General features: G+C 52.6%; 3 protein-coding genes, 1 long non-coding RNA gene and 1 pseudogene across 17 annotated transcripts; 3 read left to right on the top strand and 2 right to left on the bottom strand.

Moving 5' to 3' along the window:
• The first annotated feature begins 14,401 nt into the window (after window positions 1-14,401).
• LOC101093150 lies at window positions 14,402-15,734 on the top strand (annotated as a pseudogene).
• A 78,063-nt stretch (window positions 15,735-93,797) lies between these two features.
• PHF2 (PHD finger protein 2) lies at window positions 93,798-178,363 on the bottom strand. Of its 5 annotated transcripts, none has more exons than XM_045042941.1 (22): window positions 178,254-178,363; window positions 133,794-133,879; window positions 128,245-128,359; window positions 118,924-119,084; window positions 116,819-116,960; window positions 113,792-113,978; window positions 112,791-112,953; window positions 112,082-112,169; window positions 111,614-111,720; window positions 110,342-110,433; window positions 109,447-109,536; window positions 108,205-108,573; window positions 107,129-107,248; window positions 106,842-106,957; window positions 105,244-105,422; window positions 105,096-105,166; window positions 104,220-104,380; window positions 99,797-100,071; window positions 98,518-98,613; window positions 98,143-98,252; window positions 96,276-96,627; window positions 93,798-95,723 (listed from the first exon to the last, which is right to left on the bottom strand). In XM_045042941.1, exons 1-22 carry the CDS (start codon window positions 178,346-178,348, stop codon window positions 95,635-95,637), a joined length of 3,264 nt encoding a protein of 1,087 aa, XP_044898876.1. In that variant the 5' UTR covers window positions 178,349-178,363; the 3' UTR covers window positions 93,798-95,634. The 5 variants fall into 5 exon arrangements, with proteins under 5 accessions (XP_044898876.1, XP_023098976.1, XP_044898875.1 ...); XM_023243208.2 differs by lacking the exon at window positions 178,254-178,363 and adding an exon at window positions 170,389-170,489; XM_045042940.1 differs by lacking the exon at window positions 178,254-178,363 and adding an exon at window positions 169,138-169,372.
• LOC123381554 (myosin IC heavy chain-like) lies at window positions 170,321-189,968 on the top strand. Of its 9 annotated transcripts, none has more exons than XM_045042944.1 (4): window positions 170,485-170,910; window positions 172,788-172,889; window positions 178,046-178,157; window positions 178,447-179,654. In XM_045042944.1, the coding sequence occupies exons 1-4, from the start codon at window positions 170,485-170,487 to the stop codon at window positions 178,464-178,466; spliced, it is 660 nt and encodes a 219-aa protein (XP_044898879.1). In that variant the 3' UTR covers window positions 178,467-179,654. The 9 variants fall into 9 exon arrangements, 4 of the variants coding, with proteins under 4 accessions (XP_044898879.1, XP_044898883.1, XP_044898880.1 ...); XM_045042948.1 differs by lacking the exon at window positions 178,046-178,157 and adding an exon at window positions 173,953-174,016; XR_006588674.1 differs by lacking the exons at window positions 170,485-170,910; window positions 178,046-178,157 and adding an exon at window positions 170,321-170,436.
• On the bottom strand, window positions 179,621-276,908 carry FAM120A (family with sequence similarity 120A). Of its 2 annotated transcripts, XM_023243206.2 has the most exons (18): window positions 276,407-276,907; window positions 258,242-258,488; window positions 254,409-254,491; window positions 239,580-239,708; window positions 238,952-239,048; window positions 227,372-227,469; window positions 226,866-227,146; window positions 218,141-218,228; window positions 216,031-216,258; window positions 213,594-213,768; window positions 204,011-204,260; window positions 197,462-197,576; window positions 192,213-192,422; window positions 190,603-190,786; window positions 189,968-190,105; window positions 187,854-187,995; window positions 187,319-187,415; window positions 179,621-181,526 (listed from the first exon to the last, which is right to left on the bottom strand). In XM_023243206.2, exons 1-18 carry the CDS (start codon window positions 276,878-276,880, stop codon window positions 181,215-181,217), a joined length of 3,348 nt encoding a protein of 1,115 aa, XP_023098974.1. In that variant the 5' UTR covers window positions 276,881-276,907; the 3' UTR covers window positions 179,621-181,214. The 2 variants fall into 2 exon arrangements, with proteins under 2 accessions (XP_023098974.1, XP_023098975.1); XM_023243207.1 differs by lacking the exon at window positions 189,968-190,105 and having other exon boundaries at window positions 276,407-276,908.
• Window positions 269,433-273,318, top strand: LOC123381555. Its single transcript, XR_006588679.1, has 3 exons — window positions 269,433-270,392; window positions 270,481-270,559; window positions 272,111-273,318. It is a non-coding gene; the product is annotated as an uncharacterized LOC123381555 (long non-coding RNA).
• Window positions 276,909-286,885: the final 9,977 nt, after the last annotated feature.

Here is a 286,885-nt window from a genome sequence, read left to right as displayed (position 1 = left end):
CCCAGGAGACCCTGGGAAGAGGATGCGGCTATGTCCCAGTGACCTGGACTTCTGACCTTCTGGTCCATGCAACAGTGAGAGGAAGAATTTGTGACCTCTGGGCCTCAGGGTCCCATACGGAAGTGGAGATTCAGGCTTCCCTGTAGTTCAGCTACCCTCCACTCCTTCCAGTCCCCTGTCCAGCTGCAGGCAGCGAGAGGCTCTTGACACAGACAGGAGGCCTGGTGTATCCCGCAGGGAGCAGAGGAGACAGATGGACTGTCCTCCAGAGCCCTCTGGTGGGGACGAGGGGCTGGGTGGCTGTACTGCCCCAGCTCCTCCAACGAATAGAAGGATGTTGAGCCGTTCTCCCGTTGAGTCACTCACTCACCTGAGCACACCTACCTCTCTGCTTCAGTGCCCGGCTGTGCACATCCAGCCTCAACAAGAGGGTGCTCTGAGTCCCTGGGTTGGCGGGGAGGAGGTGCTGAGGAAATCTTCCCGGAGGTAGAGGTGGCTGAGGGGAGCTTTGGTGTAAAGACGGCAAATTAATCATCCTGCAGCAGCAAAGGGGGATCCCTTTGCACCAGAAGCCGGGAGAGGCCTGTGAGCCTGGCGGTGCTGGTCAGGTCAGTCACCGGTTCCCGGGTCTCAGTCTCCACACCCAGAAGGGGAAGGAGCTGGCTGAGTGGACCAGGGGGTCAGAGGCCCCTGGGCTCAATCACAGGGCTCAGTGTGTGGCTGTGGCCAGGCATCCCAGCCTCACATGCCGAGCCCCATGCCGTGGAGGGCTGAGAACGGCCTGCCGGGGGGCTGGGGCTGCCTGGAGGCTCAGTACTATGTGAGTGTGCATGCATGTGTGTGTGTGGAGGGGTTGTGTCTGTATGTGCATATGTGTTGTACATACATGTCTGTGCGTGTTGCAGGTACACGTACGTGTGGATGCATGGTGTGTACATGCACGGGTACATGTGTGGTATGTGTGTTGTGTGTATATGTGTGTCGTGGGTACATGCATGTCGTGTGTACACGCGCGGGGAGTGTGGTGTCTACGTATACACGCATGTGTTATGTGTGTCTGTGAGTCATCCCTCCCCCTCCTCCCCTCCCCCAGCAAGCCCTACAGGCTGCAGGATCTCGGCTGGGCAGATGCTGGGCCTGTCCTCCGGGGCTGCTTCTGCCCCGGTCCCGGCCCCTCAGGCGCAAGCAAACAGGGGGAGCCTGGTGTCCAGGGCCTGGTCTGGGACTCTCGGAGGAGGGAAGGCAGGACACAGGGGCCAGGCGGGGCCGGGACCCCAACCTGATGGGTCGGCTGGCCCCTCCCCCCCCCCACCGGGCCGTCCATCAGGACAAGGGGCTCCCCCACACCACCCCCACTAACGCGTGGTGGTCATGGGAGCTCCGGGCTGTTCCTCAGCCCGCCCCACCGCCAGGCCAGGAACAGGGTAGGGGCTCACAGAGGAGAAAATGGCCTTGTCTCCTGTGTACTTCCCAGAGGTCTCCATCCACAGCTCCAGGGCAGAGGGAGCCCAGGGCACGGTTTGGATGTGGGGGGCTCTTTCCCTGAAAACGTACCCACTTCTCAGGTCCCAGAGGCCTGCGCCGGTTCCGAGGCGCTGCTCCCTGGAGCCAGGACTCCTGGGAGGACTGGGAGACAGGGAACCAGCAGGAGCGGGCCCCACTGTGCAGATCACATCCCCCGCTGCACGCTGCCTGGTGGGAAAACCCTCACGCCTCACTTCAACAGAGTTCACGGGTTTGTGTCTTTCGTGCAGAAACTGTGATTATTTGTGCGTAAAATGGTCATTTTACCGGGGCAAGTTAACCTGACCCCTGTGCGTGGCCGCCCCATCGCAGAGGCTGGCTCTGATGTGTCTGGGGTTCGTTCTTGGAACACTGTTTTATGCACGAGAGTGTTCACTTTGGGTTATTATTACTCCACTCAGCCTGCTTCTGTAAGGCTCGGCCGGCCGTGCCTCCTACTGCTGCCCGGCCAAGCCGCCTCCCACTGAGTGCACCCCCCACCCATCTCCCCCCACCCCCTGCTGCTTCTCTGCTCTCACAGGCTGTCCTCAACACCCTCCGCTGCCCCAGGACCTGTGTGAAATGGGAACATTCTTAAAAGTAGCAGAGGCTCTCGGTGTCTCAGCCAGCTCAGACTGGAGCCCCAGTAAAGACTGCATGTCCTTTGGCTTTGAGCTCATGGCAGCCAGGCCCCTGGGGAAACGTCTGAGACAACGTGGGCTCTGGAGCCCAAAACCCACAGGGCTGGTGTGATAAAGCGAGCGATGAAGACGCACATACACAAGTACTCGCATATGCACATTGCACACACAAACACGTGCACACACAACAGAAGCACACACGCACACACACATAACACATGTGCACACACGCTTGTAGACACATTCATAGGCACACAGTATGCGCAAACATACATGCACACATAATGTAAGCACACACACGAACACATGCACTCACGGACACACATGTGCACACACGTGTAAGGACACAGGCACACAATACACACACAGGCAGGGCCACCCACACCCCTTCACCATTGTCTTCCCTGTCCCACACCTGCTGTGTGAGGGCCCAGCACTGTCTGCTTCATCTCGCTGAGTCCCCCAACAAGTCTGGGGGAGTTTATGACCCTCTGACAGATGAGGAAGATGAGGTTCCCCGGGGACCGAGGCTCAGGGCCGAGGGCCTGTCCTCAGAGGATCCTGTCCGGGGGACACAGGCAGCAGGTGCTGGGCAGGGTTCCCTGAAGGAACGAGGGGTGGTCTCAGCTTTGTTTGGGGGAACTGGGGAACCATGTAACACCTCTGATGCAGAGGAGGAGGGTGCTTCGGGGACTCTGGGTCAGAGGTGAGAGGTAGGGTGGGGAGATGCCCCCTGGCCAAGCGGCCTCTGGAAAGGAGGGGCGTCTGCAGGAACTTCCCCAGGAACAAGAGCACTTTCTAGGCCAGGTCAGGTGCCCAGGAGCCCTGAGGAGAGGCGGCCCCAGACTCTGCTGTCCTCCGGGGATGAGGGACGAGGGGGGACGGGCCTGGACCTAGGCCCCTCAAGAAATCACTTTCAGATCTCTCTCCAGCTCACTAGAGTGAGTGCTGCTGGAGAGCTGCCTTTTACCTAAATTGCCTCAATTTTCAATTTGCTTGACATTTGAGCAGCATGAGCCCTTCTGGCTCCCTTCCTGGAGCAGCCCCTGCCTGGGCAACCCCCAAGCCCAGCAAATGGGGTGCAGCGCACCCGGGGGCCCCGGGGCCATGGGAAGGGCACAGATCCCCAGCCCCCCCTGAGCTCCTAGATGGAACTCAGGTGGGCACCTCAGCCTGGCCACCAGGTCTGCGACACCTCCCCTCCCCCTCTGGGGACTCCCCCAGGAGCTCCCCACCCGCCCCTATCAGCTCCTTTACTGCTGAAGTTAGGGAGTCTGCAGGAAGGAGCAGGCTCACGTGCTCCACAGACCACGTCCAAGGCCGGGAGAGAGTGACCGAGAAATAAGTAGACTGCGTGCCCCATGAGGGGGAGGGATGGAGGGGAGGGGAGGGGCTGAAGTCCGGTGTCTGGAGCTCCAGCAAATTGAGCAGGTGGAAGAAGGGCAGGAGGTGCCCCAAGGCTGGTGGCCCTCAGGGCAGGGCAGGATTGAGGGCAGTGTGCACTTTTAATGTCCTGCGGTATTTCATGGACTGAGAGAGGTGGAGGCCAGAGGGAGAAGAGAGGGAGGTGAGACACAGGGAGACGGAGTAAAAGAGAGAGAGACCAACTAGAGAAACTTCTGCTCTCCCCCTAGGAGAAGGAATGGAGAGGAGTGGGGGGAGGAGGGGAGGAGGGGAGGAGGGGAGGGAGGAGTAGGGAGAAGGAAAGAAGAGGAGGAGGAGAGGAGGGAGAAGGGGAGGAGGGGGAAAGGAGAGGGAGGAGGAGAAAGGGAGAGAGAGGAGGGAGAAGGGAGAAGGGAGAGGAGGAGAGGAGGAGAGGAGGAGGAGGGAGGATGAGGGGACCAGGGGAGGAGGGGGGAGGAGGGAGCAGGATGAGGGAGGAGGGAGAGAGAGGAGGGGGAAGGGAGAGGAGGGAAGGAGGAGGAGGGGAAGAGGGAGTGGGAGGAGGAGGGAGGAAGAGGGAGGAGGAAGCAGGAGGAGGGAGGAGGAGGGAGGAGGAGGGGAGGCAGGGGGTGGAGAGCAGGGAGGAGGATGGGGGCGGGGAGGGGGGGAGGCAGGAGGCAGGCTGGGCTGGGCTGTCTCCCGGGAGCCCTGACCCCGCTGGGCTGCGGCTCCCCTCCCGTTGGCGCTCAGGTTTCGGGCTGAGCGCAGGCAGATTGAGTAACAAATGCATGTGCTACGCATTATGAAGAAAGCCTTAAAAAGCCCTCGTTTATCGCTGTTTACGTTCCGTGATTGAGGGGAGAATTTGCCAAGACCAAAGGTTACTGCTGGTGTTTCTGTGACCAATATTACCTCAAACTAAAGCAATTAGCTTCAAGGAAACGTGCGTTGTCTTTGGGGGCCTTCGCGAGCGACCTGCCATGCGCGACATGGATCGCTGCGCTGCCCAACCAGCTGCCCCGCGCGCGGCCCCTGCAGCTGAGCGGGGCCTGGTCTCCTGTCCGCGGGCCTCGGTTTCCCCCTCTGTGGGATGGGCTCCCGGCCGTGCCCCTAAAGTCCTTAGTTTAGCTCCCAGAGCATGGGCTTTTGGCTTTTCTCCCTGAGGCTGTTTCTACTCACATTTGGCCACTAAACTCCTGTCTTGAGACAATTACAGAGGAGAAAGCGTGAAGGGTAATTAGCCCTCGCCTTCCAAGGAGGAAAGAGTGAGAAACCTGCACTGTGTGTTTGCTCGGCTTCCCAGGCCAGGGCTCTTGGCGGAGGGGGGGGGGGGGGGCTGGGGGCGTGACTGGGGGTGCCTCGGTCCCCCCATCAGTAAGCAGGGTAACGATGGCACGTGCGTGGGGTCATGAGGAGGGAATGGAAAGGGTGCCAAGTGCTTAGAACAGTTCCCGCCAAGGAGGCAGCACAGACCAGCTCATTACCACGGTACCCGAGAACCTGGAGGGACTGGCCAGTGCAGCTGCAGGGAGAGAGGTGAGGGGGGCAGACACCCCCGTAGAGGGAGAGGAAGGAGGCCGGAACCTGCTCTTGGGGCCGGGGGTGGCCCTGCCGGCTGCTTCCCACCACCTGTCCCCAGGCTTCTTGCAAACCAACCGGCTTAAGTCACTTAGTAGCTGCCACTGTGTCCCCCATCACAGCACATCTCCCGCCTTGCAGTAAGCCAGGCACGGCAGCCCCCAGGAGGCACCAAGAGCTGGACTGCCTTGAAGACACAGACAGCAGCCAGGCCCTGGGCCCACCCAGCTCTGCCCCTCGCCCTCTCGGCACCATCCGGGTGGTGGGGCCTCACGGGGAGACGGGGCTAGCTGTATCTCCCCCTCCTCGAGCTGTGAGAAGTCACGGCGGGTTCTACAGGGAGCACACTCAGAAGTGCGCCTGGAGCAGTGTGGGCAGCAAGGCCCGTGAACCCTGCCCCTGGGGAGGGGCTCAGACCAGGCACCGGGGGCCCACTGAGGCACACAACCACTCGGGTGTGCGTGCTGGTGAGGGAAGCCTCAAACAAGTGCCTTGTCACAGCCGGATCTGGAAACAAAGCAGCACCCAGGCCAGATCTGAGGAGGGGTCTGGTCCGTCCCCCAGGAGGGCTGGCGGCTCCTCCCTGCAGAGGCCCCAGGACAGCCCAGGGGTCACGCTCTTACACTTTGCACGGCCTCTGGGCTGACCATGGAAAGAGCAAAAGGGCCCTCAGGCTGGCCAGGGGCCTGAGCTTGCAGCCCAGGAGCAGAGGTCCAGAGGTCACCGGGAGGCAGGAGTCCTGGTGGGTCCGTGCCAGCCCGCAGGACCTCGGGGTGCTCATCAGTGTGGCAAGCGTCCACTCAGAGACAGAGCCGTGGTGCAGGCGGGTAGAGCCACGAGCCGGACAGGCAGGCTTCACGCCCCGAACAGCAGGAGGGACATTGCGGCTCTCTCCAGATTGGCCCTTTGTCATTTGCTCCTCGCCTCTTATCGCCCATTTTAGAGATGATGAGGCCAAGGCTCAGAGGTGATCCAACTGTGCATTCAAGGCTTGAAAGGACATTTGCCACAATGCCGGATGGTATCAGGCCTCTTTGTACCCGTGACCCAGCTTCTTGGAGCACGTCCTCCCTGGAAGCCCGGCTGACCCCTCCCTGTCTTCTCCACCTGCACATTCAACGTCACTCTGGCTCCATCAGTCTAGAGCCCAACTGCGCCGTCCCTGACGCCTCCTCTCTGACATATCAGGGCTGGGGGGACAGCGGTGCGGGAGGCCAGCACCCAGCAGGCTTCCCGCTCCCCACCGGGTGCTTTCCGCTGGGCAGGGCCCGTCTTCGGCCGCTCTCTGATGCACCCAGCCCAGGGCAGCCTCGAAGTCCCCAGCCCTCTGGGGGTCAGCGACCCCCAGCCCTGTAACCCAAAGATGCCCCCAGGGACCCCACAACCCCTCACACCACTCCACTCGGCTTCCACCTCCAGAGAGACCCGCTAATTCTTCAAGGACGCCACTCACCCTCAGCATAAAGCGCCCATTCTTCCCCAGTGTGGGGCTGGGGTGGGAAAATATTTTCCAAAGGTCAGTTTTCCAATTATACTTAAAATTTGAAAGCTCATTTTTTTCTTTTTTGCCTCCCCTCGGTGCAGCCGCGTTCTGCTAATTTCATAAAGATACCATTTAGCTGAGGTAGGTGGGATTCTGGGCATCAGAACAGCTTCCCAACGTCAACAGCCAGCCGTAACCGTAACCACCAACTTCCCATCATTTGTGGGGGAAAAAACGTTTCTCTCCCAAAAATTATGGCCTGTAGGAATCAGACAACATCCCCATTGCCCGGCGGGAAATTACAGAGATTTTCTTGCGTACTTAGCTTTAAGCCACGTTTATAAAGTCCTGCTCTGTCTTAATGACTCTCTCATGGTCCGCTGGGGAAGCAGGGTGTTTGAGGAAGTCACTTGGGTGTGTGATGCAGGTGAGTGCCCATGTCACGTGGTCCCGGGTCTGGCATGCAGCTGGGGGCTGGGAGCCCGGGCCTACACTCCCTGGCACGCGTGTGTGTCTGAGGGCGCGGAGCAGGGTGGACGGGATGGTCTCGGCCGTGCCCTTCAGATGAGGACAGGATGAAGGGTTCACAGGCAACAAGTGGGGGACTCGGCCAAGACGCCCCTCTCCCTCTGCTGTCTCCATTGACCCCAACTGGAACAGGGAACCTTCTCCCCGCCTCCACCACATCTCTCCCCATGCTCCATTCTCCACCTCAGCCAGACCTTGGCCCTCCCCGTCCAAACCTTCAAGGCCCCAAATGGCTCAGAAGGAGGGGGCTCCTCCCTGAGGCCTGCCAAGCCACGCCCCCTTGCAGGTCGCTCGGCCCCTCCCTCCCAGCACAGGGCAGCTAAGTCGCTAAGGGCACCAGATGATAAGGCAAGTGACAGGAGAGGGGGGGTGGGATGTGAGGGGCCCAGGAGCTCATGCCCCTCCCAAGAGAGGAAGGCCGGTCTTTCCCCAGGGTGGGGAGGGGGCAAGCCACAGGCCAGGGCACAGCCTGTCCAGGATGCCTCCAGGGATGAGGAGCCTGCAGGCCTGCGGGCCTGCAGGCCAGAGCTGAGCTGAGCTGGGCTCAGGGGGCAGAGGAGACGCAGCAGCGGGAAGGCAGAAGCAGAGGACAGGCTGGAGCCTGCTGGGTGGGTCGGGTGCAGGAGCAGTGGGGGGGGGAGGGGGCGGCACAGGTGCCTCGAGGGGCAGGGGCCTGGGTTCAGGGCCTGTGTGGGCAGAGCCCACCTGTTACCCACGACCAGGACCAATGAGGACGGCAACGAGGCCCAGCTGGGGGAGGAGGGAGGCCGGTGCCCAGTCCTGGGGGAGGGGCAGGGCTTCTCATCTCCAGCCAATGGGCCTGAGGACACCAGCAACGTCCGATTCTAGGAGACGATGGGAATCTGACTTTTTGACCTGAAATGCCCCAGTTTTCCAACTTTGGCCACTTACTTTATGCTCTTAAACCCTGGGCACGTCAAACCCCGTCCTTCCCCTCATTCCCAGGCTCCAGCCACCTCTCGCGAGTGCTTGTTCCTGCCTCACCGTCTTTGCACTGCTGTTTCCTCTGCCCAGGACACCCCTGACCCGGTGACTGCAGGGCTGGCTCCTTCTCCACTTGGAGGGCCCTGACCACTGCCCCATTTTGTCTCCTCCCAGCCCTGCCCTGCCCTCCCTTTACATTATGTACTCATGGGTTCCTCTGTCTATTGTCTGCCTCCCTGACAAAAGTGAAAACTCCTGAAGGCAGCAACTGTCTGATTTGTTCCCTACTTTACCCTCGGTGCCCAGGACAGTGTCTGATACGTAGTAGGTGCTTAGGAAAAGCATAATCAATGAACAAATGGGTTATAACGTCCTGCCCCTTTACCACGTGGCTGGCCAGCACCCTCCTGCCCCTGTGACTCCCCACTCCTCCTGGGACCCTGGGCACCTCCCGCAGTGGGTCCTCAGCTGGGTCCTACAGCAAAGGCCTCTGCCCTGGAGAGAAGGAGGGGCCTAGCCTGGGGCTGATGATGCTGGAAGCCCCTTCTGCCTGACCCCTGTGCCCTATAACCCCGTCTTATTCTGCTTGCAGGACTGTCCACCACCTGAAAGGACTGGGTTAACCAAGCCCGTCTGCTCAGCTGTCATGAGGCCGAGTTGGGCTAAGCATACCTGGGGACAGCAAGGATGTCCATGTCTCTGGGTATGGCATGTGGGCTCCAATGGGGTGGTGAGGTCCTTGGCCTGTGGGCAGGGTGAGGAGCTGGGATTCTATTCTAGAGAGTCACTGAAGGGCCTACTGCAGACCCTGTGGGGGCACAGAATAAAATCTGGTAGATGAAACCGGTGTCTTCAGCTCCCAGATGAGATGGTGAAACAGGGAAATGGAAGCCCATTCCTCGTACCAAGGCTCCTGCTGCACAGGAGAAAGGAGGTGTGGCCCTGCCTCCAAGAGCTCAGACCCTACAGAGGCCACCGGGCTGCACATTCATTAATTCCCCCATCTATGCATGCATCTGTCCGTAATCCACCCACCCACCGTCCTTCCACCCAGGGGTGTGCCTGCAGGGCCTGGATGGTCTCCTGCACCCACTCTCTCAAGGTGAAGATTGTAAAGAGAGAAAGGTCAAGCTCCAGGCTTGGACTGGGCTCTCCCTTGCTCAAGTCCTGGGTTAGGAAGAAGAAAGGAAAGGAAAAAACTCTCTGGACACCTGTACTCTAGCCTGCACTGCGGTAGGCATTTGAGAGGAATGATTTATTCTGCTTTTCAAAGCTACCTGATGAGGGAGGGATTATCCTCTATATTTTTCCCAGAAGAAACTGGAGATTAGAGAGAGTAGGTGGCTTACCAAAGGCCACAGAGCTAGTAAGTGGCTGAACCAACACTGTCACTAAAGGCTAGCTCATTCGAGGGATTCAAGGCAACCCGTGTAATTGCTGATAGGCAAGCGGTCTGTAAGCCAAAGCACAAGCCAACAGGTGAGCCGAGTGCTGCCTGCACCAAGATTTGTTATGCCATCATTAAATATTTGATATAAAGATAATACATGCACAAGGTGAAAAAAAAGAGGTCTCATGTACAAGATGAACAATAAAGAGAAGGTCTCAATTTCCAGCTCTGGTCATGATGAAGTCCCGAGTGGAAGATTTACCCCTCCCCCACAAGCAACTATAAAACTAGATAAAGTATATATGAGGCAGCTGTTCTGAACACTAGGCCTCACACAAAGGAAAACTGTAATTCTCAAGAGAAGGAGGGCACACAAGGTGAGCTCCACAACCTGGTTTTCTGTCTGACACACTCACCCAGCTGTGGCACAGGGATATGGAACCTACACAGACAGCGTCCTGGGAAGGGGGGTCACGGTGGTGCTTGGGACTGCTGAGGTGGAGAGAACTGCAAGGCAAGGAGTGGGAAGAAGACTGTTCAGGGATGCACCAGAATTTTTCCCAGAGCACTTCAGCATCTCGGCAGAATATACTGGCTAGAAATGCACAGGGCTGCGCTCCGCTGGGGTTAGCAGAGAACGGCTGGTGGGTAGTTGAGAGCTGAAGGGGGGATCCAGGAGGGCTCAATGACATGGTGTTCTGCCTCACTGTTATGAGGGGCTACTCTAGGCCCTCCCTAAAATGCCTACCAGCAAACCTCAATGGAATCAAGTTCATCTGCTGATAAACTAATGGCCTGTCAGAAAACCAGTGAACACTCTCTAAAGAAAGAGAACATCCAGGTTCTCAACAGCATAGCATCCACAATGCTTGAAACACAATAAAAAATTACTAGACATACAAAAAGCAGGAAAAGGGAACCTACAACCAGGAGTGAAAGGAAGAAAGGAAGAAAGAAAGAAAGAAAGAAAGAAAGAAAGAAAGAAAGAAAGAAAGAAAGAAAGAAAGAAAGAGTAAACAGACATAGAAATAAAACATGTTTGATTAACAGACAAGGACTTTAAATGATTGCGATACTGTATTATCTATTATACTACAGTCAAGAACTTAAAGTAGAAGAGTGAATGGGTGCCTGGATGGCTCAGTTGGTTAAGCATCCAACTTTCGGCTCAGGTCATGATCTCACAGTTAGTGAGTTCAAGCCCCGCATCAGGCTCTGTGCTGACAGCTCAGAGCATGGATCCTGCTTTGGATTCTGTGTCTCCCTCTCTCTCTGCCTCTCCCCCACTTGTGTGCATGTGTGCATGCAAGTGCATGTGCTCTCTTGCTCTCTCTCTCAAAAATAAATAAACTTTAAAAAATTTAAAGTAGAAGCATGAAAAAAAGTGGAATTTCATCAGGGAACATGAAACTATAGAGAAGAATCAAGTGAAAATTCTAGAGCTGATAAAATACTTGCAAGGTGAAATTTATTAGCAATTGGATTCTGTAGGAGAAAGATCAGTAAACTTGAAGACAAGGTGATAGAACTATCCAGTTGAAGCACACAGAGAACGAGATGTCAGAAAATAATCAGAGTCTCAGAATTGTGCGGAAAATATCAATTAGTCTAACGTGTGTAAAATTGAAGTCCCAAAAGAAGAGAGAGAGATTGGGGTGGAAAAATACTTAAAGAAATAGTGGCAGAAAAGTTTCAAAATTGGATGGAAACCATAGACCCAAAGATGCAAGAGGCACAATGGAACTTGAGCAGGATAAACAGGGGGAAAAAAAGAGAGGAACCCACGCTAGGACTCCTCATATTTAAATGGTTAAAAAGCAAAGTTAAAGACTGATTCAGTTGGTGAGCATGTGGCCCTTGATCTCAGGGTTGTGAGTTTGAGGTCCACATTGGGTGTAGCAGTTGCTTCAAAGTAAAATCTCCCACTGAGTTATCATCAGAAATAAGACAATAAAGTGACATCTTTGAAATGCGGCAAAAAAATTCAATCTAGAATTCTACAGCCAGCAAAATCACCCCTTAAAAATAAAGGGAAAATAAAGACATTCCATGCAAACAAAAGCTGATATAATTCATCTACAGCAGATTTAAACTACCATAAACGTTAAAGGAAGCTCTTTGGACTCAACAGCTATAATAGCAGATGCAAGCCTACTTACATGAAGTAGTGAGGAGTGCCAACAATGACAAATACATGGGAAAGTAGAAAGGATTTTGACATGTCTGTAGAGAAAGAGAATTGATTCATAATGATAAAAGTAGATTCTTCAGGAAGATACAGCCATTCTGAACATGAATGCCCCAAACAACCAGATGTTCAAAATGCAGAGAAGCAAACACTGAGGAACTAAAGAAATAGACACACCCACAGATCACAGATATAGAGACGTAACCTTCCTCTTGGAGTAACTGAGGAACCATCAATAAGGAGATGGAAGATCTGCACATGATAAGCCAAATTGACACAGTTGACATCTATAAACCACAACACTGATGAACACACGGTTTTTAAATGCATATGGAAGTTCAGCAAAATGAGTCATACTCCGTTAAAAAGCATTGCAATAAGAGTATGTTCTCTAGCCATTACTAGAGATTAAGAAATCTGTAAGAAGTTAATAAGAAAACCCCCAGATCTTTAAAAGTAACACACTTCTAAATAATCCACGGGTCAAAGAAGAAATCACAAAGGAAATCAGAAAATATTTTGAAGTGGTGAACACTAAAACACATCAAAACCTATGGAAGGAAGCAGAAATTGTCCTTAAAGGGAAATTTACAGCTTGAAATGCCAACAGAAGAAATACATACAATCATCTAAATTCCACCTTAAGAATTTAAAAAAGAACGAATTAAAACCAAAATAGAAAGGATATAATATAGACAAGAACCGAAGTCAATAAAGTAGAAAATAAACAATAGAGAAAATCAAGAAAATAAAAAGTTGGTTATCTGAAGATCAATAACATTGACAAAACACCTAACTAGCTCAATTAAAGAAAAAGAGAAAATACAAGCTGCTGTTATTATGGATGAAAGAGGGGATGTAATTACATGTCCTGAAGACAGTAAAACAGCAATAAAGGAATGTTATGGACAACCTTATGCCAATATATTTGACAACTTAAATAAAATGGACAAATTCCTCAAAAGGCACAAAAATTCCATATTTCATGTGGATGTGCACACACACACACACACACACACACACAGTACACATGAATAGCCCTATACTTACTAACACTTTGAGATTTCCCCACAAAGAAAACTCTAGGCTCAGATAGCTTCACTAGGGAATTATATCAAATATTTAAGGAAGAAATAATACCAAGCTTACACGAAGTCTTTCAGAAAATACAGGAGGAGGAAAAACTTTCTAACCATTCTAGAAGGTATCATAACCTTAATAAAAAAACTAGCAAAGGACATTACAAGAAAAGAAAATTACAGACCAATATTCTTTAAGCATATAGACACAAAATCCTTAGCAAATATTAGCAAATCAGTTGCAGGAAAAATGTGTGTGTGTGTGTGCATGCATATGTATACAAGTGCACACATGTCAATACCAGGAATGCAAGGTTGCTTTAATATTTAAAAAATCAGTATAATTTACCACATTAATAGAACGAAGGAAAAAATATATGATCACATCAATAAATATAGAAAACAACATTTGAAAAATTCAACACCTGTCCAAATCCTATGATTTGGAGGACATGGAGGAACCTCTCAGCAAATTCTAGAAACAGAAGGAAACTTCCTCAATCTGATAAAGAATATCTATAAGAAACCAGCAATTAGCATCACATGCAATGGTGAAACATTTCATACTTTGCTTCTTAGATTGAAAAGAGAAAAGGGATGTCTGCTCTCATTCCTTCTATTTAACATTGTACTTGAGGTTATAGCCAGTGCAATAAGGTAATAAAATAGAAATCAAATACATAGAGATTGGAAAGAAAGAAAAAAAATGTCTTTATTTTTCAGAGGACACATTGTGTAAATAGCAAAGTCTAAGGAATTTACCAAAAAAATCTACTAGAAATAGTAAATGAATTAGGCAAGATTTCATGATACAAGGTCATCGTATAGAAATCAATTATATTTCCATATAATATCAATGAATAATTAGAATATGATTCTTAAAAAAACACAATACTATCTATGAAGCATCAAAAATGTACAATGACTAGGGGAAAACTTAACCCAAGTTGTGCTGGAACTGTTCACTGAAAACTACAAAACATGGCTAACAGAAATTGAGGAAGACCTACATAAATGTAGATAAATACCATGTTCTCGGGTTGAAAGACAACATTGCTAAGATGTTGATTCCCAAATTGATCTATAGATTTAATACAATCCCAATCAAAATCTCAGCAGTGCTCTTAGAAATTGACAAGTTTAGGGGCGCCTGGGTGGCTCAGTCGGTTAAGTGGCCAACTTCAGCTCAGGTCACGATCTCGCGGTCCGTGAGTTCGAGCCCCGCGTCAGGCTCTGTGCTGACCACTCAGAGCCTGGAGCCTGTTTCAGATTCTGTGTCTCCCTCTCTCTGACCCTCCCCTGTTCATGCTCTGTCTCTCTCTGTCTCAAAAATAAATAAACGTTAAAGAAAATTAAAAAAAAAAAGAAATTGACAAGTTTATCCTAAAATGTATATAGAAATGTGACATAGCTAGAGTATCCAAAGCCATCTTGAGAAAGAAGGGAAAGATTGGTAGACTTACACTATGTCAAGACTCATTATGGCATTGGCAAAAGGATGGAAAAACTGATAAATGGAATAGACAGTAGTCCGGAAATAAATCCACCCTTATAGGGTTAACCGATTTTTTGACAAGAGTTCCAAAGGAATTGAAGAAGAAAGAAAGACTTTTTAGGAAATAGGTCCAGACCTTTTCCACAATGAGTTTGCCACCAGAACACAGGTGTTGTGAAAACCACCGCTAAACCTACAACAAGATGGGAAAGGAAAAGACTCATATCAACATCGTCGTCATTGGATATGTAGACTCAGGTAAGTCTACTACTACTGGTCATCTGATCTGAGGCCGCTGAGATGGAAAAGGGCTCCTTCAAGTATGCCTGGGTCTTGGATAAACTGAAAGCTGAATGTGAACGTGATTATCACCATTGATATTTCCCTGTGGCAACTTGAGACTAGTAAGTGTTATGTGACCAGCATTGATGCCCCAGGACACAGAGACTGTATCAAAAATATGATTACAGGCACATCTCAGGCTGACTGTGCTGTCATGATCGTTGCTGGTTATGTTGGCAAATTTGAACCAGGCACCCCCAAGAACGGGCAGACCCATGAGTATGCCCTTTTGACATGTAAAACAACTTATTGTTGGTGTTAACAAAATGGATCCCACTGAGCCACCCTACAGATACGAAGAAATCATTAAAGAAGTCAGCACCTACATTAAGAAAACTGGCTACAACCCCCACACAGTGGCATTTGTGCCAATTTCTGATTGGAAAGGTGACAACATGCTGGAGCAAGTGCTAACACGCCTCGGTTCAAGGGATGGAAAGTCACCCGTACAGATGGCAATGACAGTGGAACCACACTGCTTGAAGCTCTGGATTGCATTCTGCCACCTACTCGTCCAACTGACAAGCCCTTGCATCTGCCCCTCCAGATGCTACAAAATTGGTGGTATTGGTATTGTCCCTGTGGGCTGAGTGGAGACTGGTGTTCACCAGGCATGGTGGTCCCGTTTGTTCCAGTCAGTGCTACAACTGAAGTAAAGTCTGTTGGAATCTACCATGAAGTTTTGAGTGAGGCTCTCCCTGGGGACAATGTGGGCTTCAATGTCAAGAACGTATCTGTTAAAGATGTTGGTCGTGGCAATGTGGCTGGTGACAGCAGAAATGACCCGCCAATGGAAGCAGCTGGCTTCATGGCTCAGGTGATTATCCTGGACCATCCAGGCCATCCCGGTGCTGGATACACACCTGTGCTGGACTGTCACCCAGATCACATCGCCTGCAAGTTCGCTGAGCTGAAGGAGAAGATTGATCGTGGTTCTGGAAAAAAGCTGGAAGATGGCTCCACGTTCTTGAAATCTGGCGATGCTTCCATTGTTGATATGGTTCCTGGCAAGCCTGTGTGTGTGTTGAGAGCTTCTCTGACTATCCTCCTCTGGGCTGTTTTGCTGTTTGTGTCATGAGACAGAAGGTTGCTGTGGGTGGCATCAAAGCAGTGGACAAGAAGGCAGCTGGAGCTGGCAAGGTCACCAAGTCTGCCCAGGAAGCTCAGAAAGCTAAATGAATCTTATGCCCATACCTGCCTTGATCAGTGGCGGAAGAACGGTGTCACAACTATTTGCGCCAGGTGGCCATTTAAGTACAATAGTAAAAGACCGGTTGATGATAACAATGCATTGTAAAACCTTCAGAAGGAAAGGAGAATGTTTTGTGGACCATTTTTTTGTGTGTGTGGTGTGTGTGGCAGTTTCAAGTTATTAGTTTTTAAAATCAGTACTTTTTAATGGAAACAACTTGACCAAAGGTCTGTCACAGAATTTTGAGGCCCATTAAAACAAAAATTTGATGAGGAAAAAAAAAAAAAGAAATAGGTCTGGAACCACTGTATTTTTATATGAGGAATCACTGCCAGCCATCAAGATTGTGCTGGCAGCCTTAGGTGAGAGCTGGAGCATGCTGGTAGCTCCTGGCTGTGGCCACACCGTTTGCCAGGCCTTAAGATGTTCCCGCCTACCATAGGTGGGGGATAGAACGATACCTGGGAGAAGATATGCCTGGGAAAGTGCTTTGTTCAGATGCCAAAGGGGCCAGAAATAGGTCCTTTGCCCCAGGGATGAGACAGCCATAACTCCTACATAGAACTCTTCCTTCCAGGTCTCAAACAACCCTGAGCCGCAAGACTGGGACACTGGCTGCAAAAGCAGAAACCTTCCTGGACTGGGAATCATGAGTCAAATCCCAGTGCGCCTGAATGGAGATCTCCTGGTCTCTCTCTTCTTGCCTCCACACTCATCTCTGAGTCTGATCCAGCCCCTTTAAACTCCAGCCTTCCAGCCCACCCTCCTTACCTCCCAAGGTGATTATTTTCTTAATGTTTATTTATTTTTGAAGGAGAGAGAGACAGAGCGTGAGTAAGGGAGGGGCAGAGAGAGAGAGAGGGAGACACAGAATCTGAAGCAGGCTCCAGGCTCTGAGCTGTCGGCACAGAGCCCAATATGGGGCTCGAATTCATGAGCCACGAGATCATGACCTGAGCTGAAGTCAGACGCTTAACCGACTAGGCCACCCAGGTGCCCCATCAAGGTAATTATTTTTTATGAAGATTAACTTATGAAATTAAACAATGAAAAGACTTCTGCTTCTGGCCAAGATAGAGTAACAGAGTCCAGATTTACCCTCCCATATGAAATAACCAAAAAATAAATACCACGTATGAAAAAAATGGTTTTTTCAAGACATTGAACATCAAGCAATGAAGAAAAGTGATTGATCTCTATGAGCCAGGAAACAAAGGAGGTGAGCCCCATGACTACTCCAGCTTACTGCCTTTGACAGTTTCTAGGTCATGGTGCAGGGAGAGGGAAAATATAGAGTCCAGCGGTCTGAGCTGAGAGACGAAGATGAGACTGGCGAGAGTCGTAGCACAAGATACTAGAGAGTAGAGACCCGCATGGAGAAAGAACTTCAGAGGGCTCCCTTCAAGGATGTACCAGAGTATGGATCAGTATACACATGTGAAAAGCTATTCAAGGATGGAGAAAGAGCCACCTGAGAGGATTAGAGGCAATGGTGTCCAGAGATTTCATAAGACCTGGGAGAGTGTCTGTTTCCGCCAGCCTGAGTGGAAACCCTCATGATTTACAGGGCTCTGTGAAGACAACACAGAATAGTCTTGGCTTGTGGCTAGGGAGTCATTTTCCCTAGACTGAATGCTGTTCTGGCCTCAAGACCTCAAATCATCAAACTGTTTCTGAGTAACTTAACTGTGTTCCAGAATGAAGCTCAATAATATTTGTAGAAATACAAAATCATTGGGGTGCCACCAATTATTGCTGGTTTAGTCCGTTAAGCATCAACTCTTGGTTTCAGCTCAGGTCATGATTTCATGGTCCCTGAAGTATTAAGATGCTTTGGGTACAAAAGTGAGACTTTTTTGTACTTGTGCTTGCATTCAATCTACCTACAATGTAACAGACTCATATTCCATTTCTAGGAATATTATTTGTTTTTTCAAATTAATTCAAAATAAATATATTTTCTTCTCAAAAATTAAAAAAAAACTGACCCAGAAGTGAAACATATTAATGTTAGCAGAGAATAATATTAAAGTAGTCATTGTAATTGTATTCTATATGTTTAAAAAGTTAAATAGAGACATGGAAGATATAAAAAAAAAAAGACCCAAAACCAAACTTCTTCTCTAAAAAATAAAAACAAAGTTGAAGGACTAATACTAGCTCATCACATGACTTGTCATAAAACTACAGTAATCAGAACAGTAGGATAGGGGCACAAAGATAGTAAAGCATGTTAATGTCCAGAAATCAATTTTCACAAATATATAAATACAGTTAGCTAACTTTTAACAATGCTCAAAGGCAATTCAGGAAAGAAAGATAGTCTTTTCAACAAACTACACCGAAACAATTGGATGTCAGTAGGGAAAAAAAATTGACGTTCCATCCCAAATTCGTATCTACAATTGAACTCAAAGTGGATCATATACTTAAAAGCAGAGCCCCTGACTATAACACTTCTAGGAGAAGCCTTATGATCTTGGGATAGGCAAAGATTTATTAGCTACAACACCAAAAGCACCATGCATAAAAGAACAAATTAATAACTTAGACTTCATCAAAAGTAAAGACATCCACTTTGCAATAGACACTCTTAAGAGAATGAAAAGACAAGCTACAGACTTGGAGAAAAACTTTGCAAGGCATATATACAATAAAGAACTTGTAGTGATAGTAGATAAGGAATTCTCAAAACTCAAAGAAAAATTCAACTTAATAATGGGCAAAAGCTTTAAACGGGCACTTCACCAATGAACATATATGGATGTCAAATAGACATATGCCAAGATGCCCAACATTATTAGCCATCAGAATATAAAGTTAAAAGCATAAGGAGATACCACTACATACCTATGAGAGTGACTAAAATCGAAAAGACTGACCAGAGACTGAGACTGTAGCAGAACTGGGACTAGTTGGGACATAACATGGTACGAACACTCAAAAAACAATTTGGCAGTTCATTAAAAAGTTATGGCTGGATGTTAGCATGAGGAGCTCCATGGACTCACTCACTAGAGGAAAAAAAGCAAATCTGGTAAAAGCTATTAAAAAACCCAATTATTGGGGCATCTGTGTGGCTCATTTGGTTAAGTGTCCAACTCTTGATTTCAGCTCAGGTTGTGATCTCTCAGTCATGAGATAGAGTACTATCTCAGGCTCCACACTGACAGTGTTGAGCCTGCTTGGAATCCTCTCTTTTCCTCTCTTTCTCTCAAAAATAAATAAATAAACTTTAAAAATACAATTATTTAAAGTCTCTGGAAATTGTCCTGAGGGCATATAATAAATGAAGAAAAGTTTATTCAAGGAAACATACTAAAACTCGGTAAGAACAGCAAGAATCTGTGGCATTTGAACCATGGCCCATTCCTTCTTTCCTTCTTCACTCTCGGCTTGATAGAAGCTCTACTTTGGGTAAATGTGGCCAAGAAGACGGTGCCCTCCCTTCTTTTTAGCTCCCAAACAAATCTTAATATACCTCGCCAGGAAGGGCAGGCCACCAGCATTTCTAATGCCCTCCAGTTTCAAGTTGAGGAATTCCTGGTGAGTGTGGCCAAGGTATCAGGAGCTCCTTCCTCCACTAACCTCCACTCATAGTAAAAAGGCTCTACCTTAAGTACAGCCAGCCAAGAAGACTAGGGCTCTCACCACCCTTGCCCCAGATTAGGGCAGAGCTCCCAGACCAAGAAAGAAGAGTTGTGCAGAGCAGAGGCTACTGCCCCATTTGGGGTCCAGAGTAGTGGGTCAGAGACATCGTTTAGGAGAAGAGGCTTCCCATAAGAAAAGAGAGCTCCAAAGCTCTCCACGAAGGAACCGATGTTATTTGAAAAAAAAAAAAAATCATGGAGAAGTTTAAGCTTAAGGTGACTTTCAACAACAGCTCCTCTTAGGAGCAAAAAGCTAAACCACAGGCCATCTAGTTCATAAGCCTAGAGAGAACTAGAGAAATAAATGGCTAAGAAGACACCCTGAGGACAAAACAAACCTCAAAGACTGGCTTCAAAGTCTAGTCCTGTCTACACTGAATTGGATCAGATTGCTGAGGAGCACATGGCCCAGGGCATTGTCAAAAACTATAACGCAAGCTGTTGGTAATCAGTTGCACCGAAGGCATGGGGAGTAACATCACATGAAGACAGCCTGACGGAACTTAGAGAAAGAGGTGATCAGAGAGAGCCCTGCCAAGGCATTGCCATTCTAGGGGACCTGTGTACACACTCAAGGCTCTGTCCCCAGAGGAGCAACAGCGATGGCTTCATGTGGTGAAAGCAGACTTCACTAAAATTGCCTATCCAGGTCACAAAACAAAGAGCAAAATAAGTCACGAGAGGAGGAAGGGTGATCCAAGTTGCTGTAATATACCACCTAAAGTGTCTAATTTTCAACAAAAAATCATGACATACAAAGAAACAAAAATATATTTACATAGGATATAAAGAAAAAAGAAAGTGCTTCTAAGAAGGTCATTATGTCATACGCAACAGACTAAGACTTCAAAACAGCCATTATAAATATGTTCAGAGAACTAAAAGAAACCATGCTTCGGAAACTTAAGGAAGATACAAAGACAATGTTTCTTTCACCAAATAGACAATATCAATAGACATGTAAAGTATTAAAAAGAACCAAATGAAAATTCTGGAGAAGTATAATAAAAGAAATGAAAATTTTTATTAGAGGGGCTAAATAACAGATTTGAACCAGCAAATGAAGAATTAGTGAACTTAAAGACAGATTAATGGTATTACACAATCCAAAGAAGAGAGAGAAAATAGAACGGAGAAAGTGGAAGAGTCTCAGAGAAAATTGGGACACCTTTAAGTACACGAACATACATGTAATAGAATTCTAGGAGGAGAGGGAGAGGAGAAAACAGAAATAATATTAGGAAAAATAATGGCCGAGAATTTCCCAGTTGCTGAAAAACATTAGTCTACACATTCATGAGGCTCAGACAAGTCCAATCAGGACAAGTACACAGAAATCCACACCAAGAGTAAAACTGCTGAAAACAAAGAGAAAGAGAAAATCTTGACAGCAACAAGAGAAATTGACTTATCACATACAAAGGAATCCAAATAAGATAACAGGCGACTTCTTATCAGAAACAATGGAGGCTAGAAGGCAGTGGTATGACATATTCAGAGTGCTGAAAGAAACATACTGTTTAACTCAGAATCTTATATCTGCCAAAACTATCTTTCAAATATGAGAGTGAAATAAAAACATTCTCAGGTAATCAAAAACTGAGCCAATTTTCTTCTAGCAGACCCATCTTATAAGAAATACTAAAAGAAGCTTTTCAGGCTAAAAGGAAGTAAATCCAAATGAAAATTCTAATCCACATGAAAAATAAAAAAGCACTGTTAAAGAGTAATTATGTAATTATTTACCAAAAAGAAAAAACAAACCCAGAATACATATTATTTTCTTCTTTCTTATTTTAGCTGATTTAAAAAACAGTTGTATGAAAAAACACATGTGGGGTGCCTGGGTGGCTCAGTTGGTTGAGCGACCAACTTTGGCTTAGGTTATGACCTCACAGTTCATGGGTTCAAACCCCACGTCGGGCTCTGTGCTGACAGCTCAGAGCCTGGAGCCTGCTTCAGATTCTATGTCTCCATCTCTCTCTGCCTTCCCCTGCTCACACTCTGTGTCTGTCTCTTTCTCTCAAAAGAAATAAACATTAAAAAATTTTTAAGTAAAAAAAAAAGAAACAGCACATATATAAATGTATTGCTGAACCACAGATGTCATATATTTGACAATAATAACATAAATGAGGTGGATAGGAGGGGAGTTACATTGCAGTAAGGAAATGACACCAGATTGTAACTCAAACCTGCATGTACCAATTTAAAAAACAGAAATGGTAAATAATAAGACAAATAGAACAACTCAGTAAATACATACTCGCTTTCTTTTCTCATCTTCTTAGTATAAAACAGCAGTTGTAACAATGTACTATTTGATTTGGAACACATATAAATTTAATATGTATAGCAACAATAGAACAAAAGGGTAGGGTGGGAATAGATTTATTTAGGAATATTATTTCTATATCACACTGGAATGAAGTTAGTAGAAATACAAAGTAGATTTTTATAAGATATGTGTGGTAAGCCCTAGAGCAACTGCTAAAGTAGTAACCAAAAAAATATAGAGAAAGAGTCATTAAAAAAAGGAAAATGTTATACTAGAAAACATTCACCTCATGCAAAAGAAAGAATTAAGAGGAAGAGAGGAACAAAAGTAGTAAAGCAGACATAGAGTAAACAAAAAGTAAAATGGCAGATGTAAGTCCAACTATATCAACAACAACATTAACTGTGAATGGATTAAACAATCCATTCAAAAAGCAGAGAATGTCATAGTGGATAAAAAAAATCATCCAACTATATGTTGGCTATATGAGACACAGCATTAGATTCAGAGATTCAAATAGGTTAAAATCATAAGGATGAACGGCTCTATCATGTGTACACCAACTGTAAGAAAGCTGGAGTGGCTATTTAATATCAAGTAAAGTAGCTTTAACATTTTTTACTAGGGACAAAGAGGGACATTTTATAATGATAAAACTGTTGATCCATAAGGAAATTATAACAATTATATACATACCTAACTATGGCCCTGCAATATATAAAGCAAAGGTTGATGGAGAGTAACATAGACAATTCAATAATAATCATCAGAGCCTTCAAGACTACACTTTCAATCATGGATAGAACAAGTAGGCAGAAGATCAACAAGGAGACAGAAGACTTGAACAAGAATACATACAAACTAGAGTTAACTCATATCTATAGAACACTGTATCTAACAGGAACAGAATATTCATTTTCTTCAAGTATACATGGAACATGCTATAGGATGTATATATATTCACAAATATATACAAATTAAAGAACACACTACTAAATGCCAATGGCTCAAAGAAGAAATCCCAAAGGAAATTAGAAAATACTTTGAGATTAATAAAAATTTAAAAATAACACATGGGTATTTCTGGGATGCAGCTAAAGTAGTGTTTCGAGGGCAGTTTACAGGTATGACTTACAGGAAAGAAGAAGAAAGATTATAAATCAATAAACTTCCACCTCGAGAACCTAGAATAAGAAGTGCCATCTGAACCCAAAGCAAGCAACAGGAATGAAATCATAAATACTACAGTGAACATTAATGAAGTAGAGAACATAAAAACAATAGAAAAATCAACTAAACCAAGTGTTTATTCTCAGAAAAGATCCACAAAATTGACAAATCTTAAGCTAGACCAAAGAGAAAAAAAGAGAGAAGACTCAAATTACTAAAGTCAGAAATGAAAATGGGGACATAACTACTAACCTTATAGAAATAAAAATAATTATAAGAGAACGCTGTGAACAACTGCAACTATATGCCACAAATGAAATGGACAAATTCTTAGAAAGAGCAACTAAAAATGACCCAAGAAGAAATAAATCTAAATACACCTATACAAGCAAAGAGATTGACTTAGTAATCAAACAACTTCCACAAAGAAAAGTCCAAGACCAAATGGCTCCATTGGTAAATTCTTCCAAACATTTGAAAAGGAGCTACTATGAATTCTTCATGAATACTTCCTAAAATAAAATGGAATGGGGCAGTTTCCAACTAATTCTATGAGACTAGTATTGCCCTTATATCAAAACCAGACGAATATCACAAGAAAAGAAAATGATATACTATTCACTTACATTTTCTTATGAATATAGACATAAAATCCTCAACAAAATACTATTAAATAGAATCCAGCAATGTATGAAAAGAATTATGCACCATGACCAAGTGGGATTTATCCCAAGAATGCAATGTTGGTTTAACACCTGGAAATCTGTTAACATAGTATACCACATCAATAGAATGAAGGGAAAAAAACCACGTTATCATTTCAATTAATGAAGAAAAAGCATTTGACAAAATCTAACACCTTTTCATCATAAAAATACTCAACAAACTAAGAAGTAAATTACTTCTTTTTAAAAATTTTTTAAAGTTTATTTATTTTGAGAGAGAATGCAAGTGGGATAGGATCAGAGAGAGAGAGAGAGAGAGAGAGAGAGAGAGAGCACGCGCTAATGTCCCAAGCAGGCTCCACACTGTCAGCGCAGAGGCTGATGCAGGGCTCAAACTCATGAACTGCAAGATCATGACCTGAGCCAAAGTCGGACACTCAACCGACTGAGTGACCCACATGCCCCAGAAGTAACTTACTTCAAGTTGATAAATACCAAAATGAAAAACTCATAATGAACTACATAGGTAATGGTGAAAAACAAGTATTTCCCGCCTACAATCAGAAACAAAACAAGGGTGTCTGTTCTCACCACTTCTATTTAACTTGTATTGGAGATTCTAGCTAGGGAAATTGGACAAAAAAGTTAAATAAAAAGCATCTAGATTAAGAGGAAGAAGTAAAACTATCTCCAGTTACAGATGGCAGGGTGTTGTGTGCATACAATCCTAAGGAGTCCTCTCAAATCTATTACAGCTAATAAACAAGTTCAGCAAGGTTGCAGAATACAAGATGAATAGATAAAAATCAAATCTATTTCAAAATGATTCTCTTTATAATAACATCAAAGAAAGTAAAATATTTAGGGTATAAGTTAAACAAAAGTAATGTAAAACTTTTATTCTGAAAATTGAAAAATATTGCTGAAAGAAATGAAAGAAGATCTAAATAAAAAGATGTGTTTTGCACCAAACCCATCCATGTTCATGGGCTGAATGACTTAATATTGTTACAATGCTGATAGTCAACACAATCCCTATCAAAATCCCATCTGAGTTCTTTTCAGAAATTGACAAGCTGATCCTAAAATTCATATCGAAATTCAACAACAATCTTGAAAAAAACAAAATCTTGCCCATTTCAAAACTTACTATAAAGCTATAGCACTGAAGGCCGTGTGATGCAGACACAGAAAAGACCTATAGATCAAGGGAACAGAATTGAGAGTCCAGAGGTAAATCTTCACATTTTAAGTCAACTGATTTCCTACAAGGGTGTTAAGATGATTCGATGGAGAAAGAATGGTCTTTTTAACAAATGGTGCTGGGAAAATTGTATACCAACACATCAAAGAGTGAAGGGAGACCCCTACACCTCTTACCACATACAAAATGTAACTCAAAATGGACCAAAGATCTCAACATAAGAGCTAAAGCTACATAAGCTGTAGAAGAAAACATCAGTGTCAGTCTTCCCAACCTTCTATAGAAAATGGTTTCTTAGATATGATGTTATAAGACTAAGCAACAGAAGAAACACAGACTGGATATCATCAAAATCAAAATTAAAACTTTTTGTGCTTCAAGGGGGGCACCTCAAGTGGTGCCTACGTGGTTCAGTTGATTAAGTGTCCAATTCTCGATCTCAGCTCAGACAGTGTGGATTCTCTCTCTCCCTTTCTCTGCCCCTTCCCTGCTCACATTCTCTCTCTTTCTCAAAGCAAATAAAAAACATTAAAAAATAAATAAAGGGCACTATCAAAAAGGTAAAAAGACAACTGCCAAGTGGGATGCAATACCTGCAAATCCCGTATCTTATAAGGGACTTGTATCCAGAATATATAAAGAACGACTACTACTCAGTAATAAAAAGACAGATAGCCAATTAAAAGATGGGCAGAGGATCTGAACAGACAGATATACAAATAGCCAATAAAAATAAAAGGATGCTCACCATCATTGGCCACCAGGGAAATGCCAATCAAAACTACAAGATACCACTTCTCACCCACTAGAGTAGCTCTAATTGCCACGACAGAGCAGCAGGCATCGGCGAGGACGTGGAGAAACTGAAACCCTCATACACTCTGATGGGAATGTAAAATGGCAGGGCTACTTTGGCGAACAGTTTGTTCCTCAAAAAAGCTAAACACAGAATGTGTTTATGACCCGGCAATTCCACTCCTAGGTATTTACCCAAGAGAAATGAAAATATAAGTCCACACAAAGACTTACATAGGAATGTTTAGAGCAGCGTTACCAACCAGAAATAGCAGCCAAAATCTGGAAATCAATGTAGATAAGATGTCCTTTAATGATTGAATGGTACACAGACTCTGGTATATTGCTCCCATGGAACACTGCTTGGCAGTAAAAGGAATGAAGCTTTGATACATGTAATATCATGAATGAATTTCCACCTAAGTATATAGAGGAAAAAAATGCTGCACACGACGAACTTTCCAGGGTGCTGGACATGTTCAGTATCCTGAGTGCAGTGAGGGTTCCATGAAGATAGACAGATGAGGGATAGAGAGACTGAGATGGAGACAGAGAGACAGAGAAACAGACAGATGTGTACGTGCATGTCAAAATGTATCAACTTCACCAAGCAGGTAAAAACAGAACCTGCAGAATGGAGGTTGCAAATATATTTGCAAATCATATACCTGATAAGGGCTTTGTAGCCAGAATATATAAAGAACTCCTACAAGCTCAACAACAAAACAACAAACAACCCAAGTGAAAATTGGGCAAAGGACGTCAACAAACATTTCTCCAAAGATCTACGAATGGCCCACAAGCACCTGAAAAGACACTTAACGTCATTCGTCGTTAGTGAATGCAAATTAGAACCAGAACGAGACCTCACTTCACACTTCCTAAGACGGCTCTAAGCGGCAAACGGAAAACGACGTTAGAACGTGGAGAAACTGGAAGCCGGCATAATGGGAGATGGCTCAGCCGCTCACAGGTTGGCAGTTTGTCGAAAACACCGAGCAGGGTTACCATATGGTCCAGCAATTTCACTCCCGGGTACACACACAAACAAACTGAAAACAGGGACCGGAGCAGACACTTTATGCCAATGTTCTGAGCAGCATCGCTCGCAACAGCCGCAAGGGGGAAACCACCTGCTGGCCCTGACCGGTGGATAAACAGAATGTGGTCCATACGCACAACGGCATCTTACTCAGCCTTAAAAAAGGAGGAGATTCAGACACCTGTTCCAGCATGGATGAACCTTGAGGACATCGTGGTAAATGAAGTGAGTACAATACTGCAGGATTCCAATTGGACGAAAGACCCAGACGAGGCGAATTTACAGGGACAGAAAGGGGACTAGAGGTCACCAGGGGCTGGGCAATTCGTGTGTTTAAAAATTTTTTTTATGCTTATTTATTTTTGAGAGAGAGAGAGCGTGCACGAACGGGGGAGGGTTTCTGTGGCCACAGGACACTAATGTAGGCAATGCTACTAAATCGTGCACTTGAAATGGCTAAAATTGCAAATTTTATGTTGTACATACTTTGCCACAATTAAAAATAATTAGTAATGTAATAGACCAAACCTCACTGAACTCTACACTTTAAATGGGTGAATTGTTTGTAAAGGTCATCACCTTTTACACTTTACAGACGAGCATTTTATTGTATGTCAATTCTATTTAAAGCAGCTAGCAAAACTATGCACGCGTTACTTGGATAAAAATAAAAATTGAGTGTTAAGAAATAGTGAATGCAGTCTCTTAAGAATTCCACCACACAGATCTCTACGGGGCAAAATCTGCCACCTCTCGTCACATCCCTGCTGCCCGGGGATTCGTTCCCTCAACTGAGAAGCGGGTGTGACCTTTGCCGGCTCCAGGAGGCAGGGACGGAAGCAGGCGGCCTTGTTCCTTCTTCCACGAGGCGGGAATAGTGAGAATGGCCACTTCAGAGGACTTACAGAGGCTTCTCAGAGAAAACTCAGCAGCATCCTACCACATCAGCTCTGAGTAAAGGACAGGTGGACAGAGCCAAGAGAGGCCACGTCTCCCACGTCAGGGGACAGAGGGGAGAGGAGATGCTGGGCCAGGTGGCCTCTGAAGGTCCCAGAGAGGCCAGCAGGTGAGTTAACCTGGGAGGGAGTGTGGTGGTGGGGGGGGCGGTGGGAGCTGTACCCTGCAGACCCCAGGTGGAGACCAGGGTCCCTGTGATCACGGGCTTCTCAAAGTGCCTCAGGCCATTCCTGGCCTCTGCCCCCCATGATGGGCCCCCACGGGCCACTACTGTACTCCATGGGGTGGGGGCCTCGGGCCCTCCTCTAGAAATGTGGTGGGAGCTACCTGGCCAGGTGATGAGGAGGATCCCCTTCTGCAGGGCCACTGACCCTTTCCCCCAGTCTGGCGCTCTGGGGTGTCCCCTGTGCCCAGGGACCCAGCCACGCCCCCTGCTGCCCTCTCGGATCTGACCCCCCAGGCCCGGGCCCCAGCCCCCCCCAGTCCCACCTCTGGACAGCCAGCCCAGCTATGAATAGCACACGGCCCTTTTCCTTTCCAAATATAAAATGTTTGCTTTCAATCAGGGGCGTCTGGGGAAATGGAAATTATAGGATTGGAGAGTGTCCTTGGGTAAAGAAATACCTCGAATGCCGAAGCCTCGCAGGGCCTCTGATTAGGGCTGGAATAATTCCTGCTGTAATATAAACAAGTTCTGCTCAGCTAATGGGGGGCGGGGGAGGGGCCGGAAAACAGGGGCACACGCCGCCTCTTTGTTCTCTCCCCTCCTGGTGCGCCCCAGCTGCTGGACCCAGCGGCGTGGGGGCCTCAGGACAGCAGCAGCCCAGGCTCCTGGGGTGCTGAGAGACCGTGGGCGAGACCCTGACTTGCGGGGCCTGCCCCCCACCGTGGTGCGTGGGATTCTGTGGGTGGGGTCAGTCCTGGCCCCACAGCCCTGTCCTGGCTTTGGTGCCCTAGGCCTGCTCAGGGGGCTGCTGGGTGCGGGGCGGAAGCCATTTGGGCAGAGAGAGAGAGAGAAGGGAGGAGCCTGGGGAGAGTGGTCTGAGCGGAAGCTTCCCCAAGAGTCGGTCAGTCAGTCCACAACCCTCGTCTGAGTCCCCTGGAGGTGTGAGGGCGAGAAGGGGGTGAGGATGCTCCCCCCACCCTCGAGGGGCACAGGTTCTGACGGGGACGTCGCCAGCACACTGGCCCCAAGCCTGGCAGCCGTCGCCCCGACTCCCAGGTCAGGGACGGGCAGGATGGCCCCTGTGGCTGCGAGCAAGGAGGCCGGGCCACGGAAGCTGTCTGTGACTTGAGCGCCCTGCCATTGCCCTTTGCGAGGGCCAAGCATGAGGCGGACTCTCACGACACCACGAGGGGCCCTGTGCAACTAGTGCCCTCGTGACCCAGAGCGGGGGAGCGTCCTTCCTCCCAGTTACCCGGAGCGGGGACCCGTTTCCAGTTACCCATGTTCCACACTAGCAAAGCCAGACAGATTCTCTCCTGTGCACAGGAACCTCTGGGCTACTACGGCTCCTCCCGACCCTGTTCCAGAATGTTCAGCCCTTCGTGGAGGCGCTCAGACAGCACAGAGGGCTGCTCATGACCAGGGACGCTGGACACCCCAGGAGGCGTTTGTAGACTCACAAGTCACAGAGAGATGCATGGCCACCTGTGGAGGAGTCAAACCGGGCTTCAGTTCTCCCCGAGGAACCAGCCACAGGGGCTGCGGGTGGGCTCTTGGTGTCTCCCTGGCCACAGTCTCGCATCTGCAAAATGGGTGCAGATGGGAAAGAAAACCAGCCCAGGTGGCACCGAGGAAGGAGGGTTGCGGTGCTTGGTCAGTGATCAGGTCTCACCTCTGTGGGGCCCTCCAGCGCACCCCACAGGGAGGCTCCCGGCCGAGCCCAGGTCGGCCCCACGTGGTGGGAGGCCCACAGCGCCCGCTGCATCCCTGAAGGAACAGAGAGATGGCCAGGAGGGCCTGAGCTGGCCTGAGGTGAGGGGCTGGGGTCGCCCGCCCGTCGCCCGCCCTCCCGGCGCCCAGACTCAGGCCAGGTCTCAGTGGGTGCAGAGCAGGGAGAGGAGCAGAGGGGAGGGGGACAAGGTGGGGACGCGCCGGCCAAGGGGTCCGGGCTGCTGCCAGACCTCCGCTGAGTGACGGATGACAGGGACCCGACCCTCACGTCCTGCTCAGCGTCTTAGGTGAGAACATGTTGAAAGCCCTGTCTGTGAGGGGCCCGTGGGGGGCGGCCCTGGCAGCGGGGCATCACCTGCAGCCCCCGGGGCTGGGGGCCCCGGCCGGGAGGGCGGACCGGGCCCCAGGAATGCGGCAGCCTCCGCCCGCGCAGATGGCCCCCACCCGCCCGCCCCGGCCGCCAGCGGTTCCGTATTTACACTACATTAATAATGGTTTAAACGTTCTCATAAATAAATGCTGATTAATTGGCAATCCATTTGCCGAAGCCCAGCCTGCCAGACGGCTTCCTGGAGGCCCGCTCCACACCCTGTGCATTTACCATCAGAGAGCGGGCGGGCGCTGCTGCGGCCGGAGTCCCCCGCCCGGCGAGGCCGCAGCCGCTGGCACTGGGGCCGGCGCCCCCCGCAGGCCGTGGCAGGCGGCGCTCGTCCCCCGCGCTGGCCCTGGGGGACAGCGTCCCTGTGCTGGCCAGACCCTGGCCCCTCGGAAGAGATGGGAGGTCCAGCAGCCTGAGCGGGGAGGGCGGACCGCGCCCCGCTGCTTGTTCGCGCACGTTCACTCATTCGTTCAGCTGGCAGTCAGTTCTTCGTTTGGTCGGCCCTGGGGCCAGGCCTGGACGTGGCCAGGGAAGGGCCTGGGGCCTGGCAGCCCCATCATAGGCCCTTGGGTTCCAGGGAGGCCATTTCTGGAGGAGGCCTGGTGGAGGTAATCCCCAGGCAGGGGTGAAGCAGGGGTTCAGCTCAGCGTCACTGCCCGCGAGGGTCCTCTCAAGGCCTGTTCACCCTGCTCGGTCAGGTCTGGCAGCTCTGCTCCCCCAGCCCGCATTGGCCCTGTCCTGACCGCCCAGCAGACACCCCTGTATGTGCAGCCGAGCCCCAGCTCTGCTCTGTCGGTGGGGGCCACGCTGGGCCTCATCTTGGCCATGGGGGGCCTAAGGAGGGCCTGGTCCGCTGCCCCCCCACCCGCCCCCTGCACTATAGCCCGAAGCCCTGCCTTGTGCTCCAGGACCCGAACCGCACTCACCAGTGTTTACTGAACGATGTCCTCATCAGGCCACGGGTGCACATTCCGCGGACGGGAACGTGGCACTCCCAGTCACCTGCCCCAGGCCACCTGACTGGCAAGTGCCGGTCAGGACTCAGACTCCCGGGCGGTTCCAGGGGGCCCTGACCACCAGGCCATGCTGCCTGATTCTGGGCCGTTGAAGGCGTGGCAGAGGGAGGGGTGAATGAATGAATTCCCCCGCCCAGGTCCCCAGAAGGCAGTGGGGGAGGGCCCTCCTGGTGATTGGTTTTTAAAGCTCCGCAGACCCGAGCCCAGTGGGGAGGTCAAAGGTGACCGCTGATGGTTGTCACTCAAGCAAAATAGGCCCGTTTTCATTTTGCACTTGGGCCCAGACCCCTCCAAACAGACAGTGATTAGGCCCTGATTGAGCCTTTCCTCCGCCTGATGACTCCCACATGTGACCCGCTCCCAAATTACATGCAAATGTTCCGCCGATGAGCTGCTGAGAGCCCCACGGCCCAGCCAGCTCCTGCCGCCGTGCGGGCGCCCGGCGCACAGGTGCCTACAGGCCCAGGTCGCCAGAGGAGGCACCTGCGGCCGCCGTGCCCGGGCCTCAGTCTGCTCATCTGTGCAGAGGGCAGGGTGACGGTGGTAAGCACCATACTACCCAGCAGGAGCCGCGGCACCTGGGCGCAGGGGAGGCCCCGCTTGGTTATTTGTGTCCAATTCTCGGCCGCAGATGGGGACCGAGTCCCTGCCTCCCGAGGCATTGGGGGCAGGATGGATACACCACATCCCGCTGCGTGGAACAATGCCGGGCACGGGCATGCCTGCTGTCACTCTCACCGTGCTACTGGGGACAAAGAAGGGCTCTGTGTGGCACCGGTGGGGAAGCCCGGAGCCCACGAAAGGCACCTCACTGCTCCCTGCATGGGCTACTGTCACTCGTACCAGCTCCGGAGGGAAGGGTGGTGACATGCCAAGTCTCATCGTCAGAGGAGGGCACTGTGGCCCGAGAGGCCCACAGTGACACGGCTGGTCAGCAGTGGAGCCGTCCTGAGGCCTCCACCCAGACGTGCAAGTTCAGAGCAGAGCCCCAGGCCCACAGATGGCAGAGAGGGGAGTTCTGAGGACGGCTCTGGCCACACACCTCCGGTGACGGGGAGCTCAGTCCCATACCTGCTAGAGCCCTGTGGCCCCAAGCTGGGGGGCAGAGGTCTTCCTGTTGCACGAAGACCCTCCCTGGTGGTCTGGGGTCTGTGCTCTGAAGCCCCTTGCTCTCATGCACTCGTTCACGTGCACGTGCATTCATTCAGCAAGGCCCCCCTCACCACCCACCGGCCTGTCCCCTTGCCCCGCACATGTTTGCTGTGACCTCAGTGGGAGGTGATCTGCTTCGAGGGTTGGTTGACCTGTCGGCGTCCCAATTAGAACATCAGCTTCACCAGGGGAGGACCCCTGCTCGTTGACCACGCAGGGGCCAGGGTCGTTGTGAAATGAACGCTTAAGAGAGATATTGAGAGAGAGAGATACAGAGAGACAGGGAGAAAGGAAGGAGAGACAGAAGAGGAGTTTGTGTTTTGGACTGGAGAAGCCAGGAGTGAGGTGGGGAGAGAGGGAAGCCAGCCTTGAAAACAGAGTGAGCAGGTGACTAGATAGTTGGGAGCAGGCCTTTGTGTCCAACCATGTGAAGTGACCAGACCCGTTTCTGGGGTGAGGCTGAGCGGGAGGCGTGGAGGCACAAACACAGCAGGGCTGCAGGTGTACAGACGTGTGGGTTATGCACTGCACACAGGGACCCTGTGGAATCCAGTCCTCTCCCACTGCACCCACCCGCAAGAGGGGTATCTTTCCGTAAATCCCACACAGGTGCCCTGAGGCCAGCAGGGGCCTTGGGACCCCGGGCAGCCTGCCTGGAGGTTTGTCTGTCTTTGAGTTTCAGGGTGAGGAGGACAGGACCCTGCTGGTGGGGGAGGCAGTCAGGAGGGAGGGCTGGGGCTCTTCCTTCCAGACCCACAAGCACCTTTGTGCAGGGCGTTCCCCTCAGCCCACTGGGGCAGTGAGAGACTGGCCGGGTCCCACGGCCGGGTCCCACGGTGGGCACTGCCCCCCACCCAGCCCCACCCCACCCTGCCCCCGCCGGGCCTGGGCAGGAAGCAGCCCCAAGCACAGCAGGTGGGTGGCCCCTCATCAGCCTGATGTGGAAAGTGGAATAACTCCTCCCAATTACCCTCGAATCTGGAAACTTTTTGTGCCTCCGACATTTCCTCTAGCCTGAGAGCTAATCAGCCCCGTGGCCCTCCCCCCTCGGGGCCGGGGCGTGGGGGCACCAGGGGGCAGTTGTGCCCCAGAAAATTATTTCTCATCGCCAATTATTGCCCATTAGAGCTAATGGTCGCGCTTAATCACCACACACTTATCTGGGGTTTTCAAGCCACTGGAACGGGTCCCCTTCCCCCCACCCCGCTCTCTCTTGAGTAGAGCTCAAGCCATTGCCAGAAATATTTTTTTTAACCAAATCACACATCTGATACCGTTTTGTTTGAAAAATGAGCTGCCCTCCCCTTTCTTGTGAATGCTGGTTACACAGCCAGTAAAGTGCGGGGGACAGAGACGGGACCTCCATGGGCCTCATTTCCAGGCCTCTGAGGGAGGTGGGACCCTCACGAGGGGAAGGGCCCTGAGCCCCAGTTACGGATGAGGAAACTGAGGCGAGGGTGCATGCTGAAGCTCGCCCAGTGCGTGCAGGCTGAGGGGGCCCAGGCAGAGGGTCAGACCTGATGGGAGTGGGGACATGCCGCAGGGCGGACCCGGGGGACTTTTAACCCTTGGGATTGGGACCAGGCAGGTCAGGAGGCTCTCCCACAGCAGCCCGCTGGGCCAGGATGTCAGCCAAGCCCTGAAATGTTGTTCAGGAGCCCCTCTGAGGAGGAAAAAGGCTCAGACGGGGCCAAGGCCGCAGCTGTCCCCTGCAGACGGGAGACCTGGCCCACGGGGGACGTTCACAGCAGGGCTGAAGCCCACAGGCAGAATCTGCTGCTGAGCTCTTTCCACGAAAGTGCCAAAGCCTCCCTGAGTTTGGGCTTCCTAATCTGGAAAGCGGAGCCCCTTGGGGGAACCAGGGCTGCCGTGAGAGAGCTGGGAAGCAGGGACGAGGAACGTTGCCACAAGCTTGCCTGCCACGACCAGGGACTGAGCCGCCCGGCCCCTCCAGCCAGCTTGGTGCGTGGACCCCGCTTCAGACAAACCTCGGGGCCCGTGCAGGCACAGCCACCGGTTAGAGAGTTCTTAAAGACCGCCTGTGTGCCGGGCACGCTGTGAAGGGTGGGCGGCCAAGCCCACTCCAGGGGGACCACATAAGCACACCAGGTCATTCTAGAGCATTCTGTGAACCCCAGGACGGGGGATACGAGGAGCTCAACGTGCTGCACACACACACACACACACACACACACACACACACACACACATCAGGTCTTGGCCACACTGCCCATCGTGTGTGCCTGGCTCTGCTCCACGAGGGTCTCGGGAAGCAAAGGCCCTGCCCCCCGAGCCCCTCAGAGCTGTGAGTGCGTCTGCGCCCAGGGAAAGGATCCGGATTCTCAGAATACAGCCAATTCCAAAGCTGGGGCAGGGTCAGCACAATACAGGCCTGGACCGTGAGTTACATGCGTTACAAGCAGGTCCCCAGAAAAAGAATACCTTGTGCTGACATGTCAAAGGCCGCAGGAGCCAGCCTCAGGCTCCCACGGGCCGAATCAGACAGTCGTGATCGTGAACCAGTCAACACTGGGACTCCCGAGCCGTCCCCGTAACCCCGGGTAAGGAAGGAGGCATCTTTCTTACGAGACAACGCGCGGGTTCTGTCGCCGGCTGGCGAATGTGTGGGGGGGCCTGTGTTGAAAATCAGCGTTTTGTAGCCACCGTGACACAGGCTGGCTCAGGCAGGAGACCCCCACGGATGCTGAATCCGGCCCGAGGCCTTTCTGGGGAGCAGGGCGTCTGCTCTGGCGGGATCTGCCCACAGACCACGGATTAGATGCAAAAGGAGAGCATCGCAGAGGAGAAATCAGGCAGCACCTTAGTGGGTGATAAAATTTAGCATCATCACGAAGGCGGGCAGGCAGGGGGGCCTCTTCACGTCCTTCCTGAGGAGGACACGTCCCTCACGGCGCTCACACCCATGGGACGAGCATTCCGCTAAAGAGACTGCATTCTTCACAAATGCCGCTGGAAAAAAGAAATGGAGGGGGGCCTGCTTCAGACTGCAGGGGACCAAGGACGCAAGAGGGCCCCGGACCAGGGGGAAAGCCACCCTGGGAGGGACGTCGCAGGGTCAGCTGACAAAAGCAGCAAGCAGATGGCGGCAGGAGGGCGGTGTGGCACGGCTGCCAGCTGTCCCGCGGTGAGCCGGCCCTGCTCACGTGGGGGACCGCCCCGTGCTGAAGCAGTGACCGCCCGGCCGCTGTGTGTGCACCGGACAGAGAAGGGAGCTGGCACAAGTTAACAGTCGGCGAGGACAGGCGCACCCTTGTCCCTGCAGCTTCTGTAAATGTTAACTGGGTTCCAAACAAAACATGAAAAAGGAACAATGTGGGTAAGGGGCAGCTTGAAGCAGGATCTGGTGGACACTCTCAGAGGGGACACTTGGGCGGAGGCCTGAAGCGTGAGAAGAAACCACTGAGAGAGTGTTCCCTCTGGAGGGGCCGTGTGTGCAAGGGCCCTGGGGCACTGGGTGCTGGGTTGAGGATGTGGGCAGGCGGCAGGTGGGGAGCTGGGAGCTCTGGTCTCAGCACCACAGGAGCAGTGCGGCTGACCATAGCCCCGGGGGTGACGCCAGGTAAACATGGATTTGCTCCTTTGTCCATTCAACAATTTTTTTTAACCATCTCCTGTCCCAGGCAGTTTGGGGAAAGTGACAGGATCCAGGAAGGGTGTCCCTGTGCTTCAGTAATAGCCCCAGGGCAGGGGGAGAAGGTTCCACCACGAAGAAGGGCACAGGTCTGCCTGAAAAGGAGTTTGGGGTCCATGAGTCAGGAGGGCTGGGCTCCAGCAGTGACAGCCCGTCCCGCCTGTCCCGGCCAAGCTCAACAGTGGTGCCATGTGCTAACGGCCAGCCTGGCGGGTCCAGCGGCTGGGATGGGGCGGGGACACTGAGCACGGCAGTCACTGAGAAGGGGTGGTGGATGCCAGGAAGGACAGGGAGAGCCAGCCCCAGAAGGTCCCTGAGGACAGCCACAGGGAGAAGGGGCACCCACTCTGCTGTCCGCTGATATTGGCTGAGGACACACAGTACCCTCCGGAAGAGGCTCCTCGGCTGACACCTAATGGTCCTGAGAACCAGCAACTTCCTGCCCCCACGTGGCCAAAGTGAGCAGTCAGAGGGGCCAGATGAGTGTGTGGGAGGAGAGCTGCCGGGGTGGGCCCCGGAGGGACAGGAGCTTGCCGCAAGAGGGGGGAAGAGGCTGGAGACCCCACCCCAGGGGGGACTGGGGACGCCGGGCCCACGGAAGAGCTGGAAGTCTCCGCAGGGCAGTTTCTGGGGCAGGGGGAGCCGAAGGAGGGCCAGGCCTGGAGAGCAGAGCCGGGACCCCAGGGGGATGGGGCAGGGGCAAGCGGGGAGGGAGGGGCAGTGATCAGAGGTAAGGAAACAAGGATGGGAGGCAGCTGAACAGGGGATGAGCTCTCTGTCACTCAAGACATGTAAGGAGGGGCAGATGGCCAAACTCTAGCAGTCTGTAGGAGGGATTCCTAGACCCCAAGGGCTTTTGTGCTCCCCAAAGTCTGCATCTGTAGCTGGGCATGGTGGAGGGCAGGATGCGGGGAGGGCAGAAAGGGGTGAGACCTCAGCTGTCCTCATAGCCCCTGACCCACCAGCTGGGTCCCAGGTGCCTGCGGTGCGTGGACCCCATGCCGCCTGCGGCCAGGCTGGGCCCTCGGGGTTCCCGTCAGGAGCTGTGCCCCTCCCTGGTTCCGGCGGGTGGCCCAAGGTGTTCGAGCCCCTCTGAGTGACCTCATGAGGTCAGGCCCCAGCATTGCCAACGAGGCTTTGCTCTCGCTCTCTCTCCACCCTCAACACCGATCACAGGGGCGGGAAATGCAGGGAGGAACTAGCTGGTTGTCTGTGGTCAGGGCAGGGGCTGCAGGGGTTGGCCATGTGGGGATCACTCAGGGGTCCCTGGATCATCAGCTGTCCTAGACTAATCCCTGGGTGGCTTGACCAGCCTGTGTGCTGGTTGCCATGCACCCCCCCCCCTTCTACCCCTGTCTCCTGCCAGCTGGGACGGTGGCCAGGAGAGAACCCTGGAGGGCTGCCCGGTGGAGGCATCAGCGGGATGTGAGCACGCTGTTGGTGGCTCCCTCCACCCAGATTCTTCTTGCTAAAGCCCCCCACTGTCCCTCGGGCCTGTTGGACTTGGCACCTCTTCAGGGAGGGACCCATCCGTCAAGGAGCCGTCAAAGGTCAGGCACAAGCCACACACCACCCGGAAGGGGCCAAAGCAGCATTAATTCAGGAGCCGCCGGGTCGTGCAGGAGTGATGGATGGGCGCCACCCAGCCACTTTAGGGCTGTGTTTACGGGACGCCCAAACAGCGGTCAATCCCCCAGGACCATCACTCACGCTGGCTACCAGGCGACCCTCCCCAGGCCTCGGTGGGCTTGCTGTCCCTCTGGCCGCACTTAGTCTGTCAGCCCGCGGGTCCCATCCAGCCATGGGGCGTGACAGATGAGCACAGAGCCCCCAGGGACACGTGGGGCCAGGACAGGCCTGCAGCCCAGCCAGGCCCCCTGGGCTCAGCCGCCCCCCACAGCCCTGCTGTCCCCTTGTCCCTGTGGATCTGGAATCCAGGCCCCTCGTGGGGGTCCAGGAGCCTCTCCAGGGACAGTGCTGTTGTGTGTTCAACCCAAGTTCTCTGGTGTCAGGGTCTACGCAGGGCCTGGGGTCAGGTCCCGCTCTGAGGAAGTGCCTCCCTCCCTTCCTGCCTCCTTCTTCCTTCCTTCCCTCCCTCCTTCCCTCCCCACTTCCCTCCCTCCTTCCTTCCTCTCTCTCTTCTTTCCCTTCATCTTCCCACCTTCTTTCGTCCTTTCCTCCCTCCTTCCCTCTGTCCTTCCTTCCTTCCTGGAGCCCACGTGCCTCAGTTTCCCCCATAAAGTGGCTCGCTGACCTCTCACACAGGACTGTGTCGGGGAAGGGACAGCAGGGTGTGACATCTCCCTCCTCGTGGTGAGGCATCTTCTGAGACCGTGAATGATGGAGAAGCGTAAACCAGGCTTCACCAAAGTTCCTAATGAAGGACAGCACCCAGGCGTCAACATGAAGAAAGCAACTGTTCCCAAGGACAGACCCACATCTTCCAAGATTACCTCGAAGTAGATAGAAGGCTGGAGTGTAAGAGACAAACCATGGAGCCCTTAGAAGAAAACACAGGAGTAAATCTCTGTGACCTTGGGTTTGACGGTGTCCCTTAGATGTGACAGAAGCACATGCAACAAAAGAAAAAACAGCTGCAGTAGAAATCAACAAGATTGGAAACTTTTGTGCTTCAAAGGACCCTGTTGTGAAGGTAAAAAGCCCACAGCAGCACGGAGAGATTCTGCAGTCGTATGCGTCAGGGTCTCACCGTAGGACACACAGACCCCACCTCGAAAGGGGGGGGGCAGAGCATCACTCATTGGGGGGACGTTTCTCAGCCCGCAGCTCTGAAGCCCAGGGAACAGTGAGCACCCGCGAGGATGCACAGAGATGCGGACGCTTGAAGCCCAGGGAACAGCGAGCACCCGTGCGGATGCACAGAGATGCGGACCCTTGAAGCCCAGGGAACAGCGAGCACCCACGAGGATGCACAGAGATGCGGACCCTTGAAGCCCAGGGAACAGCAAGCACCCGCGCGGATGCACAGAGATGAGGACCCTTGAAGCCCAGGGAACAGCGAGCACCTGCGAGGATGCACAGAGATGCGGACCCCTGTGTCCCCCTGGCGGTTCCTGCATGAGTGGAACGCAGAGCCAAGAGGCGACCAGGAATTCACCTGCACGTACAACCAGCTTGTGCCCCAGCACTCACAGCGGCTGTTTCATAGCGGCCACACGGTGACACGTGGGCAGACAGACCGATGTGGCACCAGTGGACAAGGAAGTGGACTGAACCCCTGCGTGCGCAGAGCCCCTCGGAGACGTGGTGCCGGGTGGGGGAGCTGTCACGAAGGCCACATTCAATGAGCCCTGCTCCACAGACCACCCAGGACTGGACGCCCAGGGCAAACACAGGGCAGTGGCTTCTGGGCTGGGATTGGTGGGAGGTGCCTGCCCAGGGTGCAGGGCCTCCTCTGGAATCATCTCTGGCTGCACGTGTCTACACGCTAGAGGCCACTGAACTGCGCCCTGAAAAGGGGTGAATTTTATGACCTGTGAATCGGATCTCGACATAGCTGTTTTATTTTAAAAAGTCATTATCTGAGCTGGTACGTTTCAAAGTGCTTCCTGTGTTCCTCATTCTGGCCCCAGGTCTCCACCAGGCAGGTGAGGGGCCAGTGGGTTTCATCCATCAGAGCCCAGGATGGTAAGTGCGTGGGTTTAGCACGTCGACCTATTTGCAGTGGAGACGTTACAAGCACCAGAACCTGGAACCAGCCCCCTCAAATGTTCGTGTCCTCTGGCAAAGTGACCCCTTCTTGGGCATGTTTTCTCACATAAATTATTTAAAAACCAATGATGGGGCACCTGGGTGGCTCAGTCGGTTAAGCATCCGACTTCAGCTCAGGTCAGGATCTCATAGTTTGCAGATTCGAGCCCTGCGTCGGGCTCTGTGCTGACAGCTCAGAGCCTGGAGCCTGCTTCGGATTCTGTGTCTCCCTCTCTCTCTGCCCCTCCCCTGCTCGTGTTCTCTCTCTCTCTCTCTCAAAAAGAAATAAATAGACATTTAAAAAACTTTTAAAACAACGAGCTGTGTGCACATGCATGTCATTGGACGACCTGTCCTGGGCTGGAGGGAGAGCAGGGCCCTCCCCACGCTGCAAATGGTGGCGAGGCACCAGTTGGCGGGGGGCTGTTGGTGGAGTGTTGGTGGCTGAGCGGCCTCAGCGGGGAGGATCTGTCCCGTGACATGTCTGTGCTGTGTCCCTATGTTTCCGTCAAAGAGATGCCCAGGGGAGAGCAAATCCCACCGGTCAGGTGCTCAGTCCAAAGACTGAGCAGACAGGACAGCCTGCGAGTGGCCCGTGCTGTGTGGGCCTGCGAGTGGGGGTGGCTGGAGCTGGGGGCTTGCCCGTGGGGCCAGCCAGGGCCCTGGAGGGCTGGGGACCGGGTGCAGCCCCACCCCGGGCACGGCACCCAGACTGGGCCCCAGAGCCCACTGGCCACGACTGCCCAGGGCCACGGGGCCAAGCGCTGCCCCAGCCTGGCCGGACCCTCCTGGGCTGCGGAGGCTGTGGCCGGAGCACTCTGTGTGGTGGGGCTGCGGCCCCTCCCGCTCCCCTCCCTGGGGTGCAAACTCCCGCTGGGGCCTCCCGCCAAGCATCCTTTGTGTGGGGCCGCAGGGCTGGGAGTGGGGGCTTGGGGCGGGAGGTCGCACCCTGATGTCAAAAGCGTTTCCCCGGGCATCTCGCAGCTGTCAGGGGCCCCCTGGGCGGGAGGAGGGCCGTGCATTAGCGGAGGCAGGTGCTCTGTAAACACAGGGCTCTGGAGGGGGCGGGGACGGCACCTGGGCACCTGAGCAGGGGCGGGGCCAGCTGCCACCTGGGGGGGGGCCCTGCACCCAGGGAGCCACGCAGGTGAACAAGTGCCCACCACGCCCCCCTGCCGAAGCCCCGCCCCTGCAGGGGCCCAGGCCGCGCCCCCTCCCGCGCCCCGTCACCGTGTCCAGATGGTGTCAAGTCCTTTTCACTCATGGGGTTCACGTGGCAGCTCTCTGCCCCCCAGCACTTACCACACGGCCTGACGGTCTGTTTACAAGGCTGTCTTCCGCACCAGACGGAGGGGCTCTGCAGGGATTTTAATGACCTCCGCCTCCCCTGTCAACGCTAATCAGTGTTTCCTGAATGAATGGGTAAAGGAATGAATGAATTCTTGAGCACACCCCCCACCCAGCCAGGCCCTGTGTGGAGGCGGGGGCACGGCAGGACAGTGTGTCAGGGGGCAGGTGGCGGTCCTGCTGTGGAGACCCTGGGGGAGAGCTGGGGGCAGGTGGGGAGGCTGCTTGCTGAGGAACAAAGCCATGAGGAGGCGAGGGCAGACAGCTGGGGGAGTGGGCTCCAGGGAATGGCCTGTGCAAAGGCCCTGGGGCAAGCCCCAGGGGTTCTAGGAGCAGTGACAGGGCTGGAGCCCAGGGAGTGGAGGAGGGAGGTAGGGGAGGAGGCAGGGAGGGAGGCAGGGTGAGGTAGGAAGGGAGGCAGGGGGAGGCAGGGAGGGAGGCAAGGGGGAGGTAGGAAGGGAGGGGGGGGTCAGGGGGAAGGCAGGGAGGGAGGCGAGGGGAGGTAGGAAGGGACGCGGTGGGGAGGGAGGAGGCAGGGAGGGAGGTTGGGGGGAGGCAGGAGGGAGGTAGGAAGGGAGGTGGGGGGAGGCAGGGATGGAGGCAGGGGGCCAGCACATTCTGAGGAGCAGGTTCTGCTATGGGACCCTCACTTCACCTTCAAGCAAAGCCAGGAGGGAGGGTGGCAGACGGTTCCAGCCAACCAGATGAAAGGAGAACTGACCGAGGGAGGGGTGTCTGGGCGACATTGGTCTTTCCCCCGAAGATGAGACAGACCCCACCCAGTGGCCACCCCTGCCTCCCCCATGGCTGTGGTCCTATGTGCACGTGATGTCTGGAGTGCTGGCAGCCACTTCGTGCCCATGAGGCAATTCAGAGCCTTCCCCAGGCGCCCAGATGGGGAGCATGGCAGCACCCCAGTCACCTCACCACAGCTGTGACCCGTGTGACTTCTCAGAGCCCCTGTCTCTCTCCAAAATGTCTGTATTCTGTTTAGAAGTCCTCTTGGCCTTCCTTGTCAGACCATCAGCTCAGGGCGCCAGGCTCACGTGTGTGTCTGCTGCCAGGAGCTGGGATGGCACAGAATGGGTCAGTGCTCAGCACGGGCACGCAGCCCAAGGCCACCACTCCACCTGATCTGCCCCTGATGGAGCACCTGGGGGCCTCCTGCCACAGGAACGGAACCTGGCACAGTGACCTGCCCGATGCTGCAAACCCAGCCCCTTCACGGTAGAAGCCGGTGACAGGCGGGGCATGCGGGCAGCACCACAGCCACCCTCTGAGGTTCCACAGCCATGGGGGGAGGGGCACCACCGTCCTGCCCCGGCCAGCACCCAGCTTTGTGGCACAACCCACCCAGCACACAGGTCCAAACCTCCATACGAGCCTCGCTGCCATGGAAGGAGACCAAAGGAGATGGGTGTTGCGGTGAGCAAACGTGTAGGAGGCCCAGCCACACTGCGCGACGCGGGGCGCCCAGACGCATGCGTGATGCGGTGACCACAGCCCGAGCCAGGACGGCGCGCAGTTCCGGTCTCGGCACCGCGTTGTTACCCACGTGACATTCGGGGACCGCTGCTCCGTTAGGACGCGTCTGCGGGTGCGCCCACCCCACCCCCCGACACCAGGCACAAGGGTCACTGTCTCCAGCAAAGCTGAGCAGCGCCCTGGAAGGCTTACACGATGCCACACACAGGCACTGTGCTCCTGGAAAGTTCCGAGTGTTTCTGAGCCGCGGAGAAGGCGGTTTTCACCTGGCATAGAGCTGGGGGCCAGGCTGGGACTCTGAAGGGACCCTCACCTGCACGGTTGCTGCCACACCCCAAACGTCCCCTGCTGCTCTCCGGCCTGACCCTAACCTGCATCCCGTTTTCCCTGCCCCTGCCCGCTCCAGACCGAGTGGACAAAGCCCCGGACCCCGCTCACTTGGAACGGCCCTGCTCTCGGGAGGCAGGCCCGGCCCCTACGGCAGGCCCAGCTGGGCGGGAGCCCCTGGTGTCAGGCTGCGGCCGGCCGGGCAGGCCCCTGCACCCCCGGCGCCCCACCGCCCGGCACAGCCAGGGGCAGAAGGTGATGGATGGGCGCGGGAGGCTCCATTCGGCACAGACATTCCTCCTGCAGATAAACGGCCTCGAGTGGCCGCCCCCGCAGCGGCCAGCGGAGAGGCCCTCTTGAAAGGCAGGAGATGAGGGGCCTCTGTATATAATAAAGGTGAAAGAGTGTCATCCAGACATTTTTATGCTCTTCTCGAGGCCCCAGCTGCCGAGAGGCCGGAAGGACCTGGGGCTTTTAACTGCGGCCTGAGGAAGCGGCTGCTTTTAGCAGGTTCCAGGCCTGAGAGGGAGCGCAGGTCAGGACCTGTGCATGGCTGGGGGCTCCTCTCCAGGCACGCCCTCCTTAGAAGGAATCCTAAAGGACTTGCCGCCTGCTCGGACCCGAACACTGGGGCACTTGGCGACTGGTGGGGTCTGCAGCACGTGGGTCTCAAGTGCCCCGGACGGGGCTGTGGGCTGTCTGAGCTGGGATGTTAGGACAGCTCAGACCGTCAGAGCCTGGATGTCCCTGGGGCACCTGGCCAAACAGCATTACCATCACTGGGACAGAGGCTCAGAGGCCCCGGGGGGACCCTGCCTGTGACCGGAGCCTCTCACTGTAGTTTGTGGTTTGGAGGTCGGCGGGAGTGGGGTGGCGGGGCCCCTTCAACAGGGTCAGCACCTCATAGGTGCTCCCTGACGATTCCCTCCGTGCCCTCCCCAAGTCTGAGTGTGCCAGGAAAGGACCGTCCACCTCACCCGTGAGAACACCAGGCTCGGGGCGGCCACACCACCTCCAAGCTCACCACAGGGAGGGGAGAGCTGAGCAGAGCGTGGGACGCCCCCACAGAGGCCCCGGGCGCCTGGGTGTCCAGGGCAGGGACAGGCCCACAGAGGCCCAGGCCGTGTGACGTCTGGGAACTCAGTGACTACCCTCAAAGACAGGGTGTGCTCTCATCACTGACACCCAGGGCCACTCCGACTCACTGTCTGGATGTCTTGGGGTCCCTGGGTCCATGAGCTGTGACCCTGCAAGTGCAGGCATCCCCCAGCCCTCTCCAGCCCCCGAACACAAGGGGCAGGTGACATGTAGCAGGCTGCAGGGGCGGGGTGAGAGGACCCACAGAGGGGAGGCCCCAGGCCTGGTGCCACTGGCAGCCCCAGTCCACGGGGAGAACCCGAGGCCCCCACGAGGCCAGTGGCTCATCACGCCTTGCGTCTGGCTCTAGGCACAGACTCCTTTGCACCCCACACCTGCCCCTTTAGTGCCTGGTAGGTGGATGAATAAAGAAGTCCTCTGCAGAGGGAAATCCGAAGTGATGTGGTATTTGATCGGCAGCACGGGTCTGCCTCTCCCGGCAAGGTCCCACATGGGGCTCAGAGTTTTCTGCAGAAGCAGAAGGAGAGGGATTGGTTTTGAGCCACTCAGGAGAGGAAGAAACAGCGTGCTCTTAGGTTTTTCAGATTAGCCAGAGCCTGACCCTGGGTCCCACTTCCTGGGTCACCAGGACATCTCTGACCTGCACGCCAGGTCACGGGAGTCTCTGCCTGCACACCAGGTTACCAGGTGTCTCTGACCTTGGGGAGAGGTCAAACCAAGAAGTGAAGAGGGTAGACAAGCAAACCCAGTGACAGACCCCGCCGGCCCCTCACACAGTCCTCCCCTGGGGGGGGGGGACACGGTGACTGTGGTGTCCAAGGCCCCACGGGACCAGGGTGCAGCTGCCCACCTGGTTATGACACTTACACCCTTAGTCATCAGGTCCTCCCGGCTACCCCTCTCTGCCCCACCCCTGCTTCCGGGAATCGAATCCCAGACAGAGGCCTCGCCTATCAGAGAACCACAAGGGTGTCTCTCCTGCTGGGTCCCCTTCCCAGCGGAGGCTGCTCACCCTGGGTCAGTCTGTGCTCGGGAGGCCGGCAGCGCCCCCCTGCCCGCCATGGCTCATCCAGTGCCCTCCACCCGGCCCACCTCGCTGCCCTCCACCCGAGCTCGCGCCAGAAACGCCAGGGCCGCCCTCCCGCCCACGCACGCAGCAGGCATTGGCTGACAGCGCCGTGGGGTGAGGGGCCTCCCCTGTCCGCAGATCAGGGGGCCAGGCCAGGCGCCCCTGTCACCCGCCTGCGCCAGCACCGGGACGCTTGGCTCCCGGGGCCGCACCGGCTGCCCAGGTCAGGTTTCTATCCGCCACCATCAGGCAGATGTCAAGCTGGAAGGGGCAGGAGTAATTTGGACAATTACAGCCGCTATTATTGCTTCCTCTCCTTAAACAGGGGCCCAAATTACTCAGACACAACCGTCAGCCACTCCCCAAGGCTGAGGGGACCCACGAGGGTGGGGGGGGGGGTGGACGTGGGGGGAAGGGACTCATGGGGGGAGAGGAGAAGGACCCACGAGGGTGGGGGGGGGTGGACAGGGAGGAGGGGACTGGTGGGGCAGTGGACGTGAGGAGAGAGGGGGGAAGGGGGATCCACGAAAGTTGGGGGAGCAGACACGGGGGAGGGGGAGGGGTGGAGCAGATACACGGTGGGGGAAGTGGTGGAAGGGGGAGGGGACTCGTGGGGGAGTGGACATGGCGGGAGGGGAGGAAAGGGGTACCCATGGGGGGAGGACGTGAGGGGTGGACATGGACGGAGGACACTTGTGGGGGGAGGGGGACCCATGAGGATGGGGGCAGCAGACACGTGGGGAGGGGGAGACTGGGAGGGGAGCAGACATGCGGGAGGGGGAGGGGACTCATGGGGGGCAGTGGATGGGGGAGGGTGGGAACAACCCATCTGGGGCAGTTGTCCAGGCAGGGCGTCCACCCACTGTGTGAGCCAGCAGGTCACTCCCCCCCTCCCCCGCCACCCCCTCCCCCGGGACTGGCTGTGCCATTGGCAGGGGCGACTGGTGGTCACTGCAGGATGAGGTGGGAGCGGGTCTGTCTGAGCCCAAAGTGCCAAGTGGGGTGTCCTCCCCCGAATCCGGGGGCAGGTGTGGCCCTGAGCTGGGTGGAGGGCACATGAGGGGCAGGGGAGGGGCAGGAAGCCTGGCCCAGCACACTCACTGCCCAGGAGGCAACAGCCCAGCGGCCAGACTCCCTCCCTAGGGCTGGGCAGGCCCAGGAGGCACTTCTGCCGGTGGGCGGAGCTTGGCCGTGGCTCCTTGGGGGTGAGTGACAAGCCCGGCTCCCTGAGGAGAGTATGGCACAGGTGACCCCAGGCCATCCCCCTTCCCAGAGCTAATCAGCCACAGCCTGCCGTGACCACCAGATCAACACGAGCACTTATGTAGCCCCTGCTGTGCTGGTTTACGTGTGGTTGTTTATTAATCCAAGGAACAGCCCCCTGAGCTAGGCATTTCCCATTGCCCTGGCTTTACAGAGGACGGAGGCACAGAGAGGCTCACCAGCTGGCTGGGTCACGCAGCAAGGAGCTCACCTAGCTCTCTCAGGCCCCAGCCAGGCTGCTGAGAGAGAAGCAATATGTCCAGTGTGCGGGTGGGACTCAGGGAGGGCAGGGCTGTGGGGGGCTGTGAGGGCCCAGGTGTGCCCCAAGCAGCAGGCGTGAACCAGGTGGGCTGGTGGGGGGTGCAGGGGGACCGGACAGAGGACGGTCAAGTTGCAGTAGGGGAAGGGTGGGGGGGAAGCAGGTGGGCGGGTCCTGGATGGCACAGGGGCTCCCTGGGACTCCCTGGGGTAGGTAGGAACCACAGCTGCAGGAAGCCGGCCGGGCTGATCGGGCTGACCGTCTGACGGGCTGGTCCGGGAGGTGCCCTGGTGGGAGGGAAGAGGGACGGGCCTCCCCACACTCACCATCCAGGCCCGCAGGCCTTGCAGGGGGACCTGAGCACTCGGATGTCTGGGTCTGCGGTCAGGAGGAGGTGCCCCGAGGAGCCGTGGGGCCAGGATGGCAATGCCAGCCACGACCTTCGGGGCACCGTGACCTGGCACCACAGCACCTCCCTTCTGTGAGGCAGAGTCACTTGCTTATCCCACAGGTGAGGCGATCAAGGCTCACCCAGAGCGCAGACTGGAGCCTGTCACCCCAAAACGTTTTCCATCCCTGACGTCAACTCCAGTGATAAACGTGTGTGACTGACATTATCGCCTTTTTATTTTAACGTTCATCTATTTATTTTGAGAGAGAGAAAGAAAGCGTGAGTAGGGGAGGGACAGAGAGAGAGGGAGACAGCCAGAATCCCAAGCAGGCTCTGTAGCACGGAGCCTGACGTGGGGCTTGAACCCGTAACTGTGACATCGTGACCTGAGCTGAAGCTGAACGCTTAACCCACTGCGTCATCCAGGCCCCACGACACTATTGCCTTTTTAATGTTTAAGATCAATTCATTTGACATTAGTGCCTCTTTCTGACTCACTTGCCAAGCGTGCATTAAATAGCATCATTAAGTCCCGCTGGCAGTGTAGGTCAGCGACTGTGTTCTCTGCACTACACGGACCCCAGGGCCAGGGGGACAGCCCCCGTGTCGCGTCCCCAGCTCCACCCTTACAAGCTGTGCACTCAGGGCCAATGGCTGAGTCTCCTGGGACCCAGACTCTTCATTTATAAAATGGCACGATGCCTTCCTCGGAGTCATTAACAAGGATTGTCTTAGCTCGAGAGTAATGACAAGATACCATAGATGGGGGACTTGAACCATAGACATTTCCATTCATCTCTCACGGCTGTGGAGGCCAGCGTGGGGAGGGCAGGCTCTGGTGCCCCTTCTCCCGAGGCCACTGATCCCACTGTGGGCCCCAGACTCGTGACCTCATCTTACCCTGATTGCGCCCAAAGATCCCCTCCAGACACCATACCGCTGAGGGGTGGTTTGGGGGGACACAGCATTCAGTCCATTGCAAGGATTGAATAATATAATCTATATAAAGTACTTTGAACACAGTGAGCCCCGCCTGGGTCAGAGGGAGCCCTGGCATCATCAAGTCAGATAAACCTGGGCTCGATTCCTGGTCCCCCACCTGCCTGCGGTGTGACAGTGGGCCCGTCACAGCCCTCTCTGAAATCCGCTCCACGACAGCTAACAGGTGCTCCTGTAGCCCCCATCCTGGTGTGGCACAGCAAGCTTACACAGGAACACCGAGGCGTAGACATGGGAGCGGGTCCTACCTCAGAGTCCGGAGCTCACTGTCCCTGGGTGAGAGCCCAGGGGTGGCACAGAGGGGCAGCCCAGGGAGGCGGCACCAACCCCAAATGCGGGTCCTCCTTGGGACGTGTGCCTCTGGGGCTGGGGGAGCCAGGGGCGCCGCTACTGATGGCCCGGGGTCACAGACTTCCCCAGCAAGCACACTCACCCCGTGGACCCCGAGTGGACCCATCACAGGGCAAGAGGAGGCTGGGCCTGAGGATGTCGTCCCTGAAGGTCACGTGGGCTTTGAGAGAGGCTTCAGGAAGGTGCCAGGGCGGCACATGCTGGACGTGGGACCTACCTGCGGTTACCATTACAGCCACTGCTGCTGCCACGGGCTTGACTGCACGTGACCTCTCTTCCCTCAGCAGCCAGAGCACAGAGACCGCCCTTCCCTGCAGTCTGCAGAGTGGGAGGCCCGCTGGCCTTCTCAGCCCTGCTTTCTTTGTCTGAACCTTCACACCTGTCCCCAACCCGGTGATGGGGTGACCGAGCGACCGAGGTGAGGACAGTGCTTTTGCCACCCCCAGTGGGGCGGTTCACAAGGGGTGGTTGGGGGACCTCAGGCGAGGTCCCCCCCACACCTGCGTCCTCATCTGAAAATGCAGACCTATCTGCTTCTGCTTCCCAGGGCTCGTGACATGACGTTAACGGTGCTCCCGAACGGGGCCTGGAACCTGGGTAGCGCTGTGTGAGGCTGGCTGGCGGCCACCACGGCTCTCATGGTTACTGCCGTGTGCAAAATGGAGGGAAGCGGGCTCCCGCCAGGCCTGCCGCCCAGTGTAGGCCCACATGAGGTCTGTGGGGCGGACACAGAGCATCCAGGACCACCAAGGCACAGAGTGGCCTCATAGCCGAGGTGGAGCCCACGGTGAGCCGGGGTCTGCTCCGCTCCGCGGCCCCCCCTGCCCCCCGCCCCCCACAGCCCCACACCTGCGAGACCTGGCCCCAGGGGAGAGTGGGGCCATCCCTGGGCCTCTCTCCCCGCAGGCTGCCCCACGGCACCCTTACGGGAAGAAGGCCGCGGGGCACTTCTCTGGGCGTGAACACATGCCGCCTGCCAGGGGCAGTGAGAGAGGGGGAGCCAGCCTCGCGCTGCCAGCTGCTGGCTCCTAGGTAGCTGCAGGGAGAGGCCCCAGCAAAGCCCCCAGCACAGGCCGGGCGCCCCCTGCACCTGCAGGTGCCAGGACTCCTGTCCACCTCGATCCCTGTGGGCAACGAGGACGTGCAGTGAGGACTGATGTGTGCTGCATGCTCGATGCATTATCTCGGATCATTATGACCCCATTTTGCAGGTGGGGCACTGAGGTCAGAGAGGAGGTGGGGGCGTTGCTACTGCAGCTCACACGCCAGGAGGGGCACATTGGGATGGCTGGTGAGCCTCCCTGGCTCAGAAGAGGTGTCAACCAGACAAGGCAGGGGGTCGGCATCCGCTCTCCTCGAGGCCCCCGTTGAGGCCTGGCTGGCCGGGCTCCCTGGGGCGTGGCTGCCGCTCCCAGGGAACTCAGTGTCTTACACAGAGGAGGAAATGAGCCCCAGTGACCCCTGGCCAGGCTCTGGCCTTCGTGGAGCCCCCAGCTCCCCGTCCAGAGAGGCCCACATTGTGGGGGGTGTAAGGGGCAGCTGGGACCAGAGGAGCACCAGGCCCTGCCGGGGAGGGTTCCCCGGCATATGACCTCGAAGCCTGGGGTGGGGTGGGGGTCTTCAGATGTGCCCATCCAGGATAAAATCGCATCTCTTCTCTGGACATGCTGACCGGAGTTAGGGAGCTGGGCCTGGGACAGGTCACGGCTCTGCCCTACTGGAAAGCACAGGGCCGGGCCGGGGAGACAGGGTGCAGCCCTGTCCGGCAGCGTTAGGGTGCGGTGTGGACGCACAGTTGAGATCCCAAGGCCTGCTGAGACTGAGGCCGACCCAGAGGAGGAAGTGCCTACTGAGGGGTCTCAGCCCCGAGCCCCTCACCAGAACACTGGAGAAACGCCAAGCAGCGACTCCCGGCGAGTGGGACACGCGCCCTCAAGGCAGACCAGATACTTTCAAGTGTCCTGGATGTGGAGTTAAAACTTATCGTTACCCGGCAAAAGCACTTGCAGGTCTGTTGTCCTGTTTCTGGTCGCACCGGGGAGACATGCTCAGCTCGGTGACAGCGTCCTCCTGAGCACCTCTCTGGTCGTCTGGAGCAGAAGGAGCACCCCTCGCTCACTCAGCCCAGACTCTCGGCTGGCTCTCGTGACAGGTGACTGCAGGTCCTGGAAAGTGCCGCTGCTTGCTTATGAGCATGACCCGGTTTCCTTCAGATACATAGACTGATGGGCAGACGGACAGACACGCAGGTAAACAGCTACCAAGATAGGGAGATAGATGATAGAAGTAGGTAGGTAGAGATACAGATGTGCATTCATGCACATCACACATGGACACAGATGTTGGAGACACTCCATTTATTGAATCTGAAGAACAGGCAACACTAAATGGTAAGAAGGCAGAGCGCTGGTCCCTGCTGTAGGGCAGGGTGCTGGCTGGGAAGAGGCAGGGGGAGCTTTGCAGGGTGCTGGGAGCAGTCTCTGTCTGGGTTCCATGAGTGCGCACACCAGGAAAAGGCACCGAGCTGGGCACTTTTGCATATGTGTACACTCTTTCCCCACTTCTTAACACACGCAACTGTTGTCACACCGACGAAGCGACATACGAGACTTTCCTTTTTTACAGCTAAGTTTTCGACTCGGTCTCAACGCAAGCTGCCAGTGTTTCCAACCATCAGAAGAGCCTGCGAATCTGATTCTGTCATCACTGGTGTTGCTCATACAGGATTTACAGGGAACAGGAGCTGAACCAGGAACCAGACCTGAGAGTCTCGGTCCCGAGGCGCCCCCAGCCGTACACCCGCCCTACTCCTGCACACTCTCTTCTCTGGCGCTTCCCAGGGAAAACACGGTCGAACGCTTCACCCGATAAGGATGAACTACGTCTCGTTGTCCTTGCAAGCAACACTACGGTGCTCGTGCTGTTGCAGTCTCTCCTACACGTCCAGACGTGCTTACGCTCCATCAGCCACTGGGACAGATGCCTGAAAACCTCCCACTACGGTTGTGGGTTCGTCTCGTCTTTCCGTTTTGTTACTCTTGAGCATTCGATATTTGGAGGCTGTATTAATAAGGTGCATGTAAATGTAAAACAGTACAATTGAATTCTGTGGTATCGCCCCTCGTGTTTTATCTTGTTAGTTAACGCGTGTCTTGTCTGGCGTCGGCTCATTTTTGAATAGCTTGAAAGATACACTTTTTACATCCTTTTACTGGTTAACCTTATAACCAACACATATTTGTTGTAAGCAACATGTTGTTGACTTTTTAATTTTTTTTTTTTAACATTTATTTATTTTTGAGACAGAGAGAGACAGAGCATGAATGGGGGAGGGGCAGAGAGAGAAGGAGACACAGAATCGGAAACAGGCTCCAGGCTCTGAGCCGTCAGCCCAGAGCCTGACGCGGGGCTCGAACTCACGGACCGCGAGATCGTGACCTGGCTGAAGTCGGACGCTTAACCGACTGCGCCACCCAGGCGCCCCATGTTGTTGACTTTTTAAAAATCCAGTCTGACGCTCTTACCGTTTACTTAGGATATTCAGCGCACTTATATTTGGTGTAATTTAATATATTTACTGATATATTCGGGTCTACGTCTACCACTTACTCTTATTTTTCTCACCTGTTCTGTGTTATTTCTCGGCTTTCTTCTGGATTTTATTTCCCCGTTTTTCCCCTCTATGAGCTTCTTCTACATTCGTTATTGCTCGTTTCATAGTAACCATAGAGATGACAACATGTAACACTATTTTATGAAAATCTCATTTAAATTTGTATTGTTACCAGTTGCTAGGCAGCACCAGGATCTTACAACACATGAACTCCACTGACCCCCCTCCGGCTCCTGTATCAGTGTTGCCGCACACATTCACGCTACGTGTTTTCATGTAAACTCTTCATTTTGAGATGATGGTAGTCTCTTGCAGGTGTGTGAAGTAGAGATCTGGGGTACACGTCTCCCCGGTTCTCCGGCTGATAACAAGCAGGATGCTGTCACCGGTCACCGGCCGCAGAGCATTTCCACCACAGGGACCCCTCACGTGGCCTTTTCTGAGCCACGTCCGGTTTCCTCCTCCCCCCACACACTAGTTTCCTCTTTGAAGTACACTTGTTTCAATAAAAATGGAATAGGTTTCAGTAAAATATTACAAAATGACAGTATAGACGTTAAGATAGCAAAAATCAGGAGGAAATTTCACAAATGGGTCACGTGTGGGAAACGCCAACTGAAAGGTTTTGGAAGTGGCACCAGCTGGCCCGAGTCATGAGGTGAGGGGCTGAGGCCGAGGCCAAAATGGCAGCAGGAAGATGGCATGTCACAATGCCCTGAAGTCACCTGCAGCTAGTGTGGGTGGCGGGCAGCGAACAGGTGGGAGAGGAGAGGGAGGGGAGGCCACAGACCAGTGTGGGTTTGCTCCGAAGTTAATAAGAAGCTGCTATGGGGATTTAAATGAAGAGATTATGAAATTTTGAGGTCTGTTTACAGAGACCCATTTCACCGTCCTGCAGTGTTGAAGGGCCCTCTGGTGTGTGCAGAGAACAGACCTGCACTGTGGGGGCAAATTCAGTTGTTCTGAGAGAGCCCGGGCTGCAGCAGTAACTCGGCAGTAAGGGGGTGGATTCTGGGTAGGGTTTTTAAAATCAGCTTTATTGAGATACTAGAGCAATACTGAATCATGAAGAGATGGAAAATTTGAACAGACCAACAATGAATAAAGAGATTGAAACAGTGATCAAAAACCTCCCATCATAGAATAATCCTGGACTAGATAATTTCACTGGTGAATTCTACCAAACATTTGAAGAAGAATGAATACTTCTCAATCCTTCTCAAACTCTTCCAAAAAAACTGAAAAGGAAAGAACACTCCCAAGCTCATTTTATGAGGCCAAAATTACTCTGATGCCAAAGCCAGATAAGGATGTTACAAGAAGACTACAGGCTAATATCCCTGATGATAATAGATGCAAAAAAATACTCAGTAAAATACTAGCAAACCAAATCCAACAGTACAATAAATGGGCCATACAGCTTGATCAAATGGGGTTTATCCTCAGGAGCAATGATATTTCAGCCGATGCAAGTCAAGAAATGGATATACTACAATAATATAATGGAAGATAAAAATCATATTATTATCTCAATACATGCAGAAAATGCATTTGACAAAATTGAACATGATTTTTTAAAAAACATTTAACAAATTGGGTATATAAGGAATGTCCCTAACATAATAAAGGTCATATATGACAAACCCACAGAACACATTATACTCAAAGGTGAGAGATTAAAAGTTTTCCTGGGAAGATAAGGAATAAGACAAAAATTCCCTCTCATCACTCCTGTTTAAAAGCCCTGGCCAATTAGGTAAGAAAAAGAAATAAAAGACATCCAAATTGGAAAGGAAAAAGTAAAACTGTCTCTGCCTGAAGATATTATGATTTTTTAGATGGAAAACTCTAAAGACTCCACAAAAACCAATTGCAACTAATCAACAAATTCAGTAAAGTTGCAAGATACAAAAGCAACACACAAAAGTCAATTGCATTTCTATACACTAACAACAAACTCTCTGAAAAAGAAATAAAGGAAACAATCTCATTTATAATAACATCCAAAAAATACTTAGAAATCCATTTAACCAAGGAGGTGAATTATCTTTACACTAAAAACTACAAGATATTGATGAAAGAAATGTTAAGAGACACAAATAAATACAAGCTATGTTTGTGGATCAGAAAAATTAATACTGTTAAAACGTCCATTCTTCCTAAAGCTATCTATAGATTCAATGTAATCCCTATCAAAGTTCCAATATTTTCCACAGAAATAGAAAAAACATCCTAAAATTTATATAAAACAACCAAAGACTACAGAGTAGCCAAAGCAATCCAGGGAAGGAACAAAGTTCAAGGTATCACAATTCCTGATTTTAAACTTTATTATGAAGCTATATGCTAATCAAAACAGTATAGTACCGGCATAAAAATAAACACAGACCAATAGAAAATAACTGAGGGACCCACAAAACCCATGCATATAGTCAACAAATATTTGACAAGAGAGCCAAGAAGACTCAATGGGGGAAATAATAGTCTTTCCAAAAAATGACGATGGGAGAAACAGATAACCACGCAGGAGAATGCAGTTGGAACACTGTCTTACACAACTCACAAAAATTAACTTAAAATGGACTAAAAACTTAAATGTAAGACCCAGAACTGTAAAGCAACTAGAAGAAAATATAGGCGAAAGCCTCACTGACACTAATCTTTGCAAAGATTTTTTTGAATATGACACCAAATCAGAAGCAGTGAGAGCAAAAATAAACACGTGGAACCACATCAAACCACAAAACTTCTGCAGTCCAAAAGAGACGACCAGCAGAACGAACACACAACTTACAGAATGGGAGAAAATGTTTGCAAACCATCTGTCTGATAAGGGATTAATATCTAGAGTACAGTAGGAACTCTTTCAACTCAATAACAACAAGAAAATCAGATTAAAAAATGGGCAAAGGGCTTGAAGACACATTTTCCAAAGAAGACACCCAGATGGCTAACAGACACTGAAAAGATGCTCAACATCACTCCTCATCAGGGAAATACAGATCAAAACCACAACGAGATACCATCTCACACCTGTCAGAGTGGCTAAAATCAACAACCCAAGAAACAGCAGGTGTCGGTGAGGACATGGAGAAAGGGGAACCTTGTTGCACTGTTGGTGGGAATGAAAACGGGTGCAGCCACTCTGGAAAACAGTATGGAGGTTCTTCAAAAAAAAAAATGGAGATAGAACTACCACGTGATCCAGCAACCCTGCTTCTGGATATATATCTTGAGGAAATAAAGTCTCTACCTTGGAGACATATCTGTACCCCCATGTTTATCGCAGCATTACTCACAATAGCCACGATATGGAAACATCTGTATCCACTGATGGATGAACGGATAAAGAAGCTGAGTGCATACGTATACAATGGAATATTATCCAGCCATAAAAATGAAGCAAATCTTGCCATTTGAAACAACGTGGATGGAGTGTGAGGGAGTTACACCAGGTGAAATAAGTCAGACAGAATGGCGGTTGCCAGAGGCTGGAGAGTGAGGGAGATGTTGCTCAAAGGGTACAAACTTTCAGTTATAAGATGCTAAGTTTTGGGGCTCTAATGTACAGCATGACGACTGCAGTTAACAACACTGCACTATATACTTCAAAGGTGTTAAAAGAGTAGATCTTAAATGTTATCACCACCAAAAGATAAATGGCATTTATGTGAGGGGCTGGAGGTCTTACCTAACCTTATCGTAAGAATCATTTTGCAATGCATACATGTAATAAAACATCGCCTTGTTTACATATGTTAGATGTCAGTAATATGTCCATAAAGCTGGGGAAAAGTATCGAGGAGCACAGTGGCTGGGTTGTAGGAAAAGGAAATGTTTGGGCTTCTAAGAAAGCACCAAACTGTCCTCCGAAGCAGCTGCTCGGGTCTGCGTCCCCACCAGCCGTGACCGGGCGCTCTCGTCGCTCCGTGGTGCTGGCGGAGCTCTGGAGTTTGGCCATTCTGGCGGGTGAGCAGTGGAGTCTCCTTCTTGGAAGGTGCAGCTCTGGATCACGTGTGATTCTAACCATGTTCTCACGCCTCTTCGCCATCTGTCGTCTTCTCTGGTGAGTCGTGTGTTGATATTCTCCTTTCTCTTAGCCGGGGTGTGTGTTTTCTCACTGTTGACTTGTAAGAGCTCCTTGTGTATTTCAGACGCAAGTCCTTTATAAAACCGTTTGCTGGGTTTCTTTACGTAGGCTTCATGCCCAGCACAGAGCCCAGCGCAGGGCCTGAACCCAGGACCCTGAGATCAAGACCCGAGCTGAGGTCAAGAGTCCTGATGCTCACCAGACTGAGGAACCCAGGCGCCCTGTGGGTTTTTTTTTTTTTTTTTCCAAATGTCTTCTCTGAGTGTGTGCTTGTCTTTCCTCTGAACAGTGTCTTCCGCCGATCCGAAGTTTTTAACGTCAATGAAATCCAACTTACTATGCTTTTCTTTCATGGACCATGCCTGTGGTACTGCATCTAAAGACTCTTCACCAAACTCAAAGTCATCGAGATTTTTCTCCTATGTCATCTTCTGGAAGTTTAATAATTTTTTCACTGTCAGGGGAAACAGAGAGCTCTGGGTTGTCCTTCCCCTTCCCTTCTCTGCTCTTCGTCCTGAGGGCCTGGTGCGGCTCCGGGAGAAGGAACTCCTAAAAGCGAACGTTGCATCTCTCCGCGAGCCCATGCTCGGGCCCTGGCGGCTGGTCCCTTGCCCCCGGTGCTCCCCCAGGTGCGGGCTCTAGTGTGGCTTCAGCTCATGGCAAGCTGCGATTCCGTGTGACTGCCCAATACTCCAGTCTTCAGGAGAGCTGTTTGCCCCGTGACCTCTGATTACTGCCTCCATAGCTCTGGCTTTCCACGATGTCACATAGTTGGAATCATACAGCACGTTATCTTTTCAGATTGGCTTTTATCACCTTGCACTATGCATTCAAGGCTCCTCCATATCTTTGCATGGCTTGACGGCCCATTCCTTGTCAGTGCTGGACGATATTCCCTGTGTGGATGGACCGCTGCTGATCCATCCGCCTACTGAAGGACGTCTTGGTTGTTTCCAGTTTTTGGCAGTTAGAAATAAAGCTGCTACAAACATTGATGTGCAGGGTTTGGTGTGAAAATAAGTTCTCAGGTCGTTAAGTGCCTAGGGGAGTGATTGCTGGATAGTATGTAAGAACGCGCTCAATTTGTGAGAAACCGCCAAACTGGCTTCCAGAGCGGCTGCACCGTTTTGCATTCCCACCAGCAGCGAATGAGCATTTGGTGTCGTCTTTGCCTTCGCTTTCAAATATATTTCTGCTGGGTGTAGGACTCTAGATTGACAATTTTTTTTCTTTCAGTACTTTAAAGATGTGTCTCCATTACTCTCTGGCTTGCACAGGTTCTGACAAGAAGTCCACTGTTTTCTTAGACAATGTTTCTTTTCTCTTATGGTCTTTCCTTTATAATAATTTTAAAGAAACACGGTTATGGAACATGAAGCCACTGGACATGTTTTGAAGTTAGAGCCAGCAGGTCGTTGGGGATGCTGATCCATCACCAACGTGGGGGGCCAGGAAGGAAGGGATCAAAGATGTTGCCAGGAGTCTGAGCTTGAACCGCTGGAAAGATGGGGTGCAGGTTGCGGAGAAGGCAGCTGGTACAGGCTGTGAGGAATCGCGGTCTGGTCGGTTCAGTGAAGGAGCTGTGTCCCTGAGGCTGCCTCAGCAGAGTCATGGACAGAAATTACAGGGCGAGCAGCTTGAGAGATGATCCAGGCAGCACAGAACGGGAAAGGGACGGGAGGCAGGGGAGGAAGGCAGGCAGACGCAGGTGTGACGTAAGGGTTAGCACCACGGCAGTGGGCGTCTCCCCTGCCCAAGAATCCCGGAAGCCCTGGGGGAACACGCGAGGCAGCCGACCCCAGGGGACGGGACAGAGGAAAGGGAGCCAGCCAGGGGCTGAGGGCCGGTCCCGGGCATTCACCCGCAGGCTCTGCTGGCCGGCCTCCCCCAGGCAGGGCAGGGCCCTGGGGGCAGGTGGCCCCAGGCGGAGACGCAGGTGCTGGCAGCTGGTGGTAGGCTGTTGAGGTCCAAATGGGTGGGGGCAGGTGCCAGGTGGTGGACCAGACAACAGTCACCCATCAGCCCTCCACGAGCTTCCAAATTTGGGAGGGAGAGAGGGCACCTCTGATACCTCCTGTTGGCTTGGCTGTTTGCCTGGAAGCTCCCACTGCCTCATTTCACCCTGGTCAGGGCGCGGTGACTCTTTGCCAAGACCTCAACGGTGGACACAGGCCCCCGGCCCTACTGCCGCTGAGAGATCTGCAGGCAGAGGGGTCCACACGCATTCCTGACTACACTCCATGGGGGGAGGGGGCTGAGTGCTGCTGTGGGCTACGTCAGGCCACTCGGGCCTCGGAGGTGGCTGCAGTCAGTGCCAACGCCCATCCACCTGCAACAGGCCCTCCCCCTGGCCGGAGCCCCTGCCTCCGGGAGCCCGGGCCCCCACTTCCACTGCCCAGCAGTGCATGTCAGACACAGCCATCGTCCCGTTTATCACCGCGTCGTATGAGGTCAGGTCCACGGGCGTTGGGGTTGGCTGTGTAAATATTTGGCCTCCGGGACTCTCCTCGGCCAAGCTCCTCAGGGTGCTGACGTTAAACACACTCCTTCAGGACAAATGCACTTGGTCTCAGGAAGGCCTTGGGGTCCAGCTCTCAGAGAGTGTCTGCTCAGGCTAATGTTTGACAACACAAAGCCCATTTTTCCTATGACTTTTTCTCATTTAAGACAAGAAAGATTGCCCTCTGCTCGCCAATACACATACTCACCAGTCATTACTACGCAGGCATTTTAAAACATTTGTGATCAGAAAGGTCTGTGTTTTCTCATTTCTTTACAGTGTCAGGAGATTTGAGTGAGGGAGTGAGGAGAGTGGGAGGGAGGAGGGAGGGGGAAGGGAAAGGGGAGGAGGGGGGCAGGAGGGAGGCAAGAGGGAGGATGAGGAGGCAGGAGGGAAAGAAGAGGCAGGGAGGGAGGAGGAAGGGGGAGGGAGGAGGAAGGGGGAGGGAGGAGGAAGGGGGAGGAGGGAGGAGGAAGGGGGAGGAGGGAGGGGGGAGGAGGGAGGAGGGAGGAGGGAGAGGAGGAGGGAGGGAGGAAGAAAGGAGAGGGAAGAGGAGGGAGAGGAGGGGGAGGAGGGAGGAGGGAGAGGAGGAGGGAGGGAGGAAGAAAGGGGAGGGAAGAGGAGGGGGGAGGGGGGAGGAGGGAGAGGAGGAGGGAGGGAAGAAGAAAGGGGAGGGAAGAGGAGGGAGAGGAGGAGGGAGGAGGGAGAGGAGGGAGGAGGGGGAGGGAGGAGGGAGATGAGGGAAGAGGGGGAGGGAGGAGGGAGAGGAGGAGGGAGGAGGGAGAGGAGGAGGGAGAGGAGGAGGGAGGAGGGAGAGGAGGGAGGAGGGGGAGGGAGGAGGGAGATGAGGGAGGAGGGGGAGGAGGGAGGAGGGGGAGGAGGAGGGAGAGGAGGGAGGAGGGGGAGGAGGGAGGAGGGAGATGAGGGAGGAGGGGGAGGAGGGAGGAGGGGGAGGGAGGAGGGAGATGAGGGAGGAGGGGGAGGAGGGAGGAGGGAGATGAGGGAGGAGGGGGAGGGAGGAGGGAGGAGGGAGAGGAGGAGGGAGGAGGGAGAGGAGGAGGGAGAGGAGGAGGGAGGAGGGAGAGGAGGGAGGAGGGGGAGGGAGGAGGGAGATGAGGGAGGAGGGGGAGGAGGGAGGAGGGAGATGAGGGAGGAGGGGGAGGGAGGAGGGAGAGGAGGAGGGAGGAGGGAGAGGAGGGAGGAGGGGGAGGGAGGAGGGAGATGAGGGAGGAGGGGGAGGAGGGAGGAGGGAGATGAGGGAGGAGGGGGAGGGAGGAGGGAGAGGAGGAGGGAGGAGGGAGAGGAGGAGGGAGAGGAGAAGGGAAGAGGAGGAGGGAAGAGTGGGGAGGGGAGAGGGGGGAGAGGCAGGAGGAAGGGGGACAAGGGAATGACCCGAGTACCCTGCTAAAGGGCTTTGTGGAAGTCTGTTCCACGCAAAAGGTCGTGCAGGTCCGTGTCAGAGCAGGTGTCAGAGCGCCGTCCGTCAGCGCCGACTCTGTGCACATAGAGGGGTGGCCGTCAGAAGCATCGCTGCATCTCCTCTGGGTGATGGTTTTGCAGGTGTTTTGTCTTCACTCTGGGACGATACCCCGTGTGTGCGGCCCCCACGGATGCCGGAAGCGGACAGGCGGCTCCAAGGACAGGTGTCCACTCTCTCTGCTCTCTCCAGGGAGGCTCCTTCCTGCCCCTCCCACTCCGGTGGCCCCAGGCGTGGCTGGCGGCCTCACTCTGATCTCCTCAGTCATCACTTGGCGCCTGTCCTCTGCGTCAGTGGCCACGTCTCCCTCTCAGAGGGACACCAGTCGTGTGGGATTAGGCCCCTCCTGCTCCGGTGTGACCTCGTCTTAATTGACATCCTGAGGTTCCAGGGGTCAGGACCGTCCGCGCCTTGGAGACTGACCCTCCTGTGTCCCTAGAGTCACAGCCACCCCGTGCTGGGGGAGCCCCCAGGCGGTGTCCCAACCGCAGAGCCCTCCACAGAGAAGAGGGACCGGCTCCACAGAGGAGAAGGTGGCCAGGCCAGGTGGAGGCTGCATCCAGGGCAAGAGGGCAGAGGGCGCCAGGCAGGGATCTGACCGCCAATGCCTCTGTCCACACTGGTAACCGCAAGCCACCGGGACACCTGTGGCGGGGTGACTGGGGAGGGCAGGAGCTGGGCAGGGAGGAGCACGTGCCTGGGATGAGCTGAGGACGACCTGGAGTACAGACACCAGCATCTGGGGCCAGCACAACGGGGCAGTGGGGGGCGTGGAACCCCGCCGGGGGCGCAGACAGCCACAGGTGGGCAGGAGCAGGGGGCTGTCTCCAGACAGCTTCAGAGACTACTTGTGGCAACACTGTTCGCAGAAGTGATTACTTGTGAAGTGTGTGAGGCGTAGAGAAAATGAGTGCTGCCGGTCCCTCAGGGCCTCTAGGTACCGCCCCGCCCCCCATGACCCGCCCGGAGCACTGTGTCAGCCTCCTCTTTCCTGCACCCGCATCTCAGCACCCAGCGTGCGCCCCCGACCGCCGTCCACCATGCCACCCGCAGGCAGACTTCTTGCTCCTAGACTCACTGATCGCGTCCTTCTGTGACTCGCCCCCTCGGATGGCCAAGCACAGAGCCGTGGTGAACTCGTCCTCGAGGCCCTACTGTTTTCATTGTGTGAGTACAAACAGTGTGTCCATTCTCTGGTCACGGGGCACGTGGCTGTCCCACAGCGTCACTGCCACGAGAAAGGTCTTGGGGACGCTCCTTTGCCGGGGTCGCGGTGCTGGTGCGCAGACACTCGCCCAGGAGCAGGGCGGGCCTCGCTCAGTCTTGCCCACTGATGCTGAACCGGCGATCCAGGTGCCTTGGGCAGGTCCACCCGCCTGGTGAGAGGTGGGGGTCTGTGCTGCTCCAGGCCCTCGGCTCCCCGGCCCTCAGACTCTGGGGTCCGTGCCCCATGCTTTTCGTAACTGCCAGAATACTGCTCACCAACATCACAGAATAACCCCATTGGCGGGTCTGACCAAGGGCTCCGTGGTGAGGAAACGAGACCGTTTTTCTCATGCTCGTTCTTGCCGTGACGCCCACAGCCGCCGCCTTCCTCTGGAACCACCACTGTGTTCTCTGTGATGCCCTCGGGGTCCCGGCCTGGGCTCCTGTTGTCTTCCTGCTCTGGGGATGCGCGGGGCAGGCCCCGAAAGGCCATCCCGCAAGGACACTGAGGTCTCGGGGGCTCCAGGCTGCAGCATGAGGGGCTGGGCGATGAGGGCAGGTTTGGGGGTCAGGCCGGCAGGCTGGAGCCAGGGTTCAGTCCTTGTCCCCTGGAAGAGGCGGTGACCATGTTGCTCCAAGACCTCGGGAGCGCCTGAGACGGTGGCCATCACAGAACAGGGGCTCAGTCGGGACTCTCCATGCTCCTTGGCACTGAGGAGCGGCAGCTGCCACTGTCTGGGGGTGTCCGTGGGGAACCCCCAGTGCCCTCAGAGGCCCATGTATGCAGTGGGCAGTGGAGCCTCATGGAGGAAGAAGAGAGGAATCCCTGGGACCAGGAGAGGGGGTAGGGGCGGCCCTCCTGTGGAGGTGTCCAGGGTGTGCCTGCTCACCCCTCCAAGGCAGGGTCACCGTGATTCCAGGATGGGACGCTAGCTCTCCTGAGCCGCACCCGGCCTCACAGCACCCCAAGAGTCCAGCTGCTGCAGAAGTGACCCTGCGTGTGCCCTGGGGTGATGGGGTGGCCGAGAGGCCCCCAGCCAGAGGGGCAAGAAGGAGGCGAGAGGCCGAGGCATTCTGGAGGGCAGGCGGAGGGCCCGCCCACACTGGGAGGTGGCCAAGCAGGTGGTACTGACTGGCGTGCCCGTGGGCTCCCCACGAGGGAGATTTCACACACCTGTTCGGCCCCTGGCCTGGGGAGGGGCGTAGGGGGCAGTGCAGGCAGGCTCAGAGGACTACACAGGGGGCAGGAGGGAGCCGAGCCAGGGCTGACTGTGGGCGCCTTCCTCCTGCCCACCGCCCCGCTCCACATGGCCCCTGCTCATGCCTGCCTCTGACCTTGGTTTCCTCACAGGGATGGGATGACGGGACTCCTGAGCCCAGAGCCTGTGGGGACGCGACTCCCTGCTGGGCCCACAGGGGCTTGGGGCTCTCGGTGACTTCTGTAGGCTGGCTGGGCCTCCTGTCCCTGACACGCCTCTAACCCCAGCCTCTAGCTGTTTATCCTCAACCGCGTGAAGAAGGCATAAACCATGGAGCTTGCCCAGGTATTTATTTTAGTTAGTGAAAATGCCTTGGACTTTGCCAAGAGCCATTTGACTTTAATTGGAAACTTTTGAGGCATTAAGACCGCGCTGAGCTTTAAGACGTGTCCGAGGCTCTGAAACCATCCATCACGTGAGGATTGCTTAGGACCAGGTGGAACGGAGACAACCTTTTAGCAAATCCACCTCCCTTAATGGACTCATTTATAACTCTCTGCATCACTGGGCAGCGTCTCTCCGCAGAACCCCAGGAGCGCCAGCCAGCGCGTCTGAAAGCAGCCAACATCTGGCGGCTGTAAATGAGGAACCCAGAAAAAACAAAACACAACATAAACAAGAGGCAGCTTGGGGAGGGCCAACCGGACGCCCCCGTCCTGCACGCAGGGTAGACGCTTCCCTGACACATGTGAAAGCCGGGGGAGAGGCACCATCAGAGCTTCCTCTGAGAAATGTCTCCCCAACCGCTCTGTTTAGGGAGGGTTTCTGGGGGCCCGGCTGGTCAGGAAGGCGCACCAGCTGCTCTGGCCTCATCCCATGACATGTTTGCAAGGGCGTCCCAGACCTGGCCCCGTCACAAGGTCTTTGCTAAGACTCTTCCCCATGCCCAGAGCACTCCTCCCTCCCCTCATCTGTGGCAGTCAGCTGTGGCTGTGAAACAAATTACCCCAACGTAGCAGCTGAGAACAACAAAAGTTCGTAATGTCGAAAAGGAAAGAACAACATCGAAATGGGTAAAAATAGAAGCAAATGTAATAAACTACCTTCTCATTAGTTTTTAAGTCATATTTGATGAGTGAAGCAAAAATTGTAATCCGGTGTGGTGCTCAACGTACGAAGAAGAAGAAATAGTTAACATCTGTTTTTCTAAATGGGACAGGTAATGAACCTAAAAGGAATTAAGTTTTCTACACTTCACAATATATTCAAAATATATTGAACATACATAAATTGGCTGCACCAGTTTGCCTCCCCGCCAACAGTTCAAGAGGGTTCCCCTTTCTCCGCATCCTGGCAACACCTGTTATTTCTTGTGTTGTTAACGTTAGCCATTCTGACAGGTGTGAGGTATTATCTCACTGTGGTTTTGATTTATATTTCCCCGATGATGAGTGATGCTGAGCTTCTTTTCATGTGTCTGTTAGCCATCTGGATGTCTTCTTTGGAGAAACGTCTGTTCATGTCTTCTGCCCATTTTTAATAGGATTATCTGGTTTTGTTTTGTTTTGTTTTTGGTGTTGAGATGTATGAATTCTTTATACATTTTGGATATTAACCCCTTATCAGATATAATCTTGTCATTTGTGACAATATGGACCTAGAAGGTATTGTGCTGATTGAAATAAGCAAGACAGAGAAAGACAAATACCATATAATTTCATTTATATGTGGAATCTAAAAACAAAACAAATGAACAAATAAGTAACAACTAAAAAGAGAGAAAGAAATAGACTCATAGAGAACAAACTGGCAGTTGCCAAAGAAAGGTGGGCGAGCTAGGTGAAGGGGATTAAAATATACAGACTTCCAGGGGTGCCTGGGTGGCTCAGTCGTTAAGCATCTGACTTGAGCTCAGGTCAGGATCTCGCAATTCATGAGTTTGAGCCCCACATTGGGATCTCCGCTGTCAACACAGAGCTGCTTCAGACCCTCTGTCCCATGCCCTTTTTGCCCCTTTGAGAGAGCTCATTCTCTCTCTCTCAAAATAAATAAATAAATTTATAAAAAAGATGTACAGACTTCCAGTTATAAAATAAATAAGTCATGAGGTGAAAAGTACAGCATAGAGAATACAGCCAATAATATTGTAATGCACTTACATGGTGAGCATTTCATAACATGGATAATTGTTGAATCATTGTTGTACTATATTGTACACCTGACACTAATTTAATATCACACATAAGCTACACTTCAATTAAAAATTTTTTAACTTAAAAATAAAGCTTAGAAATTGATAAAAAATTAAACAGGAAAACAATATAGAAATTTAATGGAAAAAAAGCTGATTCTTTGAGAAAACCAATAAAACAGATAATCCTTGGGACACCTGGGTGACTCAGGCAGTTAACCATCTGATTCTTGATTTCGGCTCAGGTTGTGACCTCAAAATCCCGAGATTGAGCCCCATGTTGGACTCCACACTAGGTGTGGAGCCTGTTTGGGATTCTCTCTCTCTTCCTTTGCCCCTCCCCATATCTTCCCTTCTCTCAAAAAAAAAATAAATAAATAAAATAAAAATAAATTTTTAAAGGTACAAATCGGGGCGCCTGGGTGGCTCAGTTGGTTAAGCGTCTGACTTTGGCTCAGCTCATGATCTCAGAGCTCATGAGTACGAGCCCCGCGTTTGGGCTTGGTGCTGACAGCTCAGAGCCTGAAGCTTGCTTCGGATTCTGTGTCTCCCTCTCTCTGCCCCTCTCCCACTTGCACTCGGTTGTTCTCTCAAAAAAAAAAAAAAAAGATTGATACCACTTAAAAAAAAGATAATCCCCTATCTAGCAAGACTAAAGATGCCAAGAGAGCAAGAGAACAGATACCAGTAACCAACACCAGGAACGAAAAGGGCACTACCACTATAAAAGTCCTGAAACCACTCACACGATGATGGGGAGTTTTACAAACAGCTTGAGCCTCTTAAATTCAACAACTGAGAAGAAATGGAGAGAAAGAACCAGAGAGTATTTTCTCAAATACCACAAACAATGAAAACTCAACCAGATAAATGAGACCAACTATATAATCCTATAATCTTTAACAAATCGACTTGGTAATTTGTAAGCTCCTGAGAAAAATGTCTCCAGACCCAGATGTTTTGCTAGAGAATTCTAACAAACATTTAAAGAAGAATGGAAAGCATGTCTACTCAATGTGGCTCAGAAAATAGAGAAGGGAGTACTTCCCAACTTCTGTTAGAAGACCCATCACTTTCCTGACACCAGAATCAGACAAGGACTGCTTCAAAAAAAGGAAGAAAGGAAAACAATAGACCAAGATCTCTCACAAACTCAGAGGCAAAGATTCTCAACAAAATATGAGCCAACTGAATCTAGCATTATGACACAAAACATTACACACCATAACCAAGTGAGATTTATTCTGGGAATACAAAGCTGGTTCAGTATTCTAAAATCAATATAATACACTGCATCCAAAGATTAAGGGAGAAAAGTCAAATGATCACATCAATTGAAACAGAAAAAACATTTGATACAATCCAAAACCCACTCATGATAAAAACTTAAGGAACTAGGAATAGAGGGAGAACCCCCTCAGCTTGCCCAAGAATGCCTACAAAAACTCTACAGCTGACATCATACTTCATGGTGAAGGGCTGGGTTCTCTGCCCCTAAATTTGGGGACAATCACCACTATCACTTCACATAGTCCTGGAGGTTCTAGCCGCTGCCTTAAGGGAAGGGGGAAAAGGCACACAGATTGGAAAGGAAGAATTTAAACCTTCCCTATTTGCAGATGACATGACTGTCTATGTGGAAAACTCAAAGGAATATACAAAAAAATTTCTTAGCACTAAGTGAGCTCAATGGGGCCAGAGGACACAAGACCAACACATAAAAAAATCAACCACACTGCTATATACTCCCAATAAATATGTGAACATAGAGATTAAAGATATGTCATTTACATGCCCCCCCAAAAGTTATAAAGTGTGACAAATATGTACAGGATCTGACAATTACAATATGTTGATTTTAAAACCCCCAAAAGACCTAACTAAACAGAGAGCCATACCATGCTCATGAATTTAAAGACTCAGCATGGTAAAGAAGTCAGTCTCAACTGACATATAGTATTGATGCAATTCCTATAAAAACTCCAAATAGATTTTTGGTCCATGTAAATAAGCTCATTCCAGAATGTACATGGAGGGCATGGGCCCCCGGGCAGCTAGTGGCTGTGAGCAGGCAGGATGACATCGGAGGAGCCCCTGGTCCCACAGTAAGGTCTCTCTGTAGCCACAGCAAAAAGGACTGGATGATGATGGGGGGCGGGGTACAGACACAGACTTCAACAGGGCATAGCAGGGAGCCCAGAAGGAGCCCCACCACGAGGTGGGGTGGTGGGGGGAAGGGCTGCCAACTATGCAAAAGGAGAAAGAGCCTTTCCAAAAATGGCCTCTGAGGATGGGACCTACACAGGCAAACGAGAAACCCGACCTAAACTGCATGCCTGATACAAACACCAGCTCAAAAAGGGATCATAGATTTAAATGTAAAATGTAAACTGTAAAGCTTCTAGAAAATAACTTGGGGAAAGTCTTAGAATCTGAGTCCGAGTCACAGGATGCCATGTGACTTCCACCTTGCTCGCTGGAACACCCACCTTGGATCCCTGGTCTGCTACGAAAAAAGTCTCATCCCTTGAAGCCACCATGCCACACAGAAAGCCACGGCAGTTGACAGTCCCCACAGGGTCTGTACCCCAGCCATCCCAGCACTGTTGACAGCAGCATGCCATCTTCACCCCTCTTGTCCAGACTGTAGCTGTTTCAGTCACATAAAACTCTTTGAATCTTCTCAGCTGAAGCACTAGACACTGTGGAACAGAGACAAGCTGTCCCCACTGTGCCGTTTGAATTTCTGATCCACAGAATCTGTGGGAATAATAAAATTGTTCTTGTATTAAACCACAAAGTTTAGGGTGGTTTTCTATGCAAAAGGTCATTCGAATACAAGATCATTGAACACTGGGAAAATTAACAGAATGAATAGAAAAGTGATCTAACTATATACTGTCACAAGAGACTCACTCTAGATCTAAAGATACAAATAGATCAAAAGTCAGAATGAAGAGATATTTCATACAAATAGTAGACAAAGTAGAGCTGGGGTAGCTATACTGATATCACAAATGGACTTTAGGTCAAAAGCTATTATAAGAGGCAAGGACATTACATTATATATTGATGAAAGAGTCAATTCACAAAGAATATAAAATAATTGTAAACATATATGCACCAAACTACAGAGCCTCCAAATATATGAAGCAGTGACAGAATCAAAGGGAAACAGACAACTCAACAATAATAGTTGAAGATGTCATACTCAACTTTCAATAGTGGACGGAACAACCAGGCAGAACATAAATAGGAAATAGAGGACTTGAACAACACTATAAGCCAATTAGCCCTATAAGACATGTACAGAACCCTCCACCTAACAACAACAGAATGCACATCCTTCTCAAGTAGACATAGAACATTCTCCATGATAGAACATACTAAGAGGAAGGTTAAGCCACACAGAGAGAGAGCCACAAAATAAGTTGGGCCACAAAACAAGTCCCAACACATTTAAAAAAATTGAAATGATACAAATATCTTTACTGATCACAAGGAATGAAACTAGAAGTCAATAACAGAAGGAAAACTGGAATATCCACAAATATGTTAAAATTAAACAACTTACTCCTAAACAACCAATGATTAAAAAAAAGGAAAATAGGAAAATACCTTGAGATTAATAAAATAAAAAAAATACAACATACCAAAATTTATGGGTCATGGAGAAAGCAGGACGGACAGGAAAATTTATAGCAGTGAATACGTACATTGAAAAAAGATCAATAACCTAACCCCAGACCTTAAAAAACTAGAAAAAGAAACACAAATTAAACCCAATGTGAGAAGAAGGAATGAAATAATAAAGATTAAGGCAGAGATAAATACACTACAGAATAGAAACACAATAGAGAAAAATCAATGAAACCAAAAGTTGTTCTTTGAAAAGATCAGCCAAATTGACAGACCTTTAGCTAAACTGACAGAGAAGAGTGAAGGTATGGCTTTCAAATTCAGAAATGAAAGTGAGGATACCACTGATTTTACAGAAATGAATAGAATTATAAGAATTGGAATTTAAAAGAATGCTGTGAACAATTACATACCAACACATTGGATGAAGCCTAGAAGAATGGACTAATTCCTAGAAACACACAATGTACCAAAACTGACTTGTGAAGAAATAGAAAATCTGAATAGGACTATAGCTAGTAAGGAAATTGAATCAGTGGTTTAAAATCTCCCAATAAAGAAATATCCAGGGCCAGATGGCTTCCTTGTGAATTCTAACAAACATTAAGGAGGAATTATGCCAATCTTCCCCAACCTCTTTCAGAAATTTAAGAGAAGAAATACTTCCTAACTCATTTGATGAAGCCAGCATTACCCTGATATCAAAGCCAAACAAATACACTACAAAAGAGGAAAACTATAGACCAATATCCCTTATGAATATAAGTGCAAAAATCTTCACCAAAATACTAGCATACCAAATCCAGTAGCATATAAAAATAATTATTACTATGACAAAATGAGATTTATCCCAGGAAGGCAAGGGAAGTTCAACATATGAAAATCAATCAATGCAATACCCTACATTAATAGAATGACAGGAAAAACTACATGATCATCTCAATCAATGTAGAAAAATCCAATACTCCTTGATGATTAAAAATACTCAGTAAATGAAGAATGGAATGGAATTTCCTCAACATGAAAGATTGTGTATGAAAAACCACAACTTACCTAATACTCAATTGTAAAAGAGTATAAGGGTTTCCTCTAAGATCAGGAATAGGACAAAATTACCCACTCTCACCACCCTGTTCAACATAAAAAAAGGCAAGAAAAAGAAATAAAAGAATAAAAAAGGAAAACAGTCAAAATTGGAAAGGAAGAAGTCAAATTATTTCTGTCCAAATATGACATATTTATGTACATGTTATATGTACAAATACTAAAGAATCTATACACAAACAAAGCTGTCAGAGCTAATCAATGAATCCAGAAAAGTTGCAGGATACCAAATCAACAGGCCAAAATTAGTTGCATTTCTGTACACTCATGATAAAAAGGGAATTACAAAAATAATTCTATCTACAACAGCATCAAAAAGAATAAAATGCTTAGGAATAAATTTAACAAAGTATACAAACAATTTGTACACAGAAAACTATAAAACATGGCTGAAAGAAATTAAAGCAGACATCAATGTTACGATATCCCATGTTCATGGATCAGGAAACTTAAATTGTCAAGGTGACAATACTACCAAAAGGATCTACAGATTCGATGCAATCTCTATCAATATCTCTACAGCACTTGTTTTTCAGAAATTAAAAAAAAAAAAAACCTACCCTAAAATTCATATGGAGTCTCAAGTAAGCCTAAATAGCCAAAGAATCTTAAAAAAGAAGAGTAAAGTTGGAGGACTCACACTTCCTTATTTCAAATCTTACTAAAAAAACTACAGTGATAAAAACAGTATGATCTGGCATAAAGATAGACATATAGAGGGATGGAATAGAATGGAGATCCAGAAATAGACCCTCACATATATGGCCAAATGATTTCCAAAAAGGGAGTCATGACCATTCAATGGGGAAAAGACAGTTTTTTTTCAACAAATGGTGGTAGGAAAACTGCTTATACACATACAAAAGACCCTTCCTTTACCCTATATACAAAAATTAACTCAAAGCAGATCAAGACCCAAACATAAGAGCTGAAAGTATAAGGCTCTTAGTAAGAAACATAGGGAATAATCTTCATGATGTCAGATACAGCAATGATACCTTGGATATGTCTCCCAAAGCACAGGCAACAAAAGAAAAACTAAGTAGGACTTTTTGTGTGTGTGCATCAAAAGGCAAAATTAGGAAAGTGAAAAGACAACCCACAGAATGGAAGAAAATATTTCCAAATCATCTATCTGATTAGGAACTAATATCAAAAAAACACAAAGAACCCCTAGTACTCAACAACAAAAAACAAACAACTCAATTCAAAAATGGGCAATGAATAGATCTATTTTTCAAAGACATACACATGGCCAAACAACACATGCAAAAACGTTCAACATCAATTAGTCATCAGATAAACGCAAGTCAAAACCACAATTAGATATCGCCTTCTATCTACTGGGACGGCTATAGTAAAACACGCACACACAGAAAATAACAAGTGTGGTTGGTGGTGGTGTGGAGAAGCTAGAACCCTCACACATTACTGATTGGAAGTCAAATGAAAACAGGATGGTGGTCCCTCAAAAAGTTAAACATAGAATTACTATATGATCCCGCCATCCCACTCCTCAGTACATACTCAAACTGAAAGACTCACGCACATGCTTGGATAGCCATGTTCATTGAAGCTTTATTCACAAACCAAAAGGTAGAAGCAAGCCAGGTGTCCACCACCAGGTGATTGGATAGCAAAACACGATACATGCGTATAAAGGGATATCACTAAAAGGAAGGAAATTCTGATACCTGCTACCACGTGGATGAACCTCAAGGTGTCACCGCTAAGTGACCAGTCACTGTGAAGTAAGCCAGTCACAAAAGGGCACGTATTCTGATTCTACATAGACCAAGCTCCTAGAATAGGGAAATTCAGGCAGAGGGTAGAATGGTGGTCACCAAGGGCTGGCAGACAGGGATGGCAGGTTTCTCTTAGGGACGATGAAGAAGTTCCGTGGGTGCGTCACAGCGATGGCCATATAACCCTGCAAATGTACTTAACGCCATCACTGAATTGTCTCTTAAAATAGTTAAAATGGTAAATTTTATATGTATTTGTCTACAATAAAAAATAATCAGAAAAGAAAGGACAGAAAGGAGGGAGGGAGGAGGCTCAGCATCCCGGCCATCCTGGCTGCTCCCCAGCCTGATGGCCCCAGACAACTGGGCTTCCCCTTCCCAGTCCCGATCAGCCTGCATTTGAACCGGGCTCTCCCGTGGGCATGCTCGTTTCCAGAGTAAGCAGAAGGATGCTTGAATCCCAGAGAAGGAAGCTGAGGGAGGGGCAGGTTTCTCCTCCGGCTCCTCACCAGGAAGAGCCTACTTCTCATGTGAAGTAGCTCTAGGAGGAAGCCAGGGTTGTGAGCGAGCAGTTATGACTATCCACTCATGAGCCTCACCTGGTTGTCACTGCTCTCCCCCATCAGGAGCGGGTGCTTGCCCCAACCACGGACACAGAATCCATGAATTGGCCCCAGGTCTCATAGTTTTGATACATAGGAGAGTCGAGAATGGACCCTGAATCTTTTCTCCTGATTCCTAGGAATGGAAGGGAGGCTTCATCAGGCCAGAGGCAGAGAAATGTTGGATTCAGAAGTGGAAGGTTCATCTCCCAGGCTTTGGCCCCAACACACTGTATGTGTTTGGTCCAGTCTTTCCACCTCCTCCTGCTTTATTTTCTTTGTCAGCAAAAGGAGGATCTGAACGTCTGCCTTTCAGGGGCGTGGGCTTGAGTCACTGTGGTGATAGCCTATAGGACTCATTCAGGGGAGATTTATGGTGCCTGCTCTGATTCCTTCCCTCTGCTTGAGGTGGGCACCCTGGGAGAGGCACATTCTCTTGGTCTGATATATTTTCCTTCCTAAAATGTTAAGATGGAAGTGTAATGAAATAGGCTTTCCAAAGGGAGTGAATATCCACTCGTAGCTGGACAAACAGCCAGTTGGTGGAAGCATACGGGGTGATTTCTCTTCTGGAAAGGTGTAAGACCAAATATTCTTTGAAAATCTTGTCTCACATTTAGGTCTTTCATCCAAGGGGTACATGCACCCCAATGTTTATAGCAGCATTATCAACAATAGCCAAACTGTGGAGAGAGTACAGTCCACTGACTGATGAATGGATAAAGAAGGTATGGTATATGTATATATATAATGGAATATTACTCGGCCATGAAAAAGAATGAAAGGTTGCCATTTACAATGATGTGGATAGAGCTACAATGTATTAGGCAAAGTGAAATAAGCCAATCAGAGAAAGACAAATACCATATGATTTCACTCATATGTGGAGTTTAAGAAACAAAACAGATGAATATATGGGAGGGGGAGAAATAGAGAAGAGAGGGAAACAAACCATGAGAGACTCTTAACAATAGAGAACAAGCTGAGAGTTGTTCTCAATAGAGAACAAGCTGAGAACATGATGGGGGATGGGTGCGAAGGAGGGCACTTGTTGGGATGAGCACTGGGTGTTGTAAGTGATGAATCATGGAGTTCTACTCCTGAAACCACTATTGCACTACATGTTAACTAACTAAAATTTAAATTAAAAAACAAAAACAAAAAGCCCCAAACATATGTTAAACCCTGAAAAAAAATAAAGAAAACTGTAGGAAGCCTGATGACCCTTGAGGAAAGCAGGTGGAGAAGCCAGGAGAGCTTGGAGTTCCCCTGGGGAGCCGCACAAAGAAACCCTGTGAGTAAAGGTAAGCGCTGGCTTGGGCTTCGCTAGCTGTGAGCCTTTGATCCGTTCACCCCATCCCCGAGCCTCTTACTCCAGGTGCCTAGGAGACATTAGAACAAAATCTTCCCACTGTGGCCAACAGAGTGTGTGGTCAGGCTTCCATGCTGGGGGGCTCCAACCCCCTGATGTCATTCCTTGAGAATAGGGCTTGTTAGTCAGCAGATGCATCATGAACACCAGTCCCCGCCAGGCTGCCAAGCATTGAATACAAGCGTCCGTACTCCCATACACCAGGGGGGCTGGGTCTAAGGCCCTCCATGGAGAAGGAGCTCACGGTGGTGGGGAGACTCAGAGACAGAGGCCCTTTGGGGAAACGAATGCTAATGCAGAGTGGTAGCATGAGAGAATGCACCAAGGGGAAACTGAGGCAAAGCAGAATGACCCTGCCCCCAAATGAAGCCGCCACTCAGTCCAGCCAGTGGTTGCCATGCAGGAGCTTGGGCCCAAGTGGCCAGAGCTCCTATTGTTTTCTAGAAAATCCAAATATGCCCATACTTGAGTGAAATGTATGTAGCAGTCAGGACCGTCTGGGTTCTGCTGCAGTAACAAGCAAACAAGCAAACCTCAGCAGATGAAAGGAAAAGATTTTTTTGTTGCTCAGCTACACTCTGTCCCACATAGTCTTCAAGGGCCCCTGGTCACCATCATCATGTCCTATGTGACTCACCAGGGGGATTTGTGGGGCCTGGACTCATGGACAGCAGCTGGAGGAGATTCCCCATCTCAGGTGTCCCCACGGCAAGCACAGAGCTCTGGAGGCCACTCCCCACCCCACCCCACCTTCCCTGCCAAATGCCCAGTCCCAGTCCTCTGCTCACCCAACTCGGCTGACTTTGGAGACAACCATGGCACTTGGACAAACATGGCAGGAAGTCCCTGCCAAGCACACAACACAGTCGGCCGCCTGCCTCCTGATGTGTAATGCTGGCAGCTGACGCCAAACCATTTTGCTCAGTGCGTGGGCCGCACAGAGCCCGCCTGCAGGTAGGCTGTGCACCGGGACTGTGAGCCAGTGGTGAGAGGCACTGGAGGCCAGGTGCTGACAGCCAGCTGGAAGCAGAGCTGAGCCCACGAGGGCATCTCTGCCCGAGCCCGCCTGCACTGCTCCTCTGCCCTCCCTCAGATGCTGCCTCTCCCAAAGCCGCTGGCCTCGCGGGCTCTGCCCCTGCTCTCAGACGCCTCACTTCACCTCCTGCCCTATCCTTTCTGTCCAGGGGCATCAGGTCCACAGGGCAGGTACTCAGAATATTTTGGAAGAAACAACACGTGAATGCGTGGGGTCTCCATTTTTCAGATAAAAACGACTTCAGACAACATTGCTTCCCACGTGCACATGCCAGGTTCTGTGACAAGGTGCTGGCTAATCCCCCTGTGCCAGGCACAGTGCCATGTGACGGGAATCGCCCTCACTCGTCCCCGTGGCAGCCCTAAGGTCAGCACTTGGGCATCATCATCGCCATCTATGGATGGGGAAACTGAGTCACAGAAGAGTTAGGAGCTTGCCCTCAGCCACCACGGGACAAGGTGGGGCTTGGCTGCACCTGCCGCGGCTGGCTTTGCCCGCCACGGTGGGGGGATGGGGGGCGTGCTCCTCTCACCTCCAGGCTCAGAATGCTGCCTGGTTCCATCTCCCAGTGCCCTGGGCGTCTGCAGGGGAACTCGGCTCCTGGAAGCCAGATCAGCCCCCGGACACCGGCTGGGGGACACCTCTACCCTCCTCGGAGCCTCGTGCTGAGGAGAGGCAGGGACCCACTTCACAGGTGAGCAGTCCAAGGCCATGGGGCCAGCACGCAAGGGAGCCGCCCTCCAGCCAGACCACTGTCCCTAGTGGACGACTCTGGGCAGGGTCACTGCACCACGGGGACAACTGATCTGGGGAGACGGGACCCCTATCCGCTGGGTCGCGTGTGTGGTAAAATACACACAAAATGTACCGTTTTAACCATTTTTAAGTGTACAGGTGAGTGGCATGAAATGCATTCTCAGAGTCGTGTCGCGCCCCCCACCCCCACCCCGTCTCCACAGCTTTCTCATCCTGCAGAACAAGATCTGTCCCTACCAAGCACTCACGCCCCGGCCCTGGCACCTGCCCTGCTCTCTGCATGATTAGATTACTGCTCACCGTCGTACGAGTGGATTCCTGCAGCATTGGTCCTTCTGTGACTGGCTACTTCGCCCGCCAGTGTCCGCGAGTTCCATCCGTGCTGGAGCCGGGGACAGGGTGTCCCCCTCGTGTCAGGCCGAGTAACCGTCCATCATCCGCACACACCACAGCTGGCCTGCCCGTTCGGCCACGGAGGGACACTGGGCTGCGTCCACATTTCAGCTCTTGTGAGCAGCGGTGCCACGAACGGGGGTGTGCAAACATCTGCCCTCGGTTCTTGGGGGGTACGCCCAGAAGCATGGTTATTGTCTCATACAACAATCCCATGTTCAAGTTTTTGAGGAAGAGAGACACGTGTTACTAAGTGGCATTTTTGGTAATTCACATCGATTATAGAAAAGTAGGAGAAATATAGTCAAGAAAAAGAGAAACCCCAAAATGACTGTTTTCTCAGCTTTGCAGAAGGAAACAGCTATTCGCATGTGTGTGGTTCCCTCTGGAGGTGTGAACACGCCTCCACTCCCTCTGTCCGTCCAGTTCCACTCCTGTCTGCCTTCCTTGTGGGCAGCTGTCTGTCCTGGCTCAGCCGGGCTCCTACGTGGACCTGCCCGGAGGGCGGCGTCAGGAGAGTGCCCCCTGCCTCGGGGGCCACACCAGGCCTTCCCTAGACAGAGACTGGATGAAGAGCTCGTGCGTCCCAGCTCAGCCCCTCCGCCCACCTCGCGTGCCTCGCAGGTGCTGGGGTCCAGCGGCTTCAGAGTCATCTAGAGAATATATTCGAGCTGTCGTGTGGAGTTGAGTTTCTTTTGGCAAACGCTGGAGACTGACAAAAATATTCATGTCAAAACATTTCTGGCGCAAAATTTATGAAAGCATTTGAATTTGGCCTGGGCATTTTTTTTTTTCCCCCTTTTTCCCTCTCCCCTCCTCCCCCGCCTTGTCCTGAGTTTGGGGCGGGGAGAAGAGATAGAGTCCAGATGTTGGTGGGAATCGCTCTCTTCTCTCCCTCCCCCAGCCCCTCCGGCCAGAGGGACGTTGGAATCAATGGCCACTGTGTGTCCTCGGGAGCACAAAAGGCCGGTATGGCCAGGCCCCGGGTCCTCCGGGCCGTGTGCGCGCTGAGGAAGTGCCCGGCCTGGAGTCTGCCCCTAACCCCTGGGTCGGGGTAATTGTCTGCAGAGGCGGCCCTGGGGCGGGGGCAGTAATGATTTAGGCAGGATCTATTTCACCTCAAGCCTTGTCTACGCCGAAGAGGCCTAATCGAAAGTAATCTGAAAATTAGGGAAAATAAAAACCATGCCCACCGTTACATAAATACCCATTTCCTCACGTTGGCTGCTCGAAACCACCTCATTCCAGAGCAGACTGATGTTTCCCTGATGGGCGAGGCCGGGCGGGGGGCCTTTGATCGGCTCCTCACTGCGCCTGCCTGCCCTCGCTCCCATGGGGATCCGGGAGCAGAGGCTGGGAGTGGCCATGGCTTTGCCTCCCAGGTCCCCCTGGGGACGGCAGACCTCCCGTGTGGCCTGGGGTGGGGAGGGAGGGGTCTGTGGGACTCGAGCTTACATTCCCTGCGACTGTCAGGTCCCCAAGACCTACCGTCCAGGTGACCTCTCCCGGGTCACTCCTCGAGCCCCAGACACTCCCAGTCCAGAACTGCTCTGCAGGCCTGGACGGTCCCGGCCCAGGTGTGGGCCTCAGGCCTTCTGTCCGTGGCTGGCCAGATGCAAGGACACTCTGCAGGACTGGCCTCCCTGTACTCCCCCTGCCATGGGACCCTGTCCTGGCTGGGTTCTTGCCTCTTGAGACCCATCCGTAAGCCCCACGTGACAGGTGACAGGGCCTCTGTCAGCCATGTGCCCTCCAGGGGCCGAAGGCCAGCCACTCTCGCTCGGTGCAGTCTGGCTGGCCTGCGTTCGGCTCCTGGCAGCACATGTAAGAACGGGTGACTGGGGTTCACCGTGATGGGGTCAAGGCTGCCCTCCAAGGCTGGTCCACCTGGACCCCAGTGACCCCGGGACCCTGGGCTGGGGGCCTCTCCCAGGGCCACCACACAGTTCAGGTCTGCTCGGGCACAGCGCCACCCAGAAGAGGGCTCATGGTCAGCCGTGCCCGTGGCCTTTCGGGCGGTGGGGCAGAAGGCCTGCACCCCTCAGGCTGACCCAAGAGGCAGGACCGTGGCTGGAGAGTGTGGAGGGCATTTCCGGAACCAAGCACCATGGCAGTAACTCACACAACCATCCTGTACCCAGAATTGCCAGGAGGTCCCCACACGGTATTCTTCTTAACACCCACCACGGTCCTGCCAGTTCAGATAGAACAGCCCGCATCTTTCTACAAACAAGGAAACTGAGGCACAAACAGCACGAGGACAGTTCTGGCCAGCACCTGGCCGAGTCCACAGCCCCAGTGCCGGGAGATCCTTTCCTGCGCAGCTCAGGCCCTGGTGGCTCTTGTGAGCGGGGGTCCTCCTGAGACAGCTCAGCGGAATGGAGGGAGATGCCCGGGGTGCAGAGGGGCATCACCGGCATTCAAGCAGGGGAGGCAGTGCCTACACAGGACGAAAACTTCTGGTATTCGGTAGAGGCTGGACGCTGGCCCGTCCACATTTCCCCAGGTCCCCAAGGGGACAAAGCCATCCCACAGTCCCTCTGGTTTCTACTTGGGAACCTGACACTGTGTCCAGAGCAGGGTGGGGGCGCTGGGAAGCCAAGTGGGATCCCCATGCCAGTCGCCGCACTTGGCCTGGCCAGGAGATTCCGTCCAGTGGCCCCGGTGACCCCCTGTTCCTTTAGGCTAGGGGCCTCCCAGGGGCGGAGATGAGCCCCTCAAGCCCCACGGGAGCCCTGACTCCTTTTGCTTGACTGCACAGGGCCGAGTTGTGTGAATTCCGGACCTGCCTCCGGAACCGGAATGGCCGGTCTGGGGCTTTGGTGAAAACATCCATTAGAATGCCCTGCACACAGGCCCGGGTTCTCCAGACGGCACGGGCTCCATCCTAGTCCGGGCGCCGGCAAAGGCACATATATCAGCACCAGCCTTGGAAGTTTCCGGAAAGTTGTGGAGAAAGAAGTCGTCCCCCTGGAGCTCTGGAAAGGCTGCTTTGAGGTGTGGCCGGAATGCAGGTCGCAGGGAGTCCCAGGCTGGGCGTCACAGAGCACAGGCCCAGCAGTGTGTGCACCAGCGGGCCGTGGGGCCAGGGCAGCGGCTCACAGGCTGGACAGAAGCTGCTGAGGCGGAGCCCAGTCGGGACCGACCCCGGCGGACGCAGGACAAGGGACAAGTAAGAGCTAAGTGGGAGGGACGTCATGTCTGAAGGCCGGGGGCCCGCGGAAGCTGCCTTTCCCCACAGACAAAAGCCTTCCAGAAGCCTTGTCCCTCCGTCTGGGGTGGGGGCCTGGCTGGCACATTGACCCTGTGAGCTGTGGGGCGGGGGTTGGGGCAGGAGACGGAGGAAAGGCCGCAGGAAGGCCCCCAGAGCTGGCTGTGTGTTGCAATTACCCGTAAGCCTGGTGTTTACACGGGGGCCTCACAGAGAACTCAAAGCGTATCTGGCAGCGAAGGCATATCAAGTGAGTGTTCAAAAGGGCCGAACCGCGTTTGCAAAAATAAAAACCAAATGGCTGGGTAATCTCCACCAGAGAAGGACCCACTCTTGCAATTGCACGGTCTATTTAGCATGCTTTCATAAAACCTTTTAACGAATCAGCCCTGAACCCGCACGCCAGGCCCACCCCACCTGTCAGACTTGCGTTTCCAAACATAGGTACGGCTGCTCAGGAGATTGGATGCAGGTTTCCGCCCTCTGGGGAGCGGAAGTCCCCAGCGCCCTTCGGGACAGGCCTGTGCCAGCTGGGGTGGAGGATCCCCAGGAGGAAATCTGGCGGGGGGCAGTGAGGTGGGGGACAGCAAGGGACCCGCGGGAGGCCCACGCAGCCTGAGGAATCAGGGAAGGAAGTGCCTGAGCCAGAGACTGGAAGGAAAAGGAGGAGTGGACAGAGCGGCAGTGAGGACGGCCCCGAGAGAGGACTGGACACGGGCCTGCGGGGGGTCTGTGGGTCATGCCCAGCAGCCCCAGGCAGAGAGGAGGGAAAGTCCTCACGTGGAAGATTCCATTCTGGAGCGCCAGGCAGGGCTGCTGGTGTTCACGGGGCAGGGTGTCAGCCTCCGATGAGGGGTACACAGCAGGTGTTTTTCAGTCCCCCCCTCCCCCCCAGTGCATGGAGCTCCCCCACTTGACATACACGGCTGGGCACATGTGGCCCCCGGGGCAGCAAGGATCTGGCATTTCCGCCATCCTGACACGTGTCCTCGTCCCGGCCCAGTGGCCTGCCGCATGGGAGGCGGGCACACCCCGTGTCCCCCGCGTCTGCGTGTGCCTGGACTTCACTCCCCGTGCTGCCGAGCGGGGCCGCGGGGTCTGGGAGCCCACTGCTGACATTCGGGCTGCTTCCTGTTCAAGCAAGTCCTCACCGAGGCCGCCGCCCTGGCCGCTGGCTTCTCGGTAGGTGTCTAAGACCAGGAAGCTTGGCCAGTCTTACGGTAACTGAGTGCTCAACGTCTCGAGAAACTGCCAAAGTGTTGTCACCCCATGAGGCCCACCTTACACCGCCCGCGGGGGGTGGAGTCCCAGCCGCTCCACATTCCCATCAACTCCGGTATGACCCGGCTTCGTAACTGCACCCTCGAGCATCTTGTCACAGGTGTGGTCTGTGCTTCTCCACGAGCACTATTCCATGCGCTTAGTGGCCACTTGAATACCCTCTCTTGAGAAAGATTTTTCGAATCCTTTACCCCTTTTCCTGTGTTTGTCTTATTGAATTTAACACTTCTATGTTCCAAGGGGCACCCGGGTGGCTCAGTCGGTTAAGCGTCTGACTTCAGCTCAGGTCATGACCCCACGGTTCATGGGTTTGAGACCCCCGTCGGGCTCTGTGCTGGCGGCTCAGAGCCCGGAGCCTGCTTTGGATTCTGTGTCTCCCTCTCTCTCTGCCCCTCCCCTGTGTGGGCTCTGTCTCTCTCAAAAAAATAAATAAACTTTACAAAATAATAATAAAAATTTTAAAAATTAAAAAAATACTTAAGATGTCTATGTTTTGGGTATATAAGTCCTATTTAGATCTTTTTCCCTCTGAACTTCAACTTGGCTTTTACCTTTTTTTAAATGTTTATTTATTTATTTTGAGAGGGAAAGAGAGAACGAACACAAGTGAGGGAGGGGCAGGGAGAGAGAGGGAGAGGGAGAGAATCCCAAGCAGGCTCCGTGCTGTCAGCGCAGAGCCTGACATGGGGCTCCATCCCATGAACCGTGAGATCATGACCTGAGCTGAAATCAAGAGTTGGACGCTCAACCGATTGACCCACCCAGACGCCCCCTCCTTTTTAACTATTTACTTTGAAATAATTGTAGATTCAAAGCAAGTTGCAAAAACAAATGTAAGAGGAGGTGCAACACGCCCCTCTCCCAGACCCGTCAACGCTAGCACACAGCCCTATGGCAGAGCTACACTGGAACAAGAGGGCGCCCGTGCCCCGAGCCACTCATCTCTGCGGCTGCACTCGAATCACTCTGTGCCTAATGCAGTCAGCACGGAGTGGAGACGCTCTGTGCCAGCCCCAGAAGACTCCCTCATGCCACCCTTTACAGCCACTGCACCCCTAACCCCCGCAACCACTCATCTCTGCTCCAACTCCATAATTACATTGTTCAATAGGAATGCCTGGGTGGCTCAGTCGGTTGAGTGTCTGACTTCCGCTCAGGTCATGATCTCGTGATTCATGGGTTCGAGCCCCGCGTCGGGCTCTGTGCTGACGGCTCAGAGCCTGGAGCCTGCCTCGGACTCTGTGTCTCCCTCTCTGTCTGCCCCTCCCCTGCTCACACTCTGTCTCTCTCTCTCTCAAAAATAAATAAACATTAAACAATTTTTTAAAAAATTACATCGTTCAATACATGCAACATGAAAGGACCCATGCCACGTGTGCCCTTTTGACACAGGCTCTTTCCCTCAGCGTAGTCCCCGAGAAACTGGCCCACATTTCTGTGTGCATCAGTATTTATCCCCTTTCCTCCAAGAGCAGCATTCCAAAGTCTGGATGCACCAGCATTCCCACTCCACGTGGTGAAGGTCACTGGGCTGTTTCCAGACGTTAGCTATTACGAATAAAGTTGATATGAACATTCCTGTCCAAACTTCTGTGTGAAAATAAATGTCCATTTTCTGGGATAAATGCCCAAAAGGGTAATTGCCGGGTCTTCTAGTAATTCCGTTAATAGGTTTAACAGGAACCGCCCGAGCAGTTTGCAGGCAGCCGCACACGGCCCGGTGCTCCCGCCAGGAGCGTGGGAGGGGCCGGGGTCCCTGCGCCCTCACCGTGCTTGGTGTCCTCACCAGATTTTGTCTCAGCTGTCTTGACAGGCGTGGAGTCACAGCGTGTCCCCGGACGGCCCCTGGGGTCAAGGGTCTTTTCACAAAGTGTATTTGCCTTCTGCGTATCGTCTCTTTTCAACTTCTGCCCAAGCGTTGTGCCCAAGTCCTGACGGAACGGTTTGTTCTCACTCTGGGATACTGAGGCGTCTGTACATATTGCAGACACTGGGCTTTAGCCACCTGTGTGGCCTGCAAGCACGTTCTCTCCGTCTCTGGATACCTGGTCACCCTGCTGATGGAGTATCTTTCACAGAGGAGCACAAGTTTCTATTTTTGATCAATTTTCCTTTTAGGGATCATTCTTTTGATAGGAAGCCCAAGAACGCTGTGACTAGCCTACGGGCCAAAGATGTTCCCCTATTTTTTTTTTTTTTTTGACGTTTGACAGTTTACATTTTACGTTTACATCTATGACCCACTTTGTGCTGGTGTATCAGGCGTGTGGTTTAGGTCGGGTTTCTTGTTTGCCTGTGGAGGTCCCGTCCTCCGAGGCCATTTGTGGAAAGGCTGTTTTTCCTCCCTTTGCACGGTTGGCAGCCCCCTCCCCCCGCCCCCGCGGTGGGGCTCCCGCTGTGCCCCGTTGATGCCTGTGTGTGTCCCCCTGGCGCCACCCTGTCCCCTTTGCTGTGGCTACAGAGGGACCTTACTGTGGGGCCAGGGGCTCCTCCAGCGTCTTCCACCTGCTCACGGCCGCCTGCGGCTCATATTTGTTCCCGGGGGCAGGGTGGCCGTAACAAAATGTCATGAGAGAGAGGCTTAAAGGAGAATTTGTTCTCTGGAGTTCTGGAGGCTGGGAACCCAAGGTCAGAATTGGTTCCTTCTGCGGCTGAGAGGGAGGCCTGTGCTCCCCTTGGCTTGTCGATGGTGTCCTTGTCCCACGTCTGTCTCCAACTTTCCCCTTTTTATAAGGACACCAGTTGTACCGGGTTCCGGCCACGCTAATCACCTCTATGTAATTCGGTCACCTCTTATTCTGAATCAGGCCACATTCTGAGGTACGAGGGCTAAGGACGTCAACACATGACTCTGAGGGGGCACAATTCAACCCCCGACACTACTTTAAGGTCTGTGCTTCTCCGTGTGAATTTTAGAACAGCTTGTCTGTGTCTACCAAAAACTTGCTTGAGGCTTTGCCAGGGGCTGCAAGAAGTCTGCAGATCGATTTGGGAGGACTGACTTCTGCACCAGGCTGAGCCTTCTGGTCCACAAACCTGGTGTGGCTCTCTCCAGTCATGTGGGTCTTGGTTTCTTCCGCCCACATTTTATACTTGTCAGCATTTTAAAATCTGATACACGTTCATCACACTTACACCTGAGTATGTTATTCTCTTCAGAGTGAGTGTAAATGGTGTTGTTTTTAATTTCAATTTTCAAACGTTCATCGTTACTATACAGATACGCAATTGACTTTTGTATTTTGATCTTTTTATCCTCCGACCTTGCTGAACCCACTTATTACTTCTAAAGGTTTGTTTGCTTTCTGTAGACTCCTCTCGATTGTCTACATAGACCATCGCGTCATCCGCAAATAGAGTCAGTTGAATGTCTCCCACCCTCCTATCTGTGTGCCTGTCTCCCCCTTGCCTTATCACAGTGGCTGGGTGAGATGAGGGGGGACAGCAGGGACAGCAGGCATCTTTTCCTTGTTCCCACACTCAGAAGGAGAGCATCCAGTCGTTCACCATCAAGTATGATGTTAGCGGTAGGGGTTTTGTAGGTGTTCTTTAGAGAGTTGAGGAAGTTCCCCCCTCTCTTTCTAGTTTGCTGAAGCTTTTTAAATCATGAATGTGTGTTAAATTTTGTCAAATGATTTTTCTGCCTCAATTGATATCATCATATGATTTTTCGTCTTTAACCAGTTCATGTGGACTGTGTTGACTGATTTTATAATACAGAACCAGCCTTGCGTTTCTGGAATAATCCCGCTGCGGGTGCGTGATTTTTGTTTTGCACCACCAAATTTGATTTGGTCATGTTTTGTTGCGGTTTTTTGCTTCTAAAATAATAAGCAATACTACTTTTTAGTTGTGTTCTATCACACTATCTCTGTTGGTACCAGGGTGCTCCCAGCCTCATAAAATGAACTGGGAAGTGTTCTCTCCTCCTGTCTTTTCTAAAAGAGATGGTGCCGAAATGGTGCTAATTCTTTTTCAAATGTTTGCTAGAATTTTCCAGTGAAATCATTTTGGCCTGAAGATTTCTTTTTCAGGAGCTTTTAAATCACCCATTCAATTTATTCAATGGTTAGAGGACTAGTCAGCTGTCTCATTCATGTTGGTTGAACTTTGGTCATTTGTGAAGTTGGAGGAATTGGTCCATTTCTTCTAAGTGGTCAGATTCACGATCATACGTTTTGTATAGTATTTCCTATTATGTTTTAAATAATAGAACCTCTGGTGACGTTTCTTTCATTCTTTGGCCAGTGATTTGGGTCTTCTGTCTGTTCCACATAGTCAGTCTTGCTAGAAGGCCCCATCAGCTTTAATGATCCTTTTCGTTGATTTTCTGCATTGCTTTCCTCTTTTCAAGCTCATAGATTTCTGCTCTTGTCCTCATCCTATTATTTCCTTTCTTCAGATTGCCTTGGATATATTTTGCTCTTGTTTTTTTCATTTCTGGAGGCACAAACATAGATTGTTTCCCCGAGAACTTCTCTCATTTCTACCGTAAGCATTTTGTGTTACAAATTTCCCTGTCAGCATGGCCGTTGCTGGATCCTGCAAATTTTGACATGCCATATTTTTGCCTTTTACCAGGTTCAACCTACTTGTGTATTTTCCTTAGCACTTCCTGTGTGTCACATGGATTACTTAGAAAAGCGCTGATCACTTCTCAAGTGTTTCTTCTGTCTTCACCGTATTGATTTCTAAGGTAAATCAATTATGGTCAGAGAACAGGCTCTATACCATTTCCATTCTTTCAAACGTGTCGAGGTCTGTGTTATGGTCTGTCTTGGGAAATGCCCTCGGCTATGTGAAAAGGATGTGTGTCCCGCTGTGGTTTGGTAGGCAGCTCTATGTCCTCTCAGCTGCTGCGAGGGACGTGGTGGCGTCCTGGCCACGACTGTGGCTTTGTCTGTTTCTCCTTCAGCCCCTCCAGGCTTCGCTCCGTGTACTTGGGAGACATGTGGCTTAGTGCATCAACCTTTAGGATTGCCTTGTCTTTCTAGTGCATTGGTGCTTCTGTCGTTATGTAAAGTCTCTCTTTGCCGCTGGTGATTTTTGTTGCTCTGCCTTCTACTTTATGTGACATTAATGTAACCGGTTATCTTTTTATAAATGAATGCTGGGGATACATATCTTTTTCCATCCTTTAACTTTCAACCTATCTGTGTCATTATGTTTGAAGCGAGTTTCTGGATGACAGCCTATAACTGGAATCGTTTTTATCCATTCTGTCAATCTGTGTTTTTTAACTGATGTATTGTATTAAGATCACTTTCATGTAAAGCAATTACTGACAAGCCAGGGCTTACATTTGCCATTGTATTATTATTTTCTGTTTGTTCCTTTCGTGTCTGTTCCCATTTCTCCTTTTTCCTTGCCTTCCTGTGGGTTACTTGACATTTTTGTGGGCTCCGTTTTATGTCATATGACGATCGTGAGTCTACGTAGCTTTGTTAATGGCTGCTCGTGGCACGAGCACACACTGACATTGCCCTCGCTACCTAGCGGTGGAGAGATTTTACCAGTTTGAGGGACGTGCACAAACCTTATTGCCATTCAGACTTCCTCTCCTCTCCCAAATTTTAGAACGCAGTCTTCCTACTTATTACCTCTACAGGCTTGGGGCACGGCATTCAGGGGTGCGTGATGAATGAAACTCTTGAGGTGAAATGACTGCTTCTTGCCTTGTATTTTCACCTGCTCTGTCCTTCCTCCTTCCTTGGAGCGCTTCCTGTAGGGGCGCCAACACGAGGCGGACGGCCCTTTCCTCCCGCTCTTGAAAATCAGGCTGCCCCCTCCTGAGCCCGTTTCAGCCGGGACTCCAGGGACTCGGCTGTCACCCGGGGTGGCGCTCCTCTGCGGGCAACACGCCATTTCTCTCTGGCTCCTGAAAAAGGCCTTTTCTCTGTCTTTACTTGCCACAAGTTTAACTTGTCCTGGTTGGCGTGGATTTCTTTGGGTTAATCTTGCCTGGCATTTGCTCGGCCTCTTGAAGCTTCAGGTTTATGTCTTTCACGTAGCCGGTGTTTGCCTTTTCTTATCAAAACTTACAAAAAGCAAAATATTTTTATTTTGACGAAGTTTTTCAGTTTTTTAATGTTATGTTTTATTCCTTTTGTGTCCAGTCTAAGAAATCTTTGCCTATACAAGTATGTGATGAACTTCTCCTATGTTTTCTTCCGTAAAATGTATACTTTTAGCTTTTAAGTTAAGTTTCTGATCCCTTTGGCCTTAACTTTTGTGTATGAATGAGATAAGACCCAAGGCTCAGACACCTAGTTTTTCCAATAACGTCTCTTGGAAAGACTTTCCTTTCCATGTTGAATTGCCACGGTACCTCTATGGAAAATCACTTGACACGTGGATTCATTTCTAGACCTTTCACCAAGTTCCATCTTTCTGTATCTACTACATTGTTTTGTGTACTTAGCTTGAAAATAAGGCTTTATAACTTTATGCCACGTTTTACAATCATCCAGTGTAAGTCTAATTTTGTTCATTCATTCAAATCTTTGATTTCTCTCAGCAGTTTTTGAAGTTCTCCATACATAGGTCTTGCAAATATTTTTGTTAAATTTATTCCCAAGTATTTCATGTTTTTACACCACTGTGGAAAGTATTGCTTTATAATTTCACTTTCCGGTAGTTAATTGCTAGCACATAGAAATATGATTGATTTCTAAATACTGATCTTGTATCTTGGGACCCTGACAAACTGGCCTTTGCCAACCTGTCCACTCGCCACTTTTTCCTCTTTCTCTCCTTCGTTGGTCATTACACATAAAACTGATTTTTGCACCGGTCTTTGCTCAGATCAGTTCCAGTAGCTTTTTTTTAGATTCCTTAGGGATTATTATGTACATGATAATGCCATCTATGAATGTTCTCTAATCCATAGGCCTTTTATTTTTCTCTCTTGCCTTATCACACTGGCTAAGTACACTAATGAATAGAAGTGGTGAGAGTGTGCCATTCTGTTTTGGGAGAAAATATCCAGTCTTCTCACTGTAAATAATAATGTCCTTGGGGCGCCTGGGTGGCGCAGTCGGTTAAGCGTCCGACTTCAGCCAGGTCACGATCTCGCGGTCCGTGAGTTCGAGCCCCGCGTCGGGCTCTGGGCTGATGGCTCGGAGCCTGGAGCCTGTTTCCAATTCTGTGTCTCCCTCTCTCTGCCCCTCCCCTGTTCACGCTCTGTCTCTCTCTGTCCCAAAAATAAATAATAATAAAAAAAAATGTCCTTAATCAAGACATCTGTTGAAGACATTACCTTCTATTTCCAGTTTCCTGAAAATTTTTTGTTCTCAACGGGTACTCCATTTTATCAAAGGGTTTGTTTGTTTTTCCTTTTTCTTTTAGTCTGTTGAAATGATCATATAGTTGTCTTTATTCTTTTAATATGATGAATTACATTGATTGATTTGAGAATATTAAACCAACTTCATCTTCCTGAGATAAACCCCACCTAAACATGATGATTTTTAAATATATATTGCTGGATTTGATTGCTGATACTTTATGGAGAATCTCATGTTTTTATTCAGAAAAGACATAGTGTTTATAGTTTTCTTTGTAATTTCTTTGTAATATCTCTAGTTTTGATACCAGGGTAATGCTGACCCCATAAAATGAGATAAGAAGGAGCATCGCCTTATCCTATAGTTCTTGAAAGACTTTATAAGTCTTTCTAAAATGTCTCTAGGTTCCACCATTAAAGCCACCAGGGCCTGGGATTTTTTTTGGTGGGGAAAGGTTTTTTAATTGTGAATTCAGATTTTCTTTTTAATTCAGATTAAAAAAATTTTTTTTAATTAATGTTTATTTTTGAGAGGGAGACAGAGTGTGAGCGGGGGAGGGGCAGAGAGAGAGGGAGACACGGAATCCGAAGCAGGCTGCAGGCTCCGAGCTGTCAGCGCAGAGCCCAACGCGGGGCTCAAACTCACAAACTGCGAGATCATGACCTGAGCTGACGTCTGACGCTCAACCAACCGAGCCACCCAGGTGCCCCAGTTCAGATTGTTTACACACAGAGGGCTAATCAGATTTCCTATCTCTTCTTGTAGCTGTGGTTACTTAGGTCCCTTGTCCATGTTATCTGTAGAACTTATTTCATAAAGTTGATCATAATATTCTTTTATTCTTTCAATGTCGGCAGGGTCTGTAGTAATGACCACTTTCCCATCTGTGATTTTAGGAGTTGGTATCTTCCCCATTTTTTTCTGAGTCTGTGTAGCTAGATGTGTATCAATGTTACTGATCTTTTCAAAGAACCGATTTTTGGTTTCATTAATTTTCTCTATTGCTTATCTATTTCATTGCTTTTTTATGTGAATATTTAAACTTAAGCTTAAAGCAGTTAAACTTGAGTAAAGTTAAGAATTCAGAACTCAGTCACACTAGCTACATTTCAAGTGCTCAACTGCATTATATGAACATTCATACCTTTGGAAATAATTCCACCGGATGGCCCTGTGCTGGGGGTGGGAGGTCTAGTCCTCAGCTGGCTCCATCTCTCTTAGCAAGGCATTTCTCAAAGCTTCATGGGCAGATCAGGTGGTCTTCTGATCCATCCTGTTCTCTTGATGAACGTGGCCTTGGCCCCAGCTCAGGTCTTCATCCTGGTTCCTCTGCGTCCTTCCAGCCCTGACTGTCTTCCCCATCTCTGCTTCCAGAAGGAGCTTCCAGCTGAGACACCTGCCCCTGCACCAGCCTGCTCAAACTCCCCAACACAGCCTCCTGCCCCTGCACCAGCCTGCTAAAATGGCAATGGCCCCGTCGCCTGCGGTCCCACAGGATTCCCCAGTGGGGTGTGACCTGTGTCCCCCACAAGCCTGCACCCTGGTGTGGATGGGCTGCTGAGCCACTGGTGTCGCTTCTTGGTCTCCCCCTGGTCTGCAGGGGGACAGAGAGGAGGGACAGCGTGGCATGCTCATTTCTCTTGGGCTGGTCCATGTCCTAAGCCTCAGGGCCACCTAGGAAAACAGGTTCCTGCTTTCTGAGACCAGCTGCATTTGGGATGTGAGACCAAGATCTGGGCATGAGCTCCCCGTCACGGGGGGAGAGATGGAGGACACTTGTCTGGAACGGGCTCGGGGACCACGTAGCAGAACCTGGGCTCTTACGCTTGTCCATCTGCGCTTCCAGGGGCCCCGGGCCTACCTGGACAGGTCAGCCCGGCCAGTGACAGAAGGACTGGCTGCCACCTCTCCCTGCCGACCCAGCCATGCCCCTGACAGCCTGCCCTTCACCCGTCAAGACATGAATCACAGTGGCCTCACAGGAGGAAGCAGTGATAACCCCAGGCTCCAGAAGGGCCACCCCCTGATGCTCTGTCCTAATCCACCCTGCAGGGCAGGCCTCAACCCAGCCCCCTCCCCTCCTGCCCCTAGCCTGTCTCTGCAGCCCTCCCCACCCCCCACACCACACATCCCTCCGCCTGGAGCCCCCCTTCCGCACAACCCACCCCCCAACCTTCCTGCCCCTCCCTCCTCCCTGGCCCTGGGTCTTTCAGTCCACCTGTCTGTCCCACTGCCCTGTGGCCACTGGCGCCCTTGCTGCCCTGGACCCTAGCACTGAGCGGAGGGTGGGGCTGGAGACTGTCCTCAGGAGGCACAAGGGCTGCTCTGACCACCCATCAGATGCCCTGAGAGGATGGAGGGATGTGGGGAACCCCGCAGGCAGTTAGTAGGGAGCCACAGAAAGTGACTGAGCTGGACAGCAAACACAGGAGAGTGTCTGGGCTGAATGTGGAGATCAGGAAGAAGGAAATCAGAGGGACAAAGACAGGGAGAGCCAGTGTTGGGGTGCTAGGGGGTGTTGAGGGGGCTCATGTGGGGGGTCCTGGGGAGGGCTACGAGGGGCCACTGTGGGGGCTCCTGGGGGCAGCTGAGGGATCCAGCTGGTGCTGTGATCTGATAGAGCCAGAACCAACCCAGGCCCGGGGTCCGGGGAGAAGTCAGGCGAGAAGGACCCACAGGATCCAAAGGACAAAAGAGTGAGGGGCCGGGGCAGCTGAGCGGCCGTGGCCGTGGGGCACCCTGGAGGAGCGTCCATGTGACAGGGAGGAAGTCGAGGCTCGCAGAACCAGGACCCTCCCTCTCCTCCTTCCTAAAAGCAAGCACATCCGCTGTTTGGGAAATGCAGTTTGCGGGGGTGGGGGGGTGGGGGGGGCCAGGAGGGAATGCAATCTTGAAATCACACTGGCTGGAGCTGGGGGGAGGCCGGCGGGCCAGCAGGCGAGCAGGCGGACAATTAATTACGAGGATCCCGCTCTGAGCCGGGCGAGGGCCCAGCCAGGCCGGGTGTTTACATGCTCGCTCGTCTGTTTGGGGCCTGCAAATCCGTGTCAGATGTTAATGGAACAGCATCATTTTTCTGCCGAGGTGGCATCCCCAGGGATGTTTGGATGAGGCGGCCGGCGGGACTCGGTCTGGGAAAGGCAGGCCAGCGGCCGAGGAGGGAGATCATTTGTCAGGCTGCCCGACAGCCCGGCCGCCCCACCCAGGTCCCTCTGTCCACCAAGCTCTGGGGATGTGAAAAGTAGCGACCCACTCCAAAATAGGAGACTGCAAACTGGAAGTGAGTCTAACTGAGCATCCACACCAGTGGACACAGGCCAAGTGGGCGCGCCCAGCAGCAGGCCTCTCGGCCGCCTGAGGCCGTCTGTGTCCTGCCGTGGCCGGACCCCCACGTGGGCACTCTTCCGCAGAGAGGGTGCAGGGAAGAGCAGGGGGGACACACTCCCACTCAGCAACAGCTGCTTGCTGTCGGCAGGCGGAAGAAGAGGGCCAGAGAGAGGACATGACTGCCCAAGATCACACAGCCAACAGGCCCTGGGATAGGCAGGCCGGTGGGCGCTCTGTGCGAGGATGGAGCTGAGGCCCTCCCTGAGGTCCCACAGCCAGGCAGGCAGGCAGGCAAGGGGAGCCTGCCAAGGGCTCCTCAGGCCTGTGCTATAGCCCCTCACCAAGACAGGCGTCCTAGGCCAAGGCCCGGAGGACACGAGACCTCCCTGGAACCCTTGCCCTGGTGAGCTCCCCACCCCTTGTTCCCCACCCACACTACGCCCCACTGTTCCTCAGGAAGCCACCCCTACCCCAGGGCCTTTGCACAGGCTGTACCCTCAACCCCAACACTTCCTTCAGGCCATCTCCTCAAAGAGGCCTCTCGGCCCCAGGGTCCAAGCCTCCTCTCCTCCACAGGCTGAGGCCAAGGCGCAGTGGTAGGCAATTGGCTGTGGGAAAGCTCGAAGCACCCTGCCTGGCACACAGTAGGAACTCAGGAAATGCAGCCACACTGGCAGCATAGTCTTTGATACAAATCTTACGCCACGGTTATCACTGGGAGTTATTGTTAAGGAGCCTTGCTTCCACGGGGCTGGGAACCAGCCTGGATTCTTATGCCGGTAACATCCTTTTCCAAACCCTGAATGGAGAGGCCTCTTGACTCTCCTTCCTACACCCCATCCAGAGACTCAGTACTGCGAACAAGGGGGGGCAGAGACCTCCTGCAGCCATGTTTCCTGCAGAAGACCTGCCTCAGTGTCCCTATCTGCAAAGAGGGCTCTTTGCTTGGGGTTGTGCAGAGAGAGGCAGGGTAGGCAGGGCTCAGAGGGGGAGGCAGTGTCGAAGGTCTCATGCAGCCTGCGGAACTGAAGAGACCCTCGTGGTGAAGGGGAGAGCCAGGCCCTTCACACAGCTCTAGGTGCCACAGCACGACTCCCTGCTGCCTCCCCTGCATTCGAGCCCCTGCTCCTAGCTGTCCTCAGATGCACCTCCCCCTGACCCTTTGCACAACAGCCCCTGCTCTCTGCTCTGGCACAGTTCCTCCCTTTGGGACCCAGGAATTGTTCTGCCAGGACTTGAACCCCAGCTCCACAAGCTGTGAGACTGCGTGCCTCAGTTTCCCCATCGATAAGATAAAGACAGTCCCCAGACCTTCAACAGAGGACGGTGGTGAGTGTGAACCTACCCATAGGTGGCTGGTGCCGACGACGCTGATGGGATTATTGTTCTCTCCTTCCTGGCACTTCAGGCGCTGCTCACTCACCTCTCCGGTGGCGGTTGCGTCCCCTAGGCCTTGCGTCCCCTAGGCCGCCATCCCAGGTCTGGGAAGGAGCTCCCGCCTCCGTTGCCCGCGGCCGCCGGCCGGTTCTCGGCCCTCCCCTGCCCCCTGGTGGTCACTCTTGGTATTTCCCCAAGGTATTTCCTGACCATTTTGGGACTGGCTTGGTCCCCAGGTGCCAGGCACCCGGAGAGGCGGCCACGCAAAACAGACCAGCTGCCCGAGGCACTGGGTTCCCGCCCGCGTGGAGACGACAGAAACATGTGCCTGCGGGGCACAGGGCCAGGGCGCAGGGGGACCCTCAGGGGAGGGGAGCCTTGAGGGGCAGGAGGACGATATTCCAGAGGGATGCCTCCTGCCCCGGGGCCTTTGCTCATGTTGCTAAAGACGTTTTCATCTCCTGCAGGTGCTCCAGGGAACTTCTCAGACACCCCTTCTGCCTGCGGTGTGCACGGACACTGGGGTTTGTCTCTGCATGGCCAACCCGTGTGAGGGAGCTGGTCACGCTGTGATCCCGGAGCTGGCAAGGCTGGGGCTCTCCCCGAGGCAGGAGAGTGGGTCCCTCCTCCAAACGCGGTGACCTCCTCAGTAAAATGGGCTTCTGGTCGGCCTTCATGACGGCTCCGGAAGGTTCTCAGCACAGCAACCGGCACACGGCAGGTGTTCAGTTTGTGACCATGGGATCCAGCTGAACTTTGGGAAAACTAGTTAGGGAGCAGCGTGTGTAACTTAGTGTTCGGTGCGCCGCCTGTGCCTGTCAGACAACAGTAACAAACGGCTCAGCGTCGCCGAGGCCTGACGTGCAGCTCGCCTGTCGCTCTAGCAAAGTGTTCTGCAGTCAAGCAGCTATCTCCAGGGAGGCCCTCCTGGGGTGGGGGGAACCCAGGAGTCCAGCCGCTGGCCCCCAAGGGGCCCGTGGGCTATCTGCAGGCTGTACTGGGGGCTCACTGGGCCCCCGCCTTCCCAGCTTACCAGCGTGGGGCTGTTGGCCTCCCACAGAGAAGGGGAGACGACCTGGGGAGGCCCCGGCACGGGCCCGCCTGGCCTACCCAGAGACGCACGTCCCGAGCCCGCGCACAGACATGGCCGGGCAGGGACCTCATGGGGGATGCCTCACACAGGCTGTCAGGGCCACAGTGAGGGCACAGGGCACGCCCGGGCCCCAGCCCCCAGACGACCTCTGAAGGTCCAGTCCCGAGGGCCCCACAAAGGTGGGGGGACCTGAGGAGTGCCCAGACGGCCCAACCTCCAGGATGTGAGCTCAGGACCCACCAATCTGGGTTTGGTGGGGCTCCAGAGTGAGGCCTGAAGGACAGGGTTGGGCACAGGTACCTGGTGGCTGCGGGTACCCCCGGGGGAGCCACAGGGAAGAATTGGGCTGGATCTGGGCAGGAATGGGACAGCGCAAGCAGGGGGAGGGCCTGGCCGGGGGGGTGTGCCAAGGCCACTATCTCTTGTGGGATCTGATGGAGGGGACTGGGCTTTGGGGCAGCTCTGGGAGAACGTCACATGCACGGGCCCGGCGGAGGGGCAGCCCTGGCCTGACCCGGGGCATCATTTGGTGGCAGTACCTTCCAGGCAGGGTGGGGACCCGGAGCCCCCACCCCCAGCCTCCCTTAGCTCAGCCGAGGCCCCAGAGGCACTCAGCCGCTGAGCGGGACAGAGGATGTGCACGTTGGGCACCCAACAGGGTGGAGGAAACCAAAGCTCAGAGAGGGGGACGAGGATGCTGTGCATTGCATTTCTATGCCCCGTGGCAAATGGCACCAACACGTCACCTGAACACACTGCCGCCCACCGATGCGTGTTCAGCTGTGTGGTCACAGTGGCCTGGTGGGCACATCCACAGGCAGCTGCTCAGCTACCTGGGAAGCCGATGCCCTGGGCCACGGCCATCTGGGAAGTGGGCGCACGAGGACCACCCACCGTCCCCTCCACCATGCCCCATGACGGGCCCAGGGATACTCAGCAGGTGCGGGGGTGGGGGTGGGCGCAGGCACCTCTCCCAGAGCAGTGGCTGGTTTTTCTGCAGCTGCTCATGCCCTCCCTCCTCAGCTGCCCTGCGCTGTGCATGTGGAGGGGGTCCAGGCAGGACCTGTTGTGAATAACTCTCAGATCCCACATGCTGACACCCCAGGGTGCGGGCCCTGGGCTCACTGACTCAGCTAAACCGTTCACCTGTGAACCGTATGTGGTTCTAGAGGCTCGGGGGGGGGGGGGGCGGGGGGTGTGCTCGGGGCCGTGGCGGCCGCTCCTGCAGGCTGGCTTGGGGCACTCTGGCTTTCCGCGGGCAATCCAAAGGCTTTCCGAGGAGAAGGCTGGCCGCCCCGCCTGGCCTGCCTGCCCACCCTTGCCCCAGCCCCGTGCTCCCCCGCGCTCCCCTCCCGCCACCCCTCCCGCGGATGAGCAGGAATGACACAGACATGGTTCTGTACAAAACCTGAAATATTTTTACTCTTTTAAAACTTTGATCTAAGCTGCCTTAGACCTCATGGACTCGATACAAGAGTAATATGAATCGGGAAATAAAACACTTTAATAGCCACGGTAAACTTTGTTAGAAATGTACATGTTGCCAAATAATAATAATAAACTTTAAAAAATAAAAGAGAGAGAGAGAAAGAGAACAGCTTGATGGCCGGGTTAGATTATATAAATGTTCAACAGGGACGGGAAAGGAAACCTCGCAGACGCCAGGGCGGCTCCGCCGGGGCCCGGCGGCGACCTTGCCCGCCAGCCTGGGGGCGGGGCCGCACCCCCCCCTCCGCAGCGCGGGCCACTTCTGCGCATGGACACAGCGCCCTGGGACGGGCGTATAAACAAAGCTCATAAGAAATGTACAAATATAAAAAGCTACAAACATTAATAAATTACAGCATCACAAAACACAGAAACACTTCACAAGGTGCTAATAAAATAGCGGCGTCCCCACCCCCTTCGCCAACAAGAACGAAAGAAAGAGCTGGTATTCGAGTTGAAGACCCCTCTCTGATCGCGTCTGGAACAGGTCTCGTGCGTGCGGTTTGCTTCTGTAAAGACAGATATAAGGCTGCACAGACATCACTTGTTTTTCAGGCAATACCTTAGTTCCTAAGAGAAAGAAAGAATACCGACGATAACAGTAGAAAGAAAGAAGGAGAGGAGAAGCATTGGAAACCCAACTGCTCATCAGACTCGGCAAAAAACTCGTATAAATGTTAATGAAGGACTCTCTAGAAAGAAATTCCTAAAGATACTTTTACTCTTATAAAAAAGAAGTTATTTAAAAAGCTATTTACACGCTACATTCTATGAAAAATATGCTTCAGGAGATACATCTAAAATTAAAATACAGGATTGCCTGAGAAACAAATCCAGCCCCTCCGTGTCACTGGGCGGAGGACGTGCGGTCCGGGGTCCGCCCGTGGCCTCGACACCAAACACCGACAGGTGACAAGACAGAAGTGCGGGCCCTGCGTCCCTGGGCCGCCCAGCCGCCGTCAGCCCCGCCGGGCAGGTGCCTCGGCTGACAAGTGCTTCTCCGAGTGTAGCCGGTGGGGCTGGACGGGGCCCGCCCACATGGCTTAGCCTGGGCTCCCGGGCCCTAGGTCGTGGCTGGGCCCGACCCCACGATAGTGCCCCCACCCACTAACACAGACCCTGCCGCCGGCCCCAGCATCCCGACAAACGCCCCGGCAGGACAGGGCACGACATCCACCATCCGGCCCGCCACCTGCCGGCCACGGAGCATAGAGGCCCCTCTCCTGGCCGGGCCGAACGCTCTCTGGACTGAGAATCACTCAGGAAGAGTAGGGGGGCACACAAGATCCCATTTTCTCCTCCTCTTCCTCTCTAGTGTTCTTTGCCTTTTTTAAGCCTCTGGAGGCTACCAGCCTGTGGCCAGCTCAGACTCTGGGCCTGGTGAGCGTTGGCTCACTCCTCCTTCCTCGAAGGACTCATGCTCCCAGCAGAGCTGCGGAGGCCCTGCAATCACACCCACACTCAGGGGTGCCTGGAGGCTGTCCTGAAACTGGAATGGTCCTCACGTGGGCAGGGCCGAGTTTCGGGAACTGGTCACTCTAAGCAACTTGAGAAAGGACATCTGTCCACGTTGGTGAGCTCCGCCTGCTGAAGCAACAGATGCTCGTGTGTGGGGGGAGTGGTGGCCGGGAGGGGGCCAGGCCCTCCCTGGGGTGAGGCAGCGCGGCCACCCTCCTGGGGGCGGATGTTCTAGCGGGGCTCCGGGGGTCCTGAGCGGAGCGGAAGGATCCTGGCTTTCCAAACTTTAAAGGAGTAGTTTTCCATTCCGATGAATTTTCAAAATTTTCCCAAGCCTCTGCTTGGCGGTGGCCATGCCCTTTTTTGTACGTTTTCCTGCAGCCAGAGACACAAAAGTGGCGGGTGTGAGAGCTCGAGAGGAACCTCCCCTCCTGGAGCCCCATCTTCTCTGTAAGACAGGCCTGCGGGCCTGAGCCCCAGGGCTCCAGACTCCGCGGACCCACCAGTGGTCACCAAAGTGCCCTGCTGCGAGGCTGTGGGATGAGGGTGGGGGGACGGCACCACAAGGGAGCGAGGCCTAGCCCTCCTCCTGGCGGCGGGAGCCACACTCCTGTCCACAGCCAGCTGGGCCTGGGGGCCAGGGTGCAGGCAGATCGGGGGTCTGGGGGGTGAGAGTGGGGACCTGGGGACGCAGCCAGCCGTCCTGCCCCCGAACCACCCAGGGAGCCTGGATCACCACCCTGGGCCCCTCGGCACACTGCCGACGACACCCAGCTCTAAGCTGGGCCCCAAAGCCAAGGCGAGCAGGAGCAGCTTTCGCACTGTGAGGGGCCCTGGCCGAGCACGTGGCTGTGGATGTGGCCACCTGGGGACAGAGGGGACCTGTGGTCCTCTAGCGTGCAGTCTGAGGGCACGCGGGCGCGGTACCTTTGGCGGCAGTATTGTTGGGGGATGACGCGGAGGGCCGCCTCTGCGCGAGGAAGACCCCGGGGGCCATGGGCTGGGAGGCGCGGCTGGCCTGGGCCCCTGCGAAGGCTCCGGCCGCAGTGTACTCGTGGTCTGCCAGGCTGCTGCTGTGTGATTCAGGCGGGGGCTCGGGCGAGCTGCCCTCCTGCGAGGCCTGGCTGCTGGCCGTGCTGGCGGAGGCCGGGGTGGCGGAGGCCGGGGTGGCGGAGGCCGGGGTGGTGCTGGCAGAGGCGGAGGCCGAGGCGGAGGGCGAGGGGGTGTTGGGGGCCAGCTTCCTTTTGGTGCTCTTCTTCTTCCTGCTCTTTTGCTCCTCCTTTGGACAAAGCATGCGGCCGGGCCTCAGACACAGGGGCTGGTCCCTCTTGTGTGAGGCCACTCCCCTGGCATTGGGCCAGCTGGCCCCCAGGAGACCTGGCTGGGTCCACACCTAGCCCCACGCCCCCCCCCCCCCCACCGTGAACCCGAGCAGCACCGGGACCCGTGCAGGGACCACCGTTGCCCCCATGCGGGTGAGCTGCCCTGGACATGGGGACACACGGAAGGTGGCACCACCACTCAGCTGCAGTGGACGTGCCCCCTGCCCCATTCCTCCACCCATAGCCTGACTCCCGGCCGAGGGGGGGAATGTGCCATCAGTACCCCCCTCCCCAACCCCCTTCACTCCCAGAAACTTGTGAACAGGGATCAGCAAGACTCAAATGTCCCCAAGCCTGAGACAGCTCCCAGACTGGGCAGTTTGGGCAGGGGGCTGAGGGGAGGAGCAGAGGCCCGGGCAGGGGGCTGGGGGTGGACAGAGGCCTGGGCAGGGGGCAGGGGTGGGGGAGCAGAGGCCTGGGCACAGGGCTGGGGTGGGGAACAGAGGCCTGGGCAGGGGCCTGGGGGAGCAGAGGTCTGGGCAGGGGGCTGGGGAGAGCAGAGGCCTGGGCAAGGGACTGGGGTGGGGGAAGAGGTCTGGGCACAGGGCTGGGAGGGGGAGAGCAGAGGCCTGGGCAGGGGGCTGGGGGTGGGCAGAGGCCTGGGCACAGGGCTGGGGGGGAGCAGAGGCCTGGGCAGGGGGCTGGTGGGGGAGCAGAGACCTGGACAGGGGGCTGGGGGTGGACAGAGGCCTGGGCAGGGGGCAGTGGGGGGGAGCAGAGGCCTGGGCACAGGGCTGGGGTTGGAGCAGAGATCTGGGCACAGGGCTGGGGTGGGGAGCAGAGGCCTGGGCAGGGGGCAGTGGGGGGGAGCAGAGGCCTGGGCACAGGGCTGGGGTTGGAGCAGAGATCTGGTCACAGGGCTGGGGTGGGGAGCAGAGGCCTGGGCAGGGGGCAGTGGGGGGGAGCAGAGGCCTGGGCACAGGGCTGGGGTTGGAACAGAGATCTGGGCACAGGGCTGGGGTGGGGAGCAGAGGCCTGGGCAGGGGGCTTGGGGGGAGCAGAGACCTGGGTAGGGGGCTGGGGGGGGGTGGAGCAGAGGCCTGGGCACAGGGCTGGGGGGAGCAGAGGCCTGGGCACAGGGCTAGGGGGGAGCAGAGGCCTGGGCAGGGGTCTGGGGCGGGGGAGCAGAGGCCTGGGTAAGGGGCTGGCGGGGAGCAGAGGCCTGGGCACAGGGCTGGGGGGAACAGAGGCCTGGGCACGGGGCTAGCGGGGAGCGGAGGCCTTGGCAGGGCGCTGGGGGGGAGCAGAGGCCTGGGCAGGGGGCTGGGGCGGGGGAGCAGAGGCCTGGGTAAGGGGCTGGGGGGGAGCAGAGGCCTGGGCACAGGGCTAGGGGGGAGCAGAGACTTGGGCAGGGGGCTGGGGTGAGGAGCAGAGGCATCTGGGGAGCTGAGCCCAGGCAGGGCCCGTCTCACCTGCTGGGACAGCTTGGCTGCGGCAGCTGCCAGCCCAGTCTCGATGGAGGCCACTCTGGTGCCCTCACGCACAGGCCTGTCCTGCCTTGGCACCGATGGGCCGACCCTCGCTGCAGGAGAGAACGTCAGCCTGCCTCGAGTGGCCACCCATGCCTGTGCACCCCTGCGTCAGTCTGTGTCCAACACCTTACAACTCAGGGAGGGGCCCCACGCCAGCAAGACGGGTGACAGCAGGCAGGGGCCACACGGAAGGTGGACTCAGACCCCCACCCCAGGCCAGGTGCAGAGACACCCCCCTAGGGCTGCTCATCCAGACAATGTAGGTGAGGGGCCGGTCCCCCGCAGGCAGTCCCCCAACCCCGGCTCCTGCACTACCTGTGGGGCTGTATGGGGCGTCATCCGAGCCCTTCCTCTTCTTGGACCGGGACTTGAAGACCGGACTGTCCTCGTCAGACTCCAGGGAGGGGTAAACTAGGAGGTGGAGGCGGGGGGAGGCTGAGCCCCTGCTGAGAGCAGGGGACTTCAAGCTGCAGAGCACTGTCCCTCCTGTCATGGCTGCCACACACACACACACACACACACACACACACACGCACGCGCGCGCAGAAGTCCCCTGGGAGCCATCCAGCCCAGGCCCCCTGAGGCACAGCAAGGGCAGGGACTGGCCAGACAAGAGCTCCCAGGCCTGCCCCAGCGAGTCTTTGATGAGGAAGCCCCGCACAGCAGCTCTGGGGGGATTCCCGAGTGCCCCCACCACAGCGCTCACTGCTGTTAGTCTGTCAGAATAGGGCAGGCCCCACATCCAGGCCCGCAGGTGTCCACCCGACAGGGCAGGGCCAACCTCCCCTCGGGAGGGTTCTCCAGGGGCAGGAGGGGGGAGTTGAGGCCCTTGGGCCATGGGGACTGTGCCGAAGGCAGACCCTGCATCACTAGGGTAGCACACCCCTGGGCCCCAGACATCCCCAGGGGGGCAGGCCAAGGTGTGGAGGCAGGTCCTCACTCCTGAGCCCTCCCCTGCGGCCAACAGCAGCTCCCCAGAGCTGCCCGGAGCCCCAAGAGCAGGGCCTGGAGGGCTGGGGGGGGGGGAGGGTCATGCCCTAAGGCCCCCTGCTCACTGCCCACCTTGGATGTGGGCCACTCTGGGCCTCAGTGTTGTGACCCACACAGAGACAGACGGGATGGCCGTGGTCTCAACAAGTCTGTGAGCATGCCACAGTGTGGCCGCAGAGGGGGTAGCGGGGTCGGTCCTCAGAGGGCAGAACAGCCGTGGACCTCCAACCCAGCAACGCCCCGTCCCAGGTCCACGCCAGAGGCACTGCAAACGTGGCCACACGGCACCCCTGCACTAACGTTCCCAGCAGCAGCGTCCGTGGTGGCTGAGAGGCAGAAGCCAGCAGGCGGCCGAGAGTGGCTGGAAGGGGCCAACACGTGAGGCAGCCACGGCAGAGCACGCGAGAAGGAAGGTCTGTGCCCAGGACGTGACGCACACAGACGGAGAGACACTGTGGGCTACGGGCCAGGGAGGGGCTCTTTCTGGGTGGCGACCATATGCTTCTGAGGCCGACTTTCCTGTCTCCTGAAGACGGCCCAGCTCCCGGCATGAGCAGAAGCCCGGGGGCACTGCTGGCACCCGCCCGCACCCCCAGGGCCTCACCATAGTCTGAGTCCTTGAAGCAGGCATCCAGATGGTCCTGCTCCTCCTCGTAATCATCCAGGTCCACGCTGTTCTTCGCTGCCCTCTTCAGCAGCCGCTTGCCGGCGCCCTTGCCACCACCCCCGTTCTTCCGGGCACCGTGAGCCACCAGCGAGCTGCCCTTGGCCTGGCCGGCGCCCCACGTGGTCTGCAGGCAGGAGTCGGAGGCCTGCAGGTTGGCCATGGACAGCATTCCCTGAATTGCTTCCTGCGTGCTGGGGGAGGCCGGGGGCTGGCTGGAGACACAGAGAGAAAGGCGGCGCTCAGCCCACAGGCCGCGGCCCACAGCACTGAGCCCACGGCTTATGACCCGTGGCCCACGTCCCACAGCACTCAGCCCACAGCAAGCAGTCCATAGGCCATGGTCCACAGCCCACGTAGCCCCCACCCCCCGTGGCACAGGGCACAGGGTGGAGCACAGCAGTAGCTGATGACTCCCTCTCTGGAAGAGCCAACCACCCCCTTCTCCAGCCCTTTGCCCCCACACGCTGCAGGGTCAGAGAGGGCATGGTGAGGGGACACAGGAGAAGAGAGGGAGCGGAAGGGGGCAGAGAGAGAAGGGTGGCAGATGGACGGGCCGTACGGGCCTCTGATCGCGCCTGTTCTCTCCCACCTGCTCTTTACCTGCTGGCCACACCTCAGCCCGGCCTGAGCTCGGCTCCGCTCAGCCACCCCCTCAGGCAGCTTTCCCAACACCACCTTCTGCTGACCTGATCCGGGCACCTGTCACCCTCCGGCTCTGGGCAGTGCCGGACCCCCTTGCCACATTCTCTTCGCCTGCCCCCCCCCCCCCCCCCCGCCATCACCTCCTCCCAGCTGAACTGACTCCCCTCCCTCCAGATACCCAGTGAGGCTGTGCTGCTGACTGACGCTGCGTCCTCCGCTGGCCTGGGCTCTGGGAGGGGTGGGTGGCAGCCCCCCTCCCCCCCAACAGAACAGAGGCCTGGACGAGGCTGGATGGGGACAGCTCTCACCGCCAAGGCCTGGGCTCCTCCAGGTGCTGTGCTCTCCTCCCCGTCCCCGCAGACCCCCGCATGGGGTCTGTCTGGGCCTTCTCAGGGACCTCAGCTCCATGTCCCACCCCCCGGCCAGGCCTGCTTTCCTGCCCCTGCCCCAGCCCATGCCTCCTTGCAGCCAGCCCCCACCCCCCCCCCCCCGCTCCACCCCCTAGCCTATCTGCACCAGGACAGACAGCTCACCCTGGTCAACCCTCCACATCTCCCTGCAAGGCACCCAACACCCAGCCCAGGAAACTCCCAGTGGGCCTGGCCCAGCAGGCATCTCCCTTCAGGGGCCATTTCTGGCCCTTGGCCTCACCCCCGTGGGACAGGACAGCCCACCCTGACCTGTGGGCCCCCAGCCAAACCACTGTGTCAGGCACTCCTGAGCTGACCCTCCCTGGGAGACAGGACCAGGAGTCCCTAATGGGGTGGGGAAGCCACAGGCGCTCAGCCCTCCTCCCCATCACAGACCCAGAAGGCCCGGGCAGCGGCTGCAGGGTCCAGCCCTGGTGTCTGACATCCATGCTTCTCGTGCCTGCCCCATGTGCCCTCGGGGATGGACCCACTCGAGGCTACTGTGACCCCAAAGCAGCACCCAGGGTGTCAGTCCACACAGGCCCTGCTGGGGGCTCTGCCTCGTCCTCTCTCATGCTGCCCCCCACCCCCACCCCATCTTCCAGAAGTGATGGAAACACATTTAGTAGTAAGACCATTATAACGAGAAGGAGCCACAAGTCCCGGCTCAGAAGTGAGAACTTCTCAAACGGAGGGCCGGCAGGCTGGGGGAGATACAGTCGGCCCCCAGGGAGAACAGACACAGAGCGTCCCTGCAGGTCCCAGGGGCCCAGTGAGACAAGCTTGGACACATGCAGTCCTGCTGGGTCACTGCTGGGCTCTAGGCCAGGGACTCTGTCCGGAGCAGGGAGGAGGGGGCTGGGGAGGGCTCTCCAAGCAGCATCCCCACAAATACCGCCTCTCGGGCTCTGCCCCAGATACCCTGGACCACAGTGTCCTGGCTTCTGCTGCAACCAAACAGGACTGCAGTTCCAAAGCCAAAACGATAGGAAAATCAAGTCGGATGGTCAGAATCGGGAGCTCCTGGACCCTCTGCCCCGTCCACACTGCACAGGCAAAGGCTTGTCCAGATCTAGCCAGGAGCACACAGTATACCACGGCTGTGCCACGGTCACCGGTGGTCTCTGAGCAGCACAGACCCCCGACCTGCAGGGGAGACAGCAGGAGCCAATGGCTGGCCCGTCACCCTTCACCAGGCTCTCTGGGGCATGGATGTGGCCCTGTCCGGCCCCGTCCCAAAGCTCTGGGCCCCCTCACACAGCCTCAAGGCTGGGCAGACACCAGGCTTCCCACAGGGACAGGAGGGCAGGGGGGCAGAACACCCACCGGGAGTTTCCCCTGGGGAACTGGCGTGGTCCCAGCCCAGCTCTGCTGCACCCAGGAGGGAGGCCTGTGGAGCCCAGGGCTGCATGCTGCCCGGGCCAGCGGTCAGTCCACGCAGGGCGGGCGCACCAAGGAGCAAAGTCTAGCCAGTGCACATGGAAACTCATCTCTTAATCCTCCAATTATCATACCAGAATCCTCCCCGCAATCCCCAGCGGTAAACGCTAAGCAAACCATCCACAAGAAATTAACATATTTCCCTCCATTTTTTTTCAGCTGTTTTTTCCCAGCAGCAAATACTTAAAACAGAGCAAATGGACCATCAAAAACTGACCCGCTCTCCAAATGGGAGACTGGGGAGAGGGACTGCCTGCAGCAGGCGGTCCGGGTGGGCCTGGCAGGCACGTGTGCATGTGCGGGTGGGTGTGAGGGCACACGTGTGTGGGGGCACACGTGTGTGTGTGCAGGGCAGTTAGCGGTGCACCTTGGACCGGCAGCCCTCCCTCCAGAGTCTGAGCATCAGCCAGCCAGGGTTCTTTCCGGAAGAAGGGCACCCCAAGGCCGCGTGGGGCCAGTGCCCTCCTGGAAAGGGGGTCACAGCCAGACTTCTCCTGGCAAAGCCTCAGGCCAGGGTCCCGCCATAGCAAAGGCCACAGGGCATTTCTGTCGTGAGGCACTCATATCTGTGCGTGTACAGAAACCACTTAATGCCAAGCAGGAAACGCATACCCCAAAGGGCAGCAGACACTGCCAGCCACACGCTGAGAGAAAGCACCTACAGCTGCCTGTGAACACAGTATTGCACAAAACACCGTGATTCGTGAAAGAAAACACAGCCAAGTGACTTAGCCAGAATCCTCTCCGATCGCAGCCTAGTGCGCTTCCTGGGGGCCCTGTGGCCTCCCCACAGCTCATGCAGCGTTGGGACTGCGATTTTGGGAACACGGTCTCAGGGGCAGAGCTAGGGGACCGAGTTCTGGGCAGGCCACGTGCGCCCTGCCTTCCTCAGGCCCAGCCCTTCCTGCCTGGATGTCACCGCCCAGCACAGCCCACCGTCCCGGGCCCCCACCAAGCTCTGTCATTGGGCAGGACAGGGATTCTGCTCTGGCCTCCGCCACTTGTGCTGCCTCAGTGTCTCCTGGGCCGCCGGAACGTGCTGCTGTCGTGGGGATGGGCAGGGGACAAACTCCCAGGTGGGAGGCCCTGACCCCTCGGTTATCTGTCTGTGGTACTTGTGGCAATTCCACGTGAGCAAAAAATGACCACAATGCTTAAAAACAAAATTAGTTGGATGGGCAGAGAATTCAGCTGGGACCATCACCAGAGAAACGAGCCCAGAGGGGTTAATCCGTGTCTCTCGGATCGCAGGTCTGGGGCCTAGCAGGCCTGGGCAGGAGGAATCTCGGCATCCAGGGGCCCCCACAGCCACAAGTGGGCTCCCAACCCTGCCAGGCAAGTGCATGTCTGTTTGCACACAGGGGTCAACGGCAATTTGGGTGGGTCTGCACGTGCCCCCGGATGGGTGCGGTCATCTGGGGACCTGGCAGGTGTGGCCCCTCCCAGGGCACATCTCTCCTGTCCCCAGGCTCTGAAACGACCTTCTCTCTCCCTGCAGGGTGAGGTCTCTGAAGCCCTGGGTCCCAGAGACACCAGGTGCCCTTGACCCGGAGGCTGGGCACAGGCCATGGAAAATTTCCTACATTACCTTCACAGCATTTGGGAAGCGTCTAGATAGAGACTGCTAGACCTCCCAGCCAGGAGCCCAGCCCAGCCCTGGTTCTCCGCATTCCCCCAAGGAGGGCAGCCGCTCAGCCTCCTCTGAGTGCAGGTGTCCAGGACTGTGGCAGGGTCGGGGGGAGCTCCGTGCCCTTACTCAGGGGCTCCACAGACCTTCGAGAACAGCAGGCCAGCGCCCACTCACCTCCCTGGCCAGCCTACCTCTGGGACGTAGGCCCAGAGAGCCCACGTGTGCCCTGCAGGCCTACCTGTTGGGGTTGTACTCGAGCGCTCCAACCTCCTCACTGGCCTGCAGCAGGTCCAGGATGCCCGCGGCTGAGCCCCCGCTGTCTTTCTTCACTTTGGCGTTGCGGGCAGGCTTGGTGTCCGTGTCGATGTGCAGCGAGCCCTCATCAGAGGACTCGTCACTCTGCCGCGGGGATAGAGCCACGGATCAGACAGGGCTTGAGGGACAGCTATTGTCCCCTCTGGCCACAAACAGGTTCTCACAGTCTTTCAAGAGCCGGCCCTTAAAACAAGCACTGCGGGGCCTGCTGGCCAGACACACACAAAACGGCTAGACCCCAGAGCTTTCTGTCGGGCCCCAGGGGCCTGTCCCAGAAGGCTGCCCTATTTCCCCAGGAAACCCTGGTTCACCGAGCCTTCCACAGGAGCGCCGGTACTGACAACAGATGGGAGGAGAGCCCGTGTGCGTGGGCAGGGAGCCGGTGGGAGCACGGGCCCACACGCAGAGCCCCAGTTAACAGCCACTGGCAGGTAGCTCTGGGGACCCCTGGCCTCCTTGCGAACAGCCACTGTGTCCTGGGCTGGACGCAGCCTAACTTAACCACCGCCCGACCATGGTGCAGGACCCCCGGCAGGCCTGGCCCCGCTCCCCCCACCATTCATCATCTTCACGGTGGCACAGCCACCCACAGAGCCCCAAAGACCCTCCTTGAGTCCCACCCCTGCGTTCATCCCTCCCTGTGGGTCCGATGGCACGTGGCCCCACTCCAGAACCCAGGGCAACCCCCATGGAAATGCCCGGGGAGCATGAAGATGAGCCACGTCCCCTGCGAAGCAGGACGGCCAGAGACAGGGACGGGCGTGTGGCCTGGCCTCCCGGGGACCCGGGGCAGACACACCTTGTAGAGTGCCGAGTCCAGCTTTGGCTTCGTAACGGGCGTGGGCAGCGGCTCCTTCCCGTCCAGTAAGACTGAAAGCACAGCAGAGATGCGTCTGGCAGAGGCCACGGGAGCACGGCCGCCCCCCACCCCCTGCGCCCTCACTCACAGGACAAGTCTCTCTTGGGGGCGCTCCGCTTCCTCCTGATGGGGAACTCGTCAATCTTGAGCTCCCCATCATCGGACACATACTCGTACTCGTCCCGCACGGGCTGGGGCTTGTCCTCCTTGAAGCTCTGCACGGCCCCAAACACGCCGGGGCCAGGCTGCGGCTTCAGGGCCTTGGAGCTGCGGCGCACACGCGGGCCGGTCAGTACCATGGGACAGCGGCCGGCCCGTCCTCCAGCTGTTGGAGGGTGTGTTCCCCCCGCCCCCCCCCCCGCCCCCCCCGAGGCTCTGATCCCAGCTCTATTTCAGAGGCAGCCAGCATCCATGGCCTGGGGTCCCCGTGGAGCTGTGTTGGAAAAATTAATTCCGACTGCGGTGCAGACACAATGTTCTAAAAGCTCTCATTCAACTCGGGTGAGGCGGGGCTCTGACGCGTCCAGCAATGGGGACAGCAAGCCAGGGCTGGGCCTTCCGCCGCTCCCCACAGGGCAGCTCCAACTGCCAGCATCTGAAGCATACACACCAGGCGGCAGGGAGCCCTGCTGGATGTGCACACCGGCATGCACACACAGCTGTGATATGGTGTCCACACACACGTGTGCACGCACAGAGTCCCATCCACCGCTGCCTTCTCCATTTCCAAAGCTTCAGCGCCCAGCAACCGAGCTTCAGACAATCAAGCATGTGCTCAGGGCCACGAGGTCCAGGCGACGGGCCCTTCCCCACAAGCCTCTGGGCCCCAAGACCACCCAGACCAGACCCAGGCCCCTGCTCACTGAGCAGTCTCGGCACACTGTCTAGAGGTCTTGGGACTAACGGGATGTCGGGCCAGGCTCTGCACGGCGCTGGACATTGCCCCCGCCCTGCTTCCCCACCACCTGCAACAAGGAAACTGAAGCCCATGGCAGAAAACTGGCCCCATTCCCACTGGGATGTACTGCTTCCCAGCCGGGGGGCACCCACCCCAACCTCAGACTCAGCGAGCATCTGCACGTGGGACTCTGGCTGACAAGGGGCTTCTCGGCTGCCAAGCTGCTCAGCAGACACAGACCCCTTCCGCCGTCTGGAACACCGACATGCCCGCTCCCACACACACCCTTCCTGCCTCTCAGCTCAGTGCCACCTCTGCCAGGAAGCCGTCCCGATTTCTCGGGCCCCACGAGCCCTGCACATCTATCCTCCACAGCCTCCATCACAGCCATAATTTGGGGCACATTTGAGAACGATGGGTTCACACAGGCCTCTGAGCCCCGAGGCCAGGACCCTGACCCACCCTACGTGTTCTGTGCCAGCCCAGGGCAGCAACTGGGCTGGAGGCCACCCAGTCACGCTCTCCCCTCTGCAAGCACACACCAGCTGGCCCCTCTCCACCCACCAGAGCTATCAGGTTGGGAGGTGGGGAAAGGTTCTGCCTGGTGATGTCAGCCAGCTCTGGAAGGGGGGGGGAGCTCACCTGGGGACCCCTCCAGGAGGTCGTGTGTGTGCACGTGGGGTGTGTGTGTAGCGTGTACGAGCCCGTATGATGTGGGGTGCGTTTCTGTGCGTGTGTGCTGTGTGCAAGCGCATGCGCCTGCCCCTGCAGGCTGAGTGTGCACGTACCCCAGCAGTCTCTTGTTGAAGGAAAACGAGAACTTGGTGTCCTTGTTTCCTGAGAGAGGAGACTTCTCCAGCTTCTGCTCCTCCTCCATCTTCAGCAGGGAGTCGGGTTTGCTGTTCTGAAAAGCAAACCCAGCGCCGTCACTGGGCTGCACGCAGGCAGCCAGTGGGCGGAGGTGTTGGGACTGGCCGGCCTCCTCCCTCGGACCACATCATCCAGGAACCCCATTCTCTGTAGCGCCTAGGCTCACGTGTGTGCAAACGTGCGCACACACGCACACACTCCTCACCTTGTACTTCCACTTGGCTTCTGACTTGCTCTTAGTTTGTTCTCGGATTTCCAGCCTCTCCACATCATTCTGTGAGCTGATCACCTCCTTGTTGGGCACACTCAGGACACCCTTTGTGGCCTAGAAAATAGCAGTCATGACCCAGCAGTGGACACAGGAGAGGGTCAAGGATCTCTGAGGCTACAGGGCAAAGTGAGAGCCACACGGCACAGAGCCCCTGCCTCCTGCTGGCTCACGTGCAGCAGCTCAGCTACCCATCCACTCACCCCATCTATCCACTCATCATCCATCCATCCACCCCACTCACCCACCATCCCATCCCCTCCATCCATCCATCCACCCCAAACACCCACCCATCCACCCACCCACCCGCCATCGTAACCATCCATCCATCCATCCATCCGCCCACCCACCCACCACCCCATCTATCCACCCACCTATCCACCCATTCATGTACCCTCCCCTCCTCATGCCCTCCCTCCCTCTTCCTGCCATCCATCCACCTGTTCATTTGTTCATTCATCCACCCTCTCTGCCTCAAGGAAAGGAAAACCAATGTGCCCCACTGGAGCCCTGTGACACTGGCCCCGGTTGTCAGTGATTCCCCGAGAAGGGGTATCAGCCTCCCACTAGCAGGAGATCACTCAATGGGGCCGGGTCTCAGTGTCTCATGGTCCCTGAAGCCCATGCCTAAGGCCCTCTGGTTACACTGGTCAGGGCCAGGCCTGCCTCTCTCACTGATTATGGGGGCTCAGGCCCCTCAAGTAACTGCCCACATCACCAGTCCCCCTTCTACCCCCCACCCCACTGCTCTCTGGTGGGTGCCTGGCCCACCTTCAGGTCCCAGAGAAGACTCAGCCAGCTCGTCCCCCCGCGTGACCCCGTGTGGGACCCCCGTCCCAGCACAGACACCACTGCCTTCACTGGGAGGCTCTGTCCCCGCTGCGCCAAGCTCGTTGGGCATAGCCCAACTGCCCCCGGCCCCTAGTACAAGGACACGGCAGCCCTGGTTCTGGGCCGCAGGCCAGCCTCTGAGGTGTCTGTGGACCCTCTGACAGGAGGGCGAGACCACCCACCTTGCCTTTCTTGGGTGGCTCGATCTTGGTAAGCGCCTCCTTGGTGTGGGCCTCCAGCAGGTCCAGGTTGGGGATGGTGGGAGAGGCTGCCCCCCTGCACTTCTTCCCTTTCTTCTTGCCCCCATCCTTGAGCTTTAGGGGCTTGGGGGGCTTTGGGGGCTTCGGAGGCTTGGGGGGTTTGGGGACTTTGGACGGTTTGGGCATCTTCACGGTTTTGGGAGTCTTTTTCTTGGACACTTTCTCCAGGAAGGACCGAGGGGGGCTGGCCTCAATAGGGGATGGGGGCTCCTCCTTCTCCCGGTCCCCAAAACAGACCTCATCTGAGGAGATGGCCGGGGTCACTTCAGGTCGGGTGGCCTTGGAGGCATTCTGGGGCAAGGACAAGAAGAGGTGGTCAACCACCTCCTGCCAGGAGGGCCTCAGCCCAGGCCGTGGGAGACAACCCAGCAGAAAAGGGCATCCGTCTACATGCTTGCATCTGTCCTATGGCATCCGTAGGATACACCCATCTACACCACCTCACACTCACGTCTGTCCTACAGCATCCATACGATACACCCATCTACACCACCTACGGGTCACACTCACGTCTGTCCTACAGCGTCTGTAGAATACACTACCTACACCACCTATGGGACACCCTCACGTCTGTCCTACAGTGTCCATGGGATACACCCGTCTACACCACCTATGGGTCACACTCACATCTGTCCTACAGGGTCCATAGGATACACCTGGCTACACCATCTACCAGACATGTTCGTGTCTGTCCTACAGTATCCATAGGACACCCTCACATCTGTCTACACCATCATGTGACACATCCATCTACAGTACCCACATGACAGGATGCCGCTCGTCTACACCATCAGCTACCTGACCCCTCCGCCTCCTTGGAGGGAACTGCTGTCCCACCCTGCAGCACAGAGAAGCTGGGGGCAGTCCGGGCTCACGCAAGCAGGGTCTCCAGAGGCTGGAAATGTCCTTCCTCCAGTCTCCTCCCCGCCCCTTGGGAAAGCTGCAGAGGAGCCCCATCCCATTTTCCCAGGGCTCCTGCCAGGAGGTCACAGGCAGCCACAGGTGCCTAGGAGTTTGCACTGTGCCGGTGACCCTGCCCCAGAGGGCTGGGGGAGGAGCCATCTCAGACACCACTGTCCCTGGCGGGCAGCTCTGGGGAGGGCCAGGGAAGGCAGGCAGAGGGTCCCCCTGCGAGGGTCGGCGGCCTCTGGGGGTCCGCCCTACCTCACTGAGCCGGATCTCTTTGGCGAGGTCTTTGATGAGCTGGGAAGGTTTGAAGTGCTCTGGGAGTTCGTCCTCATGCTCCGCCAAAGCCTGAAGGACAACACACACAGGCCCGGGCTGGGTGCGGCTGTCTACCGTCTAGGCCATGCCACCCCACCCCTTCCCACCCACAGGGGCCCTCCGACCCAGGCCCCATCAGACAGGCAGGGGGAAGGCTCTGTCATGACCCCACTCCACAGGTGGAGAAACAAAGTCCCAGAAAGGACGACATGCCCGAGGCCACCACTGGCTGGAGAGTGGACGTGGGCGGTCCCTTCTTCCTGGGCACAAGGCTGCTACACCTGGCCATGTGGCTGAGGGGAGGTGGGATGGACACCAGATACTGTTCCAGGCCTTGAAGCCAGAGATGTGGATATAGGACAGCCCTGGGGGATCACCAGACAGCGCTGCTGGGGGACACGGCAGGGGCAGGGGGTGCGGGACAGGGCAGTGTTGCTGGGGGCACCTTGTAGGGTAAAAGGTCTGTTGCTGTGGAGGGCACAACGTGGGGACACAGTGTAAAGGGATGCCCACATCACAGAGCAAAGGCCACTTCTGAGCTGATGAGCTGATGCCTAGATGGGCCCAGGGTCAAGAGGCTGATCCCAGCTCACGTCCTGGGCCCCCCTGCCCCACCCGGCCCTGCCCCCTCAGGGGCACTCCGTGGTATCTCCACCACTCACCTTCCCCCCTGCAGACTCCTCAGGCCCCTGGGCCCCCCCGCTGCGCCTTGGGCCGGGCAATGCTCCCCCTACCCCGCTACAGGTGAGCTCTTCACAGGCTGGCTCCCACTAGAGGAACGGCTCCCCGCCCGGACCCACCCCTCTGCCCACTCACACCGGGCACATCTCCCTACCTGCTTTTTCGTCCATGATCTAAAAGCACCATTGAGAATTTTAGCTCCTTGGACTAGATGAGGGGGCAGCTGCTTCCCAGATTTGTGAGAACCTGGGTGGGGAGGCAGAGGGATTTGATCTGGTGGGCGTGTGCCCGCCCCGCCCCTCCCCGCCCACCGCCTGCGGGCTACTTCACGCGGTGGGCGGGGCAGGGGCGGAGTCCGGCCGGACCTCTGCCCACTGCCACCTGCCCAACTGCCAACGGTTGCTCTCGGAACCTCGGGGACCCAATCCAGGTGCCCCGCGAGGGCAGGACTGGCGCTCCCCCCACCCCCACCGTCCACCCGCAGGGTCCAGGTGTTCCCCCTCCACGTGGCTCCCCGCCCACCTCAGTGAGGGGCCACAGGCGCACCCACACCTCACGCTGACCCTGCATAGCTGCGGTACGGCGTGTCCCTGCGGTGGTGGGCCAGGGCAAGCACGGTCTCAGAGACGCCCTGGGGGGCTGTGCGAGCCCCCAGGAAGGGGACAGAGTGCCCCCTTTCCGGCCGGGTAGCTCGCTGCAGAGGCCGAGCGGCCTGATCTCCGAGCCACCACGACAGACGTGCGGGTCCATGGTCAGTGGTCACCCCATCAGGCCGTCTCCAGCGGGGGGGGGGGGGGGGGGGGCGGGGCGGGGCTCTGCCTACGCTGCCCCCGTCTCACCTCCCTACCATGAGCCCCGGGGGGCAGGACTGGACTCCCTCCTAGACACGCCCCTGCCAGGGTGAAGTGCTCTGCATTTGGGGCCCAATGGATGAATTTCATTGAAACCTGGCCAGCCAGGACTAAGGTCAGTTTTTAGCTTTCCCATCTCTAACAGGAGCCAGAGACCCTGCCCTGAGGAAGGGGTCTCAGCTGGCGGTAGGAGCCAGGCACTGACCCTGAAGGCCTGGGGTGCAAGGCAGCTGGGTGTCCACGGATAGCAGGGACCCAAGGGGCCCACCCCTTTCCACAAGCCTCCGCGGGGACCCCAACAGGCACACCCACCCCTAGGACGGCAGGGACGTTGTGGTGGTCCTCAGCTGGCAGCTGGGAGCCAGGCAGACCCTCAGGCCTCTTGACATCCCAACTGAGCCCCACCAGGAGCCAAGAAGGCTGCGCACACCAGGCCCGGGACACACACCAGCGTTCTTTCCAAAACATGAACCACCCTGCCCAGCACCCCCAGCCCCACACTGCAGAGCAGGGCTCAGGCCCCTCGAAGGCTGTGCTCCACCCACAGGCAGAGACGCCAACCTGGATATCCGTACCTTTAAACGCCTCCAGCAAATGCTTTCCCATGTACCAGCAGGCAGTTTCAAAGTTGGGAAACTGAGTCAGGCTGCCAAGTTTCAATCTCCTTTCCACTTCATATGCTCTGGAAACCATAGCAAAGAACTGTCCAGAGCACTGAGCTCTGAGGGGGCGACACTAAGCGTGAGCCCACGCCAGAGTCACGAGTCACAGCTGTGACAAGGCCACAGCGTGGCTATGCTGCCCCAGCCTCCACAATGGGCCCAGCGCAGCAGGGAGGAGTAGGGGACCACATGGGAACGAGCTCCATGGGCCAGGGCCACTGGGGCTACACAGGGACCGGGCCGCTCAGGGGCCCCTGCGAGATCACAGCCCACCTCCCAAGGAAGAGGCTAACGGCACGCCCAGAACTCAGGGGAGACGCCACCACACCGGCCTGGCAGCAGGGGACCTGCCTGGTGGAACCCAGGCCGGCGTGGCCCTACCTCATCTGCATCTCCACGCTCAGGCTGTGGAGGAAATGTCCCGCGAAGGCCAGGCAGTCCACAGGCGTGAGCGTGGCGTAAATCCAGCCTGGGGAGACAGGGAGGTGGCCAGCCCTTCGTGGTACTCGAGGCTCCTTCCAGCCTGTGCCCCCGTCCAAGCTGGCCGGGCTGCTCAGTGCACTTCCTGCCTGGCCCAGGCCCAGGAGCTTCCCACCCAGCCCCGGGCTGCCCAGCACCCCGACCTCCACACATGGGTGTGGGGGTGGGTGTGGGGGACCCAAGCCGAGCTGCCATAGCCCTGGGAGAGCTGGGCTGGTCCCCGGATCGTCCTCAGAGGGGAACCTGGGCCACATGGGGATGTCACCGTGGCCAGGGGGAAGGGGGGAACCCGGGGGAGGAAGGGGTCTCTCAGGAAGGACTCCGAACACCTAAACGAATAGGAGTATGAGGCCTTACTCAATCCTGATTGAAAATGGGGGAAAAGATATCTGCAATTAGGAAATGTGAGCAGCGGCTGCTTAGGTATTGACATCATGCTACGTGCAAGAGGCCTTCTGGAGAAGGAGGAACGTCTCAGGGTGAAGCAGCATGAGGCCTGTAAGGCCCTTCCTCCTCCTCAGGGCTGAACTGTCCAGATGAGCAAAAACGTGGGGCGCAGGGCCGGCTCTCAGGGCCCCAGGACAAGGCGGACAGCCCCGCGGATGCTCACCTGAGGGGATGAAGAGCGTCTGGCCCTGCTTGAGGGTGCATTTATAACACCTGTCCACCTGGTCTGCAAAGAACATCTCGCTGTGGTTCGCAGCTGACTGCCAGCGCTCGTACAGGGAGATGTTGGCCGAAGCCGGCTTGATGAGATAGAAGATCTTCTCCCCCTGCCAACAAGAGGCCACTGGCAGAGCCCGCCACCGCCCAGGACGCTGGGGGGCGGGGGCACCACAGGCAGGGGACACCGCTGGGGGGCAGAGCCGGCCACTGCCCAGGGACCGTGGACACCCAGGGGCACCATCCCTTCCCTGAGATGTTGGGGGCACACGGGCCTTGCAGTTCAGGAGTCTGTTTGTGGAAAGGTTATGGGCACCAGAGCCCGGGCACCCCACACACCACACCTGCATGACACTGGGAATGCCACGTGTGGCAGGGGCAGCCCCGCTGTGTCATGACTTGCTCCACTCCTGAGAGCCTCCTGCGTCTGGGCTGCAGATGGAAGGATGGCCCCCCATGGCCAGGCTCCGGCCCGCCCCACACTCAGCGCTCCACAGGGCCAGGACCATGAGCCCCGCCGCCCCACGAGTCAGGCTCAGGCAGGTGCAGGGAGACCCAGGGCCGGTGCCTGAGCCCAAGACTTGGCGTCTCCTTCTCTGTTTGTCTTCACATCTCCCTTGTCCCCTGGCAGGGGCCCCCAGCCCTCCCCGCTCTTGTGTGGGCCCCCACACACGTTCCCTCGCCCCCTCTTCCAGGAAGCCCTCCCAGCACAGCACTCCCCTCCTTAGGAGTCCGGAATGCAGAGCGCCAGGCCCCCTCCAGTGGGCTTCATGAGCCTCACCCTTCCCCAGAAAAAGGCAACACATCTGGGCCACTCTGGCCCCGAGGCTCCCCCACCCCCACCTCCCGAGGGCAGGAGAAACACAAGCCCATGCCCCCCCAGGTGCTGGCCCCATGGGGGCCGTGGGGACCGCAGGCAGCCTTGCTCGTGGAGGCGGGTGCGCCCACCTTGAGCACGTGGTACCAAGCAGAGGCGCCCCCCGAGTCGATGTGGAAGTCGGTGTAGCTGTCCTTCACGCAGATCAGGCAGTACTTGGTCACCTTGGGCTTGGCCAGCAGTGCGTCGTCCGGCCAGCAGGTCTCCACCCAGGACAGCTTCTTGACGATGTCAGGCGGCTCCACGAAGCTGGACATCCTGGGGGAGACAGGAGGAGGGGCATCGGCGGCAGGAAGCTCCCCTGCACCTGCCGGGCCCCCAGGCGGGAAAGGTGGTACACGTCCCTCAGCAGTTCTCCACCCGGGGCTATGTGACACGGCCATTTTACAGATGAGCAAACTAAGGTTTGCAGGGGCAGATGGCAGCTGGCCACCGGGTGCAGCCACAGCAGGTGCCTAACATGGGGTCTCTCCATCCAAAGTTGGGGGAGGGGGAAGGCCAGAGAACGCCCCTCCCTGAGGCCCCAGAAGGGGATGGCCCAGGTGGGCCCATGAGGGTGCTGCTGGATATCGCTTGGTGAGAAGCCACTGGTCTCCAGAGCAGACCACAGGGGACCTGGAGCCAGGAGCCACATCGGTCATTGTCAGACCAGCTAACTCGTCTTCAAGGAAGACACAGACAGGCAAAGGTGGCCTTTTCAATTAAATGTCACTGGCCTGATTAAAATGCCAGTATGGGGCGCCTGGGTGGCGCAGTCGGTGAAGCGTCCGACTTCAGCCAGGTCACGATCTCGCGGTCCGTGAGTTCGAGCCCCGCGTCAGGCTCTGGGCTGATGGCTCAGAGTCTGGAGCCTGTTTCCGATTCTGTGTCTCCCTCTCTCTCTGCCCCTCCCCCGTTCATGCTCTGTCTCTCTCTGTCCCAAAAATAAATAAATGTTGAAAAAAAAATTAAAAAAAAAATAAAATGCCAGTATGGGGGCGTCTGGGTGGCTCAGTCGGTTGAGCGTTTGACTTCAGCTCAGGTCATGATCTCGCAGCTCGTGAGTTCGAGCCCCGCGTTGGGCTCTGTGCTGACAGCTCGGAGCCTGGAGCCTGCTTTGGATTCTGTCTCCCTCTCTCTCTGCCCCTAAACAATTCCCATTCTGTCTCCGTCTCTCTCAAAAATAAACATTAAAAAAAAAATTAATAAAAAATGCCAGTATGGCATCAAAGTCGTCCAGGTCAGCAGCCCTGCGCAGTGACACATCCACATGCTGGCCGCCTCAGGCAGGACAGAACCGCACAGCTCCACACGGAAGGCCGTGCCGGTCCAGACAAGAGTGTCACAAACCACAAGCTAGGCCCCACCACTCCGCCCTCCAGACCTCAGCAGCAGACCCTCTTGACATCTCCGGCTTGTCCCAAGCTGGTGTTCCCCTCTGTCCCCTGAGCCCCTCTCCCCACCGTCCATGCCCACGGTGGCTCCCAGGCCACCTGCTGCCACAGGAGAAAAGACCTCTGCACACCACACACAGGCGCTTCCCCCCACGGCCACAAACACCCTCACTTCCTCGCTGGATGGCTCCTCGAGCACACAGCCAGCCTGCCCTCCTGCCACCGAGGCTCACTGCTCCCTGCAGCCTCCCAGAATGGACAGGCTGGGTCCCATGGCCCCCAGGCACCTGAGGCCACCGTGGGTGACAGTGCAGAGGTGACAATGTACGTCCACATAATTGACACGTCACTGTCACAGCAGGCGCCTCTGGGATCAGGGGACACGTGAGTCACAGCAGGATCCCCACAGACCCTAACATGGCCACAGACAGACTGTGATCAGGCCTGGCCCCTGCAGCCCCAGCTGGCGTCTTCAGGGACAGACGGCACTGATGACGTGGAAGCCACCCTCTCCCCCTCGACAGCCCTGGCACCAAGCCCACAAATGGCCTGGTGTGACGTGTTCACGACCCCTGTGATCCTTGGACCGGGCCTGGGGACACCGGCGGCACCACACATTTTCTGCCAGCAGAGGGCTGGCCCCGAGAGGCCCAAGGGGAAACCACACACCAAAGCACCAGCTCCCCAGCTCTGCCACGCAGGCAGCTCTCTCTGAAGCCCCCAGGTTGGCCAGCAGACCAAGCTCCTGAGTTTGCTCTCATCAGAACCCAGCCTGGGGGACAATCCTGCTTGTGAAGCCGCAGGAGATAGCTTTCTCTCGATACGCTAATCTATCCTATTTCCCTTTACGCCTATGCTGTCGGGAAGCTCAAACAGACCCCAGCATCCAGTTACAATATCCTGTCTGGGCTCCTGGCACAGTTCTATATTCTCCTTCTCAGTGTGGTTTTCAGTAACTTTTTTCCTACCTGCCCTTCTGCACACAAGCTATCTGGCTATCACATGTGCTTTTCAGAAGTTGGCAAGGGTGGAAAGGGTCTGAAAGTAAAATCATGCTTAAACTAAACCAGCCACAACTCAGGTCTTGTGCCGAGCAAAGGGCCAGCTGGAGAACAGGGGCAGGAAAGGCAGGGCCAGGGCAGGCGTTGGCCACGCCACAGCAGAGCAGTGGTCCTGGGAGAGCAGGGCCATGGCACAAGGGGCAGTGCTGGTGGCTGACCAGCCCCTGACCACACAGAAGCTGGGGCCAGGCAGGTCCAGACGGCCACGGTGCAGGACCCTCCACCCTGGGAACAGCAGCAAGCAGGGCAGGCCCGGCTCAAGGAGCTCAGGCTGGGGCCGCAGGGAGAGCAGGTGCAGAGTGCGACCCTGCTGTGCCCACAGTGTGCACTGGAGAGTGCACCTGTGAATGTGTGCAGGCACGTGTGGGAGCGTGTGGGGGTGTGGTGTGTGCACAAGTGTCAGTATCTCAAGGAACGTCGTGCACGAGCATGAGCACGTGCGTTCTGGAAGAATCTATGCCGCGGTGTGGCCTGTGGCTCTTTCTGGGGAATGGGGTGGGGGCAGGCCAGAGGAGTCCGCGTCTTGCTGCTTATGTTCCGTTTGAATTTGTCACAGTGCATCACTTCCGGTCTTGAGAAGACAAACAGACCGGCAGCGCATGCCGCTTTCGCTCGTGGGTGCGGGCTCCCCCAGCAGCCGCAGTCCCGGCCCGGGGGCCCTCACCTGGTGTCGGAGAACTCCAGGCTGGTGAGGTTGAGGACCCGCTTGCGGTTGGTGCTGTAGTAATAGTCCACAAACTCTTTCAGCTTCATCTTGCAGTCCTTCTGCTTGGCGACATCCGTCACGTCCACGCTCCGCTCTGGGCCTGCGGGCAGGGCAGGGGGTGGGGCCGTGAGGGGCCAGGGCATGCAGCCCGCCCCCCGCCGCACCGGGCTGCCCTGTGGGCTCCCTGCTGAGAGGCGGGGGTGCAGGGAGGTGGCTGAGACCCAAGCCTCTGCGGGAGGGGGCCTGGCAGACGGGAACCCCACATAAACAACATGGGACACACATTTTAAAAATCAAAAAATCAAAAACTCTACACTTCTAGGGCTCCAACTTATTATCCTGAAAACTGGTAAGTTAAAGGGAAAACATTTTCCCCACGTTTTCTGTAGTTGATGAGGAAAAGTTCAGGGTGAAAATCACCGATGACCGTTCCTTAAGGAACTGGCGAGGGTGAGCTCCACACACTGACTCCTAATTAGTAGTGGGAGAAAGGCGCACAGGACTAACGGCCTCGTCCCTCCCAACAGTCCGCAGGGGCTGCTCAGACCCGGGCTGCGGGCTGACGGGCCCTACTGTGCGGGTGGCCAGGCACCACAGGCTGATGGGCGGGAGCGCCCCAGCCCCGAAGCGGCTGCCGTCCCCCTGAATGTGAATCTGAGTGTCTGTCTGTCCAGGTGGTGCAGGAACCACTGGGGACAGAGGAGCGAGTTACATGACACCACGGGTACACTGTTGGCCAGATCCCCCACGTGGGACGTTCTCTAGGACCAGCAACCCCAACCCTCCCACAGCCTCGGGAATGGGTTGATGCTGAGAGGCATAAAAACCACACGCAGTGTGTAGGTCTGGTGTGGGCTCTGATTCAAACAGCGAACTGGAAGGGGCGTCTGGGGCGCCTGGGGTGACTGATGCGGGGCTCTGATGCTACTGAGCAGCCCGCGGCTACAACGACGTCAAGTCATCTGTCAGAGCCCGTGCCGGGGTTTCTGTGGGAGAAGTGATGTACGTGCCACAGCTTTGCTTTAAATTTGGGGGTGCAGACACAGAAAGCCAGCCAAGATCTTGTGGTTTTGTGGCCAGTACTGGGCACAGGGGAGTTTACTTCCCTTGGGGTGTGTGTGCGTGTGTGTGTGTGTGTGTGTGTGTGTGAAAACGTCCATAATAAAACAAGTAAGGAGAAGGGAGAGCGTTTACAACACAAGTCTCTAAGACATGCCTCCCCGTCGGCTAAGCTGCTTCCAGCTCCCGCAGACAGTGCTATGGTCGAGCGGGCAGTGCCTGGGGCCGGCCCTCTGTGCTCTCTGTGGCCAGCTGAGCCAGGGCCTGGGTGCCAGCTGTGGCAAGATGACACTAGCTACCGGTGACGCCCGGCACCTGGCAGGCGTGAACTAGGTCTTAGCTGTTATTCTAGGGGCTGCGGCCGGGCACAGATGGCCCCGATGGGGCTCCCTTCTCTCTGCCTGCCACAGGGGGCCTGGGCACCAGCCTTCTCGGGCTCTGTCCTCCTCTTGCACGGGCCACACCCCCAAGCCCCAGCCACCTTGGGGCCTCAGAGTCTGGGCCGTGTGGCCCCGCCTCACAGACGATGCCCAAGCATACAGTTTCTTCCCTCCACCCGGAGGTGTCCCGACTGAGGGTGCCCACAGTGCTGGTTGCTGCCAAGGGGACAGGAGACAGGCTGGACAGGGCAGCACCAGCGGGAGCCGGAGGGATCCAGAGAGGAAGGGTCCTGGGGCAGACCAAGGGTGCCCCAGGCTGGCCCAGGAGAGGCTGAGGGGGGCACAGCACAAACCTCAAAGGCAGGGGCCCTCCATTCCCGCCATCAGCACCCAACAGAATGGGTTTTGCAGCTGGCAGAATGAAAGGGTCCCAAGACAGGCCCCTTCGCAGTCAGAGTAACTGACTGGGGGGACGGCCAGGGTCACGTGTCATTTTAGTGGGACATGGGGTCTAATTCTAAGAAGAGTGCCCTGAACGTACACGGAGACCCCGAATCACAGCGCTCACACAGCATGGGGACCAGCCAGGGCCTAAGGCGAGCAGGCTCCAGGGTGGCCACTCACCCACGTAGTTCTCGACGTCACTGACATAGAAGGTGGGGGCTGGGACTGCCAGGCCCAGCCCGTCTTTCTTGGGTACGAGGATGGGCTCAGTGAAGCCGTGCTCCTCCATGTAGCCCAGCGTGAGCTGGCTGCCGGGCACACGGACCACCACGTCTTCCGCGCTGCGGGAAAAGTGGGGGTCGGAGGTCACGCCGGCCAGGGTCCCGGCCCCGCGGCACCGGGACAGGCCTGGATAGGGCCTCAGAGCCGGAGACATGCAACCCGGGCTCCCACGCCCCGGGAGGAGGGCTCGTCCCCAGCACCATGCCCAGGGGTCATGGGGGAGCGACGTGGCTTGGACCCACATCCATCACAGACGTTGGACCTCAAGGTCCAGGAGGCCCAGGAAGGGGAAACACAGAGACCAACCCTCCTACCACGGCAGAGAAAGGCAGAGCGTGGGCAGGATCCCTCCCCTGCCCCTTGCCCTACCTGCCCACCCTCCATAACATTCCTCCCATGTGCGCAGAGATTAGATCCTGCACGGCGCTGGGGCTGGGCCTGAGGACACAGCAGATAGAGACAAACCCCTTCCAGGGAGAATCCACTCCCTGCACAAGCCAAGCACAGGGTCCAAGGGCAACCTGGGGTGCTGCGGTCAGTGGCTCCCCTGCCCAGCTTGCCCAGCTGCATGCTGGGCACTGCCCGGGGCACCAGGGACCTTTGAGGCCCAGCTGGAGAGTCCCCGTGGTGACGCTGGAGATGGGCTTCCATCAGACAAGCATGCAAGGCCGTAAGCCCACTGCTGAGAGCAGAGCTCAGGGGGAAGACAGCAGGGGTCAGCGTCAGAGCAGCCTGTCCAGGCCTGGAGGGGCAGGATTGAGAGGCACATGTCCCGGGCAGAAGGGGGGTGCCAGCCAAGCCTTGGAGTGGGGAGAATGTGGCCAGGGGTGGGGAGGGAGAAGGAGCCCAGCAGCCGGGGGTAGGGGGTGAGCGGGCTGAGTGCGCAGCAGCTGAGGTGGCCTATCTGCCCAGCAGTGGGCCTCTGCCTCGTGCCGAGAGCACCGGGGAGCCACTGGACAGCTTGAGTAGGGCAACAACAGCTGGAGGCCAATCCAATGGCTGTGTGGACGGACGGGGAGCCGCCGCGGGAGCAGGCTGGACACCGCGACCAGGGAGGAGCCTCAGTTCACGGACCAGGAGGCAGTGGTGGGCGAAGGGGTGGAGGAACAGGGGAGGTGACGGCAGACAGCTGAGGGACTAAGGGCTGGAGGAGAGCAGGCGTGTGCGGGGGACAGATCCGCAGCTGACTGGGGACAGACTTGGACTGAGGACGGGTCAGGAGCTCAGAGGCTGCAGAGGGAGGCTGAAGCCGCCGGCCAAGAGACAGCCTGGGCGGGGCGGGGGATCAGGGGGAGGTGTAAACTCCGAGGGCCAGGGGCGAGAGCAGAGTCCCCACAACTCCCAGGGAGAGTGGTCAGCAGGAGAGGAGGCCAGGCAGGTGGAGGACAGCCAGGGGAGCACGGGGTTGTGGCTCCAAGGAAGACAGTGCTCGAGAGGAAGGAGCTGCAAGGCCATGTCCTACCAAGAGGGAGCACGTGGGGCAGTTAGGGTGAAGACAGAGGAGGGACGTTCGGGTGGGACCAGTGCTGACAGAGCATTAGGTTCAGGCCAGGAGTGGGTGGCGGGTGTGTGAGCGGCAGCACTGGGACAGTGCAGGGTCATCTGTGGAAGCCCCGGGGTAGCCAGAGGGACACGGTGTCCGGACAAACCGGGATCCCATGCCCTCATGTCACACAGCCCCACGTACCAGGTCTGGGACTGCAAAACCCATGAGGACCCAGCAAAGACAAACACACTATGGTTCTGCGGGGACACCTCTGGGCCCAGGGCAGACAGGCCGCCTCACAGAATGACGGAAGACACATCCGCCAGAGCACGGGTCCGGGGACTGAGCACAATGGACTGCTGGGAAACATACTAACCACGTTCACAGGGATAATGGGAGGACGCAGCAGAGGGCAGGGAGGGAGGACAACAGAGCAAGCAACATTGACAATGACCTAGCGGAAATTCTAGACGTGAAAAACGTCACTTTTGAGAAAATTTAAAAACTCAACAGATGCATTCAATAGTAGCTGCACCCCCCCCCCCACCAAATGGTCAATTTGATGGAATACTTGAAAAATAATACAGAGAAAGGGGGTGAAATGCTACTTAAAAAGAAAACAGGCCATTTTTCAGAACTGAGATAAGATACAATTCCTCAAATTAAAAGATCTTACTGAGTCCTGAGTAGAACTGATAAAAACAAAGCACATCCAGATGCACTGTAGCCTACCTGCGGAACATCAGAGACAACGAGGCAATCTGAAAAGTCTTCAGATAAAAAAACAGATTATTTGCCAAAACCAAACAGTAAACAGACGAACAAACACCAGCCACTAGGCTGACAACAGACATCTCGTGAACAACAAGAGATGCCAAACGACAACAGAATAACAGTGTCTTCAAAGAATTCAAGGAAAATAAATTTACTCTAAAATTTTAGGCCCATTTTAGAAAATTAGAATCATTTAAGAACACAGATGAAATGAAAACATTTTCAAAAACAGAATATTTCTATAGGCCTTTACTAAACCACTAAAGGATATAATTCAGTAAGAGAAATCAAATCTAGAAGAAAGAAATGGGACTCAAGAAATGAGAGAAAATTGAGCTGCGGATTTCACACAATCCCTGTCAGAACACCTGTTGACGTCTTTGCAGAAATGGACAAGCTGAACTTGGAAGGCTGACGGGAAGTGCAAAGCCCCCAGATGATCAAAACAGTCTTTACAAAGAACAAAGTTGAGGACACTGACCAACTTCAAAATTCACTGCAAAGCTACAGTAATCAAGACCGTGTGGTGCCGGCATGAGAAGAGAGAAGAGACGTATGGATCGGTGCGGCAGAACCGAGTGTCCAGAAATAAACCCAAACATCTGTGGCCAACTGCTTTTTCATCAGGAACGCCAGGACAACTCGATGGAGGAAAAAACAGTCATTTCAACAGTCATTTCAATAAATGGTGCATGAGAGAACTGGACGTCCACATGCAAAAGAATTAAGCGGGACCCTATCTCACGTCATAGACAAAAACTAACTCAAACTGAGTTGAAGACCTATACGTAAAGGCTGGAACTGTAAAACTTTCAGAAGAAAACACACACACAGACATAAATCTTCACAACCTTTAATCTGGCAACGGTTTCCTAGAAGCCAAAACCACGAGCAGCAAGAACGAGAAGAATGAATTCGATTCCATCAAAACTATAAACATTTGCGTTTCAAAGGACACCATGAAGAAAGTGGAAAGGCAATCACGGGACAGGAGAAAGTATCTGATCGGTGGCAAGTACCTAGAATACGGAGGCAATAAAAAGACAACCCAACTAATGAGAAGGGGTTAAAGTAAGTGGAACTGGACTAATGGCTTCAACTCCAACATGTAAAGAGCTTGGAAATGGTCATTCCTGTCCTCACAACAAGAAAACAGCTGAACGGACTGAATACCAAGGAATTTTCTTAGATTCACTGAACATGAGGGTTACAGGGCAAACAGTCGCCCCCAGAATCTGGGGAGACAGGCAAACGCAGAGAATCACCACCGAGAGGACCTTACCTGAGGCAGAAGCGGCTGGAGGCGGTAACTGAGAGGATAATTAAAGTGATTTCTGACAAAGTGCAGAGGCTGAGTGTGAACTAGCTTCAGAGTTAAGAACTCATGGGGCCCAGCCTCAGAGGAGACCCACCTTGATGGGTTCTACCCACACGTTCTCCTGGTGAAGATCTGTCCTATTTCAGACACGGTTGGTTGGGGGAGAGCAATTATGTGTAAATATACTCCGAGTGTTCTCCATAACAAAAGTTTACCTTCCAGGAGCACTTACTTAACCAGACCCTCCTCTGATGGGGGAAGGGCAAGTGCCCACCCACCCCCCTGACGCCACTAGCTTCCTGTCTTAGGGAAGAAGAGCAAAAGCGAAGGCCAAGAAATGCTTCCAAAGGTAACAGCCCAGAGCCTCGGGCCCACTGAAACACTGAGGGGTGTTATTCAATTACAAGACGCTTCCCCTCCCCCAATCCTACTACCATACAATAGTATAACGGTAGCTGAGTATAGCCAAGACAGCTGCAGGACAGATTCTATTTAAGAAGGAGTTGTTAGGGACACCCAGCAAGAAGAGGAGAGGAGGAAAACACAAGGAAACTAGGAGAAAGTCATGTGTCTGGCCCTACGGCTACAGCAACACAACCCAGTCCCTGGTCCGGTCAACACAAAGCCTCACTCTAAATGCATAATCATCTCAGTTCCTTTGACTCAATACATCATGTCCAGCTTTCACCAAAAAATCACAAGATGCGCTAGACGGCAAAAAACCATAGTCTTAAGACACAAAGCAAATCACCTCACCCCTGTCAGAACAGCTGAAATCAAAAAGACAAGAAACAACAGGTGTCACCGAGGATGTGGAGAAAAAGGAAGCTTCTTGCACTGCTGGTGGGAATGCAAACTGTGCAACCTCTCTGGAGAACAGCGTGGAGGGTCCTTAAAAAATTAAAAATAGAATTACGTGGTGGCCCGGTAATTCCACTACTGAGTATTTACCTAAAGAAAATGAAAACACTAATTCAAAAAGACACGTCCTGAAGTTTATAGCAGCACTATCAGAAGCAGCCAAGATACAGAAAGCCCAAATGTCCATCGACTGATAAATGGACAAAGAAGATGCGGTGTGTATACACACACACATACACACACACACACATACACACACGATGGAATATTACTCAGACATAAAACAAATGAAATCTTGCCATTTGCAACAACATGGATGGAGCTAGAGAGTATAATGTTAAGTATAATAAAAATAAGGCAGAGAAAGACAAATACCATATGATTTCACTCATATGTGGAATTTAAGAAACAAAAGAAATGAACAAAGAATGGGGAGTCTGGGTGGCTCAGTCAGTTAAGTGTCCGACTTCGGCTCAGGTCATGATCTCACAGTTCATGTGTTCGAGCCCCATGTCAGGCTCTGTGCTGACAGGTCAGAGCCTGGAGCCTGCTTCGTGGATTCTCTGTCTTCCTCTCTCTCTGCCCCTCCCCGACTTGTTCTCTCTCTCTCTCTCAAAATAAATAAAACATTAAAATAATTAAAAAAAAAAACAGGAAGAAGAAAGAGACAAACAAAAAAGGCAGACTCTTAAATACAGAGGACAAACTGGTGGTTACCAGAGGGAAGTCTGTCTGTGGGGGGATGGGTGAAACAGGTGAAGGGGGTTGAGGGTACGTTTATCATGATGAGCACTGAGTGATACTCATGTGCAGAAGATGATACTTCTGCTCATGTACAGAAGTACTGAGTCATTATATTGTACACCTGAAACTAATATAACAATGTATGTTAATTATACCTCAATTAAAAAATAAAATGTTTTAAAAATATCAGGACACAGCTCAGCTATAGCACAGAATTTGGAAGTATAAGATAGGAAATTTTTTAAAATTATGATTAATATGTTAGGAGTGCTAATGGAAAAAGTGGAAAACATGCAAGGACGGAAGAAAATGTAAGCAGAGAAGTGAACACTCTAAGAATCAAAAGGAAATGATAGAAATAATTAAAAATGGTAACAGAAATGAAGAATGCCTCTGATGGGCTCATTGGTAGACTGGATGTGGCTAAGAAAAGACTCAGTAAGCTTGAAGTTAATAACATCTGCTCAGCCTGAAGCATAAAGAGAAAAAAGAATGAAACAAGCAGGGAACAGAATATCCAAGAATATACAGAACAATTGCAGGAAGAGCAACGTGGGCATGACGAGAACACCAAAAATAAGAGAGAGAGAAAGGAGCAGTGTTTGAAGCAGGAGAAATGTTGGAAGTAATAACGGCTGAGAATTTTCTAAAATTAATGGCAGATGTGAAACCACAGATCCAGAAAACTGAGACCACACCAAGTAGGATTAAATACTTGAAAACTATACCTAGACATGTCCTAATCAAACTGCAAAACAGGAGAGGCAATATCCTGACAGAGGCCACATGAGAAAGATCTACCTCTGGCATGACAGCGTGAAGAGCCCTGAGGACCCAAAACCCAATGAAACTGGTGAAAATTACTGTGAAAAACAACTATTCGAAACCTCTGGAAATGGTTCTAAGAGCAAATAGCAAATGGAGAAACATCTAGTCTAGAAAATCTATGAAAACCTGGCAGGAAAGGCGTGTGCCTGTGATATATGGGCCGAGACCATTCTTCCCTCTACCCCACTGGATCGGCGAGGAGACCTCCCTCAGGAAGGCCACGGCCAAGGACACAGGAAAGCTGAGTGGGAGCTCTCCCCAGCTTCCAAGCAGAGGGCTTCATCCGGGAGGAACAGGACGGCAGCCTTTCTCATCCTGCGCCAGCTGTCTGTTCCTGATTCTCAGTCTCACGCAAGGGCAGACAAGACGTGGGGGGGCTCCCTTCTTCCCCTTGGCCCACACTTGTGGAACTGAGGCTGTACCCCAAGCGTAGCACCCTGAAAAGGATGGGGCCCTGATCATCTTTGTCTGGTCTCTTCTACTTAACATTCTACTAGAAGTCCTAGCCAGAGCAATCAAGCAAGAAAAAAAAGGTAACACAGATTGGAAGCGAAGAAAGGAAACTATTCACAGATGACATGATCTCATATATAGAAAGGTGTAAGGAATCTACTAAAAAGCTATTAGAACTAATAAACCAGCTCAGCAAGGTTGCAGGATACAAGATGAATATACTTGAACTCTATTTCAGTACCGTAGCAATGAACCCTCTGGAAATAAAATTAAGAAAACAATTTCATTTAAAAGAGCATCAAAAAGAATAAATTACTTAGGAATAAACTTAACAAAGGAAGTACAAAACTCTGAAAACTACAAAACACTATTGAAGGAAACATAAAAGATCTTAATAAATGGAAGAATACCCATGTTCATAGGTCAGAAGACTTTGCATTTTTCAGATGGCAATACTTTGATTCTACTGATGTACAGATTCAACACAATCCGTATCAGCTGACTTCTCTGTAGGCCTGACAAGCTGATTCTAAAATTCATATGGAATTCCAGCAGACCAAGAATGGACAGAAGGATTTTTTAAAAAAAAACAAAGCGGGAGGGGCACCTGGGTGGCTCAGTCAGTTAAGCGTCCTCCTTCAAATGAGGTCATGATCCCACGGTTCGTGAGTTCGAGCCCCATGTCAGGCTCTGTGCTAAGAGCTCAGAGCCTGGCGCCTGCCTGGGATTCTGTGACTCCCTCTCTCTCTGCTCATCTCCCGGCTCGTGCTCTCTCTACTCTCTCAAAAATAATAAACATTAAAAAATATTCAATAGAAAGAAAGAAAGAAAGAAAGAAAGAAAGAAAGAAAGAAAGAAAGAAAGAAAAAAGAGAAAAGAAAAAAGCTGGAGGACTCATACTTCCTCATTTCAAAACGTACTGCAAAGCACAGTAGTCCAGGCAATGTGAGACCAGCCTAAGGATAAACAGATTAGTGGAACAGAACTGAGTGTCCAGAAATATAATGCATATACTTACAGCTAAGAGCCAAGACCATTTAATAGAAAAAGAGTGGTCTTTTTACAAATAGTGCAGGGACAAATGGAGAGATGCGTGCAAAAAAAAAAAAATTAGATCCTTATCTCACCCTATATGAAGAAATTAACTCAGAATGTATCAAAAACAAAACCGTAAGACCTAAAACCTACAAAACTCTTAGAAGTTTTGTAGAAGGTAATTTTCATGACCTGGGGTTTTGATCTGGCAAATGATCCTCAGCTATGACAACAAAAGCACAAGTAACAAAATAAAAAACGGATAAACTGGACTCTGTCAAAATTACAAATGTTGGTGCTTCAAAGGACATGAACAAGAAAGTGAAATGTCTACAAAACAGGATAAAGTATTCACAAATCATTTGTCTGTTAAGAGACTTGTATCTAAAATATATAAAAAAAACTCTCTTAATAATTAAAAGACACAAAAATTAAAAATAGGCAAAGGGTCCGAACTGACATTCCTCCAAGGAAGACACACAAACGACTACCACGCACATGAAAAGATGCTCAACATGACTTTTCAGGAGGGAAATGCAGGTCAGACCAGAGAGAGAGAAAGCCTCACACCTGTAAGGATGGTTCGAATCAAAATGCCAGATAATCTCAAGGGCTGGCAAGGGTGATCAGAAACTGGGACCCTCACGCTCTGCTGGTGGGAACGACAGTGGCGTAACCACTGTGGAGACCAGTCCAGCAGTTTCTCAGACAACTGAACATGGAGCCACTGCTCCTAAACACATGGAAACACACGTCCCCCAGAATCCCGTATAAGAACGTTTATAGCAGAACTATCTGCAGTAGCCAAACATCAGAACCCCAGCGTGTCAGCTGACGAATGGATAAACAACGTGTGGTCTGTCCACACAACAGAATGTTAAACAGACACCGGGGCGGGGTGGGGGGGGAAGCAAACATTCTAAACCGGCTGCTGGTGGCGCACACGTCTGTGAACGCACCGAAGACCACGGAGTTGTACCCTTGAAATGGGCGAACTGTAAGGTCTGTGAGTTGTATCTCAGTAAAAGTCGCGGAAAGGAAAGAAGCCAGAGGAGGGAGGTACCTTGTCTGTGGAGGCTCACGGGTAAGAGTCCTACTGGGTCCCTCATGAGACACTGTGCATGCAAGAAGACGGTGGGGCAAAATATTTGAAGGGCTAAGAGGAAAAGGACCCACCACGTAGGATTCTGGGTCCAGTGAGTTACTCTTTAAAAGTAGAGAAGAAACCTTGTCGGACACACAAAAGTCTTCCGGCTGTGAGGGGCCGAGGGGGCGCAGAGCAGCTTGAAGAGCACATGTCCACGAGTCAGGGTCCCCGCAGCCCTGCCCCTGCCCTCTGCCCTCGACCCGCACGCAGCACATGGGTGCGGGCAGGCGGCCTCTGAGAAGGGGACCTGGGGACAGCCTGTCAGGCCCAGGGGCAGAGGGCCACGTCTGGAGGGTGGTCTTGGGCAGGGACCCCAGCCCCCACTCCTCGCCCGCCAGAACCTGAGTTCAGCAGCCTCCCCCTCAGGAAGGTTCCGTGGAAAGGGCCACACCAGGTGGTGGGGGGATACACGAGCCCAGAGGAAGAGGGTCCCCAACACCTGACCTGCAGGTGCTGAGAAGGAAGAGGTCAGCCCCGGAGCTGGGAGCGCCTAGGGCTTAGGGGGGCTGTGCCGCTCCCCTGGAGGGAAGGCTGTGCCCCTGAGCCCCCCAGGACGAGGCCGCCACCGCCCACCTGGGGAAGGTCCGACTCCGCAGCTCCTTGATGAAGAGCTGGCTGCCGTTCTGGACGGGCTTCACGTCGGGCGTCTGCCCTGGGCCGTGTTTGTGCCAGGCCCGCTTCTTCTTCACTGTGGGGAGACAGGGGCAGATGGCACCCAGCGTGGGCCCTCCCCTCCCCGCACCACAGGGGCCGGGCCCAGAGGGCAGCTGAGGAGCTGTGAACACGGAGACTCCAGCCTCCGCAGAGGCAGCGCCCCCGATGTCCCCTGGGGGCCACCCACCCACCCACCCACCCCCGGCCCCTGTGACCTCCCACCCTCCTTGGGTCACGGCCCCACCCCTGCCCTGCCCCTCCCACCCCTCTGGCTCAGCCGACCCCAAAGCTGGGGGAGCCCGGGACCCTTCCCATTAGCACCCAGTCCACTGAGAGCGCATCAGAGGCACCTACCGGGAGGTCCCACCAAGGGGACACCTCCCCTCAAGCTTGTCACCTCCCTGCTGCAACGTTTGCTGCCCTAAGCCCACCACTGGGGCAGGAGCAGGCTGGCACCGCCCTCTGTAGCTCCCGCCCTTCCCACACCCCGCCTGTGCCACCTTGTACTCCTGTGTGTCCCCCTCTGACACCGCCACCCTGACCGCTGACTCCAACTCTCCTTTCCTCGTGTGTGCTCCCAGGGCACCGGGCACCCCACCCTGGACTCTTTACACGCAAGTGCGTGCACACACCCCTAGTGGACTGCGACACATTCGCACACATGTGCACATGCACACACATGTACCTATACACGTACAAGCACACACCCATGTGCATGCCCACGCAGCGGACACAGAACATTCGTGTGCACACACATGTATACACACATTCACACACCTACTGGACTGACATTTGCACACACATACATGTGCACAGGTATGCACACACAATCACCCGTGTGCACACCCATGAGGTGCACACAGAACACACATGTGCACACATACTTACTGGACTGTGGCACATTTGTACACGCATGCATATGCACACATACGTGCCTTTGGACCCACAAGCACACACCCATGTGCACACCCATGCAGTGCACACAGTACATGCACGTGCACACACATATACACACACACCTACTGGACTGTGGTGCACTTGCATACATGTGCATGTGCACACACGTGTGCACACGCACAAGGACATACCCATGTGCACGCCCACACAGTGCACCCAGAACATGCACGTGCACACACACATACACACGCACTCACACTCCTACTGGACTGCAAGCCCCTGGAGGGGAGGGAAGCAATTTCCTTGTGGCCCCAGCCTCTGCCCAGGGCAGCCCCTGGTGACTCGGTGAGTGAAGACAGCACTGGCACAGAGACTTGTCCCTGGCAGCTGCTGGGTGGGCTGTGAAACAGGCTGGCCCCATGACAGACATGAGACTAGATCTGAGGGACTGCCAGAGGACCCTCAGGATGCCCATCCCTCACAGACAGGGACAGGGAGGGGGCTGCCACCAATGACCCTTGAGCCTGCCTCCAACAATGATGTGACATTTCCATCGCCCTTGGTTTGCCATGGCCAGGGTGTGAGTGGACGTTATGGAAACCCGGCAAGATCCCGTAGAGGGGGGACTCGAACTGGGGGTTCTGGTGGTGGCCCGAGGCACAGACGAGAGACGGAAGGGCTCCACCACTTGTCCAAATCTTTCTTGCCCCACCAGCCTGTAACTGTGTGACCTTGGGCAAGTTACTGGGCATCTCTGTGCTGCATCTTTAATAGTGAGGTCCGGGACCCTCATGAGCTACAGGAGGGGAAGGGCGTACGGTGCCCCGTCCACCCCAGGAGCTCTGTGGGGCCCACTGCGCGCACGGCCCCTCCTCTTGGCAAGGCTGCTTGGGCTGAAACCGTTTGTTCACAGGGCTCAGTCCCACTCTGGACCCTTGGGCTCTCCCCACACGCCCACGGTGCCTGGCACAGGCCAGCACTAGTGGGTATGCAGGATGTCTGTGAATGGCTGGTCTCCTGAGCACTGCACTGGCACCTCAGTGCCCACCCTCCTCCCTCTGGTTACGCTGGCTCAGGCCTTTTCTTCTCAGCGGTTTGCCAAGTGCGTGCTGAGCAGCCCAGCTCCGCACGGGGGTCACCAAAGCCACAGCTGGCCTGAGAGCCATCCCTGCTTCCTGAAGAGCCAGCAGGCTCAGAGGGAGAGGGTGCTCACAGCCAAGGCAGGGCCTCGGGGCGGGGACACAACTCTGACGATGGCCCAGGTCACCCTGACTCTGAAACCAGCCTCAATATCATCATCCTTTCTTCTGGGCCCACAGCTGCATCAGGACATGACCCTGGGCCGCCTCTCAGGCCCCGGGCTTTAGACTTTACCAGGTGCCCCCCACCGAAGGGCCTGGGGAGCGAGGGCAGCCGTGCATGGCCACAGAGGAGCGTTGTGGGCCTCGGCGATGGGGCTGCCTCCGGTGGGAGGTGAGCCTGGCTCCCGGCCACTTACCAGGGGTCCCACGTGTCCAGGGATCAGGGTGGGGATGGAAGGGGCAGCCCAGCCCGCACACTGACCGCCATGGGTGACACCGCAGGTGGGGGAGACCAGTGGGGAGACAGATACCCCAGTGCCGTCTGGGGGGCAGCTGAGGTCGGGAAAAGGGAGGCATTGCGGAGGGGACCCCATGGGGGCCCTTCGAGGTCCCCCCAGGCTGGCACCTGCATCTGCCCCACTCCCCACATCCCAAGGTCTCCCCAGCAGATGCCTGGCACCAGGGCCCTGGCCCCAGGGGTCGTGTGGGGAAACCAAGCCTTGGAGGGCAGGTACAGCCGGGTGATGGGGGTGCAGATGTAAAGGGCAGTGGGGGAAACAGCGGCGCCCCCACACTCCTGCCAGGACCCAGGCCTGGGAAGCAGGGGCTGACCGGGCTGGTGGCCTTCCTGGGCCCTAACTCCGGACTGGGCATCGAGGAGCACCTGGAGGAGGGACTGGCCCACGTGACGCTGCGGCCGGAGCGTGTGGCCAGGATAACAGCCAGACGCGGAGCCGCAAGGGAGGCAGGGCGAGCTCTGGGCGCTCCTCGCGCAGCCCTGGCCGGCGGGCTCCCTCCCTCCCCGGGGCCCAGAGGCCAGGGTCCTCTTGTCGTGGCACCCCACCCCCTCTGACAAGGCACCCCGGGACATCTGCCCAGCGGGAGGCTGGAGCGTGGGGGTGCCAGGTGCCCACCCCCCAGGGCAGCACAGCCTCACGGGCACGGGGTGGAGGGGTGTAAGCATCAGGGGAGCAGCCAGAGCTGGACACGCAGTGCAGGGTCAGAGCTGCTGTAAGGGCCGAGCCCCCCACTCCTGGGAGCCCTCCTGAGTCCTTGCCAGGCCCCAAATCTGTGTGAATCGGGTGAACCTGTGAGCCCCCACCCTCATCTCAGTGTCCACCCCAAACCCACCCAGGGCGCCCCTGGCGCAGCCCACAGGCTTGGGGGGCCCTCTGGGGACATGGGGACAGCGGGAGCCCTCACCATGGAGGGTCTGACTGGAGCAGATGCAGCAAACTGACCAGCGTGTCACGGACAGTGACGAGCTCCGGTCTGGGCACAGACACACCTCAAGTGCAGACTGACGGTGACCAGTGTGCACACTGGTGGGAAGTCCTAGCCTCTGCACCTCTCTCCCTCGTGGACACGTGGCCTCCAGTAGCAACAAGATTTGTAAAAAAAGCGTGCACAGGCACACACGTGCACACACGTGCAAACACACGTACATATTCTTGTGCGCACACGACACTCATGCACACGTGTGCCCGCGTTCATGCACACACCCACATACGTGGACGCACATGTGAACATTTCTGCGCACATTCATGCACACACATAACATGCATGTGCGCACACACGCAGAGCCAGGGAGGGGCCGCGGTGCCCACATGCCCCGGGGGCTACCTGGCTAGAAGTGCCAGGAAGGGTCGCCCGCACTTGGCTTTCAGCATCGGTACAGGGCCCCCGTACAGGGCAGCTGGGACTCCCCAGCGCAGGGGCAGGGTCTCAGTCAGCAGGCACACATGCCCTCAACAGTGGGTAAGCTCACGGTCAGGGAAAGGGGGTTCCAGGACACGTGGTGATGTGGAAGTCACATTGTATGTGAGCACCAACACGCACCTCGGCACCCCACTATCGCCCAACTTGAGCCCCGATTCATGGAAGAGCCCCCAGACCTCAGGGCCTTGCCCCACCCTCCCTCAGGCCACTCAGCTCTGTTGTGGGGCAGGAGGGGTCTCCTAGCTCCAGTCCTGCTCTGTCCCTGCCCTGCCCCAGGACCACATGGTGTGACCGCCCAGTCCCCACCCTGTTCATCCCCCCAGGCCCTGAGCCTCCTCTGTGGCTCATGAGGTGTTGGGAGATGTCGGTTAACCCACAGGGGGACGGTCACCCTCCCACATCTGCCGTAAAGCAGTGACCAGAATGATATCCAGGTAATCACAACAGACTGTGAGCACCAGCTCCTGGGGGACGAGGATAATTCAGGCACCCGGGAGCCTTCCTGCTGCTCTCACGCATTGGTGCTTTACCGCGTGATGACCACGTGCCAGCGGCTGGAGAATGAGAGCCCAGCCGATGCAGCCCCACGGCCACCTGGTGACCATGGCGCACAGGCCAGAGATGACCCCACCTGCCTCTCCCAGCTTCCCAAGTGACCAGGGCACAGCCCCCGAGACCGCCAGGGCCAGCCCCACCCCACAGAACAGGGCGCTGGCACCCTCGCTTACCCACGCTGGATCCACAGTAATCTCCCCCCAGGAGCTGGGGATCCAGTCTCTGCCTTGTGACTAGACACCAGGAGGGGAACTCCCTTTGAAGGGGGTGAAAGGCCTCCTGGTGCCTGGAGCCAAATGTGGCCCCTACGCTCCTCCCCCAGTTAACCCAGGGCTCAGGATGACAGGGCTGTCATCAGCTACCCAGCCAGGGTCAGTGTCCAGCCCGCACCTTCTATGAGCACCCACGCCCCCCAGCCCAGGCCAGAAACCTGAGGCCATGTTAATACCCCCATGCCATTTGTCTTGTCCCCAGGCCAGGCCCCTCCCAAGACACCTGCAGACCAGGGCACACCCCCTATGTGGCTCAGCCTCAGAACTCCCCTCCTAGTAGGGACACAGCCCCCCATGGAGCCACCATGGATGAGCCTGCTCCCTAAGGAGCCCCCACAGGATGTGCCACACACCCCCCACAGGACCAGCAGGCAGTTTGAGAAAGGGCCTCTCCCAGCAGAGGGCACTGGAGAAGGGACAGCAGATCCCCAACACAGGCACTCCCAGACCTTGTGTGGTGTTCCCATCTCAGATGGGCCTGGCCCCTCTGAGAGCACAACCTGGGTGGCTTCAGTTGCACCCATGGGCAGGAGCCGATCGGGAGGTCAGTGACAGGTCCACAGGGGCAGGAGCAGGTCGGGAGGGGCAGTGACAGGTCCACAGGGGCAGTGAGCAGGGCCGGCAGTGGTCCCAGGCACCAGTGTGCAACTACCCAGGGCGTTCACCCAGAAAGCCAGGCCAGGGCGAGTGCAAACTGAGGGTCAGCAGCACAGCCCCTACTTACAGGTAGACTTCCCGTGGGTTTTCTCGCAGTTGGGGCAGTGGTATATGTCGATGTCTGGGGCCTCCTCCTCTTCCACTCCCACACAGCTGAAACAGAGGAAACACAGATGTGGCCAGCATTCAATGCCTCAAGTACTTGCCCAGCAGAACTTCAGGCAACTCCTGCTCAGCCCACAGGAGGGGCCCGCAGTGGTGTGAGTGCAGATGGAGCAGACCATGTGTGAGGACAGTGGCCCACAAGGACAGGACAGGGGAAGAGGAGGAGGAAGGAGGCAGGGGCAAGGACGGTCTTGCTACACATGACCAGCACACACAGAGGGACCAGGCCGTCCAACAGGCCTGCCTGCATGAGGCCACCGCTATCCTGTCACCTAGAACCAGAGAGGCCAAGGGTGACTCGGAGGTGGGCTGCCCCCACCACTTCACCGGGGGCAGCTCGGGGCTATGGGTTAGGCCCCTCCTGACCCCATGGGGGGCTCCTGTCCCAGGGGGTGGTACTACAGTGCTGGGACATCTGAGTATCAAAAGAATGAAGTTGAATCCCTACCTCACACCATATAAAAAATTGACTAAACATGGATCAACAACCTAAATACAAGGCCTAGCACTGTAAAGCTCTAAGAAGAGGACATGGTACACCCTCATGACCATGGATTTGGTCATGGATTCCTAAATAGGATGCCAAAAACACAAGCAACAAAACAAAAAATAAACTGGGTATCATCAAAATGTAGAACTCTCGTGCATTAAAGGTCACTACAAAGAAAGTAAAAAGGTAACATAAAGAATGGGAGAAAGTATTTGCAAAGTACTAGCGTCCAAAAGGCACAGCGAGCTTTACAGCTCAGCAACAAAAGGAACCACAAATCAACTATTAAACGGGCAAAGGGCCTGAACAGGCATTTCTCCAAAGGTGAGATGCAAACGGCCCACAAGCTCAGGAAAGACGCTCATCATCCTTAGTCATCTAAAGTCACCGGAATGTGCATCAAAACCATGAGATGCGACCCACACCCATGAGAATGGCTACAATTTTCACAAGAATAAAACACGGGGAAGACAGCAAGTGCCGGTGGGGATGTGGTAAAATGAGAACCCTCTTGCATCGCTGGCGAGAATATAAAGATGGCACAGCATCTATGGAAGTGGTTTGACGGTCCCCCAAAAGGTTACACACAGAATTATGAGAGGCCCCAGCAATCCCACTCCTGAGTCTGTGCCCCAAAGACCTGGGAATGGGGACTCCAACACCAATGTTCACAGCAGTATTGATCCCAATGGCCAAAATGTCCATCAGCTGATGAATCGATGATACGTATGGCACGTCCACATGACGGAGCAGTACTCAGCCCTGAAAAGGAAGGGGTGCTGGCACCTGCTGCAGCATGGGTGAACCCCAGAAACTCAAGCTGAGTGAAAGAAGCCAGACACAGAAGGTCATGTGTGGGACGACTCCATCCGTATGCAGTGCTCGGAGGAGGTAGAGGACCGACCAGCGGAGCCAGAGGCTGGGGGTGGGGAATGGGCAGTGACGGTTCAGTGGACATGGGGTCCATTTTTGGGGTCAAATATTTTGGAACTGGGTGGAGGCAATGTCTGCACAACACGGGGAAGGTACTAAATGCCACTAAAGCGTTCACTTTAAAATGGTTAAGTTTCACGTTATGTGAATTTTATGTCAATCAAAAAGACAACGGACCTGCCTGTGCCCATGTCATCGGTCACCACCGTCACCCAGCCATCACTAAGTCTGGCTGAGCGCTCCCTCTGTACCGGGCAGCATCGAGGACTGTACTGGACGCGTGCGATCCCGCGGCGGCGATGACCATCACTCGCCCCATCACGAGGAGGAGCCCGGGTGCTCCAGGTAAGGCTGCTGCCCAGACCCCAAGCGCCCCCTCACTGTGGCCCCTGCCCCCTGGCCCAGGGGGGCGCTCCGCGCACAAGACCCTCCGCAGCCACTGCAGCCCCCAGGGCCCTAGACACTGCCTGCCACAGCTCACAGCTGCCACAGGCCACCATCCCGGGAGCAGAGCCTGAGCCCAGAAAGGCCCTGGCAAATGATTTTGAACACATGGAGTCTACTCTTCACCTCAGAACACAAATCGAGCTGAAGTCCCCATGGCCTAAAGAGTCAGGTGTAAAAGACAAACCTGTCCAGAGAGGCTATGAGGGTGCGTTTGTCTGCTCGCTTTCTAAACAAACAAACAAACAAACAAACACAAAGCAAATCGGAGAGGACACTGCGGAGCTGAGAGAGAGCTCCAAGCCCACGGCAAACTTTGAAGTCCTAACTACGGAAAACACCTGCAGCAAATACGCAGTGTCCCTACCTGCCCGCCAGGAACCATGCAGGAGGCGCCTTTCCCCAGTGGAAGAACACGCCTGCGGCCCACTAACCACCAGGAGAGGGGGGAGCGAGACCCACATTACCGGGTCAGCTACCCGGCAGATGCACCAGACCAGACACTCTGATCTGGAAACACTGCAGGCGGGGGGCACCCTGGGGACAAGCAAACAGCCAGATCACCCCTGGTCTGTCTCCACAGCCCACCCTGCCCACCGTGCCCCAGCGAGCGACGGCACATCTCCCACGCTGTCCCCACCCCCTATCGGCAGCCAGCTCCCTCCTGTGCCTCAGACCCACCTTGGCAGCCTGGCAGCTCACTCAGCCCCCTCCCCCGGGAGCGGGAGCTCTGCACCCCGGAGCCTGGGTCAGCTGGCCTCAGTGTGCTCATCCGTCGATCAGAGATCACACTGGTGTGAGGCCAGCAGGGGCTGAGCAACGGCACAGCTGGGCACACGGTGAGCCCCCATCACCCGCACCCTCTAGCAGTTGCACGCTTGAGCAAGAGGCAGAGCCCTGCAGACATTCAGGTCCCATTGGGTCTAGAAACTGGACCCCAAACCCACCCCCATGTGCACATCCCACGTCCACACCTTGTGTCCACACCCCATGTCCACACCTTATGTCTACTTGCCAATTCTACACCCTGCATCCACACCCAGAGTCCACACTCCAGGTCTATGCCCTGACTCTACATCCTTTATCCACACCCAGAGCCACACCTCATGACCAAACCCCACATCCACACCGCGTGTCCACACCTGGAGTTCCTGTCCTGAGTCCACACTGCTCTAGGCTGTCTGTCACTGGCAGCTCCTGGAACAGACAGATGTCCAGGATGGCCATGGGTACCTAGGTCCCATCACATACTCCTGCCTGGCCACAAGACTCTAGGGACACACAAGGAGCCCACCACGCACATAGGATGTCTGAGGTCAGATCAAACTCAGCCACACAGACGGGGGCCCTTTCGTTGGTCAGGGGTCAGGTGCACGGTGGAAGGGGGCTCCACCCTAGCTCTAAGAGAGCAGAGGGAATGGGGGCTGACATCAACATACCTTAACCTCCCCCAACCCAATCACCACCTGCTGGTCCCACATGTCCAGAAGCCCCATCATGCCCTGGAAGGGCCATGGCATGAACCACACGACAGGAGGGGGAGCTGAGGCCCAGGGGTCACAAATGTGCGTGCCAACACCCCTTTCCAGCCCTGGGGGCTCCTTCTTTACCACACCACCACTTAGAGGTGCTGGTCAACCTGAGCCCAGATGGGCTGGCCATCTGCTGCCCTGCACAGGGAGGCCAGACCAAAAGGGAGAGTGGGGGGTGGGAGTGTGGGTCCCTTGTTCCGCCCAAGACACCTCGGGGCTGCCCCTCACCTGGGAGGGCCACCCAGGGCCTGGACCCAGGGCAGGTGCTGCGGCCACAGCCAAGGCCTCTCCCCTAATGGGTGATACAACTCCCCCACGACTGGCATGTGCCACCACCCGGGCCCTGACACCTGTGCCTATAACCCTGACAAGGGCCACCTGAGTGTGGAAACCAAGGTCCCAGAGGCAGCCCCCTGGCTGTGTGTGTGCGAGGCCACACCTCCTAACTCTGGTGTCTCAGGGTCCTAGGACCCCACAGTCAACGTGAACTGCCTGGCAGCAGTTCCCCTGAAACAGCTCGCCTACTTTATTACCCCAAAGTTAGGGCTTCCCCAGTACCTCCCGAGAAATTACTGGGGAAATCACCCCAAAATCTAAAAGAACAACAGCTGTGGACAAGCTACAAGCATTTTCCCCGCCCTAAAGCCAGCAGCAAAGATGTGGAGTCTGGAGGAGACTCCCTAGGGCCCAGGCCCCGGGTGTGTGCCTTCAAATCTCCTTAGGTGAAATTTCCTCATGTTAAAGGCAAAACAGAAGCAACCACCTCATTAACCTGCACGGCCCAAGGCGAGATTCAGCCGGCAGGTGGTCGGAGAGGTCGATGGGAAGAAAACCCCCAACATGCACACGCCTGAAGGCGGGCTCCACGCCATGTCCTCTGTAGCACCCCCCACCCCCACCCTGTAAGGGCCCCCTGATTCGGAGATCACCTCCCTGTGGAGACGGCTACTGGGTCAGGACAAGAGCTGGGCGCCCAAGGACTTCGCTGGGCGGATGTGGGGGCTCGGCTTGCCCGCCGCCCCTCCGTCCTGCCGCGCGTCTGAAGGGGACGCCTGAGGCCTCGAGGCCTCGCCTGACCCTGCCCGTGTGGGTGCTCATACAGAGCTGCAGCGGACAGAGGCTCAGGAGGGCCTGGTGTGCCAAGGGGGGGTGAGGAGACACCTGACTCCGGCTTCTCCACCAAAGGTGGGCATGAGAAACGGGCACTAGAGCCTCCCCATGCTCCAGCCCCAAGCAGGGGTTCAAAGTTACCGGCTGAGGTCCAGGGACGGATTCAGGACAAGGGGTGTGGATAAGCTGAGAGCCGGTCTGCTGTGTCCCGTCCCCACATTGTGCTCACATGGCATCTGTACAAGGCAGTCCCACGGGACACTGGCCCTGTGGAGACTGTGACCTCGGAAGGTCTGTGAGGCTGGGAGCTGTGAACCAAGTGAGAGCAGCTGTGGTGCCTGGGGGAGCAGGGAAGAGGGCACAGAGGGATAGAGAGGGGGGAGGGGGGAGGAGGAGAGGAGGGAGGGAGAAGGGGGTGGCAGGGGGAGGGGAGGGGAAGGGGGAGTGGGAGGGGAGGGAAGGGGAGGGGAAGGGGGAGGGGAAAGGGAGAAGGAGGATGGGGAAGGAAAGGAGGGGAGGGAGAAGAAGGGAAGGGAGGGAGGAAGGGAGAAGGGAGAGAGGAGTTGGGAAGGGAGGAAAGAGGGGGGAGGGGAGGGGGAGAGGAGGGAGAGGAAGGGAAGGGAGAGGGAGAGTAAGGGGAGGAAGGAGAAGGAAGGGAGGGAGAGAAGAGGAGGGAGGGAGGAAGGAGGAGGGGGGAGGGAAAGGAAGGGGGGAGAGAGAGGGGAAGGAGGAGGGGAGGTAAGGAGGGGAGAGGGAGGGGAGAAAAAGAAGGGAGGGGGAGGGGAGGAGGGAGAAGTGGGAGGGGAGGACAGGGGGACACAGGGGGGAGGTGAGCAGGGTAGTTGACAGGAGCGGGACAGAGACAGCAAACCAGGGGCTGGAGGAGTGTCATGGGTTCACAGGATAAGACCCTAGGACATCAGTTCTATAACAGAACAAGAACAGCCTCAGCGGCAGGGACAGGGCAGCCACACGGCGGCATCATCTGTCTGTTGCGTGAGCAGCATCCCCAGGTGGACAGGGGCCTCAGGGGCCACCCAGGTGACCTAGCCCCAGCGGCCCTGGTGGGAAGCCAGGCACCCAGGTGGTGGGCAGCAGGCAGGAGCATGGGTTCAGGAGCATACCTGAGACATGGCTTCAGGCCCTGCTGACCCTGCCCTCCCTCCTGGGACCCCAGGACACAGGCTCCGGGAGTGAGCATCTCCACAACTTGCAGGCCCCTGGGGCGCAGGGCGGCAGTGCTGTGACAGCAGAGTGAGAGGACAGGCAGCACGGAGCATGGACCCAGGCCCGGAGCCTAGAGGAGCGGAGGCCGCAGGCCCAGCCAGCGGCCCTCATTGGGGTGAGATGCTCAGTGCACATCCAGGACACAGACCGAGGCCCCACACAGCAAGAGCCACGGGCCACGGGCCACAGGCCAGAGCTGGGGCTGGCCACTCTGGGCGTGTGGCCACACAAACACTGAGAGTCAAGGAAACAAACCCATCACCATGTGCTCGGTGCTCTGTGTGGCCAGGATGCCACCGGACCATCTTCAGAAGAACAAAGTACATCTTTACGTGCTGAGGAGGAAAGAATCCAGTGTGTACTGAAGTGGAAAACACACATTGGAGCACAAGGTGTGCACAGCTCCTTCTGGTGGAGAACCCAGAACAAAATTATGTCTGTGTGTGTGACTGTGTGTGTGTGTACACGTGTGCCTGGTGTTACATGTGTGTGGTGCTGTGCGTGTACTTGTGTGTGAGTGTATACATGTGTGCACATGCATGTGAGCATGGTGTGTACACGCATGTTAGTGTGTACAGGCATGGGTGCGTGCATGTGTATACATGTGTGGGGTGTGTGCATGCATGGGTAGATACATGTATGTTAGTGTGTGTGTACATGCACAGTGTGTGTGTATATGTGGGGCTACATGTGTGCTCTGTGTGCGTGTGTGTACATGTATATGAGGGTGTGTGTGTACATGTGGGTGTGTGTGTGCATGTGTGTTGCATGCCTGAGTGTGTACATGCATGTGTGTATATGCATGTGTGGGTGTGTACATATGTGCCTGAGCGTGTACATGCATGTGTGTGCATGAATGCATGTGTGTACATGCACGTGTGGGGGTGTGCATGCATGTGTACGTGCGTGGGCGAATGTGTATATGTTGTCTGCATGTATACATGCATGCAGGTGTGTGTACATGCATCTGCGGGTGTGCATGTACATATAGGTGGGGTGTGTGTGTGTGTGTGTGTGTGTATACACGTATGTGTGCCTGTGCTCCTGTCAGAGCTCCTTTGACCACTGGCTTGGAAGCCAGAGGTGACACCCACTGAGGGCAGAAGGCGCATTTCCAAGGCATGTGACCCATGAGGCTGGAGGCTGGTTTACCTGAGCCACCAGTGACCCCACATCTGGCAGAGTCTGCCCCAAACAGGTTCAAGCTGATGTGGTGGCAAGAGCCCAATAAGTAGAAAGACAGCAGGTGGGGGGCGCGGGGGACAAAACAGCGAAGAAGAAGGCCAAGAGGAGGCCCTGAGGGGCGGAGGGGACGATAGACACTCCGTACGGCAGCTGTCCTCCCCGGGGAGGCCTGGGCTCTCGGCTCCTCCTGCAAAACCCACATGTGCCCCTTGGAGCTGCTCTGGCTATGAGGCCCTCATGGCAACAAGGGGCCCAGGGAGGAAGGGGCTTTTCCAAGATCGTCCCAAGGGACCCCCCCCCCACCCATTCTGCCCTCCAGCCTGCAGACTTTGTGGAACCCCAGGGTTAGGACCCTGCACACAGAGCTCCCGCCCAGCCTGGACACCCCACACCACACTGCTAGGGTTTATGAATTATGTCCTGAACCCACAATTAAATTGCATCATGGCTTTTCCTATTATTGCTGTCAAGAGTGTTGATTTAACATAAGCCACAACTTCTGTAGCCCTGTCTTGACATTTACTGTTTAAATTACAGGAGGAGCCTGGCGGGGGGGGGGGGGGGGGGGCGGGAAGTGGCCCCTTTCAACTGCAGCGGGGAGGGGTGGGCACAGCCTGCCCTCATGCGGCTCCCGGGAGCTCAGCAGTGGCAATGTCGAGCTGTCACGACACGGGCGGGGCTGCAGGTGCTGGGTGTGCACCTGCCGTGGCAGGACCCACGTGGGAGGGCGCCTCCTGAGCTCCGGCCACGAGCTCCCTAAAGGTTGCTGCTACTCTCCAGGCCAGGACTCCACACCTACACACCTGTTCTAAGGCAAAAAGAAATGCACACAGGATTGACGCGCAAAGTGGGTCGTCCACGATTACTTAAAATAGCAGAAATCAGGAGCAGCAAACCCGCCACCAGGAGGTCGGACACCCGGGCACGCTGCGCTCTCACAGCGGAAATGTTACGCAGCCGTTCAAACTCAGGTCACACACGTGTTTGGGTTTAGACATTTAAGAGCTGCAGGCACTAAAACTATAGCCTGGTGCGCAGCCGCACCCAGGAGGGCTCCCCACGCCTCACTCCAGGTGACGGCAAGCTTGTTTTCTCTTCACACTCTCCGAAAATGAGCACGCATTCCCTTTGTGAGAGGCAGCAAGGTCCTGCTTTATTCTGAAGGTCGGAAGGGCTTCCCAGCGCCCCTCCCTAGCTCAGCTCCTCCCATCTTTCCCAGGTCCTGGGGCCGCACAGAGGCCTCCTGAGCTGTGCGCCCCGCAGGGAGGCTGGGACACCCACCTTGGGGACGGCTGAGGGCCTGCTGGGGGAGGGCCAGGCCAGCAGACGCTTGCGTGCAGGTGTGAGCAGCCAGGGAGTACCAGAAGGCACGGTGGGGGTGTCCTGAACGCCCATCACCGGCCACAGTGACTCCCTTCCCTCCTCCTGCCCTCTCCCTCGTGGCAACCTCACCCCGTGTCAAGCCGCCGCCTTTCAGGACTGCTCTGCTCCCCCCATTCCTGCCTGCTGACCCATTCTGGGTCTCCAGAGATGCCCAGAACGGTCATTAACAACTTCCACATGGAGCAGCCATGGGGACACAACTTGGTCATCACTCAGCTTCAAGATGGCCATTTGCCCTGTGCCATATTCAACACAGTCCCTGAGACCCTAACTGTGCCAACAGCAGCTAAGTCCCTTAGCAGTCAGCCACTGGCCCAGGTGCCACAGGACCCTCTCCATGTGAACGGATGGACCACAGCGTGAGAAGGGACATGACAGCCCCCAGGCCACACACAGTGAGCAGGGCCCGCTCGGGACGCTGCTGGGCAGCGACCGTCCATCGAATTTGCTGATTCCACCCTGAGAGCCTCAGCACCATGCGCAAGGGGAACTGAGGCCCGGAGAGGCCTGAGCCTGCCGGGACCACATGGGAAGAGGTGGGAAAACACAAAACTATGCCTGACCAGTGATTTAAATCATGACTTTAAGTAAATACTTCACAGAAAAAAACACAAATGGCCTTTAAACATGGGAAGAAATGCAACAGCACCGTAGTGAGATATGCAACCCAACTGTGAGAAGCATTCCACCCATCTGCCGCACAGCCTGAGGGGCTGCAGGGGACGCGGTGGCGTGACACACACACAAGCATCCTCATGTGTCCTCAGCAGAAACACGGTGGCACAGCCTCTGGGGTGGGAGCAGCTGACAGAAAGTGCACATACCCTTGTCTGCGGTCCTCCTCCAGAAATGCCCAGGTACACAGGTGCAGGAGTGACCTGGACATTTACAGCAGCAGCAACCAGGTGTCCATCCATGAAAACCTCAGGTAAATATATGGAATGCCAAGAAGTACAAACTCTACCCTTGCTGACCCGGAACGGTCTCCAGGATGCACTGGCCCTTCCCGTGCTGACCCGGAACAGTCTCCAGGATGCACTGACCCTTCCCGTGCTGACCCGGAACAGTCTCCAGGATGCACTGGCCCTTCCCGTGCTGACCTAGAACAGTCTCCAGGATGCACTGGCCCTTCCCGTGCTGACCCGGAACAGTCTCCAGGATGCACTGGCCCTTCCCGTGCTGACCCGGAACAGTCTCCAGGATGCACTGACCCTTCCCGTGCTGACCCAGAACAGTCTCCAGGATGCACTGGCCCTTCCCGTGCTGACCCGGAACAGTCTCCAGGATGCACTGGCCCTTCCCGTGCTGACCCGGAACAGTCTCCAGGATGCACTGACCCTTCCCGTGCTGACCCAGAACGGTTTCCAGGATGCACTGGCCCTTCCCGTGCTGACCCGGAACAGTCTCCAGGATGCACTGGCCCTTCCCGTGCTGACCCGGAACAGTCTCCAGGATGCACTGGCCCTTCCCGTGCTGACCCGGAACAGTCTCCAGGATGCACTGGCCCTTCCCGTGCTGACCCGGAACAGTCTCCAGGATGCACTGGCCCTTCCCGTGCTGACCCGGAACAGTCTCCAGGATGCACTGACCCTTCCCGTGCTGACCCAGAACGGTTTCCAGGATGCACTGGCCCTTCCCGTGCTGACCCGGAACAGTCTCCAGGATGCACTGGCCCTTCCCGTGCTGACCCGGAACAGTCTCCAGGATGCACTGGCCCTTCCCGTGCTGACCCGGAACAGTCTCCAGGATGCACTGACCCTTCCCGTGCTGACCCGGAACGGTTTCCAGGATGCACTGGCCCTTCCCGTGCTGACCCGGAACAGTCTCCAGGATGCACTGGCCCTTCCCGTGCTGACCCGGAACGGTCTCCAGGATGCACTGGCCCTTCCCGTGCTGACCCGGAACGGTCTCCAGGATGCACTGGCCCTTCCCGTGCTGACCCGGAACGGTCTCCAGGATGCACTGGCCCTTCCCGTGCTGACCCGGAACAGTCTCCAGGATGCACTGGCCCTTCCCGTGCTGACCCGGAACAGTCTCCAGGATGCACTGGCCCTTCCCGTGCTGACCTGGAACAGTCTCTAGGACATACTGTTCAACAAAGTGCATACGTTGCAGCGTATATGGTGCACACCCATTTTTTTTTTTTTTTTTGGCTGGGTACTGTTAGAAATGCATAAACATGCCCCTCTGTGACCAGAATGTTCTGGGAAGACTCAGAACTGACCCCAGTGGCCATCTCTTGAGGACTGGTGATCAGCAGGGAAGGGACAGACTCATCACTGGAGACAAGTTTTTGATTGTTGAATATTTTCCTGTGTGTGCATATTACTGTCCTCCTTCAAAAAATTTAAAGAACAACTATAATCACAATAAGCTGATTTGATTCAAAGCAGAGCCTTTTAAACCCTTATAAGTGCGGTCTTTAAAAAATACTCTTCTGACTCTCAAAAATAAACCTGTATAGCGTGCAGGTCAAGTGCAAGTGCTCATCTATGCTCGTGGTAAGTGGCCAGAACTTTCTGAGAGTGGTTTCCAGTGGGTGAGAAGCTAAGGCTCCCATGGAATGAGAAGTGAAAGGACACTTAGCAAAACTCCATCCTGTCCAGGCCACTCATCTGTGAGATGGAGAGACTGAGGCCCGGTGTGGACAGGGGGCCCACCCAGCCCATGTTCACACCTTCTACAAATCATGGTTGGTGCTATTCTGGGGCCCCGAGGGAGGAGGGAGGCCTCAGAAGCCCCTGTGATCACAGGCGCCCAGAGACCAACCATGTTTCTGCACAGCAGGGACCTGGGGGTCGTCTAGGACAACCTGCCAAACAGGCCCTGACCATCTGTGCATGGGACACAGCACGCAGCCCACAGGGAGGGAGCGGACAGGTGTGGGAACAGAGGCGCGGTCCCCACTCAGCCCAGCCAGGAGCAGAGAAGAGGGTATGACAGCAGAGGGCAGCATAGGCCCATCGGGCACCCTGCAGATGTGCACTGACCACTGTCAGATCCCCTGGTTTCTCAAGAAAATCTGCAAATGCACATCTTTAGGCGAAATCTCCTGAGTTTCATATATCACAGTTAATGGAACTGCTTTTGAAAACCGGCATGGACCAACATCACGAGCCCAACAGTTGTGCTGGGGCTGGCGGGCAGTTTGCAACCTCTACGCCACTTCCCCTTGGGAGTCACCTGAGCAGCATGCCCCGCCCACCTGAGCCTCCCTCCGCAGCCTGGTGGTGAGAGATCCTTCCAGTCTCTGAGGCCTTCAAGCCTTCCCTTCACGGTCGGGCCTCAGTGGTGACATCTGGGGTGCCAGGCCTCCTCCCCAGCCAACACAGGGTCTGTACACACCCTGACCAAGAGGCAGTCCAGCGGCCTGGGGATCACATGTGTCCTAGCAGATGCCAGGCTGGGGCCTCTCTGGGACATCCGCTTGGCTGGTGTGCAGCCACAGGACACCATTAGTTGGGCTCCAATCCGGGCCTCAGTAGCATCAGGATGGCTGGGGCAGGCAGGGGAGGAAGCTGGCCTGGGCACTGCCCCTCTCGGCCTCCCTCAGCAGCCCTGTCCACAAGCTATAGCAAGAAAACCTGCCCAGCAGCCTCCTGGGAACAGCAGAGACCAAAACCTCACAGACCAAAGTATCCAACAACAGGGGAACTGTTAGGTCAGGACCCATCTAACAGACCATTACGCACCCAAATGTGGTACTGACGGGGACACACTTATGCTGTGATACAGGGGAAAAGCACACCAACTCACTCAGGAGAGAGGCAAACATGTACAAAGTTTACGAGGAAGCACCTCTAAGACGGTGGCATATAAGGGGGACAGTTTTCTTGTCTTTAAAATCGTTTTTTGCAACAAAATTACAAGGCCTAGAAGATAAAAAATAAAGTCTGAAGACACAGAGAAAGCATAAGAACCCAGCTATAGCAGAGATCTCAGAACGATCAGATCAGGAATCTACAATGACCAGGATTAATACGCGAGGGCTTTCGCGGAAAAGGTGGACAGCATGTGAGAACAGATGGGCAGTGTAAACAGAAAGATGGAAAATCAAAGAAGGAAACAAGAGGAAATGCTAACAATCAAAACCACTGCAACAGAAAAATGCACTCAAGGGGCTCGGCATCTATTGGCCAAGGCCAGCATAAGGATCTGTGAGCATGAAGACAGGTCAACAGAAACTTCCAAAACTAAAGAGCAAAGAGGGAAAAGGAAGAAAAACACAGACCAGAAAATCCAAGGACGGTGGGATGACTACAAAAGGAGTAACATACGTGTGATGGCAAGGCCATAAGGAGACAAAAGAGAGTGGAATTGAGGATAGATCTCAAGTAATAATGGCTGAGAATTTTCCAAAATTAATTTTAGACACCAAGCCCAGATCCAGGAAGCTCAGAGAACACCAAGGATATATGCCAAATAAATCTGCACCTCAGCGTATCACATTCAAACTCCAGAAAATCAAAAAGAGAAAATCTTGAAAATAAAAAAAGCCAGAGTGGGGAAAATACCTTATCTAAAGAAGAGCAAAGGTAAGAATTAGAGCAAACTTCTGCTTAGAAACCTGCAAACAGGAGGAGTAGAATGAAACATGTTAAGTGTTGATAGAAAAAAAAAAGACCAAGCTAGAATCTGTATCCTGAAAAATTATCCTTCAAAGGTGAAAGATAAAGACTTTCTCAGACAAACAATTGAGGGAACTTGTCACCAGAAGGCCAGGCTTGCAAGAAATGTTAAATATCTTCAGAGAGAAGGAAAGAATATAGGTCACAGATTTGGATCTTCATAAAGAAATGAAGAGTGTTAGGGCATAAATTAAGGAGATGTAAAATATTTTATTTTCTTATTCTTATTGCTATAACAAATAATAGTTTGTTCAAAATAAAATAGCCACAGTGTACTTGATTATAGCTTAGGGATAATGATATGAATGACAGCTCTTGCATAAGGAACGGAAGGAAAATCTGGGAATGCTGTTAGAAGGAGCTTAAACTGGGGCACTTTGGTGGCTCAGTCGGTTAAGCGTCCGACATCAGCTCAGGTCATGATCTCAAGGTTCGTGAGTTTGAGCCCCATATCGGGCTCTGTGCTGACAGCTCAGAGCCTGGAGCCTGCTTCGGATTCTGTGTCTCCCTCTCTCTCTGCCCCTCCCCCACTCACGGTATCTCTCTCTCTCTCTCTCAAAAATAAATAAACATTAAAAAAAAATTAAAAAGAAGGAGCTTATCTGCCCATAACCATGTATTTGCAAGTGGGCCTGACTTAGCCATAACTATGTATGTTGCAAACACAAGGGCAGCTGCTAAAAAAAAAAAAAAAAAAAAAAGTTAAAAAAGAAGTATTATTGATATACTAGAAGAGGAAAAAGAAATGAAATCGTGTAAAATGCTCAGTTAAAACCAGAACAGGAAGAAAAAGAGCAGAAGACAAAAACCAAAACAAAGAACAGGGACAACAAATAGAAAAAAGAGACAAATACAGTAGATATTAATCCAGCATCATCAGTGATCACCTTAATTACCAGTGGTCTAAACATACAAATTAAAAGAGACTGTAAGGTTGAGAGGAAAAAAGCAAGACCCTACCATACACAGACTATCAGAAATCTGCTTTAAATATAAAAATACATATCGACTAAAAGTAAAGGCATAGTGTGGGGGAGGGAAGGGGAAGCTCTCTGTGCTTGTGGGACGAAAAAAAAAAAAAACAAGTTTGGCTGTCCTTGGCTGGTCCAGTCAGCAGAGCATGTGACTCTTGATCACAGGGTTGTAAGTTCGAGCCCCATGATGGGTGTAGAGATTACTTAAAAATAAAATCTTTTTTAAAAAAGAATTATTTAAAAAACTGTTAAAAATAAATAAAAATAAAAACTGTTTAATTGGAGGGGGGGGAAGGGATGAAGAGAGTTAAACCATGCTTATACTAATAACAAGAAAGCCAGAGTAACCATATTAATCTCAAAGTAAACTTTGGAACAAGAAAAATAACTGGGAGGAAGAGGGGCGTTATATAACGAGAAAGGGGCTAATTTTCCAAAAGGACATTAAAATCTTTCATGCACCTAATAACAGAGCACCAAACTATATGAGGCAAAAACTATAGGAAGGAAAAACAGATGAAGACACTACTGTACGGGCAATGTGCACATCCTCTATCAACCATTAACAGGTTCAGCAGACAAATATCAGTAAGGGCACAGCTGAACTGAACAACACCATCAATCAACTGGATCTAATTGATATTTATAGAATACTTAACCAACAAAAGCAGAATAAACATTCCTCACAAGCTCACACAGAACATTTACCAAAAGAGATCACGTTCTGAGCCATAAAACACACCTGAACAAATTTAAAAGAAACTTTGAAAAGATACTCTCACACCACAATGGAATTACACTAAGAAATCAATAATAGAAAGATATCTGGATAATTCTAAACTTTGAGACTGATTAACACACTTCCAAATAACACAGAGATAAAATTTGAGGAAAAATTTTAAAATATTTCTAACTAAAGGGAAATGACATACTTACCAAAATTTATGGGATTCAGTGAAAGCAGTGCTTAAAGGGTGATTTACAGCATTGAATGCAAATGTTACAAAAGAAGGTCTAAAATCAATCATCACTTACACCAAAGGAAACTAGAAAAAGAAAATAAAATCCAAAATAAGCAGAAGACATAATGAAAATTAGAGCAGAAATCAATGAAACTGAAAACAGCAAATAAATAGAGAAAGGTCAAAGAAAGCAAAATATGATTCTTTGAAAAGATTAATACATTGATATGCCTCTATCCAAGGTAACAGAAAAAGATAGAAGACCTATATTACTAATATCAGAAATGCAAGAGAGGCCATCACTACAGATCCCGCAGACACTAAAAGGACAGTAAAGGAACATTATGAACAACTCTATGCCCACACATTTAATAACCTAGATTAAAAAACCTATTCCTTGGGGCGCCTGGGTGGCGCAGTCGGTTAAGCGTCCGACTTCAGCCAGGTCACGATCTCGCGGTCCGTGAGTTTGAGCCCCGTGTCAGGCTCTGGGCTGATGGCTCGGAGCCTGGAGCCTGTTTCCGATTCTGTGTCTCCCTCTCTCTCTGCCCCTCCCCCGTTCATGCTCTGTCTCTCTCTGTCCCAAAAATAAACGTTGAAAAAAAAAATTTTTTTAATAAATAAATAAATAACCTATTCCTTAAAGGATTCAATCTACCAAAACTCACACAAAGAGAAATAAGTAATCGAATTGGTCTACATCTGTCAAAGAAATTGAATCGATAATAACTTTCCAAAACAGAAAATACCAGGCCCAACAGGTTCACTGATGAATTTTACCAAACATTTATGAAAGATATTACATCAATTTTCTATAATCTCTTCTAGGAATTAGTAGAGGAAATACTTCCTAACTCATTCTATGAGGCCAGCATTACCTTAATACCAAAGCCAGAAAAAGATATTATAAGAAAGGAAAATTGCAGACTGACATCTCTCATAAACACAGATGCAAAAAAAAAAAAAAAAAAAACTCTTCTAGAAAACATTAGCAAATTAAATTCAACAGTGTATAAAAAGAATTATACACCATGACCCACAGGGATTTATTCCAGGTATGCAAGGCTGGTTCAATACTCAAAAATGAATTAATGCAATCCACCACAGAAGCAGAGTAGAGAAGAAAAATAATATGATCATATCCATAAATGAAGAAAAAGTATTCGACAAAATCCAATATTCCTTCATGATAAAAATTCACAGCAAACTAGGAACAGAGAGGAACTCCCTCTACTTGATAAAGAATAAAGCTCAACAAAACTTACAGCTAACATCATACTTAATATGAGAAACTAGATGTTTTTCTGCTAAGATCAGGAACAAGACAACGACGTCCACTCTCACCACTCCTATTCAACACTGTATGGGAAGCCCTACTAATGCAATAAGATAGGAAAAGGAAATAAAAGATACGAGTATTGGGAAGGAAGAACTACAACTGTCTTTGTTTGCAGATGACATGATTGTCTAATGCAGAAAATCCCAAGCAATCAACAAAAGAACTCCTGGAGCTATAAGTGGTCATAGCAAGGTTGCAGGATATGAAGTTAATATACAAAAGTAAATTGCTTTTCTCATACACCAGCAATGAACATTAGAATTTAAAATAAAAAACACACACTATTAACACTCAAAAATATGAAATACTTAGGTATAAATCTAACAAAACATGTGCAAATCTACATGAGGAAAACCACAAAATTCTGATGAAGGAAATTAAGGAATTAAATAAATAGAAAGATATTTCATGTTCATAGACAGGAAGACTCGATACTGTCAAGATGTCAGTTCTTCCCAACTTGATCTATAGACTCATTGGGATCTCAATTAAAATCCCAATCAAGTGATTTCTTGGATATCAACATACTGATTCTGAAATTTATATGGAGAGATAAAGACCCAGCACAACCAACACAATACTAAAGGAAAAGAATAAAGCTGGAGGACTGACACTACCCAACCTCAAGACTTAACAGAAAGCTACGCTAATCAAGGCAGTGTGGTTTTGATGAAAGAACAGACAAAAAGATCAGTGGAAAAGAATGGAGAACCCAGGAATAGACCCATGTAAGTACGGTCAACTGACCTCTTACAAAGGAGCAATGGAGGCATATGGTGCCGGAACAACCACACACACACACACACACACACACACACACACACACACAAACACACACGCACATGTGCACGCACACACATACACAATGCACACACATGTATGCACACACATACACACACGCATGACACACATGCACACATACACACACACAAAGAATTCAGACATAGATCTAACAGCTTTACAAAAATTAACTCAAAATGGGGCCCCTGGGTGGCTCAGTCGGTTAAGCGTCCGACTTCGGCTCAGGTCATGATCTCACGGTCCGTGAGTTCAAGTCCCGTGTCAGGCTCTGTGCTGACAGCTCAGAGCCTGGAGCCTGTTTCAGATTCTGTGTCTCCCTCTCTCTCTGACCCTCCCCTGTTCATGCTCTGTCTCTCTCTGTCTCAAAAATAAATAAACGTTAAAAAAAATTTTTTTTTAATTAACCCAAAATGGATCCTAGACCTAAATGTAAAATGCAAAACTATAAATCTCCTAGAAGATGACACAGGAGAAAACATGGGTGTGGTGACGCCTTGTTAGGTACAGATACCAAGACCCTATCCATGAAAGAAAAAACTGATAACCTGGACGTGATTGACATTTTTTAAAACTTCTGCTCTGTGAAAGACGCTTTTAAAGGAATGAAAAGATTAGCCACAGACTAAGTGAAAATCTTTGCAAAACATGTATCTGATAAATGACTGTATCGAAAATATACAACTCTTAAAAACCCAACTCTTAAAAACTAACAACCCAATTTAAAAATGGGCAAAGGATCTACAGACACCTCCCCAGAGAAGACATACACACGGCAAGCAAGCACACTCGGCATCACGCGTCATCAGGGAGATGCAAATCCAAACAAGATTCCATCCACTGTGCACCTACTAGAAAGGCCGAAATCCAGACCACGAATACCATGTGCTGGCGAGGACACGCAGTGGCAGGGGCGCCTGGTCATGGCTGCAGGGAACACAGAGCGGCGGAGCCACATGGGAAGGCCGTTTCTTACAAACCTGAACATGCTCTTACCATTTGATCTGCCGAGCGAACCCAAGGTATTGACCTGAATGAGTTAAAAACTTAAGTCCACACAAAACCTGCACACGGATGTCTACAGCAGCTTCACTCATAATTGCCAAAACTTGGAAGCATCCAAGACGTCCTTCAGTGGGGGAGGGACAAATACACTGTGTCCCTCCAGACAAGGGGATATTACTAGTGCTGAGAAGAAGGGGCTATCATGGAAAGACACGGAGGAACCGTAAATGCACATGACTAAGTGGAAAAAAAGCCAGTCTGAAAAGGTTAATACTGTCCGGTTCCAACTGTACGACATTCTGGGAAAGACAAAACCACGCAGCCAGTGGAAAGATCAGTAGTGGCCAAGGGATGGGGAAGAGGGAGGGAGTAAGAGGTAGAACACCGAAGATTTTTAGAGAGTAAAACTACTCTTTTCTATTACAACGGAGTACTTGTCCTCACACATTTTCAAACTCCATAGGGTACCCAGACTCAGCACTAAGAGTGAACCCCAAGGTCAACTATGGACCTCAGTTATTAATGACAATGCACCAGATCGGCTCATCGGACATAACTCGCACCACACCGGTGAGAGACGTTCACAACAGGCTGCAGGCGGTGAGGGGGCACATGGGGACCTTCCCTATTTTCCACTCCATCTTTCATCTAAAACTGCTCTAAAATTAAAGCCCATATATATATACACATGTATATATGTATATATATATATGTATATATATACATATATATATATATATATATATATATTTTTTTTTTTTTTTTAATCATAAAAGTTCCATGCGTGTCTTTGAGAATCCTAAGGATTTGTCCAGCACGGTGCTGGGGACAAGCCGCCTGACACGGAAACCCTATGGCGGGAACGCTAATAAAGCCTATGGCAACAGCATGTGTCACAGATGCCGTGTAAATAAGCGATGAGCACGCGGACAGGCACGAGGATGCGGGAAGCTGGGTGCTTGGTGATGCGGTCGGAGGCTCACTCCACTCAACCTCAGAACCGGCTCTGCTGATCGGGAAGTACGGCTTCCTGTTCCCCCGCACGCCAGCCCCGCCCTGCGATTCCTGGATGCGGGGATGGAGTCCAGGCTCCAGGCCCTCAGCCTCCCTCCACCACCCACCACCCACCTCGTGGTCTGATCTCTGGAGCATCATCTGCCCTCTCCCACCTTGGAGGGGTCTCCTGATCTCGGGGTCCTCCCCCCGGGGCACCCAGTGCCCCTGCATCTGCTCCCCGGGTCAGGGCTGGGGTGTCCTCCCAATCAGCAAAAATGTCCCCTTGGCCAACAGGTGTCCAGGCAGACCACGGACAGCCTGGCAGAGTCCCGTGGGTCCTATGTGCCCAGGCCGGCCCACCCCAGACCCAGTCACATGCCACTGGGGTCCATCAGGGCCAGAGCCAGCCAAGGGCTGGGCTCCACAGGTGCTGACTATGGGGCCACTCAAGGTGGGCTTAAAGGTGGGTGCATGTGCTGGGGCCACACACAGCCCCCTGGGGATGCCATCCAAGAGGCATCATGGGAGGAGGCCACCCTGATGGGGGCGGTAAGGCTTCTTTCTACATGTAGGTGGGCAGGTGAGGGCAGGCTGGGAAAAGGTCCTGGCTCATGACAGGCCAGCAGGGTCTCAGGGCGCACCCAGCGTGCCCCGACTCAGGCTGTGGGTTCCCGCTTGAGTCTGCAGGTTCGGGGGGTGCCTGGGCCCCACGAGGTGGGCCCTGCATGTGAAGGTTGGGCAGCGGGTGCAGTCAGATCCCAGCTGGCCAGTCCCCAGAAGCGCAAGCGAGGGCTGGCCTGGGGGAGCACAAGCGACAGTCCATGACCTCAGCTGTGTGGGCAGGAGGAGTCCAGCACCAGCAGGGTTTTGCGGGGACCACGGCTTCTCAGGAAGAGCTACAGACTGTGTCCGTGTTGTGAACGCTCTGTGCTCTGCAGCTGGAAACACCCACCCCAGCTAGGAGCCGGGGGTCTCTTCCCGCCCTGGGAGCGGGGGAGCAGGTGCAGCTAGTGGGGCCGTGCCCCACCTGTGCCACGTGATCAAGGCACCCACACGGGGGGCCTTGGAGAGGAGGCAGCTGAACAACCCAACGGCTGGGTCTCCCGGGGCCTCGCCCATCTGCCCAGCGCAGCAGCCGCCCCTGAGGGGCAATGTCCGGGGAGGTGAGCCACACAATGCGTCTTGGACCCTTAACCGAAACAGCCCTCGCTGGACTCTGTCCCAAACACGTGTTCCTGCATACACAGGAGGCCTGAGGGGGCAACGCCACCAACCAAGGGACTGTGGGCAGCACGCCCGGCAGATGTGAGGCCACCACACGGGGACCTGTTTCTGGCTGGGTCCAGGGCAGTCCTGGGAGTGGGAGTGGGCTGCCGGGCCTCGTTCGGAGGAGGCTGTGGGAGGCTGGACAGTGGGCCCAGGGAGGCCATCTGGGGCAGGCCCCGAAGCAGGAAGGTTGGCGGTTGCCGGCTGGAGGCTGCAGGGGGGGGGGGGCGCAGGGCCAGGCCGTGGGCGGGGAGGGGGGGCCATCCCAGAGGCTTCTGCCCAAGGGGCGACGCACACACGCCTCGGACCCCAGCTCAAATTTCCAAACTCGGGAGGTGGTCCACCCACCCGAGGGAAAGGAGGACTGAGCCCTCATACGTCACACAAGACAGCCATGTCACCACCTCACGGAACACACAGTCCTCGTGAACAGCCGCAGGAAAGCGAGGATTCCGAAGTGTGACACACACTCGTACACGCACGGGAAGAAACAAATGATCAAACAACTCTGCAAAACGAGAACTTCTGGGAATGAACAATGACGCTAAAATCTAAAACTCCACCAACACTTTAAGCAGCAAATTAGACACATTTGTCTAATACTTCGGTTCAAGGAAAGTGGACCAGAGCCCCCAGCACGCGGCACGTGGCGGGACAGGGAATGGGCTGAGCGTGAGTGGACGGGGACACGGCCAGCTCAGCACCCAGAAGCACAGGCCGGGCAGGACTGGCTGCAAGTCACTGATTCTCAGGGCCGGGCAGACCCTCCAGCCACACACAACCGCCCCTTGGAAGGGCCAAGCAATCTGCAACACTGACTTTTTTACGCCCAGAGTTGGCTGATCTTTACCAAATCAACACACTGAAGGAAGACTGGGCCCACCTGCCCCAGCTGCGGCCTTCCGTGCCTCCGCAGGCCCAGGGCCCGGGAACCCAGAGATGACGGCCAGCAGTCAGGTGCCTGGTGGTCTAGCGGTGCTCAAACACAGAGCAGAGCGCTTCCTGATCCCCTTACTGGCCGCCCGCTCCCCACCCCAGCTGCAATTAGCCTGGGCCTGCCTGGGTCCCACTGGGGCACACTTCTTGGACCCTGGGAGTGGAGGGGCTGACCCAGGGCTGCGGAAAGGCCTTCACGGGTGCCTTCAGGCACCGCCACGCTCCAGCCAGACCAGGGCTACCTGACCCTCCTGTCACTGGCCCTGGACATAAAAGGCAGGCCTGAGCGCAAGCCCGCCCTACCGTTAGGAGCCCCTGCAGGGCGCCGGGACGCCTGTCCTCCCAGGGGGACTCACCCCAAGGACCCACAACATCTGAGGGTGTCCAACAGGGTCAGTTCACTGAGGCCTGTGCTGAGGGATGAACCCACTACAAAACGGGTACGAATGAAACCGTTTACAAAGAGCACACACAATAAAAACCGTTTCCAAGGATGCAGGTGCGAACCCACAGGAAAGGTGGGGGCTCGTGTCAGACCCCCATTGCTGTGGGGGCAGGGCAAGGACACAGGACAGCACTGAATGCGGCTTCTCAGGGAAATGCCCGCCCGTGTCAGCTGGTGGTGACTACAAGCTCCCTGCATGGGGAACGCTGCCCCGTGCCCTGCTCCGGGGCTCCGGGTGGCCGTGCTGCCCAAACACCCCCACGGTGCACCTGCTGCAGCTTCCTCGAGAGGCCAGTGGGCCACCATTGGGGCCCCTGTGCTAGATGACGAGGAAGGCCACCTCCCCAGCTGGGGGCCCACCCTGGCCGCAGGCCCAGCATCCTGGGCTTTGTCATGGCCAAGAGGTGCCAGGACCAGCATGGCCCGGCCGCTTCAGGGTGGGCTTGGCAGCTCAGCCTGCAAGCACCCAGTGCCTCCTCCACGGCCTTTCTGGGGGGCTGGGAGCCAAGTCTCCAAGTTTTGGGGATGCAGAGCACGGCCACTTTCACAGGGACTGGCTTTCACCTGTGAGTGAAAGTGGGGTTCCCAGAGCTGCGCCCTCTTGGGTCAGGCCCTCCCGCCTCCCCTGAGGGCATCGGGACCTCTGGGTCCCTGGGGAGTGGTCACCAGCCAGTCCACTGAGCTCGCTCTGGGCATCTGGAGGACGAGGGTGTCAGGTGAGATGCTGTCCCCGGGAGGGAAGGGGCTTGGAAAAGTGCAAACACCGAGGGCCAGGAAGACAGCATTCTTCAAACCCCCCAAGCGGGGCTATATGGAGGCTTCCCACACTGCATGGAAAGGGCACAGAAGGAGCCCAGCAAGGTAGGGGACGGATGTCTCCATAGCAGGACAACCTGAATGCTGCCTGCGGACAGGTTCTAGCCCCCCAGGAGGACACACCAGGGCCCTCACGGGGCAGGATGGCACGGAACTCTCCCAGCAGGTTCCAACACACATGAGCACCTCCAGCATCCCAAACACACACAGGAGAGGCCGAGCCCCGTCTCCATCGGCCCTGCAAGTCCACCACCCCCACCCACACGCCCACAAATGGCTCCCCGGGGCTGGCAGCCTCTGCTCTCCCTCCCAGCCGTCACACCACTGCCCTCCCCGGCCCAGGCTCCACCCTGCGCAGGGCCAGGGGTCCTGAGCAAGGTGGCATCTCGAGGTGGGTCTGGCCCTGGTTCGTGGCAGTCAGCCCTAGACCTCCCCCATGAGTCCCCTCCTGGCATGGGATGAGGACAGAAACAAGGGGGCCTGCCATGGCTTCTACCCGCTCACAGCTGTTCAAAGTCAAAACCACCACTCCATACCGGGTTCTGCCTTTTCCTCGGCTTCTTCCCTGGAGCTGCCTCAGCAAAGACCCCAGACCCAAAAAACAGGACAGGAGCAGCTCTTCCTGACAGAAAGCTCGGGGGGCAGCTCACCCAAGAAGACGCATGCTGGGAAACAAGTAACCGCAGGGGCGCCAGGGCGGCTCAGTAGGTTCAGCATCTGACTTCGGCTCAGGTCATGATCCCGCGCGTAGTGAGTTCGAGCCCCGCGTCGGGCTCTGTGCTGACAGCTCAGAGCCTGGAGCCTGCTTCCGAATCTGGGTCTCCCTCTCTCCCTGCCCCTCCTCCACTCACACTCTCTCTCAAGATAAATAAACGTGAATAGATGTTCATGTTTATTTATAGAAATAAAGATGAAATAGGTCCAACTGAAAAGCTCCTCCTACTCTGACCTTAGGTCACTCTCCTCCTGGCCCACAGACAATGTGGGACATGCAAGGGCTGATTTAAAACTCCGAGCAGGAGGACCCCCAGCTGCAGAGCAGCGTCAGCTTCTCGGACTGGAACCGACCGAGACCACGCTGGCCATGCCCTCCACCTGTCTGGCGAGGCTCGTATCCGCAGGCACTGCCCAATGGCCCCCTTCGGGTCACATCCCCATAGGCCTCGAAACCCCCATGTCTTCCCTCAAGTGGAGCTGCTGCCCGGCAGGATATAAGTGTCAGGACCTGACAGAGGGAGCCTGCTGTCCCCCAACGCTGGTGGCATGTGCCCTCAGGTCCCCTCACAGGAGGGGCTCAGATTGGGCAGGGCCCTGGGGGCCGCAGGCCCTGGGGGTCACGTCAGCAGTGGGGGTGCCGGAGGGGCGGAGACACCCCAGAGTCAGGGTCCGGGAGAGAGTGAGAGTGCGGTGGGGAAACCCTCAAACCCAGACTCCACAAAGCCTGTGAAATGGGCCAGGGCAGAATGGTCTCTAGCCTCTGGCAATCTTATTCCCCACGTACCTTATCTCAGATTAGAAGAAGCAATGTTATGGGGCATCTGGGTGGTTCAGTCAGTTAAGCGTCCAACTTGGGCTCAGGTCATGATCTCATGGTTCCTGAGTTCGAGCCCTGTGTCGGGTTCTGTGCCGACAGCTCAGAGCCTAGAGCCTGCTTCAGATTCTGTGCCTCCCTGTCTCTCTGCCCCTCCCCTGCTCATGCTCTGTCTCTCTCTCAAAAATGAAAACACATTAAAAAATAAGTTAAAAAAAAAAGAAGCAATATTATGATCCTAGAAAACAAGTTGGGAAGTGCAGAAAAGTATAAAAAAGCAGCAGGAAGAAAACTCTCTTAACCCGTTTGGCACGTTGGCCTATTTATCACACTATGTAGGCAAGCCTGAATCCTGCTTTTATTCCTGGGTAGCAGCATAAACATTTCCCGGTGACCATCACTGCTGATGACTGTGTGTGTGTGTGTGTGTGTGTGTGTGTGTGTGTGTGTGTGCGTGCGTGCGCGCGCTACAATGTACCTCATTGCCTAAGAGTCCAGGGTTCTTGACAGATTAAAGGAACATTCACAACGTCTCTCTACGCGCTCCGAAACCTGTTCCACTGGATTTGCAACAGATCCTCCAGATAAAGGGCATGGTCCCTTTAAAAGTCAGAAGCAGGTTTTGGAGTCTACTCCAGCAGTTTCTAGGGAAACCAATTGTGTGCAGATGTAGAGCCAGTGCCCCTGTCGGAATCTCTGGGAATTGCAACCTTCCCTCTCGTAACCTCTCAGAGACCCACAAGGTGGCTGGGAAGACAAGTTTGACCAGACAGCAAAAGCAGTCAAGGTCATATTAACAGAAATATGACTCTAGACCAAGGGAGGTGAGGCCTGTCCTCAGTCCCCACCCACTGCACCCCTGAGGGCATCAGCCTGGAGGGTGTGTGGGGTGCTCTGGTGCAAGGTGCGTGGTTCCCAGGGCTGTGTCTCTGGAAGGAACAGAGACTGGTGCACCACGAGGTCCTGTCCTGCTGGAACATTCTCAGATCTGTTCTTTGCCATTTTTTTTAAACCATAAATGCCAAGAAATGCAAAGATTAGGATATGGAAACCCGGAGGGCCTTGTCCCAGACCCCCAGGGGCCACGACAGTGGTGTGTGGGGCCTGGAGTAGGGACTCCAAACCAGACCTCCAGACATACAGCAGCAGCAGTTAGCATGGCCTGAGGGCTGTGAGCTCAGAAAGGGGCACTGGCCGGGCTTGGCCACCTGCAGCCTAGTGGTGTGCTTGGAACACTAAGCATCAGTGTCGTCCCCGTAATCGGGGACCCCGCCTGGCACCCGGAGCGCTTCCAAGAACCGCAGCCCTCACTGCGCAGGGCGCACTGGACCTGGCGAACTCATACGGATGGACCCCCAGCGAGCACAGAGGCAGGAGCACGCACTCCTGCCTCGTCAGTGACTTCCACCCCAGACAGCACACTTCCGGGAAGGCCTCAAGGATTCCCTCGCTTTGGAAGGTAAGAAGGGCAGGCTGCCAAGTGCCGTGGGCTATCTCTGCAAGAGGCTTTTCCACTGCTAACTAGCAGTGCTCCCTGCGGGTGGTGGCTGCACACTCCCCACGGCAAGCACCCTCCGGCACAACGGGGGCAGGGACCCCACAGGAGCTGGAAAGTGAACCCCAATCCCAGAGTGCCCAGAGGGAGACATCCGGCTGGCCCCGTCACCCCTCCCCCTCGGGCCTCTGGCGGCCGCCAGCTCCAGAGGAGGCTGGCAACCCTGGCTCCTGACCCACAAAGGGGCCTCTGGGAGGCGGCCAGGTCCCTGGGTCACACAGAGGCCCTGCGTAGGGGGCTCTGGCCAGATAACCTGGACAGGCATCCAGCTGCCTCCTCCCGCCCCACATGGGCTCAGGGGCCCTTCCCCGAGGTCAACACCAACCAAGGGCCCGGGCCCTTCGCAAGGACGCCCAGGATCTGGAAACACCACTGGCTGAAAGAAGAGGCAGATGGTCCCCCCCCACCGTGGGAAAGAGGGGCTTGGGGCCCCTCTACTCACACACCTGCCCAGAGGCAGAGCCTGAGGCCCAGGCTGCTCTCTTGGTTGGCCCTCCGAGGACAGGACAGTCCGTAGACCAGTCTAATTACATCCTTCTTTTCTAAACAGCAGATCGAAACCCCACAACAAGTTTGGGAACTGGAAGAACCCCTGAAGGGGAAGCATCAGGACCCTGCGCCCTTGGGCCAGTGCCCCACGGACTGCCGTGGTCAGGCTGCCCTCTGGGGGGGGGAGGGAGGGCACAGCAGGGGGAGGTGAGGCGTGGCTCCTCGATGGTGCACCAGCCATAAAAAGTCTTTGGTGTCAGGATCACAGCACAGAGGGGTCAGTCTGAGAAGCCAGCTTGGGAACAAGGGGCTGAGGAGATTGGACGGTGGGGAGGACCAGGACAGAGGTCGCTGCCCAGGGAGCTGTGACCGGGGCACGGCAGTGACGTGAGGTGCTGACGGTCATGGAAACTGAGTCAGGGGCATGCACAAATGCTGCCGTGTCTGCAATTCTTCCGTAAACCTAAAACAAGTGTAAAATAAAGTTTACAGGGGGGAAAAAAGCAAACTGCCTGACCTCACACCAGCCCCGAAAAGGACAGGGAAGGGGATATTTAGTAACCCTCTGCCAGCCCTGGAGGCCCGCGGCCTACGGAGCAGGAGGCAGCCGCGGACGGCACCCCCATCCACCCGAGGAAGCAGCCTCTCATTTCACTTCTCAGGCCCGACCTGCTCTCTCTGACGTCGTCCGAAAGCACGCGGCTACTTAGGAAACCCCACAGGTGCAGGGTGGACAGTGGGCCCCACCACCGGCAGCCGCGGGAGCCAGGACAGTCCCTGCACAAAACGGGAGCTCAAGCTGAGAAGCGAGCTGACAGCCAACCAGGAGGCCAGCAGCGGGAGGCAGACGGGACGCAGCCCGGAGGTCACAGGGCATGAGAGGTGGGGGGCGGGGGGGCAGTGAAACACAGTGCTGCACAGACAGGAGTCTCTCCCGAGTTCCGCACCAGAAGTTGGAATCAGGCTGGGTCCGGGGAGAAGACGGGCTTTTTGTGACCAATTCTCACTCGCTCTCCATCTGAACAGACCAGGCGCTAGCACTCCGTCCCGCTACCCATTCGTGCGCAAACAAAAGCAGTTGTCCCTTATCCCGGTAATACATTCGAGAAAAGTCAGAAGCTCGGACTCCCATCTGATGATGGCAGATACACCCACAGAAGTTCAGCTGCCTCCCGCCCCGCCCCTGGGCACCACGGTGCCCCCCAAGCCATGCCCCAAACCTGCCAGTGGGCGCCCGGGGGTGCTGCTCCACCCGTGCTCAGGGCCCAGGCCGGCCAATGCTGCCCCAGTGCCACGCTGTCCCCGATGCGTCCTGTCTGGGGTCGGTTTCAGTTACCTGGAAGTCTCTTCTCAGCCTGACCCCAGCTCTGCCTGCCTCCTTTCCCCAGCTGTCGCTCGGCACTTGCGGTGGGGACCACAGGGCACGCTCCATCCCACCACCGCCCACCTCCCAGTGTCCATGGAGGAAACGCAGCAGGCAGGGCAGTGGGCAGGGCAGTGGGCAGGGCAGGGAGGAGGGCAGGGAGCAGGGCAGACCGTGCTCCCGCCAGTCCCTCACCCACCCCTGAGGGGAACCCCGCTGGTCACTGCTGGCATCGCCTGGGGGGCCCCACAGAAATTTCAGTCTGGGGAGAGGAGTAGGGAGAGGACACGGCAGGGCTGGGAGGGGGCCCAGCGGACGCCCCACTGCCCCAGGTCAGTCAGAAAGCACCTGTACCTGTCCTCTGAGGCGGGAGCCAGGTGCACCGTGCCCAGCTGCGGCTCAGGGAAGGGGAAGAGATGTGGCAGGGCCCCTAGACACGCGGTCCCACCTCTGTCTCATGCACCCCCGGGCCGGGGCAGGTCACTCATGCGTCCACCTCCACATCCTGGGCCTGGGACCAAAACATAAACACCTGCCGCCTGCACGGACAGGGGCCCAGGCTGCCGGGGACAGGGACACTGGAGAGGTCCCACCCACACCTGGACCAGGCCAGGCCTGTTACACGGGCATCTAGAGCATCCAGACCAGGATCCACGGCTCACCCTGACCCAGTGCCGTGACACCAAACAGCAGCTCACGCTTTCACTCTCCAGAGCCTGGATGGAGCTCAGGGCAGGAGCAGTGCCTGGGAAACTCCGACCTTACCGAGGCTCAGGCAGGGTGACAGGCCCAGACGGGTCCACTGTTCAGTCTCCAAACACAGCTTCTGTCATCTGTGGCCCCACTGCTCTCCCTTTCCCTCCCCCATTGGTCCCCCATCCCTCCCCCCAGGATCCCCCTCCCTCCAGGGCCCCTAGCCCCCTGCCCCACCCCCACGCCCCTGCAGCTGGCTCTCTCCCTCCTGCCCCTCCACCCACAGCCTGAAGCACTGGGACAGAACCTGGTGAACCAGATGTACATCAGGGAACATCCCGATCTGTCCTGATCCTACTGTGTTGAGGATGAAGTGGGAACTCGCACCCCCGGCCCACATGCCAGGGCGCCTCCCCACCAACCTTCCCCTCCCGCACAGGCACTCTGGGTGCCCCAGCATGAGGGTGCCTGGCGCTGCCTGAGGTGCTCACGGACGACTAGACAGCTGCCCCGCTTGGCGGGCAAGGAGCCACCCCAGCGCCCAGCACCTAGCCACGAGTGTCTGAGCCACCTCGCTGCCTGTGGCAAAAAACTACTGGCTTTCACTGGCTGCAGCGCAGAGGGGGCTGGGTGGTCCTCTCCCAGCAAGGGGAAGGAAACGCCCTCACCTCCCGCATGCCACTGTCACAAGCCTCCATCAGGAACAGCCGCTGGGAGACTCACACTGTGTACTAGATGTAAACTCCCAACAGGTTTAGTGCGAACCCAGCTCGGCTCCAGCAGGCCCCACACCGCTGCCTCCCCAAAGGTCTGGGGAGCTCTCAGGAGCGCCCCACCCCCACCCCACGCCCTCCCCAGCCCTGTTCATCCGGGAGGCACACTGGATCAGGCAACAGTTTCTGGATTTTTCCAGGATGCCCAGTGTCATCCTGCAAGACCCCAGGCCTCAGTCACTCCTGCGCGAGCCATCTCTCCAGCCCCTGGCGGGTCAGCCCAGAGGATGGTGAGGTGGGGCCTGGACAGTGACAGCCCTGTGCCTCCCAGGGATGTGCTAATACTCCCCTGAAGCATGTTCTCGCAGCCCTCCCGCTCAGCCCGGCTTCCCGAGATTCATACCCAGGCTGTGGCTTGACGGGGTTTCTAAGGGGAGGCAAAAATGATGGCCAAAGTGGCAGAGTTACAGGAGGAGCTCCAGGTGTCAGCTGGCATCCCCAGTGAGGTGCACTTTGGTCTGGGGGTCATGGATCAGCAAACGGAATACTGTTCAGGCGTCAGTACAACCCACGGACAGCAATCTAGATTCAACACAATCGCTATCAAAATCCCAACAGGAGTTTCCGAAGAAACGGAGAAGCCAATCCTTAAATTCAGTCAGAATTGCAAGGAACCCTGAAAAGTTGAAACAACATCTTAAAAAGAAAAAGGTGGAGGTGTCACATTTTCTGGTTTCAAAACTTCCAACAAAGCTACAGTCATTGACACAGCGTGGCAGTGGTGTAGGGGAGACGGGAGGACCATGGAATGGAATAGAGTCCAGAAATAAACACTCCCGTACACAGTCAAATGATTTTCAACAAGGTTACCAAGACGCTCAGTAGGGGAAGAACAGCCTTTAAACAATAAGTCAGGGGCAACCGGATAGCCACTTGCAAACCAATGCAGCTGGATCCCTACCTCAAATCATATATTAAAAAATAACTGAATCAAAAACCAAAGATGAGAGCTAAAATTCTAAAACTCTTAGAAGAAATCAAAGGGGCAGATCTTCACGACCTTGGATTTGACAGTGGATTTGTAGATATGACACCAAAAGCACAAGCAACAGAAGAGAAAGTCAAACTGGAAGTCATCAGGACGAAAACTTTTGTGCGTCAATGGACGTTACCACAAAAGTGAAAAGACAGTCCACGGAAGGGGAAAATATCGGCAAATTGTGTATCTGGTAAGTGTCCAAAATATATAAAGCACTCTCACAATTCAACAATAAAGGGACAAATTACCCAATTTAAATATGGGCAAAGCGTTTCAACAGACATTGCTCCAAAGATGGCTTAACCACTTTCAACGCCATCAGCCTTTAGGAAAATGTATATCAAAGCAATAATGAGATCCTACTCCACACCCCTTAGGACACCCATGATTTGAAAAGTGGAAAATAACAGGTGTTAGCGAAGATGAAGTGCTATCAGACGGCTCCCACATTGGCGGTGGGAACGTAAAATGGTGCAGCCGCTGTGGAAAACAGCTTGTGGTTAGTTAAAAAGTTAAACACAGAATAACCATATGACACGGCAATTCCCGAAAGAAATGAAAACAGGTCTTCCAACAAATATTTGTCCTCGAGCGTTCACAGCGGCACGACTGACAAACAGGTGGGAAAACCCCAAATGTGCAGGCAGCTGAATGCACAAACGGACGTGGTATGTCCACCCAATGGAGCAGTATTCGGCCATAAAAAAACCATGTTCCGATACCTGCCGCAGCCCGGATGGACCTAAAGACATTGTGCTGAGTGGAGGAAGCCACACACAAAAGTTACATATCGTATGATCCCACTTATCAGAAACGTCCAGAATAGTTACATCCATCAGGACACAGAAAACACATGGCTGTCCAGGACTGGGGCCGGGGGCGGGGGGAGAGGGTGGTATATGGGGCTGGGGGCTGTTGTTTGATGGGTTCAGAGTATCCTTTCATGTGATGAAAATGTGTGGGAACCACAGAAGTGACTATTGCACACTATTCTGAACGCACTAAATGCCACAAACTGTGCACTTTAAAATGATTATTGTGGTGCCCAGTGGCTCAATCAGTTAAGAGTATGACTCTTGATTTTGGCTCAGGTCATGATCTCACGGTTCATGAGTTCGAGCCCCATGTCAGGCTTTGTGCTAACAGCCCAGAAGCTGTTTGGGATTCTCTCTGTCTCTCTCTCAGTCTCTCTCTGTCCTTCTCCCACGAGCATATGCACACCTACTCTCTCTCTCTCAAAATAAACATTTAAAAATAAATGGGGCGCCTGGGTGGCGCAGTCGGTTAAGCGTCCGACTTCAGCCAGGTCGCGATCTCGCGGTCCGTGAGTTCGAGCCCCGCGTCAGGCTCTGGGCTGATGGCTCGGAGCCTGGAGCCTGTTTCCGATTCTGTGTCTCCCTCTCTCTCTGCCCCTCCCCCGTTCATGCTCTGTCTCTCTCTGTCCCAAAAATAAATAAACGTTGACAAAAAAATATTTAAAAATTAAATTAAATTAAATTAAAATAAAATAATAAAATAAAATAAATAAGTTATTGCCACCATATATAAATTTCACTCCCAACTTTTAAGAAAAGGTAAAAGTCTGGTTTCTCCATTCGCCGGGACAAACACCACAAGGACCTTCAGTCCTTACGCTCTGAGGTCAAAGCCAATCACTGGCCGGAACTCTGTTCTCCTGCAGATGACCCAGCACTTTGCGGGAAAGTGAACAGACTCAGAGCCAAGCCCCGTTCCAGAATGCGGGGTTAGGGTCACCCAGCACCAAACCAAAAAGCTGAGGACCAAGACAGGCAGGAAAGAAGACGGAGCAAGGGGGAGAGCGGCCGAGATGGAGATGCGGCTCCGAGCGGGCCGGGTGGGGCAGACGCCCAGATGCAGAGGGCGCAGCACAGAGCCCAGCGTCCCCACCTGACACCACAAGCGGCTTCCCGCTGGCAAAGGCGTCTCCACCCTTGCTGTGTCTGCGAAGCCGCCGACAGGCACGGGGGCGCCGGTGCCTGGAGTTTGTTCAGGCCCTTGAGCCAGAGTGACTGAGGCCGAACGTGTCCACCTGCCGCGTGTGAGGAGCCCAGAGTCCCCTCCCCGCTTGAAGGGAGAGGGCGAGGTGGCCGGCCCAGCGACCAGCCAGGTCACTGTGGGAACCACCAGAGATCTAACCCTGACGCCATAGAGGCCAGCGTGAGGGTCAGCCCCGTAGCCACGGCAGCCGTTCAGAAGCCAACCGAGGGGCTGGCTTCCCCCACACCAGGACTTTCAGGAGCTCACTCTCCCAGCACACTCCATCGGGGGACGTTATTTCCTGGCCAACTCTCGCCCTCGGTCCCCTTGTTCTTTTGGAATAAAGTCCTGCCACATGGCCAGGTGCTATGTGCACAGAGGCGAGGGGATGGCCCAGGAGAGAGGGTGTCTCGGGGGAGAAGGCTGGGTCCACACCAAGCCCCCGAAACCCTGGCCCGATCTCAGGCCACCTGCGGCCGGGCCTGAATCCCAGCGACCCCGATGAACGCGGCTGCGGTCCAGAGGCTCACGGCACGCCCTCCTCCAGCCTACGGCTTCTAGCAACGCGTGCACTCTGGCCACTACAGTGAGCCCGACTCCGTGTCACCCCCTTAGGCCTGAGGGACGGGGCCTCCGCTCTGCCCTCTAGACGCTGGCAGCATACTGCCCCCACCTGCTTGGGGTTCTTAAACGCACACAGTGGGAATTCCTTGTTCCAAGATGATTAATCGTCTCCCCAACCGTGTCAAACACACCGCGACTCCATCTCCACGTGCATGGCCCCTTCCCCTGTACTTGGGAATCCCCAGATCAAGGACTTAATTGTAGAGGCTGCGACGCTGAAGCTCGATGCCCGGTGGGCCCTCCTTTCCCTCCACGTGCACATGTTCCGCTGGCCGTGCTCAGGGTCACCAGGCACCCGTGGAGGCCGTGGACCCCCAGGTGTGGCTCTGCCCCAAAAAGCTTACGGCTGGGTGGGAGGGGGGCATGGCAAGAGCTCATGCTCCCAACCAGCCCCGGGGAGGTGAGCACAGAGACAGGGACCCTGCGAGGAGGAACCCAGTCAGACAGACGGACAAGCAGGAATCCGAGATCCACTCCAGAACCCACAGCAGCCCCACCCCCACCTGCCCACCACCCCTCACCTGGAAGTGGCTCTGGGCCCTGCCCTTGTCCCCCGCATCTCCCTGACAGCCAGAGGAGCCCATCACATTCCCCTCCACTCCTCCGCTCCCCCTCCAGGACAGACAGGCCCCCTGGCCGTCCCTGATGCGGACTCCTCGCCCGCTCTTGCCCCCACAGTGCTGCCTCGGGACTGGACAGGGTCCCCCAGGGTGGCACGGATCTCCTCATCTACAGGTCTGACTTTGGTCGAGGAAACCCCGCAAGAGGAGACGGATCTGCCTTGTGACCCCAGGAGCCTCTGCGGCCAGCACGGCACCCCGTGAAGAACGCACGCCCAGAAACATTTACCAAGAAGTCAGCGAAACTTCCGTCACCAAAGCACTCGCACTGCACCTCCAGCTTTCGAGCGCCTTAAAATCAATTTTGCCAATTACGTCTCCAAAGCCCCTTGGAGTCGACAGAACAGGCAACTGAAAGGGCACCAGGAAGCTCTAGAATGCCTGATACCTTAATAGAATCTTCCCTACTGCCCAGAGACAGAGACTCCTCACACCAGGGTGGTGACAAGGTGAGACGCTGGGTGGCTCCTACTGCGACACGCGCCTCCCTGTGGGCAGGGGTGGAGGACACTGGCTCTGCGGCACCTGAATTGAGGAGGAAGGCCCCCGGTGCCCATGGGTTGCCACCCTCCCTACCGGACACACAGACAAGACAGTTCGGAAGGTGGACGGCCACACGCTCCGTCCCTCCCTAGGCAAAGCCACCTTAGGTGCCAGCGGTGAAGGCCAGCCGGGCTGCCGAGGTGCCCCAGCCCCGGAGATGGGGTGCAACACGGGCTCCCGCTCTCCTGGCTGCCTGTGCTTCCAGCCCAGCACAGCAGAGAGGGCTGCTGGGGAGCAAACACACCGGGAGAGGGTTCTGCCCCTAAAATGCAGCCGTCCCAACCACATCTTCACCCACCAACCCCGCTGGAGTCCTCCCAGCAAATCCTGAGCCACTGTGAGCGTGTGCACCCTCAGAGACCCTTCCCAGTCCTACCAAAATAAGGTGCTCAGGAGGGACGTGACGGATCACAGGTGGGACAAGTTGGAGCCTGTTAGTTTAACGGTTATGTTTATTTTTACATGCACCGTCTACGACAAGTTATACTGATGCGCTATTTCAGGGAATGATACGAGGTTTCCTTCTGAAAGAAACAGGAGAGTGAAATACACCGCGGGGTCCTGGAGCAGAAAAGGGACAGTACAGGGAAAAACCTGCTGAGGTCTGTGCTATGGCTCACAGCACCGCCCCTGTGTTTCTGCCTCAGTTTCCATTCTTGCAGCATGGTCTGGTGAGATGCTGACTCCAGAGGAGTCAGTGTGACTGGTGAACAGCCACTGAACCAGTTTTGTAACTCTTTAAGTCTAAAATTCTCTAAAATAAAAAGTTATAAAGTATTCAAACTTTTAAAAAAATGAGCTGTTGAATACAAAGTAAACAAGGATACAGGGGACATTGGATCTGAAAAGTCTTGGGTCAGCCCCAAAGCACCTGGGGGTGGGGAAGCACAGGGCTCATGTCACACACCTTCCCGTTAAAGCCGAGGGGGTCGGTGCAGGGGCAGGGAGAAAGGGTGCCCAGGGCTGTGAGGCCCATCCCAACCCTAACGTTCCCCATCCGGGCTCCTGCCCTGAGCCACCTGGGAATGCTACAGCTCAGGGCTCACTCTTGCAAGGGGCCCTCAATCACATGCACAGAAAATGTGCCCACGGCAGGGAAAGCAGAGCCCCTTTCAGATGCCAGGGCCGCCCTATGTGGGTGGAGAGGAGTCTGGGCTGAGGGAAGGACCTGTACTCATGTTGGGTCAAATCAAGGACCTCCAGAGACAAATGGGCGATGAGGAGAGATGTCCCCAAATGTCCCCTTTAAGGTGTCAGGATGCATCCCTCTCCCCAGCTCTGCCCTGGCCAGTCCAGCAAATGCCACCCACCAGGCATGCCAGCCCTCAGCTTCTCCCCTGCCTGCCCCTCACTCCTAGGGTTCCCCCCCCCCCCCCCATCTCAGAGCCTAGCTCAGAACTGGCCTGCCTTCCTCCTTCCCGACCTTTGGCCCCTGGGCAGCCAAAGGTCCTTCCAGGCCTTCCCCAAGCCTGGGCACCCAGGGAGCTCAGCAGGCCCTGGGTGGGGCGGGGGAGGAGAGAGAGTGCCCTCCACATCCAGGGCGCTCAGGGTCAGCTTCTCAGCATGTCTGGAACTGAGGAGCCCTGAAGGATCAGATGGCAGCTCTCACCCTTGGTCCGGCCATGAACTTGCAGAGGATGCCAGTTGGTGGGTGTGCATAGCAGCAACTTGCACACACACCGTTCTGGGGAGTCCACTGTTTGCACCCCGGGGCAGGGGCTCTGCTGCCCTGGGCATCCACAGGAAGGCAGCCCCGGAGGCCCAGGGGATTTCAGTGGTGTCCCTGCCCCATAGAGTCCCGCCCCCTCCTCACTGGGGTCCCTGTCACAGGCACTGGGCTGGGACCCTGGCTGGGCGCTGACCAACCTGAACAGGTCCTGTCACATCCGGCTGCTTGGCTCCCCAACATCCACCCTTAAAATGAGCGGGAGGTTCTCCTCTTTGGGGGATCAGGGACCAGCCGCCACCACACACTCCCCCCCCCCCCATGCCCCCTGCCCTGCTCCTGGTCTGAGGCGGTATCCAGGAGGGCAACCGGGTCTTGCCCAGGCCCAAACACGTGAGAACCTGTTGGAGCAGTTCGGACACCGCAATCACCATCTCTTCCTCCTCCCCATCTACTTCTGGGTGGGAAGGGGCCTCGCTTTGAAAACTAGGCGCAGGGCCAGGTCACAGCTCGGGGCAAAGGCCCAGCTTTACCTCCCCCCACCCCACGTCCCCCAGAGAGCATAAGGTCAAGTCCGGCCCCGGGGGAGGGGGGGCGTCCCCGTCGGGAGCGGAGAAGGGGGAAACGGGGCACCACGCCGGCCCCCGGGAGGAGGCGGCAAAGCCGCGACACCCCCACCCGCACCGACGCCGTCCTGTCACCCACACCCGCGGGGGGTTAGGGGGCGCCGGCCGGGGTCAGGGGGCTCGGGGGCTGCGGCGGAGGGTGGGCGCGCCGGACGCCCCCCACCCCCCACCCCTGGCCGGGGCCGCCGGCGTCCGGGCCGCCGCTCGCGCCTCTCCGGGGCCCGCGCGGGGAAAGTTCCTGCAACTTCGCGGGGGAGGCGGCGGGCCGGGCCTGGGCCTGGAGCCGGCCTCCCCGCGGCCCCGCTGTCAGCGGCCCGGCCCGCGGCACCCCAACTCCCCGGTCCCCCGGCCCCCGGGCCCGCTTTGTGCGCCGCGCGAGGGGCGCCTGCCCGCCCGGCCCCCGCCCCGGGCACAAAAGGGCGCGCGGCCGGCGGGCGGCGGCGGCGGCGGCGGCGGCGGCGGGGGCCTGCGGCGGGCGGGCGCGCACCGGGCCGGGGGGCCGGGCGGGCCGGGGGCCGGGGGCCGGGGCGCCGGGGGGCCGGGCCGGGCCCGCGGGCCGCGCGCTCACCTGCCGTGGAACCAGTCCTTGCAGGCGTCGCACTCGATCATGAAGCGGGTAACGTCGTAGGGGAGCCGGCACACGCAGTACACGGGCACCGTCGCCATGTTCGCGCGCCGCCCGCCCGCCCTCGGCCCGCGCTGCGCTCCGGGTCGGGGCCGGGCGGGCCGGGCGGGCCGGGCGGGGGGCCGCGCCGGGCCGGGGCCGGGACGGGGCCGGGGGCGCACGACAGCCCGCGCGCACCCGGCCGGCGCGTCCACACAAAGCGGGGCGCGCGGAGCAGGGCCGCGCCGGGAGCCGCCCGCCGGCCCCGGGGCGCAGGGCGCGAGTGTGCGCGGGGCCGGGCCGCGCGCGGGACACAAAAGGGAATGGACGCGCGGGGGCGGCGGGCGGGGAGCCGCGGCCCCACCGAAGGGACCCCCGGCCGCCGAGCGGCCTCTACGTCAGCGCCCCGGGTGGCGCCGCCTCCGCCCGCCGGCCTGGGCCGCCGCTCCCGCCGAGGGAAGGCGGGCCGGGGACCGCGGGGAGAAGGTGGGCCTGGGGGGTTCCCTCCTGGGGAGGAGGAGGGCCGGTGGGATCTGTCGGGGAGAAGGTGGGCCGGGGGACTCCTCCGGGGGTTGTAGGAGAGCCGGAGGGACCCTGCCGGGGAAACGGTGGGCCGGGGGACCCCTCTGGGGGAAGAGAAGTGGGGGATACCTGCCGGGGAAACAGTTGATCAGTGGACCTCTCTGGGGTAAGAGGAGGGCGGGGAGACCTGCCGTGAGAAGGTGGGTCAGGGGACCCCTCCTGGAGAGAAGGTGGGCCGGGGGAATCTCTCCGGGGGAGGAAGAGGCTCGGGGAGACTTCTCTGGGGGAGAGGAGGGCAGGGGGACCTGCCGGGGATGTGGGCCGGGAGACCCCTCCAGGAGAAAAGATGGGCCTGGGGACCCCTCCGAGGGAGGGGGGAGTACCTGCTGGGGAAACAGTGAGCCGGGGGACCCCTCTGGGGGAAGAGGAGGGTGGGGGGACCTGCCGGGGAGAAGGTGGGCCAGGGTGAAGGAGGGCAAAAGGACCCCTCTGGGGGAGAAGGTAGGCTGGGGATCACTCTGGAGGAGAAGGTGGGCAGGAGGACCCTCCAGGGAAAAGGTGGGAGCCTCTGGGTGAAGGCAGGCCTGGCTTCCTCTGAGAAGGTGGTCAGGGACCCCCACCAGCAGAGGGACAGGGGGCAGCTGGGGTTTCCTCTTGTTTCTTCCTTCCTGCTCCCTTTCCCCCTGATTCCTGGGAACAGCTAGCCCTCCCACACAGGATCCTTGACTCTCCTGTTGCTGAGCCCCTAGAGGACAGATTTCTGGGGAGCCAGGAGCACGCTGGCACAGGTCAGCTCTGTAAAGGGAGTGATTACCTAGAATTTGAGCTCCCTCCCCTCCTCCCCCAAGGAGCCCCCAGGCCTCCAGTCCAAGTCAGGATTATGGAGCCCTGCTGGTGGCTTCAGGACAGCAGGGGCTGGAGGGATGGGCCAGAAGTGCCACTGCCTTGCTCTGGGCCCTGCAGCCTCACCTGAGTGGTCAGGGTCTGTGGTGCGTGGGGGAAGGGCCAGCTCTGAGGGCTCCTTCCTCCCCGCCTTCTGGAAGCCAACCCTCTCCTGCCCGCTCCCAGCTGCATCCATGTGCTGTGGAGTGAGGAGTGAGGAGTGAGGGGCCAGGGGCCAGTAGGTGTTCCCTCCCCTGAGCCTCCTCCTGGGGGATGCTGGCCACCTCAAGCACAGGATGCCAGACTGGAGGGAAAGCCAGGTGCAGGCCCCTCACAGCAGCACCCCCGACAGGTGCCCAGCTGAGGCCTGCAGCCCCTCAGGGCACCTGGCCCACGTGCCAGCAGTTCATCTGAAGTCCTCCCTCCTCTGGAGGCCAACCTGCTGTGCCAGCCGCCCCCTGGCCTCCCGCCCCGGCAGGTGCGCCCGCCTTAGCAGGGAGGCACCAGCCAGAAGAAGCTGGGGGAGGGGAGAGGGACAAGGTCACTCTGCCACTGCCCCCACCTCGCTAAGCTCGACCTCAAGTCCTTCCCACCTGAACTGCAGTGGTTGCCCTTCCCCTCTGGGGTCCTTCCTCCTGGAGATGGTGCGGAGGGCTCTGGGAAGCACTGTCCCCCACCAACACCCTGGTGTGGGTCAGTTCAGATAAGCGGTGCCCGGCCTGCAAGTCTGGCTGGCCTGGGCCCTGCTGAGTGACCATCCCCTACAGCAGTACTGGGACGCTCAAACCCGCAGTGTCCACCTCCACCCACTTGTGGTCCAGTGTGGTCAGAAGCTTCTGGAGGCCACTGTGGTGCAGGGCCTCACCCAACACTTCCCCGTCCTTGTCTGCGAGCACAGTAGTTACCAGTGTGTGTCAAGCACTGACCAGGTGCCATGCCCTGTGCTTGGTTCCCCACAGACTCCAGCAGTGCCTGGGACGTGCTCAGCATCAGCTCTAGGCGGTGACCACTCCATCCTCCGCACTTGCAGGGACACTTCGGCACTGCCGCTCCACAGACAGGTATACAGGACCAATGGGAGTCCTGGGGAGGGGGGGACTCCCCGCCATTCTCCAGAAAACGCAGGCTGGAAGCAGTGAAATGCCTCCCAGAGGAGGCAGCTGGCTGACCAGGGGGAGGAGCGGGCTAGGAGCCCAGACTCCCCCAGGCGCCTGGCCATCCTGCCCTCCTGGTCTGTACGTGTCCACGGCCTCTGCGTGTGTCCGCAGAGATGCTTTCCTGTTACTCCAGGCTGTTCGGACGCTGTGGGCCAACTCCAGACGAAAGTAAGGGCCCACGTGGGTCCCAAATGCTCCTTTGTTGGGCTTCCCCATTCTCACCCCCCAGAAAGCCCTCCTTTTCTGAGTCCTCACTCGTGCGTTGAGCGCCTGCTGTGTTCGCAGTTTGGTAGCAGTCCCAACTCCTGTGCAGCTCCTTTTGCTGTCAAGGGGGACAGTGACACACGCCCCACAGTGCCCTGGGGACACAGGCCTGGAGCAGGCCAGGTCACACAGGGAGGGGGAGCACAAGGGGCTGGACTCAAGGCCCCAGGAAGCAGGGGCAGTGGCCTTGAAATGAGGTGTCCCCCAAGCTCTGGCCCTTTCACATGGTCTGCTCTTTGCCTCCACGCCCACCGAGTCCACCCCACTCCTGAGTCTGTGTCTAAGCATCCACCACCACCCACCCGAGTGGCCAGGGATGCTGCTGGGGTAAGAGGATGGGCTCCCCAGAAGCATGCCCCCCACCCTGCTCCAAGGAAGCACAGCCACAGCATGCACCCCGCATCCCCCAGCCAGTCCCAAGCGTGAGACGCATATTATTCACCTTATTGCCCAATGGAAAAACAGCACGTTCCAGGACCTGCTGATTCACTCCCTCTCGACAAAATATACTGAACGCTAGCACAGGCTTTTCTTTTAATTGTGGTAACATACACAAGATGAAACGTACCATTTTGACCATTTCTGAATGTACGGTTATGTGGCATGAAGTAAGTTCACACTGTTTGCAGCCGCCATCATGCACCTCCGCCAAGTTTTTCACTGTCCCACCAGTAAACACTAACCCCCATCACTATTCCCCCAGGCCCAGGCACCCACCAGCTACTTCCTGTCTCTATGAACTTGACCACTGTAGGGACCTCAGATAAGTAAGTGGAATCCTACAGTATTTGCCTTCTTGTGACTGGCTTACTTCACCTGGCATCATGTCTTCGAGGTTCATCCATGTTGTAACATGTGAGAGTTCCCTTCCTTTTTAAGACTATTATTTCATTGTGTTTGTGATCCATGTTTGATTTTTCCATTCATTGTTGAAGGACACTTGGGTTGTTCCCACGTTTTGGATGTTGTGAATAATGTTGCTATGAATGTGGGTGTGCAAATATCTGTTCGTGTCCCTGCTTTTACTTCTTTTGTGTGTGTACCCAGAAGTGAGATTGGTGAATCATATGATAATTCTATTTTTAACATTTTTAAGAACCATGCCATTTTCCACAGCTGCTGCACCATTTTATATTCCCACCAACAGTGCACAAGTGTCCCAATTTCTCCACATCCTCGCCAACACTTGTTATTTTCTGTATGTATGTGTGTGTGTGTGTGTACATGTGTTGATTATAGCTGTCCTAAAGTGGATGAAGTGATATCTCATTGTGGGTTTTTTTTTTTGAAGTAAAAATTCTTAATTTCTCAATGTATAGTTCAATATGCTAGTTTTTGATGGCAAAAATTTGGTTCCATTGAAACTCTGATCACTGTGGTTTTGATCTGCATTTCCCTAATGACTGATGATGTTGGGGATCTTCTCATGAGTTTATTGGCCATCTGTACATCTTCTTTGGATGAATGTCTATTTGAGCCCTTTCCTTATTTTGATTTGGGTTGGGTTTTCTTGTTGTTGAATTACAGGAGTTCTTTATATATTCTGGATACTGATCTCTTATGAGATTGGTGATTTGCAAATGTTCTCACATGCTGTCAGTTGTCCTTGCACTCCATGATGATGTACTCTGATGCACAGACGGTTGTAATTTTGAAGAAGTCAGGTTCATCTATTTTGTTTTCTTTGGTTGCCCTTGCATTTTGATGTCACATCCAAAAAACCATTGCCAAATCCAATGTCATGAAGATTTCATCCTGTGTTTCCTTCCAAGATTTTTATAGGTTTAGGTTTAGGCTTTTGATCCATTTTAAGTTAATTTTTGAGTTGGGGTAAGGGTCAATGTCATGCTTTTGCAGGTGGACATGGAGTCTTCCCAGCACCATTTGTTGAAAGCACTGTCCTTTCCTCATTGAGTGATCATGGCACCCTTGTCAAAATCATTTGACCATGTGGGCAAGGGGTTATTTCTGGGCTTCTTATTGTCTTTCATTGGTCTGTATGTCTAACCTTATACCATACTGTGTTGGTTTCTGTAGCTTTGTAGTAAGTTTCAGAATCAGGAAGGGTGAAACTCGAAATTTGCACTTCTTTTTCAGGACTGTTTTGGTTCTTCCAGGCCCCTTAACACTCTTTATGAATTTGAGAACTGGCTTCTCCACTTCTGCAAAAGGGACTATGATAATTTTGACAGGGATTTCATTGAATCTGTAGATCATTTTGGGTAGTACTGCCATCTTAACAATATTAATATTCTGATCCATGAACATGGGATATTTCCACTTATTTGTCTTCTTTAATTGCTTTCAGCAATGTCTTACAGTTTTCAGCATACAAGTCTTTTATCTCCTTGGTTAAACTTACCCCTAGGTTTTTGGGTTTTTTTAATGTTATTGTAAATGGAATTGTGTCCCTGATTTCCTTTTGAGATTGTTTATTTTTAGTGTTTGGAAACAAAACTAATTTTTTAGTGTTTATTTAGTTATCCTGCAACTTTACAGGATTAGTTTTATAACTTTGAATTTACTAGTTCTAACAGTATTTTGTGGAATCTTTAGAGTTCCTAAGTCTTTTTGATTTTACATAACATCTTGTTATCTATGAACAGAGATAATTTTACTTCTTCCTAATTTGGATGCTATTTGCTTGTTTACGCAGGTATGTCTGGTTGCTCCTGCTAGAACTTCCAATACTGTGTTGGGTAGAAGTGGTGAAAGTGGCAGTGGCATCTTTCTCCTTTCTGATCTCAGGGGAAAATTTGTTTTGGGTTTTGTGCATGTGTTTGTGATATATATATTTTTTAATCTTTTCACCATTAAGTATGTTTGCTTTGGGCTTTTCATCTGTGGCATTTACTATGCTGAAAAAGTTTCTATTTCTAATTTCTTGAATTTTGAGACAGGGAGTGTGCATGCAAGTGGAGGAGGTGCTAAGAGAGAAGCAGAGAGAGAATCCCAAGCAGGCTGTGCCCTGCCAGCACAGAGCCAGACTTGGGGCTCATACTTACCAACTGTGAGATCATGGCCTGGGCTGAAATCAAGAACCAGACGCTTAACTTACTGAACCACCCAGGTGCCCCCCTATGGAGGGTTTTTATCATGAAAACATGTTGAATTTTATCAAATGCTTTTTCTGCATCAGTTGAGATGATCCTGTGGGCTTTTCCCCCTTTGTTGGTGTGATATCTCACCCTGATTGATTTTGAGACTGAACCATCCTTGCATTTCAGGAACAAACTCCATTTCATCAAGGTGTAGAATCTTTTTAACATGCTGGTGAATTTAGTTTCCTGGAATTTTGCTGAGAATTTTGCATCAAGGTTCATGTTTTGTAGTTTTCCTTTTTTGTTGTTTTTTTTTTATGTAGGCTCCACACCTAATGTGGGGCTCAAATTCATGACCCTGAGATCAAAAGTCACATGTTCTACCAACTGAGCCAGCCAGGTACCCCTGTTTTGTAGTCTTCTTGTAGAGTCTTTGTCTGGCTTTGGTATCAGGGCAATGCTGGCTTCAGAGAGTGTCAGGAAGCATTCCCTCCTCTTCAACATTTGGGAAGAATTTAAGGATTGCTGTTAATTTTTCCCTAAATGTGTGGTAAAATTCACCACCCATCTGGTCATGGGCTTTTCTTTTTGGGAGGCTTTTGATTATTGACTCACTCTCTGTAATAATTACAGGTATATTAAGATGTCCTGTTTCTTTGTAATTCAGTTTGGGCAGGTTGCGGGTTGTGTGTGTGTGGGTTTGTCCACTTCATCTAGGTTGTCCAATGTGTTGGTGCACAACTAGTGTAGGTTTTAAAGCTGTGAACCAGGTAGACACGTCCCACCTCCAAGGAGTTCATATGGCAGAGATGACAGACAGGAGATACTAGTTCAAGGCTGGATGTGTGCTTTGGTGACACATGAAGCAATCTGGTGAATGTCAAGAGAGTTCTCAGAGCAGGCCCTTGGGAGACCTGATCCAGAACCCAGTGAAATGAAGAGTGACCCATGGGAACTTTGGGAGCCTTCTGGGTTTTTCTGATAGCTATGAGAGTGCCCTTCTGTTGACTATTGTGAGGATGGCCCTGTGATGTTTTGAAGCAATGAGTTTATAGACCAAAGCCCCTCTGCCAAATAACCATATAATTTACATTAAGGGTGCTATTAACAAAACACCAGAACAAGACAAGACAAACGGGCCACTCTGGGAAAACCAACACCAGGGTAACACTTATATAACCCATGCTGGGGTCAGTCATGTCTGAAGAGATGGATATGCACAATGGCCAGGAGTGGACATGGTGTGACAAGGTCTGGGAGGTCTGCTCCTGTGCCTCCAGCTGTTTGCCACATGAGCTGCTGGTGCCTTCTGGGCACACCAGGCCAAGGCCATCCCAGACACCACCCTTAAGTGGCTAGCGCTCTGCCTGAGTAATTTCCAGCCAGCCCCCGGGTGGCCCCTCATGGAGTCTCCAAGACCTCACCTGCACAGTCCAGCCCACAGCACTGGGTGAAGCACCTAGTACAGAGCCTGCTTTGGCCCATCTGTGGGTCCGTGAGGCCCCTGCCGCCCCCCCCCCCCCCCCGGCTGTGGTAGGGACAGGAGCGGAGGCCCAGCAGCCAAGGGTCCTGGGGCTGGAGGGAAGCAACCTGTGCAGAGCTCACTCTGCCAGGTGAGGGTAAGCAGTAAAGGGGAAAGGACAGTAAACAGGCATTCTCCAAAGAATCAGCGGGAGAGTAAGATCGCTGGAGGGGAGAACCGCTCCTGCAGGGAGCGCATCAGGAAGGAGCTCGTGTCCTCATGCCTGCCCACAGGCCTGGGAGGAGACAGATGACAAGGAGGGATGCCCATTTTCCTGTGACACTGACCCAATGCTGAGGGTTAAGCCACCTTCCAGGGGCCAGCAGCACCCTTCTCCCCTCGTTGGTGGGTTCTCTCTATACACTGCTTCCTGAGCACAGCCTCGCCCTGCAGACCCCCGTCCCCCCAGTCCCCTCCCTGTTTTATTTCCCGTGTTCTTACCTGATACGGCCTGGCTTGTACACACCTGTCCTGCGCCCCGAAACGTGAATAGGCGCGGCCCCTGCGGCCCTGAACGGCAGGTGCGCGGGGTTCATCCGCGCTAGGCCGGCGGGGGCACAAGGACCAGGTGTGAACAGGTGTGTCCGTATGCGTACATCACTAGGGGTTTTCTGTCCTTTCTGTGCACCGGCAGTGTTTGAAACTCTACAATAGACATACTACGTTTGAAACACACGAGATCCGTAAGAGCTCTTTCACAAAAGAAAACAAAAAACGGTGAACCAGAATGCTCGACCAGCGGCTGGGTGAGCGACGCGGACCGCCGCGGGGCGTGGACGGTGCGCACGCACTGCCAGCGCAGGTGGAGAGGAGGCCGGAAGGGCTCACTGCTCCGCCCCGAGCTGTCCCAAGCACAAGCCGGAAGCACTCACGGCCCCGCCCCGCGCACAAGCCGGAAGCGGGCCACGGCCCCGCCCCGTTCTAAGCACAGGCCGGAAACGGCCCCGCCTCTCGCACAAGCCGGAAGCGTCTACGACCCTTTCCCGAACCGCGCAGAATCCGGAAGCCCTCACGGCACCTCTCTGCGCCGTCCAGCGCACAGGCCGGAAGCAACTCGCGGCCCCGCCCCGCACAGAAGCCGGAAGCGCACACGTCCTTTTCCCGCCCCGCGCAGAGGCCGGAAGCGCTCACGGCCCCGCCCCAACCCGCCTGAAGCTGGGGCCGGAAACAGTGGCGGCTGCGTCCCTCCCCTTGTATAGACCGGAAGCGCCCAGCTCCTCAGACTGGGGAGGTGGATTTCTGTCCCGTTTCTCTAAGCCCCGCGGCGGGGCTTGTCCCCATTGCTGCCGGCTGTGCGACCCTAGGGACGCCACAGCTGCGGGCGGTCAGAGTCGTGTGGCCCCCGCAGGGTCGGCCCTGGAGGGTGGTGGGCCCAAGGGCGCGAGGTGCACACGGAGAAAACCACAATGAAGGGTGGGTCTGGTCAGTAGGGACAGTAATACACGTGCTTCTAGCGGGATCTGGTGCGTTTCTTCCTTGGGCTTCTTTCTCCACGTTCAGTCCCGCTTCCCAGCACGGGGACGAGGATGACAGCGCGAGTCCCTTCGGGCTGGAGACCGTAACCCCCTCGCAGAACAGTTTTGAATTGCACTCACTCTAGCGAGCTCTCAGGCAGCTGTTGAGCTTTTTAATTATGTAAGTCCACTCCCCCACTGCCCCTCGCCCCCGACACACGCGTGGACTCAAAGTCAGGATCCCCAGACCTCGTCCTCGCACCGAGAAGGCCTGGTGCCTGCGGTAGCGGTCCCAACTTGAATTAAGTCTCAGTAACATCTGTTGCTACAAGAAATTTAAAAGCGACACCGTACTTTATACTAAAAGAATAAAGATTTTTATTAAGCATTGTAAGTTGCATTCAATAGCCTTCGATACACCACGCCACAACCCACCTACAATCAGTCAGACCCAACAGCAGTTCATTCTTGCACAATCCATGAGTTAGGGCAGAACTCCCTTCAACTTACAGTAAGATCCTACTCAGGTCTTGCGGGCAGGGATTGGGGAATTACATCTCATTTCTGATCACTAATGTGTGATGAAGAGCATCAGGAGAATTATATGAAAACGAATAAGAAGTGATTCTGATTTCAAAGTACATTGTTTGGAAACATTAACAAAAACATCAAAATGATATAAGTATACCTGCTTCTACTAAATTCTTGATGGGAAAGTTCTCAAGAACAAGCAATTTGTTTCCTGCTACAGAAGGGGGGGTTGTTTTTTTTGTTTTTTTTTTTTTAAGATCAAAGGGATTTTTTTTTTGTTTTTCACAGAATTTCATATTTTGCTAATATGAAGGCATAAAACAGCAACAAAGAACAATAATGCATACAGCAGTGAATACACCAGGGTAATGTTGATATTTGAAACAGCTAGATAATTTTGGGGGGGTTTTAGAATAAATGCAACAGAGGTCAATAATCACAAAATTTTAAGGTTAGAGCAAGATCAGTCAGTGACTAAACAGAGTTAACATCTTTTATAGGACTATTACTGATTATTAGCATTTTGTTTTGCAAATGGGCACATACTGGTAAGAATGGAAGGACAATAACATGCATAATATTAACTACACACTTTAAAAATTATGAACCATGCAGAAGGTTAGCTCAAGTAGTAGCACTAATGGTCTACATCCGATTCAAAACCACATAGTTCATTGATCACAGATGCATGGTATTAAGTCACGAAAAGTTTCAGAACACATTGTGTTGATTTTGAAAGGTCATTTGCATCTTCTATGATTTCAACTTTATCTCCATTTAACTTGCTTGTAAAGTAAGTGTGATGTACTGCATATTTAAAATCAGCAGAACGGCAATATTACTCTATAATTTTTTAGTTTTGATAGTTGCACTTTTTTTTTAACACAAAAGAACCACATCAACAGTGATGAGATTTAAGTAAGAAAGAAAAACCGTGGTGTGCCTTATTTCTTTCATAATCATAAAATCAAAGCCTTAGACAAAGCTTCCTTGTGAACAGTAATGCAAAATCAAAGATAATGGCATACATATGGTGCCAAATGCTAAAAATGATATTTTAAGCTATATATACTTAAAGACTGCCAAAATTTGTTTTCTTTATAGTTCAAGAAACACAACTATAGGCTTTTGTCATAACCAGTTTAAACTTTGTGTGTACTTCATTTTAAGTGTGGGAGTCAAATGCTCTTCATTTTCTTTCTCTCGTTTTGTTTTATTGTAGCATTTTGACTACAACTGGTTAAAACTAAAAATGTGTTGTTTAAATCTCTGATATCAAAGAGGGATCCGAATTTCCAAAGTCCTCATTTTTCTCTTACGGAAAGGAAAAAATGTACATAACTGTAGGCTCTCTTTCTCTCCAGATATTCCTGAATCCTACCCTTCCAGCATCCTTCACCCTCTATAAAAAATAAGTTTACTCTTCTTTCTTTAAGACAGCAGCCTCCAGAGCATCAGCTCTGCGGCAAGCACTGTCTGTACTTAGTGCATTTAAGTGAGGATTTGTATTGCACGTCTTAGAGTCATTGTTCAAGGCACTTTCCGAGTGGCTGGGGGCCCTGGCATCGCCCGCGCTCCCGTTCATCTGGGGAGCAGGCTTCTCCTCAGCCACCGCTCCGTTTTCAGCCAGGGACCCATCTGAAGACACGGCAGACGACTTGGATTCCCCGGATCTTGACTTCAGTTCTTTGGCCACTTCTTCTGCTGAAGCAGCATAAGGAGGCTTGCCCTGGTCAAAATCAAGGATAACAAGCAATAAGGCAGCTGTGATACACAGTGGGAGAAGGGACGCCTATGGAGGCCTGTGCTTCAGGTTCAACAGCACAGTACACTGCATGGGTGTGTTCCTCACACTTTCTACTCTCTGCTCTGTACCTTCTCTTAATCCTCTGTGGTCTGTACAGTCCGTTACTCTACACTCTCTATACCTCTATACGCTCCAGTCTGTATTTTTCACAACCTGTGTATATACTTCATAGGCTATATACTGTATATATTTGATAGTCTGTATTCTCTCTGTACTCCATACTTGAATCTACATTCTCTGTAATCTGTGTAATATATATTCTCTCTCTCTATAGTATCACCTATGTACTCTATAGTCTATAGTTTGCATCATCTACATACTCTAGTGTATACATTCTAATCTCTATACTGTCTACACTCTATACTTTCCACAGTCTATGTACAGTCCACATACTCTCCACAGTCTGTGTACTCTGTACTCTGGTCTGTACTCTCCATAGTCCACAGTCTACATACTCTCTGTGGTCTGTGTACTCTGTGCTCTCATCTATACTCTCGTAGTCCATAGTCTACATACTTTCTACGCCCCATACTCTCTATGGTCTGTGTACTCTAGTCTATACTCTCTGTAATCCAGAGTCTACATACTCTCTAGGCCCCATGCTCTCCACAGTCTGTGTACTCTGTACTATGGTCTATACCCTCCGTGGTCCAGTCTATATACTCTCTATGCCCCATACTCTCTACGGTCTGTGTACTCTGTACTCTCATCTATACTCTCCGGAGTCCACAGTCTACATACTCTCTATACTCCTTACTCTCTATGGTCTGTGTACTCTATACTCTCCATAACCTGAACAGTCTACATATTCTCTATGGTCTGTGTGCTCTAGTCTATACTCTCTGTAGTTCACACAGTCTATCTACTCTCTATAATCTGTTTATTCTGTACTCTAGTCTATACTCTATACTCTAACACACTCTGTTTTGCTTCTGACTGACCTGCAGCTGGCAAAAGCTGGTCTCAGCAGGTTCGGCCTGGGGCCCCTTCCCTCCACTTCTCTGTAGTTAATATCCTGACCTTGCAGTAGACCCCACTTGAAGAGGTCTACCTAATCCTTCTGGACAGCACCAAGTCATCTATGCTAACACCGCTCCTCGATACGTCCTCTCTGAAATTACAAACCACCATCCTCACTAAGTGTCCACCAACAACTTACACATCCACCTGTCGCGGGCAGTGGGAGGCCCATTTCTACTGGAAAATTGAAGCAAACCTAAGTCCTCTCTGGACAACCCAACAAGAAACAAGTCTAAGCTGATAATCGCCAGGTGTGTTTGTGGCCTATCTCTTCTGAACAGGTCTCCCTGCTCCTCTTAACAAACTTAAAAGTAATTCTAGAAAAAATGAACTTTTGGAGTGAAAGATAAGACCTCTCGGTAAGAGACGAGGAAGACAGCCCGAGATCTTTCAGCTGTTTACATCTTAGACCGTGGGTTTCTCAGTCTGGCACCTCGACATTGTAGACCTGGTAATTCTGTCACGGGCCGTCTTGTGTGTTGCAGAGTGGTGGGCATCGCTGGCCTCTCCCCAGAAGACACCAGAAGCACTTGCACACTGAGCTAGGATGATCAACAATGTCCCCAAACAAAGCCAATGGCCCTTGGGGCCAACATCCCAGGACTGAGAACCACTGCTGGAGGCGGACTCAGTGCTGAAGGAAACCTTAACAGTCTTACCCTTATGTGGTCATTTTTCAGTGAAGAAACTGAGACCCAGAACAGGAAAGCTGCCTTTCAACCCCAGATGGCAGGGTGTCGGGTGCCTCTAGTCCTCCCTGCTGAGAACCAGGGTTTTTGTCTGGTTACAAATAAAGGCCCTCTCTGCTCAGCCAAGTGGAGCTGGAGATATGTGTTACCCTCGCCTTGGGGATGCCTTGTCTCACACCAGTGGTCCCTGCGTTTGTTCCCCTCTGGGCTCCATTCCCACAGGTCTTCTCACTTCAGTGCTCAATCCCAGAGTTCAGAAATATGCATGTAAACCCTCCCCCAAGTCAACACTACTGCCATCTTCTTGGAATCCTGAGAAAAATTAAAATATATAAGAGGACAAAGCAGAGGGAAATAACACTGAAGATTTCAAGTACTTGCTCAGACCTCTAAGCCCTCAGTCTCGGAGGGAAAAGCCCACCGGCCGCTACGCAAAACGCCTGAAGCAGGATCTCCAGGGTGCCAACACAAAAAAGTAACTCAGAAATGTTTTTCTGAGGATACACAAGGACCCAGGAATTCATTCCCAGGTATGTACCCAAGAGGAATGAAAACATATGTCCACACAAACACCTGAACACAACCACTGTAGTTAACAATACTCTGTTGCATATCTGCAAGTTGCTGAGAGATCTCAAAGGTTCTCGTCACAAGAAAATAAGTTTTTGTAACCATTTGAGGAGATGCATGTTAACGAGACTTCCCGTGGTGATCATCTTGCAATGCATACAAATACAAATCACTATGCTGCACCCAGAACTAACATGATGGTATATATTGATTACATCTCAGTAAAGCTGGAGGAAAACCCAAACCTATGTATGTATGTATGTTCACAGCAGCATTACTCATGACCAAAAACGTGCAAACCACCTGAATGCCCAGCAACTGGTAAATGGATAAAGTGAGGCTCGCCCTCAGTGGAGCCCTCACAGCAATCACGAGGACCCAAGGGCCGGTGGCGCCACGACAGGTGTGCATACATGACAGGCACAGAGCAAGTCAATACACAGCAAAACAGATCCGTGGCCGCCGGGGGCTGGGACGTGGCTGCAACGGAGTAAGGGGTTTCTTCTTGGGTGATGAACGTTCTGGAATTGGCAGTGTCCCTGCATGACAGTGAAGACAGGCCGCGCTGTACTTTCTAAGCAGGTGAGCTGCATAGTAGGTGAGTTCTATCTCAAAAGAAGAAGACATCAAAGGGAGTCAAGAATGTGCCAAACACTGGCGACAGACACAAGACTAGCTCAACAGGAACCACCAGAGATGAAATCAAAGCAAGGGAGAACAACAGAAATGAAAACCCAGTAATTCAAGAAAAGCTTCTGATGTAAGACAAGATATGAAAGCGTGTTTAGAAAGAACACGTTGTGTGCTGAGTGCACCGGCCCAGAATGACCAGCAGTGGGGTGCATCACGAAACCTTGGCAGAGAAACAAAAACAATTTGGGCATTTAGGCCAAAACCGCGAATGTCTTCTGAGGGAAAGACAATTCAATTATTAGCGGTCTTTGACACAAAGCTTATGCAGAAGAAAATGACAATATACGTGAGACGCATGAGAAGGAGGTATGAGCCACCACTTTCAACTGTTAGGAAAGCAAAGTGCTTCTGAACGTCCCCTGGTTTCTGTGAGGTCCTGCCTGTGGAGTCCCCTGAGGAGAGCCTGGAGGGACAAGGCCGGCGGGCAGGGGACGCGGGTCCACAGAGGCCAGGCCAATGAGGCGTGGGTGGGGCGGTGGGTGGAGGCTGCACGCTGGGACAATGCAGTGGATAACCACACAGCTACTGTCACAACGAGAGCTGGGGGGAGAACAGGGTGAGTTTGTCAACACCGTGACTGCCCGTGGACGAAGCCAAGGGCCAGCCAGGGGCACCCTGACTCTAACTTAACGAGCCCCGGTTCTCAGGGTGGAAGATAATAGACATGGACACGAACAGTAAAGTTTAAATCAAATTCCTGAAGTCTTCAATTTGATTCAGAAGAGTCGCTATAAATTCTTGAGATAAAAACAGCAGCATCCACATGCATATTCCCCTGTGCGTGTGGTACACAAGAGTGTGCAGCAGCACAAGCATGTGCGGGTCTGAGTGCCTGGTGCACGCGAGTACACGTATCTCCTCTAGCCCTGTTCACAGAGAAGCCCAGAAACAGTGATTCAGCATGAGGAAAGGACATGTAGATGTAACATCAGAGATGTAAGTAAAAGCCCTCAGTTTAAATTGGAAACGTCAGTGTGAATTTATGAGGATTTTATCTTTAAAGAAAAAGACAATAAAAAGCTCGCATGTCGTGTGTTCATGCATGAAGACCAGGACTGCATGTCCAGGTCTGTGCTCAGAGAACACTAGGAACAGTCGCTGGCCCTCCAGCACTCAGGGTGCCCAGACGGTGGTTTTCAAATGCCATTTCCCACTAAAGAGACCAAGGAATCGAGAGAAATGTGGTGGTTCTGCTGGGCCGGGCGATGCCCACAGAGAAAGCCACCGCAGACCAGAGGCCACGCAAAGGGCCTGTGGCCAAGGGCAGCAAGGTATCTGTCCTGCAAGCACTGTAATACTCAGGTACCAAATGGGAGCCAATGGGAAGCGTCTCTTTATAAAAACACCCCAATAAATAACGAAAAAGAAATGATGCAACAAGACTATCTTCCTTTGGCAATCTCCAGCGAATGAATGGATCCAGCCTGTGACACATCGAAGGGTCCCAATGTGCAGAAGCAGACACTCGTGCCCCTGACAAAAGCACGCAGGTCCACCTCAGTCCTGCCACAGGCACAGACTGGTGCAGAGTCTGGCTCAGTGCCTAGACCCACTACCAGGATGCAAGAAAGAAAAGGTCAGGTCATAGGGCGGCAGCCCGCTCAGCACATGCTCGGCAAGATGCAGAAAGTCTGGGCGTTTGGGCGCAAAAGGCGGTGTTGTCTGTCCTTCCACACGCAAAGCAAAGGAGACAGGCATGGGGGAGGGGAGCCAGTGGACTCAGGGACTTTAAAGATGCAGCAAAATAAAAGAAGGTGAGCTCCCCACGGGAACAAGAAAGAGGCCAGGCCACCCAGTTGTCTTGTGTGGTTCCAGTGTCTGTGTTTTACGTGAAAAGCCCCCTTAATCGTAGGGGTGATGGCTCCACGAGGGGCTGTCTGTACAGGATGGGCTCCGGGCTGGAGCACAGCACGGGTGCATTCCCCCCCCACCTTATAAACCCGTTCAGAGGCTGAGTGCCTTCAGCTTAAAAGGGCTCAGAAGGCAGAGGAAGGTCAAGGTGAGCCTGGGGAGGGCAAAGTGAGCCGAGCACATGCCCCATCCTGGGGCATGCTGCACTGCAGAGGGGGCTGCCCTTGTACCTGACTCACTAGATGCATTTCATCAACACAGAAGTTCCCAAGGTGGTGAGATCACCTGGTAAAGGCAGGCCAATACATTTCCATACGTGGGCTACTAATGTGGGAGCCAAGGGAGAGCTGGGACATTTGCATGCACAGCACGGGAAGAAAGGCACTTTGATGAAACATCAAACACAGCAGTAAGGCTGCCTGGCATTTCTAAAAGATCCTTCTCAAGGGGAAATTCATCAGGATCCATGTCCCAACATGGTCTATCCAAAGTGGGAGGAAACTCCAGCTCGGTCATGAAGATGGGTACGTGATTTTGTCTCCTCACAGGCTCAGCCTTTCAGCGAAGTGCTAGTCAAGACAGTCCAGGAGGAGAAAAAGACGTCAGTTTTCTTCTTAAATCCTGACTGCTATTTACCTAAATAACATTTTAGAATATAACTGCCGCTAACAGCCCCAGAATACTCCCCGGGCAGCAGTGACCAGGAGACCATACTCTTCAGCACCCACGACGCCGGCCACCGTGGGCTGAGGAGTCACAGCCGGCGAGCAAGTGGCGCCACCGCTGCGTCTGCCTTGCGCTCGACAGCTACAGAGAGGCCCCGGCAGACCTTTCTGGACGCAGGCACCGAGCCACCAGCCGGGAGTGAGGCGCCGCTGCCCCATAGATTACCTGAATCACACCCTGGTTTTTATAGCCTCTGCCGTAGTACCGTCCGCCTCTTCCAAACGTTCTGATCACCGGGGTGGAAATAACTCCCCTCGGACGCCTGAACGGATAAAAGAGGACAAAAGCACACAGGCTTGAATCTGTTGAGGCAGCTGGAACATTTAAAATGATGCCGATCCCACGCTGTAGAAAGCACCGGTCAATTAAATAAATCATGGTCACATCGTGGACTTATTTCAAGATTCCAAGAAATCAATCTTAGCTTTTTGGTCCCTATCCAGTGCATTCAATTTGAAAAATAATATATTTCAAAATGCTACTTTTTTAAATATTAAAACATTGTTAATTGAATGTGTGGGTAACTATTTAATAATGGCTTAGTTACATAATGCTATATACAATGGAATCCTACATAACCACAACGACATTAAGGAATATATCTAATGAAGAAAAAATGTTTCTAATAAACTCATGACTAAAATAAGTAAGAGGCTATTTTCTAATTAACACAAACATGTTTTCACTGTTCAGAACTTACCCTCTTGCTGGTCCTCCAACAGAAACTACCTGTAGGGGGAAAGGCCCGCGGCCCCCACGGCCCCGTCTGCTCCCAGCCCAGTGGCCAACCACGGTGCCGGCTATTTCTAGCTTCCCTCCCTGAGAAGGTATAGGTTGGATTCCTGCACGAAAAATAGACAAAATACATCTTGACAATCAGAGAATTAAAAACAGCAAAAAGAAAACAAGCGAGCAATTTGTTTTCATTGTGGTTTATATTTCATATAAAGCCCCCTTCTCTGAAGTTTTGTGAAGACTTCTTATTTATTACATAAAGTATCTATGTACGTATTGTTTATGGGTTTTAACTGTTGTTGAAAATACACCTGAAAGTCAGACAGAAGTGTTGGCCACTCAGAGAACCCACAACAGCTGATCTGAGTTTAAAATGCAAAATGCGCGAGGCTTTCTGGCTGAAACAGTTCAATAAAGCGTGGCCACTGGGCGCTCACAGCCGGCCTCCTCCCCTACCAACATGGATACCTGCAAACTCCATGTTTTCTCTTTGGGGAACTGCTTCCAAGTTTCCTGCCTTAACCAAACATTACAGAAGTTAACCAGTAAATGTGGCTGTTATTTCTTATTGTTAAATTAAACTAAATTAAATCAGTGGGGTCACCAACACCACTGTATCAGTAACTTCTATTAACCACCAACAGCCTGCATATTCTAAGGATTTCTGACTTAACTAAGAAAATTCTCAAATATGTAACTGATAGCAAAACTTCTGACAAAACCCAAAGAGAATAGAACCTCAAGCTTCCTATCTTCTGGCAGATGGAACGGATTATAATTAAGTCTCCATCATCCAGGTGTTCACCATGACCATTCTAGCTGCCAGACAGCGCTGCCCAACATCCAAATCTACAAGCCTTACATTCCTAGTAGCCACAATGAAATAATACAAAAACAGATAAAATAGGTTTTGATAATTTGTTTTATTTAACCCAATATATCCAAAATAGTATTATTTCAACATGTAATCATTATAAAAACTACTAATTAGATATTTTGCAATCTTTTTTCCATATTAGATCTAAAACTGGGCGTGTATTTTATAGCAAGGTCAAGTGCTCAAGAGCCACAGTGGCCGGTGGCTACTACACTGGACAGAGCAGAGCTGAGCTCCAGACACAATCTGGGCGAAGTTACAAAGCAGTTCCTCTGGTCATTTCAGCCTACAAAACCACTTCTGACCCTACAAATGTCTATAGCCACCACCCGACCCATAGGTTTATCCCAACTGCACGCTGACGTGAGTGTCCAGGCAAGGGGTGCAAGTTGCTGAAGCCGATGGTGAAGCAGAGAGGAGGCGTCACTGCACGCTGCATGGCGTGGGCAGGAAGAAAAGCGCCCTGGAAGCTGCAAGAGCCAGTGGGAGGCAGGAGAGGGCATGCGGGGCCGGTGCAGGGGGAGACGGCCCCAGAGCCCCTCTGGGGGCTGCGCTAGCCTGTGCATCTTACTGCTGCAAAAGAGGTCTCCCGCCAACCCCAAGGAACAGAGCTGGAAGAACATTCCTGGGAAGGATAGAAAGCCTGTGTACCCTAAAGTTACTCACAAATGTATCTGAACAGCCCTGTGGTGTGGACCTGATGGCCACGTCTGGCTCTGCGGTCCCAAAATACAGGACGTGTGACAAAACTACAAGTCACAGGCTTTAATTACAGCAAAATCACAAGACTATTATTTCAAAACTAAATGTTAAGTCTTTTTTCTCCCTTGTAAAACCAATACGTACAAGAAGAGAAGCAAAGGGAATTTAAAATAAGCTCATTTATGTATGTGTTATTAGATCTTTCTCAAAAACGTTGCCTACGAAACAAGCTGCGGTCAGTTTCCAAGCCAGGAACTGCTATGGCCTCAGGACCTCCGTCGTCGGGGAAGGAGCCCGCCAACGAGCCCTGTAGGGCAGCCTGCTCCTTCGGGGAGGCGGCGCTGGGGCCGGGCTCAAGGGCTGCGTGGACACCCGCCCGTCCCACTGGAAGGCAGAGACCTGGGGGCGGCCGGGGCCGGGAGCGGGCCTGGCGGGGAGGACGCGGAGGGGGGCCAGGCGGGGCGGCGAAGCTCTAGGAGAAGGCGTGCTGGCATAATTACCGCCCTGCGACTTGCTAGTCCTGCTGCTGTCCCCGCCTGAGAAGGCTCCGCAGTGTCCCGCTGCTGTTGCCACTCGGAAGGCACGGTAAGCGCCTGTCGCTACAGTGTCCCCATAGGGGCCTCCAAAGCCACAGACTCCTGTGGGACCCGGGTGGAGAGAGACGGAGAAGCTGTGAGGAGCAGGTTCTAGGGGAGCCACCGGTGGGCCTCTGGGCAGAACGACCCCATCTCCTTCACCTGCTGTTCCCATACCATTGGCTGCCGGGGCGGGGGGAGGGGTCTCCCAGCCCCTGCTGTCCACACTGGAGCGCGTCTGAACCATCCCTGGGGGCAGGGGGTGGCCTTAGTGGAGAGGCCTCCTCTGACCCCACAGGTGAGCAAACCGTAAACCACAAACACAAGCGGAGTTTTCAGCTGTGCCGACCAATCGTAAAATCCAGTCTCTGCAACAGCCTTCGTATTTCCCTCTCTCCCTTACCCGCATCTCTTCGGGGATCTGCGTTTGTCTATGGTGAGGAGCTGATACTGCAAACTTCGTCATGAGCCTGACCATGAACGAGGTCCCAGCACAGCATGACACGGCGCATCCGTCCCCACCACCCCACGGTCCCTCCCGACGTCGCCTGTGCACTCACCTGCAAAGCCCCGCCCACGGCCCTGAGCCGGGGGGACCGGCCCGAAGTGCCGGGGGTACACGGAGGCAGGGTAGAAAGGCAGCGCCGTGGGCGGCGGAAAGGGAAGCGGGTGGCTCTGCCGGGAGAGGTTCAGCCCTTCCAGAATGCTCTGCCGCATCTTCTCCACCTTGGCGGCTTGCTCGGCCTGCAAGTCAAGCGCCGGCACGTGAAAACTCGGTTCACAGAGTTTTGCTCGAATCGAAATGGACAGGAAAGAAGTGAGACCCACCAGCTGCCAGGATGCATGTGCTCTTTTCCCATGAGTCAGTCACGGTCTGTGCAGCCACACTGGGTGCGGTCGGCAAGCACACCGAAAATGCAATCAACGAACACATACCGCCTGCTTCCATTACATCATTCCCACAGACGCAACATCAACTTAAGCCACAGCTTTCGGCCGATCTCCAGGTGAGGACCATTCACTACCGAAGGTACTAACTGAAACAGTGGTTTTGGTTCTGGAAGCCAACAGCTGAGCCCAGAGAGGTCCCACTGCAGCGCAGACAATGCCCACCGACTGAGCACTCGGCCAGCTGTGTGCCCCGTGTGGCAGAGAGGGCACCAAGGCCCAGTGACCGTGCTTACTGACAGGGGGCGGGAGGCTGCCTGAGGGGATCACATCACAGTGAACAACATCGCTCCCAAGGATGTGGACAACACAGCTAGTGGGCACCAGATCCACTGTGAAAGAGCCTGTACGACATTCACCTGCAGTGTCTTTTGTTAATAAATACATAAATTCAAGTAGCAACACCGATCCTTAACCAGAGAATCTGAAAACCTGCTCACCCCACAAAGCTGTGCTTATGCTGAGCCTGACCCGAGAGTCACGGCAGCTCGGGCAGAACGTGCTGTCAGAAGCCTGAGGCGACTGCAAGAGAACAAGACGGTCTGATGGTGGACCGCACCTTCTGCTCAGGCCAGGACTTCGAACTAATGCGCTCAGTCCTCGCTATTCATGACTCCACGTCTGTGGACCCACCCGCTTGCTGAAATGTACTTGTAACCCACAATCGTGCCCGAGGCCTCACGCAGAGGGGGCACCGCTTGTTTCAGACTTTACACTGGAAACAAGTGTCCTGTGCACCATCCACTTAGTGCCACAGTTTTCACATTTCTGTGGGTGATTCTGTTTGAAATGGGTCCGAGCACAGTGCCGAGTGCTGGCTCATGTCCCTAAGTGCCAGGTCGTGAGATGTGCCCTGTGGAGACACCGCGTGTGTCCCATGTGCTTTGTTTGGGCTGTTCCAGCACTGCTGACCACACGTATAAGGTGAGTAATTTAACAATACAATATGTATTCATCAAGAGGACTTTCAACAGAAACACACATTAAACAAGGAAGCGTACTGAGTGGCTGACAAAGATGTGGCTGGGGCCGGTAGGAACCCAGGCCTGTAGGTCCTCCGGGGAGCGAGGTCCAGGCGAGTGCAGCACATCACATGTGCGCCTGCAACCTGCGCAGACAGCCCAGCTCACCAGCCTGCAAGCACTCCTCCCATCCCGCCGAGGTGGCCAGAGGCTTCTCCCCACCCGCCAACCCCCCGGTGGCCGGCGTTCCTGAGACTGACCTGACCATCACAGAGGTCGATGAGTGGGGTCTTTTCCCGGCTGGCTTTGAGGAGTTTGGACTGGAAGAGCTTCCCATCAAAATACATCCAAGGGCAGCAGTGCTCCCAGGGCACTGGCTGGCCACACGCGTCGTTTGCAAACAGGGCCATGTCCACACCACTCATGAAGAGAGCTGACAGCTGAATGCCTCGGGGGTCGAGGTTCTCAATCTTTAAATGGAAAAGAATGATTTCTATGGAGTAAGAACACCGCAGAACCCGATTCTCACCACTTCTGACTACAGCTCTCCACGGTTAGCGTGGACACCCCTCCACCAAACGCTCCCTACGCACACCTGCTATTTCCTTACAGTGACCTAGCACTATCTGAACACAGAGACTTTTTATGTTATTTAACAGATTTAAATTTTAGAGACTGTTTTATAAACATACTGAAGTATTTCAATTTGGAATTCGTAAAGCATCATAGGAGCGTAAAGTAATATTATATTGAAGTTGACATGAGAAAGTAACAGATTATTAATAGTCTCCTTAGCAGTTAGGAAGTCCACTATCCACTTATGAAAATAAGTTACCCTTCAGATTCTACACACTGGTAATGTATGAACAAAAAGATTATAACAAGCAACATTCCGTTAAGATTCTGCATTTTTTCAAGTATATTAAAAATTACTCAGCATAATTCCATTCTAAAACCTGTACTTCATGTTTACATTATTTCATGTTAATGTTTTAGGTAGCAACTCATTAATGAGACTGTCAAATGCTTCAGGAGAAATGGATAGCTTATAAATGGAAGAACACAACAACAAAAACACGGTATCTGGACCATGCAGACTATCTCTCCTGCCCCCTCCTTCATGGCGCTGCACCTCCCTGCGCGCACGGCCCTGGCTCCTAGCACCTGACACGCAGGGCGAGGAACACTGACAGATACAGTCAACTCTTGATTGTCTGTCTGTGAAGGACCTCGTTTGTGGATTATCCAGAAGGCAGTTTTAACTGCCAGGGTTCTGACTTCCCACCTTTCACGCTTATTTTCTAAGGCGAGGGTATCTCAAGAACACAGACCCTACGGGGTATCACCCTAAGCAATGCCTAAATGTGGCAGGTACGCCGGCTTTTCATTAACAAGAAAAAAGGTCATTCCCATGCCTGACACTGAGGAATTTCTGACTATCTGCTGTTTTGTGCTCAGGGGCCACCATTCCCCACAATCCGCTAATGCTGTTTTCCAACCTTGGTTTTTTTGATTTTCAGTCAATGTAGTTCAGAACCTTCCAAACCTGGAGAAGCCCATCCATACCCCCGGTCCCGCCTGCCGCCCAGCCCCATTGGCCCCTGCTTCTCCGGAGCCTGAGCCTCGCTGGGAAGGACAGTGCACTCGGCTGAGGGCAGGCAGGGCTGGGTGATGGGGCTGCATGCATTTTATATTTATGAGCAGAAAGTGGGGAAAGAGAAAATCAAAATGGAGAAAGAATTCACTTGAAGTGGAAACTCCCTTCTCTGAGAGTCTCAAGGCAGAAAGAGGGAGCTTCTCCTCCCTGAAAGCTGACACTGTTGGGAAAGTGGCCCCGACACACACGGGGTGAGGGGATACCAGGGGTGGCATGGAGGCCACTCCGCCACCCAGTGTTGTCCTGCAGCCCAGCAAGCGCCTTCTAGGGAAGCCCAGGAAGCACAGTGCTGTTGTCAGTGCTTGGTCCCCAGAGGTGGCCATGTGGACACGCCAACCCTCAATGCAGCAGACAGAGTCCCCACCGCCCAGGCGGGCGGGCCGGGGGCAGAGGTACCCAGGTTAGGACGAGCGCGCTCCCAGTGAGCCGACAGGGGGCACGGGGAAGTCTGCCTCAGCCATGCACACACATCTGTTTATTCTAACTGGACTTGCCATCAGCGAAGGAACTGTTTGCATGGGTTTCAAAAATGAATATCCTATCGCTTGGTAATGGCAACTGCCATTAATTTCACAGAAAAAGTTCTCAAAATAAAAGCTATTTAAATAATGTACATAAAATCTCAACTCTGCCATGCAGATCTTGGCTTATCCAAAAAGCTTTCTAAATCACTTCACATAGTGTTTTATGTGTCTTTCCCTACATGTTAATTACACAAATAATACTAAGTAATATCTACAGGGGACTTAACACAGACTTGGACTTGTCAGGTACACTCTGCACATTTCCACACACGTTATCTCACTGATGTCTCAGCAACTGTATGACACAGGTACTGCTCCTCGTACTCCGTGTCACAGATGGAGAAAGAGTCACAGAAAGCTCAATGCCATTAAACTGTTAACTAGCAGCACCAGAATCTGAATGCCTGATCACAGACATGGCTACAATATTCACGGTCCAATCTCATTCTCTTCTACACAGGAAGATAAAATTATCAGCATTATCCAAAGCTCCTTAACTAAAGAAAGTGCAGTTTTCTGACTTTATAGGAAGTACAAACTGGAACTTAATCTCTGCCCAATGAGCTTCAGAACCACTCCAGCGAGGGTGCACTGCCCGCCGTGTCACTGCTGGACTGCAGACCCCTCCTCTGATCGGCCATGTTTACTTGCACCTGCCCTAACTCTTTCAGGGGCCACAGGGGCCTGATACCGTCTTACAGCCCCTCCTCCTCCACCTTTTATATTCTGCACTCAGTCAGTGAAACTGTGAGAAGAACTGAAAGCAATTACAAGGATGTCAAGAGCAAGGGAGAAAGAAACTGGACAAATATGAAGCCTGTACAAAAGTCCTTCTCACCCTCTCCCCGCCCTCCTCCAAACATTGCTAATCTACCTTCGTCATTACATCCATGCTCAGAACCTAGGAGAAGTGCCTAAAAACTACACCAGGGAAAACATGAGGAAAACATGTGGATCCCTGTCACGGGTCTGTGAGGAGCCACATAGAACACGCACCTGTTCACGGTCATGGCAGGCAGAGCACGCACAGACAAGACAGCACTCTTACAAAGTCAGTCTAAATTAAAACTTTCAACACCTTTCCCCACCGAATCTCCCAATCAGAAAAGCCAACGAGAGGCCAAACTGTCAGAACTGGGTCTTTTTCTTTTCTTCTCCTCTTTATTTTCAAAGCACATAATGGACAAAAATGGGAGAAGAAAAGTAGGGTCTGGGCAATCCACAAACTGGATAGCGGCCCCTAAGACAGCCACCAAAATCAAGAGTTGACTATATCCGAAACAGTGAAATGGCGTTTCATGGAAAAGCATCGTCATTGCATTCGATATATAAAAAAATTTTAATGGTTAAATGAAAAAGCAATTTAAAAGTCTACTTTTCTATCACTGAATTTGGGGACTCTCAGCTCTGCGTAGGGACTTTTGTAGCATTTAAATAATGATTATTCCTCTTAGTTCTCATTCTGATAGCTGAGAGAATCCTCAATCTTAAAAAACAAAAACAAACCAAAAAACAAAAACAAAAAAACTACCTTTCCCCCCAACGAATGCTCTTATCCCCCTAGCTCTGCGGAATGTAGGCTGCTTGTGCGTGAGGTGCCAGCGGTGCAGGCCGTCCGTGGTGAAGGGAAGGCAGGCCTCCAGACCAGCAAGAGCCGAAGGGACGGTGGCCTCAAGTCACTGCACATAAAATAGGTCTTTCTAAACACAGTTCTAGAAACACCTGGCTTCAGATGAAGGATCAGGAGAAAACCATGAAAGCACTAAGACCTCAAAAGAACCAAAATGAAAGCTTAGAGTGTGGCTGTCTTTCCAAAGTTAAACCCTGTGTGTTGATCCAAAATGAAAAGGATATGGGAGAGAAGATGAACTTTGAGGAAAAGCAACTTGATGGTGAGTAAGGCTTGGTGGGCATACCTGATACCTGGCGGTCTGATTTTCAGAACTGGGATGTCAATACTGATGTAATAATCTAAATAAGAGAAACAGGAAGTAGAGGTAGAGGGATGGCAGCACACGCTAGTCAAAGTATTCACAACACCCCTGAGCACGGGCTGGTGACGAAGACAGTGGTGACGGCACCACCAGCCGGGGGCACGGGAACGAGAGCCTGCGCTTAGGGCCAGCCTTTCGGGGGACACCCAGCCAAATACTCTAGAACGAAAACTTAGATTCAAAAACGTTACAAATGAAAATAATTTCTGTCTAGCAAACAGAAAATCTTGATCTACAAAGTAAAGAATACAATTTGGGGTGGATTCTAAGTTTTATTGTCTTATTCAGCTTGTTTCAAAGTCATCAGAAGCCTGGGGTGACCACATGTGACCTGGGCTCCGCACAGTCAAGGGCCACTCAACATCAAATTACTAAATTTAACTCAGTAGTTTAGGGGAACCAGAAATTGATTGGGCCCCAACTGTAGAATACTGATAATCTATAAAGTGAGCCTCAAATGCTCCTGAGGGGAAAGAATGCCTTCATAAAGAATGGCAAAAAGATCTAAAAGTGAAGGCAATTTGTCAAAAGAGATTATTTGATTACAAATCAAATAATTACAAAAAAAAAACAAAAAACAAAACAAACAAAAAAACAAATGCAAAGAAAAAAACCCAAAACCCTGTACATCAAAAGAAAAGGCAGATCCCCGGATTTAGCTAACTCTGGAAAGTCTTAAACTTTCTAAAGTTTAGCACAGACATTACAGAAAGCGAGTGCAGCCGTGCAAACACAGCAACTAACCAAAGTGCATTGAAAAGATAAGCACCCCGAAAAATCAGGGGACAACTTGGAGAAAATTAACATTGCCAAAACAAAGAACAAAAGGAATTACTGGAAGGAAAAATTAAAAGGAACACGATGTTAAATGCTAAGTAAAAGGGGCTCAGGAATGATGGTGTAACATTGTTCTTCAAGTGGTCTGTAAAGGGATTTACGGTCTAGGAGGGCAAGACTATGTTTTAGAGGAAACGAATGCTATAATCAGGAACAGAACGAAACGAGAAAAGAATCCTGGCCAGATGTGAGAAAACCCTGAAGCCCAAGCCCTCCCCAGGGTCTGGGGTCCCCACCTGGAACAAAAGCAAGTTTACACCCTGACGTGAACACAAGAGCAGACGCCCACTGGTAACAAGGGAAAACCTTTATCTGACAGAAGCAGACTTGACCGCTTCCGTAACTGGGATGGATACGCTTCTGCCCCGAAGGCTCCCGAGTCCGCGGCTCGGTTTCCTAGCCTGGCACTCTGAGCGGCGCTGCCCGGTGAGGCCGGCCCTCCTCACACCACTCCGAAGCAACGCTTCCCAAGACAAGGAATGAGGCTTGTCAATTACCTTGAGCTCCTGCAGCTGGTCAGGCTCATAGAGTTTGGGGGACAACGCCTGAGCCAGGAAGGCGTCCAGCTCCTGGCGACGCAGGATCCGTGCTCCAGGCCACTGCACCATATACCTACAGGGGGTGGACAGAGAGGGTCTGGTGTGAGGATGGAGCGCTCACCGGTCACACGCACAACCTGGCATCCAGGTTCCAAGGGGACTCGGGATGATACGAGCTGGGGGGCACCAAGAGCTCTTACCCAGCATCTCTATGTACACCAGATGACACCTGCTACAAATGCGTGTCTAATCACCTGGGCTGAACAGAACGTTTGCTTTCAGAGTGATTAAAATAGCACACCACATTTGCACAGACTGCAAACCAGCTGCTCAGTGATTTCTGATACAACTTCACTCTTGTAAGGTATTCAAACCCTGGAAACACACTGGAAGCATCAATTTACATGATTTATTTTTTTCAATTCAAGACCGGAATCCTGGGAGGCAGACTCTAGGTCCAAATAAGAAAGATGTGTCTCCTGACAAGGGGCGAGTGTTGCAGGAGACGAGTGCGCAGAAGAGGCTCCCACGCCGGCAGGTGAGCACCAGAAAGGGGTCCCGGGAACGAGAACTAACGCCGTGGCCTCAGAACCGGTGCCCGCAGGCCCTGCACACACTGACCTCCCAGGGCAGCCAGCAGTGTGGCGGGGGGGGGGGGGGGGGGGGGGTATCGATTTATAAATCTGCAACGTCCATGTGTGCCATCAGCCCGGGAGCTGCCAGGCGCCCACGCTCCTTCCCTTACTCACCTTGCCACATGTACTGCCTCTATCACAACCCTGGGGAACTGAGCAAAGGGGCGGCTGCTACGGCCCTGGCCCAGCTGTCCCCGAGAGCCCATGGGCCCAGCCCTGCACTCAGCAGACTGAAGGATGACCCAGCACGTTGCCGCTGATTAACTTATGGTGACGGACCCTGCGACCTCTGGCAAACGGCTCAGAAAGAGCAGAGAGAACGGCGACAGGCCTCACGAAGCTCTTCCCAGTCCTGTCTGCTAAAGAAGTTTTCTCAGAGCTTAAAATGAAAAATCTAAGTCGACAAAAGAGGACGAGTCGGTGTGGGGCCCACCTCATGTGGAAATAATCAATACTTCACGGGAGCACACACAACTGGGCAAAGCAGGGGTTTCTGACCAGCTGACTAAGACACGTATTTTTAAAACAGCCTGAGAGAAACACGGAAGAGTTCGCCAGGTGCCCGGTGCCTCTCCACCTCTGCACACGCCGCCTCCCATCATGCGGCCCCCATAATCCTGAGGGGCCACCGCTGTCCACGTTACAGGCGGGAGTCACAGGCACAGAGCTTATGCACTTTGCAGTGAAATTACAAAGGGCAAGGGGAAAGTGACGGTCATTTCAAGTAAGCGAAGAGTAGACCTTAAATCTCTATGGTATTTAGACGTAGATGCGTGTATCTGAAAGAAATGCAAAAGCTTTTCATCACTAAACTACTTGCAAGGACAAAGCCTCCAACCTTGTGACCCTGCCATGTGCAGCACAAGGTCTTACTGATTGTGGGGTTCTGTGCAAGAACCTGCAAGTGTGAGGGAAGCCCCCCACGACATCTGAGAAAGTTACTGTGGGAACACCTGTGCTCCGCATACAATGTCCTTTGCCTGCATGTCTGTGCTATACTATTTTTAGTTCTTCCTTTCTCAAAACTCTGATAAAATACACAGAACATGTGCCACCTTAACCACGTGCCAGTGGACAGTGAGGGCATCAGATCCGCCCACACTGTTGCTCGGCACCTCCCCCTCCCGCCCTCTCCCTCCTGTGAACCCAAAAGATACTAACGCCCCCCCCCCCACCCCAGCCACATGTTCCTTTTAACATCCTGAATGAGAAAAAAGGCTGTCTTGGGGACAGCCTGGTTTTCTCAAGATCTTTCTTGGTCTTCTTGGCAGCAAAGACTCAGAAGTCAATTTAGCTGAACAACAAACAGTCTTTTTGTTAGAATGCCTGATGTTTCCTCCACCTGGCTTTCTGGTCCTTTTGAAACAAAACCACCCATCCCCCGTTTCTCACTTCCATCCTCAGAAAGGCTTCCTGGACGTAAACGCTCAGACTAACTCACACCACGCAGGCCGTGTCCAGGGCATCACGGTGAGGAGTAAAGGGCACCAGGGCGACGGCCTTGCCTGTAGCCCTTGCCACACCGCTCCACCTGGGCAGACGGTGTTCCCGTTGCCTCCCGTTGCTCAGGGCCTGGGGCGGGAAGGTGTCTGGGGCTCCCTCTACTGCCCGCTGCTGCCCTGTCCATGCTGGGGAGCTGGGTCGGGGCAGGTCCTTGTGTGACCCTCCCAGAAAGGCTGCGTTCCTTAGGGTATGGGGACAGGCACCACAGGCTGCCTGTGTCCTGCCAGGGGGCTCAAGCCCTCCATTCCCTTAACTCATCTCCAGGCCTGAACCTAGCCGGCTCCTCAGGGGAACGTGAGCTCTCTGGGATGAGGGTCTCGGCCCTACCCTGGGAAGGCCCCCTTCTGCTCTGTCTCGGGCACTAGCTTCACCCCCACACTGAATCTCGGCTCAGGTCTGCACCCCACCCACTCCACCCCCCACTGCGGTCACAGTGTTGAGTTTGGGGCATAAGTGACCACCACTGCCTCCCTGCCCTGGAGGCAGGAACAGAACCTCACGGGACACAGGCACAGGCAGACTGAAAATCTATCGGGTCCCGTTTGCAAGCACTGCCTCCAGGGGCTGCCACCCTGTTAGTTCATGTGCCGTCTACATGATGGGATATCTGCAAACAAGTCGGTGTTCATGCCACATCCACCCAGAGGAAGACGAGAAGCCACCCAGGACTGGATGAGATGCGGTAACTAAACTTAAGCACGAGCCACGATGTTTTCCTGTCAGCAAAGCACATCATGGGGCAAGTGGCAAAATCTGAGTGAGGCGCGTAAACGAGATGTACGGACAGGACTTTTCCGATTTTGACAATGTCTTTGTTTTTAGAAACACACACCAAAGAGCTCAGGGGTAGAGGTGTCACACCCAAAACTGCCACTCAAGGGGTCTGGACGCATAAGCACACAGACACACAAGGAGAGCGACTGCAGTAAAACACTAACATGTGGGAAGTCGGGGTGAAGGACAGCAACAAACTCCTTCAACTCCTCTCGCAATCTGTTCAAGTTTGAAGTTATGCAAAAAGAAAGAGAGAAAAAGGAAAGAGAAAATTAAGGGAAGGGAAACACTTTTGTGGCCCACAGCCTGGCCTTGTGACTGCTGACCTCTGCCCCTGCCCACCCCCGTCCCGCCGCAAGCCACCAATGCCAAGGGTTTGTAGCCGCACTCCCACCGGCCTTCGCAGGGAGCTGGCCTCGAGCTCAGGTGCTCCTGTTGGCTGATCCGAGTCCTTGGTCTGCAGCAGAACCAACCTACTTGCCTTGGGTTTGCAGACCACTGACCTTGAGGGTGAAGGACGATACGGCCTGACCACACTCGAAAACACCTGCCACGGATGCCAGCAGGTCCATCCAGGGTCACGGCGACACAGAACCCACCGCCTGGGCACCGCTTCTCCTGCACGCAGCCCCCTCCCCACTCCCCACACTTTCCCCTTAAAAACCCACCCGCTTCGCCTGGACGGGGAAGATGGCCTTGGAGACATTAGCCTGCCCTCTTCCCAGGTTGCCGGCTTCCCGAGTAAAGCGACCTCTTTTTTCCCACCATCACTCGTCTCTCGAGTGTTGATTTTCCAGCGGAGAGTAGCCGAGCCTGAGGTCGGAACCAGTTCTGTCCAGCTATAGGTTGTCTGCTGGGCATCACAGGACCTCACTGCCCCCCACCCCAGGACTTAGGCCCAACCCCAGGGCCACGGAGGCACACATCAACCCTGACTCGCCCTTGCCGGGTCTCTCCACACACCCCCCCCTTCCTCCAAACCGTGAGGCCTCCAACTCAGCCCACCCACTTAACCAGAGCGTGTGCCGTGGAGCACCTGCATCCCCCAGCACCAGCCCATCCTGGAGCCCAGAGTGTAGAAGGGAGAACAGACCCTCTTAGTGGAAGCAGATCGGCCCGTTTACTGGTGCCCTGGCCCCCAAACCCCCAGGGACTTGTCCCGTGAACAGCAGTCCTTCACCTCTCCCTGATTCCCTCTCCTCAACCAGCTCCACCTCCTCAGGACCCGAAACCACGAGAGGCTTTCCATGCAGGAAACCCCAGGGGATTGCCCGTCTCCATAGCCAATCAGGTCACCCACCTCCCACCACAGTGCCAGAGCCTCTGGTGACATGGCCAGTCCCACTTACTAATCCTTCCATTCTCTACAAACCACAAAAAAAATCAACCGTAACGACTATCTTAAAAATGGGCACCAGGACAATCCTGAAATCTGGAAGTCTTGACAAGGGCCGTCTGAACAATGCCAGAGAGACGGCCTAGGAGGGGCGAGGACCAGGATGGAGACCAGGTGCAGAGGGCGGCCATGGTGCATCCCAGGTTGCGTGCACGGATGGCCAGGGAGGCCCCAGCACCACAGCGCCTCGTCCTGCTCCGAGTGCGGCCGTTCCGTCCAGGTCAGCCGCATAAGCCTCAGGTGAGGCAGACAGCATCCGCTGGGGTAAAGGCCACACACCAATTTAAACTTGGAAGAGAGAAGTACAATCGAACAAATTTATTCTTGCTAATTTGATCTCAGAGCAGCCGAAGTCTTCACCTCTAATGTTTGGCTACATAAGGTCTGTATTAATAAAAACAGGTCCATAAATGAACTTTCCATTCGAGAAACCAGAAGCTTCCAAACGAAGATCTAGTCTCTCCCACGAGCTAATTTTCAAAGCAGGTAAAGGGAAGAGCCTGAAGGAGAGGCTTCTAAATTAGTTACTGGCCTTCAAGCCTGTGAGGAGCTTAAGAAACGTCAGGAAACAAACACTCGGCTACAGCTGTGTCCTCCATCTTGTTCCTTGAGGGTGAGGAACAGGAGAACTAGTGGCCAGGAAGGAAAACGCAGAGGGCTGGGCCCCAAGGTTGCCAACAGGGGTAGGGTCCATATGTGCACTGTGCCTGCCTACTGCAAACACTCTGGGAGAGACTGGCAAATGGGGACTGTCTCCACCACTAGGAAGCAGGGCTGCTGGGAGAAAGGGGCCATAATATCTCTGTAGGGAAGGAGGGAGGTGCTCCCAGGATGATGGAGAACTGTCAGAAGAACAGAGGCCAGCCTGACAAGACCCCAGCAGGTGACCACAAAGCACCAGATCTAGTCTGCCAATAGTGGACTAGGGGCCACAGAAAAAGACAGAAGCTGTGAGTCTGCTGAGGCTGATGGAATGTTTAAACTGAGTGCCTCCCACAAAATGGGACAGAGCAGCCCCACAGGAGCCCTGCGAACATCTGCCTCTCCAAGTGGCCAGGGTGCAGGCACACAGCCCAGACAAGACCACAGCAACAGAGGGACGGCCAGTGTTTGGTGGAAAAACCAATCGGACTGGTCACCTCCAAACACAAAGAGAAAATCTTAAATGGACCCTGAAGTTCACACAGAAAGAAGGTATGATGTTGATTGTGATGACTGTATTAGAAAATGTCCTGATTTGTTAGACGGTCACACTGAAGTATGTGGGTTTAACAAAAAAGCTCTATTTTGCCCCCAACCACCAGCTCCCATTCTGCAACCGCCAGCTTCTTCTCTGTATATAGGAGTCTGTTTGTTTGCCATGAGCACGGAGTCCTGTACAACTGCTGAATCAATGTGTTGTATGCCTGAAACTAACATAACGTTATATATCAGTTACACTTCGATAAAAAAAAAAATCGAACTCTTTAAAAAAAAAAAAAAAAAAAAAAAAAAACAACAACAACTCTTTGTATTGTCCTTGCAACCTTTTCCCAAGTTGAAAATTGGTTCAAAAAAACCCTCAAAAACCTACTGAATCTAATACAGGTATGCATGCCAACTGAAATTAACTCCCAGACACCAAGAGTGTCCACACAGACTTAAGGGGGCCGTCAGCTGAGGACACGGAAGCATGCAGCACCCCAATCCGGCTTTCAATCCTTCTCCAAGGACAGGAGCCAGCCCCCTGGAAAGGGCAGGGTCCAGGACTAATCTTGTGGGGGGCAGAAAGCAAGAATATGCCGGGGGCACAGACGACACAAGGGCCCATGGAATGAGCACTCCAAAGCCTGACCTGGAACATCTGAGTAACCAAATCAACCACACATCAAGTTATAACCCCAGGAATTAAAACAGATAACCTCAAGTCCACACTACTCTACACGTGATTAAATACATGCAGGGAGAGATATGTTTTCCCTACAGAGCTCCAAACAATACATAATATGTACAGCCTTCAAAATCTTTAAGATTTAGAGGATAAAGTACATTTAAAATCATTATGGTTATTTCCAAAAAATACATGTTCACCAAATACACCTGTTCTGCACAGACCACCCAGGATCAGTTCAAACCCACGCCACGCTGCCCCAGACTGTGTTCCCACAACACACACGACTGTGGCGGGGGGGGGGGGGGGGGCAGCCACACCTAACCTACCGTAGGACGCAGCACAGCACCGTGAGATGGGTGGGCACGCTGGCCGGGTTGAGCATGGCTGGCGTGTCCGACCTCATGCAGGCCAGGAAGGCCCTCATCCTGCGGTTCTTGTCCTCCACTGCCTTCCCCAGCCACAGCCGCTTCAGGTTGGGGCAGGTCCACTCCCTGAAGGCCAGCGCTTCCACCAGTTCCGGCGTCTGCGGAGACTTCCCTTTGTAAGCTGCCCACTCTTTGATGATCACGGGGGGAACTGGAGGGGAAGAGCAGAGGAAGACCATTTACACCCCGGCTCAGCCACTGGAGGCCGAACAAACCAACCCTCCAGTAATCACAGTCTGAAGGTGCCACTGCTCACACACCAACGCATTCTCTCATCAGCAAGCCACCGGCCACCAGTCCTCAGGTCTAGAACATTCTGTCCCCTACGCACACTTTCGTGGCACATTCGGATTTCCAGTCAGGCTACCGATAAATTTCTTCTCGACCAAATCATGACTTGACTTCCCCATATAACTAATACGTATAAATCAAAGATGTTAGAAAAATTTTATTATTTCAATCCATTAAGTTCTAATAGTAACAACTGGCAAAATTTACAAAAGTATGTGATTATCAACATATCCTGGGAAATCCAATTTAGATAGCTCATCTTTTTCTACATAAACAGATACTTTCACTAATCAGATTTCAGAAGTAATTTGCACTTGGTGCCACTTCGTGTAAAGGTCTCCTTCCACAAACGTTGATTAGTAAGCATAAGCTACCCCAGAGTGAGACCCCAAAAGCCTAGCAAGGCGGCAGGAGCAAGTCAGTGTTCTGAAATCCCAGTGACATCAGCTTACAGTAATTCTATTCAGGAAGACTGAAGACAAAGCATAAAATTCCCCATTTTATCTCAAAACAGGCAAGAAGGTCCAAGTTGATGTAACAGAAACAACAGTGGCCTCTCATCTACAGTTGCTTTACCACTATTTGAGTTCAGTTAATTCTTAAACCACGACATGCACCATTCCCCACATCATTCTGAATGAAGTCGGAATGAAGCGTGGCAGGAGAGACAGTGCAGACCAGGGAGAGAGCACGTCCCAGCCCCTCTCCTTGGCGCTAAGGGACAGGCCGACGCTGGGCTCGGGGTGTGCACTGCCAGGGAACTAAGGCTCACTTCGGTCCGTGACCGTCGGAACAGAAGCAGGGTGGCGCAGTGACTCCCCGGGCACCTTCCACAAGGCCGTTCTATCCAAATGGCAGCACCCAGGCGGGGCTCATGTTCCCTAAAGTAGTGCCCAAGGCAGACAGGAGACTGAAGGCCCAGACTCTGCCCACCTGCAGCCCCACCCCTCCCACCGGCATAGGGTCCTGCGGGTCGTCGGCAGCTGCCCAGCCCCAGACAAGGCAGGGAAAGTGGGCCGCAAGGAGCCCAGGACTCCCACCCCAGGAGCAGGCTGCTGGAGCAGGGGTGCAGGTCAACAAAATTCCCCCAAATCGTCCTCTTACAAAAAAGTTACTGTTTTGTCACAGGGAAAAAAGCCCTTTCATTCACATTTGAGTATCTTAGTGTTTAAATATCAAAGGAAAATCTAAAACACATAAAATGGTTGTTTTAAAGTCCATCAAGTCCAAACAGATACACATGTATATATAAATACATGCACCTTTGTATTCATCCTTACTTTTAGATGCCGGCCACACCCCCACGCAGTCCCCACTGCCCAGCCGACCCTGTCCTTGGACTCACAATCTAGCCCCACGCCTGCCAAGCCCCAGCATACTCGGCACACACAGGGCGGCCATCATCGCCACGAGGTCCCCTCTGCCCGACTAGTGTCAGGGGCTGGCAATCGTCAGCTCCAGATAAACAGGCCAAGGTTGGTCACAAAACAAGCCCTTATGACCAGCAGGCTGTGTGTCCACTGGTTGATCCACAAAGCTAATTTTCATGCCAAAAAAGCAAAAACAAATCTATTCTGTAACATACTCCTTTTTGTGGCAAAGACTTAAAGGCGATGATTAGATTTTATCTTTGGTTGTAGGATTAGCTAATGTAGCTCCTCTCCCTTTCTCCCCACCACACGTGCACGCCTACACCCGTGCACACGCGCACACACACACACAGGCTGGCTGCCCAGTGCCCGGTCTCTGATCTGACGCCCTCTGGAGGCGTCCCCACGAAGTCCGTCTCTACCTGCGCCTGTGACCTCCCCTCCATCAGCTCCATCTCCACTGCTTTCTAACACCTTCCATGGTCATCCCACTTTATCAGTTCCTGCTTTCACCTAGAAACAGGTTTGGGGAGGCACGCCTGGGTGGCTCAGTCGGTGAACCTGATCACGGACCCAGGTCATGATCTCGCAGTTCATGGGTTGGAGCCCCGCGTCAGGCTCTGTGCTGACAGCTCGGAGCCTGGAGCCTGCTTCAGATTCTGTGTCTCCTTCTCTCCCTGCCCCTCCCCTGCCCACACTCTGTCTCTGTCTCTCTCTCAAAAATAAACATTAAAAAAGTTAGAAATAGGGGCGCCTGGGTGGCGCAGTCGGTTAAGCGTCCGACTTCGGCCAGGTCACGATCTCGCGGTCCGTGAGTTCGAGCCCCGCGTCAGGCTCTGGGCTGATGGCTCGGAGCCTGGAGCCTGTTTCCGATTCTGTGTCTCCCTCTCTCTCTGCCCCTCCCCCGTTCATGCTCTGTCTCTCTCTGTCCCAAAAATAAATAAAAAACGTTGAAAAAAAAATTAAAAAAAAAAAAGTTAGAAACAGGTTTGGGGAGCACATACTCATTCCTGAGGTCAGAATGCTTATGGTCCAGGCCCCATAGAGAAGGGGGCTGAGCCAGCTGCTCACGCCCACCTGTCCCCCTCCCCTGGGGGCCCGCCCCCCAGCAGCCCATGCATAGGGCGGGCTCAAAGGGCCCCACATGCGCCTACACCTCCAGAGAGCTGCTGTGCACACGTACTCCCAGCCGGCAGAGGCTTCGGGGAAGTACCGGAGATCCAGGGAACCTGCTCTGCGCCCACCAAGAGGGAGGCAGGAGGGGGCCTTGCTCCCTGTGATGGAGGGTCTCGCATACTCACTTCCTCTCATCTCCACTACTTATGAGCAGCTCAAATCTAATTTTGGAAATGCATGTCTAATTTAAGAAAATCAAGGTGTAGGAACACAAAACTTTGTTCCAAAAACAAAAGCAAAGCTGTCCTGACTTGCTTTATTTTTAACCTATACGTATCTGTTTTCGGAGATCTTGTATGCCACCACTTACTAGTGGTGAAACCTCCGACGAGAAACCTAACAGACATTTATAGGATACCTTCTATGTACCAAATAGGGGTGGGGGACATGGGGCTGAGGGGCCAACCCCCATGTGCCACACCACACTCAGGGCCTCCTTAAACCCTGAGGCCCAGCCTTGGGACCAGGATAGGGAAAAGGGCCAAGGACACCCTTTAACACAGTCTTGATGAGGACACACGAGGCTCGCAGCCATTCACAACCGTGTGAGATCAACTACAGGCTCGTTACCCAGGACTGACTAATTAAAGACTAGTGCTGATAAAGAATCCCAGGAACATCCATTTCCAGGGTGACAAACGGCTGCCTCTGTGTACAGGTATGCGCCCCCCCCCCCCCCCCCCACAGAATGTGTACAGCCCTCCCCGGCCCCACCCAGGACGGAGGGCTCGGGCTCTGTGACTCTACTCACAGAACAAACAGATGAGAGTGGCCAGCTAACAGTAAGCCATCTGGGCTCTTACGTCTGCAAAAAACACTGGTTATATGGGGACTGCATATGGGGACTGGGTTATTAAGAACACAGTGAGCATACATGTCTGCCATCCAGGCAAGAGCAGTGGGATATAAAAGCATGTCCATGACGACTCCATTTTAGAAAGACATGTTCAAAGATGTGACCTCACGCCCAGAGGTCAGCAAAGCCAGCTGCTATTGGTGAATAAACCCATGCCACCATCAACAAATACCCATCTCGGCTTTTCCACTGACAAAAAAAAACTCACCATTTCAGGCAGACTTGAAAACACTCAACATGAGATCATCTTCCTTTGCTTATGCTAGAGCAAAAACCCCAAGGTATCTGTTTTCTGTATTAGTAGAGGCTACTGCACCTTCTTTACAGAAAGTACCTCTGCAAAACACAATTTGGGGACATAAAACACTATTACACCTAAGCTGTCCGTGAGAACCCGTTTCCATCAGACATTAACCACGGTCCACGGTATCACATATAAACACATGACCACCAGCTATAAATGTTATAATGCCGACTTGGGATCCATCCCAGACCAGGAATAACGAAAATGTTTCATTCTGCAAGCCAATTTCAACCAAGCGGTGGTGGCTGCCTACGAGCCACGAGATGAAGGACATCTCTGAGCTCAGTGCCAGAGCACCGTGAGCAGTGGCCACACCGGCCACCGGCCCAGCGTGCAACACAGGTGCGGCTGAGGGGAAGATGGAGACAAACACCCCCCACGACTGCAACCGGCTGGACCTCTGGTCTCTATACAGGCGTGTGTGCAAATGTGCATCGGGGGCTCAGGGCGGGGGTCGGGGGGTCCTGGTCTACCTGCTGCGCTAACTAAGGTCACAGAAAAACAACAAAACCACACATATATGTAAAAACAAACTCTGGTTCCTTCGCATCAACGCAGATACAGAAAACTGGGCACAATGGCGGCTGTTCCTTTCTTCTCGTGGGACACTGCCATGCGGGGTGGTGGGGTCCAGCTGGCTCTCCACTTCCTCGTGCGAACAGGTGTGGGGACACCCTCCAGGACTCGTAAGCCACAGACCACACACAACGTGTGGTTACAGACCATGCCCGCAACTATTCCTGTCCTCACTTTCCCCACATACATCATTCCCAGGGCATCAGAAGCTTGGGAGTTCAAGGGCCTATGACAAATACCGCTCTGAAAAAGTGCCCCACAGCACTGCCACCGAACACCCCCCTGAACACTGCCACTGAACACTGGCCCACAGCACTGATCCACAGGCTCGGGTACTCAGAGGTCCGTGAGGAAAAGAGTTGGTAATGCTACTTCTGGAAAGCTTCATAAAATACAGAAATTCAGATTAATATAAACAGCCTTTGTAAAATCATGGAGAAAATGTTTATGATAACCAATCTCCACACATTCTAAAACAGCACACTGACGTTGGCCATATTAAAGTATTTTGTTTTATAATAGAATCCATGTGGGGATGCCTGGGTGGCTCAGTCAATTAAGCATCTGACTCGCTCAGGTCACGATCTTGCAGTCCATGACTTCGAGCCCCATGTCAGGCTCTGTGCTGACAGCTCGGAGCCTGGAGCCTGCTTCGGATTCTGTGTCTCCCCCTCTCTCTCCGCCCCTCCCTGCTCATGTTCTGTCTGCCTGTTTCAAAAGTAAACATTAAAAAATTTTATAATATAATCCATGTGAACCAATTTAATTTTACTCATTTTTCATCAGCAGTCCCAATTATTTGACACAAAATTTCTATAGCAAATTGGAACACAAAAAAATCCATGTTCCCTTTGGCTTTTCCTGATGATTTATAAAATGGAGACTCTGGGGAAATCCTTTCTAAAATAGTACTCAGGTACATAAACTTGCTTCCTACAGCCACAAATCCATCTCCTGTGTCTGTAATTTATATCCACTTGTTTTCTACAAGCCTGTCTCTATCATTTACTTAATTCTGAGGTCCTGGGGAGTCTTTTACAGAAAACAGAGGCCAGTCTTCGTAAGTGGACAATAATTTTAAACTGTGCACAGCACAAAACTTTACCTCCTGGGTTTTCTCCTCATCAACTACAGCTGAGGAGTCTTGTTACCCTGCAGTCTTTTTGGAACCTGACCCTTTCTTCCAGCCCCTCCTGTTCCCCTTGGCCGGGTGAGGGGCAGCTGAGGGGTGCTGCCAGGAGGCAGCCAGGCCAGAGCCACCAGCAGGCCAGGAGCGTCACGCTCCAAGCCTCCAGCCTCCAGCCGGGGCGCCGGCCCCAGGCCCAAATCCCAGCAGCCACAGAGGCAGCTCCCTGGTCCTGCCTTGCCCCAGAGCAACTGCGCTGTCCCCATCCAGCACCCGGGGCAAAGCGCTTGTGCCAGGTCTGTGGTCTTCCGCTTGGCCTGCTGGAGGGGCCTAGGGCCCCTGATGGTGACTGCAAGCAGCTTACTGTCCTAATGAACAAGATCCTGATGAATTTCCTAACAGTAACACGATGGAGACCAGGGATGGGCACACAGAAAATAAACTGCCAGCATGTAATTCAGTATGACTTTCACAGGCCAGAGTTTTAGGGACCTGAGAGTGGATGTCCTGTTTTAACCATATGATGACTTTAGAAAGGAAGCTTGGGAAAGTCACACGAGCACTCGTATGTCATGTACACTGTATGGTATGTAGACCGATTGAGAGACCACATTTCCAAACAGATATAGGTCTTAAATGTGACCAGAGCTCGGTACTTCTAAACAACCCTGTAGACTTCCATATGCTCTCAGACTAGTCCTCTGACAACAAAGCTGTTCTGGGGAAGCCCAGTGGTCACGGTGAGCCTGCTGAGCCCACACTGGCATGTACAGCATGCTGACACCGTGCTGGATCAGGAGCCTCAACTGCCACAGGAGGCGGGCTCACCTGGGGCCCACAGAATGGACGGCGGGACCAGAGGGCATCTGAGAACCAAACCTGGCCCAAAGACCTCACAGCACACAGTCAGTGTTTTCAGAATCTCCTGCAAAGTGCTACTGACCTCATTTCATCCGCAGACAGTCTAAGAGTGGCCATAGGTAAAATGGGGTTTTAACAGGCTCCTCTGTCAAAGCTCGCTGACCGGGGCCTCCTGAACAGCTGCCTCCTTCCAGCACGACCAGCATTATCACCCTCACCTCATCCAGAGTCCCAAGAACTTGCTTCCTAAGGACACTGAGATGTAGTCACTTAGGACACAGCTCAGGCAGGAAGTCCACGGCAGGGGTGTCACCACACTGGCGTTCAGAGTCGGCTGGCATCTAGGAGTGGGCCTCAGGAAACGATCGTGGCGCAGTGTCAATGAGCCGCGTCAGGTCACCGGTGCACATTCGTCTCCTGCACAAGGTTTGCTCCGAGGGAGCGGACAGTGTTTGGGCTCAGAGCTCACAAAAGCTCTGAAGGACAAAACTCTTCCCTGTGGAGAGCTAGCACTCCAGTTAGCGGGACAGCCGGCAAACAGCAGCACGAATTACCGACATAAGAACCTTCTCCATAGGCTGTTTTCCCTTATTAATACGACCGAGGCATGAAACAAATCCACAGGTCCCCGAAAAGACCAAACAGGCCTGGGTTCCAAAGCTGCTCCTGAGGGAGCGAACTAAGACCTCTCTACTTGTAAACTGAGAGGTCAGATGGACAAACCTCTCCACCTAGAGGTCCACGGTTCTCTGTAACGCACATTAGTCACACACTTGTCTGGGTACCACCGACGTGCCAGGGCTGCCTCAGCTCCACGTAGGCAGGGGCACCCCTCTTTTCCCGCTGCCTCCGTTCGTCACCTGTCCCTACCCAGCCCATCCTCCTGAACAGAAACGTCACTCTTACCTCACCTTCAGTGGCTTGCCCGTGGTCGCTGACGCAGAAGTCAGGACCCACTTTCTTTCGTCACTTGAGCAGAAAGACCGCAGCACGCTCAGCACCAACATCCCCCAGAACGTCCACCGGTCCACGCACCCCCATGCATGAAAGCTTCAGGGCTGGCAGAGCCCATCTGTACCATCCCCCCACCCCCTCCTCTCTTCACTGTCCTAGCCCCGAGCCCTGACCCGTCCTCCCTCCGCAGTGCCAGATCCCACCACATGGGGCACACACACACCCGGCCTGCAGCACAGTGCGCTGCTCTCTCACTTATGCCCAGGGGGTGCTGGTTTGTGCGGTGAGCACTGTCCCGTGCCTCCTGCTCGCCTGCTGCCTGCCCACAGGCCAGCCCGACACCTGCACCGCCCAGGGTCACAACGCACGCACAAGGTGGAGAGCAGTTCTCATTTCCCACCCATCCCCCACACCCACAGCTCACCGGCGGCAGAGAACCCCCAGGAAAGGAGGGGCGCGAGCAGAGAACACCCACCCACCCGGACTGCTCTACAAGGCTGTGGGCACTGCAGAGGGGACCCATCCTGGAGACCACCTGAGGGTCCCAAGCTGTGATCACTGAAAACTTCCAGGGAAGGTGCTAAATAACAGTAAGTGTGTTTCTGGAACAGAAGCAAATGAGGAAAAGACCAGCTTTTACCACCAAAGTCAAAACGGTGCGCTGGAGCCAAGGACGTGGCAGGAAGTGGGGCTGCCCAGGGCTCTGCAGCAGCTGGCAGGCCAGGCCCAGGAGAGAAGCAAGGGGCCTAGGGTGCTCAGGGCTGGTGGACACTGGAGAGGAGGTCACAGCTACGGGGCCCAGGTGGCCGGTGCGGAAAAGTGGCTGACCCTGTGCAAAGTGAGAAAGCAGATGCGTCCACCAGGAACGTCCCGGCCACGCAGAGCCGGCTGACGATGCTCGGTGTCTCCCGTGGCACCTCCAGCCCCAGTCAAAGTGGCAGATGTGTCAGCAGGGGCTGCAGAGCTCAACGGCCATCCTCAAATGGCCTCACTGACAGAGGCTTCATTTTTTTACAGAACCACATTTTGGCACGGTAATCAGAAACAAGACATCAGGATCTACGGATCAAGTTTTCAAAGTTGCCAGAATCTCTCCAGGTTAGAGTCCAAAGGTAAGACCCACTGTCACCTGCGTCCCCGAGTGCCACCCGACTGCAGCACGACCAGGCCCACGCTGCCCCAGTACACACGCAGGGGATTCGTCCCCAGACAGCCTGCGCTGAGGGGATGATCTGGTGACCTACTCTCCACAGCTGAGGATATTCTTAATTCAGACTGTACATTTTGGAAAACTTTCCTATATTTCCTAAGAAATATACAGTGACTTTTACACTCCCTACGTTAGCAGATAAAATTACCCAGAACAGAAAGGCACAGTTCTCCCCGAGTATTCCACCGGCCCACTCGCTGGAAGATGGAAAACACGCGCTCTGACCTCAGCTTTTGCCAGCATGTCAAGCAGCACCTTGTGTCCCTCCACTCCACTCCCCTCCACCCCAGGGTCGGTCGGGTACAGCCCTGGAGGGAGACCGCTACCAGGACCCTGTCTGCCGCGGGCCGTGCGCAGTGCGCAGGTACGCGCCACCCGCACAGAAGCAGCTGCAACGCGGTGAGGTCCTCCCCGGGAACACAGACTCTGCAGTCCGGACGCGCCTGCGGACACCAGAGCAGATGCCACTGTCGCCCTGCCGGGACGCGCTAGCCACGGCGAGATGGCGCCCGTCTAGACCGTTTCCAGCTCAATGTCCAGTTTAAAGTGGAAACGGTTTACCAAATAGACACCATGACTGGAATGTTACTGAGGAAAACAGCCCGGGGCCTGTCCTCCTCTCCGAAGGGCCCCGTGAAGCCCACCGTCTCACGTGGGGACGCTCAGGGCGAACTCAATCACAATCCTCTAAGGCTTTAGAAAATGCACAAGAGATTACGAGGTACCGAGGAAAACAAACAATGGATTTCACAGTACATACATTCTGGTGGAAGTCTGTTCTTTCTAAAAGCAAGTCTCTCAGTTTTCTTTCTGCTTTCTGCCAAGCTAAACAGCACTCCGTAAACATACTGGCGAACTGGCCTATAGAGCAGGGCGGCGGGAGGCAGGTCTTTGCTGGCTTCATCTTCAATAGAAACAGCAATTTTGATTTCACCCTTTGCATGGAAGAAAGCAGAATAATATTGCACATTTTTCATGTTGAATTCACAACAAACTCACAGAAATATACTGTATTATCTCCAGTTAACGACATTGCAATTCCATTCCACATCAATGCTTAACCACTTGTGTGCAGCAGGATGTTTAGGGAGTTCATTAGCAGTTGTCAAAACATATGCTCAGAGAGTCAAAATAAAATCTATGTGGTTTCATCCTGAATCTGGAACCAAAGCATAAGAAACCACAGACGATCCCCAAGTCTTTGAAACCATCTAGATAGATAACAGCAGACAACAAATAGAATAGAAAATGCTGAGAACTTGCAAACTTTACTATGAGTCATGAAATTCGTAATTTTTAATGGCCTATGTACAATCCAAGAAATGAGTATCCTGAAAACAAAATGGTCAAATTGTCTTCACTAAGCACTTCCGTAAAACACGGCCACGTGCAAGCACGGTCCCCCTGCGGGCACTCTCTTCAGTGCTGTCTGATTTGCGAGGCTTTGGCACGTGGCCGGCCTCGGCACAAGACGAGGGGCCATGTGTCCCACACCTTCGTGGGGGCAGGACCTCTGTGGCCCCGTCTGTCTCAGATGTGCTAGGGAGTCAACATACATCAAGAGATTCGGCAGGAGTTTTACTCAGTTGTATTCCTAATGTAAGAACGTCCATATGACCTCCAATGGCTGTTAAATTTATCGATACGTATCTTTCAAGAATTCCATAGTATGTGCTCTTTGTTCACATAAATTTAATTTCAAAATTGGTCTCTCCCTATCCTCACGAAGCCGGCACCGCTGTGTGGTGGGCACTCTCTCCAGGCCCCTGGCTCGGCTGGCTGCCTGCGTGAGCGTGAAGCCTCGCCCACCGAGGACATCTTGGCCTGAAAATTTAATACCTAGAGCCACGCAGCTTGCAGGAAACGGCGTGCCTGACAGTCTAAGCTTTCCCTAGCATACAGAAAAATTTTAGGTGGCATTTTAAAATCTGAAAAGATAGTTGTTTACTTTTGTCAACTACAGTCACTTTATTACTATTTGCCCTTGAGATAGATCAGTGAGTGGTGGAAGAGGACAAGCCACCTGTCACTCAGACCGTCCCCAATCAGACCACAGCGGGCAGGGCAGAAGCACAGGGGTCCGGGACCTCACAGCCCACACAACCCCACGGCACAGGGCGCGATTTCCCCCGAACCTGGGCCCCTTTAAACTCAACAAGTCCTTCTCCCGCGAGAGGAACTTTCCACTTACCCTTATAATATGCGTTGCCCCTGAAAAATAAAATGTTTACTTCACAACCATAATTTGAAAAGCGAAAGCATACGTGCAGACCCATAGCAAATAGTACGTGAGACTTGGAGGCAACCGTAATTTAAAAATAAATGACAGGAGCTGAGTTACTGTGGTGCCCTTTGACTGATACAAGCGAGCGACACTCGGGTTGGCCGGTTAACGGTCGCAGCCACGTCCAACTGCTGTGGGGCAGGGGGCTTCTGACTTACAGACCCCGCTTTACAAACCACAGATGGATTGCAAAACAGGGAGAAAAACATCTGATGATCTGTGGTGGTACAGACACCGATGAAAAGGTGTTAAAAATACAGGATAGCAATAAACCAATTTTACATGAAAAATCTGGTCACCAAGGTTACATGTTAAATTGTGGGTCTAGGGTTATAAACACCAACATAAAGACTACAAATCACTGAGAAAATTTAAATGGACACATAGATCCATTCAAGACACCAGGATTCAAAACCAATGCCACGCTGGATATATATTTAAGCGTACATTTGTTAAGACGTTACTCAAGTGGAATTATGACACTATGTAAACAGAAAACTGCATTTTCTGACCGCTAACGTGTTACACAATCCCGTACTGGATTTTCTGTTCAGTGCCATAGAAGCTGCACTCGACAAGCAAGCCCTCCAGCGGCCACTCCAGAGGGGCACTTCCAGGACACATGACAGAACAGGTCTTGTATGTGACATCAAATTAAACCTAACATTAGAGCATCAACACGGTGCAAGAAATGTTGAAATTAGAAATAAATTTACAAGTCAGAAAATAACACGATGTGCCATTAATCTGAAGTTTCAAAAGTATTTTATACCAAATGGAAGGGAAAGTAAGATTTTCCCAAGTTCTCCGACTGCATTTACTGGTACACATTTCCGCCCTTTCCAGGTTTGGGAAGCAGAAATGCATTCCATTTCAGATACCTGCCTGGTAAGACAGAAAACGCCCGCCGTACCTTGGTCAGGACGTGGAAGATGTAGGGGTACATCAGCCCCTTCTTGTGCCGATGCTCTGCCACTCTCAGGACCTCAGGCGCCACCGGGGGCAGGGGCGGTGTGGTGATGTCCATGTGGTTCCGTGTGGGCATGGACAGCAGGCACGGGATCGGCTGCACAGTGCCCATCTGACTCCCCTTCCCTTCAGCGAGCTGGCTGCCCGAGGAGGCCGTAGACGAGCCTTCTGTCTGCAGAGCCACAGGCAGGGGAAGGGGGGTTGGGGGGGAACAAGTCAGCTCATGTTTTCCCTTCTTTCACCGTGCCCCTGTGCAAAGGACCACTCCCCAAAGACAGGGATGGGAGCTGCCCCCTGAGCCCCGGGGGGGGGTGGGGTGCACCTTCTGCCGGGTGACCCCCCTCACATGACTAGTCCCCAGGGGCCCTGAGGGGGGAAGTGGCATTCTGTGGTTGCTGACCCCTGGGAAGCCACCCTGTCCCACCTGCTCCGTGTGGCCCATGTGGCCCATCCGTGTGATTCAAGTTCCGTGGAGACCCTGCCTAGTGCCAAGAAGGCAAGGTCCTCTGCCCAGATGACAAAGGGGGTGCCCGGAAAGGCTGTGTCCCTGCCCAGCAATGCACACAACAGGGGCTCACACCTACTCCTCACCACCACGGCCGGCAGTGGGAGAATAAACAGAAACCCTAACTTGGGCATTCTCTTCTGTCATTACAAAGCCCCAAATTAAGTACGCACAGGAAACCATTTACCAAAAATTAAAGCAAAAAACAAGCTAATTCCATTAAAACTGAGGAGTCAGACCTACATGACAGAAACATGTACACAGTAAAACACTATGAAAAAATACCCACTCAGTAACAACCAACCGCCAAAACAGAATGTGTGCAAGCTGCACAGGAAAGGGTGAGTGGGGGACTCAGGGATGTAGGGTGGCAGGCAGCAGCTAAGGACATGGAGGGCAAAGGGACACCCTTCCTGTTGTCTTTATAAACTGTAGCCAAGTCCAAACTGTTTGCTGAGACCAATTATTATTTGCACAATAAACGGAGTTATTCTTTCTCATGATAAATGCTGGAAATAATAATTGCATATTGCTTGACTTTGTGCCAATCTAAGGAATACACATTTCTCTGTTTTGATACAAAACATTATTCTTTACAATGGTATAGAAGTGCTTAACTTTATCCTTTAAAACACAAAGTACCAAAACTGGTCTTAAAAAAAACTCAAGGATAACTCATAAGTGTTTTCTATACTCTCCATTCAGAATACAGACACAATAATAGCTAAAAATTTTGGAAGGTGCTTTGCTAAAAACCAGCATCCAGCAAGCATTTCTGTTGCTTATTGATAGGATAACCCTTCAAAAGCGAAGAGTATTTCAGAGTCTTAAATGAATTTCCTACATTGTGTCACCTTGTACAGAAAACAAGTCCTCTCCTGCTAGAGACGGGCACATCCTAAGTGACCGCATGTGGGAACAGACGTGACTGTAGTTAAAGGTATTTCTAGATATCACTAGCAACAGGCAGAGGCAGACCAAAGGGGGAATGGAATTTACTTTATTTTCATCTTTAATGTGCACATCCCAAGTGATTTCTCATTTAATCCCCACAAAACCCTGCAGGAGGCGAGGACTCTGCAAGGCTTTGGGTCTTGACAAAAGCAAGTGCCAGCAGATGGGAGGATTTCCACCAGGCCCTCAACCCGCCCTGTGAGACAGTAGGATGCCCCCCGTTCCCCTTCCCTATCTCTGTGACCCCGTCCCCTCACATCTATGACCCTATCCCTCACACCAACCTCTATGAACCCCTCCCCACCATGTTGGTGACCCCAACCCCCCCACACACTGACATCTGCGACCCCTTCCCCCATACCAATGTCTGTGACCTCCTCCCCTGCACAGACATCTGTGACCCCCACCCCCATGTCTGTGACCCCCTCACCAATGTGACCCCTTCCCCTCCCATCCCCAAAATGTGTGACACCCCCATGCCAGTGTCTCTTACTCCTAACATGCTTTAAAAGAGAGAGTACTCTGCTTTAAACCAATTCCTAACATCACAGGCTCAAAGAGTCAGAACGTGAAGGAATAAATGCCAACCCACTACCTTTGTTTGGTCTCCTGGGTCTCCCCGTGCTTGCGGCTCTGAGTGGTTTCCCGTCTTCTCCCAGCCAATTTTGTTCCCACTGATATGGCTGAACATAAACAAAAGGAACATGGTTACTGAATGGCGTGGGCCTTCCACCACAGTAGCCCATGTGGAGCCCACAGACTCAGCGACACCTCAGCTTTACTGACCTCGCCTCCCCCAACAAACCACCTCCGGAGACAGCCCTACGCTGGGGGTGCTTTCGGCCTACTCGGTTGGGCAGCAACAGCCACTCCCTGGAAGAGGAAACACACAGCACCTAACCCAACCTCAGCACCCGCCTCAAAGATGACAGGGTGGGCCACAGAGCAGGCAGCACAGCCCTGCCTCCAAGGAGTTCAGTCGTCTTGGAGAAACAGGATAAAACAATCACACTCCACTGAGAGATATCAGGCAGAGGAGGATTAAATGTTATCTGGCTCGGATATTCCTCATCATTCATAAATATGTGTAACGTATCACGTGCTGAAACCAGACACGGGGCGCCCGGCCTGTTCTCTGAGAGGCCCTGGGAGCGCAGGGACGTGGCCCAGGAGAGGGAGTGCGCTCAGAGAGTGGGCGGCAGAATGGGATTTGGGGGACAGCTTCCACTGGAAAGCAGTAAAAATCAGGGTGTGGAAAGGGACAGCGGGAAGAGCACTGAGCATCTCACAGGCCAGATTGAGGTATTCCCAATCAGCATTTTTTTTAAAAACTGTAGGTTGTGACCCATTAGTATCTCCAGAAGAGTTCAACCAGCATTTTATAAACACTGAAATGGAACAGGATGCAGTAAATGTGGTACACATGGCATTACTTCATAAACGTTTTTGTTCATCTGTAGACCGCAGACCACAACATAAACGGAAGCTCACCACGGGCTCGGGGAACGGACAGGATCTCCCCGCAGATGGGCCTCCCTTGCCTCCTGGCAGGGCTCCTCCCCCCATCCCTCCCCACAGGGCCCACGCCCAAACCAGCTTCTGAAATCAGTGCTGGCCACAGGGCAGGCCAGGGAAGAGCACAATTTATTGGACCTGCCTCCTAACAGACTCAAGTGACAGATTTTTTTAAGACCCACTAATTCTCCCATCTTCCAACAGACTTCATGTCAGTTCTGCTACTAAAAAAAATAAAATAAAATAAAGTAAGCCAAACCAAACCAAACAAACAGCAAAAAGAAGGAGAGAGGAGGAGCAGGCGCCCACAGTAAACAAGAGTCCCCATGCGGCACCTCTCAGAGCCCGATCCGGCTCCTCGGTCCCAGCCATGTGAAGGGACACTGCACAGCTGCCCGGCGTCCAGTTCCTGGTCCTCTGCAAGGACTCAGGGCGACCAGTGCTCGGTCCGAGTCATCTGTACCCTCTGAGGCCACAGCTTTGCAAGACTAGAAGGATCCTTTGCGATGAGAAGGCACCAAACTGAACGTGAGTATTCCAGGAGCACAACGATCATTCCAAGATCATTCTGTTTAAAGTCAAGAACAAGGCACCAACTGTGGGGGCAGGGGGCCTGGAGCAGGGCTCGGCGCACAAGCTGTCAGCTGTGCTGCGTCCAGCAGGAGCATTCCAGCACTGGGAAGGAAAGGTTAGCGGCACCGCAGTGATCCAAAACGTGGCATAAATAGAGATGCTTACGTACTTTTTCGCTAAAAAGTCAGTGACATTTATCTAGTGAAACTTTAGAACAAATTACTCAGATACTTACAGGTTTTATAAAGAAACATAACATCTATCGTTCACAATTCTAGACATTGGAAGTAAGATATACCTATAAAAACATGCACCAGTTACAAGGGCACAGCTCAGCGGATGTCCACAAACTGAGCATGCACGCAAGTCACCAAACTGAGGCATGGCTGACCCGCCGAAGGCTGCCCCTCGCCCCGCTCCAGACCCCTTCCCAAGGGTAAGGGTTACGAGACTTCTCACAGCACATTCGGGCTTTCCCAGGCTCTGAGTGCCCTGGAAACCCGCCACCCACGTCGAGAGGCCTGGACCCCGCATCCCTGCTAGATGGGCCCCCGGGACAGCACGCTGCCGCTGGGGCTCTGGTCCAGCTACCGCCCCAAATGCGCCCAGTCTTCTGTGGCTCCCCTGCCAGTCGTTCTTGGGGTGCGGTGACCCCCAGCATGGTCTGATGGTCTGCACTTCCCTGATGAAGACGGAGACGGGCACCTCTCCACATGTGACATCTTCTCTTGGGGCCGCCTGCACAGATAGTCCACACACTTCCTCCTTCATCGCGGCAAGTGCACCATGTTCTTCTTACAGACTTCCGGGAAGTCCTGTGTCCTACAGGCTCTTGGCGAGGCAGAGGGACCCCGCACTCTGTCGGGACTTCCAGCCCCTCTCTTCACGACAGAAGAGTTTTTTATTTACGACGCCTCATCTTTCAGGCCTTGGCGGCAACGTCCCCTCATTGCAGGCTTCCCTACCCAGCCCATCTGCTATTCTCACGGCCATGTCCCTCACGGCGTGTGTCACACTGGCACTGCACTGTCGTCCATTTCCATCACTAGATTACACACGCCGTGAAGATAAGCACTCACGCCACCGCCAAGCAGGTAGCCAACGGCTGAAAGAAGGGATCACGGAACCACAGCCAAAAGGTATACGGCGGAGACGGCAAAAGCCTGACTTCTCCATACCACACGAAGCTCAACACAGAGCCTCGTCAAACATGCAGCCCCGTAAGCACGCGACCCTCACGATGGGCCCCACGCCGGCAAGCACGGGGCGGGGCAGGGCGGCCATGCCCTACTTGCCACCGAAGTGGAAAGCTTGTCCCACCGAAGATCACACAGAACCTACATTTACATATACTACCAGTGTTACTGTTTATAGGTCACACCAAACTAAAAGTAATGTCCTAATCTAGATAATCACATGGCCTCCTAATAACCATACTATAAAATCTAAAATTCTGCCTGAAAAGCATCTTGTCAAAAGCCAGTTTCTCTAAAGTCCAGAACATCTCACTAGGATGACTATGTCACTTTACAACTTGAAACGAGCTACTGGGTGTATGACAGACGCCTTGCCTCGAAGAACACACATTTTGGTTTCACTCTCCACAACTGCTCAGAAAGGCGACCTGTCACCAGCCATGCCTTGGAGAGACCTGCTGGGACCCACACAGGCCACAGGAAGCCTGCAAGCTCACACTGAATCCTGCTGACAGGAGTCAGGCTCAGAGGGAAGGGAAAGGACCCATGTGCAGCACAGCAACGGTGACTGGAGGCAACCACGGCCCGCCATCCCTCCAGTGACCCTGTGCCGCTACGGGATGAGGCCATCCCAAGGGACTGTACACAGACTGGGTCGCAGCAGGCCATCAGCACACCCAGAACAGTGCTGAGGACAGAGGCCAGCACACATCACCGGGCTCTGCGGGCCTCATTTTGCAGCAGGACACCTGGGGTCATCCTGCACTGAACACAGGGGAGACAGCAAACCTGACCCTCCTGCCTGTGGGTCTCGCTGGCGCGGTGCTGGTGTCTGCGTGCACCGGAGGTGAAAGCGTCTGGCCCACACGCTGACTTCTTACTCACGTCACCACCACGTGGGTGCAGGCTGCTCGAAGGGGCACTGACCACGAGCTGAGTGACTTGTCAACAGGAATGAAGGAGCGAAGGCAAATAAAACCAGAAGGGAGGCAACAAAACAGGAAAGAAAGATAAAAGACCAAACTCCCAGTAGAAATATCCAGTGTATGCACGAGGTCACAGATGTGGTGACCAAGTGTGGCCAGCCTGCAACAGGCATGCACACATCTTCATTTCTGTGTGCTCCCCAGCTTGGGACAGAAGGGGCCTGGACGCGCACCTGTTCCCACCCTAGCCCCGCAGAGCCCTGAGGAGGCCTGAGACTCCCACCACAGAGCACGGGGGACTGGGCGCCGGGATGGGGGACCACGAGTCGCACCCCCAACACCCCTGCAAGGACATTCTCCTAATGCCCTGATTTAAGCTAATGTCACACGTTCAGGTTGTCACACACGAAGTTGGGAACACAGAAAGTGATGCTCCAATTCCTACCCAACAGTCAGATGGGACGTCCATGTGTGCCTCTCATGCAACTGCCAGGACTCCTCACGACTCTCCGCCATCGAGGGAGGGTTCAAACCCCTAACACAGGCGGACGAGCTCAACACAAAACACCCATACATGTCAGAGCACGGCCAGGACACGTGAAGACACCCGTCTCCGGGATTACACCTGACCAACACATAAAAGTGACTCAGAATTGTTTTTATGAGGATACACAAGGTATGCTGCCCTAGTCTAGCACATAAAGAGGGTAAGAATCTGGACAGAAAAGGCTGCAGCTGTGCTGAGCCTGTCGGGGGCTGGGGGCGATCAGGCAGGGTAAGATGTAGCTCTCTCTGTGAACCACACGTTTCTTTGGGAAAGGAACCTGAGAGGACAAATAGGAGACAAGCAGCCTAACATCACTACCACCTGGCAGAGGAAGCACGTTTCCTGGGCCACTAGGTCAAGGGCACAGAATGAAATTCTTGAGGTGTTTCACATTAAAATGGAATTGGCGTTCCGAAAAACTAGTGATGCTACCTATCACTCACTGTGGTTACTCATCAGCTGATTCAACTCACAAACAAGCTAGACGCTTTCCATCCACACCTGGCCCAGTGAGTTCCAGGCCACACAACCACGAGGCCACCAAAACCTGGCACGACCAGCCACAGGAGGCTGGGGCCTGGGTCCCCACAGCACCGTGTCCCCACAGTGGTGTGCAGGCCTTCGGCACCGACAGGGACCTTCCACAGCCCAGATCTGATCCCACAGGACTCACAGGGGCCGGCAAATCTTATCTGACAGATGCCACCTTGACCCCATACCAACACCCACGTGCACAGGAACACGAAACAGCAATCCATACAAACAACGCCACAGAGCACAGAGATGTTATATTCATGTTCTCTCCTAACAGGACTTTCAAACATCCATTTCAAGATGTCAGTAATCAGAGCCAAACATTGAAGCGATGCACAGTGCACACACGCACACTCCCATCTCTACACACGATCATGAACACACTATTACGGAAGCATACCACGTGTAAGAAAGAAGGCAAGCTGCTGACCCTAAGATCAGACCCCATGAGTAGAAAGGCACGTTAGGACACGCAGTGAAAAACAAGGTACCTGTGTGTTCACCTGTCTGTGAAAACACCTGTGTCTCTAGAAGTGGCTCCTGAGAGACTTCCTGTACCGTATTTTCTAACGTCTCAGCTTTCTGACTTTGTACAGAGATTTCCGTATTTCTTAGAAAAACATATAGAACAAAGAACTAAAAACTTTAAATTAGCAAACTCAGAACAGATTCAGTATCTAAAAGCCAATGAATATGTGAAAATAATATAAGACAAACACCTCCACAAGGATTCCATCATACTTTTTAATTCTACCAAAAGAACACTGCAAAGATTTGACAAAGGCCAGGAAGAAAGACAAGTGCCTTAGTTTTCGTTTCACAAAGACTTAACCGAGAATAGCGCAAGAAGTACGTGCTAATGACACTCCAATAAAACAGAAGAAAAAACACGGAGTTAGAAAGCAGAATATTTCTTTTCGTCACTTGAAAATAATCTTCGGGGGGGTGCCTGGGTGGCTCAGTCGGTTATGCGTCTCACTTAGGCTCAGGTCATGAACTCGCGTTTGTGGGTTTGAGCCCCGCGTCGGGCTCTGTGCTGACAGCTCGGAGCCTAGAGCCTGCTTTGGATTCTGTGTCTCCCTCTCTCTCTGCCCCTCCCCTGCTCATGCTCTGTCTCTCAAAAATAAATGTTAAAAAAAAAATTTTTTTTTAATAAAAATTAAAAAAAAAAGAAAGAAAATAATCCTCAGATGCCTCTGTCCTCCGACAGAAACAGGGCCACAGTGAGAGAGCCAGCACAGCCTGGGCGGCAGCCATGCCTACTAAGGATGCCCAATTCCCCTTGGCCTGGGGCTCCGCAGGCACCTGTGACAACAATGGCCCCTCCGCCTCCAGGGCCAAGATTGCCACCGAGGTATGCAAGCAGAGGGATAAGGGGCGGGCCTGCCGAGCATGCGTGGTTCACGTGCCACCGTGTGAACCTGAGCGGTGGCCGTGAGCGCACCCACCTGCAGTGCTCATGGCGCACCTCATGTCCTCCTCGTGGCAGGGAGCTGTGCCCCCCCGACATGCCAGGAGAGCCTCTCCGTCTGCCGAAGCCTTGCATCCCCTGAACTTTATCTTTCAAAATAAATGTTTGCTAACTTTATAGGTTACACAAAAAGGTACCTCATTATGTTTTAACATTCTTTTTTTTTCTTCTTTGGTGAGGGTGAACATCTTTTATGCTTCCTGATCATCTGTGTTTCTTCTGTGAACTGCATGTTATATTCTTTGCTACTTGAAATACTTGTCTTTTTCATTTGTAGCATGCTTTGGGGGAGGGGACAGGTCGATTCGCTTTTGTTCAGTAGTGTTCCCTGTCACCTATCAGCACCATCCATTAGAAACATGCCAACAGCTGCCATGTTCCCGTCGCATAGCAAGTGCTCAGTGTCCCTTGGCTTAATGCACTTCCTTCCCTGAAGACCATCCCAACAACAGATCCAAGTCCAGAGGTCCCAATTCAAGTCCAAACCAAAGCAAGTCATGACCTCCCACTCCTACCAAGATTTTGAGCCAGAATAGAGACACCCTATTGTGCTCGTGGCCAGTGCACACAACACACAACACGCTCAGGCTGGAGAGCAAACGCTGGAGACCAGGAATGTGGGCCAGGGACGTTTGTGAGGGCTGACCCAGGTCCTGCTCTGCCTGGCGTCTGGCCCCAAAGCCTCGGGCACAACTGCCATCCCCCTCCTCTCCCTCCCTCCTCCTCTCTGTTTTAACATGTCTGCTGATCACGATAAACGGGGAGGCGAAGCAGATTCAAGAAAACTAAAGTGTGACAGGCCGACAAGGCCTCCCAATGTCTGCATTTGAGGCTGAGGATGCTTGCCCCACACACGAAGCCCCCTTCTAGCAGCTCCCCCAAAGAGCACCGTGAAAGCACAGGGCAGGGCCAGACAAGTGACACAGTCAGGGTAGAGCTGAGGGCCCTCCAGCAAGTATCCCCCTCATCTCCCAGCCCCATGAGGCGGCTGGCCACACTTGTGGGCGACCCCGCAGGTGGCCCAGGCACACACCCTCCTGCTTTGGGCCTTGCTCCCAGCCATCTAGAAAGCATGTCTCTCACTAGACCAAATCTGTACCAGTTATTAACAGAGAACTCAGTGCCTTAGAATTTCAGTGCGGAAGGGCGTCTGAGACTCGACCAGCTGTTCTCATTTGCACACACACGATCCCAGGCCCCGGCCCAGTCACACTCAGTCTCCACTATACGCCCTTTCCAGAAAGTTAACTGGGAAAAATGAATGCAAAGTCCAGCTTAATACTTCACGTCGGGATTTCAGAACCGCACGCACTTATGCACCACTGCTCCACGGACCACACAGCCCCTGCATGGCAGCAAAGCCCTCGGTAACTCCTGCCTGAGGTCAGGGGACACTTGCATCCACTCTACAGATGGAGGAAAGAACAAGAGAGGGGACGTCTAGCCTCAGCCTTCATGCCTAGTGCGAATTTGCAGAAGACGAGAAACCATCTCCATGGATGGAGGGCCAAGGGGCCCTGGATGCCCAGCCATGAGCCAGAGTGCAGTGAAGAAGAGGAGATGAAGAAATAAGAAAGGCCTTCCTTTCCTTTCCTTTCCTTTCCCCTTTTCTTCCTTGTTTGTGAGTCAGGTTTCTTAAAACTCAAGAGTTTTTAGGAAGAGAAGGAAGATAGTGCACTGAAAACTTTCTTGATCAGACTCTAACAAGTTACGTATTTAAAACTTCATTTACTCGGGGACACACATTTAAAACACTCCTCTCTACTGGGGAGCCTGGGTGGCTCAGGCAGTTTAACATCTAACTCCCGATTTCAGCTCAGGTCACGATCCCAGAGTTGTGGGATTGAGCCCCACATGTGACTCTGTGGTGACAGTGCAGAGCCTGCTAGAGATGCTCTATCTCCCTCTCTCTCTGCCCCTTCCCCCACTTGCTCTCATTCTCACTCTCTCTCTCTCAAAAATAAACTTAAGAAAAAAAAAAACCTCCCCTCCAGCAATGACTCCAACATTGACTGCAGCTTTCTCTGGTTCCAGTCAGGTGAACAGCATGATTTAAGGAATCGTCTACGAGCTGCTGAGCTGAGACCTGAATTGCTAGATTCAATTCAGGAGGGAAGGAAATTCAAGGTCCCCTCAATCCAGGAGCGAAGACTAGAAGCCACCAGCGTCTAACTTAAAATGCTTCTCGGGGATGAGACTGGGGTCCCCCAGGCCAGGGGACAGGAAGAGTCAGCAGCACTTTACCAGATAACTTCACCACGTCTAAGGGGTCACACGAACCAATTTTCCTAAACCTCCACTGCAGCAGAGGAGTGGCCTGAGGCCGCGGCCGACGAGCACAGACTTCCAGCCTGTGAAGCCTCAAGGAAGCGTCTGACTGCCCCTCGCCCATGTCCAAGAAGCCCAACCCGTGCACAGTGACATCGCCTTCCTGCAACAAACAACACCCCCAGGCCTACGTGCTCAGCTCTCGACCGCCCCAGAGCCCAGGTTGCCTGATGTGCCTGACACGGCCAACCGACCCCGGGGAAGCCACAGCTGCTCCACAACCCACTCACTTTGCAGCCGCTCCACTGCCTTCATCGTTGTCGGAAGACGATGACGTAGAAGACCCTGGAAAGTAGGCTGAATCCACGTGGTTGGGGCTGCCGCCTGGAGCTGGGTGGATCGGGGACGACCGTTCATACAGCGGGGTATGCTTTCCTTCGTGAGGAATGTTGCTGTAGGTGCTGTGCTCGGTCAGACTCTTCCCACTCGTTTCCAACGCGAGGGCCGGCTCAGCGAGGCTGTACGGGTGTGGACCCTGGCCCGCGGCACCTGGGCTGGGCACCTGCGGGGCCTGAAAGAGAGGGCAGAGGTCACGCGCGCACTCCGGTCAGCACTGCCTGGTCTTGGCTAAGCTTTAATTCAACGAACACTGGCACTTGCTCCACAGAGCAGCTTGACAGCTTCAGAAATGATCTTAGTTTTCGCGAAAATCGGATGTCTGTGCAGCTTCCAAGGGCAGCAGCCCCCAAGGCAGGCAGGTTGGGAGCAGGAAGTGGGGGGCGGGGGGAGGACTCACCACAGGCTTTGCTTGCAGAGAGGTCTGCGGAATGTTGAGCATCTGGGGGGGGACATACGGTGGCACTATCCCAGGCATTCCGAACGGATTTGGTCTGGCTGTTCCGTCGACAAGGAAAGAAAACGACGCAGCTGTTAGCAGAGCACGAGCTCAGGATACCAGAGTGGCAAGCACATGTCCCCATCTGCCCTGTCCCTCCTCAGGGGATAACACAACACTGATCCCACTTCCCAAACACCTTTGGAAATTCATGTTTAACATTAAAACACAGTTAATTTTACGGTGATCAACATTACAGACTGAAGCTAGGATTTTAACTTGCAGGCATCCGGACCACCCTCCCTCCGCCCCTTGCCGGCTTCTCAAAGCCCTAAGACTACAGGCTCCGAAGGGACACAGTGGGGACAGACCCTTCCCCTCACGTCTGTGAGGCAATGGAATCTTCCTATTGAGACTAAAATTCAGTTTTCAGCTATTGACAAGCTTCTTGATACAAACGGTGAAACGTGGCAGGTGCTGCCTCTATACTTAGTTTGCGGCCATTAGGCAAAACCACAACCAGGCCGCACGCTTCACATACATCATGGACCGAACTTGGGATCTGTGCTCTCAGAATGTGACTTTATACACCCGTCCTACGGACGCCGCACTCACTCTGCCACCCCTCGTGCTGACCGTGCCAGCACAGCCCCGAGAATAAGCGTGCGGAGACATGGCTGTGGACACACGCAGGACCAGGCCCCACAGCAGACGGGAGGCAGGATGATCAGCTGGGCCCGCCGGCCCGCACACCTGCATGCCCACGACCTCGGTCTCCCGGAGTCTGAGAGGGCACCATCGGCCAGCATGACACGTGGTGACCAATGTGTGTTGACGGGGCCCGTGGCCTCAGCATCAGAACACTTCCAAATACCATAAACTACTTAGCAACGTAATAAAAATGAGAAGGACACCCTTCAAGGCTCTGCTCCCCCGCACAAGCCAGGGATGGGGTGCCTATGAAGTCAGGCCTCAGGCACCTGAGCCCTGAGTGTCCCCACAGCCCAAACAGTGGGGACAGACAGCAGACACGGGGCCCTGAGGCTACACCATCTCCTCCTTAAGCTTTGTTTGGAAACCCAACAAAACCAAGCCTAGAGACCCCTGGACGCCAACATCCTTTACCAGGTAGAGCGTTCCTCCAACTTCAGAATCTGGGCAACACCAGGAAAACCAGCAGCCCACAAACCCTACCTCTCCCTGCCCCCCGCCCCGCCAACTCTCCGAGACACATTTAAATAAATATAAGAACGAACGAGCATCCCTAAACCCAAACCCTCCCTCCCATTCTCTGAACTCCCCCCAGTGCCTAACCGGAGCTCCCAGAGCCACCCGGTCCAGGCAGCACCGGACGGTGACTAACTTCTCCCCCCCACGGTACCCACGCACCCAGAGGCCACGGTCACGGTCCAATGCGAGGGCCCATCTCCGAGTGCCTAGCCCACGGCCTGCTGGGAGGGAAGCTCGAGATGTCACTTCCACAACTGCAGGGCAACTAGCTGAGAGTGATGGTGCTGGCACAGGTGCACATCACTCAGACACTCACCACACACGCACACTTGCCACACACACACACACACCACACACGCACACACACGTGGTCACCACACACCACACACACACATTCACCAAACACACACTCGTACCACACACATGTACTCACCACACATGCACTCACCATGCACACTCACACGCCACACATACGCACTCACATACACAGCACACTCACCACACACACACACACACACACACACACACAACATGCATGGTCACCACTCACAAACTCCCCACACATGCACTGACACCACACACACATTCACCACACCCATCACACATAGCACACTCATCACACACATGCACTTGCATTCACCACACACACACTCACTAACCACACAGCACACTCACACACATGTACTCACCACACGCACACAACCACACTCACACTCCCCACATGCACTCACTCACCAAACACACATTCACCACATGCGCTCACACCCATCACACAGCACACTCACCAAAACATGCACCTGCACTCACACTTACCACACATATAGCACACTCACTACACACACTCCACACACTCACCACAGTACACTCAATATGCATGCACACCAACACCACACACACACTCACCACACACACACACACACATTCACCACAGAGCACACTCCCCACACACGCATGCTCACCACATATACATGTGCACGTACACACATTTTTGCCACACACACACTTATGCACAGGCACACACATTCACCACACATACACTCACGCTCCCCACATACACACACACGTTCAATGCAAACACATGCACATTCACTCACTTCACATACACTCATATGCACACGCTCACATTCACCACACACAAATGCCCTTACCCTATATACATGTGCATGCACTCACACACACGTCCACCACACGTGCATATACATACGCACATTCACCATACACGTATACGCACTCACCCTACATACATGCACGTGTTCATCACAAATACATGCACCCTCACCCATACACACATCCCACATGCATGCACACACACACATTCGCTGCACAGACATGTACACGCACTCACCCCAAATACACACACATGCACATGCATGTTCACCTCACATACACACATATTCACCCCACATACACATATGCACATGCAAACATACGAGGAGACACTTCTGATCAAACAGTTCCGACCCAGGAGATTAGAGCCTCAAAGTCTGAGACTCACGATGCTGTAACTGGTTAAGTCCCTTCTCAGGTGATTCTGAATTGTGGCCAAATTCGGTTGCAAAGAACACTATGAACTCCATTCAAGCTCTAACACTACACCCCAAATTACTGTGAGAAGTGCAATTTACTGCCTCCTGTGGCTGACCTGCTCCACAAAACTTCTGAGAAAGCACACGGAACATCGGCCATGCCAATACACAGCAGCATTCAAGGGGAGGGGACCCTTGTTTCCCTAAAATTTTGACCATCATGCGCTACAAACTTCCTGAAAAGCACAGACTTTCCCTAAAAACAAACCGTAACTTAAGAAACAAAGATTTCCAAAGAAAGAACATTTTCTAAAATCATACTGAAGTCACTGACTTCCAATAAACCTTTGAGAACCTGCAAAGTGAGCTACTAATCTCTCAGAACCCAGTCTAATAAGTGAATTAACCTGTCTACACTTCTCTGAAGGCTGGAGAACTGCCCGATAAGCCAGGCCTGCCTCTGCGCGCGGCATGCCTCCCCGCGCACCAGTTCTGGCTCTCAGTGCCCCCGCACCACTAAGCGGAGCACTGTGCTGTGTGACAAGGACGCCTCTCAGGACCGACCCCGGCTACACATGGGGGTCCTTGTTCTCCTGTCACAGACGCTCTATCAAGAGAAGCTGTTGTCAGCAGACTACACAGACTGAGAGAGGCACGTGAAAAAGGCATTTAGTCGCCGTATGAAAAATGTTCTCATGATGAAAACAATGTTTAGAGACTTCTTTGCGAACGATGAGGAAAACACACACGGCGGCCGGACAGCGTGCCATGGGAGCCACCCGGGATGACATGCTGCCAGCAACCGCCCCCCCCGCCACCCAGCGGCCTCTAAAGACCACACACATCTTGGAAGGAACGGTGTCGACCGGGAGGCTCTGCCGGGAACCAGCTAGCCCAGCCAGCCAGCACGGACTTGACCACCAGGCACGTTACCACAGAGAAGCCACGCTAGCCAAAACCAACAAGAGTGACAAAGTAACGAATTTTTAAATTCTCTAATGCCGATGAGCGCGATGCACGATTTTCAGGTGTGGCATAAAAAACACAGATTTGAAAATTCAGATTCAAAGAGTAAGTCAATATGTTCCCTATCACCAATACTAGGTTTCAAGACCTACAAAAAAGGTCAAATTTCCCAACGCCATTAACTGTATTCAAAGGGATGTATTTACTCAATAGTGATATTCTACAGAAGTTAAGACATAAAGCCACATGAAGGAGAATTTTGTGTAACTTATTTCCATCCTCTTCCAGATGAGTAACCTCTGGAAGGCAGGCCCCACGGGCCAAAGACCGGCATGAAGGCAGAGGCGGGAGGGGCTGAACGCTGTCAGTTTCCAGAAGCACCAGCTCCCAGAGCTCAGGGCGGCTGGGGCAGCTGACACCAGGCAAGGCCTTCCCGAGAGGAGCCAGAGGCTGTCACCCGGAGAGAAGCAGGCTCCACACAGCTCTGCTAATAAAAGCAAGCGGGCACCCGAAAGAACCAGGGACCCCGGGGAAGCCACTCGGGCCAGCGGGAGCCCCAAACTCCAGGAACGCGAGCAGTTCCCCAGGATGAGGGCTGCCTTCCTGACCACGGCACTGTGGGCACAGAGCTCCCAGGGCCAGGAGCCAGCGGGGTGCTCACCCAGCACCTCCACCACTGCTGAGTCTGGGCAGCACACGTGGACCTCACGGGGTGCAGCATCGCCAAAGCTCACGCGGTGCCCGAGTCTTCAAGAGCAGGGGTCTCACGAGTGATGGACGTGTCCTGAGTCATATCCAAATCTGTCTAGCCCCTGGCCCTCTCCCTCTGAGCGGGAATGGCAGCGCCCCGCAGCAAAGAACGCCGTGCATGTGGGCCGATGGAGACGGGGGCAGGAAGGCACACCATCCACGTGGCTGTGTGAGCCCGACAGAACAAGCCAGTCTCTGTCCACTGTGGACTGGACAGGCCGTGCCCTCCTGTCACCGCGCCCTGAGAAGCCACCAGGAGACCCCACGGCAAGCGGGTCCACCTCCCAAAGACACCTTGCCGAGTGGCTGCTAAAGGCAGATGCGGTTTCTGTTCCTAAAAAATGACTAATTTTCAGGTTTTTTAAAAAAATGACCTTTCAAAAAGACATGAGACCAGATGGCCTGTATCACTTCATAGCACATGGACTAAAATAAACTCACAAAAATCTGAATGAAAGGTCCTGGGAAAAGACTGTGAGTCTGAGGACGATGCTCAAGACTCGAAAGGGAGGAAGAGTAAGCAGACCTTCTGTTCCACACGAGACACCACGGTTCTCTGCGGCAGAATACGCTGTCAGACCCCTGGGGGCTTGACGTTAATACCATGCACATCGGCTTTTAAAAGATAAAAACAGAAAGAGATGAACATGGACACACCGCCAAAAATAGGAAGGGCAGAATGACACGTACAATACGGCATTTAATTACAGATTAACACCACCATTTGTTACTCCATATGTATGAGGTAGGAAAATATAAAAACCTGCTTGAGGTAAATAGATGTGACTTCCAGAAAAGCCTAATAGTGTATTTCTTTAAAGAAAGATGTGAAACAAACTTTATCATCTGTTAAAGCCGTTCAGTGGGCACACAGCTGCTCATGATGCTGCCCTCTGTATTACTGTCACATTTAAAGTCTTTCCGTAACAAAAAAGCTTAAGCAAAAACCACAGGAATGGTGGCTTTAGTAAGAACTATATGACTATCACGTAAATTTTTTTTAAATGCCAAATTTCAAAAACTTACTAGTACAGTAGAACAACGGTACAGTGTGGAATATCTGGGGATGCTAAAAAGTGATCGTTACGAGAGCACAACGCTGGAAGTGCTCCAAGGGACACGCACAGGCAGCAGCCAGGACGGCGCAGCACCTGCCCCGCGGGACGAAGGCAGACCTCCATATGGTGATTGGGGCAATGGGCCTGAGCCACGCACCGCCAACTGGCAGCAGGCCGGTCGTGTATAGCGTATAGGGCCGTCCACATGGCCCCGAGGCCCAGGGGTGAGGCCAGTGGCAGGCCAGCCAAGGTGGCATCGGACAGGGCAGAACGGGGCAGCGTGGGCTCCTCACTCGCACTCGCTCCACTGGCGCAGGTGAAGATGCCATCACTCTCTGCTCCTAGCAGGTCGCGTGACCGTTGCATCTGTGTGGTCGTGCCTGGGCGACCCTGCTTTCCTAGAGATGGACCTGTCTTATCAGCTGAAGTCCTGTGGGGACCACATCCTTTTACTCACAGTGTCTCCGTTTCTGGGGTGACATCTGCTGACCCTGCCCCGACGTGTTGGGAGGTATGCTGTGTGGAGGTAGAGCTGTATTTACAAAGAGACTGTTAACACAGAAAGCCCAGCGCCACTTGATGGGACAGTCTGATGACGTCACCGACCAGCCCTCATCTCCCTCACATTTGCACACGCACCTTCTCGAGCCCCGGCCCCCAGACGCCAACAGCAAGTCCCCCTCCTCCCAGGTGAGACAGCAGGCAGGTATGCTCTCCTGCAGACCCATCACCGGCCATCAACGGCCTGCGGCCGGTCTGGTGGAAGGAGGCCAGCAAGGACGTGGGCACCCAGAGGTCTCGGCTTCCTGGTGGCAGCTCCCGTCCCGGCACAGCCCCGGGAGACCGCCTCTGACAGGCCGGCACAGTCCTGCTCCGGCAGGCTCCCCTGGCCTGTAGGCTCTGGGGCCGGTGACTTGCGAAGCCCTCTGAGATCCCCGACTTCCCTGCCGCAGCCCCCACGCGTGCACCAGGTGCCACGAGAACCCCACTTCTGACAGTGCAAGCCCGCTCGATCCGCTCCCATTCCGAGCCCTACCCTTCACTAGGCCTGGGGGGTGGGCCACTCCCGCCGCCTACCCCACCCTCTTCCACGCCCCTCAGGGTGGTAGCAGCCGGTTTCTCCTCCGATTCCCTGCACCTTGCTGAGGGCCACACACACCTGGGGGAGCCCCGGGAGCCCCCTCCTCACCTCCGACCACACAAGTTCCTGCCACACTGCTCCCATCTCCTACGAGCCGACCTTACTCCTGGCTCCACCTGTGCTCCCTGACCCGGGCCACTCCATCCACGGAGCCCCCCAGGGAAGCCTGCCTTCTTCCACATCTCCACTTAGCATTTGGGGTACACACGATAAAGCAAAGGGAACCACTGATACAAAATTAGGAGAGCTGGTGGGCAGGAAACCTGATGGGGAGATGGGGAGGGGCTGTCGGGAACATTCCCCTGAAGTTGGTTTTGACTGCACGCACACACGCGCGCGCGCACACACACACACACACACACACACACACACACACACGGGTGTGTGACAGTTACAAAGCAACTTGTAACAACCCGTTCCCTCTTTCACGGCCCCTACGGTAAGTCTAAAGCCTGGGCCATGCTGGGACCCAACTGCACCCCTGCCCCTGCCGTCTCCTCCCCTCGCCGCCACCTGGGCTCCTTGCACACCACCTCAGGGCCGGCGCACACGCATCTCCTCCGTCTCCTCTGAGGGAAGAGACTTCCTCCCCATTATCACCATGCTCAACTCCTACTCTACTTTCAAACCTCAGCTCAAACACTAGTTCCACAAGCAGAACAGGGCCTGACTTCATCAGCATCAGTTCAGTCTGAACCACCTGCTCACATGCCATGGGAGCCGCATCTCACTCATGTACAAGGAAGGGCCCGGACCGCATGCCTGCGCGGCCACGCTGCCCAGCACCCGCCAAGTGCTGGCATGGGCCAGATGCATCAAGGAGATTTTTCTCAATTAAAAGACATTATTTTTTTAGCAGCTTTAAGTGTAAGGAAAACTCAGGGAAGAAACACACCATACACCTTGCTAGTCAGTGTGACACAGCAGTCATCGCGGATGACCCCATTTTGACACATCGTGCTTATTGACTAGAGCCCACATTTTACGTTAGGGTTCCCTCTACGTGTTCATTCTATGGGCTGGACAAACGTACACGGACATGCATCCACCCCGACAATGTCACACATGATAGTCTCACTGCCCTAAAATCCTATCATCCCCCTGTTCATCCCTCCATGGACTTTTTACTGTCTCCACAGTTCTGCCTTTTCCAGAATGTCACACAGGTGGAATCCTTTTCAGATCAGCTTCTTTCACTTCGTGAATGCAATCAAGGTTCACCCACGTCTCTCTATGACTTGATAACCCATTTTCTTTTGCACTGAAGAACATTCCATTGCCTGGAGGGCCTACCATTTATTTACTCGTTGACCTGCTGAAGGACACCTTGGCTACTTCCAAGTCATGGCATTGTGAGTGCAGCTGCTGTATACATCGTGTGCAGAGTTTTGTGTGGACATAAGCTTTTAATTCCTCTGGGTAAATACCAAAGAGCGTGACTGCTGGAACCTTATGGTAAGAGGATGAGCAGTTTCCCAAGAAACCATCACGTGGTCGTCCACGGTGGCCGGTCTGCGTTCCCGGCAGCTGCGACCGGGCGCTCCTGCCGCGCTGCCTCCTCACCAGCACGTGGTGCTGTCGGTGCTCCAGACCTCGGCGGTTCTGAAGAATGTGCAGCAGGAGCTCATCGACGTTTCACGGGGGAGGCCAGGAAGACAACACACATGTATCTTCAGACTCACTGGGCCTCGGTTTCACTCACATAGCTCTGAACAAACACACCAGGATCACTAGAGCCTACAACATCTCCATTCACAGACCTGAGGTGGGTGGGCCTCTAGCAGCTCTGTCATTTTTTTTTTCAAAAATTCCAGCAATGATTCTGAAGCACAGGCCAGGGTCTAAGGAGTATGGTTCATCCAGGAACCACACACGCTGCTGCCAACTCCATTCTGACATGTCTTACGTGCGCCTACATTCAGACTGGGGACTCTGGTGGACGTGGCAGGCACCGTGTGCTGGGGCGGAAAGCACAAAACATAACCATCTCTAGGTCCCCGGTCCCAATACCGTGTTTCTGACAAATAAATTCCCACAAAATAAATACTAATTTCACCTGTAACTGATTTTAAAAACCCACCTAAGAACAGATAGTTTCTGGGGGCCCACTCTACAGTGACAGTATGGACTGGATCCATCTTTCACCCTGAAAAGGACCACACACTGTGCAAACCAGGCCTCCCAGCCCCGTGGGGCAACGGGGCAGGTGAGTGTGCATCTCCCCCTGTAAACTCCACACCCTCGGCCCCTGTGTGGAGAGCAGAGGCTTCCTCGATGCTGCAGAGGACCAGGGCTCAGAAGAAGATGCCTGAACCCGGCAGCCCTGCCCAGCGCTGGTCCACCTGACCTGGGCCAGACTTGGGAGGTTTTCCTTTGGAAGACACAGGTTCCTGAGGCCCAGTGAAGACCCAGATATCGCAGTTCTGGGGTAGAACCTCGATTCCAACCAGGTTGAGAAAGCTCTGGTTAGAGCCAACTCTCCCCATCTTCACTCCCAACAGCCTCCAAGGGCTAGCATGATGCTTAAAAGATCTATAAAGCTATACATATTCCTGTTTCTAAAATGATTAATACAGACAGGTTCTAATGAATGAGAAAGTTACCTTCCAACAGTGGTTGTTGAAAATTCTGAATGTGTCTTCCTAGACAATAATGTAACGGGCCAAGGTCAAAAAAGACCATTTCGGATCTGTCTACTGCTTACAAAAACATTTTTATGGAAAATATGTGTTGGGTTCTACCTTGAGTTGCAGAGAAAGCCTCTCCCCAGTTCCAAGTTGCTCCTTCTAGGCTCTCCATTCCCTGCTCAGTGTCATAGCGGGAACCTAACAGCACTTAACAGGCAAAAGGCACTATCTTCACATTACTGTTTCTTTACATTTGTCAGGAAAAAAAACAACAGAGGCAATTTCGCATGCCTCGGTTTCTGCTGGCTCCAAATTGTGTATGAAACTTGAAATGCACCTTCCTTGCCCAGTCTTCCCTTGACTTCTGTCCTGAGTCACCACACACTTCAGGCCACACTCCTGCCACCCCACACTCTCCGCTGCCCCAAACCCCTGCCCCGTGGCTGAGGTCTCTGCCACAGTCAGAAGCACCAGGAGACGCTGCAGAGAAGGCTTATACGGCTGGTTACTGCCCACATTGACCTGCTGGAAAATATCGCCCCAAACACTCAAATTCTTCACCAGTCCACCACCGCTCTCCAAAACCCACTGAGAGGAAGTGAAACTAAATTCCGGGAGTGTCACCTTCATCCATAAAATGCTTACCTCACGTGCTGCCTGATGACTTAAGAACATGAAAGCACTTCATATGACAAGTTTTTCAGCAGCACAAACTTAAAAGCTAATTTAAAGCCCATCCTGTCTTTCTGCACACTGCCAACCCTGTTAGCAGCTCAGACCAGTGCCAACTAGTACCTTTTTCTCCGTCCTGCCTCCCCCTCCTGAATCAACGTTCTAGTCCCAGGTGCACCGCAGCGACCATTTCGACTACCATGCCACACGAGGACCAGGCGTCAGGGCAGACACACAAGGGGCAAGGACACCCTTCCGCGAGCTCCTCCTCAGCTCTGCGGCTGCAGACCGCTCCTTGTCTTCTCTAGACTCCCTCCCCCTGAGAACGAGGACAGTGTCACAGAGCATGTCATGTATATTTTCCATGTTAACATGCATCCAGGCAGCCATCTCCGTAACCAGGAAGCCTGAGGCCAGAGGCCGTGGGGTCAGAATGTTCGCCCCTGGCGTCAGACCCTGCCTGTCACCTGTCCCAGCGGTGTCCACGGCCCCATGTGACCTTGCCCCACCATGTCACCCTCTGTCCAGCAGAGTGACCCCAAACCACGGTCCTCTCACTGTCCTGGTTCAACAGCTCTTCCTGGATTAAATCTCGGTCAAATACCTTCCTACAGGAGCAGGAGGATAAAGGTGGCCGGTGGGGCCCTGGCTGCCCCCGACCCGACACTGCTAGGGGAGGGGCAGGAGCCGGTGCACAGAGAGTTAAAGCAAGGTGCTGAGACACAATGGCTGGTAGCTGATGGCCTTGGACAGTGACACTCAGAAACTGCAATGTCCCAGGCACAGGAAGACAAGCCCCGCCCTACGTGGGTCACAGCAGACAGGCCAGCAGAAGAGCCAATGCCACCCCGCCCTCCTCAGCCACTCGGCACCCTAGAGACTGCCACCAGCAGGCAGCACTCACCTGTGACCTATGGGCCCCCCATGCACACTGCTGCAGCGCTATGCCTAAGCAAGCCAACAAACGTACCACATAAAGAACAATTATCTGGGACATTCTGACTCTGGGATTAATCTTTTGAAACCAGTAAACAGTGGAGCTTGCTAACCACCCCAGGAACTGGAGGCAAACAGCACAATCTCTCAGAGCTCCATGGCTCTGGGCCCAGAGAAAGGCCATTGGACTCAGGAAGGAGTCCAGCACGTCCACTCGGCTTCATAGCCTCCCATGACAGCATTACTCCCAAGCAGGCTCAGGCAAATGGCTTATAATTATTTTTATTGCCCGATTTCAAATCTGAGTCAAATTTGGTCTTTCACAAAAAAACAAAAAAACCTAGGCAACAAAACAGAAAATAGCCATCCACTTTGCTGAAGTGGCCCAGAGGGCATCCCCGCAGAGCACGCCTGGACACCCCCCAGCCCACCCCTACTCCCAGGTCCGTTTCTCCTGCTCCTCAATCCTTGCAGGGGCTCCTACGGAGTCTTCCCAGGGGGCTTGGCTCTATGCGTCCCTGTAACTGTGGATGCCTCACTCCACATGAAGAAACCTCCAAGACTACTGGGCCAACATTTAAATCTCTTCGATGACTGCATGTCAGCAACCCTCACAGAGGCTTTGATTTACTTACCTAAGTAATGTGGTGGGTGAAATGCCATAGGCTTACTAGTCGCTGAGTAATATCCAATTGCTCTCTTAAATCGAATAACTTTGTCATCTGTTCTAGACTGAAATAAACGTAGGAAAACCTTTGTAAATCACATGCCACTGGTCATGTGCACGAACATACTTTCACAATTCAGCACATGTGTCATAACCTGCAGCTTTCAAGTTACTAACAGATTAGAATAATGTTAAAATCTTCCTGGAAAATCAATGAATCAAACGCTACTCAGACTGACTCCTGGCACGCAGTCAGGAGAGCCGGGTCTGCAACGCAGCCCGCGGGGTCCCGGGCTTCCCCTGCTGCCGGCAGAGGGTTTCCTTCCCATCTCCCGCAAATGGGGCAGTGGTTTCACCTTTCCAGAGAGGCAGGGAGTTCACACCAACCTCACATCTTCTATTTACCCTGACCCACTCACATTCCTTTCCAGAAAAAGGTGGAAGAAATCCCTGACCATCGCCCGAAAGGATGGACAAGTCATGTCCACACTTCTACTCAGCCCACGTGACAGGTCTGTCTTCTTAGGAGAAAGGTCCTGATCATGGTAAAGAATCTGGGAGCAGCAGACCTCACAGGCGTCCTCCCAAGTCCGTACCTGAGAATGCTGGAACACATCTTTAGCTACGGCATCCAAGTCTGAGGGGTCCTGGATGTTGCGGACGTAGTCGGCCACAGCCTTGATTACCACATCACAGGGCGGCAGGACTAGCTGGTGAGCCCGGACCTGAGAAACAAGCACACGGGTCAGCACATGAATCCCGCATGCAGGGCCCGGAAGCTGCAGGCAGCGCTTCCTTACACAGCCCCTCATTACCCTGCTGTGAGTCTCGGCCCGAAGACTGGTGCGGGAACTATTAAATACAAGCCAGCCACTTCCACCCAGCAAGGCCACACGGAGCCTGGCAGCCATGCGTTACCTCTGACATGTCTGCAGCCAGGCTCCCGTCAACTCCGAGCCCAGAACCCTGTGCCCCACCATAGTGAACATGCCGCGAGAGGCTGGGCTACAGACACTTCCGTTCTTCCTGCACAGCCAAAAGGAGGCAGTGCTGGGTGATCACAACCCAGGTGCCAGAGCACCACAGAAAGGCAAGTCAGCTCTGACCGGGAGGGAAACGGTGTCCCTGACTGCCAATGCTGAGGGCCATGTCTGGTAAAGACACACGGAATAAGTGTCGGAATATTATATTTTCCAAGAATAGCAGATTCTACAAAAAGTAAACAGTATAAAAAAAAAAAGGCTTTAGACTCTTTCGTGAAAACTAAAAAACTATGAAAAACATTCAATTTCAGCTATAACTACAGTAATGCCCTTCTCTGAGAAATAAAGATGAATCAGGTACTAACTATGTTTCTGGCAATTAAAAAAAACTCGAACGACAGCATGAAATAACCTTGATTTCCTATATGTAGCCACAAAGACCACAAAGGCCCCTAAAGACCCTGTGCCTCCAGAGCTGTCCACTCCTGCCCACCAGCGTGGGACTGTCCAGGCAAGCCCAGCGTCACCACAGTCCTCTAGGGTGCACAGGAAGCAGGGCAGCTGGCCTCAGAAGTAAGAAGTGAGGAAGGGCCATGAGCCATGGAGTGTGGTGGCTCCAGATGCTAGAAGAGGCAGGAAACACCCTTCCAGAGTTTCCAGAAGGAGTGTGGCCTGCTGACACCTTGATTGAGCCCAGTGAGACTGATCGTGAACCTCTGACCTTCAGCACCATAAGATAACAAATCTGAGTTGTTTTAAGACACAACACACATACACACAAAAGAAGAAAATCAGAAAACCTGAGCCTGAGCACATGACATGGAAGACCCACCAGAAAACCATTTACACTTTTAAGTCATCAAGAAAATTTTCAAGATGCACACACAACAATCACTCTCGTTTTACACAAGCAACAGGTTTTCTGGAAGCACTGGTTGCCACGTCCGAGTCACGTTCTCAGGCCCCAGTGTGCCGGTCGTTAGTGCTCGTGAAGGCACATCCCAGCAGGAGGCCTGCAGAGAGCCACGCACACATCTGTGCACATAGATCACATGCTCAGTCCTAGAAACCCAGCACCCCATGAAAATGAAAGCCCACTGGCTCGCACATGCTCCACGGGGACGAACCCCAGAAACAGCACATCCCAGCCAGTCTGGGAGGAACACAAGTCCCGTCTGCTCTCCCACTTGCGGGGTGTATGGTCCCCCGGCGGGGCAGGAGCAGGGCCAGCTGGTGGCAGCCCAGGAGAAAAGAGTCAGAACAGAAGCCCCACGCTGTCCTCACGGAACATCTTCCCCTCGGTGAACACACACGGAAACAGGGACAGCCGTGTGGCGTGGGCCTGGCTGAGCAGGTGCGACCCAGCACCCTGAGACCCTACGATCAGAACACAATGACAAGCTGGCTGTAGTGTGAGGATGTTACATACAGAACAGACCAATGACAACACGGTGAGAACAGAACGGATGTGATACAAAAGTGGACAAAATATGAAAAGGGCTAGCCCCACTTGGGGGAGGAGCACTTGGGCAGCACAGGCCAACTCTCCTCGGTGCACACCATCTATCCCGCCTCAGTGAAGGGGACCATCTGTCACTGTTGCTCCTGTGGACCATCCCTGGTCTGCGCCCACCCCCAAGGCTGCCTGAGGGGCAGGGAAGTCCCCACAACCCGGATGCCCTCACTCCAGCAGCCCCGGCCAGGCCCAGGGGATGGCATGATGTGCGCTCGGCTCAGGGCACACAACGGGGGACTCAGTGCACACGAGAAGCTTTAATTCGGGAAGAAAGAGCACACAAAATAATTTCTAAAACTCAGACGGAACTGTTATAACCTCAGAACATTGAATGAGAGATTACAGAATTCTCAAAAGGATTTACCACAGAATTCCTTTTAGTAGCAAGGTTCCTGCTACATTTAAATATGGATATATTTGCAAACATCCCATTCATTAAACTTCTAACACTCTTGACAATGTTTAATTTGTACTTTTCTTAAAATCCTTGCCATTGCGTTGGGGCACCTGGGTGGCTCAGTCAGTTGAGTGCCCAATTCTTGATTTCAGCTCAGATCATGGTCTCATGGTTTGTGGGTTCAATCCCCACGTCGGGCTCTGAGCTGACAGCATGGAGCCTGCTTGGAATGCTCTCTTTCCCTCTCTCCGCCCTTCCCTGGCTCTGGTGCATGCTCGCTCTCTCTCGAAAAAAAAAAAAAAAACATTAAAAAAGAAGAAGAAAACGAAGGGAAAAAAAACCTTGCCATGACACATATGGGAGAAATCACATGTTCCCACAGGCTGGAAAACTGAGTGCTAAGAGAACCAACCCAATGGAGAAAGAAAAAAGTCCCTGAAGATCCTGGCCACCCCAAATGTGGCTCCCGGCTCTCTAGATCTATACATGCCACGTGCACAAAGGGATCTCTGCAGACGCTCAGCTGGTAAAAAAATGCATCAGGACTTGCTGACCCTCAAAAAGCATCATCATCTTACATGGCTAATCTTCCCAAAGATGCTCTAGAAGAGCATGCGGCTCCCCCATCAGTGCAGCAACTACAGGAGAGTCAGAGCAAGATGTCACTGTCAATCTTAAATCAAAATTAACACTCAAACCACACAAATGAAATGTTTGCTCCTTGGCGACAAGCTTCAAAATATTTTTAAAAAGTTTGTTTTAATGTTTATTCATTTTTGAGAGACAGAGAGTGAGCGGGGGAAGGGCAGAGAGAGAGAGGAAGACACAGAACTGGAGGCAGGCTCCAGGCTCTGAGCTGTCAGCACAGAGCCTGACATAGGGCTCAAACTCCCGGATGGCGAGATCATGACCTGAGCTGAAGTCGGATGCTTAACTGAGCCACCCAGGTGCCCCTGGGCTTCAAAATATTTTAATGAAAGTCCCACTTCTCCTTTGTTTTTTCTTTTAATGTTTATTTATTTTTGAAAGAGAGAGAGAGAGAGAGAGAGAGAGAGCGAGCATGCACGCACACAAGTGGGGGAGGGGCAGAGAGAGTGGGAGATAGAATCCGAAGGAGGCTCCAGGCGCCAAGCTGTCAGCAGACCGTGAGATCATGACCTGAGCCCAAGTTGGATGCTTAACTGACTGAGCCACCCAGCCGCCCCTCCTTTTTTCTTTTCTTTCAGCAGTTGTACTTTAACTTTAGCCCAAAGCTTAACATTAGGAAAAAAGACAAAAGTTAAATAAAATGCAATAGTATACCTAAATTAAAGTTGGAAACGTGTACTTTCTGTGTCCAAGGATAGAAAGCAAATTCTGTTTAATTAAAAAGCAGGGGCCCCTGGGTGGCTCAGGTGGTTAAGCACAGCATTCTTGGTTTCGGCTCGGGTCATGATCTCATGATTTGTGGATTCAAGCCCCACGCTGGGCTCTGTGCTGGCAGCACGGAACCTGCTTGGGATTCTTTCTCTCTCCCTTTCTCTCTGCCCCTCCCCTGCTCATACACTCTCTCTCTCTCTCTCTCTCAAAAAAAAAAAAAAAAATTAAGAAAATTAAAAGTAATAATAATTTTAAAATAAATAAATGAAAAGCAAACATCGGTGCAATCGGGTGACTGTTGGTTAAGCATCCAACTCTTGATTTTGGTTTCAGGTCATGATCTCAGAGTTTGTGAGTTGGAGCCCCATGTTGGGCTCTGTGCAGAGCCTGCTTGGGATTCTCTGTCTCCCTTGCTCTCTGCCCCTCCCCCACTTCTCAATATAAATAAATACTTTTTAAAAAAGCAAACGTTCATGATTATACACTTTTTTATAGCACTTTGTAGTAATTTCAGTGATTGTCAGTTACTTGCTTTGCAAGCAAAGGAACAAAAATTTGGAGCTAGAAAAGACCTCCCAGAGCGGCTCCCTGCTTCCAGACAGGACAACCAGTGGTAAGCAGGCACTGCTTGGTGGGAGCTGGCAGTCACCTCCACACAAATTCCCTCAGCCGAGGCCGCCTACACGGAGCCTCATCTTTCCCCCACGGGCCCGTTTCCTACTGTGCTGCTCTCTCCCGTGGGTCAGGACAGGTGGAGGGTGTGGAAGGCGCTCAGGAAGGCAGCTCGTTCACATGCCCACAGGCCCGTGCCCCTGCTGGGGCTGCTCTGAATCCAGTGGTGTCAGCACAGAACACACCCACTGTGCAGGGACACAACCAAGTCCACGGAAGCCCTTGCCACACGCCTCTCAGTGCAGCAAGCAGCGGCCGTCACAGGCAGCAATGGGCTCCGACTCTTTAGGGCCCCGATTCCCCTCCCTATGGTACTAATTATTCAAGGGCCACAACCTGAGTTAGCATCTGGCACCGCAAGAAAACAATCTCTTCCCATCCCTAAAAAAGGAAATAACGAGGGTCCCACTACAGAATCAACTTTAAGCCGCCATGTTCTAGCGTCTCACTACTTACGTATGTCTGTCATGTCATTTCGGTTACATTTCAAAAAATCAAACATTTTTCTACAAATTCACTTCAAGGCACAAAGCAGGGGCGTCTGGGTGGCTCAGTCGGTTAAGCATCCAACTCCTGACTTCGGCTCAGGTCATGATTTTGCAGTTGGTGAGATCGAGCCCCACAGTTCAGGAGATTGAATGGAGCCTGCTTGGGATTCTCTCCCTCCCTCTCTCTGTCAGCCCTACCCTGTTTGTGGTCTCTCTCAAAATAAATAAAACATCAAAAAATAACAATAATAAATGACACAGTGCAGTTACCACATGACATTTCAAATGTTAAATTAAACCCATTATGTCACAGCCGCAAAGGATTCCACTAAAATCCAAGACTCTCTCCCAGATGGATGCTGATTACGCTAAAGCCTCCTCTAACACTTTCTGAAATGTGCCACCAGAAAGGATCATTTGACAGGGCCCTGACTTTCACATGATGGAATGAAATGTTTCCATTGAAACAGCAACTCCCTTCCAGAGGTGACAGACAGCACACTGGCAGGTGAGTGTGCTGTGGGCTAAGGCTTCGGCCACCTTGTGTAGACGCGGGGCATCCCGCGTGGTGTCACAGCCACAAAGACAAGGGGAAGCTAGCTGTACAATCAGTCGTTTCTCTCACGAGGTCAAGGCACTGGCCCGTGCTCCATTTCTGTACACATCCTGCCCTGCTCCTCGGAGGTTTCAATCCCATTCACGTTTTTTGTTTGCTTTTTAAAACAAAATGGGTGTTCCCAAATCCACAGATTATATTTTTGTGTTGGATAACTTTTTTCTCCTTTTTAGAGAACGAATATTCTGAGAATTTTTCTTCACTTCAGCTCTTGTCTTTGCACCTCACGCCAGCACGCTGACAAGAGCCCCAATGTGTTCCCACCGCCCCACGCCCGTTGCTCCGTGAGCGGTGCGGCACGTGCATCTTTGCCGCATCTTCAGGAAACGAGCATCAGCATTCTGATATACGATTTCGCTGAGCAGGTTCATGTACACCAGCTTCTTAATAGGAAAATGTACCCCCGCACACACCCTGGGAACTAGTCAAGAGCCAATTACACTGCATCACAGATGCGTGCACACATGCAGTTGAACCCCAGGATATGCGGTATTCCAGGCCCGGGCAACAGAGCCAACAGTGAAGTTTCACCTGTTGGTTAAATAATCTTTACATGGGGCACTTAACAGTCAGTTAAGTGTCCCACTTCGGCTCAGGTCACGATCTCACGGTTTGTGAGTTCGAGCCCCGCATCAGGCTCTATGCTGACAGCTCGAAGCCTGGAGCCCGCTTCGGATTCTGTGTCTCCCTCTCTCTCTGCTCCTCCCCTGCTCACGCCATCTCTCTCTCTCTCTCTCTCTCTCTCTCTCTCTCTCTCTCTCTCTCTCTCTCTCAAAAATTAACATTAAAAAACTTTTTTAAAGTAATCTTTATCCTGTTTCCTTCATACAGAATAGATGATCCGGGGCCACTGAAGTCTTTGTTTATAGTGATGGGAATCTGAAATCTCAGATGTTCGTGGAAACAAGAAGACATTCGCGGAGCACCCACAGCAACAAGCATGTGGGTGTGCAGCCCCCAGGAGGTCACCACAGGGGATACCTCATCACCCACCGCTGTCGCCACCTGCACAAAGGGCTGCACAGCTGACTTCAGCGAAAATATTTATAAAGCACACTTGAAAATGTCGTCTAGAGTGGACACCAGATGGGAGACGGGTGCATGTAGCTGGACATTTGACTTCGTAGCACATTAGTTTATGGTAAACAATACAGTTTGTGACTTAAAATATTTTTTTATAAAGATACTTAGAAAATATAAATGTTAGAAATCCAAATACTTGAAAGTGAAGCAAAGGTAAAAATATGCAAATTACAACAGATTCGTGCCTTTGTTTTGTTTGGAAAATGCTGTAGTTGTATTTTTATTCTGCTAATAATTATGTCATCATAATGATGTCAAGGTTCACTGGTATTTTATTTTGCTTTTGAAAACCTTATAGCGTGCTGTTAGGGATTAGGTAATAACATCAACATTTTCAAGAAGTTTTACATCAAGTATTTACACAGGTACAGTACTACCATTTTGGTTAGTCTAAAATAAATTTTGACTAAGTGAAAAAAACAGGAACAAAAAAACCCTTCATGAAGATCTCTCTCAGCTTGTGTCCAAACTTTGCAGAAATGCTATCCATCCATCGTGTATGTTTCTGCAAGTGCATGGATGTTCAATTCTTTATCCTCTCATCCAGCTAACTGCTCAACATGAAGCCATAAGCAAACTGGAACGCACATCACTGTTACGTCACCTGCCAGGACAGGGTGACTGTCATGGCTACTCGGTCCCCCTCAGGCCGGTCGTTGCACAGCATCTGGCTTGAGCTCTGAGAGCCATGTCAATTCCCACAGACTCGCACACTAACTGAATAAACACACCACAAAACCATGACTCTGGGGCTTGGTACTGCGGCTCCCACACGACCTCCTGGCCGCACGCTGGAAGACAGGTGAGAGGAAGGCACCAGTTTCACTAACGGCTCTGCTGAAGCAGAACCTGACCCCTCTGTCACCATTAGGAAAGCTGCAAAGTGTGAGGACAGTACATACGGAGCAGCGTCTCAACGCCCTGACGTCAGAGGCTCACAAGGAGACACCTGCTGGCCAGGCTCCAGGAGGTCCCTCAGAGAACCCCGCAGACAAGCATCACTGCATTTCACCCTCATGCCACCGCCGTGTGGTGCACTCTGGATGTCCCAACAGGACAGAGGGGTCCACCAAGGCACTTGCGGAAGCACCCAGTGAGCGGCGCGGCCACGGCCCCAAGGCAGACCACACCCTGGTCTCCAACCTTCTAAGTGACACCTCTTCTAAGGTTGAGATGTCTTTTCTATGAAGCAATGGCAGGTGGCGAGCTTCTTTTGCTTCTGATATTCCTACTGAAATGGTTAGTTAAGAACAGGCAACACTACAGTAGCCCTCCCCCCACCCATCCTTTTTCTTCAACAGACCCATGAAACCCAAATCCACGCTACTGACGAAGGGAGCCACGGAAAGACCAGGCACAGGAGAGGTATGAGGTCAGACTATGTCAGATGTGGGGAAGTGGGGCCTAAGGGCCCAGGGCTCCACACGCAGCTGAGCAGTGCCACCAGAGGCGGTCAGGAAGGGCAGGGCGGGTCAGGAAGAGTCAGACCAGATGCAGGAGGGGGCAAGAATCAGAGACACCCGCCAAACTCTACCCTGGACATCACAGGGCCAGTTGGTATCACTCTCTAAGAAACAGGATAAACCCACACGGACAAGCTGGAGTGCCACATCTGGTGTGCACACAGAGATGCCCTGGTGGGTGGGGGTGAGACACACGCTGCAGTCGGGGAAGGGGTCTCGCTGGACACTGGGTCCACTGGATAGTCATCGACATGTGCCAGAAAGCAGGAGGCCACAGCACGGTGCGGGTGGACCCTCGGGAACCCACACACAACAGGAGTCAGGGAGGGGACACGGCACATGAGGCACACAGAACCAGGCTGGGTCCAGGAAGCAAGGCAGGGGTTTGCAGGGTGAGGAGAGCAGGGGGGGCTGAGGGTTGAGTGTTTCATGCCCCCGGGAGGTGAAAACCATTCATTAATTAATGGATGTCAACTGTGTCCTCAGCAGCCTTGAACCAAGGCCGACTGTGGCGGCCCAAATTCAGCGCGGGGTTAAGCTGTTGGACCCATTACTAGAGACCATCTTCAGGAGACATGTGGGGGAACAGGGAGCTGGGAGGAGGTGGGGAAAACTGGAGCACAAATACAAACCGAGGTCCACGAGAGCAAAGGGGCGGGTGTGCAGGGCCGCAGATGAGAACACAGCACAGACCAGCCTTGGACCGAGCGGAAGAGGGCCATGGCCATGGGCCTGGTCGGGGGAACGGGCAGCGGGGCCAGCCCCAGCATCGGGCAAAGGGCCTGTAAGTGGGGGCAGTAAAACCAGGAGAGCCTGGAAGACAGCAATGCATGTGTACGACACGTTCAGGAGGGAGGGTCACCTGCGGACACCTGCAGTCCAGTTCACACCGGGAACCGTGATTTTCAAATCCGTTTTAGAGAGGTATTTTATGTGCAATAAAACCCATCAGCCTCAGGCAGACAGGTCACTGTGTTCTGAGGAAGGCAGACCTCAGTGCCGCCGCCACACAGTTGGAAAGAGAGCCCTTCCACAGCCCCATGGCCCCCGTGCCCTCACAGCCAGCCCCAGACAGCGACTGCCCCCTGCTTCCTCTCCGAGCGCCACTCTTTCTGGGCTCACACAGGAGTCTCAGAGAGCTCCTTCGTGTCTGGCATCTGCCATTTCAGTGAAGAGAAGTGTGCTCCTTCCCCCCTCCCAGGCCTCCCTGTGTGACTCTTCCACCCACCATTCACCAGCTGACCGTGGGGTCGGTCTGAGGTCCCGTGGGTCATATGGCAGGTGCGTGCTCAACGTTGTAAGAAGCTGCCCGGCCACATCCAGGTGGCCACTTGGCTGTGCTCCCAGCAATCACCTGTCAGAGCAGTGGCCACGGTGGCGGTCCCACCGCCATACCCTAATGACGCGGAGGGCCTCTGTGCACCTACTGAACATTCCAGAAAATGCCTGTTCAAACGCCCCCCATCTTTTCTGGCTGGGTTGTATCTTCTTACTGTGCCGTCCTTTACAAATTCTGGCCACAGGTTCCTTACCAGAGACACACTCTGTTCCTTTCCCTCAGCCACTTGCTTTTTATGCACTTCACTAAGAAATCCTTGCCTCAGTCCAGGGCACAAAGATCTCCTCTTACGTTTCCTCTAGTGTTGATTTTTACTCTGGAGTTGATTTTTATATTCTTTTCACTTTTGCATAGGGATGTCCAGTTACTGAAAACACCAGCCCTTCCCCCTTCCGACCATGTGTCCAGGCCTCCACTGGGCTCTACTGCGCTCTGCTGACCCAGTGACCGGCCCGTGTCAGGACCACACCTCCTGGGTTAGCACAGCCTCACAGGGAGATGTGAAGCCCTCCAACTCTGTTGTCCCTTCTCAACACTCTTGTGGTTTATTCTAGGTCCTCTGCAGTTCCACATGAATTTTAAGCTCAGTTTTCAATTTCTACAAAGAAACAAGCTTGCTAGGATTCTGACAGGGAAGTAGTAAAATCTAAGTAAGTCTTTGAATCCATGAGCGCAGTGCTTATTTCCGTTTGTTTAGGTCCTTCCTCAGCCGCGACTGTACATTTTCACTGTCAGGTCAGGTGTGGTCTCAGCCAGGGACGGCGCTGCCCACGACTCCCATCGAGGGAGCAGGTGGACATGGAGCCCGAGGCAGGTGGAGCTGCCCAACCAGCTGGCGAGGGCCCACCGGGAGGTTCGGGCTCCCGGGGGAAGGGAGACATCGGCAGGTGAGTGGCGGGCCCCGGAGGCCCAACAGCGAGTGTCAGCGCGTGAGAACACTACCAGCAGCAGGTGGTGGTAACAGAGGGAGGGGTAGTGAAGTTTAGGAGGGAAGACGGAGCTCTTCTGGGAGGAGACCCAGGGCAGCACTCTGGGCCCAGGAGGCAGAGGATGTGCGGCCAAGCTGTCTGGCTGCCCTTGTGCACTGAGCTCATAAGGGCTCTGCAAGGTAAAGAGGAAGACTGGCAAGGTCCCCCAAGGCTCCCCTAAATGACAGAAAGTGACTGAGTGGAGTCACTAGGAGCAGTGAAAGGTGGTATTGAGATGAATTGAATCTCAAAAGAATTATCAAAGAGCCACATCAAGAAAGTTTTTAAAAGCACAACCCACAGGATGGGAGAAAGTATTTGCAAATCATGTGTCTGGTGACACCTGTGTACCCAGAATACAAAAGAAAAAAAAAAAAAAGGCACACACACACACACACACACACACACACACACACACCCCTCTTACAACTCAATAATAAAAGACAACCCAATTGAAAAATGGACTAAGGACTTGAGTAGACATTTATCCAAAGAAGATAACCAAATGGTCAGGGAGCACAGGAGAAGATGTCCAACATCATTACTCATCAGAGAAATGCAAATCAAAACCACATCACACCCACTGGGACAGCTAAAAATAAAAGAGCCAATAACGAGCGTTGGTGAGGATGCGGGGAAATCAGAAACCTCACAGGCCGCTGGGAGGGGAGTGAACGGTGTAGCCACTAACAGAAAGCATCCTGGTCGCGTCTCGAGAAGCTGAGCACAGAGCTCTCACGTAACCAGCAATTCCGGCCCCCAGGCACACACCTGAGAGAAAGGGGAATCGGGTCCAAACAGACGTGTGCACACATGTTCAGAGCAAAGAACTCTGGGTTAAAGTCTATAGATAAAATTTAAGATAAAATGTTCCTGATGTGACCTGACAGGTCATCCTGGTGTCCAGAAGCCTCAGAGAGAGGTAACGTTGGTTGAAGGAAGGCAGGGTATTCGAATCAGAAAGGAGGGCACGCACAGGCTAACATGGACAGAGTTCCACAAGAGGCGGAAGCAAGCCAGGGAGCTATGGGGGTGTTCCAAGCACCGCGCAGGAAGGGGGGTGTAGGGGACACCAGCACTACCCACTGACCACAATTGGGGTGTGGTGCCGAACACAGAACAGAGGCCCGTCCACCACGGGGGAGACCAACACGTGAGGGGGGTCTGGGGACAGGAAGGGCCAGCACACACTTGCAAAGGGGCTCAACCAAACAGGTGGACAAGGGGCTCTGTGGCAGGAGACACCTGTGGGTCAGAACAACTGACAGGGATAAAAACACCAAATGCGTGAAAATTAACATGAAGTTTAGGAACACAAAAACCATTAAAATAATGGTCCGACCTAAAAACATTTTTAAAATTAAAACAACTAAGTGGTTACTCAAAATAAAACTTCCACCACTTACTAGGACTCAAAATCATACAGCAGTAACAACTCAAAAAGCACATTAAAGAAAGACAGCCCACTCAGCACATGCTTATGGCCAGGGGGTACTCCCGCCAGGGCTGACTAACCCGGGCTCGAAAGGCCCCACCCCTGGTTCTGGAATTTTCCATCATATAACATGGCCTCCTGCTGTCCTGAACACAAATGAAATATTCTTTACTGACAAATCAAATCTGAGAAACATGACGCCACCTTCCCAGCACCTCTTCTATGGAAACGAAAGAAATGAAAAGGATCCTGCCTAGCTGCTTCACCTCCGCTTTTCTACTGCCCTCGGGAGATTCCAGGTTCTGAGTATGTCCACCACTGCCCTCTCACTGCGGGGAACACAACCCTGATCATCAACACGGCACACAGAGCTCTGCTCCCCTCCCAGCCCGCTGTCTGCAGCGATCACCCTGCAACCGGGTCATCTGCGCTTATGCTGCACCCACAGGCCCACCCCGGGCATGCTCGCCTAACAATCGGAGCTGTGGACGGGGAGGTCGCAGGGGGAAGGGGAAGACTGTGGTGCTCCACGGCAAGGGGTGCTCCGGGCTCACAAGGCAGCGGGTTCATGTAATGCCCACCCTCTGTGAAGAACAATCTGGTGGGGATGACCTTGGCGAAATGCTACAGAGCAGGACAAGGAAGGGCAACAAGTGCACCTGGCGACACGAATCAGATGCCTGTGAGAGCTGTGTATACCACAGACTGCTAAAAATCATGAGAAAGGGTTACACACAACAACTAACCAAATTCTCAAGTCACCTGGTTACTTTCACGAGTGGGAGTAAGCATACAGGATATGGACAGCGGGATCCAGCAGCGATGTTCATGAGGAAGGAGACCATCGCATCCCACTTCCCAACATGTGTCGCGGGGCCTAAATGACATCGCAGCACACAGATCGTGTGTGTAAAGGACTAACACAAAAAAGCTCTGCGATATGTGAACTCAAAGCAGATGTGCTTGCATTTTAGAATGTGACTTTAAAAAGCCTACAACTTATCAAGTCCTTGAAAACTTAACTGCGGCTTGCTTCTCCATCACACCACAAAACCCCCAGCTGATATTCAAAATACACATGATGATAATGCATAAAACCTGACTGGATCCTGACTAAACGAAAACAACAAACAACGCCATAAATGCCTTACAGGAACAGTGGAAAAATCTGAGTATGAACTTAATCCTAAGTGATTAGGGAATTCCTGTTCATGCAGTTGACACGATAATAGTAACAGAAGTAAGAAAGAGATTGGCCTCGGGGTATCTGGGTGGCTCAGTTAAGAGACTGACTTGGTTTCGGACCAGATCAGGATCTCACAGTTCAGGTGCTCGAGCCCCACATTGGGCTCTGCACTACTGACAACACAAAGCCTGCTGGGGATTCTCTCTCTCTCCCTCTCTCTCTCTCTGTCTCTCCCCAACTCACACTTTCTCACTTTCTTTCAAAATAAATAAATAAACTTTAAGACACATTAGCCTTAATTTTAGGTAATTATGATATAAACTGAAGTTTTCACAGGTGAAGTGGCAGGGTATCTGCAACTTCCAAATAGTGGAGTTAAAAAGCAAAGACAGATGTAAATCTACTTCTTGGCCAAATGTTAACTGTAGAACCAATTAGATACATGGATGGACGTTGCCCATCTCAATTTTTTACATACTTAACATTTTTCTTAACACAAAATTAGGAAAGACACACTCTAATGATGTTAGTGACCTGCCAGCAGACTGAGCTGGTTCCCCAATAATCCCACAAACAGTGCTGCCGTCTAACCTCTGACACGTGACCAAGGCCAGCTCGGCCAAGACGCACACATGGTCTGGGGTCCCGGGAGCCTCTCTGCCGCTATCCACAACTGCACGAACCTTGTATTAAGCCAGGCTTCCCTTCATCTCCACTTACAAAAGCTCCTGTTCGGCAAACCTGAGGAGCACAACACCTAACACAAGTGCACCTGCCTGCAGGCCATATATCAGCAGTGGGGCCACCCGGACCACAGACCGCAGCACTTCATCCATGAGGACACGGGAAGAGCACTGCAGCCAACAGCAGGAGAAAGCTACTCTCCTTCAAGCACAGAAAAAGCAAGGAAAACAAGTAATTTCTAACAAGAGGAGAAAAACGGACTTTCAGACAGAAGGTGAAAACCCAGGGCCCAAGAACTACTAGCACAACGAAGAGCGGGGTCCAGGCGGCGAGGAGTCGGAGCAAAGAGGCAATAAGGAGTTTCCCTTGAATGATCAGGCTTCTCCAAAGTTCACTCCAAGTTAAATCACAAAAAGCAATTTGAACCTAAACACGGATGGAGACAGTTTGTGAAGGGAAGGTAATTCTGACAGGAGGCAGAATTTCAAGGGAGCTGTGCCTCCGGGAAGCATGGCCAGTAGCCCCCTTCACTGCAGGAGCCGAGGCCCAGGCTGCCCAGCAGACCTCCCATCGGCACCTGACAGATGGCAGCTGTGGTCACGGTGCCGATCCACCAGGAAAGGGGACTCTGAGTCCACGTTAGACTCCAACTTCCCACGTTAGAGAAGCGGGAAGCACAGCTTTCCCACGCTCATCATGGTCGCAACAGGAAGGCGAGAGAGATAAAAAAGACGAAGCATTCAAAACCAGTACAAAGGGAACACTTCTCTGATGAACTTGGTTGGGTCTCTTCCATCACTCAAAAAACATTAAAGCCTTAATTAGACTTTTACAATTTTAGAATATTATAGAAAGTTATGAAATTTATCAAAATGTGCTAAGATATGATCCAAGTAACAGCCAACTGTATCACCTGTTGAAAATATTAATGTTTGTAAAACAGTATTAAAAACCTATAGCTAAAAGATCTCCACCTACCGAGGAACACAGTGTGAATTCCTCTAAGAGAATTTTTAAGGACATTCACAAATTTCCCTAAAGTGCAGGGTTGGGAACAAGATAAGGGAGGCTGTGTGTGTGTGTTCTAAGGCGGTGCGGACAGAAGGCAGGGGATGGGTGCGATCCTAGCTGTGCAGCTGTTTCCTTCAACGATAAAGGAACGTCATTCACATATTAAAATTACAGCAAACTCAAAAGCTGATGACCACCCATGTTGGAGAAGAAATGAACTTGTACCTTAAGTGAGGCTAGAGGATGCTCTGGGCCAAGCAAGCTCCAGTGGAAGGAAGCCAGGTCTTCATCAGGTAGAATGTGATTCCCTGCAACACAGACACGGCACAGTGAGGAACACGGCGTCAGCGACACGGGGCAAGCCGGCAACACCATACGCATCATCATCTGCAGATTACCTCTGCAGCTTCACTTCAGACTTTGCGAGGACTTCGCAAGACTGCCTCCTTTGACACATCACGTAAAACTTCCACAGAAAAACTGAAAACACTTCTTCATCTTTTCCTAGAGAACCACACACAGCAGGCAGATCTCTTGCAGCTGCCGCATGATGTGGACAGGACAGTTCCCACAGCATTCGAGGTGAACAAACTGTACAGAACCTGAGCCGCTTGGCCACCAGGTGCTCAGGTCGGTCTGACAATGCGGGGGTAATGGATACAGCTTTCATCTGCTCGTGAGAACCCAGGCTTCAAACCACACTCTGTCACCTGGGCTCCACAGCAGAGGCAGAGTGCACAGTTACAAAATCGTTCTGAGCTAGGTTAATGATTTGCGACACCTCCTCTGGTCACTTCCACCACCACCCGCAAACAGATGACGGAGCACAGCCCACCCTACCACCAGGAATGCCACTCGGCTGGGTGCCCTATCACCAGGGCTATGTCAAAAATAAGAATTGCATCCAGTTGAGAAACCACATTTTTGGGGAACACTCCCTTCACTGTAGTTCTCGAATGCCAGCATACCAACATCGTTAGTATGTTACTTCTCTCGGTGACATTTAAAAGTGGTAACTTCCTAAATAATTCTGTGATTTTTTAGATCATGATTTAGTCCCCTCCACACGGAGAAGCCAGATTCATTAACTGCCTGCTAACGGAAAGCAAAACAAGGTGAGTTCTTAATTAATTAATCTTAATATTCTAAACATACAAATATACAATCCAGGAGTCCTGAACTGCCATGAATCCAGAGGAGCAGAGTTAAGTCCTACTGTCCTACTGAGCTTTGCACTGCTTTCCTGTGCTCACACCTGCACAGAACTTTACTGTGAAGTAGGACATGTCTTGGATTTTTGTGAAGCTTCTATTTGAAAAAAAATATGAAGTCAATTCCAACATCAGTAACCGTCTGTTAAAATCTGGGTCACATACTTAATTGAATATTCTACCCAACCTCTACAACAAAACAACTCCTATAGCTGCTCTTCCTGTTACAACAAGGGAAAGGAAATATCCTTTCTCAGTTGAGAACACTGAAAACTTTACACCAAACCTAAACTAAAAATGTTTACCCAATTAAGAGTTTACCTGTTGGGAATGCAAGCTGGTGCAGCCACTCTGGAAACAGGATGGAGGTTCCTCAAAAAACTAAAAATAGAACTACCCTATGACCCAGCAATTGCGCTACTAGGCATTTATCCACGGGATACAGGTGTGCTGTTTCTAAGGGACACGTGCACCCCCATGTTTATAGCAGCACTATCGACAATAGCCAAAGTATGGCAAGAGCCCAAATGCCCATCGATGGATGAATGGATAAAGAAGATGTGGTGTGTATATATATATATACACACACATACATACACACACACACAAAATGCAGTATTACTCAGCAATCAGAAAGAATGAAATCTTGCCACTTGCAACTACGTGGATGGAACTGTAGGGTATTATGCTAAGTGAAATTAGTCAGTCAGAGACAGACAAAAATCATATGACTTCACTCGTATGAGGACTTTAAGAGACAAAACAGATGAACAGAAGGGAAGGGAAACAAAAATAATATAAAAACAGGGAGGGGGACAAAACAGAAGAGACTCATAAATATGGAGAACAAACTGAGGGTTACTGGAGGGGTTGTGGAAGGGGGAATGGGCTAAATGGGTAAGGGGCACTAAGGAATCTACTCCTGAAATCATTGTTGCTGGGGCGCCTGGGTGGCGCAGTCGGTTAAGCGTCCGACTTCAGCCAGGTCACGATCTCGCGGTCCGTGGGTTTGAGCCCCGCGTCGGGCTCTGGGCTGATGGCTCAGAGCCTGGAGCCTGTTTCTGATTCTGTGTCTCCCTCTCTCTCTGCCCCTCCCCCGCTCATGCTCTGTCTCTCTCTGTCCCAAAAATAAATAAAAAACGTTGAAAAAAAAATTAAAAAAAAAAAAAAGAAATCATTGTTGCTCTATATGCTAACTAACTTGGATGTAAATTTTAAGAAATAAAAAATAAAATTAAAAAAAAAAACTTACCTATAACTTGTCTAATTTTTAACTTATCTAAATTTTTATAGAAACTCCAAGCCCTAAATTCATTATTAGATTATTCAAAATGTTAACTATTGCTTTTCATTTATTTTAAAATTTCACATAATAATTTAGCTAGAAGAATACAGAGCTTAAATTATCTCCACAAAAATATATTCAACGTTTCTTAAATATAATAAATGAATACCTTCCCATATTGCAAATTAGCTAAGGGATTCAATATTCTAGAAGCATACAATTTTCCAACTCATTTAAGTTCAATTAATATGCCGCAGTCATTTTGTATAATATTTCATATAAAGTTTTTTCATAATATCCCCATCTACATAATCACTTTTAACATCAGAGAAATACCTTTTACATTATAATATTTGAAAATATGAAACTATACTTAGAAAATTAGTTTTAATTCTCCAAAATCCCAAGTCAGAAATGGACAGAAAATACCAAGTATTGAACAGCATATATTTGAGATTAGATTCAAACAAGGACAATTTTCAAAATCAGAATTCTTGACTAATGTGGTTACACACAGTGTGAAATGCTACCCCAAATAATACATGAAAAACTGTGGCTCCTTCAGAGTAATTTTTAATTGTGTAAAACTTTTTGGAATGTTTATAAAATCTGATACATAGAAATCTAAAAACAGCCCACAGTATAATTGCCGTTTTACACGCTCCAGAGAAAACAGAATGCACAGGAAGATCCCACTAATCTGGAGACCACGTAGCATTCACACACACCGCCTGTGTGTCCCAAGTGGCCCCCTACCTGCCACTGTGGCCCAAGGCCACACTCACAGGAGGGCCTTGCTCGGAGCACGCCCACCTACACCGTGATCATGATTCTTAGAAAAGCAGCCTCTAGAGCTGGGTATTCAAGCAGCTGTAGATATGCACGCTGTACCAGACCCGGATGGACAGAAAAGAAAGAAAAAAACTGCAAACTGCAAACAAAAGTGACAGAATATAATACCTATCGGAAAGTCATTTTTATAGGAACAAATGTATCAAATTTTAATCAAAACAAGATTTCATCTTTTCTAGGCATCCAGCATGAAGCCTTCCTCCAAGGAAGTTTTTAAAGATATTTATACATCTACTTGAAATGTAGGTGTTAGAAACAAGGCAAGATAGCTTATGTCTGTTGTTTCCCTTTCAAAGCAGTAAGCGTCCTCAACATGCAGGAAAGCGACAGTGCTAACTGCACAACGTATTTTCTTCTGAAACAAACATAATTTGTGCCAAAGGGTTAAATGTCTAATTTCCATAGTGAGAATGTGCTTAACATTTGTGATTTTAAAATGTCACTTTCCCCAAAGTATCAGTGAATTTATTCCCAAAATTAGTTTTTCAGCCTGAACAGAACACATAAACAAATACATATGAACAAAAGAAGCACATTATCAATTGCACCAAAAAATAATACTGAGTAAGGAATACTACTGAGGAGGGGCACATTCCCTGGTTAGGTATAATCCACAACATTCCAACACTGACTTTTTTTTTTTTTAAATACCAGTGTGTTTCTAGTGTAGAACCCTATCAGATGAAGCAGTTTTCACACTGCCCACCTACCTAACAGAGCGGCAAAGATAGGGAAACGGTTTGGGTTCAGGTCCAGCTGCTTGGCGACCTCATGCATCAGATACTGGCTCGTGGTGAGACTTTTCCCGTTCCGGCTCAGTTTGAGGGCATGGGCACTGAAATAGTAGGGGATGTTGCACAGCGCGTAATCGGAGTCATAGGCGACCAAGCCGTGGAAGCCGTTTTCTCGACAGAAACCGATCACTTCCTGGTGATGGTCCTCAATGCTCTGAGCCACCTGTGCAAGAGAGAAGAGCACGCGGTCAGATCCGCCCCGCTGCAGCACCCACACAGACTCCCCTGTGCAAAATTGCAAATCCCAGACACAGAAACACCCAAAAGGGCCAAAGAGTCAAAAAACCACAATAAAGGGCACGCCACATGGCGCACATGAGAAATCTCTGTGGGAACCATCTCCTGGTCAGTAACCAAAATCCCAGCTAGCCAGCAAATTAATTTTCCGTTTCAAAGATCACCTGCTTCAAAATACACAATGCCAGTTGATTCCCTTTACAGTATTATGAAGGAAAACAGAAAGAGAAAAAAGGGACAGAAGAAGAAAATAAAGAAGTGTCAAAGCAAGAGACAGAGAAAAGCCAGCCACCCTGGGGAAACCAAATAATTTCTTCCAAGTAGGAATAAGTCAAATAGATCAGAAGGATTTGTCTTTTACACAAAAGCCACATGTTACCCACCACCTACCAATCCACTAGTTAATTACACCCTAAAGCACTTGGCACATGGGGATAGTAGTAAGGGTGGACATTTACCCCAAACATCACTGTAATGTGGTTACCCCGTGCAAAGGACCAGAGCTGGCAGTGCAGCCCCAGCACAGGACCGCCATGGGGACCAGGGCTAACCTCATTGCCTGCTCAGTGATGAAAACTACAAGCCATGGCCTCTATCCTTGTACTGGCTCTCTCATTGTGAGTGGTCTGCCCCCCGTATCTCCGGGTCGGCAGCATGCTAAGGGAAGGGCAGTGGCAGTACCAGGAGAAAAGTAAAAGGCTCTGCAAATCTCTCTGCTCCCAAAAACATACCAAAAGGCATTGAAAACCACCTTCCTAAAATACATAAAGTCAAAGACAATCAATTCTCCTGTTTCCCAAACTGATTTTTTTTTTTTTACGTTTATTTATTTCTGGGACAGAGAGAGACAGAGCATGAACGGGGGAGGGGCAGAGAGAGAGGGAGACACAGAATCAGAAACAGGCTCCAGGCTCTGAGCCATCAGCCCAGAGCCCGACGCGGGGCTCGAACTCACGGACTGCGAGATCGTGACCTGGCTGAAGTCGGACGCTTAACTGACTGCGCCACCCAGGCGCCCCAAACTGATTTAACCAACTGAAATCTGGCAGGGTTTTTTTGTTTGTTTGTTTGTTTGTTTCTACAATAGTTAAGGTATTTGAGAAAACAGAATTTTAGGGACGCCTGGGTAGCTCAGTCAGTTAGGCGTCTGACTCTTGATTTCGGCTCAGGTCATGATCTCACAGTTTATGAGTTTGGGCCCCATATCTGGCTTTGTGCCAACAGCGTTGAGCCTGCTTAGGATTCTCTCTCTCTCTCTCTCTCTCTCTCTCTCTCTCTCTCTCTCTGACCCTCCCATGCTTGTGCTTGCTCACTCTCACACTCTCTCTCAAAACAAATAAACTTAAAAAAAAAACTACTTTAAAAATGTAAAAAAAAAAAGAAAGGGGCGCCTGGGTGGCGCAGTCGGTTAAGCGTCCGACTTCAGCCGGGTCACGATCTCACGGTCCGTGAGTTTGAGCCCCGCGTCGGGCTCTGGGCTGATGGCTCAGAGTCTGGAGCCTGTTTCCGATTCTGTGTCTCCCTCTCTCTCTGCCCCTCCCCCGTTCATGCTCTGTCTCTCTCTGTCCCAAGAATAAATAAACGTTGAAAAAAAAAAAAATTAAAAAAAAAAAAAGAAAGAAAATAGAATTTTAAACTAAATCCGGTGATACAGCTAACAACGGAAAATTAACTCCCCAAAGAGCCCTAAAGGTGAAAAACATAAATGTAAATTTACTTAAACATAAATTTCTAGAACTATACTGTCCAATGAGTGGCTATACTGAATTAAAATTAAAACTAGATTACCTGCAAACAGTGAGTGCTCACTGGTCACCTGCTGGGTAGGGCCATACAATCTCTCCCATCTCTCACCAAATTTCACAGGACAAGTAGTCACATATTTTGTTGGAAAGTTAGTTATAACGAAATCTCACTCAGAAGCAAGGCATATTGAAAGGAAATATGCATACTTAAAGGAAAAGTAACTTCCTGCATTCTCTTGATAAATATTTTGATAAAAATGTTTTACCTCACAAGAAAAATATAACATACAGTCAATTCACTTGTAGGTCTTAGAAGAACGCAGTTTCGTCCGTCCCTTCACTAACATGGAAAAGTATAGTTTTAAAAAGTTCTGACATCAGGCCAGCTCCACATCTCCCAGCCCAAGCCTCCAACCCCCATCACTTCAGGACGTAGAACTTTCTAATGACAGCGATGTCCTAAAGTACTTCTAAACCACCAGCAACCCCCGGCCGTCATCCAGGCATCCTTCATCATAAATCTTCACAATCTGCCCAGAAGCCCCAAAATGAGAGGAGACTGTGAGTGGCCACCCCTCCAAGGAGGTGAAGAGGCAGCGTGGCTGCCTGCTCCAGAGCCGGGCACCCTGTGGACAGGGCACAGAATTAAGTGCAGGAGCTGCACACCGTACACTCAATATTGAGTGTCCCGGGAGGGAGTTTATGAAACCGCTCTCCCGGGACACTGAGGCGGGGCAGTGCTCCTGAGTACCCACAGGCCGGTCACAGCCCCCCCGGGAAGGGCAGCAGGGCCAGCCCTGTGCCATCGCCCACACGGGCCCTCCAGGGGGAAGAGCGGGTGCACTGACCGAGGTGAGCACGGGAGACCATGGGAGTAAAACTCAGAGGAAACAACCTGCATTTTTCCGGAGGCATAAAACGTTCGCACTATTTGACCCAGTAACCTTACTCCATGAAAGGGAGCCTAAGAAACCAGTGCACTGGTAACAAGTGTGGGGAGCATAACACGGGTCCAAGGAACAGGCTTCCTCAGGAGAAAGGGAGTGAACATCCATGAGCCAGGTCAACAGGGCAGCCCACCGTGCTGGAGGCAAACGCGGGGAAGGCTTCCCACAAGCAAACTGTTCAGAATCAAGCCCCTGTGCACAGCCACGCAGAGCTGCGTCCGTGGGAAAGCACTGAAGAGAGAAAGCAAATGCCACCAGTTCTGTCGGGATGGTGCAATTATGCTTAATGAAAACTTCCTTAAAAGAAAAAGATTAATAGGCGCCTAGGTGGCTCAGTTGGTTAAGTATCCGACTTCGGCTCAGGTCAGGATCCGGCAGTTCATGGGTTCGAGCCCCGCGTTGGGCTCTGTGCTGACAGCTCAGAGCCTAGAGCCTACTTTGGATTCTGCGTCTCCTTCTTTCTCCGTCCCTCCCCTGCTCACACCCTCTCTCTCTCAAAAATAAACATTTTTTTCTAATTTAATAAATAAATAAATAGCTAGCAAAGAGGATGGCTGGGTAGACAGAGACAATTTACATGCCACTCATTCATGTAAGGAGTGGATATGTTTGTATTAGTGACGTCCTTGCTCACCCCTGAGCCTGCCAGTAAGTGTGTATATTTCAATGGCCAAAAAACTGGTCAACTTGGGGCACCTGGGTGGCTCATCAATTGGTTGAGCATCCAAGTCTCGGTTTCGGTTCCAGTCATGATCTCACGGTTCATACCATGCTGTTAGCACAAAGCCTGTTTGGAATTCCCTCTCCCTCTCTCTCTGCCCCTCCCCTGCTCAAGTGCACGCATGAGTGCTCGCTCTCTCTCTCTCTCTCTCTAGCTCTCTCAAAATAAAAAGTTATAAAAAAGACAAAGTGAATGAGTTCTTGTTAATTCACTACAACACTAATCTGCAAATCATTAACAATACCTTAATCCTCCCTCAAAGTATACCCAGCATTAGACAAATAGCTGTCCAATAGAATTAACTTCATAAAACAAAAGATGAAGGAACCAAGCCCATGAGCACAGACTTCAAACCTTCAAGCAAGGAGGGCCACCCCCCCCCCCGCCCATTCTGCTCATGGTTCCACCTCAGGCACCCTGAGTGCTGGCAAGGGGGACAGAACCAGAACACCTAGGTCCCAGTTCTGGATTGAAGTTCATCTGCCAAGCCAGGAATGTACAATTCATAGGTCTTTAAGTTTCCTTCAACTTCCAAAATGCTGGTATTGTCTCCCACCATTAAAACCCACCACGCCTTGGGGCACCTGGGTGGTTCAGTTAAGCAACTGACTCTTGATTTCAGCTCAGGTCATGATCTCAGTTAGTGAGTTCAAGCCCCACATCAGGCTCTGTGCTGACAGCACAGAGCCTGCTTAGGATTCTCTCTGTCCCGCTCTCTCTCAAAATAAATAAATAAAATAAAACTTAAAAATAAAATAAAATAATAAACTTAAAAAAAGTCCATCAACTGATGAATGGATAAAGATGTGGTTTGTATATACAATGGGATACTACGTGGCAATGAGAAAGAATGAAATCTGGCCATTTATAGCAACATGGATGGAACTGGAAGGTATTATGCTAAATGAAATAAGTCAGGCAGAGAAAGACAGATACCATATGTTTTCACTCAAATGTGGATCCTGAGAAACTTAACAGAAGACCATAGGGGATGGGTAGGGGGGAAAAAGTTACAGAGAGGGAGGGAGGCAAACTATAAGAGACTCTTAAATACTGAGAACAAACTGAGGGTGGATGCAGGGTGGGGCAGAGGGGAAAATGGGTGATGGGCATTGAGGAGGGCACCTGTTGGGATGAGCACTGGGTGTTGTATAGAAACCAATTTGACAATAAATTATATTAAAAAAAAAAATACCATGCCTTTTACTGAGGAAAGGCAACATGGCCTCAAGACCACAAGGTGACAGAGGTGACCACAATCCTCCCCAACAGGCAAGTGATGAAAGCCTGTTGGGGCCGTAACACAGGAGGACACAGATAAGAGCCAGAGGTCTGGGTGGTGGACACACATGACTCTATGCACTGTCCAACTCATACAACTGCACATCTCACACTGAGAATGAACTTTAACATATGCAAATTAAAACCAGATCAGACAGGACTGACCCCTCTTGGTAATGTGTATCTTGAGGGTGTAGGGGTGCAGGTGACAGCACTGAGACCACTTCATGTGTGGTGGACGAGCCAGGTGTCCCACTGTCAGAGAACGGGGTTACACTGGGGCAAAGGGAGGAGGCTGGCACAACCCTGTGGTGCCAGCTGAGCCATGGAGACATCCTACGAACTGGTGTGGAGGTGACAACACAGACAGGCAGAGAAATCATCAGACGTAAGTGAGCACATGCACAGCTCCCAGCTGTCAACCAAGGGCTGAAAAGCCACACCTTAGGAGCAAGAACACCCCACCTCCATCTGGTTTCTAAATTCCGTTCACTAAATGGAACCAGGGCCCTTGAGAAAAATGGGTGATGCTGGGGCAGGGAAATCCAAGACAGGCCTGCAGCCACATACCTGTGTACCAGAAAGGAAAGAGGTGCTCAGAAAATGAAGGACACAGGAACCCACCCGAAAGACTCCCAATGGCCAAAGCTGGAACAGCGTGCGCAAGAAAATAAAGAATGTCATGTTGGGTTTGACCCCAAAGTATAAGACAGATACACGGGCCTATAAGAGTCCAAACAAAGGGGAAGAAGATGCCCTACAGAAGAATTCCAGCAATAACGTGAAATCCCTCCCCAGCAGCTGAAGCTCACCCACACCAGCCCCTCAAATAGGGGCTGCCCTAAAAGACCACTTCCGAAGCAGCAAAGCAGCAAACCAGCAAACAGGATGAAGTGGTGTCCCGGGGCAGAGGCCGGCAGACTCCAGCATGGTACGCTGTGACAAAAGGTCACTGCACTTCTGGGCACCCCCCCCCCCAAAAAGAAAAACACGAGAAAATATCAGGCAGCCCAAACTGGAGGCCAGCCTACAAAACAGCCGCTCAGGGATCCAGAGTGCCAAGGTCACCAAAGAAGCAGAGGCTGAGAGCTGTCCTGGCCCAGAAGGGCCCGAGGAGACGAGACACTTGAAGGCCACAGCGCACCCCAGATCAGCCCAGAGCCTAAAAGGTCCCAGGTGGAAGGAGGGAAGAGATGGGAACGAAGCACACCCCAGTTCACCGTGCACACCGATGCAAGCTTCTTAGTTTTGACGACTGTGCGTGCTCACAGGCTGTTACCACGCACCGAAGCAAAGGGAAGGATATTCAGGAACTCTCTGTACCATCTTGGCAACTTTTCTATAAACCTAAAATTATTCCACAGTAAGAAGTTTATTTTAAAAAGAAAAAAGTCAACAGTCTACAAGACACCAGCTGGAAGACTATTTTAAGCTACTTCACCAGGTGAACAAAGCATTAACGGGCATGAACAGCACAAAGAGCCTATTATGTGAAAACATATCTCTCCGCAGATGGTGGGGCTTCGGGAAGCAGGAGAGCCCACCACAGGTGAGCCTGGGTCATTACAGACCCACAACCACGTGAACCAAGTCCACTTGCCCAGGGCCTGTGGACAACGCCTCAGGACCCGCATCACAGAGCCTGATCAAAGCGGGGGTGCAGGACTGGGTCAGTGCAAGGTCAGCTGGGGACAGGACAAGGGTCTAGGGTGCATCAAAACAGGACTTGAGAAGTAATTATTTAATTAAAGACAGAAATTAAATGCCACACGGGCCTCTGGTGGCTCAGTCTGTTGAGCGTCCGACTCTTGATCTCAGCTCAGGTCATGATCCCAGTGTCATGGGATGGACCCCCATGTCAGACTCCACATTGAGCATGGAGCCTGTTTGGGATTCTCTCGGTCTCTCACTCTCGCTCTTGCTCTCTCTCAAAAATTAAAAAACAATTTTTTTTACTTAAATGCCAGAGGTCAAGCTTCAGAGAAGCAGGGTCTGATAGGCACTGGTTGTCCTTCTCTTCCGAGCACCTTCTCTCTGAGCCTGCAAACCCTGCGCTCCCGGGCTCACCTCCCACCTGACCTGCCCATGGACAACACCTGCTTCTCTGATTCCCTGGCCTCCAGCTCCAGGTGCAAACTGGGCGCAATACAACGAAACTGGTACACCTAGTTCTTAATTCTAATTTTAGAAGTGAGTAAAAATTATCACATACAATACTGGGATAATTATTTCAACTTAACTCCAAGAAACTATAAAGCAAGCTAAAACACAACGCCCTGAGACCTTCCTTCCTACAAGCGAGCGGTAGTAGGGGGTAAAGCCTCCCCTCCCCCAGAGTGAGCCAAACTTGGAATTGTGTATAGCCTCAGTAAGGAAAACCCCGGGTTGGCTCCCCGAGACCACCACCACCTTAAAGGCACTAGGCCTTCACTGACTCGCTGTGGCTGCCATTGCTGGGCAGATGTGGGGTGCACCCCAGAGCCCCTGCACACACAACTCAAGCACCGCCTCTGGCTCCTGGCTGGGAACCAGGCGGGAAGCACAAAGTGCCTCACCTGCCTCCATGCCCACCTGGTTCCAGAAGCACATACCATCGGGGTGGAAGAGCCTCAGCAGCTGGCAAAATGCCCACCGCTGGTCCCGCTGCACTGAGCTGAGCCCCGGTGACTTGACGAGGCTGTGTTCCAGCCTCCGAACCCCAGGTGAATCTTCTCATCTCATGCATGTCATTAAAAAAGGCATGTCCAGGGGCGCCTGGGTGGCGCAGTCGGTTAAGCGTCTGACTTCAGCCAGGTCACGATCTCGCGGTCCGTGAGTTCGAGCCCCGCGTCAGGCTCTGGGCTGATGGCTCAGAGCCTGGAGCCTGTTTCCGATTCTGTGTCTCCCTCTCTCTCTGCCCCTCCCCCGTTCATGCTCTGTCTCTCTCTGTCCCAAAAATAAATAAACGTTGAAAAAAAAAATTTAAAAAAGGCATGTCCATTAGAACTCTGTATTTTCACAAGAAATGCTTACCAAAAAGTTCCCCAAGCTTACTCTGAGAGTATAGCTACTTATTAATGCTGACAACAGCTATGGGGACGGTCCCGTCAGATGACAAGCTCACACTGCTACATACTCCTAATCTCCAGGGTCAAGGCACTTGGCACAGGAAGGTTTCTGTCTCTGGCGCCAGGTGGGTGAGCCCCACTGCTCTAACACTTCCTGCACTTTCCCTTCTTGATCTGCAAATCATGCCCTCCCTACCTCACAGGGCAGCAGCGACAGTTAATGAGCTACTACCTGTAAACAGCTCAGTCATTCATCAATAAGTGCTGATAAAAGTCCGCTACCATTTGTCTTTAGGAAAGCTGTGTGAGAAAGGATGGGCTTCTTCACACTTTTCAAACATATGGGACCTGAAACACAGTGAGTTGTCTTAAATAGATCTTCTGATACAAAGAAAAAAAAATACCGTGTGAGGTCTTTGTTTAGAATGGTTTTACGCCAGCTTAGGGAAGAATGCGACACACCCTCCTGCCACCTATGAGATTTAGAAGATGTCAGTTAACCTGAACATAAGAGGATATGAGTCACCTAAATTCTTTTGTTTTTTCAAAAACGACACCTTGATCTGAGCTCTAGTAACCAGGTCCTTGGTGGGTGAGATCCTGCTCAAGTCCAGCACAGGAACAAGGACATAAAAGTTAACTCCGATTTGGTGGAAGGTTTTTATTGTTGTTTAAAGAGCAATTTAAAGTTATAACATATGTTAGAGATGTCTAAAACTACGTCTCTCCCATCATGAAATCTGGAATCAGAGCTGAACAGCTTCTTACTTTACACATCTCATTTGTATTCTCTAAGAATTGGTTGCAGTGGTCTTAAAAGCCAGGAAAAATAATTTCTTTTAAAATAAGGGAGTGGAGGGGCGTCTGGGTGGCTTAGTTGGTTGGGCGTCGACTTCGACTCAGGTCATGATCTCACTGCTTGTGGGGTCGAGCCCCGCATCGGGCTCTGTGCTGACAGCTCAGAGCCTAGAGCCTGCTTCAGATTCTGTGTCTCCCTCTCTCTGCCCCTCCCCTGCTTATGGTCTCTCTCTCTCTCTCTCAAATATAAAATAAAACATTAAAAAATAATAAAAAAATAAAAAATAAAAATAAAATAAAATATTAAAAATTTTTTTTTTATTTTTTTGTTTTTTTTTTAATTTTTTAAATAAGGGAGTGGCACATGAAGAGATTCTCGACTTCATTAATCATAAAGGAAATGCAAATCAAAACCACAATGAGATACCATTCAACACCCATTTAGGATGGCTACTGTCACAAAAAAAAAAAACCATAAATAAGCAGGCATTGATGAGGACGTGGAGAAACTGAAGCCTCGCACATTGGGTGTGGGAATGTAAAATAGCGCAGCTACCATGGAAAACAGCAGGACCATTCCTCAAAAACCTGTACACAGAACCACCCTCCAATCCAGGAATTCCACTCCCAGGCATATTCCCAAAGAACTGAAAGCAGAAACTCAAACAGATATTTGTACACCCATTTTCGTAGCAGGATCATTCACAATAGCCAAAAGCAACCTAGGTGTCCATCGACAGATAAATAGATAAAGAGAATGTGGTGTGTACACACAATGGAATATTAGTCAGCCTTATAAAGGAATAAAATCCTGACACCTGCTATGACATGGATGAGCCTTGAGGACACTATGCTCAGGGAAGTAAGCTGGTCATAAAAGGACAAATACTGGGCAACTCCACTTACATGAGGTCCTTACAGCAGTGAAATTCAGAGACAAAGAGCAGGTGGTGGGTGCCAGAGGCTGGGAGGGGGTGGGGGACAGAAGTTAGTGTTTGGTGGGGACAAGGTTAGGTCTGGGAGAATGAGAAGTTCTGGAGATGGGTGATGAGGACAGTTGCACAGCAGTGAACGTGCTCTGTGACACTGCACTGTACATTTAACAATAGTTAAAACGGTAAAAAAAAAAAAAAAAAAAAAAAAAAACTTTATAGTTTACCACAATTAAAAAAATAAAATTACAAACATATAATAATAAAAGGAGGGTTGTGTCCCATCTCCCCAATCTCTCAGGAAGCCTAGACACTTGGCTCCAAGAGGTAACTTCCTACTTGTCAAAAGACAGAGGTTTTACTTTTCCTTTAGATGGTAACATCAGAGCGCATCATTAGCACAGACTGTGGCTGCAGGCCATGTGACAGGCTGAGATTCTTTTTTTTGTTGTGATCTCTTTAATAGATTGCCTTGATGCCACCGCTTATCCAATGATAAAACTGTTTTCTTTCTCCACTAAAAAAACAAGTAAGAGTGTGGATGTCATAATGAACATGTAAATTAAACTTTATCAACTTTAAAAACTGGGGTGCCTGGGTGGCTCAGTCAGTTAAGGATCTGACATCAGCTCAGGTCATGATCTCACAGTTTGTGAGTTTGAGCTCTCCATCAGGCTCTGGGCTGACAGCTCAGAGCCTGGAGCCTCCTTCAGATTCTGTGTCTCTCTCTCTCTCTGTCCCTCCCCAAGTCATGCTGTCTGTCTGTCTGTCTCTCTCATAAATAAATAAACTTTTTAAAAATTTAATAATTTTTTTAAAATTTAAAAAAAAGAAACACCAACATTATTTGTCCTCAGTGTTTAGTTAGCCTACTATACTAATCTCCTCAAGCTTCAGCTAACTCCTAGCAATCCTGTCCTTGTTAAAAATCTTACTCCAAAATACATTACATGAAAATTTTTACTTTAACTTTTTTTTTTTTTTTTAATTTTTTTTTTCAACGTTTATTTATTTTTGGGACAGAGAGAGACAGAGCATGAACGGGGGAGGGCCAGAGAGAGGGAGACACAGAATCGGAAACAGGCTCCAGGCTCTGAGCCATCAGCCCAGAGCCCGACGCGGGGCTCGAACTCACGGACCGCGAGATCGTGACCTGGCTGAAGTCGGACGCTTAACCGACTGCGCCACCCAGGCGCCCCTACTTTAACTTTTTTTAATGTTTATTTATTTTGAGAGACAGACAAACGGAGTGCAAGCAGGGAAGAGGCAAAAAGGGAGACACAGCATCCGAAGCAGGCTCCAGGCTCTGAGCTGTCAGCACAGAGCCCAACGTGAGGTCATAACCTGAGCCAAAGTCATGAACTGTGAGGTCATAACCTGAGCCAAAGTCAGACATTTAGCTGACTGAGCTACCCACGTGCCCCTCCAATACATGAAAATTTAAGTTTCAGAATTTATGAAGTTGAAACTCAGATCGATCTACCTTATTTCAAGATGGTGACACTTGAGAAGTCTTCATGAACAAGCCCCCTGTCAGTAGACTAAGTTTCTTGGAGGATTCCTTTCTTTCCTATGTAGTCGCTCCTCCATGCCTGGCCAGTAACAGGCACTCAATATTTGCCAAAGGGAAGAAGAATCATCACTGGGAACCAGTCAGAAAAGAGATTATCAGAAATTTAAGGTGAGAAAATAAATCTTACATAATGGCATTGATCCAGATGTTAGAAGAAAATAATGAAATTTGTCTGTCTATATAAATAGTACAAAGCAAATATGTGACTAAAAAGTTCGGCACCCATACTAAACCCACGCAGGAGTGAACGGAGTCCCAGCCCTCCAGGAGCTGACAGCTGGGGATACGCACACAGGTAGCCACAACAAGGTGGAACACAGGAAAGCAGGGCGCCGCACTTGTCCCTGGCCTACCTCTGGGAACATCAGAGGCTCTGTGAAGGAAGGTCGTGCCTGAGATGGGCTTTAAAGTATGAGCAAAATTCCAACCAGCAGATGTGGGCAGTTAGACACGAAGGAGCACCTCGAGAAGAGCGGGGAAGCAGGCCGTTTCTAGGGAAGCAGGCGGTTTCTGGGGAAGCAGTGAGTGGGCTGGCTGGAGCACTGATGAAGCACAACACAGGAACCGGGAGCCACGCGGGCAGGTGGAAAGAGCTCAGATCACAGGAGGGTCTGAGCCTCAATACAGAGCCTGGATTAATGGTTTGTTCAAGATGTTGGCAGGAATGACTGACCTGAGGGGCCCACAGGCGGCACGACATGGTGTGCAGGATGAGTTCCACCAGTGAAGTGACAGGTGTGGGAGGCCGGTCACAATGCAGATGCGACTCTGACTGCCCAGACACAGGTGACTGAAACGGTATCTACCCTTAGTATAAGTCTTGCACTGTACTTTTTGCTCAATTTTATTATTCTATATCATTTTTTCCCAACAGTGGTAAACACATGATAATCTGGTTTCACAACCACCAATGCGTTTGCACAAGCGCCTGTTAGGCCTAGTGGCTCCACTTGGTGAGTTAACATGGTGGCGGTACTGGAGTGAGGAGGAGGAGGAAGAGGAGGAGGAGGAGGAGAAGGGGGGCACGTGGAAGATGGCCGGGCTGGTGGAGGGACAGGCGGGCTGGGGCTCAAAATACCAGGGGGGGACTCTAGGCAAGGAGCATAACCTCGAAGTGGACAGTCATGAGACTCAAACCAGCTAGGGCTACAAGCAGCATCAGACCAAGTGCACAAAGGGTGGAACAGAAACACAGTGAAGACCAGCTCAAAAGGGGTCGGACTGCAGAGGGGAGACGACATCTGAAGTCAACAGTGAAGCTTCCCACTAAGTACACGGTCCTGCTCTGGGGTGGCTAAAGCGCAAGCACAAACACAAACACAATGGCCACTGGATGTGAAGGACAGGAGGCAGGGGGTGCGTGGTCAGCTGTGTGAATGGGGCTTGGTAGACTCGGTCTCAAGCGCATACCACCAGCTGTCCGTCAGGTCTGTGCAGGCCACGGGACCAGGCAGGTGCCGCATGAGCACACGGACAGCAGTACCCTCAAAGGGGCGACGCTGGGATTATGAGAAGGAAGAACATGTAATGGAGAGGACCAGACTATTATCTTATTTCAGGAGCCCCAGGAAACGGGAGCACTTTGATGACTGAAAAGGGTTCGAACAAGGCAGACAGAGGGGAAAGGTTGGCTTTGGTCAGTCTAACTTTAAGAAAAGGGAAGAGAGATTTAGATAAGGTGATGAGTGTTCTAGAAATCAACGCTGAAATCACGAAATCACAAACCGGGGGCTCGAGGGCAGAATTCGGCCCACAGCCTATTTTGCTTCGCTTAAGCAGTATTTTTTAAATGGGATAATTGTAAATAAAGATCTGGATTTCTGGCTTTCCTGAAAAATGTGAAGTCTGGCAATGCTGGCTCAATAGTCCTTTAAGGTTTTTAAAGTTTGTGCATGCACCTCTGCAGGCGCTGGAGAAATTATTGAACACCATGCAGGCATTAAAAAGAATTAGAGGGGTGCCTGGGTGGCTCAGTAGGTTAAGCGTCTGACTTCAACTCAGGTCATGATCTGGCAGTTCGTGAGTTCAAGCCCTGCATCGGGCTCTGTGCTGACAGCTCAGAACCTAGAGCCTGCTTCAGATTCTGTGTCTCCCTCTTTGCCCCTCCCCTACTCACACTCTGTCTCTCTCTCTCTCTCTCTCAAAAATAAATAAACATTAAAAAAAAATAAAAAATAAAAGAATTAGAACCATACAGACATGGAAAGTTTTTTACATCCTTATAAAAAAAAAAAAAACAAGTAGCTGAATAATGTAGTCTGTGATCATAATGTCAAGAAATTGAAACTACTGGTAGTATATTATTGTGCAAAGTATAATATAAAACATACATAGGCAGCTGCTGTGGAAAACAGCATGGCAATTCCTCAACAAATTAAACACAGAATTACCATACAACGACCAATTCCACTTCTGGGCACTTCTCCGAAAGAATTGAAAGCAGGGACTCGGTCAGATTTTTGCCCACCCAAGTTCACTGCAGCATTCTTCATTATTCACAACAGACAAAACGGGAAGCAACCCAAGCCTCTGTGGGCAGACCAAATGGACGGTCCACAGAATATTACGCAGCCTTTAACAAGGAGGGAAACTGACACAACATGACAACATGGATGTACCCTGAAGACCTTAGGCTGAGATAAGCCAGCCTAAAACCCGTACAATGGAAGAAAATAAATATTTTAAACTAAGGATTTTAAAAGGATGACTGGTTTTACTTGTAATGTGGTCAATTTTGAACCTAAGTATTCCCTGGTCAATTTGAGGTCCTTGAGAACAAGGTGTACTGCTGGTTTTGAGCGTCTCTGGGCAGAAACCCTGCCGCTCCCACTCCCACAGTGGCTGGAAAACAGAGCAGAGGCGCTGTGCTATGGGATCTGACCTGGGAGTGAACTGCAGGCAGGCACACCCCCGAGGCATTCTTACACAAAGAAACTGAACTTTGCCTTCAACTCCGCACTTCCCTCTTGAGAAAGTTACTGGTTACTTGTCCCCTGATGTCGCCTACTCAGCAACTCTGTCTCTTTCCATACAAAATGAGTAACAAAACCCTGCGCAGGCCAAATGAGATAGCTCTGTGAAAGGGCCCAGCAAGGGCAGGCACCCGACAAGTCGGTCCCTGTCCCACCAGGTACGCCAGGATAGGGATTGTCATCCCCCAAATCTCAAGTCACAGCCGAATCTCACTCACAGACTTCCACTGTCGTAAAACAGCAGCTCGGCTTTCTTATGTTGGCTCTAAGTAAACACGCTGGAGCCCCGACTCAGGGTAAGATCTGAAGGTTTTCATTTTAAACCCGCACACCGACTCCAGTCTTGCAGCAGGATCACTGAGAAAAGGTCTAGGGATTTAATGCCACCAAGATTTTTAAATAAATCAGTCCCTCACTGAAGTTTCAAAGGTTGTGATGACTCAAAATACACAAGAGGAAACACACTCCCAGTACCTAGCAGAAGCCAAGTTCAGGCCAGGCAGTTCAAACACCTCAACAAAATTAGCCGATTCATACGCCAACTTCTAATGGTTAAAAATATGTAATTGTTACTGTACAAAAAAAATTACAATTATTACTCTATCAAAGACATAGTCTTCTAAGTCAAAAAAGATTTCTCTAAGCAAAACGGACAGGAAATTAAGCCTTTCTGCCAGTTTACAAAAGCCTAGAGGAGGCCAACAAGATGGCAGATTTTTATAAGGCATGTGCCTCATGTGCCCAACATTATATAGAGTGAGATTTTACATCAATTCCTTTGTCAATTTTATATAATTTATATAGAAAAAAATTGTGGTTATCATACAGCAAAATGAACTTTTACGTACTTCTGATGTGTAGCTGTATGTTTTAAAATACGTAACTGCCTGGGGCGCCTGGGTGGCGCAGTCGGTTAAGCGTCCGACTTCAACCAGGTCACGATCTCGCGGTCCGTGAGTTCGAGCCCCGTGTCAGGCTCTGGGCTGATGGCTCAGAGCCTGGAGCCTGTTTCCGATTCTGTGTCTCCCTCTCTCTCTCTGCCCCTCCCCCGTTCATGCTCTGTCTCTCTCTGTCCCAAAAATAAATAAACGTTGAAAAAAAAAAATTAAAAAAATTAAATACGTAACTGCCACCACCATCAGGGTACAGAAGAGTTCCATCACCCCAAAAAGCTCCTGCTATCCCTTTATGTCCACGCCCGACTCCAACCCCACCCCCCTGGCAACCATTAATCTGGTCCCCATCAATGCAGCCTCATCTTCAGGGGAATGTCATAGAAAGAGAATCACACCTTTTGAGCCTGCCTTCTTTCACTCAGCATAAATTCTTAGAGATTCACCCCAGTAGTTGTATCTGTATCAATACTTCCTCCCTCTCATTGGTGAGGAAGACTGCACCCTATGGAAGGACCAGTTTGTTTAGTCACCCACTAGAGGATATTTCGTTTGTTTCCAGCACTAGCTATGATGAATAAAACTGCCAGGAACACCAAAGTAGGGTTCCTGCATGAACAAAAGTTTCCTTAGGTAATTACCCAGGAGAGGGACTGCTGGGTCACAGGGTGAATGTGTATTTAACATTAACTGCGGAGCTGTTTTCCAGGGTGGTGCGCCCGCATGCATGCCCACCAGCCACGTGAACTGCTTCCAGAGGCTCAGCATTCTTGCCAGCACTTAGTAGTGTTGGTATGGCTTATTTTAGCCATTCTAACAGGTATACAGTGATATATTCTCATGCTTTTAATTTACTTAACCATTTTAATGGGCATCTTTTAAAAACAGTACACATCGCTCCATTCTCTTAAGAGAACCCTCAGGGGCTCCTCAAATACATAAAATTGTTCTCCTTATTCCAAAGTAGCCCCAGAATTATGTCTGGTTTTTACGGCTTTTTTTAATCTTCTCCCTTTTGAAGTGTCACTTCTTGCTATTAATGGTGCTCCTGCCTCTGGCAGACTTTTCTCTACACCCTTTTCTCACGCTGACCTTAGAAACAGATAACCAAGCTTATCAGAACCACATCTGAAAAGAAGAGGGCAGTCTATAAGGAGAAGATTTGCTTCTCCGGTGAAGAAAGAGAAAGCTTTGGTTTTGTTTTTTGTGGGGTTTTTTTTTGGGGTGGGGGAGGGGGGGTCACAGTACCAAAACTTCCTGACCTCTTGTTTGGCTGCTGAGAAATTTCTAGTAGCTAAATTTCTTAGACGTCTTCCAAAACGGTGAGACTGCCAGGTCAAGCGGCCTCCAGGTAATTGAGTTATTATTGTACTAATCTGAGCAACCAACACTATACTATGCTTCTATATTGGGAATCAAAAGCTTAACTAAAGCAAAAAATATCGTCTTGTGTCTGGAAAGCTAAGTGGAAGAAATTATCTTAAATCTAGTTTCCAAACATTCACACATTGGTCAAACTTCTGAGCACCTAGTAGGCAAGCCACACATTCACAGGGATGCAAAGATAAACTTTTTTACAGTCAAATAAAGAATTCAGCAGCTCTCTCAAAGATAGACACACCGAACCCAATCCTTCCTAATATTTGAAAGTCGTCTGACCAAAAGCTCATCCTGTCTTTTCAGCGCTAGTTTCCTCTCGGAATACTTCTCGGACAGATTCAGGAGGTGGATCTCGGCCGGGAGTCCAGGCTGCCTTACTTCCCTGAGCCCGGGCTCCAGGGCAGAAAATGCCAGCAGCCCTAGGCGCTCACCCAAACTCCCAGGGGACGCTGGCTGTGTCTCTGCCAGGCCCACACACCAATCCCTGATCTCCCAGCCGCCTCGACCCGCAGACTCGCAAACCCCGTCACCAATTGCAACAGGATTGGGGTGGGACTTCCGCTATCACTTTAGGCTTCCCCACCACCATCTCAACTCAGGCAGTCAGGAAGACTGAATTTCAGAAACTTTGGGCTCAAGCGGTTGCAAGCAGAAAGAATGGCAAGACAAACAAGTTGTAAGACAGACACGGTGGCAAGAGCCAGAAAACCAAAACAGCCCCCCAGTTTTTTTTTACAAAAAGCAATGAACGAGGAAGCAATCCAAACGAAGCCTAGGGTCATTGATTTGCATGTTATCTCTGCAGTGGCTGCTGGGTCCCGAAGCTGCCCTTGGCCCGGGTGCAGCGTGGAGCCCTCTGCCAAAGGGACAGCAGAAGCTCTGATTACCGGGGTGCCCGGCCCAAAGTGGCCGAGGCCCGCCGTGCGGAGACATCATCCCTGGAAATCGGGTTCCCAGTCCCCTTCGCCCTAACTCTTGCCGCTACGCCTTTCGCAACAGATGCACAAAACCCAAGACTGTAAGTCCCAGAACTGACGAGATTCCGTCATGTCAGATCTCACAATTCTTTGAAATCTGGCGCACACAAAACTCGGACAATTTCTCTCAAAAGTGTCGTCTCGGAGGGAGCCCGGACCCAAGGCGCGTGTCCTCTCTCGAAAGCGGTGCACCTCGGCAGGCCCCGGGCAGGCTGTCCCCGGCTAGGACGCCGTGTGACAGCAGCGGGCGGCTCGCACAACCCCGCCGGGACCCCCTCGCGTGGCCGCGCAGCCCACTCGCTCGCACCGAAAACCTGTTGCTGCGCGAGCACGGTCACCCGCGAGACGAGCGTCGCGCCCGGAGCGGGGCGGGGGGTGGGGGGGGGGGGCCCGCACCTCGCAAGCCCGCGGCGCGGCCGGGGCTCCGGGCTCCCCCGCCCGCCGGGCGCCAGGCCGCGCGTCCATCTTGCGCCCCCGCGCCCTCCGACCCCGGACTCGCCCGGCCTGCGCCCTGCTCCCGCCCCTCCCCCCATCCCGGGGGGGGCGGCGACCCCGGCCCCGGCCCCCGCGGGCCGCACCTTGACGTGGAAGCGGATGAGCGCCAGGCGGATGCAGTGCGCCATGCAGACGGGCGGCAGGAACCAGACCTTGGGCGGCGGGGTGCCCTTGTTCTGGACATGGCTGACGATCTGCTGCGCCGTCTGGCGCTCGTTGCCCTGCCGCTTGACCCACTCGTGCAGCCGCGCCTTCTCGAGCGCGCCGTTGAAGAAGACGAAGAGCTCGATGTTGCCGCCGAAGCAGGCCTTGGCCAGCGCGGCCAGGTAGCCGAGCATGTGGTTCCACTGGCCGCCGCTCACCCAGTCGGTGTAGAAGCCGCCGTACAGGCGGTGCAGGCAGTTGTCGGCGTCCACCAGCAGGCGCAGCGGCGTGTGCGGGGGCCGCTGCCGCCCGCCGCCCACCAGGCTGCCCCGGGCCAGCTTCTGCAGCTCCACCGGCACCACGGCGCTCGGGCAGTGCTTCTCGATGTAGTCCTGGAAGCCCTGCACGCCCATGGCGGCGGCGGCGGGCGCGGGGCGGCGGGGCGGCGGGGCCGGGGGCGGCGGGGCCGGGGGCGGCGGGGCCGTGGCGCGGCCGGGGCGGCGGCGGGCTCTAGGGGGGGCCGGGGCGGGCCGCGGGCGCGCTCATGGCCGCTGCGGCCGCCATGTGCTGCCGCCTCCCAGGGCCATGGCGGGAGGGACCTGCGCCGTGCGCCGCTCGAGGCCCGGGCCAGGCTGAGGCGGCCTCGCGCGGGCGGCGGCGGCGGCAGCGGCGGCGGCGGCGGCGGCGGCGGGGCGGGGCGGCGCAGGCTGACGCACGCGGGCCGGCGGAGGGCGGAAGAGGCGGCGCCGCGGCCTGCGGGGCCCGAACCCAGCCCGGATCCCGGCCGCGCGGCGGAGGGCGGCCCGCGGGGAGGGGCGCGCGGCCTGCCCGGGGGGAGGGGGCGCCCTGGAGGCCTCGCGGCCGCGGCCGCGGGTCCCGTCGTTCTGAGGAAACCCCGTCCCGGGGCGCGCGGGTCCCGTGACTCGGAGGAGACCTCCGCCCCCGTCCGCTTGTCCCGTCACTCCGAGGAAACCCCCGTCCGCGGGTCCGAGAAGACCCAGTCCTCCTCCGCGGGCCCCGTCATTCTAAGGAGACCCCGTCCCCGGGTCTCGTCATTCTGAGGAGACCCCTGTCCGCTTGTCTCATCGTTCTGAGGAAACCCAGTCCTCGTCCCCGGGTCCAGTCATTCTGAGGAGACCCCGTCCCCATTCGCGGGTCCCGTCACCCCGAGGAGACCCGGTCCGGTCCCTGAGAGCTGTCACCCCGAGGCGAAACCAGCGCTGTGGCCGGTGACTGCGGAGGGAAAGGGGGCAGGCGGGTGAGAGCTTGGAGGTCGGGATGAGCGAGGAGCAGCAGGTGGCTGTGTCCAGGGTGGAGGGAGCAACCAGGTCGCTGCGCTCCTGCGTGTGCGCTGGCTGGAGGGACGGGCTCCCTCCATCTTTGGTTAGCGAGGGACAGGACCCTGCAGATGCGGTTGACGACCGGAGTGGCCTCGGACCCCGGCCTCTCGGGGAGAGCGGGCTGGGGGGGAGGGGGGGAGGGGGCGGGGGGGAGGAGCAGGCGGTTCAGACCCCGCCCACCCACCGAGGAGCCGCTTTGAACGCCAGACTCGCAGGTCAGGTGTAGCCCCGCGGCTTAGTGCCAGGTGACCACTGATGACCCCTGAGCGGGGACACGTCCGTCACAGCGCCCCAAGTGCCTCCCTTCTAGTTGGTGCCAACTGCGAACCTCCTGGCTTCCCAGAGGCTGGGCGGCCCCTCGCAAGAACAGCGGTTTAAACCCCGGTCGCTTTGGGAGCATCTTCTGGAAGGAGATCCTTTCGTGATTTCTGCTCCAGATCTCTGTCGCAATTGCTTGTAAAATGAGGTTAACGCTGTAAGCATATGCGCTGCAATAAAACATTTTAAAAAACAGATTAATGTCTTGCAGAATGAAGCATTTGGAAACTCAGAACTCTTCAGGGTTTGCAAGTGGCATTTTTACTTACCTCCAGCCCTCCCATCTGTTCCTTTTCTGAAGAAACCTCCGTAGAGGAGCGAGCCCAGACGGCAGGTGCAGAGCAGATGGAGCCTGCGCCCATGCGGCTCCAAGAAGCCCCCATACTCTCTGTCCCCGAAAAGGCAAGTGGGATTTTTTTCATTTCTTTTCTTATAACTTCACCTCAAATACAAGCCAGTGTGATATATACATACGTAAAATGTTCTTAGTATCTTGATAAAAACGTTTAATTTTTTGAAAACAGACTGTGCAAGCTAAGCCATTTACCCATGCACTAAATTAGTGCTGAAGCCAGGATTGCGTGTTATTTAGAAATGCAGTTAGCCATTTAAGGCCACATTAAATACTGACACCCCTCGCCTGGGTGGCGTAGTCCGTTAAGCGTCCGACTTCAGCCAGGTCACGATCTCGCTGTCCGGGAGTTCGAGCCCCGCGTCGGGCTCTGGGCTGATGGCTCAGAGCCTGGAGCCTGTTTCCGATTCTGTGTCTCCCTCTCTCTCTGCCCCTCGCCCGTTCATGCTCTGTCTCTCTCTGTCCCAAAAATAAATAAACGTTGAAAAAAAAAATTTAAATAATATAAATAAATAAATAAATAAATAAATACTGACACCCCAGAAGCAGCCACGTTTCCTTCTGTAACCCACTGCAGGCTCACAAGGTTGATAGTTTCAATCACTCATTGTATTTTCATTTATAGCACTGCATTCCATGTTTACCTTCACTATGTACTGCCCTTATTTTAAACATGCTTGCTTTTAATTATTTATTTTTTTTAAAGACAACCTTTTTTTTTAGGGGCACCCAGGTGCCTCAGTCGGTTAACCGTCGGACTTGGGCTCAGGATCGTGACCTCACAGTTCCTGAGTTGGAGCCCCGCGTCCGGCTCTGTGCTGACAGCTCAGAGCCTGGAGCCTGCTTTGGATTCTGGGTCTCCCTCTCTCTCTGCCCCTCCCCTGCTTGTACTCTGTCTCTTTCTCTCTCTCTCAAAAATAAATAATCATTAAAAAAATAAATAAAGACAACCTTTTTTTTTAAGTTTATTTATTTTGAGAGAGAGAGAGAGAGAGAGAGAGAGAGAGAGACAAAAGGTGCTAGTGGGGGAGGGGCAGAGAGAGGCAGGAGAAAGCTAGAATTCCAAGCGGACTCTGGGCTGTCAGTGATCTCACCAGCTGGGCAGTAAGTCAGCTGCTTAACCAACTCAGCCACCCAGGTGCCCCTGCTTTTAATTTTTTAAATGCTTTAGTGCCAGTATCTGGGATTCAGGGAATAAGTTTTTTTCACCTTAAGACAGTGTGAAGTACCTAGGATTCTGCAGTCAGACTGCCACATCTGTCTCCTCCAGCTCTGTGACCTTATGCAAATTACTCAACCTTTTTAAACCTTGGTTTTTATCATCTGTAAAATGAAGATGTTAATAGTCCTTACCTCTCAGATTGTTATAGGATTAAATGAGATAATCTGTGTGCTTACCACACAGCAAATGCTCTGTAAATGTTGGCTTTTATATTTAATGCTTTTGTGTAACTATAATTATACAGACTTTATGCTTGAGAACATGGACAAGTTATTTTACTTTTTGAAACTTTAAAATTCACTTTCATAAGTATAAAATATAAAATTTATTATGCTTACTTGCCCTATTTATGTGTTCACATTTTAAAAAACTAATTTTTTCTCTTTTTGACTAACATTATTAGTGGCTGTTAAAATGTTTGGCTGACATATCTTTTATGTAATCTGCATCCTCAACTCAGATTTGGGGTTGGTTGCAGTTAAATTTTTTGAATATCATTACTTTTACAGTAAATTATCTGTAATTAAAATTTAGTAAAATATTATAATATATTCTTGGGTTCACAGCACATGACAACTTATGATTGGGGACTTTCATTTCCAACCACTTTATCTTTGGACAATTCACTTAGACCCCACATGATAAAACTTTTAATTTCAACAGGAGATTGCCATATAAGTGAGGGAAGAATCGGAAAAAACAAACAATAACGCTAAAAAGGACAAGGCCCTATGCCTCACAAAAATTACAAAATGAAATCTCAGAAAAAAGTTGTGATTAATAGATAAAGAGCCCATGGTGTGCAAAATGATCAATGCATGGAAAATCAATGACAAATACTTATTTTCAGCTCTCATGTTTCAGCCAATTCATTATTGATCAATTCATCTACTGCGTAAAGTAGGAAAATATTGTCTGTCTTATTTACATGATCCTTTCCAAAGTAAAGTGCTTTATAGTAGAATAACACCTTTAATTAATAATCTACCTAGTTGGGGCGCCTGGGTAGCTCAGTCGGTTAAGCGGCCGACTTCAGCTCAGGTCACTATCTCGCGGTCTGTGAGTTCGAGCCCTGTGTCGGGCTCTGGGCTGATGGCTCAGAGCCTGGAGCCTGCTTCTGATTCTGTGTCTCCCTGTCTCTCTGCCCCTCCCCCGTTCATGCTCTGTCTCTCTCTGTCTCAAAAAAAAAAAAAAAAAATCTACCTAGTTGAGGTTTCTGTCCACCAGCAATAAAAGGTAAGTTTTCATTGCTTCAAGGAAGATGAAAGTTGGCTCTGCGCCCACTCGTATAATCACAGCATATACTGGGAGAACAGCAGGCTGGAACAGCTAAGCATGGAATCCGTGACCTGGGCAGAAAACAAATTAATCCCTGCTTGGGATTTGAACCTGTAATGTTTACCTAGTACTAAGGCTCTAATCTGTTGTCAACTTAAATGACCTGGAAGTGCGTGTTTATATATCTATATATATATCTATATATATCTATATATGTCTATAAAAATCTTCAAGACTGTAGATATATATGTCTATATATAGATATATATAGATATATATATCTACAGTCTTGAAGATTTTGTTGTTGTTGTTGTTTTAGTATTCTGGAATTAGAAAGTGCTTTTTGTTTTTAGTTATATGGATTAAAAGTCCTATTCACAGGTGTGAATTTATTTTCTCTTTCAACCATAATTTTTTAAACAGGCATATACAATTATAGTTTTAAATTATAAGTCAGGTGCTTGGGTGGCTCAGTCGGTTGAGCATCTGACTTTGGTTCAGGTCATGATCTGGCAGTTTGTGGGTTCAAGCCCCACATCAGCTCTGTGCTGACAGCTCAGAGCCTGGAGCCTGCTTTGGTTTCTGTGTCCACCCTCCCCCCCCCCCCCCGCCCCTTCCCTACTTGTGCTCTGTCTCTGTCTCTCAAAAATAAATAAATGTCAAAAAAAATGTTTTAATTGTAAGTTAATGGGAAAATATAAACAGATTTCTATAAATTCACATTTCTAGCACTCTTCAAGTGTAGTGGAAGTTCTCAAATGCATGGCAAGAAACATTTTACATCATCGGTTGGTGACTTTTTTTTTTTCTTTATTTCTGAGAGGCAGAGAGAGACAGAGTGCATGTGAGGGAGGGGCAGAGAGAGAGGGAGACATGGAATCCAAAGCAGGCTCCAGGTTCTGAGCTGTCAGCACAGAGCCGGACACGAGGCTCGAACTCACGAGCTGTGAGATCATGACCTGAGCTGAAGTCAGACGCTCAACCGACTGAGCCACCCAGGCACCCCCGGTTGGTGACCATTTTAGCTGAAGGGCTACTGCACTCCTTATCACCACAATTTTCCCTTCCCAGGAAAATCTACAATTGTTGGTGTCCATTCTTTCTGAAGTCTGCAAAGGACTGATTGCCTGTGTCCTTTCTCCACCACTTGTGGGAATGTCCAGCCACCTTCCCAACACTTCCCAGGCATCAAAGACCTCTTTCTCCAGACGTCCGTCCTTCCTGACATGGGACACTCCGGCATCAAATTGTCTTTACTCCCACTCTCACCACTGGGAGCTGCTGAGGAAAAGGGGACAAACATCCGAGGGATGCTTTGGAAGACAGTACTTGGTTGGGCATATAGTCTCTCTTATTTGGATAGAAGACCTTAATAGTCATCCCTTAAATACTGCCTGATGGAATCTTCAAAATTATGATATTTTTTTTTGTAAACTAAATTTTATTTCCCAGCATGATATACATCAAAATGAGAAGTTTATTTTTTTAAACTAAGAATTTCCATTCTTAAGTACAAAACCATTTGAAGATTTAATTATTTAGAGACTAGTTATAATCATTAAATGATCTGCTACATTTGTTCAAACTATACAAAATGTTTCTGAAAGGAGCACCTCTCTCACACCAGAGTATGAAGAGCACAGGCCTGACCAGGCTGGAACACACGAACCTCACTGCCTCCAGAGACTCTGTAGCCTCGAACACAGGAACACACAGTCATTCTCTGGAAACTGAGCCCAAAGTCCCTGCACAGACTCTGCTGCCAAAGGAAGAGGTCAGGGTTGCCTGCTGAGCTACAGAGCACAAGTGCCTGGGGAATGCAGGGAGACAGCTCTGCCTTACATGCAGATGCCTTCAGGGTGGAGCAGTAGCCTGAGCCTGAGAAAGAGCTGAAAGCAAGAAACAGCTGCTCTTCCTCTATTCACCACTGCCTCCTCCCATCCCTCTCTGCAGCAAGTCCTAGATGGGGGTACAGGCAGCCCCAGCCCTGGCTGAAGGGCTAGGGCATCCATCTCCACGTCAGTGCAACTGGGAGTAAGGATTTCAGTACAGATACTTCCAGTTTTGTCAAACCAGGAAACACTGTATTTCGAAATAAACTATTCCGTGTCATTAAAATAGAAGAGACGATAGACTCAGTAATCTTATCCTAGCATTTGTTTTTCTTGAGATGTACTGTCCAATAGAACTTTCTGTAATAGAGAAAAAAATGAGCTATCCTGTCCAATATGGTAACTGCTAGCTATATGTAATTAGTGAGCACTTGATGTGTACAACTGAGGAACTAAATTTTTTTATTTATTTTGAGAGAGAGAGTATGCATAAGTGGGGAAGGGGAAGAGATGGAGAGAGAGAGAATCCCAAGCAGGCTGCACACCATGAGCACAGAGCCCAATGTGGGATTTCAACTCACAAACCATGAGCTCATGACCTGAGCCGAAATTAAGAGTCAGATGTTTCACTGACTGAGCCACCCAGGAAACCCAAGGAACTAAATGTCTAATTTCACCTAATTCTTATTAAATAGCTACAAGTGGCTAATGGCTACTATGTCGAAAGATCTTAATTCCTAAAGAGCTGAGCAATTGCATCAGCCTTGCATCGTATTGGCTTACATTTAATTTGTTCAATAAGTTACTTAGTAATACTTCAACATAACATCACATTTGCACAATGCTTTATAGTTTACAAATTGCCTTCTCTTAAAAAAATCTCTTCAGCTCTGATGGATGGCTAGCACTTGCAGAAATATAGAAATTATAACGCTCCTACCCTGCATTTTCAATTTTTCAGCCCACACTATTTCTATCACATAGTTTGTAGAGCTCTTACCACCTAGGACATACATAAGATATGCCTTTCCAGTGTGTCAGTAGTCTTAGGAATATTTGCTCACACCAGATACCCAAGTTGTTGCCTGATCAGCACAGTGTACATCAAGACTGACTTCCTGAGATCTGGGTAGGTCTGTGAATGCAGCCCAAGCCTGTGTTAACCATTGTAGCAGACTTCTTTCCCACGTTGCTCACATTGACTTGTAGCCAACTACACAGCCTGGTCAACTGGACAGGCAAGATAGCATATTACACTGTAGGGTTTGGGCTCTTATGTTACAAGCAACTGAAACAACTCCCTCTAATATAAGCAAAATGGCATTTACTATACAGATCTTAAGGACTCAGAAATCAATTTATAGGGGCACCTGGGTGGCTCAGTTGGTTAAGCGTCCAACTTTGGCTCAGGTCATGATCTCACAGATTGTGGGTTTGAGCCCTGCATCAGGCTCTGTGCTGATAGCTCAGAGCCTGGAGCCTGCTAAGAATTCTGTGTCTCCCTCTCTCTGCCCCTCTCCCACTCATGCTCTGTATCTCTCTGTCTCAAAAATAAATAAAACATTTTTTTTAAAGTAGAAATCAATTTACAAAAGTTGGGGAACCAGGATTAGAAGTGGGCAGAAATGAGGGATGGCAAGCACTAGTCATGTAAAAATACATTTGGGGCACTGAAGGTAACATAATGAACTCCAATATTCCCTTGTCCTGTAGTCACTTGCTTAAGATTCAAAATCATAGGAAAAAAAAAGAGTTGAATAGACCAAATGTCTCCAGCCTCACAGCAAAAAGAATATGGCTCCTTTGATTTTAATACGAAGAAGTGTATACCTGGATTGATCATCTCACCAAAACTATATACAACTTCTGAGAAAGACATCTATGTACCTTAGGAAGGGAAAAGTAATGCTGAATATCCAAAATAGACACGTGTTCATGACATACATGATAAGACCTTTCCTATACCCTGTCCTTAAAAGACACAGTTACTATAAAACCATGCCTTCTAAATCTTAAGTGAGATTATATGCTGCATCACTGCTGAGCCACATGTGTAAGGAACTGGCCAGGTCTAAATTTGATTCATCTGTCTCTTTTTTTTTTTTTTAATTTATTTAACTCACCATGATTCACTTAATTAAGAAACTAGTATCTGTATTTTTTCACAAAGGTCTCCTAAGAAACTCCTTACAGCTATAAACATATGCTATTTTTCCATGACATTTCTATGACCTATAAGTCTAGCAATCCTATGGTAAATAAAGTTAACTTTTAAGAATTTAACCATTAGGTAGATGCTTATTAAGCATTCATATTTTTTATATTTGTCAAGTACATGTTGTGACTCAGATTTCTATCTTCCTCTCCAAAAGTTCACAGTCTACTACAAAAGATAAAGATAACTTTTATTACCAAGAAAGATTTTTTTTAATGTCTATTTTTGAGAGAGAGAGAGAGACAGAGTGTGAGTAGGGGAGGGGCAAAGAGGGAGACACAGAATCTGAAGCAGGCTCTAGGTTCTGAGCTGTCAGCACAGAGCCCGATGCAGGGCTTGAACTCACTAACTGCCAGATCATGACCTGAGTTGAAGTCAGACGCTTAACCTACTGAGCCACCCAGGCACCCCTCTAATTCTTTTTAATGCCTGCATGGTGTTCGATAATTTCTCCAGCGCCTGCAGAGGTGCATGCACAAACTTTAAAAACCTTAAAGGACTATTGAGCCAGCATTGCCAGACTTCACATTTTTCAGGAAAGCCAGAAATCCAGATCTTTATTTACAATTGTCCCATTTAAAAAATACTGTTTAAGCCAAGCAAAATAGGCTGTAGGCTGGATTCTGGCCTTGAGCCCCCGTTTGTGATTTCAGCGTTGATTTCTAGAACACTCATCACCTTATCTAAATCTCTCTTCCCTTTTCTTAAAGTTAGACTGACCAAAGCCAACCTTTGGGAAAGATATTGATTAGTACCAATGGAGAAATGAAAGAATATGTCCTAAGAGATCATGTGAGGAAGATACTAATTTCAAATTAGACCTTCAGCCTCACTATCAGCCAAGATGTAGTAATAGGGACTGACTATCCTCCCACCTGAAACAACAACAACCAAAAAAACTGAGGCAAAGTAAGGGGGACAATTGTTCTTATGACATTGAACATTAGTCAATGATGAACAGAGATCTTTGAAAAATGAAGAACAAAGGGAGTGAGCCCTACAATTGACTTAGTTCACTGCCCTGGTGGAAGTTTCTGGGCCATGATATAAGTAAGGGAACCCACAGAGCCTGGTAGCCTCCTCAAGTTGAGGGGAAGAACTGGGAATCTGAGTTGGACAAAGTGGCTTGAATTCTCAGGGTAGAATACTGGAGAGAGGAATGCTGTAAAGAGAGATCTGCAGATGATCATCTTGAAATATTCAGCTGAGAATTGACTAGTGCATGCATGTGAGCAAGCTACCCAAGGCAGAGGAAAAAACTTTGGGAAAGGTGGGAGGGTAGAGTACCTGAGGTTCACACAAAACCAGAAGTAGTGCCTGTTCTCAACAGATTGGAAAATCACATCTTCCAAAGTCATCACCTAGAGGACTGAAAAAAGGTCTTTCCTCAATAGTAAGATAAAATTAACCTAGATAATGATTCCACGGAGATGGTGGAGTAGGGATCACCAGGAATCAGTCTTCCATCTAGACAAAAATGGCACTGGCAGAATCTGATTTAACTATTTTGGAATTCTGGAATGTTTTGAAGCATTGCAACTTATAGAGGAAGGCTTGGATGATAAATTTTGGTTAATTTTGGTCAATTTCAGCTCTTAACACAGTAGCAGCTACCCCATCCCCACCCCAGCCACATGGCAGGCAGCTGTGTGCGTGTTCTTGGAGCAGCTTACATACAGCCTCTAGGAGCGAGGGTGGACAAAAAGGGCCCTGTCTTCCAAATATTGGTGATCTGTGTTCTCACTGCTGATTGTTGCTTCTGATACAAAAAGATAGGTAGCCACTTTTGCTGCACCCCTCCCCATACCCCTCATGATTCCCCCATTACAAGCCCCTCCCTCTCTGGCTGAGCTGACTTCCA

This window comes from Felis catus, chromosome D4 (assembly GCF_018350175.1).
Source record: "Felis catus isolate Fca126 chromosome D4, F.catus_Fca126_mat1.0, whole genome shotgun sequence".
In the NCBI taxonomy this organism is placed as follows: domain Eukaryota; kingdom Metazoa; phylum Chordata; class Mammalia; order Carnivora; family Felidae; genus Felis; species Felis catus.
Note: the sequence above shows the minus strand (reverse complement) of the source record. Positions and strands in the feature narration are given on the sequence as shown.

Coding starts and splice junctions, on each gene's coding strand:
- PHF2 (XM_045042940.1), bottom strand. CDS start 169,265: ATGCCCAGGGCAGCAGAGCCCCTGCCCCGGGGTGCAAACAGTGGACTC. Junction 112,170..112,790: donor GACGCTCTTCATCCCCTCAG/GTGAGCATCCGC, acceptor CTGTCTCCCCAG/GCTGGATTTACGCCACGCTC. Junction 105,167..105,243: donor CCCCAAGAGAGACTTGTCCT/GTGAGTGAGGGC, acceptor CTGTGCTTTCAG/TCTTACTGGACGGGAAGGAG.
- LOC123381554 (XM_045042944.1), top strand. CDS start 170,485: ATGTTCGCGCGCCGCCCGCCCGCCCTCGGCCCGCGCTGCGCTCCGGGT. Junction 170,911..172,787: donor CCGGGGACCGCGGGGAGAAG/GTGGGCCTGGGG, acceptor GGTTCCCCACAG/ACTCCAGCAGTGCCTGGGAC. Junction 172,890..178,045: donor CACTGCCGCTCCACAGACAG/GTATACAGGACC, acceptor GCCTGCCCACAG/GCCTGGGAGGAGACAGATGA.
- FAM120A (XM_023243206.2), bottom strand. CDS start 276,880: ATGGGCGTGCAGGGCTTCCAGGACTACATCGAGAAGCACTGCCCGAGC. Junction 227,470..238,951: donor TCACCCACCACATTACTTAG/GTAAGTAAATCA, acceptor TCGACGGAACAG/CCAGACCAAATCCGTTCGGA. Junction 216,259..218,140: donor ACCCAGGAGACCAAACAAAG/GTAGTGGGTTGG, acceptor GTGGCTCTGCAG/ACAGAAGGCTCGTCTACGGC.